A 219,994-nucleotide genomic window follows, 5' to 3' on the forward strand; every position below is an offset into this window, starting at 1 on the left:
TTACACAATGAGACGGGCTTGTAAAACTCCCCAAAGTCGCCACTGTTAAATCATTTTATCGATTGTGGGATAAACAAAAGGAGTTTACATTACTACTCATGTAAATGGATCTCTTAATAGCAGGGGCGTGCAGGGACTTTTACACACAGGCAGGCAGAGCTGCAAAAGAGGAGAGTAGTGAGACAGACATTGGCATCTTTGCTGATCAGAAAATGCACATGTTCAACTTGCACGAGCAGTTTATTTTATTAAATCCAGTACGGTGGGATTTGGTCATGTCTTCTCGATGATCTGTTCTCTGAAGAGGCCTGGTGGGCCTTGGTGGAGGTGTGTGCTCTGTTGAGTCACAATTGTGCACAAATCTCTAAAAGTCCCATGAATTCAAATTCAAGCATCATCAAATTGCACACACTCATTGATATCAGTCCCATTAATATGTCCTATTTCTTTCTATCTCACAATGTTAAAGAAAGTGATAAAACAGTCATGGATCCACCCCTCTGTCCGGATCTGCACAAACATTTAATGGGTTCTTTTTTGGCTCATATACCTTCTTCCACCAAGTTACAATAAAATCTGTTTTGTAGTTTTTGTGTAATCCTGCTAACAGACAGGAAAACTGCATTGAAAAGATAACCTCCATGGCGTGGGTAAAAAGAAAGGAGGAGGAGCACTGGCTGGTAGTCGAGCTCGTGGGGCAGTAATTGGGCAGTCAATTACAAAATGAATGCAAAAAGGCAATATCAGATTCCTTATGGGACAGTGCGCTGTTCTGAGATCAGATGTCATGAGAGATATTGCTCGATGTCTATTTTTAGCGTCTACTTGCCTCACTTGCCCTGATCACGTCATTGCTTAATAGCCTGATGACAATATTGAATTGCCCTTTTGCTGCATGCTTGGCTGACATCTCAGAGTGAATCTCAAGAAACCACCTAAAGCTTAACCTGGAGACTGAGCTTCTGCTGCACCAGCTGAAAGGGCTTCCTCGTTGAGACCTGCCCATCACCACTGACATGTTGGTCGTGACGGATGACACATTGTTGACCTTGAGAAATATTGCAGCAGTAGCCTGCTCATGTTGATTTCTTTCTATTCGACATCAGGAAGATTTGCCCAGGTGCTTAACCAAGCAATCGTCACCTGTTGCCTGGACTACTGGAAAGTTCCTTACTCGATATGCCATCACACCTCTGCAGCCAACTCAGAATGCTACAACCTGTCTTATTTTGGTGTCAGTATTTACCACACCGCTCCTCTTCTCTCTTTATCACTCCCTGTTGCAGCACACATCCACCACAGAACTGTGGTGTTGGCCTACATGTCAGGGAAGTGAACTCAAACCATGGTCAAACCAGCCACTGTGCTCCTTTGCGGGTGGACGTTAAGTCACCAAGGCTCTGTTCTGGCTCAACAGTAGAAGAATTAGGTACCCACTGACATCAGGAAGTCAAACCTGTGTAGCATTCACCTGTGTCTGCTTTAAAAAGCTTGTATTGTGGTAAAGAACACACTTTTAGTCATTTATTTAAACGGGATGGCCTCAAAAGTTTTGATATCTTACCTTTGCTCCTTCATGGATCGAATGCACTTAATGGTTGTAGCTGAAAAAATAGTGCAGCACATAATCATCTGTAAAACAGAAAATGGTAAGTTTCCCCCTCTTTTTTTCTGCAGATTAAACAAACAAGATATAATATGTTAATGAGTCAACTTTAACAGCATCAAACATAGGTGTAATACAAGTTAGACCCCATTCAATCATCAAATTTCCAACCAAACCAGGAGTCTAAATGTACTAAGCTAAATTCCAAATACAGATCAAATACAGGATGAATTTATATATGTCCTTATGCACTGTGGATGAGTGAACTTTCAGTTGGGGCTCAATCACTTGTACTGCTGGCCCAACCATTACTTCCCAAGGCTTTTTATACACAAGCATGAACATACAATGACTAATTCCTTCAGCATTATTTAAGGATTTAAATGTCTCTTGGTTTTAGTTTTCCACTCCTTTTCTGAGTGGCACTACTTAATACGAAATTTTATCTACAGTTTATCTACCCTCCTCTTTCACTCAGCATTAAATCAAACACCGCTTGCTGATTGTGATGAAGCAATAGATTATACTGGTAAAACAAAGCACAAACGTTTCTCACACAGTAAAACAACATGAAGAGAAGGTTGAAAAGAGGTAAAGTTCAACCAGATTTCTATCAAATGCTTTTCTCCGGCACTATTTTCTCTTGAGGTGCTAATTCAGCCCTAGTACAGAGAGATAGCACTGCCTTTCCATCACTGCGAAGGACACAATCTATAGTGTTTGTACATCAGTTTAAGAGAAAGGTCACAAAGAAGAGGGACTTTCCATCACTTGCTGAAGCACTCAACACTTGCCCCAATGAGATAGTTTCCAAGATGAATGGTCCCCCAGGCCTTTATTACCCCTCCTGCGACGAGCAGTGCTGTGGACAGGCTCCTCTCAGAAGTAAACCGGCATCCGTGGGAACACAGGGACTGAACACTGTCCAGACATTGTTAAAAGAAAACTGACTAATTAATTGGAGGGTAATGACAAAAATGATATTTTCATTCTTTATCACCTGCATTGCCTATCAGTGTTTATTGGACACATTTTTAACGGAGATGTAATAGGTGCAATTGCACTTTATGGTGCAGTTTCTGTCACCCTGAAAGGATAAGCAGGTGTGTAAATGTTTCAACATCTGCCAGGTGTGTGTGTGTGTGTGTGTGTGTGTGTGTGTGTGTGTGTGTGTGTGTGTGTGTGTGTGTGTGTGTGTGTGTGTGTGTGTGTGTGTGTGTGTGTTATCAGGGTGTGCCTGGTTAGTACTGCCGTGTCCACAAACTAACACGATATGCATTGTTTATGTTTCCAACTTAACTATGACTTTAACAACATTGATTTTCCTGGCTGTTGGATGTAAGGTTACCTTTGTCGTTGTAAGGTTAATATTAATATCAATAGAGAGTTCGAAAAACAATGAAATATTTTTCTTTGTGTCACTTAAGGTTCACCTACATTTTGTTCTGCGAGAATTTAGATATGTGCTAATTTAGATAATAGGCAGTTAAGCTCAATTTAATGTTATCACTGTTCTCTGGTGACACAATGTAAGGTAGACAGTTTTAAATTAAATTAATTATATCTTTAAAGCAATGTCTTTTAATTCCTGTCCGTCTTTATCAGCGTATCTTCCAGAAACTGAAACTGTGTAATTCATGTGTCAGTCAAGATTTACCAGCAATGGTCTATTCTTGGCTAAGAATTCGGAGCAGCTGCTACTAGGTGTTTTTATTTATCTTTTTTGATATAACTAGTCAATGGTGTATAGAAAAATATAACTTTGGAATTAAAAATCAAGCTATCCATTAAAATTTGCCAGAGCCCAAGGCAATGTTTTCAAATTTTCTTCCAAATGTTTTTTAACCAACAGCCACAGATGGAAGTGGCCATCAGGGTAAATGTTGCACATGGTCTGCAACAACACTCAGATCGGTTGTGTCTTTCAAATGTGATTGATTGGTGTGAAGGGATCCAAAGTGCGCCAAGAAAACATTCCCCACACAATTACACCACCACTGCCAGTAGCCTGGACTGTTGACAGAAGGCAGGTTGGATCCATGGATTCATGCTGTTGATGCCAGATTCTGACTGTACCATCTGTAAGCCTCAGTAGAAATCCAGATTCATCAGAACAGGTTATATTTATCCAGTATCTAACTCTCCAGCTTTGGTCCATTACAGCCTCACATTTCTGTTCTTGGCTGAAAGGACAGAAACGTAGGCTACACCGTAGCCTACGTGTAAACGTGTACCCTACATAGAGCCCCACACAGTACCCTGATGTGCACCTCCCCATAAATTAAACTACGCATCGCCGGCAGACTCGGCGCCATTTTGAATTGAGTTGAAGGAGCGAACATGGACGACGTCTTTATTTTCTTCGTTGCAGTTCTTTGACAAAAATGTATTGCTCGTCGAAATCTATCAGTTCCAACTCCAACACAATCCACTAAGTAAGACTCACTATTGTTCTTAAGTAAACAGAGACTCCAGAGAATTTGTAAATAAGCGGACCTGAAACCGGAAGGCACTCAACACCAGCATATAAACTCTACTGCCACTAGCATTTCGGTGGTGTAATTGCAGCACGTCTCACAAACACCTACGCACAACTATCGACATAGTCGGGCATAGTCTACGTGCGTACCTACGGCGTAGCTTCGATGCAGAAGCATGAATCAGCCTTTATCCCCACTGACACATTCATAGTCTGTATGTAAAGAGTAAGTAAGACATGATGGCTCCATAAAAATTAAGCCAAAAGCATCTTGATAAACAACTGGTGTTTAGTCACTAACCCCACATGTTAGTGAATGGCACATGGAACAAACTAAAAAGTCAAAATACATAATACAAATACACAACAAATAAATCTTTCTTAAAGATTGTTTATGTCTTGTTGTTTTAGGTAGTTCTTATCACTCTGATGAATCCAAGTGTTAATTTTTCCAATTAGTTTGGCTTTCATTTTTTATTTAATGTAATAATACCTGGGTGAAACACCATGATTGACAGCTAAGACTGAAGTACGATTGATCAATTGCATGTTTCGGCAGGACCTCGTTACTGCGGCTCCATCCCCCCGATCACTACTGCACAGACTCTGGCTCTAAATGAGCAAGATGACAGCGTTTGTAGCTGGATGATTAATGGATGAGTAAAGTGGGAGAAAGTGGAGACATGTCATCCATCTTTATACAGTCTATAGTCACATTAGGCAAAACAACTAAAAGATTCTTAAAAGCAAGATTTCAATAAATGTTGGCGATTAATTTGTGTTTATTAAAAAGAAAATGTATTAAAAAGTTTAAGGAAGGCTCACCTGATTTTCTCTGTGAACCCACTCAACCTATATGACTTCTGGCCACACTAGACACCGACTCACCCGACAAACCTGGCACCTGATAAGCTGTTGAGATAACAAATTTGTAGGCTTGAGGCACGTGCGTGCACTAAACACTGAGATGGCGTTAACTTGTGTGATTTCATTCTCAATTTATCTGATTCAGATGTAGCAGAACGTGTGCTTAAAGGCAGCAGCACATGTCGTTACTCAGAACATTACTCTCTGATGGAAGCCTAAAAAGTTGCTTTTGCCTCTAACTGCGCCCATAAATCAGTGAAAAGCTTTTAGGTTTCATTATGTGATGGAGGCATTATCAATCTTTTCATTGAGTTCAGATTTGTTGTCTGGTCGCTGCGAGCTTAAAAAGGAACATTTAGAGAGTTTGATGGTCAGAACTGGTAATGTTTAAATGTGTTAGATATTGATAAAAATCATCCCTTCAGGTTTGATTAATCCCAGAGTTTAAACATTATTGCATTTCCTGTAGTTCATTTAAGTCCATACTGCCTGCCCCCAAGTAAACAAGCTGCTGCAGTCACTGAGTAAGAACAGTAGTCCAGTAATTCCCACTCTATATGCAGTAGTACATCACTGTGCTAAGAGGAGAAGACAACCCTCTGTGGTCAGATCTCATCTAAATCAGGTCTTTGGGGTTTAGCTCGGCTCATTAATTGCTTTCTTTGGCCCAAATGTAAAATCAGGCCTGTAAAAAAAAAACGGTCCAAAATAAAGACTTAGTTCATTATCAGAGCTTGAACTTGCAGGAGGATTTAATGGTGCCCTCTGACTCAAGAGTTTTCATTTAACTTTGATCTTTATCTCTCCATGTGTTTAAAAATGCTCGTCTTCCTCTGGGAGTTTAGTGTAGAAGTGCCTCTTTCCTGCGGTATCAAAGTCAACACAACACAACATCAATCAATTGTTTAAACTCTTAATTATCCAAACCCACAAGTCCATTAAGGCCAAAATCACTCCTTACTACAATGATATCGTAGATCACACAAACCCTTATGGTGGGCTTTAGCTCTGCCAAACAGTTTAGTCAAATGAAGCAAACAGTTACTTCAGGGCTTTAGTATTACACAAAGTAGTCACAGAATTTGGTGAGGAACAGCTATTATAAATCTTATCATCCACTTTTGTGGCTAATGCTTTTGTTTTCCTTTTTTTTCCTACTTGGTAATTAGCTCTCTGAGTGCAAATTAAACTGTTCTGGTGGAAAGCTTCAGTCAATTAACTCGGAAAACAATGACCTTTAATCATCACACAATATGCTGTGACTATTTACGGGTCCTAGCAGTTATGTTTGTAATAGAGATAGCAAAGCCTCCACTGGAGTGTGAGGTTTCTGCTTTGGTTTGGAAATAAATTTCGCTTTTTTCCATCACCATCTCTCTGTTGTTCAGTCTTTGCCATAAAGAGCACATTTGAGATGTTGGAGCCTGAGCATGATCCGTCTTCTGCATGTGTACGAGGGCAGCTTGGCCACGTTCATAGATGATCTTTACACATAGCTGCAATTCTCTGGTTTTCCTGTTGTGCTCTGATAACACACACCCCCCATAAATCAGCCAGACAGTGTTTGCAAAATGAGCTTTGCATTACATTACACATGTTTTTTTAGACATTTCTTCCAGAGATGGCACAATTGTTTCATTGACTCTAAATTCAACATTTATCACCGTTTAATGCACTGCAGTTATTTTTCTCAAATCATACATTGACGTCAATTGCCTCGCTGACGTATGTGCTATCACACAGAGTGATAACTGTGATCCACACACGCTGTACTCTCCTCTGTTCCTCCAGAACCTATGAATGAGTAATCCTGCTCTTCTAAATGGAGGTGAAAGAAGTCTGACACCGAGCGCCATTATCACAGGCACCAGTTTCTGTCTGAGGCCAAGCAAAACGCCCACAAAAGAGTGACAGGGTGCTGAGGGAAGATAAGGTGCATTCTCGCCATCACTCCAATTTACAGGCCGTGAGAGCCAAAGGGAGGCTGTGACTCTTATAATAGAGTTTAAAAATGGAGTGGTCGATTTTTTGTCTTCCTTTCCCTGGACCTCATTTTATCTGCTCTGATCCAAATGGTTTCAAGTACAATAGTGTCTGTGCCTTCACTTCACTGCCTTGGGTGTGTGTGTGTGCATAATAGGAGCATAAGAATTGGTTGGATGTTGGTCATTATTGTTGAAATAGTCATCCAAAGAAATTCACCTGAAATCATACCCACTCTTCAACCAAGCGACTAGTTAAGGGAATAGGTGCATTGGGTATGTGGTGGCAAAATAACCCTCAGGTGCTTAATACAAATTTGACAGCATCTTAATGCAGACGTGTTCTCTTGCCACCTCGACAACTTAGTACCTGTTAAATTGTTAGTTACTTTGTTGGTCTGCTTGTTTCTTTGTTTGTGAGCAAGATTACTCAAAAACTACTGGACAGGGAAGAAGACATTTTCATTAATTTCCCAGAGAATAATTCAAGAATCTTGATGAAAGAAATCAGGCATGTTTAAGTGACCAAATAAAAATCTGGATCGAATAAATTTAAACGTGGTTTCATAAGGAGACTGTGGCAGAGGTATGCACTCTATACAAAGTGCCATTCCATTTGTATTTTTTTGTGGCCATGGTATCAATGAGTTTGGAGATGAATTGCGTTCAGGAAACTTAAGTTAGACCGAGCAGTCTCCATGTGTCCAGAGTTGTGGAAAAAGGGTTTTCACCTGCATCGTGTTCCAATGAGACTTTTGTCGGACGAGTGCACATTGACCAAACAATCAAACAGAAGGCTGCAGCCATAAATAATGGAGGGCCAACTGAGAGACTGGCCTCAGGCACTGAGGTGTAAAGACCATAAGATGAGATGAGAACATTGCCTCCAAACTGCTAATTTCTTTTATAGGGAAAGATATATGATAAATACACCTGCTGGCTGAGCTAAGGAGACAATGCCTTCGTATGAGAGCCCATACTTCAGGTGATAGGTGACATTTTATTGATCCGCAGCCAAGTTGGAGCTAAGCAGGACATGTGCAAGATATATCGTTACGTGATTGGACGCTTAAATTGTGACAGGGATGGACTTTTCCCCACCGGCTCTTCACCTCTTATGTAACTGTCTTTTTTCCATTTCTCTCCTTTCTTGTCCTCCACTTTTACAGTGATTGAAATAAATGTCTCACACTCTCCAAACAAAGTCCAAGAGATGCAGGAGACAGAGCTGATCTGTGGAGCCATTGTGCACTTTAATGCAGACCTTGTATACTCTGCATCGCTCCTCAGCCCCAGAGTCCCCCATATTAGTTTCATTCAGAGAGGCTGTGTTGTCTCACACGCACACAGATGCACGCAGGAAAGGAGAAAAGAACTGTGTCCTCTTCTCACTCAGACACAGAGACCTTGAGACAGTTGCTGTAATTGGCAGAAAAACAATGGAGCACTTTTCGTCCTCCAGTAAAGAGGCGTTGCCAGGCAGCAGGAGCGTGACGTCGTTACCCACCAGTAGTAGCTGCGAGGGGCGGGACGGGTGGAGGGAGAGGGTGTGTTGTGGGTTATGTGACAGGAAATGTACAGTAGGTCTTAGGTCTTGGCGTTCAGTGGAGGTTCTCTGTATCAGAGGAATGCAACACACGTGCTACTTTATTTCTAATTTTAATCATGTTTAAGCTAAAGCAGGAAATGTTTCGGCGAATCTGCCTTGAAACCGATGTCATTGCTTTTCATGAGCACCTCTCCATCTCTCCACCTCTCCATCTCTCCACCTCTCCATCTCTCCATCTCTCCATCTCTCCACCTCTCCATCTCTCCACCTCTCCATCTCTCCACCTCTCCATCTCTCCACCTCTCCATCTCTCCACCTCTCCATCTCTCCACCTCTCCATCTCTCCATCTCTCCATCTCTCCATCTCTCCACCTCTCCATCTCTCCACCTCTCCACCTCTCCACCTCTCCACCTCTCCATCTCTCCACCTCTCCATCTCTCCATCTCTCCACCTCTCCATCTCTCCATCTCTCCATCTCTCCACCTCTCCATCTCTCCACCTCTCCATCTCTCCATCTCTCCACCTCTCCACCTCTCCATCTCTCCATCTCTCCACCTCTCCATCTCTCCATCTCTCCACCTCTCCACCTCTCCACCTCTCCACTATTTCCATTTCAACAGATGGATATCGATTTCAGGGTGGAGAGAGAGAGTGAAAGATTAGTGACAAGTAATAGTGTAGCTACTATTGAAAACATAGATAACAAATCATATTTACCTTTTCTGGGAAAGATTATCAATACATGGCATATTTACTTTAGTTACAGCTAACTTGTTTAGATAGTTGATATATTTTCTAATTACTCTTCACATTCTGCAGAAAACTTTTAAATTACCTTATGTAATTTGGAGAATATAATTTTACTGTTAATAGAAAATCATTTTTTGTCTATATTTATTTAATTTTGTATACTTTTGATTATCTGTTTTACTTCTCTTTGTTCAATGAGATCTATTTGTATCTATTATTCACTTTAATCAAAAATACTGACACCTGCCAAGTACCAACATTGAATTGAATATCTCATTGTCTTGTTTAGTTAGGGCCCGAGCACCGACGGTGGGAGGCCCTATTGAAATTGTAAGGATTATTCTTATTTGTACTTTAATCTTGTTCTTTAATGAGTGACTCCCTGATTTATATCCAACTTTTGCCACTTTGACTGAGGAATATATAGACAACCCACAGCTTTTGTACACACCTGGATACACGGCGGCCTCTCACCATCCCAGTAACTTCATCAGTAATCCAGTCATGTTCTCAGGTATCCAGTGTTTACCAGTGGAGTTTATAACTTCATTAGCACCATCAGTTACTCAATAAGAGCCTGTGACTCACCTCTAAACGGAGTAACAGCCTCAGTTTCTCTTCAGTAATCCTCCTACTCCTTATCAGGTTTATCCCTCTCTACTAATCCTTGTGTTTATATATATTACATATAGTGTTTATCTCTCTGATCACTAATCATGTAACTGTTATTGGCCCGTACAGCTAAACTAATTGTGCTGATTTGGAGCTGTTGCCTTGCGGCTGCAATTTACTGTGGAAGCAAAGACTCGCAATGCCACTGGTTTGGAGTCATAAAGAGACTAAATGAGAAACAAGAGAGACAGAGACAGACAGACAGACAGACAGAAATCATAATGAAATGGAGACAGTAAGGGATTATGATAATATGTGCTAATTTTGTGTTAATTCTTATCCTGAAGACTGTAGTCCTCCAGTGTCACTGCATCAACTCTGAACGGATTTATGCAGCTTTCTCTCCCACTTTTATCTCCTCACCACTCTCCCTCCATGTCTGACTTCTCCCAAAAATCACTCCCATCCTCTCTCCTCCCTCCTTCATCAGTCTGTCTCCCTATATATCTGTCTGCTCTCCTGTCTTTCACTTTGTGCTGCAGAGCATCACATCTAATGTAAACGCGAAAAGGTAGGGATTGTGTTGTGATGCCACCATCTTCGTGTTGATGTAAATTATGATAAATTAGGTACAAAACTGGAGTCAGGCAGAGTAAACACTGCAGCCTGATGATATCAGTGTGACTACAGTCGCAATCAAAGTCTGCACTGTGGCAGTAACATACTATGTGGAATACTAATCTCATTCCAATGTGTGTTTGTGTGTGTGTGTACGTGCGTATATGTGTGGCCCAGGTCTTACTCATGTTGTGGGGACCTAAATCTGTTTACATAGTCACATATTGGGGACTTATCTTCCTCATGCGGACAAAAAGCAAGTCCCTATAACATAAATCATTGAATTTTAAGGGGAAGAAATGTTTCAAGGTTATGGTTATAGTTAAAGTTAGGTTAAGTCAAGGTTTAAGGTTAAAGGGGCAGTTCACCCAGAATATCCACTAATATCTTCCGACGAGGTGCATTCAGGCACCGTCAGAAATGCTAACGTCCACTAGCTTAGCCACTTCTGGTGGACTTTTAGGCTTAAAACACGTTGGAAATGACCTTGTTCCGAGTCGAATATGAATGTGTGGGCTTGCGAACACTTTGATCAAACCACACAAGCAGTATGGAGGCATGTTGTGTTTTTTTCTGTTGTTTTATTACGTCTGAAGATCGGTCACTAATGTCTTCAATTGTATTGGATTCGGCTGCTACACTGTTTACCCCTGAATCTGCAAAAGTGTTTTGTGGAGTCAAACACTTCACCCACCCCTCCATTGGCATAGGGGTGAATTGATAATGAGTGAATTTTCATTTGTGGTTGAACTATCCCTTTAAGGTTAAGGTTAGGGTTAGGCAAAAAGTGACTATGGCTAAGCTTAGAGTCTGTGTGTGTGTCTGAAACTGCCACTTTCTTTTAAAAATGACTCACAACCTGCTGTTTTCTGTTTATTAAAGTCGAAGGAGCCAGAGAGTTGTTCTGGTACTGAATGGGAACAGTACTGCTTGCACAACACCCTCATTATTAACGCAGATAGCACTATTCTTCTGAAGTTGACATTTGTCACTGCAATATGAGCAGAAATAATTAGAGTTTAAAGCTATTTCAGTTGGATGTTAGATGATAGTGACTGTATCAACCAAAAGATCTTGAAGATTATTCACAGAGATTTTGACAAGGTGCATCGATGGATTCATTTAAAAAAAAAAAAACGAGGTGTTGCAAAAAATAATCCTCTGATTTATTTTTTGCTATTGACTTCCATGGTGTATTAGAAATGTTAAGGGAAGTTTCCACAAGGTTGAGGATGCTTTTTCCAAATGTGTTCCTCACCTCCCTTGAGTGAGATGTATGACAATAGTGGGCTTAACCTTCTCTCATGATTAGAGGCAGATTCATCCTCTCCTCCTGAGGATGGTGTTCAGCAACCGGTGATGTTGTTTCCTCTTTACCTCTGGGAATCTGGACATTTGTTTTCATCACTAGACCCTGGAAAAAAATAGGAGACTTGAAAACCACCTTGCAAGGGACCTGCAATGAATCCCCAACCACCCACTGACACAGGTTAAGGCATTGGCGAGACCTGCAGAAGATAGATTTATGGGATGAAAAGGAAAAGTGCTATTTGGAGAAAGCAAAGGTGATACATCCTCCTTGGTTTCTTCTGTCTTGCGGTTGGAAAACTACAGTGTATTCTAGTCACTGATAAAAAAAAAAAAACAAGATCATGCATTATAGTGAGTACAAATCTAATTGGAGACTTCAACTGTGTCTTTTCCAATTTTCAAAGATCACAAAATCTGAAGGGAGCATGTCTCTTAATAAGGCTGCTGAGGCCTTTTAGTCCTAATGCTCCACTGAGATGCAGAAAAGGGAGAAAAATCTGCCATGGCATATTAACAACATGAGAACACAACACTTCCTGTGTGTCAAACGAGATGGTTATATCAAATAAATGAGTAATGTTGCTAAGAAAATGAAAAAACAGTCATTAAAAGTCTGTCTGGATCAACAAGTGAAGAAAAACTGAAGTCTGAATCACAGACTGAATATAAATGGACAGGATGTCTGCCCCCGAAAAGTGAAGCCAAAGTGTATTGATCGCCCCCCTGGTGGCAGGTAATGAATCCCACCTCCTCTATGTTAGTGGATGGGACATGGACCCAGCTCAAATTTCCTATTGTCTAAATGTACTGTTGTGTTATTTGGTAGTCTGGTTGGCACACTGCAGGGGTCAGTGAAAGGTTTCCAGGTCCATCCTTTAAAATGATCATGATCAATATCTTTATTATACTTTTTCTGGTCTCTCTTCTTTTTCTATGGTTTTGTTCTTTCACTTAACTAAGTTAAAGTTTGTTTTTTTATTCCAAGGGACATACATGAGAAGGTTGCCTGAAATATTTTCTTTCTTGTCGGCGGTCTTTGGCTGAGAAAAAAATGGAGAACCTCTTCTCAATAGAAACAACATTTGAATCTCGAATCAGTTTCAAGTGCACGAACATTCAGCACTCGGATGTGGCGCCGTGGGATCGTCTTGCAAAGACAAAAATAGTGAATCACTTTTTGAATCAGAAAACATTTTAGAAAGGCTGGTGCCGTGTTCCTCCCCCTGTGACTCTCAGAAACCTTGACTCAAAGCTGTTCCTCTCTGCTGCACATCACAGCCTCCCTCTGGACACTCACCACTCCGCTGTCACCACATGCTCTAGTTCCCCTCCGAATGTGAAGACTCTCAATCCCTCTGTCTTCTCCACTGCTTAGTGACAAGAATGTGTATCTCCTTTGTGCATAATTTGTGTATGTGTCAGTCTGGATGAATGAATGGATGTGTGTGTGCCTGCAGTGTTTTCTCTATTTCAATTAAGTAGACTGCCATAGAATTCCATTAGTGTCCATGTCATTGCAGTTGTTGGTGTGTGTCGTCCAGGTTTTAATTATGTTGTGGGGACTTTAACACAGTCACATCCGGAGGGATGTGTTTTCTTTATGGGGATAAAAAAGCAGAATGTGATTGTGACATGATTCACGTAAAATGATTCATATTTAAGTATTTGTTTTAAGGTGACAGTAAGGGTTAATTTTGGTTAAGGTTAGACTTAATTTTCAGGAAATGAATGTCGGGGTATTGCTCTCTGAAGCCATGGAGACACGACTGTGTTTGTGTGTGTGTGTGTGTGTGTGTGTGTGTGTGTGTGTGTGTGTGTGTGTGTGTGTGTGTGTGTGTGTGTGTGTGTGTGTGTGTGTGTGTGTGTGTGTGTGTGTGTGTGTGTGTGTGTGTGTGTGTGTGTGTGTGTCTGGACGGGAGCTGAGGGAACAGTGGGACTGAATATCAGTCATTTTGGAGAGCTTCCAATTCGGTGCAGTGCAATACCTGGCTTCTTCCCCCTCAGGCTCGGTTGACATTTAATTCCTCTATCCTGATGACCAATGCATAAAAGAAGAGGTTCTGCTGCAATTACAGCCAAGGTCAGCACAGTGGAGTGTGGTGTGCTGTGATGTTAAGGTGTTGAATGGAAGCTTTTATGGCATCACTATTCTGTCGTGCACACATGGGTAAAAGGGAGAGGAAATCTACATTTTCATCCAACAAAGCCATTATTATTTTTATCCCACAAGAACGCAATGCAAAGGCCAAAGCCTTGTGTGAAATCGCAAATGTAACCCAGCGTTTCCTCTTTGCCTGTCAGGAGGTTTTGTTAATTTAATCCACTTAGCCTCTTGATAATGGTTTGAGCATAATAGCTTGGCTTTACTCTGTCAGATTGATACATACGTGGGACTGCCTGTTCATTAATGGTCTGTCAATCAAAGAGAAATGGCAGCACTGCAACCACTGACACACACAAACACACACACACACACACATCCGCAGGTATAAAAGCAAACAAGGGCATGTGTGCTGTCATGTTGTCCATCTATCTGTAGCATGGTCATTAACATGCTGCCTCTCAGTGTGCAGATGCTGTTGCACTCTCTAATCCTGCCAAAATCCAAATCCATCCTATATACTGTATCTTAACACTGCTGAAGCAACAGAGCAACGCCTCATTATAATTTTTTTTACCCCCACTTACTGCAGCTCTTCCCTGATATTCCAGCTCTGCTTATCCTCTGCTCCTTTTTCATCTGTTCCCCGCTGGAGGCTCATTAAGAGCTTACCCTGGCCCCACGCCTGGCTGGAGACACTGCCAGTCAAATTGGAAGTAATCTTAGCTGTGAGGTGCAGAAGCTGTTAGATGCCACTGGGGGACGGTAGTGTGCCACAAAGTGTCTGTATTCCAAACTTGTGATTTTTATAGTCTCGCTCAAAATGCTCCCCAAATCATATCAGCTGTCTCCCATTGTAGAGCTTGACAAATGTTATCTGAAAAGCAGATCTTGTTGTGCTTCCTTGCAGAGATGACGGTTTTGTATCCTGACAGTGAAACCTCCTGTCTCCGGGAGCCCAGACACGAGCGACGGGGCAAATGAAGTGGCTGTGGAAGAAGAGTGAAATCAAAGTAACTACGCGGGGTAACATGGGAGCGACGAGGGAGTTGGGAGGATTGAGCAGATGGTAGACAGATGGAGGCGGGAGGGCGGAGAGGAGAGGCTCAGAGAGAGAGGAGAAAGGGCAGGATCCAGGGTGAATCCATCAGCGTCTTCCTGTGAGGCGTGACAGAGCGCCAGACAGCTAGATGGATGCCTGTAGGTGTGCTCGCTGAGGGGCAGAGCAGCTCGCCGTTCACTTCTGTCTTTTGTTGGATACACCTGAATGCCCCATTGACGCATAACGCTGACACAGCACCGGTTACCACACACACTCAGTCACTCGTCCACCCACAGCCGGTCACACACAAAAACAGCCCGACATGCTTTAAAATTCACAGTAATTCCTGCAAATAGAAAACAGACAGGAGAGCGTGGAGCAGCGGACCATTGTTTACAAGAGGAGTAATATCAATGTAATGCCAGGCAATTTCAGGGCTTCGCTCAATCAGATATCGCAAATGGAAGTTTACACATCTGTAGCTTTTTGGAGAACAGCAATCACTGTGGAGCAGAAGCCCGATGGGTGAAAGTTGGGTGAAATAGACAACGCTAATAACACTCTGGTCTCTCAGCGGAGTGGATGGAGAGACGGAGAGAGAGATAAGTCAGTGAAGAAGTTGAATGCTGAGCAGGTCCCGCCCGAGGCCTGTCAGCCAATATCCGTCACCGTGGCATTAATTATATTCTCTATTCATTAGAGCACACCCCGGGGGACTGCAGTTATTAGACAGAGCCCAGTTAGGCCTGCAGCGAGCTAACGATGCTGGGCCAGGACAAGGGGGCGGTGCAGCGAGTGAGGAAACCAAGAGGGCTGCAGCAGTGCCTCCGTCAGCTCCCCATTTTTCTGGGAGTGGGAGGACACAGAGCAGATGGGAAAGGATGATGTAAGTGGAAATGTAATCTTACAAACCATATCCTCAAAGAAATCTGTTTTTGCCGTTATTCTCGTTGAGCATATGAGAGAATTTATAAGTGGGGTTTATCTCTATGCAGAAATATGCAAGAAAAACCTGCTTCTGTGGAGCCATAGAGAAAAAAGATGAAATATCCCACATGCACTGAAATGGTACTGTACAAATTGTGAAACTATGATGTTGATATGATATGATGCATGTATGATATGTCTCTCTTTACTTACAATACTCAATCTCATCCTGTAAACCTCACCATGCTGCAGTGATTCCAATACTTTCATTGCTGCTTTGGAAAAGTTACTGTCCCGTGAAAGACAGTGACATCTTCAATTGCTCATTTTTATCGTCCCAAGAGGATAGAGTGGAAGCGAGACAGAGCCCAAGCGCTGAGGAGCTCATACCTCATCTTTATTATTTGGCGAAGAACTTTTGCATCGAGATGGGCATTAGCAGATGAGGGGAGGTTTATAGTCAGCGTCACAGTCTGTGAAACTTTTTTTTAAATCAAATGATTCCGACATATTTCATGATGACTACGGTTTGAGGAAAGAAAAAATAAAGCTCTTTGAAATTAGGAGGTGCAGATTGAAGAGGAGGTCTGGATCAATTCTTTCCTGCTCTGATGTTAGAACACAGCAACTCTCGTACACTGTATTGATTGAGCGGCGAGCATCCTCTGTTTCCTGCTCAATATCTTGTCTTTGAGGCTCTCTCTCTCTCTCTCTCTCTCTCTCTCTCTCTCTCTCTCTCTCTCCCTCTCTCTCCCTCTCTCTGCGTGTGTGTGTCATGACGACTGTATGTGTGCACGTGGCCGCCCTGGATCAGGGAGAGCAGATAAGCTGTTATGCCTGGAGGTGAGGTGAATCAATGTATCAGCACTTCTTTGATGCAGGGCCTGTTTCCCTATAGCGTGTCTTTGGTTGATTAAACACATCGACTGGCCTGTCAGCCGGCTGGAGGGATGGCCCACTGCAGCACTCCGTCGCACCACTTCCACACCATCTCTAAAGCCTTAGCTGGAGGCTAAAATGGGCAGAGCAGCACTGGGTGTTAGGTGATGTCAGCACAATAAATTTGGGGAAACATGTCTTCATCTCTGTTTTTCCCTCTTCCCACCTTTGTGTAATTCCTCTGACAGGAAACTTTTGTCTCCTCTCTTTCCTTCTCTTCGAGCTCTGAGGCGAAACAACCTCACTGTCAGTGGCAATAGCAGCAGTATCCATTTAAATAGACGGTCATATTCTTCAACTGCTCTCTGTCCATTACTGAATTAATCCTTTCAGACTGCTCTCTGTCTCTCTAATTGTCTCTGCCCCTGTCTCTCCAACTGTCTCTGCCTCTGTCTCTGTCTCTGCCTCTCTTAAGGGGTGAGCTGATTTAATGATATCGATGACTCCCTGACTACAGTGCATCCATGGGCTGATTATGCACTTTTCCCTCCAGCTAATGATCCAGGGATTTCATATTTATTATGCAGCACGCCATCATTTATCATTTCCCAGCTCCACACAGAAATAGTCATATTGGCTTTGAGTAAATGAGATGCAGGCAAAGGCAGAAGCTAACTGTCTGGAACCCATTTACTAAAACAGAGCAACACTAGGTATTTGTCTCACAGAAAACATACCTCTGCAATAAAAAAAAACCCCAAATCAGAAGTCCCCCCTGAAAAACCCCCTTTGGATCCATTCAGGACTCATGGTGTGTGCACACGAAATGACTCTTCTCACATCTCCGTGCACACGTAACTGTCTGGAAGGTGTTGTTGCATCAACACATCTGCTCCCAATGGAAAACTCAGGGTTTCATTTCGAGCAACGCAAAGTCAAAGTCAATTGAATCATTAGAGGGAGCACCGCTCACTGCCTGTGAAAACAGCTGCATAATGTGTTCTGCAGCAGCATTTTCATATATGGGAAAATATTCGCTTATAATTTTGTCAAGGTTGTAGAGGATTGATTATGGAGATTTTTTTTATGAAAAGTATAATGAAGGGGCTTTGAAAGATCTCCTAAAATAGATGCTATTGAGTTACATCCAAGGAAGTGCAAGATGTTTTCAGAGCTTAACACCCTAGGAAGCTACGGGGCATTAAAGGGATAGTTCACCCAGAAATGAAAATTCACTTATTATCTACTCAGCACTATGCCGATGGAGGGGTAAACACAATATAACTAAAGCTCGATACAGCACGATCATGCATGATCTCATAATGATCTGTAAATATGTTGCCATTATTGTAGCAAAATGATTTACAAATGTGATGGGAGTTGTGTAACTATCTCAAGTTCTGTGTGCGTAATAACATTTTGTATACATTGCAAAATTCTGTCAGGCCTCTCAATTTGCCGTCTTTTTTTTTTTTTTTTTGCTGCACTTTTGCCTCAAATGCGTATGTTAATTTGCATATTTGTGTGTGGATTTGTGTGTCTGCCTCAGTAGCTGTACAGCCTACATACCACCATTCAGGGGTAGCCCCGTCTAAACATTTACAGATCACATTTACTATAAATCTGATTACACACACAGGGATTGAGTTACAATTATATTCACCATTCACATTTGTAAATGTTTTTGCTACATTAATGGCTCCTGGACTCAAATATTAATCCAGTTTGAAAATCGGTATATTTGCGCCCATGCAGGTTAGATTTCTAACATTATTTAAGCACCATATTAAATCGGTGTAGTGCCTTTCTAGCACCAATCCAGTGGAACTACTAAAGTCTCTCATTGCCCTCTGGAACATTCATCATGGTTGTCTTCGGGAAATGTAATTATTGGTTTATTTGTTTTTTCCCTGCTAACTGCATTTCAACTGAAAACAAAAGGGAGCCCCTCCTTATCTAAAGGGTGCGTAAATCACAAACATGTCACATTGTTCAATTTGATAACGTCAGCTGTGTGATTCAAGAAGTTGCTTGTCAATGCTTTATTACTTCCTTGATTATATTTATCCAGCTCAAGCCAGCGAGGGGAAATTCTCTTTCACACCACATGCTGACCCTCCAAATATTCACATGCGCCTGTCCAAACACACACACACACACACGCACACCGAAGGAACACACAGTGGATTATAGATGGATTTGATATAGTGTTTGCTTTCAGTCGGGCCCTATATGTTAATTGATCCCATTGATTCTGTCAGGCTGATCCAGAGCCTGTGGGCTCACAGCCATCCCGCCCCCTTCAGCTCACATCCCCACAGACCTCAGTTCCTATTGCCTTGGCCAACACACTAAAGCACTAAAGCAAGGGGCAGCTTTCAGATCCATATTTCACAGGTCATGGAACTCCTATTTACTTTGTTCCTGCACGTAATGACTGCACACTGTTCGGAAATTACTTAAAATGGGAGTTTCTGTCGTCTCAGCATATATGCGCTGCTCTGTAAGTTCATTCATATGGCTGAGCAATTGTAATGCAATTACCAGGAAATATGACACGTCGCAATTTTGTAACCTCACACCACTGTCGGTTAGATTAGCTCTCCAGAAACAGCAGAATAAAGTTCTGAGAATGTTTCCTGTCGTGGCCAGTGTGACGTCTGCAGGATGATCGATGAGGATCCACTTGGTTTCGATTGTTCAAAAGGTCACAGCGTGGTCCAGCTCATGAATGACACAGACTGAAAATCATCTGATGTCAAGCTGTCTGATGGCCTCTGTGTTCTCTGTGCCCAGGCTTAACTTCACAGAGGAGGTACACATACAAAGCATGGAGTCATGAATGAATGCACAAGATCTTGTGTCAGAATTTGTGAATTTGTGACATATACATTATCTATTGATTATCTTTGCAGGCATTGCAGTGGGATTCTGAAAGACAGGGAAAAGGTGAAATGGATAAGCATGGTGGTGCGGTTGTTAGCACTGTCACCTCACAGCAAGAAGGTTTAAAGTTTCACATCTGGGTTTTTCTGTTTAGTTTCCATGTTCTCCTCATGTTTGCTTGGGTTCTCTCAGGGTTCTCCGGCTTCCTCTAAAAAGTCCAAAGACATTCAGATTGGGGTTAGGTGCAGATTCTGAATTGACCGTAGATATGAGATATGGCTCCAGTTCCCCCTTCCACCCTCGAAAGCAGAAGCAGTATAGATGATGGATGGATAAATGCACGTGAGGTTCTAAATTCGACATCAACTTAAGGGTACAATTTTGTTGAATTCTTTGCTCTCACATTCTTTACTTTGAATGTTCCCTCAATTCCACTCTCCAGCTCTCAGCCTGCACAAAGATAAGGTAGCAAGCAGATGTGGGAAATGAAATCTTCTGGATGCAGCCTGCTGTGATATTACAAACTCCTGCTGCTCTCACGCCTACACACAACCTTTTACCTGTGCAATATTTATACTCACACACACACACTTGGCAGAGTTTTGTGTTGATAGATGCTTGTGTGGCTCGTGGCCACCGTCCCTCTCCATCTGCTTGTCAGTGTGGCAGGCAGGGCCACTCCAGCTCAGCACCTTTCCTAATTACATGAAAAGGACACAGGCAGCATTTCACTGTGATTCTCCTGTCTTCCACCACTGTGATTGTGATTCAGTGTAAGCAGCAGAACAGGAGCACAGGGCTGCTTCATCTTTTTGTCACTTGTTAAATTCTTGTACAGCTGATAAATAGGGGAGGTCTAGGCCAGATATGCAAAGTGTTTGGCGCACATCCTCTGGTCCTGATGGAGACATAGAGGACAAGAGAAAGAAGACAGGACAGAGAGAAAGATAAAAGGAGAAAACAAGAGTAGAATGACTGAGGAAAGAGCAAGAAAACAGAAAAGAAGGGCGTGCAGGTGGAATTTAAAGCAGAGATTTAGATAATGCCGACCAGGCTGAGCTGCTGATTTAAACTGACCAGATTAGATCCACTTCAAAACAATATAATCCAGACAGTATTGATGTACTGTGTGGTGGCCGGGGAGAGAAGAGCCATGCTCAGAGATCGTCTCTAATGAGCTCTCTCATGTTGAAGTGCAGAGTAGGGTAACATTAATTCTTAATTGGAGCATTAAAAGCTTAGTTAACGGAGAATGGTGAGCATTTGTGATGAACTGGCCAAATTAAGTGTCACTTTAAAACTTAGCTGAACACAGTCCGTCTGGCTTTCATAATGTAACCTCAGGCGACTCCTTAGAAAACAAAAGCATATCTTCATCTTAGAGATAAATGTTGTGTTATTCTGCTTTTAGTTATTGTCAACGAGTCACAGTCAAAATCAAAAGCAACACTGTGGCGCATTGGTTCTGACATGCAGACGGTCGCAGACAGGTCCTAAATGTTTGATGTCATCATTTTCAATTCAAGGATTAATACACATTTGTTATTTTTAACCTACAGCAGGAGGACGGTGAATGTGCAACTATGTGTGTGTTCGTGTTGAAAGGATACATCAGTGCAGTTGTCTGGCTTGTTGATGTGTTTTTCACAGTTATTGCACCACCCGGTCTATGGCACAGAGGAATAAGATAGATAAGGCCTCAACTGCAAAGAGACTTGTTAGTAGGATCAATTTTTTATTAAGATTTTTGGAAAAATATAAAGTATAAGCCTCATCGCTGAACTGACATTGTTGACCTACAGTATATCATTGACAGACTCACTATGTTCCACAAAAATCTCAAAATCAACACAGCAGCTTCCGCTCTCAAATGTTCCTCATGTCTCTACTTTGAAATCATAAAACTGGTGTAGGTTGTAGTTGTACGATTTATAAATTCAACCTTTTTTGTTCTAAATAGCCCTTGTTACATTCATAGAGTTAAGGTAATGATAGACAACATAACACCCCTATAAGCCAAAGCCTCTCAATGAGTATAGGCCATGAATCCCACCTCCTCCATGTTAGTGGATTGCACATAGAACAAACAAAAAGATCTAAGTACACAACAAATGTATATGTTCAAGTGCTAATTCTTCCAGAAAGTTTCATTTTAGTGAGTTATTTTTTGCTATAAAAATGGGGTGAAACGTCATGATTGCCAACTGTTGATTGGTCAAGCACATGTATAAGAGGGAACTCGAAACCACTGGCAGATGGCAGCGTTCGTATCCGGAATATTTTGGTTGCGTTTCTGGATAGTGGGAGGAAGTGGAGACGTGTCGTCCATCTTTGTCCATCTTTTATGTCCATGGTTACAATAGCTGTCGCCCCTGTCTGTCCGTGTACCTTCGTGCCTGCCCTTATTTCCGGTTTTATCCGTAACAGTCTCTACTTTCTCTTTTTCACATCTGTAAACCTTCAAATATCTGTGTGAATTTGGTTGTTGTGTAGTTGAGGTGTTTCAAAGAGGTGACATGCATCATATTAAATATAATCATTATTAAATTAGAAGTGCTATATTCTTTACAACTATCTTCTTTCCTCCTGCTGTTTATCTTCCTCCTCGCTCACCCATTTCTTTTCTTTGTACCCAACCATTCCAGGCAGATGGTTTTCTACCCTGAGTCAGACTCCCCTAAAGGTTTCCTCCTGTTAAAATGGAGTTGACCTCTTCTCTGTGGCCAAATACTTTCAAATTTTTGGAACTGTTGGATTTCTCCCTGTAATATTGTAAGGTCTTGTCCTTACTCTGTAAAATGCATTGAGATCAAATGTGTTGTGATTTGGCGCTATACAAACAGAATTGAATTGAATTGAATTCATGCTGCCCAGTGCAGAACATTCCTGATGAAACACAAGCAAGCAGCTGAGGTACCTGACCTCACTCGGGAGAATTTCAAAGCTGCAGCAGTTTGCCTCGTGCCTTTAAACAACAGCTTCTCTTCCATTCGTAAGCTCCTCTTTTCATTCTGATGTTATCACCAGGGGAAGGCTGAGCATGCCATCAGTAGCTTAATTGAAGAGCCTTTTATATTATTGACAACTTCTGCATTTAAAATGACCTTCAGCTGCTTCGGTCTGCATGCTGACACATTCGGAGGAGGAGGAGGAGGAGGAGGAGGAGGAGGAGGAGGACGCAAATGATTTATGCCTCATCTCTCTCAGTCATTGCGTCTTGAAATCAGCCATAATATGTATGTGACATTTTCATATAGAACTGCTCTTTGTGGATCATCTTGGAATTCACTTGCAACCTTTTCTTGATTTGCTTGTCAGAGCGGTTAAATATAACAAATCCTGCTGCGCTGACCTCATCAGAGGAGTACCACATTAAGCACTTCTACAGAGCTTGGATTATGTATGGGTGCATATTTGTGTGTGTGAGTGAATGCAAGCTTGCACATTTGCTGCCTTGTATGAGTGTCACTACCCGTTGTGGTAAACCAGGAGATGACAGAATAATGCACCTTGTAGTTTTGACAAAAATCCTCCAGAGGCTTCACTTCCACTCACAGTGGAGAGTCAGAGTCACGCAACCAAGACATACACACAGTAGCTCTCACTTAATTTGATTATTCATCAAAAATATAGATTATATATAAAGATGGACAATGTGTCTCCACTTCCTCCCACTATCCACAAATTATGCCACCATCTTGCACATTTGGAGCCAGAGTCTGTGCGGCAGGGTAGAGTTCAGGGGATGGAGCCAATGTGGTGACGTCCTGCCAATACCAACGCCCGACCAATCGTGAGTCAGTCCCAGCTGTCAATCATGACGCTTCGCCTTGTTTTTATAAAACAAAGGTAATGGGTCGATTCAGAACCAGGTTTGCAGGCGCTGGAGAAGGTCCCAATGTTGGTTGCCTGCACTACCAGGTTAGCTGGCAGGCGTCGTGCTTTTATTTTTCAGTTTGGTCCATGTATCCCATCCACTTACAAGGAGGAGGTGAGATTTATGACATATACTGCATCGAGCCACTAAGCACCGATCAAGACACTTTGGCTTCACTTAAGGGGAGCAGCCCTGTCCTCCATCTTTATATCCAGTCTGTTGTTGAAACATACACAGAGGCACTGTGTCACTTAACCTGGAGTAAATTCAATCACTGACTCTGGTTGAGTCGCCCAATCTGTTGCTGCAGCTGGAGACGAAACAGGTGAAGCAGCTGTTTCGGTTAGAGAGAGTCTACAGAGACCCCGTGCTAAAGAGCTGTATTCGGTCCAGTACGTACACTCAGACTGTTCCCTCTTATCCAGTGAAGTATTCCTGCATGTTCAGGCACATACAGGGGCAGTATTAACCTCGCTCTGCGGGACACTCTCAATTCCTCTCCACGATCTTCCGTTAGACCAAAAATCAATCCCCCTGTGGAGCAGCAGCCCATTTGTCCTTGGCTTTGACAGAGGCTTGGGTCAATAAAGGCACTGCATCGCTACTCCATCGTACTCCCAGCAAAGCCTCTGCTTGGCACAGCAATACTATGATCGGGGTCCATGATAGATGGCGCCGGCATGTGAATGGAACCACTGGAGCAAGTCAGAGCCACTGGGAAGCACTGACACATTTTGTTGACTCTCCCGCTTTTGTCTCATGTTGGTGCAAATGACAGCAACTTTGACTCAGCCCTCTGGATACCCCAGGAGATAACACTCCATTTTAAACCTTGTTTTTTTTTTCTTGTAGTCTGAAATCTGTTTCCATGAATCTACTTTTTCTAAATTAAGGTACCACTGTCTTTCATTTTCTTTGTTGACAAGCCAATAGTTCTGTATTTAAAAGACATCCTATGTACAAAATCAAGTGTTAAACATCAAGTAAAACATTTTTATGATAATATATTGGTTCAAATAGTACATGTTTATTAGCAAGATACAGCAGTCGTGCTAGTTATTCTTACATTGTACTCCGGCACATCGATGCTTTGAGGAAAAAGCTATTGTCAACCTGCTAACTTGTTCACCATGACAATGTTAAGATGATGAGTATTTGTATATTATCTTGATTAACATTTTTCATCAAGGTACGACTGATTCTTATGTTATTAGTTTTTCAGGTATTTGGTCAAAGAAAACAGATTTGATCTCTCGCCTCTTTAAAGCAGCAGATGAAAAGTAAGATGATCACAAAAGTCTGTGAGATTCATCCTCTGGGAAACATGAATGTCTTTACAAAGTTTCATAACTAAGTATCACATGACAGTGTGATAGGAGTTGAATCTGCAACTCTCCTCTGAATTTTAGAGAATTAGATTGAGTTTCAGCTCTTCTTTGTTTAGCTGGCCTGTAACTTCACTGCTCTGGTTCCCTCTCACCACTCCCTGAGCTGTTTTCATTATAAAAGATCTGGAAACACACTGTACACAACGAGCTCTGCACCAAGTTACACAAACACTGTTGGAGATTAGCCGCCGAACATAGTGGCGCATCGAGGGAGCCAGATATTTCCCTCGGGAGTTGGTCGAGACCAAAGAAAAAGGATCCAAAAGGAGAGTGAATATTGGACTTGCATTCACCAGCCGGCAGGAAACACCACTGAATGAAATGAATGATGACGGCTGATTTCAAATCATCAACGGTTTGATAAGAAGTTTGTAATTAAAGCAGGTTCACGTGGTTGTTTACTATTTCAGTCCAGGACAGAGCAGACGATGAATGGACATTGCCATCGGAAAAATCTCAGTTTTTATCAGATGAAACACATTATCATGTAGTTCTTAATAAAAAAGAAATAATGATGTTTACAAGTTTTCCTGATAAAGATCCAGGAGATTTTTGTTCTACTTACCTGATCTCTATCAGCTTTAGAGCCGGGTGTATTTTAATACACTGCCTCCTTATCTTTGTCGTGAGGTACCTGCAATATTTCTAAAGGCATTACCCAAAGTGGCCTTGAATATAATGGACCCAGTCAGTGGAAGACATTGTGTAGCAAACGAGGTTGGCAAATTAATTCTCTCAGTGTTAGTAAAAGACATCTTAGCCTGACTAAGACGAACATAATTAACAAAAATCCTTTCATTTACTTGATTGTCCCCTGGATGAGCATGTGATTTACTAATTAACCTGTTGCAGCCCACTTCCCTCAATCCCAGTAATGAGCAGACTGGTGAACAAAATTAGTTTGACCCTATCATTATTTGTCATGAATAAATGTATGTGTTACCATTATTGTCAATTACACGTCCTGCAAATATATAATCATGCAAAATTATGCATATCTATTCTGCCTTCAGCTCTTAGCTCCGTCCTGAATTGCTTATGTTAAAAACATAAGACGGAGCAGCCCTGCTAACAGGCACCGGCCTCCTCCACACACACACACGCACACACACACACACTCACATCCAACCCTTGAGTGGAGTTTCCCAGATTCTTCAAATGATGCCAAAACTAAACACAATGTCATCACAAAACTTTGAAAACTATAAAAACACACTGAGGCACATTACGTTTACCACAGTGGGACAGATTTGACATAAAGCAGAAACAGTTTAACTGTGACGCTTGCTATTATCTATACCTCACATCACGTGGCTCTTGGTCTCGGCTACTTCCTCTTTTGTTACATATCGGAACTGACGACACTATTTACTTTCCACCACATGCTCATAGCCGAGGATTTATGAAGAGAAACCTCACTCAGGCTGTCTGACGGCGCTTTAATTTTGTTTCGATTTGAAGATTTCAGCAGTCATGGATGGAGACGTACTGTCATTGTCATCCTCTCCGTCGTTATCGTCCTCAGCAGCAGCGGTGGCGGCAGAAACAGAAGAAACTTCAGCAAGAAGCGACAGCAGCCTCTTTCAGGGCCAACAGAAGCACTCATCTGCTGAAGCACTGTGGTATGTACGCTCACATGTCTAGACACAAAAACAGGAACACTTAATGTATAACAATTTAATGTAAAAGTCCACCTACTTCAGCCTCAAATAGTGTTAAATCAACACTTCTCTCAATGATATTACAGTAAGAAATAAGCTTAGATATTGTGTTAAGTAGTACAGTGGTATTAATATCACATATATATGATATTATAAATATGATACAATATATATTATAGAATATTATCTGTAATCAAACTGTTTGAATTAAACAGTATTGAGGAATTGTTTTTTCAATCATGTTCTCAGAGATACAGTACCTCATGAAGAAGTTAAGTAAGAGGAGGAATAAAGAGTGGCCGTGGAGTTTCCAGTGAGGTCATAAAGCTGTAGGCTTAAGTTCATTATTTCACAACACTGATACACTATCATGTGAATTAACGATAATATCTGTTATGCATTCTTATTACCTCTGTTTTCAAATGACTAATAGTAATGTTTTGGGGGAGGAGGAGCACTTAGTAAATGTCACGACCAGTCTACCTACACAGATGATTAGCCTTAAAATAACCATCTTTGATTGTGAAACTTCACACTTCTCTCCTCTGTCAGGGGGAACAACTGCAGCGCTTTTACGGGCTACAGCAACAGTTGGTATCGAGATACATATTTGTCATCAGGAGGAAGTAAAGATATCATCTCTCTCTTTATCATATGCCATGACAGTGAAATTTTACATTGCTACGGGAAGTGGTGGCATTCTGGTGTCCTTCCACGACAGCATACAATTGCAAACTTTGTGAAACTGGGTCACATCAGCTGTCACAGAAGCCAACAGAGAAACGGCTCTGGATCAGTGAGACGCTGAGGAGGGTGTGTTCCCAGTTCGATGGCTGAATACACAGGGTACTGGACACGAGCGTGTTAACTGTGCTCACACTGGCCACTGAAATTAGGCTCCATTTCAGTCCAGCTTCTGCCTTCATCCTACACTTCAGACCCGTTGGTTCAGTGTGGATGACTCACTCATTAGTGGACATAAACAGCCTGCTCCTGCCTTGTTGCACCCAGAGGGAGGACAGATGGTTCAGGATGTAGATTTACACAAATATTTTTACTCTGGGTTGAATTTCCTTTTATGTATTCACCTTTTTTTGCTTATCTGGTGAGGCCAAATAGGTTGTACACAAACAATATGTATTTTGTGAAGAGCTTGCAGTGTGCTCCAGCAGGTTATCTTAATTTTTTTCAATACATTTCATCTTTCTTTCTTCTAATGCCTGTATAGCCACATTAAGGTATGAAGCTACAGCCAGCAGATTAGTTTAGCATAAACACTGGAAACACAGGGACAAAGGTAGCCTGGCCAAACCTAATTTACCGAAAAAATGTATGTTTCATCAAATCTGTGTTATCAGTACTACCTAAAATGACAGAAATTATCTTTGAGAAAAATGTATTTATCGTGTATTCTGACTTTTAATTTGCTAAAATGGAAGAGGCAGAATTTATAAGCTATACTGCAGCCCGCCACAAGGGGGTGATCGCTTTGGCTTTACTTTCGTCGAACTTTAAACACAGTTTATGGTCATCACTGGGATGTTGCAGGCAGATGTTGGAAACTCCAGAGAATCTCTGGTCTGTTTTCTTAATGCTGAGCTCAGCTCACCCACAGCTGACTGTAGCCTTACATTGAACAGAAAGACACACATCATTCCTTTATGCCTAAGAGGACCAATAGGTCGCAAGGAGCTGAACTATGTGTTGTGAAAACTGCAAAAACATACGTCATTGTAACATAAATGAGACCTTCACATTTGTACGGCTTTGACCTGTTGATTTAACTCTCTGAAATTGTGTAACATGTGTTTCCACATAGCGGGAAACTACGTAGGTAGATGAAAGCGTATATTTATGTTGGAGTTGAGACTTAAAGGGGACATAGCATGCAAATTCCACTTTGTTAGTGCTTCTACAGGTTAATGTGGGTATCTGGCATGTCTACCAACCCAAAAACTCTGGGGGAAAAACACTCGCGCGTTTTGTTATAGTTCCTCTAAGTCAGAAACGTCATGCTTGAGCGACTCGATTGCGCTTCCTGGGTATTGTGTCGTAACAAGGAACTGGAAGTCTCCCTACATGGTCTTGGCCCACCCACCCCCCGTCCCCCCACACTCGTTACTTCCGGGTTTACACCGGAGGCAGCGCAGCGCCGTTCCCACGCACGCAGCCGGGCTGTTCACACGGGACGAGCATTTCTCCGCTGGTCAGCCCGCGATTCACTCACATGTGGCATTTGTCTGGATCGTTGGGACTGGGAGGCTGCAGCAGCTGCTCGGGCGCGACCGCTCGCTCTCCCGTGCGTGAGCTGGAATTTGTGTCAGCGCCACACAGCCCTGCTGGCTGTGGAGGACTTCCGCAGTGTTCAGCGCTACTGTAACCCCCGAACCCCGACATTCAACGGGTACAACAACAAGCGGAGAAAGCAGAATCGCGGGCTGACCTTATATATACAGTCTATGGGGCTGACCAGCGCGGAGAAATGCTCGTCCCGTGTGAACAGCCAGGCGGCTGCGCGCTTGAGAACGGCGCTGCGCTGCCTCGCAGCGGTCTTCCACACTGCCAGCTGTGTGGAAGACTTCCACAGTGTTCAGCTCTACTGTATGCCGGGGTACAGTAGTTACGCCGGGGTACAGTAGTTACGCCGGGTTTACACCGGACGCGGAAGTGCCGCTGCGAGGCAGCGCAGCGCCGTTCTCCAGCACGCAGCCGCCTGGCTGTTCACACGGGACGAGCATTTCTCCGCTGGTCAGCCCCATAGACTGTATATATAAGGTCAGCCCGCGATTCTGCTTTCTCCGCTTGTTGGTGTACCCGTTGAATGTCGGGGTTCGGGGGTAAATGATGGTCTTCATAGCCCCCCCCCCCCCCCCCCACCCCTCTCTTTCTCTCTCTGTCTGTCTGCTTGTGTGCTTGTTGTGGATGGGCAGAGGGGGACATTTAATTATGTGATTGGGGAAATTAAAACTCCAGGACAACAAGGGGAATACAAAGTATGGGATGCATATTTGATAATTTATATCATATAAAATATGTAATTTATATCGTTTAAAATCATGGGGGGAGAGGGGGGAGGGGGGAGCTGGCTCATTAGCATTTAAAGGAACAGGCACTCAAAACAGGTCACTCTGTGGAGGGCTGTTTTATACAGGGTAAAAAGGGTGCTGTTTTAAATGATCCTTGTGGTATTTTGACCAAAGTATGTTACAGACATTTCATTAAGACCCCAAGGAACCATATCAACTTGTGGTAAAATGGGCATGCTATGTCCCCTTTAAGGAGGATCGGAGATGAACACAGATCCTTGCAGCGCTTATCTCTCTGAGGTTAAAGCAGTCCCACAGTAGGTTGGTATAAAGATGCCCCCGGGGGGCTACGTACCGAGGTCTGTGTTTTTCCGTGAGCCGATTCCCCCCCCCCGGGCTTCAGATCTCTGCTGCCTCTCTGTCAGCTATTCCTTCTGGACAAGACCTCACCACAGGGCTGGTGAAAAGGAAGCAAATTCATTTTTGCAAATATTTGTTGTTATTTCCAAGTGGTTTATAAGTGACATCAGCATTTTCCAGGGATCATCACCCACATTGTTTCCAGGGGCGATCCACATGTAAACAAATCGGATAATAAACAGAGTTTTTGATTGTCCAGGATCTTTTTTTTTTTGTTGAGAAATTCACCCTTTCGCTTTCGCTCACTCTTTCACTCTCTCACTCTCGTTGTGTGTGTGTGTGTCTGAGTGTCTTGAGTGCATAATTTGACTGAGCATGCATGTGTGTGCGTGGGTGTGCATAATAACTCCGATTCAATTCTCTGTAAGTGCACTCTGTGCGAGTGGGTGTTAAAAAGTGCCCTGACGTTCTTTTGTGCGTACATGTGTTTGCTTATTATTGGAAATCCTCTTCTAATGTTCATCATCATCATGACTTTATTTCTGGCACATATCCTCTGTGTGTGTCCATGTATAAACTATACGTGTGTGTGTGTGTGTGTGTGTGTGTGTGTGTGTGTGTGTGTGTGTGTGTGTGTGTGTGTGTGTGTGTGTGTGTGTGTGTGTGTGTGTGTGTGTGTGTGGGAAGCAGTGAGGATGTGAGTCCCGTGGGTGTCAGGTTGCTGTCCACAGAGGAGCAGGTGACTCTGATCACTGAGAGCATGACAGTCACCTCCGCTGACCAGGAGAAACTGCTGCTGCTCAACAAGAACACCGAGCTCCGCAGAGTCAACAAAGAGGTACAACATCACCTTGTTGCTGATGTTGGCAATTACATTTAGTTCTCTGTGAATACCAGAGGAGGAGTGTGGGCGTTGTGTGAAACCGCTGCTAAGCTGTGAAGAATCCTCATTACAGTTTTATACAACCTGAGCTTCCTAATTTGAATTAGATGCTGCTTAATTAAAAACGAGGTGAGGGATATTTGATTTGCTCAACTGATGTAAACTGTCATGTATTTTGTGATTATGGAGTGTTTTACCTCACTGACCTGAATTCACATCCTGACGCTAATGATGTAATGAATGCTGTTTCGATGACTGATCATCGTCCTCATCATCATCATATCATACCATCGACCGTATATAAATATATAGATGGACGACGCATCTCCACTTCCTCCTACTATCCAGAAATGAAGTATCCCTGATATTTGATATCATTCAATGAGTAATTAAAACCAAACACTACCAGCACAGAAAAGAACACTTGAACATACATCGGTGTGATAACAGCTACCAATAAAATGACATCATTGAGAAACATTTTTATGACCTATCGTCCATCCACTAACATGGATGAGGCAGGGTTTACTGCAGCCAGCCACCAGGTGTACACTAGATGATGATGATGATGACAACATTGGTGTTGATGATGATGATGATGACAATGAGGATGATGATGATGATGTTACAGCTGATGAAGCTGAATGAGGACTGGGACCATGTGTACCGCAGTGCCACACTGGGTCTGCAGCACAGACTGGAGGCTTTGGAACTGGAGAACAATGCAGTGAAACAGCTCAACAGTAGACTGCTGCTCAAAGTGGAACACCAACAGGTAAACACACAGACGTACTACATTGGTGTGGACCCTCAAATGTGTGTGTGGATTCTCTAGATACTGTGGGCGATCGTCCAGCAGATTTAGAATGTGGAACAGAACGTTTGTGGTTCACATGTGTGATGTGTAGTGTTTGACTTGGGGTTTCAGAGTGCGAAGGAATACTACGAGCAGGCTCTGATGCAGGAGCTGAAGAAGAACCAGGATCTGCAGGAATACATCAGGCTGCTGGAGAACAGGACGCATCATCCACAGAGAACCTGCACACAGGTCAAAGAGGTATTACACTTGTCAGTGGGTCTGTACGCATGGTCGGTTTGCACATTTTCATTTCTGTCAATATGCTGTCATCTGTGACTTGAATGTCGCTCATCACTTTGTCTTCTGTTTTAACTTAAGGGCAGCTTCAGCGCTGCGGTAAATGCTCCTGTGTTGTCGCCCACCACGACTCCACCAAGAGGTCCTGACGTGTCACCCAGCCTCGTTTCTGGATACAAACCTTCATCCTCCTTCTTCCCTGCCTCCTCGGGCTCAGAGGAAGGGTGGAAGAGAAAAAGCAAGAGCAGCAGCACCCCACTGGGAGAATCCCAGCAAGAAGTGCACGATCTAAATGAACAGCTGGGGGCACTGAGATGTCAGGTGAGCTGCTCTCTTCGGCACAGCAACAGTAAATGTTCCCATTTCTGATGTGATGAGAGCAGAACTGATGTCAAGCCTCTGTTGCCAGGGGAAGATTTGCGTAATGTTTTTAGAGGGAGACTTAAATCAGACGGTGAACTGCACCACCAAGTGGCGGCTCTGAAATGTACTCACGGCACAATGAGAAATATCTGCAGATCACAAGATATTGCTTTGATACTGGCTCACTGCCATATTAATGTCTTGTGTCAGCAGACCCAGATTTATGAAGCAGAATATCGGACGGAGCATAACGACCACAAACACACGCTGCAGGAGAACCGCAGGCTGAGGAAGAAGAGGGAGGAGATGCGTCAACAGGTGGCACTACTGCAGGAGCAGGTAGTGTTTTAATTGTCCATACATGTACACAAACACACACACATTTACACATCAACATAAATTACATGCATGTGTTGTTTAATCTCAACCTGAAAGAAAAAGGTAAAAAAGATGACATGCTTAAACTGAAAATTCATGTTAATGTGTCAAACTAGAGACATTAGTGCCATGTTGCAGTGTAAATACATTGTAGTAATCATATGATCTCCTCAACGCCCTTTATAAGACATTTCCTCGAATCTGTCTGGACATATAATGACCTGAAGCTTCTCAAGCTTTGTTATTGTCTGTTCATTTCACTGATTTCACTGATGGTCCCCTGACATTGCCACAGCTCAAGGTTTACGAGGACGACTTCCGACGGGAGCGCGCCGACAAACAGATGTTGCAGAGGCTGCTGTTGAAGAAAACGCCTCCCACCAGGGACCCTGTGCTCGTCCACCGCTGCAATAATGCGCAGCAGCCACAGGGAGGAGACAAGAGGACGCAAAGTGCAGAGAAGAGAAAACAGCACCACCCTTTCTGTCTCAAGCACCAAGACAGACACAAGGAGTCAGACTGAGGCTCAGAGGGAGAGAAATCCGTGGTGGTACACGTCACATAGTAGACGACTGTTAGGAGTTTAAATCTTGTTCAATAATGAAAATCATTCATTTATACATTTATACACACAAACATATTCATAATTTATTACAATCTAATTTATCTATATTTTATTACATTAGGTATTAGAGGTTTTATATCCTATATATATATATTCTTTCATATAATCTTCTCTTAAGTTACCTTTCTGTGTTTAATTATATTTTGTATAATAAAATATGAAGTGATCTCATTGTGCCTGTGGTCTTTTTACGCGCTCCAACAGGAGGAAGTGACCCACAGTTATCTCTTTATTTATGGTATTGGTGTCTTTGTGGGAAATCGGATGTGTTTACGGTTTCACAAGGACGTCAGACAGTGAAATAGCGATCAGGTGTCTGCAGAGCTGCTGTTAATGTTCCACCCATCATAAGGAAGCTTAAAGGTTTACTGGTTTTTTTTTCATCGGTCACTGGTTCACTCGTGTGCCATCAATGAAGAAGTCCACCTCATCAATGTTTATTTATCTATTGCATTCTCTGAAACTACTGACCCATATCACCACCCAACAGAAGATGTCACTGGGTTACAGGGGTTTTCCTTGATCAAGTTTCTCAGCATCCTTTGGAAGTTCCTGTTAGAGCACATGACACACATCCCACATTTTATACAACAAAAACCTATTAACCTTTAACCTGTAACATTGTTTCAACTTCATTCATTTAGCGTTTAGTTTATTCGTTACTTGAACATAAACACATACTCACACAGTGTACAATTAAAGTGATCCTGTGTGTCCACAGCTTAGTTTCCTTATAATAATATTAATATTGATAAATTATATTTATACAGCACTTTTCAAAATAAAGTTACAAAGTAGCTTTACAAGATGAAATAATAAAATCAATTAAAACTGTTTAAATGTCAAGCGATCATTAATAAAAACAAGATACATATTAAAAGTAACAAATGAAACATGAAAATGTAAAATAATCAAAACAATTTAATAAAATAGTTATTACAAGAATAACATTGAATAACAAAATGATAAATAATCATGTCTTTTTAGTTGTGTGGAAAGTTGAAATACTTGACCTCACACTGACTCTGAGTATTTACAGCCATGTCTCACTTTTTCTTTTGTCTTGAATTCAACATTTTGGTCACAATATAAATGCATCTAGCCAACAAATAGGAGGCAACTCTTCTTTTTATTATTTTGACATCATTCATGCATAATGACATAAACATATGTCTATACTTACATTTTATAGGAACAGAAGAGAACAGTAATGATAATAATGACATTGTAATATCTGAAACAGTAACAATAAATAATAAACTGGGAGAGAAGAGAATGTTGTTCATATTGAAATGAGAGCATTGGGATATTCTCTTCTCATAGAGGCTCAGCTAAATTCCCACACTCATCACACTGAATATGAAACACTGTCTTTGTTCTTTGATCAGTCCTCGTTCCTTCAGTCCTCGTTCCTTCACTCAGCTCCTGACAAGGAAGAGAAAACAAATTAATATGAGGCTGTGATGACTGGGAAAAACAATCTGACAGATTAATGAGTTACTGTCAATTCAAAATAAAGGGCAGCACCAGAATAGCGTGCGTGTCAAAAAGTCATTCCAGGTGGAGAAAAGTGACGAAACCTCTGTCTGTGGAAATAACAAAGGTACATATACCTTCTGAGAAATACAGGTTTCATGTTTCCTGAATATAATGCCTTTGTGGTGGTACACCACACCTTGACTGTAAAACCATGCAGATTAAATCATGGATTTTCCCCTTACATTGCATATTCCTTTGCATGTATGACTTCATGTTCGATAATGTTGGGGTGTGAGTTTCCCCAGTGATGCTGTGTGCAGTATATAAGAGAGCATGACAGAATCAAGAATCCAGACTCAGAGGGACCGAGAGAAGAAGAGAAGACTGAGGAGCAAACAGGTATGGAGACGATAAAACTCACACTGAAGTAGTTGTAGTTACTACTTACTAATATTTTAAGATGTCAGGAAAAAGTTTAACCAACAGAGTATATAAAAAAATTACTAGATGTAACGGCACCTGCACAAGATGCTGCATTTTTGTTCATGCAATAATTTACAATTGAAAACTCAGGAAGTACTTCTCCTCATTTCTGAACTCATTTAATTTAACAAGTTATGAATGTAAGAGTTTCATCACTGTGGTTTTCAACATCAGACGAAAGATTTGCCGTATAACATAAGTGTAATGTTCTCCTCTGGGCGTGTCTTTAGCCAACAGATAATTATAATTCAACAAAGAGACTCTTAATAAACTTCAAATGGGTCCTGAGGTGAAGTCACAGCTTTATAATGATGTTGGAGGACAGGAGGAATAAGCTGGTGCTCACTGTGACCCCACCTCTATGTGGTTAGATGTTTTCCCCATCAGCCCACTGGGTGTGTCATGCCTTATTTTTGTGTATCCACAAACGTAAAGTTGTCTGAATGGAAAATAGGATAAATATCCCGTTCTTTCCCTGAGTTTCACCAAATTTAAACTTCACATCCCCTCTGTGTTCTCTCCCTCCTCCAACCTCCAGCAACAAACCGTCTCTACACCTCGTACAGTTTGGACGCAGAGAGCCCGAGGCATCAGGAGTGATACAGTCGAGCAGAGATGACGACATCCACAAATAAGCAGCGGGAGGTCTACAACCAGCAGGGCTTCCTCTCAGCTCTGCCTGTGCTGAACCACACGGAGCTGACAGAGGCCAGACACGCCTTCTCGGAGCTGGAGGGGGAATTTGGTGAGTATCAGTGGGTCAGGGTCCGAGTGATTCAAAGTAAGAAGACAGGAATTAAGCAAAGTCACAACCAAGTACACTACACTTGTGTGAAGCAATGATACATTGTATACATCATATATTTATTCCAGAAATCTCCGCCCCTGTCTGTGTGTGTCACGCATATCTGGGGAATCGTTCATCTAATCGGCTTCTCAGTTGCCATGTTAAGGGCCCAAGGAAGTGCAGTGTTGAATTTGATGCGATTTGGGCATGTGATGCATTCAACATTGTTTAACTTTAAATGAAGAAGACGACCAGCGCTCTGTAGCAGCGGCGGCCTGGATTGTGCGATTATGATGATGGTTCACGACACGACAACGACAACTGATTCTCCAGTTCGGGGTTCTGCGTACTGAGTTGAGCTTTACCGAACTTTAAATAAACAGGTGAACAGCTGTTTGTGCAGCAGCTGTGGGTTGTATGGACTGAGTCCTGCAGCAGATCTTTACTTTCTGTGGCTCGATGACTGCAGGACACTTTTAGAGTTTCACACAGAAAAGCTGCAACCAGCCCATTCCAAACAGGGAGGTTTAGAGCAGCCACAAGACTAGTTCCTTCAAATAATGACCCTGTCTAGTTCTTTGTTCCACAACTAAATTAAACAGGATACAAAAGATGTGATGAGGCTCATGTGTCAGTGATTAGATATTAAGTGTGTGTTTGTGTGTGTGTGTGTGTGTGTGTCTCTCCAGGTGAAGCGTACACCCAGTACAGCCTCCACAATGTTCACCTTCAGTATCCGTGGGTGATGGGCCTGACCAAACACACTCGCGTCCTGGAAGTTGTCAAAGCCGTCCTGGGCCCTGACATCATCCTGCTGGACTCCCGCTTCATCTGCAAATACCCAACACTCAAAGCAGCCGACATCCAGGAGAATAAAGGAGGAGGAAGCGAACCTGATGGGAAGGATGGAGAGAATGTGCTTCCATATGTGGCCTGGCATCAGGATATGAGGTAGATTTTAGTTCAGAGAAACTCTTGAAGGTTTTGTCTTCCTTTGTTTTGTCTAAGTGTAGCTGTTGTGGTTGCAGGTATTGGGGTGTTGCTGGTGGCCCTGTTCTCTCTGTGTGGCTCGCTTTAGACGACTCGCGGAAGGAAAACGGCGCCCTTCAGGTCATCCCAGGTACCTCAGCTGCTCTTTTATTCTTCTCGTGCACATTTATCCCTTTAGCCTCTGTCCTGTTGAGACGTAAATAAGAAGTAGATTCATTTTTTGGTGGAAAAACCCGAGATTTACTTTCAACAACCTGCTTCACAGAGTTGAACTTGTTTTCTACGTATTGCCCCTGTAGGCAGCCACTGCTCCGGCATGTTGCCCCATCGCCAAGCCACCCGCTCTGGAAACATGCTGTCAGTCAACCAAGAGATCCCAGAGGAGCTGCTGCAGGCGGATGAAGCTGTGTTTTGTCCTCTGCTGGCCGGACAGATGTCTGTGAGTTGCTTTTGTTTTTGCCTAAAATGACATTTTAGGTATAAGTTCAATTGAAGATGGATTAATTAGGATTTTGGATTTGTTTTAAAAGATCCATGACGGGTTACTTGTCCATGCCAGTGATGCCAATACATCCCAGAGGAGGCGCTGTGGGCTTGTGATCCGTTACGTCCCCACCTGTGCTTACCCCATACAGGTGAGATAAACAAACACTAGGACTGTCCAGTCATGTTTCCACAGTCTTGCTCTGTATTGATCCTGACTCTCTCTGTTCCTGTTAGGATCCGGATCGTCCCAGGAAGTTTCAAGCCACAGTGTTGGCCTGTGGAGACGATCATTTCAATCATTTCTCCAACACAAGCACATGAAAACTGCCTGGATTTTCTCTTCTTGCAAGAAAAATTACCTTCACGCTTTACAAGCTTATTTACCTTTGTGTTTATATGAATACACTTTGTATTCTTTGATTTCTATGACATAGTTTGTTATTTATTGTTTAGTATAGACGTTGTATTGTCTCATGTGCAGATCTAACTGGACTGTTCCATAAAGCTTTAAAATAAATGCTAAAGTGAACACTGTTGAGTTCATTTCTGTTGTGCAGTTTTCCCACTTCACCTACATTGATGTGTGTGCACTTTACAACTTAAATAAAGTATTGAAATATGATCCAGAGGACAGTGGTGGTTTATTGTTTGTAGTTAGATTTGGGGAAATTAAATACAAAATCCTTATAATCCACAAGTGAACACTTCAGTCATTTTGAGACAAAAACACAGATTATGTTCAATGTGAAATCTGTAAAAAATCCAGAAGAACAAAGTCAATCGATTCATGGTTCATCAGTTTTATAAATTCAAACTGAGCTCTATAAGTGGGATGTTTTTGTTTTTTTACCTAAAGCCCTGTTCCACTTCAAATTTGTCTTTGTTTTTTCGTGAAATATTTATGCACAAAAACCTGTCAAACTGGAAAACAATCATAGATGTACTGTGTGATATTTAAATCCCTAAAAACTACCTTTAATCACTTACAATAGAAACGTTTTCCTGACACAGGCTCTAATATTGATCCTTGTGGAGAATCTCTGGTTTTACAGCATAAAAGTCAGATTCGTGGTCCTTCCTGGAAATGTACACAGGACCTTACATTTCCTGTACGAAATAAGGAGTAAACGTTTAAATAACTCCAGTAGCAGAATGTATTTGTGTAACTCCAACATCCTTAAACCCACAATTTCAGATTCGGGTTAGATTGATTGGAGACCCTAAATTGGTGATGTGAGTGTGACTGGTTGTTTGACTCTGTATATTGCCCCTGCGATACGCTGGTAACCTGACCAGGGTGTATCCAGTGTCTCCCCCCCCCCCCCCCCCCCCCCCTCCTATCCCTTATCCCAGTATTTATTTTGTAGCTCATTTGTGATTCCCATTGCTTTATTTTAGTAAAGAAAAAACAATAATTGCAAAATTGTAATTTGTCAAGTTGCTTTTATTGAGAACCTCATAACAACACAATGATAATATAACGATATGGACGAATGCTCAGAGACAAGTAAGTTCATCTGCAGAAAATACAATTTTAGGTTGATAAAAACGAGACATTTAGACTGTGAGTCGAGAGACTTCTTAAGCCAGTTTCAGTGTCTCTTTGACTAAGACACCTACTCCATCAAACACTTTGTGAAAAGGTGCATTGCACATGAAGGCACAGGTGGTGACCAGCTTGTTCTTGACATCAACATGAGCTTCTCCCACGTCCTTGTTCACATGTTTGCAGCCCATCTCCTTCAGAACCCCTGCGGTCCCTGCATATGGCCACCTGAGGGGCGCAACGGAGGAACAGTCAGAACTGTAGAATGCATTTCTTTACAGACAACTGATGGTGAAGAACTCTTCCACTCACATTTCACACTCTTTGTCCTGTCCCACAGTGAGCTCACAGCCTGGCAGGATTTTGGCGGCGAGGACGGGGGAGATGCAGCACATGCCCAGCGGTTTACGGGCCTTGTGGAAAGCCTTGATGAGCTTCTCCAGATCCGGCTGGACGGTGCAGTCCTTATTCTTCACTGCCCAGTCACTCAGGTTCTTAGCCACACCGAAACCCCCTGAACAGAGACACACACACAGAGGATACACTTCAAATAAAAGAAAGAAATGTCAAATAATTAATTTTGTTAATTTATGGCAAAGACAGTCTGACCTGGGATGATGGCGGCGTCGAATGCTGTAACATCTAACTTGGCCAGATCAATCACTTCACCCCTGGCGATACGTGCACTTTCCTGCAGGACGTTTCTTTTCTCAGCCGTGGGTTTCCCGTCGCAGTGATTTACAACGTGCATCTGATCGGCATTCGGAGCAAACATCTGCACCTGAAGTGAAACACCAACATGTAAAATGCTCTGCTGTATATCGGGTCAGATTCAGAGTGGTTATTCTCTATCTCAGTGGGTCAGGGTTATGACACTGCTCTTGTACATGAACTGAAAGATTGGATCCTGAACTTTAAATTAAATAACAGAAATGTTCACAATAGCAGCTTCACTTTTCCTCTCTACTTTTCCTCCACTTACTTTTGCTCCAGCGCGACTCAGGTGGACGAGAACAGCGGCGGCCTCGTGGATCTCTGTGCCGTCATAGACGCCACAGCCCGAGAGAATAACTGCAACACGCTTTGCCATGATTCCTATTAAACACAACACATGGAGCACAATGTGTACAAAACCTTTTTGACTTTGACATCCGGGTTGATCCCCTGTACATTTCACTATTAGACATGAAGAAGAATGATTAACCGAGCACTGCTCCTGAGACACCTGTTGCTAATGTTTACATAACTTATTTACAGAGCCAGGTGAGATAGGAGCCTCAGATGCTGCTGCTGCTGCTGCTAGGTAACACTGTTGACACCAGTAAGGTGGAGTTACAGGAAGGACGGAACAATAAATAAATGCTGTACTTGAAGATGAAAATGGATCAGAAAATGATTTAGCATTTCACAGTTTCCCTCGTGCATGTTGCATAGATACTTTCATAAAATTATTGTCTAAAATGAATGTGTTTGCTGGTCAAATATTATCTAGAAAGCAGTAGTTAGGTTCAGACAGCAGAAGATAAGTTCAGATAGCAGAAGATAAGTTCAGATAGCAGAAGATAAGTTCAGACAGCATTGGATAAGTTCAGACAGCAGACATTAGATCCCTCTCACCTTGTATATGCTGGAGGTATTCCTGTGTGTGTACTGGAGCTGTTCAGGAGTGTTGTGTTGACTGAACTCTGAAACACACACTTTATAGTCCTGCCTGCTTCTCTCGGCTCCACCCACACCGACCTGCCGTTCAACAGGTTGACGTCATGCTCCTTACTGGAAACCAGGAACTCTGCTGGTTACTGATAGCCTGCCTTTGAGGATAAAATGCTGAGTCACTCTTATCAGTTGAAATAAACAATAAGACTGACGTAGTAATGCCACACTGATCTGTTTAAACAGGGTTACATTATTACAGGTCACGTACTGTGGATGAGAATTAAACAGAAACATTCAGTTTAGATATAAATATTTTATTATAATAATTAATGTTAATGTTAATGTTTTATTATTCTTATGAAGGTGACACTTTTACACATAAGTTATTAAAGTCACCACTTTGTAAATTTGTATATTTAAATTAAAATAAAATATTAAAAAGGTATATGTGTATTTGTTTCAGTTACACTAACATAACCCCAACTTTCCAGTTTTATTTCTATCTATATTCTGAACTATCTATATTCTTTTTTACAAAAGGAGTTTGTTTATATAACACTCATGTCTGTATTAATAATATATAACACTTTATCCAAGGCAACATGGTGACATTAGATTTTTTTTAAATGTTGACAATAGGTTCTGATTTATAGAGTGATACGTGATCATTTATATCCTCTTTGTAAAAACCTTGAAAAAAGCAATTAATAACAATGACATGTGTATTTTCTCTCTCTCTCTCTGTGTGTGTGTGTGTGTGTGTGTGTGTGTGTGTGTGTGTGTGTGTGTGTGTGTGTGTGTGTGTGTGTGTGTGTGTGTGTGTGTGTGTGTGTGTGTGTATGTATGTTATTTCCCAGTAAGGTGTAGCCTCTGCTCTCAGGTTTCTGCTGATGGGCTGACATCACACTCAGCCGTATAAAGCTCAGCTGCAGGTGGTGACAGACCCACAGACTCTGACATGACTGAACGACACACACTCCATGTGTCCGTGGGCATCCTTGGCATCGCTGGAGGTAGGATTTCATTCTCATTGTTTAGTGCTGCTTTTTTTTAACAGCATTTTTACCAAAGGGCTACGAGCCTGCTCCCTGTTGTTATAATAAAGAATTGGTAAATATCCAACTGTATTATCATAAGCTGAAAAAGTGTCATCTTAAAATAAGGATTTGATATTAAATATAAAAAAAGTATGTTCAAGTTCAAAATCAAAATACAAAACCTAAACAATTATGATATTCAAAACCAGCTGTATGCTCGAAAACATCTGTATAAAATGTTAACATCTGTATGAAGACACCACCTGTTACATGTATAAAATATATAATAATCATATCTTTTTTAATGAAAACATTCAGAGAAACAAGTTGTAACTTGGCACCCGAGTCTGTTTTTCGTTACCAGCAGGTGGCGTTAGAGATAATGGATTATGTTATAAACTCCAGGTTCTCTCCTGCTCTTGGTGAACGACTATGCCACCTCACCCGGAGAAGACTTCATCCCCTATACTGCACTGGGGATTCTGCTCCTCATCATCGCGGCCCTCTTAGCTTATACAGGTTGGTAAATCTATATTACATTTTTATTTTATCTAACTTTTTCATTCGGGTTTGGTTTTGTGTGCAGATAAAAAAAGAATCCCCTCCCGTGTCCCTCTGCTCTGTTTCCTCTTCGTCTCTCAGGTATCTACCGCAGTCTGTCCCACGCCCAGCTCTTTTCGTCTCTGTGTCTCACTGTCTCTGCCCTGTGGTGTGGCTCAGGTCTGGTGTACATCCTGGTGGGGCAGGGAGTGCTGCAGCCCGCAGAACTCAGGTCCTCTCTGGTTCCTGGTCTGGCGGCGTTCACCTTAGCTCTGCTCATCATCGGCAGCGTTGCCCTCTTATTAAAGAAAGCAGTTCTGTCTTTTCTAGCCATCGGTATCAGTTTCGCATGTGCCCATCAAATCGCCGGCCTGTCTGCGGCAGGTTTTGGTCAGTCTGCCACAGCAGCAAACTACCTCCTTGTCTGTCTGGTTGGTGTTTACTTTGGTTTTGGGCGACTGCTGTCCACTGTCACTCAAGGTAAAGTGGAACCTCCAGGAATAAACCTGAAGGGAAAAGCTGAGCTGAAAACGGAGCAGAACCAGAAGTGTAGCGATGCAGTGTCAGTGGGTTTGGTGATGAACTTGTTGTCTGCCTGTGTGTTAGCCTGTCCTCTGTTAGGTGTGGTCCCCCGGCTCTCCGTCGGTCATGTCCCCTGGCTGTGGACGGCCGGAGTCTTCCAGCTTGGTATGTGTGTCCTCTTTTACCGAGCCATGGACACACTAGCTGCCACTTTTTATGGCTTCACTGCCCTGCTGAAATTTGCAGAGGGCTACACTGCTCTCTTATCGTTCTATTCAATCCAGCCGTTCTCCCCTGTTCCCTTCCCTGTCGTCTTCTCTGTGCTTTTCTCCGTCTTGGCTCTCTTCAGTTGTCAGAAGAGTTTGCTGGAGGGGCTCTACCAGTTATTCTTTGCAGCTTATTGCATTGCAATCGCAGCCCAGCCTAAAGGCTTCAACCAAGCAGGCACTCAGGGTGTACAGGCCGCTATATTTGTAGTCTCTGCCATCATGCTTTTAATTACCACATTCAACATGGTCTCAAGGACCATGATCCCCACAGGACAAGGTTATTTCAAAGCTTTAGTAAACAGGATGCCGGGTCTGACTCTCAGAGCACAAGATAAAGAGCTACATACTCCTCACCTGGGCTACTCCAAATATGCAGATGCAGAGGTGTTAGGCCATGCCTGCAACGTGTTGGCTACTTTCGCTGTCACAGCCACAGTAGGTGACAGAGATCCTCTGTCTGTGCTGGTCCTGCCCTGGGTGGTGGTGGCGGGCGGGGCAGTGCAGCTGCTCTGTGGCTCAGTAGCTTTTGCTCGGGGTAAAACCTTCGAGAGCACGGTTTTTATTCTCTACGGGATGATGTGGAGCGTGTGGGGGCTGACACGATATGGCGGCCTGTACGGTGACACCAGAGGCTTTAACGTGGCTGTCGGGATCGTTAGCTTCATGCTATTTAACTGCCTAGTGACAGCTGCGGCGCTGTTTCTGAATGTCGCCTGGTTTGCCTACGCCTTCACCTTCCAGCTCATCCTCATTAGCTTCCTGCTGGATGCAGTGGGCGCTCTGCCTTATGGTTATGACATCGGAGTCACCATCATCTTTGGTCTCGTCAGTTTTTATTGCTTCCTGAGCCACATTTTCAACAGCACCTTCCAGTCCCCTCAGATCCCTTTAGGGAACCCTTTAATCAAGCTGAGTGGCATCGGAGGGGGGGAACATGTCTGTCCACATGTATCAGCCCGCAAGGCCTCATCTGTCCAGCAGATTGCAGGTGAGATACAAGAGACATTCATGTTGATTTTTATATGAAACGTTTGTTATGTACTTGATGTGATTCTTTTTATCTTTTCCTTCCTTCTGCAGAAATCATGAAAAGTGGGGGCATATGTGGAATGCCCACTGACACCGTCTATGTGCTGGTAGCGGCTTGCAACAGGCCTGATGCAGTTGTTAAAGCGTACAAGTGAGTTTCTATATTGATGAGCTTTACATTACCTGCATTCAGTCATCGATTCTCTCTCATAACTCCATAATTGCTGCGTTCAACTCCAGGGTGAAGAAGCAGGCAGAGGACCGACCCATGTCCCTGTGGATCTCCTCCATCAAGCAGCTGGAGCCGGTGCGACACCTGCTGAGCCCCCTGCTGCTGGACTTCATGGAGGCGGCGTGGCCCTCCTCCATTAGCATGGTTATACCCAGAGGTAAGGCTCAGTTGAGTGTGTAAGATTGTGTGTGTGCCAGTGTAGGTGCCTGGTGGGGTTTATTTTGAGCATCACGCTGGTTAATTGTCTCACACAGGTCCGTGGATGGACACTTTTGGTTTGGGGGATGCGGCCAAACACATCGGGACTCCACAGAGCATTGCCATCAGATACCCAGACTGTTCTGTGGCCACCCACCTCATTCACCTGGTGAGGGCTGCGAATGAGGAACACTACATGTCTCTTTGTAAAACTCACCAGCAAAGCGTTTCGTCAATACAACTTCTTATTATTGCAGGTGGGGCCCATTGCAGTTACCTCAGCCAACCCTACAGGGGAGGCAGACACGACTCACCACAACCAAGTTTATGCCAAACTGGGAGACAAGGTGATGATTGTAATTTAGTTTAATTAAATAAAAAAGGCACTTGTGTTTTCTATTATTGCAATAAATGTGTGTTTTTCTCGGTTAGGTGGATGGTGTTCTATGTGACGGCCCCTCCCCAGAGAACATTGCATCTACTGTGGTTGACTGCACTAAGATTGAAACAGGACACATTGGTTTCTTCAGAGTGGGTCTCATTCCTAAGTCCAAGGTAATATAAATACATTGTTCTGAATAAACAAGGTCACTTTATCGCCTGCTGGAATTAATACTGTTTGTCTGGTTCTTCAGGTTCTTCAGATCTTTGAGGAGGTTCAGAGGAGACACAAACAGGGGCAGACAAATCCAGCTTTTGAGTACGATCTGCATCCACCAGACACTCACCGTGAACTGGGTTCAGGAGAATACGACACAATAGAATCAGGAATGGGATCTGATGACTCAACACCACCCACGACTTCACCTCAACAAAGCCCAGAAATGAGAAATCGCTTTTAGGATGAAGACATACTATCAATGCACTATTCAAAAATGTCAGTTAATTATTTTTTGGATTAATTGATACATTTAAAGATTGTGAAGAAAAGGTGTCTGCTATTTTAAAATCTTTCATACAGGACCCTCCTTATATTTATGTGAAATGTATATGTTTTATGTACAGTATAATGTCTGCACTTTTGTACTTTAAAATGTAATATATTGTAAATGTTATATTTAATAATATAAATACACTGTATACAGTATATGTTCATGATAAAATTATAATAAATTGATTTCCTAAATGAGTTGTTATTATAGTATATACAATTCTGTTTAAACATGTGTTATTCTATTAAATCATGTTTACAATGATGTTGTGAAAACACCCTGATATGAAAATCAACCTATTGCACTGTAACTTACACTAGGTGCAAAATGATTTAATGCTCAAATGAAAGAGTTTGAATATGGAAACAGTCCCATAAAGTACAGTATATATTGTGAATTATAGTTTCCCTTTTAACTGTACTTGAAGAGTTAAATTTCATAGCAATTTCATAAAATGTTCATAATGAAACGAAACTCATTCTGGAGGCAAGAGACATAAAAAGACAAAATGAATGTTTGATTATTGCACTATCCGTTATCATACGTTAAGTGCTATTTTAAGTATTAATAATTTACTGCTTCTGGTTCTGTTGTACCTGTTATAGCAGGACAGTTACACCATTATCATTATTATTAGTTTGTAGATTTGGTGATGACATGAAAAAAAAATTCCAGCACTGATCCACCCAAACATGAATATAGGTCCCATTCTCAAGAGTAAATGAATGTGTGTCATTAGGAACTTTAGCGTATAAATCACAGCAAACTTTTTTTTTTCAATAAAACATAAAAGGTTTAGATCAAAATTTCTAAAATGCCAGTTGACAGACTATTAAATTTATCATTTATTAACTGTCTCAAATATCATTTTCCTCCAGCTTACATGAGCTTCATCGGGAAGACCCAAACATTTAACGAACACTTAACCGGTAAAAAAACTAAATGTGTTTAATATATCATCTAAAATGACACAATCTTACTGGTATTTGGAAAACCTCTCAGTGTCAAACTGTCATTCAGTGACTGTAAACTGATAATGATTATATGAACAACGGTGAACAGGAAAAAAAGATATAGTGAATATTGATGATAAGTCAGTTTTCCTTTTGATTTTTAAGGTCCTGTATGCTGCCCAGTCCTTTCCTCTTTTAGTAAGTAAACTACATAGTTTATTTAAATTTAAGAAGGGAAAAGACAAGTAAGATCACATGTTATCCTATAACTATTCTATCTCAGGAAAATGAATACCAATAATGGGGACTGTCACCTAAAATGTACAGATTTAAATTTATCACATGGATTAGGATTTAGATTATTTTTGAACTCCAATTTCTGCCTTTGTGAATTCATAGAGATTTACCTTCAGAATCCAAGTCAAGAAATATCTGTGCTCATTCCAATGTCTGAACAATGTCAAGGTGAGATCGAACAAAAGTGGTAACTGAGCCATGCATTGTGTGATGTTCAGAAACTGGGCTGAGCAAATTGTTGATTATTGTAGATTGTTGATTATTGTAGATTGTCACGCACAGTGTCTTACTGTGAAAATGTCTTTTAAACCTTAGTCAGTTTCATGTTTGTAATAGCATCACCCTGATGGGTGTTGATTTCTTCTACGCTCTGGTAAGTATTCATGTGGGCAGAGCATGACACAGGGAAACACAATTCCCAGTGTTGCAAATCAGTGGTCAGCTATGGAACTGCAGTGAGACCTGTGATGCCACAGTAATGTCTCTCCATGTCAGTTGTAGTGTGTGAACCATTCAACAGCAGAGTTTCTTAACACAATCAGACGACTGCCAATTTAAGAAATAAGCAGATAGACACAGTGATGTATCATTTCTATTCCTTTAGTATAGTTTTCGAGAAAACACCACCATTACACAGGAGATCTGCCTGTTGCAGGCAGCGCACAGAAAGTTAGCTCTCAAGTTAGCTTATATGGACACTAATGTTACATACAATTATTACATTTAGAAAGAATAATGTCAACTACAACAGGCGGCTTGCAAAGACTTTGGTCATGTTTAAGTGACGTCATGTTTAGGAAAGTGTTACAGAAACCACTGGAGATGATTGAGACCCATCCAGCTCCCAAAACTGTAGAAAACAAAGATGAAGGGGGCAACAGTGTCACAGGAGGGGGGGAACATGTCTGTCCACATGTATCAGCCCGCAAGGCCTCATCTGTCCAGCAGATTGCAGGTGAGATACAAAAGACATTCATGTTGATTTTTATATGAAACGTTTGTTATGTACTTGATGTGATTCTTTTTATCTTTTCCTTCCTTCTGCAGAAATCATGAAAAGTGGGGGCATATGTGGAATGCCCACTGACACCGTCTATGTGCTGGTAGCGGCTTGCAACAGGCCTGATGCAGTTGTTAAAGCGTACAAGTGAGTTTCTGTACTGATGAGTTTGGCATTGCCTGCATTCAGTCATCGATTCTCTCTCATAACTCTATAATTGCTGCGTTCGACTCCAGGGTGAAGAAGCAGGCAGAGGACCGACCCATGTCCCTGTGGATCTCCTCCATCAAGCAGCTGGAGCCGGTGCGACACCTGCTGAGCCCCCTGCTGCTGGACTTCATGGAGGCGGCGTGGATAATGGGGACTGTCACCTAAAATGTACAGATTTAAATTTATCACATGGATTAGGATTTAGATTATTTTTGAACTCCAATTTCTGCCTTTGTGAATTCATAGAGATTTACCTTCAGAATCCAAGTCAAGAAATATCTGTGCTCATTCCAATGTCTGAACAATGTCAAGGTGAGACCGAACAAAAGTGGTAACTGAGCCATGCATTGTGTGATGTTCAGAAACTGGGCTGAGCAAATTGTTGATTATTGTAGATTGTTGATTATTGTAGATCTGAGATGAAACTGAATCGTGTTTACAAACTGGGCCAGGTTACGGCTGCGTGATCTGAAAAACATGGGAGTTTTGTCACGCGACAATTGATAATCTGACAAAGCAAGTGCAACCAGCAGAAACAGCCATAGTACTGAACTACGATAAGGAAACCTGAACCCTCTTATCAACCGGTGCAGAAACCATCAGCAAATAATGCAGTTTTCTCCTATTGTGTCAGTAAGTGCTCTGGGTGGATGTTTCTGTGATAATGTGAGGAACAAAACCAAAAAAACTAATCTGTTTGCAGATTTAACATGTCAGCACATAAATTGCTCTGGAACGTTTCATGGTTATGAGTTAATAAGTAAAAGAATTAGGTTCCTGGTTTCGGTTTATTTGTTATAAACAGGGTTAGACCGAGTGAGAGGGAAAATCCCAGGAGATAAGACACAGACACAGGTTTTTTTTTATCATTAATCAAATCAAATCAGGGATAGGAAAGTTCATATTACAGGGCTTCTTACAAAGGTTGAGAAAACAGTGCAAGCATTACTTATGGATCTGTCCAACGCTTTGGTCCAGAATTAACATCTAAAGTATTGATTGCTTTAATCAATTTATTTGTGATCCCCAGAGGATCAATCCTAACAGCTCTGAGCATCTCACTTGTCATCTAAAGCCAGGTCAAGGTTTTCACTTGAGACAAACAGTGAAACATTTTCACAATCCTCAAAGTTCTTTAGGTTGGCCCTGAGAGTCCAACATTCAATTTAAGAAAACATTTGTTATTATTCTAAATATCATTGTAATTGTTATTATTATTATTATTATTATTATTATTATTATTATTATTGTTGTTGTTGTTGTTGTTTTAATATTGTTTTTGTATTATTGCTATGGCTTTATTATTGTGATTATAGCCCAATAGTTGCTAAAATATGAATTATATTGCGATATCATTTAATGGTAAAATAATTTTAAAATGATGCAAAGCAACGCCCTTTGCCCCTAATCATGTGAACTGACGATATATGGTTGTGACAGTGAGTCTTTTGAAGTTGTGAAAGTGATATAAAATAAATGTAAAATCACTGATTCCCAACAAAAAACAATTCGCCAATGTTGCCAAACAATGCTCAGTTCAGGGCTCCTTTGACTCCTTAAAAAGTCTTAAATTAAAATCAACGAAATCAAGGTGTTCAATTGTCTTTAATTGAGCATAAATTTGCTGCAAAGTATTCAATTTGCAGGCGTTGCATTTAAGGCCGATGGGGAAATTGTCACGCACAGTGTCTTACTGTGAAAATGTCTTTTAAACCTTAGTCAGTTTCATGTTTGTAATAGCATCACCCTGATGGGTGTTGATTTCTTCTACGCTCTGCTAAGTATTCATGTGGGCAGAGCATGACACAGGGAAACACAATTCCCAGTGTTGCAAATCAGTGGTCAGCTATGGAACTGCAGTGAGACCTGTGATGCCACAGTAATGTCTCTCCATGTCAGTTGTAGTGTGTGAACCATTCAACAGCAGAGTTTCTTAACACAATCAGACGACTGCCAATTTAAGAAATAAGCAGATAGACACAGTGATGTATCATTTCTATTCCTTTAGTATAGTTTTAGAGAAAACACCACCATTACACAGGAGATCTGCCTGTTGCAGGCAGCGCACAGAAAGTTAGCTCTCAAGTTAGCTTATATGGACACTAATGTTTCATACAATTATTACATTTAGAAAGAATAATGTCAACTACAACAGGCGGCTTGCAAAGACTTTGGTCATGTTTAAGTGACGTCATGTTTAGGAAAGTGTTACAGAAACCACTGGAGATGATTGAGACCCATCCAGCTCCCAAAACTGTAGAAAACAAAGATGAAGGGGGCAACAGTGTCACAGGAGGGGGGGAACATGTCTGTCCACATGTATCAGCCCGCAAGGCCTCATCTGTCCAGCAGATTGCAGGTGAGATACAAAAGACATTCATGTTGATTTTTATATGAAACGTTTGTTATGTACTTGATGTGATTCTTTTTATCTTTTCCTTCCTTCTGCAGAAATCATGAAAAGTGGGGGCATATGTGGAATGCCCACTGACACCGTCTATGTGCTGGTAGCGGCTTGCAACAGGCCTGATGCAGTTGTAAAAGCGTACAAGTGAGTTTCTGTACTGATGAGTTTGGCATTGCCTGCATTCAGTCATCGATTCTCTCTCATAACTCTATAATTGCTGCGTTCGACTCCAGGGTGAAGAAGCAGGCACAGGACCGACCCATGTCCCTGTGGATCTCCTCCATCAAGCAGCTGGAGCCGGTGCGACACCTGCTGAGCCCCCTGCTGCTGGACTTCATGGAGGCGGCGTGGATAATGGGGACTGTCACCTAAAATGCACAGATTTAAATTTATCACATGGATTAGGATTTAGATTATTTTTGAACTCCAATTTCTGCCTTTGTGAATTCATAGAGATTTACCTTCAGAATCCAAGTCAAGAAATATCTGTGCTCATTCCAATGTCTGAACAATGTCAAGGTGAGATCGAACAAAAGTGGTAACTGAGCCATGCATTGTGTGATGTTCAGAAACTGGGCTGAGCAAATTGTTGATTATTGTAGATTGTTGATTATTGTAGATTTGAGATGAAACTGAATCGTGTTTACAAACTGGGCCAGGTTACGGCTGCGTGATCTGAAAAACATGGGAGTTTTGTCACGCGACAATTGATAATCTGACAAAGCAAGTGTAACCAGCAGAAACAGCCATAGTACTGAACTACGATAAGGAAACCTGAACCCTCTTATCAACCGGTGCAGAAACTATCAGCAAATAATGCAGTTTTCTCCTATTGTGTCCATTAAGTGCTCTGGGTGGATGTTTCTGTGATAATGTGAGGAACAAAACCAAAAAAACTAATCTGTTTGCAGATTTAACATGTCAGCACATAAATTGCTCTGGAACGTTTCATGGTTATGAGTTAATAAGTAAAAGAATTAGGTTCCTGGTTTCGGTTTATTTGTTATAAACAGGGTTAGACCGAGTGAGAGGGAAAATCCCAGGAGATAAGACACAGAAACAGGTTTTTTTTTATCATTAATCAAATCAAATCAGGGATAGGAAAGTTCATATTACAGGGCTTCTTACAAAGGTTGAGAAAACAGTGCAAGCATTACTTATGGATCTGTCCAACGCTTTGGTCCAGAATTAACATCTAAAGTATTGATTGCTTTAATCAATTTATTTGTGATCCCCAGAGGATCAATCCTAACAGCTCTGAGCATCTCACTTGTCATCTAAAGCCAGGTCAAGGTTTTCACTTGAGACAAACAGTGAATCATTTTCACAATCCTCAAAGTTCTTTAGGTTGACCCTGAGAGTCCAACATTCAATTTAAGAAAACATGTGTTACTATTCTAAATATCATTGTAATTGTTATTATTATTATTATTATTATTATTGTTGTTGTTGTTGTTGTTTTAATATTGTTTTTTTATTATTGCTATGGCTTTATTATTGTGATTATAGCCCAATAGCTGCTAAAATATGAATTATATTGCGATATCATTTAATGATAAAATCATTTTAAAATGATGCAAAGCAACGCCCTTTGCCCCTAATCATGTGAACTGACGTTATATGGTTGTGATAGTGAGTCTTTTGAAGTTGTGAAAGTGATATAAAATAAATGTAAAATCACTGATTCCCAACAAAAAACAATTCGCCAATGTTGCCAAACAATGCTCAGTTCAGGGCTCCTTTGACTCCTTAAAAAGTCTTAAATCAAAATCAACGAAATCAAGGTGTTCAATTGTCTTTAATTGAGCATAAATTTGCTGCAAAGTATTCAATTTGCAGGCGTTGCATTTAAGGCCGATGGGGAAATTGTCACGCACATTGTCTTACTGTGAAAATGTCTTTTAAACCTTAGTCAGTTTCATGTTTGTAATAGCATCACCCTGATGGGTGTTGATTTCTTCTACGCTCTGGTAAGTATTCATGTGGGCAGAGCATGACACAGGGAAACACAATTCCCAGTGTTGCAAATCAGTGGTCAGCTATGGAACTGCAGTGAGACCTGTGATGCCACAGTAATGTCTCTCCATGTCAGTTGTAGTGTGTGAACCATTCAACAGCAGAGTTTCTTAACACAATCAGACAACTGCCAATTTAAGAAATAAGCAGATAGACACAGTGATGTATCATTTCTATTCCTTTAGTATAGTTTTAGAGAAAACACCACCATTACACAGGAGATCTGCCTGTTGCAGGCAGCGCACAGAAAGTTAGCTCTCAAGTTAGCTTATATGGACACTAATGTTACATACAATTATTACATTTAGAAAGAATAATGTCAACTACAACAGGCGGCTTGCAAAGACTTTGGTCATGTTTAAGTGACGTCATGTTTAGGAAAGTGTTACAGAAACCACTGGAGATGATTGAGACCCATCCAGCTCCCAAAACTGTAGAAAACAAAGATGAAGGGGGCAACAGTGTCACAGAAGAAACCCAAGGCCATTGGTTCTGCGTTATGGGCACGGAGGTGGTTTGGAGAGCACCTGCAGCTGAACCAAGGAGAGTTAACTGGCACAGCAGCGTCAAGTTGGCCAATTACTCTCCCTCGATGATAAAGGCAGCAAGAGAGCCGCCACAAAGAGAGATGGAGTAAGAGAAGAACCCATAACAGAGCGTCCCCAGAGACCACGAGAGCCCAGGAGCTCACAAATAGACCCACTGCTTCCAAAACTAAAGTGGCTGTGATGGCCCCAAAAACCAAAGGCATGATGTAGTTGACTGGGGCAGAGCAGAAGGCTGAAGGAAGGACAGAAGGATAAAGGGCTTTCATGGACTGACATAAATGGCCGACTGGGATCTCTGTGGTTGCATTCCGAGTCATGTTGCTCATCATGTTAGTGACAGAGACAGAAAACTTTACATTGGAATAATTTCTGCAATACAAGATATTTCAACTGACTGTAGAAATAAAGTCACTGTGAAAATCATGTTATCACCATCATTTCATTATATAGCATATAAAGATTATTTGTAATAAAGTCTTTGTGGCAGGCAGAAATAAAGTACATGAAAATAAAGTATTACTTAATGAAGATCCTAAGATAGATGAGTTGTTCTGAAGCAGGGATGAACAGTTTGTCTTAAAAAAGGATTTCTCGTGTGTAAGAGGACTCTCGTATTTGGTTTAGGGTTAAGAATTTATGAAAAGTACTGTACTCTGGTCAAACATACGTGGGTAAAGTTGCTCAGCTTTGTTTGCAAACCCCTAAGCATGGAAAATAATACAATTCATTGAACAAAAGAGGAAAAGCCATCCATCCATTCATCTATTATCTATACTGCTGGCCCCTTCAAGGTCTCAGGGGGATCCAGAAAAAAGGAGAAACAACGTAAACAACGTAATTTAACGTAATCGTTACAGGGTATACCGATAACGATTACAATATCAATACGATACGATACAATACGATAACAATACGATACAATACGATAACGATTACGATAACGATTACAACGTAATCGTTACAGGGTATACCCTGTAAACACAAATATGACAAAATAGATGGAAAATGGAGCTCCTCAACAATAACTACAACAATAACTATTTACAATAACTGCAAACAAAAGATGAATCTCACAGACTCCAACCCCATGACAGCCTTCATGTTGCGATTGCAGACATGCCTAACGAGCATGACAAAAGAATAATGACATGAATTAAATCAGTGATATGAAAGTTCATCAGGTAACTCACATACACACGGCCTACAAGGTTTGTGAAAACAGTGCAGACTTTTACCTCAACCAAGGAGATTATGTTTTTGCTCTGTTTGTTTGTGTGTTTGTTGCTTTGAGGATCTCACTTGTCAACTATTGCCACCAGCAAGTAAAAGGGCTATTCTGCTCTGTTTTCAACCTGGGCCCCACGCTTAGATCGGTATCGGTGTTGACCGGCAGCCACAACACAGCCGCAATGTTATCTTATGGGGCAACTGCAACAGTCCATAAAATGTCCTCTATAAGTTAAGGTCTAATATGTATAATGTCTAATATGGGGTGTTTTGAGCAATATCTCTAAATTCTTTCTTGGTATATTTAACAAAAGGTCTCCTTCCTATGCGGACTTTACAATGCCTGTAAACACATGGGGCCTGATCTACTAAAGCTTTGCGCGTGTAAAAACGTGTGCAAACTTGATTTCACCCACAAACAAACATGCAAGCTGATCTACTAACGGTGCGCACTGAGGATTGCATGTAGAATAACACACGCTGTCCATTTAGTACGTTTGCCTTAATGAATGTGCATTATCGGGCGTTTCTATATATTGAGACGAGTAGATGTAAATACTTTAATTTAGCACACGCTTTGTGATTTACAAAGCCGGAAAAAAATTGCGGTGGTTTTGACTGTGTCTATATTTAGTACTTCTGAGAGGTAGGTGCTAATCTGCGCAGCGTTGCGAAAAGATGGCTGCAGTTATTGTGGTGAGGAGGAGACGGCATGGAAGAAGACAAAGAGAACAGGTTTTTTCCACCTGGTTAGCATGATTGGATTTACAGAAGCAAAAATAACCCCTCTCTTGCCAGGGCACTGACGGCCACACCAGATACAGCGCTGACCAGCTGCCATCCGTCTGTCTGTCCGTCCGTATAATTTATTTTTTTTGGACGGACAGACGGACGGACGTCTGTCTGTCTGTCCGTATTCCTTTTTTTCTTTGGACGGACAGACGGACGGATTTTATTAAAAAAAAATTTTTTCATCCGTCTGTCTGTCCGTATTACTTTTTTTTAGGACGGAAATCTGAAATTGATTGCGTGGACCGTAATGCGCAATTAGTAGACAAGGATCGACGTCGCGTGACAGACGCAGGAAGTGAGGTGTTTATCCTTCCCGCAGTGTGCAAAACACATGCAACGCGGAGCCGTGTGCCCGGTCGCCGATCGCTCTCTCCACCAACCGCAACAGGTCCCGAGTTGCATGTGCTCGGGCCCGTTCAGTACTACAATGTAGCCCTAGTTGCTTTTGTTCGTCTTCTGATGTCCTGCCATCTGCTCTTAATTTCTTTTGGGGTTTTTTTACCAGCATTTACTTTCTCGCAGATACTCTCCCACATCGCTTTTCTTTGAGTTCTATTAATATTTCTCTGCTGTAGCTCAACAACATGTTTGTTTGCCTCTTCCACTAACACCTCCAATTCCACGGCATTAAATTTCACTTTGAGTTGTGGTCACTCTGCTCCCTGGAGTGCTCCATGGCAGAAACCAGTAAAGCACCCAAAACTCTCATTTAAATACTACTGCCTCTATCATGTTTGCACCTGTTATCATTTGAGCAATTATTTTTAGTAGATCACCCGCAAAACGCTCACCAACCAAACGTGCAATCTGTTACAATGCAATTTAGCTTTCTTTATATGGGATCTCAGCAGATCAGGCCCCATGGTGTACAGCTGTGTCATATGTTTCTATTCTTGTCTCAACTAAGATTTTATTGATGTGACCAATTAATTCTTGTGCATATGGAAACATGCGTTTGATTGAAACTGGTTTTCTCTCCAACACAGCAGTTATAGTACAAAATGTTTAATTAAATATTAAAACTTAGGGCTCCCTGAGATGCGTTATTGCTGTGTTTTCTTTTCATTTCAGTGTTTCATTTTCCAACGTTCTTTCTGCTTTCTTACTTTGTGACAGTATTATTTACTTTTAGGGCACAAATGTTATCAGTCAAATTCACTCTTTATTTCACAACTATTCAGAACAGTACACAGTAAAGTACAATACAATACAATATAGAATAAACACGGTGAGCTTAAATACCTTGTAACATATGATACATTTTCTTTTTCTCATTAATAACTTATTACAGAATCATTAAACTGACATAAATATAAAGTTCTTACAGTTCTTTCCAGGCTGATACAATGTGAGAGATGTGATCTAAGTCATGGTTTATCAGCTGAGGTTCTTCAATGATAACTGCCCATATAAGTTGTTTTGAGCTACAAATGATTACTTTACTTTTTGTCAACACGTCCACAGTTACAAAAATACAAACAGCTCTATCTAATTTTTCTCATATTTTCCGTAAAGTGTTCCTGAGAATTGTTGAATGGACAAAGGGTTTCGTGGGGATCCAGGTGTGAGGGGAGATATGAGGAATGTGAAGATCACACCATAGTGGCTTTCACTCTTTCAAAGATGTGTTGAACTTTAACGGCAGGGACACAGCCCTCCCTTACAATGGTGATGGTCCCTGTGGAAGAAGTAAGATAGGCTAAAGTTAGTAAGTGTCTTTTAAAACAGAAAAAGAGAGAGAATGTAACGGGAATATTTTTGCATTGTACCTTCATCAATCTTCAGGCAGTTAACCACAGTAGAAGCAACAACTTCATTAGAGTCCCCATCACAAAGAACTCCCTGGATCTTGTGTCCAAGTCGACTGCAGCAAAACCAAAGGAAGCAAAGAGGGTAAGTGAATGTGCATGAAGTTGCCAAAAAGAGACTAACCAGCCCTAACTAAAACCCCTGACTCTAACCAAAACCCTAACCCCACTAACATTAACCCATCAATACCTTTCTTCTACGATTAAAACACAACATGATGTGCGTGAGTTCTGTTAAAATACACTTACTTGATGACCATGCTGTGGTGGGTGCTGTCTGCTTCTCCACTTGGATTGGCTGAGGTAATGGCAAGGGGACCGGTGATGTCACACAGGTGGACGGTCACAGTCTGGTCTGGGACACGGATCATGATGCTGTCCTTGGTGCCGACACGATCATAAGCCGGTCCCACTCCTACATGAGAAAAATTAGAAGGTAAGGTGAACACTGAGGACTGACATTTTTCTAAATGTTAAAACTGCAGCTGCCAAGGGCTGTTTACCTAGTTTATACAGCCAGTCTCCTTTGCTGACAATGCAGCTGATGCCTCCAGGATACACGTTCCTCATAAACTCCCAGAGCAGAGGACTGAAGGGAGGCTTGGCTGCTACCAGCTGCTCCACACTAGAGATGCAGATACAGATGGGCTTCTCTGCTGGTCTGTCCTGGAGCAGGTCACAGACAACAGGTCGTTGGTTTAACATGAAGCACACAATAGAGAACGAATGATCTGTCCCATGTCACACTTCAACAAGCATCATATGTCGTTTATCTTTACTTTAATGCTGTATATTTTCTCAATGGCCTGAGGATTCTTGCAGGAGGCAGCCAGGGCATAGACCGTATCTGTGGGAACACCACAAACTCCGCCCTCCTCCAGAAGGCCAGCGATCTTCAGGAGACCACTGGTGATTCGTGAATTAGCAACAGGACAGGGTAGCTCAGGAGAAGATTCCTTCTTCGCTTTCTCCTGAGACAGGCCAAAGAAGGAGGGACACATTCAGAAAATGAACAGGATAAAAGTCACTTCAGAATCAGACTAGGGATACAATCTTCTGATAAGTTACCTTTAATAAGGAAGGGCCCATAGGCAGCAGTCTCCCGGAGAAGATGCAGTTGACCAGTGATGCCAGAGCTCCATATATACAAATGATCGACACCAGTGCAAGCATGGCGACTGTTTAAAAAAAGTTTGAAAATTGTTATGACTATGTGGCTTTGCTGCACATAGGGTTTATTTATGCTCAGAATAAAGCAATGCTTACTTTCTAGTTGGTATGGCAGTCGCTGCAGTGTGGACAGCAGGAAACAGACCAGAACAACCTCCATGACTGTTGTTAAAAACAGCAAAACCAGGTTCCTGTAGGCAGCTGATTTAAAAGATGGAAGGAATTACAAATGGTTATAGAGCAATAATAATAATCACGTTTCTTTATTAAAAGTGATTAACTTTACCTATCAGCATGAGGAAAGTGTTAATGACCAGGAAGGCAATGGCTCCTGCTGCAAAACCATAGGATGCTTCTTTTGGAAGTTGGATGAGGTCGCCTGAAAAAAAGAAAAATTTGATTATATTTTTGTGTAATTCATTTAGACAAAATCCCCATCTAATCATGTTTTTACCAACATACCTGCAAACCTAAACCAGCTCCAGGTTGCCCATACTACTACATAGCTGGATGAAATGACAGATCCAAAACGCCCACCTCCCGTAACTTGCAGCCGGCTGACATAGGCCTGGATTATGGCTCCAGAGATGAGGACCCAAGGGACAGTCAGATTGAGGAAAGACAGATTTGAGCTTGACACACTTGTATGGAGAGCTGAGAGAGCTGCAACCCCATTTGAAATGTAGAACAGGGCATCTGAGGCCTGGTCTGTTTGGGCCAGTGCCTCCTGTCTTCCATTTATATATCTGCCACACATCCATGTTTTCTGTAGCCGCTCACTGGAGATGGGCTGTGGGCCGACAGGGATGAGAGACTTCTCTGCTATTGTGTTGATGAGACGTGAGAAGGTCCCATATAGGGAGGCTGCGGTGAACAGGGAGCAAGCCACACCAAAGAAAATGTAGTAAGCATGAAGAGGTATCTGGGGGATTGTTGAGACTGTGAGCAGGACAAAGAGAAGGTTGTGGATCAGTTCCAGGACATCCATGTTCAGGCTTCCTACGCAGAGCACCAGGCCTGACACCACAAAGAACCAGTTCCCCACCATCGCCTCCCTCCCTGAAATCAATGAACTGTTCTCTTCAGTCAGAGCAGACACCACGAATTCATCCCAAGCCTTGATCAGCCAATATGTAGCATGAAGACCAAACTTGGTTGTGTGGTAGCAGTCTTGACGCAGATGGGCATAGTAGCTTGAGAACAGCTGAGCCAGTGAGATGATTGAGACCCATACAGCTCCTAAGCCAAATGACTCAACATACCCAAAACTGTAGAAAGCAAAGATGAAGGGGGAAACAGTGTCACAGAAGAAACCCAAGGCCATGGGTTCTGCATATTTTGTGTTTTTCTTCTTCTCTTGACCAATGCTCTGGACACTTGCAGAGTTGGCAGTTCCCAGCAGGAGAACATTGAAGAGAGGGGTACCAAAACCTTTGAGCACTAGACGCTGGGTGAGACCTTTGACTAGCAGTGCAGCTGAACCGTAGATGGCAAAAATGAGAATGAGGAACTCGAGAACCCCAGCGACCACGAGGGCCCAGGAGCTTGCAACTAGACCTACTGCTTCAAAAACTAAGGCGGCTGTGATGGCCCCAAAAACAAAAGGCATGATGTAGTTGACTGTGGCAGAGCAGAAGGCTAGGATGAAGGACAGAAGGATAAAGGGGACCAGACCAGCGATCGCTGACTCTTTCATGGACTGGCCTAAATAGCTGACTGGGATCTCTGTGGTGGCATTCAGAGTCATGTTGCTCATCATGTTAGTGGACTGAGACAGATTATTCATCATTGGATATACGATAGATGATGTCGGAGGTTCAGCTAAGGCGCCAAAGTAGATTCGAGTTGCTCCAAAACTGCCCCAAAGAGCAGCATAGCCAATGAAGGAGGTGCCACTCAGATGATCATATTTTCGGAAGGAAAGCAGTCCAGCCACCAACTGGCAAATACCACCAATCAGGATGAGATGGACACCTGTAAAACCCATGAAATTTGAATTAATATAACAAGAAACAATATCATATTGTATAATATTATCTTATCAGATTTTCTAAAGGTTTAACCTGCAAGTATGTTTTCCACTCCCACTGGTGCACTGCCAGTATGCGCTGTATTGAAGTTCTGCAGAAGTACGATGAATGCACTGATCCCATTGGATAAAATCCCCAACACCCCTGGTTCGCCATAGAAACTGGCGGGAAAGCCATCTGATGTCGCCATTGTGTCTTGGATGTCAAAATGCAGTTTTACTGAAAGAATGAAGCACATGCCACAGAAAAATGTCATGAATGTGTACAATATTCTGTACATGCTCCATAAAAATATAAAGTGCAATCCTGAATGCAAACATGACCCACAAGACAAATAAAGAATACGAACACAGTCTTGTTTGATTTATTGGTACAGTTTTATTGCCAAAGTGAGATCATATCAAAGTGTTTACAAAATTAATGCAATAAATCATAAACAGAGAGATAAAGAGTCAATGTTGTTTCTGGTTGGACAATTTATTTTTTAGAGCCACTGAATAATAATCATTCTGTCGAGGGGCGGGGCCATAGGGGTACTGACCCCAGCTGAAATCTGATTGGCCCCCGAGATGCCCCTGTCTTATCATTATTTTCTTACATTAGTCACTTACTCAGAATACTCACAATTAATAGGATAATTTGTTGAGAATATTTATTTTCTAAGCTTTTTGAAGATCAAAATGTACTTGCAAAAGAAACAATTAAAAAAATGAAGTCAATGATGTGTGGATTTGCTCAAAGCTATAGAGCTAACAGAGAGAGTGACTCAAATGTACACCTTACTGAATCCGGAATTGTGCATTTATGTTGGATATATAATTGTGTAAGTGTAAATTTTGGCCCCTTAATGGCCACTGATAAGAAAAATCCTAGATCTGCCACTGACAGCATTGTACAGAGTATGGGGGGAAAGTTTAATAATTTAAATAAAAACAAATATATTGTAAAGAATAGATGGAAAGCTGTTATCCTACAAACTCAGGTTTATGTTATAAATAGATTCTTTTCTATCGTATCTCCCTAACCAGTCCTGGGCCCTGCCCAGTCATAAAAGGGCTGCTCCACCAATAGAACGTGTCGACAGCAGAGGTAACCGAGGGCAACTGTATTTCAATTACTTTCCTGCTCCACTGACCGAAAAAGCAGAGGGTATCTCTAAAAGTACAATTTACAAGCACCCCATCTCAAGTTGACTCAAGTTTAGCACATCATGCTCTGATAAATAACAAATTAAAATTGTTGTATTTATTTTTGTATATTTCAACACATTGTATGCATTTAGTCAATGTAAAAAATATCACGTTATCACCACATTGAAAGTTTACGTGTAACAAAGTCTTTGTGTCAGAAAAATAAAGTGAATTAAAATAAAGTCTTACCTGGTGAAGATCCTCAGACAGACAAAGTGTTGAGTTGTTCTGAAACAGGGATGTTAAGTTTGTCATAAATAAGACTTTCCTGTGGGAGGAGGAGTTCATGAAAAATTCCCCCACATAAACCTGCAACCTGAGAGGTGACATCATTGTTTCCTTCAACATCAACAATAAAGTACCACTCCTTCCCCTTTGCTCTCATGAGGATGGTGATGCTGGTGATGCTGGTGGTGATGATGACGATGATGAAGATAATGATCATGACCACATTGGAAATTCCTCCTATATCCTGCTAAGGTTTTGTTATGGATATGTATGCCCTCCCTATTCCGAGCAAACTGGTATCACAGGGGATTGTGTGTCTCTGACTATATAAGGCAGGTGTCCTCTCAACCTGAAGAGCATCTTCAACAACCTGTTGACTGCAAAACTACTGCATCAGAAGAGAAAGAAGACAGAAGTCAGAGCAACAACTAACTTCAGCCATGATCTCCACACTTCAGGTAAAGATTTATTCATTCTCTCTTATTGAATTAATAGAGAACTGATGGGGAATAAGGTACAAACATCCTGTTATTGTCAGAATGAGTATTGTGGAATCACAGATTTACCTTAAAATCACAAGCTTGTACTGTGAAGGTGGGTTTTAAGAGTATGTGGCCGGGGGAGGATATAACAGAGCTCTGGTTTAATGTTGAGCTAATCATTACGTGCACCTGTTAGGTGCAGCTCTTTCAAAAGGACAGACAGGCTGAGATAAGTACATCTGATATAGAAATAGCTCAGAATCAGTGCACGTGTCTGCAGCCTGTAATCAATTATAAAGAAAGAAATGTTGTATAGTAACACAATAAATGCTGGTTTACTGGTTTCAGAAAAGATATTCCATTTCTTTTGTCCTGCAGAAAACTCTTCGACCGGTGTTGGCTGTCAGAGGACTGCATCAGTCTGCAATCGAAGGTAAACTTTGTACACTTTGAACTTTGAAAAAAAAGTTATACCTGTAGGAAAGTAAACATTTCTCTTTTTCGTTTATCTGATCACGACATTTCTTTTTCTTTTCCCCCTGCAGTTTTGAAGCGCCCAACCCCTGAGGACACGGTCACAGCCAGCTTTGGGAGGTTCATCAGTGAGATTAAGTCCCATCACTTGTCCCCCGTCGTCCTCCACCGCAGCAAAAGGATGGTGCTGGACAGCATCGGGGTCGGTCTGATTGGCAGCACGACGGACGTGTTTGAATTGGCCCTGCAGCACTGCCAGGTGAGGCGGAGGGGAAGAGGGAAGAAAAAGGAGAAAATAATTTTTTTATCAGATATGAGCCAATGAGACGGATAAAACTCCTAACCTTATATAAATAACCGTCTTTAGTCAGTGTGTGGACAGATGAGATTAAGTAAAAGAAAACTTTAAAATAATTAATATAACTTGGGAACAGACAGGTTTTTATGCCCGATGACCTTTTTCCACAAATGTTCCAGATGGACATATGACTTACAAAGAAACTTATTCACCCTGTGTTAATTGAAAAGTGATGAGCTATTTAGAGTGAAGTTCACTGTGTGTGTGATGATGGTAAAACATTGTATGAAAAATGCCCTTGTAAAGATTCCCTGTTTACCTGTCTCTGTGTTTTCCCCTCAGTGCATGTACGCTCCTGATGACATCAGCTTTGTGTACGGACGCAGAGGAGCCAAACTCTCCCCGACACTGGCAGCTTTTGTCAATGGAGTGGCAGTGAGTATTAATAGATGGAACACATTTGCCACCATGGACCCCAGAACACCAGACTATTTCAGTTGCACTAAATTCATCACTACAAACAGGCTATGTTATTCTCAGCAATGGTACAGTCTGGACAGGAAGGGTTGATGAAAATATTTGATTGGTCCTTCCAGTTGGATTTTCATCATTGTTTGGCCTCCTCTCCTTAAGAGGTCATCAGGGTGGAAAGCTCATTTCTGTGTTAACTCTCATGTGCAATCATTTGATCAGTAACATCTCTCTGCCTCAGACTCACTCCATGGACTTTGATGATACGTGGCACCCTGCCACTCATCCCTCTGGAGCAGTCCTCCCTGCTGTGTTAGCACTCAGCGACATGATGCCGTCTAACAGCAAACCTAGTGGCCTGGACTTCCTGCTGGCTTTCAATGTCGGCATAGAGATCCAGGGGCGACTGATGAGGTTCTCTAATGAGGCCAACAACATCCCCAAGAGGTGAGCACCTCAGATCATAAGGACGCAGATACTGTCATTTATGGGCTTATAGCAGCAGGTGTTGTACTAAGTGAGTCAGTTCCTTGCTGGACATGTTTTTAATTTATATATATGGAGGGCAAGTATCCACCTGAGTCTACAGAAATCGATATTTGACCCTGCTGATCTATGCAGCGTGCTTTACAAGCGAGCCGGTACAGCCTCTTAGTGGTGGCAATGAGCTGTGAAAGGCATGTTATTATGTTCGTCTCAGGAACAGCTGAGGCTCTGTGAGTCGTATTTGTACAGTTAACAACGTGGAGGAGAATATCACACAGGACTTAATTAGGCAATTTAAATGATGCATCACGCCATTTGCTTATTTATCAAGCACTGAAATGACTAAAACCCTTGAACACGCCTGTATGTGGTGAGAAGAGTCACGTACAAGTGAAGCTGTTTTACACACAGGATCTCTGCTGTAACCATAATGATGCGGAGCACCTATTTTAAATAGACCACCAGGTTCCAAAGCAACTGACCAAAGTCTCTCTTCTCTGTCCTTCTCATGTCCAGGTTTCACCCTCCCAGCGTGGTCGGGACAATGGGGAGTGCAGCTGCCTGTGCTCGCCTCTTGTCCTTGGATGACACCCAGTGTAGTCATGCCTTGGCCATAGCTGCTTCTCTGTCTGGAGCCCCGATGGCTAACGCTGCCACGCAGTCTAAGCCCCTTCACATTGGCAACGCCTCACGTTTGGGGCTGGAAGCTGCTCTGCTGGCCTCCCGAGGCCTAGAGGCCAGTCCTCTGGTCCTGGATGCTGTGGCAGGGGTGGCCGGCTTCAGTGCTTTTTATGAAGACTACGTGCCACAGCCTTTAGAATCACCCAATGATGGTGGCCATTCATTCCTGCTAGAGGAGCAGGACATGGGCTTCAAGCGCTTCCCTGCCCATCTGGGGATGCACTGGGTGGCAGATGCTGCGGCCTCGGTCCATAAGGTCCTCGTAGGAGTTGGTCCTGGCACCATCTCCCCAGCTCAGGTCCAGGAAATCCATCTCAGAGTCCCAAAATCAAAGTACATCAACAGACCTCTTCCTGAGTCTGAGCATGAGGCACGCCACTCCTTCCAATTCAACGCTTGCAGCGCTCTCCTTGATGGCGAGGTGACTGTGCAGTCCTTCACACCCGCTGCCATGAGCCGCCCTGAGCTGCTAGCTCTGCTGAGCCGTGTTCACGTGGAGCATCCCGACGACAACCCGGCCAATTTCAATCGCATGTACGGCGAAGTGCAGGTGAAACTTGTTGGAGGAGACATCCTGACGGGACGGTGTGACACCTTCTACGGCCATTGGCGCAACCCGCTGACCAATGAGAGCTTGGCGAAGAAGTTCAGAAACAACGCAGGGATGGTGCTTCCTTCAGAAAAAGTGGAGAGTTTGATTGATGTGGTGGAGGAGCTGGACAGAATCGGGGACAGCACGGCTCTTCTGTCACAGCTGCAATGAAAACACAATAACAGCTAAATAGAAATCATTGTACATAAATACATCAAAAGATATTTCATCTAAATAATTATTATCAATGTTGTCAATATATTCATCTAATGTGTATTGCTAAATAACTGAATTATGTTCTTTTTATTTAGTAAATAAATCCATATTATTAGTTGTAAAAATGTGATCTATTTACTTTGGGAGGATTTATAAAAAAAGTATATGTTATACATAACAAATGTTTTGATGCACAAATGTTGCATTTCTGTTGGTGTGTTCTGTTTTTCTTTAAATAAAAACGAAATAAAACTCAAAAGCACTGTCTGGGAATTTGTTTGAAGAAATAATCTTTTCTCTTTGGCTCGAACGAAAAATGATCTCACATCTCCCCCTGTAAATATCAATCATTTCACAGAGGGAAACATTCTATGCCTATTGACGAGCACGATGTTATAAGGTTGGTCACTGGCAGTAAATCACGTACACCCATGTCTGTAACAGGGTTTTCACGGTGAGGACAATAATTGCTGTGTCATTCAGGTGAAACAAGCAGGAAATAAAATTATAAATAATAAAAAAACTGTCAGGTAGTGTTATAAATAATGAGCGGTGCTGGGAAAACACTGATTTCCTCATTCCTCATGCCAGTGTGTTGGTCCCAAACTTACTGTTTGGCCATAGGTTACTTCAACTAAACACCTCAATAAAACAGTTCTTCTTCTCAGTTTTGTTACATTTTGAATATAAGAAACTTAAAGTTCTAGGATGCAATACAGATTGGAATGAGCTTAATCATTATGAGAGCTGTATATCATCCAATGACATTCAGTGACCTGTAAAACTGAGCAAGAATACACAAAATTATGTGACACCCTAATTGTACTTGGTGTTTAAACTGAATGTTAGCAACTGCTATGCTCTGTTGGAGGTTAGTTTTGGAGTAAAGGTAGGAAATGATTGTCTGTGTCCAGGTCAGCACAATGTTCTCAGTATCCACAACAGATTCTGTTCCATTTAATATTAACAAATGAGCAGAGACGTTGTGCTTAGTGTTCAGCCCTGAAGCCGTATTGATTTCAGCTTACACAGATGATCGAGTCAAAAATCACCTCGGGTCCAATTTTTTTTTTTACTGATACAGCTGATCGCTCAGATATTAATGAGGATGCGTCCACTTCTTAAAGGTGTAAACTTGCCCCCTTAAATAAAAAAAGCTTTTTATAGAGAAAATTGAGCACGGAACCGGACCTCTACATGTCAGTCCTGTGGTGGACTGGATACCCAGGGTCGCCTCTCGCCCAGTGTCAGCTGGCTCAAGCCCCAACCTGCGACCGTCAAAGGGATTAGCATTATTGACAAAAATACAGCACTGGGTAAATATCACATACATCTTAAGTTATTGTGGTGGTTACCATCAGTGCTGATTTACCTTTATCTTCCTTCCCTGTGGAGTAGACAAACAGAATCAAAGATACTCTTTCACACGTACAAAGGGAATCACGTCATCCCTGACTGATGTCTTTTAACCAGGGGAATTCTTAATACTGATAAACACACTTATCAGGGTTGTACTGAAGGAAAAGAAAGTCTTGTTTCTGGAAAAAAAACTAATCTAGACCAATAAGGAAAGAATGGCAAAGTGAATCTCTTAAAGACCGGGGCAACGTCCATCTTAAATACACAACACAGCAATTATTAGATAACTGAAACGTTTCTGGCTGATAACAAAACCAAACTAGCAAATGAGATGAACAATGAACAAGTGACATAAAAACTGAATAGATAGCACGACCGAAAACTCTTTCTTTAGTGATAATGATGATTATTCCTGCATTGACAATTCCTGCTTTGCTCTACAAGGAAATGTTGTTCCAGTAACAAACATAAATGAAGACAAAAAAGTATAATATAACCATTGAGTTCTGTATTAGTACACTTAGAAACAAGAGAGGGACCTCAGCCACAATAAGAATGAATCACAGGTGTAAAATTCACAAAGGAAAGAGGGTATCACTGACCGCTGCTCTTCAGGCAGATGGGTGAAAGATAAGATCCCAGGAGTCTTAGTAGATAGTGAATAATGTTTATATATTGTTTTCATACTGGCTCAACTCTCCCTCACCCACAATACAATAGTGGTGCAACATCAAACTTCGAGAGCCTCTCTATAATTCTAAAGCTGTGACATAGATGAAGTTTCCATACAACCAATGCTGAACAGGTTGTTTTTGATGGTGAGGTTTGTTTACAGTCAGGAATCAGAAAAAAAATTATGGTGAGAATTAATCACTTCCCTTCTTCTGACTTCTGCTAACCTATACGTTACACACATATCACTTCTCACTCACAGGTATTAGAATAAATAAAAATTATTACGAGGGCTCGGGCTGTGCAATCTCGTCGCTGATACATGAACAAACACACGAGTGGGTGAGAAGTCATAGAAGTCTCTTGCACCTTCGTGAGTGACACGTCAACACTCAGGGGAAATATGGGGCAATGTGAACTAAAGAGGGAAGTAAGTTCATTGCTGGGAAAATACATGGTAGAGGAAAAACTGTTGAAAGACTTTGAAATCATTGATCCCATCCATGGGCAACAGTACATTGTGTAAGTGTCTGGAAGTTTTTTATTATCATTGAACAGAAATTCAATACAGTAGGAGCAAACAACACAAAGACACTGAGATACTGAGACCATATATGCAAAGAGTTTCCTGGAAACTTTGCATTTTACTTCACACTAACACCTGCGAAATTCCTCCATGAACATAAATCTACTTTATATCCGTGTGCACTGTATGTGAGGTAGATAGGGGATCTTGTATATTTCAAGTCAAATACTGACTTTCGAGTTTATGTGATGTTCAGTATGTTTTTAAGTTATAATGTTAAAGTCTCAACCACAGCACAAGCAAGAAAAATAAAGGTATTAATACTTCCCTTCTTATATTAGGAAATGTTGTTTAGTTTACTAATTAACAAATTGTGCAGATTGGGATTAGTTAAATTGCACAGTAGTGCTTCTCCGTGTTGCTGATGAGAAAATAAATTAATAAAAAATTATTCTTTTTATTTAAATCCATCACAGGCTAGCAAACGAGGACTGCCACTATTCTATCTATTTTTTTTTCTATTTGGCCTTTATATTCCTTTCGGAACATAGGCCATTGATGAATTGTTTCCACCCTCGTCTGTCTTGAGCCATCCTCTCCAGCTGTTTCCACGTCAGCCCCTTCTTCTTGAATTCCTGCTCTGTGCTCCTTCTCCAGGTGTTTTTGGGTCGTCCTCTACCCCGTTTGCCTTGTGGGTTCCATGTCAGTGCCTGTTTTGTTATTGCTGTTGTGTTTTTTCGTAGTGTGTGTCCAGTCCAGCTCCATTTTCTCCTTAACAGCTGTATATCTACTGTTTCTTGTTTTGTGCATTCCCACAGGTTGATGTTGCTAATTGTGTTTGGCCAGAAGACTCCAAGGATGCGTCTTAGGCAGTGGTTTATGAAGGTTTGCAGTTTGTTCGTGATGTTAGTGGTGGTGGTTCTCCAGGTTTCGGCGCCATAGAGCAGCACGGTTTTAACGTTGGAGTTGAAGATTTGAAGCTTCGTCTTGAGGGAGATTTTTTTACTTTTCCAAATTTTGTTTAAGATGTTGAATGTTGTTCTTGCTTTCCCAATTATTGTCTTCACGTCCTCCTCTGTCCCACCAACAACAGCTATCACACTTCCCAGGTAGGTGAATTTGTCAACATCTTCCAGCGTCTGGTCCCCGATGGTTATTGGTTCCATGTTCTTGGTGTTTATCCGCATTACTTTGGTTTTTGGTCCATTTATTTTGAGTCCAAGTCCAGCTGCAGTTTTTCCGAGCAGTTTGGATTTGTCCTGCATCTGTTGGTGGCTATGGGAGAGTAGTGCGATGTCATCCGCAAAGTCGAGGTCCTCCAGATGTTCTGTCAGACTCCACTGGATGCCAGTCCTTTTATTGTGGGTTGATTGTACCATGATCCAGTCAATGCACAGAAGGAAGAGGAAAGGGGAAAGCAGGCAGCCCTGTTTCACGTCGGTGAGCACTTTGAATTTTTCTTGTGCGCATCCCTGGAAGAGTACGTTGCATTGCATGTCCCAGTACATGTTCTTAATGATGTTGATATACTTTGGGGGGATTCCATAGTGTGCCATGAGTTTCCATAGCATTTCACGGTCTACACTGTCAAATGCCTTTTCAAAGTCTATGAAATTGACATAAACAGGTGTTTGCCATTCTATGGACTGCTCAATAATGATCCTGAGGCTAGCAATTTGGTCGCTGCATGATCTTTCATTCCTGAAACCAGCTTGGTTTTCTCTCAGTTCATCATCAACCCCCTTACGCAGTCTCTCCAAGATGATGCGGCTGAACACTTTGCCTGGTGTTGATAGCAACATGATCCCTCGGTAGCTGTTGCAATCCGAGGTTTCCTTTCTTTGGTATGACAGAAATGAGCCCATCCTTCCAGTCTGTTGGTATGTTTCCTTCTTCAATCCATATGGTCTTTATTAGCTGGTGGAGCATGGTGGTTGAGGTGTCGAGATCCGCTTGTAGAGCCTCTGATGGGATGTCATCTGGCCCTGCTGCTTTGCCACGTCGCAATGCCTTGATGGCCTTCCTCACCTCAGATCTTGTTGGGGGGGCACAGTTGATGTCAAGTGTGTGCGTGGCTGGTGGGATCTCTACCTTTTGGGCAGGGGGCTGTCTGTTGAGCAGCTCCCTAAAGTGTTCTGTCCACCTTTGATGTTGTTCTTCCTTGGTGGTGAGGAGTCGTCCCTGTTTGTCCCTGATCTTTGCTTTTGTTTAGTGTGTCTTTTTTTGCCCTCCTTTCTTCAATTTTCTTCAGTGTGTTTGTTGATAACCATGGTTTATGGTTTTTTGTTTTTTTCCCCACTACTTCTAGGCATGCCTCCTTCCATATATTTTTCAGTGACTCATATAAAATGACAGACGCTTATTTATGGGAAAAGTGTTGTTTGCTCCTTCTGTCTTTTTCTAAAACGTCTATTGAATTATCAGCAGAGTGCGGTGGAATTAGTTTTCTTATCTTACACATAAACCTGCCACAATAAATGTCGATGAAAAAAAACACATTAAAGACGAGGTCAAATGCAAATAGAAAATAAGAGTTATACAAATTGTGACAAATAAGCAGGAATAACAAGTACAAGAGCCTTTTATTTTCAGCAAGCCATGTTTTACTTTTTAAAAATAAAACAGCCCTTTTAAGAACACAATTAGCAGAAATACACATTAACAGTGTGTCTGCACAGTCAACTGATGTTATCTACTCCACTAATTGTTAACAAGTGTTGAGAACTACAGGCATTTTGGTCTAAAAAACTCAAATCTGAAAAAATCATTGGGAAAAGACAAGTTTGTTCATTGTTTGGATGGATTTTCACATGTCCAGCATCTCATGAAGACCCCTCTGATGTTGCCTGGTTATAGTTGGACACTTCAATGAGGTTGTGGTCTGGATCTCTGAAGTACAGAGAGGTGATGGGCCCCACAGCCCCACTCCTCCCCACTGGACCCTCCTCTATCTCCACTCCACAAACCTGCAGAGGAGAAGAGACGCGAAACTGACTGAGCGTAAAACAGAAATGTGACATAGACGTCAGGTGGATTTAGTGTTAGCCTCCTCAAGCATTAGTATTGACAACATTAATTATAAACAGTCTGTAGTTATTGGGTGAAGTACCTTCAAATGTGCAGCTACTGTAGCCAGGGGGGTGTTGGTGATGAGGCACAGGTCCGCAGAGCCCGAGGTTGGATGTTTGGCCTTTGGCTCGAACTCCTGACCCAGCTGGTGAAGGTTAAACTTCTGCTGCCCAAAACCCAGAGCCTTACGGTTTCCCTTCAAATGCAGAGATGACGTGTGGGTGTTGAGAAGAGTTTGATTACTCAAGCTCCCTCGTACAGTATGAGCCTGAGTGGCTGATTTGTAATCAAAGCCTGCCATCTAGTGGACTTTTTCTCACACCCAGAAACTGTGTAAATAATGCCTGTATTATCTTAATATTATTGTTTTATTATCTACTTGTGACTATTCATTTTAGGTTTTAACCATTTCCAATAGTTATTGTACAACAATTTATACATTTATATCACAGTTTATTTTTCCCTGCTTTCACTTTTGCATGTATTGTACACTGATAATTGAGTTGTGCTCCTGAGGAACACTGGGCGAACAGCCACAAATTCTTCCTTGGATAGAAGGAGAATGATGTGAATTATTTTCAGACTTGGTATATTGTACTATAAACTGTTCTCCGTTAAGAAGTAAATATCTTGGCAGCTTTCTTCTCAAAAGTCAACCTTTAAAGCTTTTTTCATCGGCCAGATGTTTGCTATTGATTAAATGAAAATCTCCAGCTCCTCTTTCTCCTTTTTCTACGGATAAGGGAAGTGCTTGTGTTCATTATATTAGAGAGGATTAGATATATGATGAAGGGCTCACTCAGGAGATTCCAACATGTAACTTAGTAATTAATCTGATATTATATTTTCATTACATTTTGACATGGCAGACCACAGACCAACTGATTACTGTTTGTGAGACATTTGTCAGTTTTGTTTTGCATATTCATTATTTCACTGACCAAATTCTGGAAACAGATTCTGGAGGGAAAAAGTAAGTTTCCTCTGGGGGAAATCTGTTTACATTATTTACATGCTGGATGTATTAAATGGATACCTATTGTTATGAATCTAATGGGTGCTTAGCAGTCATAATATAATTAGCAATACTTTATTGCTAGGTTAATACTACTATTATTACTACAATACATTTCAACAGTGGGATTATTAATTTCTAATGAGTGACTTGTTTTTCTACTTTTTACGTTTTCAGTTTTTTCTAAGCTTTTTCCTTTCTTTTTGTTTGTTTTGTTTTGTGTTTGAGGGACGATATGAAATACGTTTTTTTGTCTTTCTGATAATGTCTCAATAAAGGGACTTTACAGTGGAGACACATTTGCTATTATTATTATTATTATTATTATTATTATTATTATTATTATTATTATTATAATTATTAAATGTGTAATGTACAAAGCCCCTGTCATACCTTGAAAGTGATGACATCCATGCCGAGGACAGAGGAGTAGAAGCTGATGGTGTCTGGGACACTTTTCACTGTGAGAACCAGATGGTCCAGATGACTCAGTTGAACTGGACAGGTTCCCTTGAATTTCACACCTCCTGCTGTTTGAATGGACGCAACCTGAAAGATGTGAGGAGTTTATTTAATGCTTTCATTCGTGTTGTTGCCTTCAGAGATAAAGAAAAAGAGGTAGTTATTTTATTTCCGTGTCAGAAGCGCCGCTGTGTGGTGTGGTGGTGTACTGCATGCTGTGAGCACCTGAAATATGTGCGGTTTTGTTAAAATTGACGCCGACTTGCAGCGGAGGTTTCGTGCACAACTGAAAACAGAAACAAACACGCGAGGTGAAATGAGTCGATTGGTTTCGGTTTCTCTACGTGCGGGTTGTTTGTGTCTGTCCGGGACAAACTCCGCCGCCAGACAAAAAGATGGAGGAAACAGATTCAATGTGAGCTGCTGGTTAACTGAGCACTTAAAGAAAGGATTTACCAAGACACGGCTCCTGTGAAAAAGCGACAGACGGGTCGCCACAGCTCGGAGAGTCATCTTCAGCCCGGAGCTCACAGCCACACTTCCTCGTTGGTGCCGCGGTGAACTGTGACCGGAGTCCGGGCACGGTGCACCTCGGCAGGGGCTGGAGCTCAGACTGTGCACAGTGCAGACACGGGACTGGATATTATAATGAACATATGAGTGTTCAGGGTCTGTTTGTATCACCAGGCGTCTGAACACTCCTCTGTATACCTGCTCCCTGCCTGTTTCCACTGTCTTACTGACTCACCTCTGGAGAACCATGATAGTTCCTGTCCACACCGAAACTCTCAGATTACCACTGCATAAACTGTGCAATAACTTCTATATTCATATTCTTATACAGACTTCACGTGTCACGTTGGTGTTGCACTTACATCCCCGGATGTACGTAGTATTTGATTTGATAGCTTTTCATTTTAATTTTAAATGTACTTATTGTAATAATGCACTTTAATTGTCGACCCCGTGTTAACTTATGGCCGATGCATTGATTACAATAATGTGATTGCGGTTTATTGGTCAATCTAATTGAAGAACATGACAGTTTCCGGTTCATGCACGTAAATACATTTTTATACTAAAGTAAAAATGATTGACAAATCCAGTACAACTGTTCTGCTGTTCAATGAAGCCTGGTGGTGCTCAGTTTTTTGACACTGTTACACAGTTAAAAAAAAAATGTAATTAGTTTTTAGTATTGTAATGGGATTGTTGTGACGTTGTAATGGACTGCATTATATTCAGATTTCTGTTTCTATCATTCTATCCCTCATTTTATCCCTCATTTATGTAAAAGAAAGGACAAAAAAAAAAACAACTCTGCACATAAAATACTCCAGTAACACCACCTTCACGGTGACCTCAGTAATAAACGTAGAAAAGAATATACACCTTTCTCACAATGTCCACAAAAATAAAACCTGAATCAGAAACTTTTGTGTAAGATTTAGTGACATCTACATGTGTAAATGCACCACTCTAGAACCCGTGTTTATTTTGTAGATCATAGTAAAGCAAGATGGCTGACTCTGGAGGAACACCCACTCAAAGGGTAGAGACACAGAGCTTATTATAAGGTGAGAAAAACAAAATGTTTCTTATTTTCATTAATTAAAAACAGAAATATAAATATTATAATCAATTCCTGCTCCTACACAATGGTCATTTCCTGAAGGAGAAGTTATCCAACATCATAGTAAGAGGACAGGATGCATGACGGAAAGTTTGTAGCATAACAACTTTAATTCAGCGGTTAGTTTCTTTTAACACCCAGTTAACATACTGCACTGGGTGGGTCACAGAATAAGGCCAGAACTAAAGCATGGCCTGAGGGGGAACATACATTTCATTTACATGTTTATGGTTTTCAACAATGACCATGTCTTGCGTTCAAACTTTGTCCCGACAAGGGAGGTAATAATCGTGGTATAGACATCAAACAGTGAAACGAGAAACATGACAGGGTGGCATTAATAGTGATGCACTTTTCTTCCTTCAGCCAGTGTTCCTGTTCAACAGTGCTATTAAAACCTACAGAACTTCTACATAAAATAAAAAGAACTTCAACACATTTTTAAAACGTAATAAGTCCTCATTTAAGATTTTTAGCCTTTAACAAGTATTTTTTAAGAATAGTATACATTTATATCATCGTTTGTAATCCACTACTTTCACTTTTGCATGTATTGCACACTGATATGGAGCGTCTGCTCATGAGGCAGAGGGAAAGGACAGTGAGCCAAGCGTCCTGATTTCCAATGGAATAAGACAGACAATGATGTTCATTATTTTCAGACTACTTTCTAGAAAGTCTGACATCCGAAACTTTAGATCAATAACTTGTCACCTGTACGAGGCAGAGTTGAGGAGGCAGGTCTACATTTCATTTTGTTTCACTCTGCCAAAAACAAAAGCCGTGTAGACAACTTGGTTCATCAGATCATTCATAAACGTAATCCCTGTTTGTGGCAAAATTAAGATTGAGAAAAGTAGTGAATGGATGTTGGCAAAAAATGATTGTAAAATCGTACGGTTAAAAAGTAAAGGTCCTTTTACACAAGGGGCAAAAAAGCAAAAGCAACTATATTTCAATTTCTCATATGTCATGCCTGTTAGTATATCTTTGAGATGGGGAAATTCACATGCCAACAACTTGATATCAAATCCAGTATCTACTACCAATATAAAGACGTACCGATCTGGCATGAATACTACTCAATCATTTTAATGATCAGGAATATGTTGTGATTCCAAATTAAACTTGTGCTTTGCAACAGTAATCTAGCTGAAGTTAACTTTCCCTTTATTATTATACAACAATGTTTTTTTATCAATACAAGTCACACAGAAGTTTCATGGTATAAGCCACTCCCAAAATATTAGTTTGTTTCTTTCAGGTGAACGAAAAACAGAAAGAGAGAGAGAGAGAACAAGTCACACTGTAGATGTCAAACCAATTCATGTCCTACACCCTTTGGACATCACGATCTCTAAATAATTCTGATGTTTACACCGATATCACCTATTTGTTTTACACCAAATTTGGATGCTGTGATCGAGTAACTGAGGCCAACACTATCCTAATCTTCATCAGATAATGTACAATCCAAAACCAATTCAATGATACAAAGTATGATTCAAAATTATTTATACAAGCTTATTTACAGCTAATACTTTGAACTGGTGTAACTACGACTTGTACCATTACCCAATTTATGGTATATAAAGGCGCCATTTAGGAGCTAATACAAAAGGAGTTGAAGTGCCTGAACTACCTGCAGGTGTGCAGCATTTAAAACCAGGGGATTCTTTATTAGATACAGATCTGCTTGAGCGCATTGTTTGGCGCAGTGCAAAAAACTGCTTGGTCACTACAGGTCGATTCAAACAGCATGCATTGCTTGTGTCTAACTTTGGACTGCATTAATAATAGTCTTACTAGAGAGTGAAAATGTCCCAATGTCACTACATGGAGCACCCCGTATCAAACCTGCAACTGCATTATGATCAAACTCACAAATGGTATGAAGGAAATACATTTCAACAGTGGAGACACATTTCCTCAAGAGCCTCTCGTGGACATGGGATATTAGATTATTTAGGTTGAGGCAAAAGGCCTGCAGTCTGTTGTGAGCTACACCACACTCTCTCGGTTGGCCGACACCAGGACAGCCCTGCGGCAGATGGGGCAAGTTGAGTTTTCAGAGAGCCAGCGATCAATGCAGTGCACATGATACTCATGAGAGCAGGGTAGTTTACGTAGCTTGTTACCTTCTGCATACTCTGTTATGCAGACGCTGCAAGTTTTCAAGGCATCATTCTCGCCAAAGTTGCGCATGGAGAGGTTGTCAATCTGCTCTTTAGTAAGCCCCTGGGGCTGGTCCTCATCATCATCATTTAGAAGGAAGAAGTGGGCGAGTCGCAGGAAGGGCAGTGAGCTGGGCTCCTCTAAGCTGATAGCTGGTCTAGGTCGAGCCCTGCCACCAGATGCTGGCGGAGCCGTGGCAAGTCCCTCAACCATATCAGTCTCAACTGTCCTTGCTCTGACTCCAGCAGCTGCAGGCGGCTCATCAGCATCGGCAGCAGGAGCCGAAACAGCAGCAGGAGTAGCTTCTGGGTTGTTGAGGGTTTCACCCAGATCCGAAGGTGTGCTGGCTCCACGGTTTGAATCTGAAGAGTCAGAGTCTGAATCCATGAGGTAGCCAAGTTCACCAAAACCAGTCATAATCTGTCTAATCATAGACTGGAGAGCCATTGATGTGGCCTCTCCCAAACCTGCATCAGAGATTCTTCGAATAGGGATGCGAATAGTGCTGACGTAGGTCCTCACACCAGCACGCTCAGAGCGTGAGAAAGTCCTACGAAATCCGCCACGCTCACTTTCATAAAGAAATGTGTTGTTTGAGTTCTGGGAGCGTGAGCGGGTACGACTGGCAATGCTGTCTCTTTGCCGATATTCGCCTGGACGCACACGACGCACCTGGAGATCTAGCATAATAGTAGGTGGACGGCGTCCTGCTGCACCACCCTCTCCCCCAGCAGCCTCTCCTTCCTGAGATTCAACATTTTGGACCTCTGGGACAGATTCGGCACCTGCCCTAGATGGCGGAACATCACTGTCAGCTGTGCTTTGCCTGGAAAGAACATGCTGTCGAGTCCGTGAACTGCCCTCTACTTGAGGCAGAGGGGGAGAACTGGTAGCAGGGGTAGGGACTTGAGAGTTGAGAGCCGGACGTGGATTAGGGAGACCATCCAGCTGATCCAAGCTCAGAGGGGAACGGCTCCTGGCTGTACGCGCCCTTGTCCTGCGTGGTTCTGGACTTCGGCTTCGGGGTCTCCTTTGACCTCTGCGTGGAGAAAGAGAAAGTGGGGGTTGTACTGGCAAGGCAGCAGGTGAGCTGGGAGATTCTTCTAAAATCTCTTGAGAAACAACCTCTTCTAGCTCAGGCTCTGGCTCCACTATGACAGCCAACTCCTCTACAACTGGTTCTTCCACCACTTCTGTCTCCATGGGGACCTGAGGTTCAGCACTTGCTACTACTTCTTGTTCTTGACCCTCTGGAGACTCTTGCTCCCCTTCGGCAGCTGCCTGCTGTTCGGCCAGGTTACGGTTCACGCTGATTTCAAGGCTGAAACGAAAATCGCCACTGTTTGGGTTGGTCTGGCTTACTGCTCGCCATGACTGGTTTCCACGATGTCCAGTTCTGGTTGTATTGCCGGTGCGTCTCACTGTGTTTAGCCAGTCCAGGAGACTATCTCCACCGGCAGGATCCTCTGAGCTTTCTGGTTGTACTGAAACACAGCAGAAATAACAAGTGAGAAATCATATCTGATTGTGACATTAAATCACACAGTCAAAAAAAGAAAAATGTCAAACTTACCAACTGGCTCTTCTCCAACTTCAGTACTAGGGGTGTTGTTATTTGGCTGTTCTGGACCATCTTTGATTTGCTGAAGTCTATTAAATAGCTCATCCTCCGTTACCTCTCCTTAAAGAAACATTACAAAACAGGACCAAAGTCTGGTATTAAAGAAAGAAGAAATACTCTCACTGATCCACATATTACTTTCAAATGACATGTTTAATTCCTCTTCACAAGTCTGACAGCCAGCAATTGCTGGGTGAAAAACTAAGCCGGTGGCTGGGAAGAATTGACAGTTGTACTTCCTACAATGAGAACACACATGTTCTGATACAGAGAAAGTGTTAAAATCGCTTGAGTGAAACTGCTCAGCTATACATCTGGCAGGTAGGAGAACTATGGTAAAACAAATGCAAAAATATTAAATAGGTCTAAAAAAAGAACAGAAAATAACCATGGTTTAATTTCTGTGATATGTTGGCCCATAGATCTGTTTGGTTGTCTTTAAACACATCAACAGGACAATACTGAAAACCTCCAGACTTACCAGGGCATGCCACTGTCCATTCATTGCCCTCTCCTTGCAGGGTGCTCCGCTAAAGGACGTTCCAAACTTACATTCCCCCTGCCACTGTCCTGGGACAGAAACGGATTGGGGGTCTTCAGTAGTCCACAGGCTTTTGCATTTTGAGCAGTGACAAATCCAAAATTCGAGGCATCTACGCTTAACTTTTATTGTTACTTCTCTTTCTACTGGGCATGTATGAATTGTGAGAATATGAAAGGAGAACATTGATTTTATCAATATGTAAAAGATAAAATGTTTATATTTATTGAAATTTTGAACTTTGGACTAATGATGACGATGTATTTATTTAAAGAGGCAAGAAAATATAAGTAAAACTAAATAAAAAATGACTGAATACCATCTTCTGCTCACACTTAGGACAGCTGTTGAAACATTCTGTCAGGCATCCGACTTTGTTTCATTTTAATTCACTCTGAATACCTACTAGGAGCTGAATAACAATACCCAGGCCTACCTGTTTCTAAATGACACAAATTACCCTTTGAGTTGCTTAAAATCATAAAAATGCTCCCCCCCCATAACCCAAAGATTACTTTCACAAACATTACTAGTGCAATTATATTGAATGCTTATTACCTGGGGTTCCCAAGAGATTGTTGTCTCTCATGAGCCGATAGTCCTCATCACTGAGATTGTTGACAAACTGATAGAAGGCCTCCTCCCTGTCCAGGCGGTCCAGCTGCCTTCTGCGCTGCGACTCGGGCTGGTCACTGCCACTCTGCTCCGAACTGTCAGACCCCTCCATTGACTCAGAAGGGAGGGAGATCGAGGGACGTTCTCCAATCTTCAGCGAGATCCAGCTGCTGCATCAGAGACAAAGACAGCTGTAGATCAACAATCGACAGATGCACCGAGTACATTTGACTCTGCATCCAATCAAATTGTGTTACAGTAGTTTGACTGCTTGCCTTTTAGTATGCAAAAAAGGAAATCATAACCAAATACACATTTCTTTTGATTTAACATCTTTAAATGTGCTTTAGCATCAGCCAGGGGGAGAAAACTGGGGTCAAAACACAGCATCACAACCCAACACAGAATCATAAGGGGAAATCAACCCAGTAACTAATGTTGACACGTTTAAAATCCACTGATTAACAAGGAAACCAAAGACTAACAACATATGCAACACTGGGTAGTTGAGACTCTGTGTTTACAGTAACGTACAGTGGACTATTCCTCAGCGTGGTAAAAACAACAATACGGCTGTTTAATAGTCATAATTAAAGTGAATAGTTTGATATGGAGTGTGTTTCAGGATCCCTTTGGAAAACAGTATTGGTCAAAGTCGGGATAAAAACAAAATGGCATCATCTAGCTTAGCCTGCGTTAGCTAGCAGGACATTAGCATCGTACACGGTTGCTAACGCTGTCCACTCTGAATATTGCTGACTGTACATGAGACCTGTATTTGCGGTGAGATTTGATCGAGTCTAACTGAACAGCGTCTTAAAACAGGCTCGTGAAAGGACCAAACAAACCCAATTGTGAAAAGCTCACAGACACCGCTACAGTGAGCTAGCTTCCATGTTCACCCCTAGCCGAGTGGCTAACCTCATTCACTACCAACGAGAAACCCAGCGTTAGCTAACGGTAGCTTAGCTAGTAACTTCTTGATGAGAGTCCCCCGGCAACATTACCTTGACGTAAACACACAATTAGCCCAAATATAGCGGACGTCAGGATCCAATCATTGAAAAGTCCCAACTACAACACGAGGGTGTCATTAAAAATACATCACAGTTAGCACCACCGCAAGCTAACTTAGCAAACGATGTCAATTAATGACGTTACAGGCAGTGCGTTAGCAGCAAACAGCTAAAAGTAGCTAGCGGATGAAAATAAAGGCCATCAGGATGAATACACCGCTGACACCGACACACTACCTGTTCACTGATGTTCGGATGTGATCGCACGGCCCAGTTGTTCTTCTGCCACTCTATGAAAAACGCTCGAATGTTGAGCTAAGTGCGATTTCAGGATTCCATTTTCTTTCTTTTCGAAAAGCTTCAATGATCTTCCGGAAACCGACGAAGTCCACACGCACTTCCCCCCGGGTTCAGTCTGGCAGGCAGACACGGGCACGGCACCAATCCTGGCTCGCGAACTCAGGCTGAGCTGTCTGAGCGGCGGCCAATCGCAGCGAAGGAGGCGGGCCGAGCCACGTCACAGTGTCTACCTGGCAGACACCGCGCAGGGCAACAAAGTCAAAGCAATGCCTTCTCAGAACAACAGCAGAAAGAAAAGGATGTTTGTTTTGGACGGTGCGACTCTGCTCAGCTACAGCGCCACGACGCGGTTGCAAATATAAATACTCCTACCTTCTGCAGAATCAGACTGGAAGACAAATATCTGTAAACCCCAGTGTCCTTAAATGGCCAACGTACATCATCGTTCCATGGCTTTAACAATACAATCTGTCTTATGCACATAATTTGGTCTGGTATTTATCCAGTAGCGTCCAAAGATTTATGTCACATCATAAACAGCAGCAGCTATATTATTAGTATTATAAAGTAGCCAATTATATCATTATCATAGTAGTATTTAGTCTGTTTTTGACCCTTTGTAGTCCAGCATGGTCAAAATTGAATGAAATATGACTATGATAATGGCATAGAGGAAATATCTGACTCTCATTATTAGATGGCAACGGAAGAAGTGCAATAGCTACAATCAAATTAATACTATTTCTGCATCCTAAATGTTTTATTTGATCTCACACTCTCACACCAGTGGTGTTAATGAATCAATGTCCCCTGATACGTCTCCAAAAGAGATGCACTTCATTTAAAGCATCTTCCTCTGCTTAACATGCATGTTCATGGACAGACAATTTAATCAGGTAAACAAAAAATTAAATAAAATAAGGTACTAAATGGATTAACCCCCAAAATGTTTGACAGAATTTTGGCAGATCATCCTAAAATGTATAAAATTAAATGCTACACCTCCAAATCTATCTCTTGTCAATTCAATTCAAGTAACATTAATTGAAATGACAGTTTAGTGCAAAAAACTACTTTCTTCAAAGTTCAACTTCCAATAGTTTCAACAATGAAAAGAAATGTTGCAGAAATTATATATTTTCAAATTTTTTGGGACTATACAATTTGCAATGAGATGTCTCTTTGTCAGTTGTTGCAGCAACATGTATTGGTATTTTCAAACAAACTGTACTATATGAGCAAAAATATTTTTATGTGAATAGAAATTCAAGAAAATATTTTTGTACAAATAATTTAGGTATCAGGACAAAGGAAGTAGCTGTATCTGTATCTGAGATTAGCATATGCATAATACAGCATGGGACATATTATATTTGTAATGACATATTGAATTAAAATGAACTAAATTGGGATATCAATTTCAATTTACAAACACTATCACATAGTATTGTTAATTCTCACACAAAAACAAATGTTAAGGTCAAACTAGGTCATAACATCCAACTCATCTGTAGAATTCATAAACAACATTATACCTCTAAAATGAAATGAACAAAAAAATTGGAACTATAGATTTTTAGAGGGAGAAACACTGCAGGCTGATAGCAGGCCCTGGAAGTTTGAGTGGGTGGAGGTGGGACAGTATTGATACATCAGCATGTCAGTAGAGACACAGTCTTGACCCCTGAGCTGTGTGTATGTGTGTGTGTGCGTGTGTGTGCGTGTGTGTGTGTGTGTGGGGGTGGGGGGGGGGGGCATCTGCTCACAGGCTGTTTTTAAACCAAACCTGCAAAAAATTAACCTTGTAACTACATTTACAGCAATCACAGAGATGTTTTCATGAAAATGACTTAATTCCCCAATTTAATTAACACCCAGAAATACATAACCTTTCAGTGAAACCACAAGAGGCTAATGGGCTGGGGTTGAAAACCTCAGTAGTGCCTTAGAGCTATTGTTCTAAGGATTTATCGAGGATTACTACACCTCAATATTACTGGATTTTGCACATCACATTTGCCTAAAAGCTTTGTATGTAAATACATGTTTTTCTTCAAATGTGCCAGCCAAACAAAAAATGTGTTTGAGTAATTGTGTTAGGTTCTCATGATTTGACTCAATAAGTAACTATGTGCCTTCTTTACAAAACACTGCAGATATGTTGTGTTTTACTTTAGACTTTTCTCAGTAATGATAAAAAAACAAATGCATAAACAACTGTTCTACTGAGAGAGTCGCCTACGACTCTTAATGCAACGTGAACGCACACCGACAAAACAACTCGGAACAAACATAATAACCACAGGTGCACCTCATCCATCGCTGTAGACGATCCGTCTTATAATTTGCCTGCTCCCTTATCTGCTATGGGTGACTAGGGAACAAAAACAATGCTAATACCACCTGACAAATTTGGAGGCATACATCACAGGATCTGTTTATGGTCTGAGACAGTATCTCCAGCTCCAATTAAGCATGCCAGAATGAGTTGCAGTGTGGACCACTGCAGCCCAGCTCAGAGTTATGGATGAGCAGTCACTCCAGCAATGCCGGGCCCTGAGTGCTAATTAGATATGACATTAAAATAACATGAGCCAAAGCCAGACTTCCAGTGTAACAAATAGGGACAGGCTAATTGGAATTGTTGAAGTTGTATTTATGTTTACACGTTTTGTGAAAAGACCAGGCACTGAATACAGCAGATTATATTCTTCCTTATTCCTATCTCTGTGGCAGAGGGAGGGTATAATATGCCACTTACACCTCACTCCAGACATCTCAGTTAGCTGTTTGTAATATTAATTTAGCATTTTGTAGGATTAATTGTTATTTTGAATGGACTACATTTGTTTTCAAAGAAGCTAATAGTATGGAGATTTTATGCCGTAGTTACTGGCTACAGCAAGTCGTGGGCGGTAAAAAACACAACCCAACTCTCTTCAGAAAGCAGCATTCAAAATCTTATTTTAATTTGTATATTTACTCCATAAACATTATTACAAAACTCAGCAAGTTACCAATATTACATTATCACCATACAGGCTTGATCACAAATATTTAAAACCTTTGCAACAGTTACAACAAAACAAAAAACAAAATAATACTCAAATAATTTACATGAAAATCTATAAAACAGCAAATTGTTCACAAATTATATTTTTTTCTGAGTTTTCATGTTTTTTTTTCTTTGCTTATTTGTGTTTTGCACAGTAACACAACACTCTCACAACAAGATCATGGTCTTATTACAAAACTCCCAACAAAATGTAAATATTTCTAGTTTTCTGTTGATACTTTCATATTTTGGTTTTTAAAACCAGAAACTTGTCATTGTATATCCTTTCCACTGCCCACAGAGGCGCATAAAAGGTTACTCACACACACAAATACTTCACAGCACTTTCTAAGAAAAATATACACTTACAAAATATGTTACAAATTGGCACACAAAAAATATACAAGATTTTGTAGTGTCAAGAGTTCATTAAGATTCCTTCTGGTAACAACTCTAGACAGTATATATAAAGCTCGGTAATCTTTTAATGAAAAGAGCAAAAGTAATTCCAATCATTGTCAAAGAATCATGAAGTGAATACATCAAACATAACAGTATAATATACATTCATAAAGAGGGTTAGGTACCTAATCTATTTTGCATTTCTTTTTTTGTTAACTCTGGGAAAACAAAAAAACCAAAGACAAAAAAAAGACAAAAAAAAGGAAAGAACGAAAATAATTGTCAGCTTTCTTAGCACCATTAACATGAGGCAGCTCAACAGTGGCACATTTTGAAAACAAACAAAGAGAAAAAAACTATGAACTCAGAGAAGTACATTCAATTTGACAATAGGCAGAAATGAGAGAAGGCAGACTAAATGGGCTTGCAGCCCATGGAGCTTCCCATCAGCAGCTTGTCTTGGTCCTAACCCTGATACACTGGAGAAAAGAAACAAAGGATCATGGCAGAGAAGAGAGAGAGAAGAGACAGAGAAAGATTGATTATGAATGCTGCCATATGCAAGCAATCAGTTACCATCACATGTGCGTCAGAATTACCATATCCAGTGTAACAAAGCCTGTTTTTAAATTAAGCTTCAGTTTGTCTGCATATCTCCATGCAGTCTCATGTTATACTGCTATATTTGTTAAATAATACTAAACTTTCAAAGATAAAATATAAGCCTATTGTTTAAGTGTATAATTGTAAAACCAGGTGCAATTTTTATCTTATAAAAACACTTTTATGGCAGATTAAACATGATTGTAAACTCCATTTTATTTTTGATTTATTTCTGGGCAGTGTTGAGGTGAATGATCCCCTAAGTTATTAATATAAATGGCGCAGGAATCCACTGGATCAGATCGTACCGATAGATTTCTTTTTTCAGAATTTTCCCCTTTATTGGCCTTGACTTTGACAATATTTTCTGCCAAATTAGTGATTATGATTATAAAAGACAACACAGAAAGGAAAGGTACCTTCAAAATTAGGTTAAATTTAGACATTATGAAACAGAATGGTCCAAAATAACCAGAGAAACAACTTATTGAGTATGGCAGCGTTAAGAAATAAATTACATGAGAATGTTAAGAAAACATTACTGTTTAAATTACCGTTTCAGGTAAGATAGAAGTAAGATTCCCAAGTGGAGCTAAAGACATGCTTTCCTTCATTTACAAGATTACTGATTCCATTTGTACTGAAAACTGCTTTCACATTCACATTAAATCTAACTGCAAAAATGTAATATCCATTCATGACTGATGCGTGCATCAGAATCTCAACGAGTAATAAACCACCTTGAATTTCCAGTACAAAATAGGTATTCAGTGAGGCGCTGCCTCTGACAAATGACAATAATTTCCTAGCTTACCCTCAAACATCTGCACTACACTCTCCTTGGTCCAGAGAAAGCTCATTTGAACATCTCTTTTTTCATCTTCTTCCTCTACAGTAGCCTTCAGAGCACATCTCCCCTTTGCCTCTCTTTTGTTGCTTCTCAGTGCCAGGCGATGTTGAGGTAAATTGAATTTGGCAAACAAAGTGGGGGAAACGAGGAGAATTCAGAGTCTTTCTGATTTGGTTTAGTGAGTGGTGGTGTACCACTGCCAGCTGTTGGTGCCTTTCATCGGAGGAGAGAGAAAAGTCCCAAATAAAGAATTCCTGTAGTGGCAAGTCTCTGTAAGGAGTCTCCAGCCCGAGCAGCCAATATTCCAATGGATAGAAAAGAGGAACAGCCAATATTCACACATATATAAGAGGTCATTTACACAGCATTGTTACTTTTGGCACATTGATTTTAAGATTATAATCATCTTTTTTTGCAAATATTGCATGTCCCTGTACAACAACATTGACAAAAATACTCTGAGGGTGGAGCTTTTATGAATTTGCAAGGCGTAAAAATGTAAATTTAGATAACCAGTTCCTCTAAACCCCAGACGAAAAAGAATAAAAGGAAAAAATGGGGAGTCATTCCAACTTGGAGGGAAAAAAAACATTGTCTGATATGTCGTCAATACAAAATGGTCCCATCTTGTGTTTTCAAGATGTCTTGGGCTTACATAGGGCTCATTAATTGAAGGTTTCCCTCTTGAAATGAGCCAGGCAGTGTATGAAGGACAGCAACAACAGGACATCCATATTCTGCATACAAAAACAGATGAGGAGGGGTGCGTAGATGTCACTCAATGCATTTGTGTATATAGCTACATCTTTAGGGAAAAAGGGGGAATAAATACATAATTCAGGGGAGATAGTTCTGCTGAGAAAATACAAAAACAAAATTTCTCAAAAAGGCGACAGAACTGTTTTCAAGGCTTATTCTCTTTTTTTTTTCAGACAAAAATAAAACCAAAAAACGACTATAAGAAGAACAAACAAAGCAGAAACAACAAAAGCAAGAAAAATGCAGCCATGGTCGTTTCAAATCTCAATCAAGCTTGACACAATCACTCAATAGGTAGTTTGCAAAGTACAAGAAGTTTTTCATGCAGATATTAATTTCATCTTCGGGGGGTTAAAAGGAATTGGGAGTAGTCAGGGGGAACGTAGTACTCATGCAGCTCTGGCATAGCGTCAGTGTAGGTATGCTTGGGAGGGAGGGCTGAGCAGGTAGTGGGGGGAAAGTGAGAGGGGGGTGCAACAGCAGCTGATAACAAAATATTACCTCAGTTTCTCAAAAGAGGTCATCAGTGCTATGTCCTTATTTGGGTCTCTCTCACCTCGCTTCCCCTTCAGTGTCTCAATCCGAGGGAACTTTGCACTGGTCTTGTGGCGGTACAGCTTTTTGTGCGCAGGCCCGGGGTTAATAAAGTTGGGTTTATCAAACATGTTACAGCCCAGTGCTAGCTGAGGGAATAAGGGATGAGAGGGGTTGAATTTGGCCTGGTTTTTTCCTCCCTTTCCCCCAGCCTTTCTGCCTCTCCCAGCCCCTGTGAGCACAGCTCCTTTTTTCTTCAGGTCCGCTTCTGTGCCTGCCAAGATTTTGAGGGTCTTTAGGTTGAGGCTATTGGCCTCGGAGGGCATACAGGCCTCCGACATGGGATTCCACAGTGGCTCAATGGAGGCCATCATGAACCTTTGGACCTCAGCCATGCCAGAGACAATGTTGGACAGGATATTGGAGGGCTCCTCGAATTCTCTCTGGTCGTCCCCCACCAGATTGTTGCTCTCTGACCAGCCGGGGCCAGACCAGTCCCCAGTGGTGCTACTGTCAGTCAGGCCTGTGGCACAACCACCTGCCTGGTTCTTTGCTGCCTTGCCCTCTAACATGGCCTTTATCTTTTTAGTGGAACGTGAGTTCTGTTTGGGCGTCTTTACCTTTTCTGACTTGGGAGCTCTGGGAGCCCGGACTTTCTTTGGGCTCTGTCCTGCAGCTGTCTGTTTGCAATTGCCTTTCCTCTTAGACTTTATGCTTTTCGCTCCAGTCAGCATCTCACCAGTCTGTTCATCAAATTCTGTAACACCCAGCTCCTTTTTATCTATACATAACACATTCTGATTGTTGAAGTTGTGCAGTGGAAACTGGCTGTCTTCCACCGTGTATGCATTTGCTGTGTGCTCTTGTTGCTGTATAACATCACAGTTCCACTTTACTTCCCTATTGCAGTCCATGGTCATATCATTAACATCCTGGTATTCTCCAACATTCCCCGATATCTTCATCTCACGCCCCACCACCTGCGGGGACAGGTTGGGGGTCTCAGGAGGGGACAGTTCTGACAGTGATGAGTGTCTAAACTTGTCAGGGGTAAAGTTGGAGATATCCAGTAGGTCTGAGGACTCCCTGAGTGGGGTAAGGGCATCCACACTCTGCTGAATCACCACTTTTGGACTGCAATGAGCTAAGAAGCTGTCTCGGCCCTCCTCCTCACCCTCTCGCTCACAAGACTTGAGGCTGAGGGAGCTGTAATTGCTAGAGGAGGCTGACAGAGAGCCCACTGAGTCATAGCTGACGAGCCTGCCATTGTCTGTGCACAAGGACCCTCTCTGGTATTGCACCTGGCCGTCCACACAGGCAGACTGACACACTTGCACATCTGCCCCGGGCTGCAGCCCAGCCTCAGTCAGGTAGCTCTTGTCATAAAGCAGCCTGTCAGCCTCAGGGCTCAGCTGGCTGTAGTTAGACACTGGCAGGTTTTCGTTCAGGGGCACGGCACCTGGGAAGTTGTTGGGTAAGATGGGAGTTTCAGGGGTCTCGGGCCCAAAGCTCTGGCTGTGACTTGCGCAGAGCTGCTGGTGCCACATCTGGGGGAAGCTGGGGCAGTTCTGTGGGGACTGCTGGAGCTCGGACTCAGAAGGAGGCGAGAGGACGCAGCTCTGAGCGAGCTGCAGAGAAGAAAACTGCTTCTCCTCTAGGGATAGCCCCAGAGGATACTGCTGCCTAGAGGACTGCTGGGGGAAATAAGAGATAGCTGCTCCGCCAGAGGAGTCTGTAGCATCTAACAGGGTCTGCAGGTAGCCTCCCGGGATGACAGGGACACCCGTCTCCACCTCCTCTGAGGAAGGAGCTTTATCAGGAGAGCAGGTGGACGTAACAAAGGAGAATTTCTCCTCAGATGTGTGAGCAGGGGCGGTATTGTCAGAAAAATGGGGTTTGACTGTAGTTGAGCTAATGCCTGCCTCTTCTAACCCAGCAGTCGGGTTCTCAATCTGTGCCGCAGCTACACAGGCATCCGTTTCATTTGTCACACTCCTCCCCTCCTCTCCTTCTGCCTCTTTCATTTTCTTGCTCCTCAGCCTTGCTTCGCTTTTGAATTTCCTTATCCTGACTGTTTTATTTCCTCCCAATCTCCTCCCCTCCCTCTCCTCCCTCTCCTGGGAGCGGCTCTTGGCTGTGACTGTGTGCGTGATGGAGCTTGTGTCTAATGTGACTGGGAGGCCTGGAGCTGCTATTATTCCCCCTACCATGGGGGTGGCCTCCTCTTTAGTGACACCTCCCTGGCCCTGATCAGAGAGAGCGGAGCCCTGTGCTGTTGCTGATTGTTCCACAGCATGAATCCTCTGAACCTTAAGCCTGTTTGCAATCTTGTATTTCCTTTTGGGATGACTAGAATTAAAAGGGCGATGATGGCGTCCGTTTAGATGAAAACTGCGTTGTTTTTTATCTCTGGCAGCCAGCTTAAGCTGTTCCTGTCTCTCTCTTTGCCTCTCTTGCCAGAAATCCTTCAGAGGAGCCAGTTTCTCATATTTGCTTACTGTGTCTGTGTTTAAGCTCACAGTAGCATCCAAAGGGTCTAACTTTCCCAGTTTCACTGACATGAGTCTCTCTCCTTTAAACCTGTTGATGATGATGTACTTGATGACCACGGGTGGTTCCTTGCGACAGGATTTCCGTCGTTTTTTGGGGCACCAGTCCACATCCTCCTCCTCTTTCTGACCAGCAGGAGCTTTCTCCTTTTTCTCAGCATTCTTCTCACTCTCGAGCGAGTCAACATCATATAAGTAATCATCGCTGTATCTAACCTTTCTCTTGGAGCGTAAGCCATAGTTCAGTGGGTTGGAGGGGCTGAGGAATCTTTTTGAGTGGCCTTTTTTAAATTTGCCCTCCTGCAGAGTGTCTGAGGAGGAGCCCGTGCAGGAGCTGTCATCACTGAATTCTCCCGACTCCTCCGTGGAATTGAAGTCCATTAAGTAATTGACTTTGGGAGTAGACATGGGTGAGCCTTGGGAGCCGTCGAGAGGGCTCCTACCACTGCAGTCCCCAGCTTTTCTTTCCTGTCCGGTCTCCAGGATGAGCTCATCAGTTTTGGGCTGAAGCTCCTCAGCACTCCTCCTCAGGACGCCCACTCCTTCCTCTTTCTTGGCACAGTTAGCCAGGACACTGGGGAAGAAGTTGAACTGTGTCTCCTCCTGGAGCACATTTGTTTTCTCCCTCATGTTGTCCTGGAAAGACTCATAACGAATCTTCAGCGAACAGACATCACTGCTTAAAGTTGAATCATCATCTTCATCATCAAAGAGGTTGTCCACGTCTTCCTCAGAGAAGAGGTTGACTGACAGTTCATTCTTAGAACAAAGGTCCAGCAGTTCCATCTTACTTTCGCTGATGAAGGACTCAAAGTAGCCCCAGTCCTGGCCGGCATTAGCCAACAGGACCTCCTCTCCGCTCACTTTGTCCAGTAAAAGTCCCTCATACAAGTTCTTAGTTGTTGCATCATCCTCTGCATCATCACAATCCTCCGTTGTTTTGTTTCCATCCACTCTCTTGCCCTCACCTGGGGCTTTCGGCAGAGGAAAGCTTAGTAGCTGGTCAGAGAGGAGCTGTTCTCCAAAGTGACTCACTGCCTCTCCTGCATGACTCAGGCACTGGATGCTGATGTTGTTAATGTCTGAGAAGTCCTCTCGGCTTTCATCCCCTATCCTTACACTTAGCCCAGTCTCTGTGTCTGGGTTAGTGTTAGGGTCAAGCGGTGGGTTCTGGATGGAATTGGGGTCAGTAGCATCACAGGTTTCAATGAAGCAGCCAAGGCAGGTGCGTGAAGGCTGAAGAAGACACTCCTCTGTCAGGGCAGACACAGTGCCAGGCTCCATCATTGCAGCTGACAGAGGAAGGGCAATGGGCAGCGGATGCGGAGTCTTCTGGGCGTCTCCCGCTGATCCCCAGGAGTTCACAGCGGGAGTGGGAAGTGAAGTGGGAGTGGGAGTGTGGTGAATTTGGGGGACTACAGTGGTAGAGTCATCGGAGGCAGGGCAGGGGGCTGCTGTCAGGCCAAGAGAGGGGTCAGTGCCAATGGGCAGGGGCAGGGGCAGGGGCAGGGGCAGGGGAAGGGGCAGGGGCAGGGGCAGGGTTGGCGGTGTAGGTGTGGTCCTCTGGTGTGTTGGACAGGCCTGCTGTGACGTCTCTGCAGCAGGTCGGGGTGAGGATGGAGGGAGAGCAGCATCAACGAGCCCGCACAGACTCAGATCACCACTCTGCTCACATGCCCCTGAGGGAAAAAATAAGAAAAGATCTCAATTCCTTCACGTCTTTGAACCATAAGTCAGAAGTTAAATTACATTGTTTTTGTTCTGTAGTTACACTGACATTTCTTCTGGGCTGCTGAAATGCAATTACAGTAAATTAACCCCCCAGAGCTCAAAGTGTCACTTTGTGATGCCAGCTTTAAACATTAATAAGTCCGTTTTGGTATTAGATTCAGTAAGAGGTATTAGCAATGTCAAGTTGGGTAATGACAACTTCCTACCCATTACAGTTTGATTTTCAGATGTGAAAGTCGAGACTGGGCAAGAGCTAACACGGCCATTATAAATTCACACCAAATTAGCTGTGGCTCAGGACATAGAGCGGGCCGTCCACTAAGCATAAATTCGGCGGTTCGATCCCCCTTATTTCTGCCCCTGACGCCTGTGCCAGCACTGGATGATGTATGGGAAAGGGCGGATAACAAAACTGTATTGAAAAGCGTTTTGCGTGGTCATTTATAAGACTAGAAAAGTGCTGTATAAATACAGACCCATGAATCTCACACATCCTGTTAACGCGTGAAAGTGATAAAGAGCTGCTAGAAGTTCAGCAACATTCAACAAAATCATTAGCTTTATGATGCGCTTAGAGGCGCAGCACTGCAGCATTCTCAGAAACAAAAACTCCTGAAAGGGGGCCTCATCCACATGAGTGTAGAGCTGCTTTCAGACATGCACTGAACTCTGAATATTATAAATTATCCAGAGGGGCCGTGAGAATGTGAGAATGTGAGTCAGTTGCTGCGAACCCTCTCTGGACCCGCCGGCCTTCTGGTAAAATGTCAGGAGAATGTCCAGGTGAGCCCTTGTGAGAATATGGCAGGATATTGTCCAAAGAATTCACCGCAAGCAGGGAGCATTGATGACGTTTCTAAAAATGATACAGACACAAATGGGATGAAAGCAAAAGAATATAAAAAACTCAGAATGAACAAGAGGAACAACACACAAAGAAGATGCTGAAGAAAATGACAATATGGAAAGACAACGTGACGTAAGAGATTTTGGTGATACAATCTCCTGCTGCATTCTTTGTACGGTATGTGAGAGATAAAGATAAAAGTGATCAATGTCATTCCTTTGATTGTACAGTTATGTAACAGTTATTTCAATAGATAAAAGTTGTGAATGGTTTGAATTATCTTGTGTTCAATAAAGCTCTCATCCATGGAGAGAGTTGGAAAAGTCACTTCTAAAGTCGCAAACTAAAAATAATGTTAGTAAAGAAATCATCTCCTTGATAAAATCAATATACAACAACAGCACTGCGGTATTGTATGTTTTTCCTCACCGACACAAGAGCAGTAGATTAAAGTAATGCAGTCATATTGCTTTACCTCCCCCTCCTTTTAGCTTTTCATCTGTACAGACGCAGATGCGGCTCTTCTCTTAAGCAACAAGACACCCCAAATTTACACAGATTTCCAGCAACAGGCAGTGATGGCTAAAAGTGAAAGGTGATTTTCTAGAGGTCGATTGGGACGAGGTTTTAATCAGTTGAAGACATCCATCTGATGAGCAACAATCAAAACCCACAGAAGTGGGCTTGTAGCAGCAGGCAGATAGCTTTGTTTGCTCTGCATAATTAGATGACAGCAGAGGAGGCAGGTACGTACACATGGGACACGACAGGCCCATATGTTGGAGACTGTATAACCAATATCATCTACACCTGCCTCCCGCTACAGTCCCAAGCTGCTGCCTCGCGCATATTCTTTAAAACCATGCCAATAAAAAATTAAAACTGAAAAACAAACCACAGCGGTTAATATGTTCACTGAGGTTAACTAGCAAATTCCCCCCATTTTAGAATGAATGCGCCTAATCATTGCTGAGGTAATGATAAATTCTTGAGGGGAGGACAGCTTAAAAAAGAGTATTCAACATGGCTGTATTGGTGGCGAGTAAATCTCTGAACATGTTTATGATTCGAGAGTGATTTGACGAGGTAATTAAATTTCTGAGAGCGTGTCTCTGTGGGTTTTGCGGCCTGCAGACGCACTGGTGCAACCAGAACGCCTACTAAAAGCAAAGAACTTTGCTACTGTCATCCCTAATGAAGAAAACCTTCCCTCTTGCTCTCAGGAAACTGTTGCAACAACGTGTCAGAGGCTGCAGAAGCGACACTGCGAGGCGGTTGCCATCGGTTCCCTTCAATCTGCGAGCCAAAATGACCTCCGAGCAAAACATGTTACTGACACATGTTCTCTGTGGAGAGTCGGGACAGATATCCTATTCCACATTGGGTATACCGGCTACACTGTATTGTGTGGCTCTGAGTGTACACATTGCAAGACAACAATAACTAATAATTAATTAGATTTCTGGTATCTGAGTACTTAAAATCTACCAGTTCTCACATAAGACAAATATAAAGAATTGATAATGTCTCTTTCAAAAAGCAAGGACACAGATGGAGTAAGAGAAATAACACAAAATGGGAGAAATTAACCTCCTTTCTCGCCCCATGCTTGCATGAAACCTAAGCTGCCTCCTAATGTTGCCAAAAGATTGTTCAAAATTGCTGTGAAACATTAAACTCATATTGAGAAATGTGTTTCCTCAGGGTTTATAATGGATTAACAATCTATCCTATCCCATGTGTGCGTGCATGCAATTTTTCTGCCGTGTGTGTGTGTGTGTGTGTGTGTGTGTGTGTGTGTGTGTGTGTGTGTGTGTGTGTGTGTGTGTGTGTGTGTGTGTGTGTGTGTGTGTGTGTGAGATAGAGTGCGAGTATTGGCTGGGGGGTATAGTGTTATCGAGAGGCCATCTGTCTCCAGCTGGACCATTAGCTCTTCAGCTGTTCAGAATGTGCCACAGATCAGTCAGTCAGACAGGTACACAACCACAAACACACACATACACACTAGCTCTTACAGCGATGACTGTAGCTGACAAATTGAGTTTGACATTGGAGGTCAAAGGGGGAACGGCAGCCTCATATTAACTGATACAGTACAGCACAATGTCACTCCGACAAATGCAAACAAGATAAACATCCAAAACTCTCACTGCTGCCAGATTTCAATATCGTATCGTACAGAAAAAGCAGCTCATGTGCTAATAAATGTAAAACAAGCTTCATAGAGAGAGGCTGCCGCACCTTCTTAAGCCCATTGAGACAAATTATGATTCGTGAATATGGGCTATACAAATTAGATTTGATTGATTGATTGACTTTGAGATCACTCAAACTCTTTTCAAATTTCACAAGTGTGTTATCAGAAGACGTGCTCCTCGAATAGAAAGCGAGCCTGGATGTCACACAGCTCATGAAAGCTGGCATGGACATCCACCAGTGAACATATGGAAGGACACCAGCTGCTGGCAGGTGGTGGTGATCTGCTGATCCCCAGCTCTGCCAAGTCCAGCCATGCTAGACAGCCCGACCACAGCCAAACTAGCCCATACCAGACCAGTTAGCGCTCGGAGCCCATACCAGACCAGTTAGCGCTCGGAGCTCTCACCCCCCCCCCCCCCCCCCCCCCCCCCCCCCAAACCCACCACCATTCTCCAGCCTAGATACTCGGGGCTCCGTCCACCTGAGGTAAGCCGCCCTGTGCCAGGCGGCGCCTGCAGGGAGGTGCCTGCAGGGAGACGAGCCCATGTGGAGGGACATGGTCATGGGCATGAGGAGAGAGACAAGTTGGCGTCTGTGGCCTCATCTATTAGTGTGTCAGACGCCACGCATGCACTCACAGCCACACGTGCACACATGCACATATACTCGTACTTTTTCCTCTCATCACTGTACAAATAAGACAAACATAAAAAAAACACTGAAAGAAATGTCTATGATCTGCCTCTGCTACTAATATGATAAATTCCACATTTCCATTCCATGTGGCGGAAAGAATGAAAAAGCTCAATTATCATAATATAAAGTACAGTGCAAATGAAAACAGCTGACAGTCGCCTTTTTCTCCTTTTAATGGCTTTCTGAAATCATTCCTCTTTCCTCATTCCCATCCCCTCTCCATCCTGTCTTCCTCCCTTTTTCTGGTCGCTATCTCCTTCCCTTCCAACTTCCCTGCTCCTCATCCCTGTTACACGGAGGCTTTTTCAGTGGCAAAACGCCGAGTTAGCCATTCTGCAGCTCAGCCACCCGGGGCATTCACTCATCCAGCTGGTGGGCAGTTTGCTCCGACTCCACTATATGACAATTTGTGAATGGCGGCGGCTGCGGCGGTGGTTGTGGGGTAGAATCAATCCAGCCTGTACAGGATGTTCATAATAAGTGGTGAGTAACTGCAGCATGATTCATGGCCATCCTCCTCAGAGAGCTGCCCTATTCCTGCTCAATGGCGCCGCGTTCACCGTTCTCTTTTCTCCTGCTCTCTTTCTCCCTCCCTCTCTCTCTCTCTTTCCCTTTCACTGCCTCATAGGACCAGACTAGTGCTGGGGGATAATCTGTGTGATTCTCACAGTGGGAACCGGTCAGTCCCCACTGAGCCTGACCAGAGCTGAAACACTGAGATAACCCTCATCTAAGGATCAGTGGTGCTTGGCAGAGGTAAACTATAGGGGGCAGTAGGCAGTGGTTGAATGAGTCTTGGAAAATGCACAACAACAGTGAGGATTTTAGTCCAGTGAACAGAACGGACTGTACTGCAAATGTCCCCGGGCTAACTTTAACTTTTTTACATCATGGAGATATTAAGATGCATACTGAGATTTCACAGAAGGTAGCTAACAATACTTAAAAAACTTTACAAATAAATATGACTAAATGGTGTTACATTTATATAGTAATAGTATATACTACATACACTATATAATACTGCATCTTATTACACTTCATTGAAATTATTCCGATTCAATATAAAAAGTGCATACCATTTTTATACTTATATTGATATTGTATTACATACCTGCCTATATACTTATAACAGCCTATATATATATATACTGTATATATAAGTCTATTTCAATATAAGCTACATAATGGGCAAATATAGTATACATCCTCATACCATCATCCTGTGACACTGCACTTTACTCAAGTACATCTCTCTATAAATACATTTTTAAAAGTTATAGTATGTACGTATTCTCTATATTTTTATAAAATGTTATCCTTTATTCATATTTGTGGTCTACCTACTTCTGACTATCTGCTGCTGTAACAAGTGAATCTTCCTGGTTTGGGATCAATAAATCGTATCTTTTCTTATCTTACATTGAAACCTTCATTTGTCTGTGCTAATAAACGTGAGTGAGTGCATGGGAAAGAATTAATTGCAGCATCCTCTTTCACAGTTTCACCTTTTTTATGCTAAAAGGTAGATTTCTGAGATGTGAAAGCATCAGGAGAGAGGATTAACAATAGCGTAAAAAGGCTTCATCCAATGTTTCTTTTCCATTTTTCCTTTTTTTTTTAAAGACAGGATGTGTTTCACCTTCTCCTGTATCTTTTCAAAGAGCTCAGAGAACTCAGAGTGAAAAGCTAATTCTAGACAGCTACTTCAAATTGCAGTTTAAAAGTTTTAAATCTGTTATAAAGCTTTCATTTATTCTAATGAATGCTTGATTACATTTTTTTCCTCATAGGTCAACACCTGAGTCTCAAAGCATATTTTTCAAAGAATTAAAAAGAAAAAATAGCATTTTCATCTGCGTGGCTTAATTTGAAAAAAGCCCTTTATATGGATTTAACGTCATGCTTTTGATCAATCAAATACATTTATACATATACTCTGAAAAGTTAACAGTTTTCACCTGTGTTCTCCAATACGTTTGCATTCTCTGGTTCTGAAGTCTTCACAATCAATGTGAGACCGCTGTCTGTTAACACATCCATCAATACGACTCAGCGCTGCACCTCCTACGCATCATTTTGACTGTCCCACCTGTTGAAAGAGAGAGCCAGGGAGAAACAGAGGAGACGGGGGGTTGGGGAGAGAGAGAGAGAGAGAAGAGACGTTAGCACGAAGGGAATCGTTAATGGGTGACTGCCACATGTCAAATGCGGAATAACATTAACAGAGTTAGATTTCATTACAACAAAGACACAACACTAGACATGGGGACAAACACACTGTTGCAGTAAAAGCAGAAAAAGCTCCAGACATAATAGAGCCATCGAACAAGCCCTCATTGCACCAAACAATCCCTAACTTCTCCTGCGTATCACCGATTTGTGTCTAAATTTAATTCAAACTTTGTCAACCAAGAGAGTACACAAAGAATCACAGCCGAGATAACTATGGCAACTGTATGCCATACTATCCTATTTTAAGCTTCATTTAACATTTATAGCAGAGTTGTTAACCTATGCGAACCTGACATAGGCAGCTCTGAGCATATTTGTTTATTGTAATTAGCCGACTCCCTCCCTTCTGTGCACCTCGGCGGCATGAAAACCCACCCGGCTCAAAGAAGAGAGATTAAAGAGATGTGACTGAGGCGGTGACAGCAAACTGTGAACACTAACAATAGTTTTTACTGTAGCGAGTGATTGTGAAAGTGGGGGTGGGTATGATGGAGTGCATATGTGGCAGGATGCAGTGCAGGTACAATGTAATACAAAGCAATGTGTTAAAAGGCTGAGAGAGAGAAGAGGGGTTGAAGTTTGTCAGCCTGTTGAAATTGGGTGGGGTGGCACAGGGAAGGCAAAGCACATTATACGTGTGATTCCTAAGTGTGATTCCTGAAATAATAATGATGCTACGAGCGACTATGGGCCAGTAAATGATGAAGATTTGATGCTGTGGCCTCCCGCCTGTTTATATTGTTTTCTTTCTTTTGGCTGCTGCAGTCCTTCTCTGAAGGAGTGGTGCTGCAGGATGACAAATGAGCCAGGGGAGGGGATCTAATAACATGATCTCCTTGTGGTGTGAAAGGGGTTGCTGGGAGATTAAGACAGACGGCAGACAATAAGACAAAGGTAGTGTGCCGCTGACTACAAACAACTGCCATCTCTTTCATCCTATTGCTTCTAAATGTCATTAGCTGCTCGCTGACCTGAGCGGGAGAGCTACCTGAAGGGAGCCCCTGCTTCAGCTTATAGTTGCAGACACACCGGCTCAGTGGGTAATTACCTCATGAGCCATCACATCTGCTCATGTGTGCAGCAGGTACAGGGACCCTGTAGATAGACCCAGCCGGAACCTGCTCTTCTCCTCACAGAGAGGCGCTATTACTCCTGAAGCCGGAACCCGACTAAGAGATGGTTTTTGAGGTCATGTTGTACCATTTCAACACACTGAGAAACCGAAAGTCTACATCTGGCAATAAAGACATCTATTTTGACAAAGCATTAACTGGAATTGGATATCTCCTCCTGAACTGGCTGACCCAGATGAGCTAGGCCCGGCCTCATCAATGCAACAATCCCAAGGACTCCGAGGAATAACAGAGTCACAGCAGCACCCTATTAAAAATAGGCTGTAGCCACCGAGCAGTGTGTCACCGGAGTGGCAGTGACACAACACACAGCTGGGCTGCTGGTCAGGCTACAGAGGTCCTGCCAGAGCTCAGCGCCTAGAGCTGCTTGTGGTTGTGTAGCAAGGTCTCTGCATGTGTGTGTGTGTGTGTGTGTTTATGCCCAATTGCATGTGTGTTAGACAAAGCCCCAAGGCTGAGGATCCACAGCATCAGCATCCACTGGCAGAAGCTGCACATACAATCACATGAGGAGGAGAGATGGAGGGAGACGGCGAGAGAGAACGAAAGCCGGGAATTTCACAACACTCCCAACACCCCCTCCCGCCAGCCAGCTCCAGCGCCTGAAATGTGTTTATTTTCCACATTATTCACGTTTCTCCTGTATGCTCCCCCATCTCTCCCTCCCCTCACCATCTCCACCACTCTGTCAAGACCTGACGAGAGGCCATTTCAATAATGAAGATGGACTTACTGCAATAGAGAGTGCACATAAATTGGAGCTACAGCCAACAAGCATGTCCAATTTGCCAAGCGGTTAAGCCTGATGTCTGGGTGCAGCTTTAAGAGAGCGCCGCGGCTGCCATCAACGGGTTTGCGGCGACCTGATTCATCCATCCACATCATTAATACTTCACAGAGGGCACCACCATTTAACTCTGCTGCAGGAAACCGCTCTTTAAACACCACACATTAGGGCACGTAATCACTGTGCACTCATTTCTGGGGCATTCAGCAGGTGTAGGGAAATAGCTCGTACTTCTGACCCCTCCATTGTTCTTGCATGTGCGCCGGGTTCTTTGCACGGAGCGAAAGAGAAACAGAGACAAAGAGCAGAGAGTGGGAAAAGCCAAACAAAGTAATTAGGATTTGATTTATCCTTTTAAACCCTCCTCCACACACCATGTGTTAATGTGCAAGCTGGATAACAAGATAAGAACATGTTTACTCGTGCTATATGGAACTTATCAGCACCACAATCAAATTCCTGCAAGCCTCCTTCCGGGTCCTCGTTTCACTGCATTTCTCTTCGATTCGATTGCATTTCTCTCCAATGAAGCGGCTACAGGAGGGATGGCTGGAGTGGGATCGTTTAAAATACTAAGCAAGGTCTCACAGCAGTAGCATATGTAGGTACAAAAGGCTCATTGTGTCAACGTAGGGAGACAGTCAGGGGCCAAGGAAAAGATCCCCAACAGCCGAGCTCTCAAAGAGGGCAGAGCGCCACAGGGAACACTGGTCCAAACAGACAGCGCTGAAATGGCGACTCCGCTTTTCAGCACAGGTATAGGGTTTCAGAGCAGGTCCACCGGTTGGCTGCAGAAAGACTAAGCAATCTGCCTCACATGCAACTCACAGTAACACTCTTCAGCCTGTGAACCTGCAGCAGTACAGGAGAGAGAAGAACAGATCAAATACATGCACAGGCGCCGAGTAAGTCTAATGGCAACGTCAAACTTTTTCTAGGGAATCTAAAGCTGCTTTCAGACATACACCGAACCCCCGGAAAATCTCCTTACATCCTCCGGAGGGCCTGTATGAGTAGAGTTTCTCCTCCCAGCCCACTAGTAAAAACTCCGGAGAATGTCAGAATTCACAGTGAGCGAATGTTGATGACGACTCTAATATGCAAGACCAAAAGTGGAAAAAAACAAAACAAAACAAAATGCTTATGATGAAAAAGCATTGGCATACACAAAGAAGACACAAAATTATGCTGAATCCCCCCTATTGCCCCCTAATGGATGCTAATTGTAAGTCGCTTTGGATAAAAGCATGTAATGTAAAGCACAGTGTGAAGTTGTTTGTATGAGTATTTTGCAAAGGCTGCAGGCAGCAAAACGACAAAGCAAAAAATTAACCCATTCCACATAGGCATGTTTTGAATGGGCACTGCACTAGTAATTATAAATATTATAGAGCAGAACTTTTTATAGACACATATTAGCAGGTAGGAACTTGTCTTTCAGCCTAAAGGTCAGAATTTCTATGTCTGGGAGGAAAACTTCCACTGAAAAATGCACAGCGAATGTGAAGGTCTGAGATCCTTATAGTAGAATAAGGTGTCTTTAATGTCGAGCACATTTTACACATGCCGAGGTCTCTGAATTCAACTTGTTCTACTGTTGTGAGGAGGGTAATTTCTTCAACACCCATAGACAAGCTGCAGATTCAAGGGCAGTACTATAATGGAGAGGGAACATGCAAACTCCACAAAAAAGACCTCTGCTGTCTGGAGATCAGACAACAAAGCTGCCCACTGATCCATCATGCCACTTCATTTGTTTCTTCGTCCCCGTCAGTGACTAATTGTTGAGATTCTCTTGTTAGTATATCAGCGGGCCACAGACCTCTTGCGTAGCCTTCTACGTCTTTTACGTCTTTGTTTCCTAGTTGCTGCAGAAGAGACATTAACTCTCTTTCTTCTTCTCTCTCACAAAGATAAAGAGTTCTGTCGACGGCTCATCAGGTCAGGACAGTTCAACACTTGTCCTTGCAACAGAGCTCTTCTCTTCTGACTCACCAAGCCAACCACAAAGCTGCAGCCCTGTCTCTGGCAGATCCCATCAAACACTTTGCATCACCTCAGCAGTTGTAGTTAGGGCTGGTTAATACAGCTTTTTCTATATCAATTTGCTATATCTCAAGAAGTCATACGTCAGGAATACATCAGACTGACCTCTACTTATGTAAAACACAAACTTAAACCTGTCTTAATAGTTGTGGCCACTTGAGGGCAGCGAAACAATCTATAAAACACATGCTTATATATTGTTTGTTACCTTATGGAGTTGATATGTTGCACAAGTTAGCAACAAGCTGCATGTCAAATACCTTGTGCAGATATGGAGCATGATTAGTATGTATTTAAAGTCATGCTTGTGTTGATGAACATTTCCAATATTCACTCTTTTTGCTTAGTTTTGTTCATCACCAACTCCTAAGGGATAATAATCTGACTCTTTAAATGTTAACACTGGGCTGCTAGTGTCAGTCATCAAAGCCAAGTCAGATTTTCAATGTATATATCTGTAAATATCAAGTTCTTTGATGCGATGCTTGCACCAAGCACAACACTAATGGTAAAATATTGTTTCTTGCAAGCCTACATAGGCATCTTATTATCTTAATGTTGATTTTGAACATTTCCAATAAGGTGGCTACAGTTTTAGTCACATTCATCCCAACCCCAGCCCCTGACCTAAATGGTTCTTGGTTCCAGACCAGCTGGTCTTTGGCTGTCGAAATGTGATGAATCGGTTAGAGATTAGGCACCGAATCCAAACAGGCCCTGTACATCCACCACCTATTCACTAAATGCTGCTGTTTGGTGCTGGGCAAGAAACAAAAAAACCTAAGTTAACAGACATTGTAGATTTCCCTGGAGCTGAGGTGAATTGTCGAGATGGGGTTCCTCACTATCACTGACCCATTTCAATACACACACATGATTATAGCGGCCTTAAATTATAATTTTTTTCTTTGCTCCGACTTACTAAGAGTCATTTGGACAACATCATTTTAAAACAGAATTCTATACAATTCAGGAACTTAACAATAACAGTCAATTAATGATAATACTTAATCACGTTATTTATGATTTGTAAACCTCTTTGTAATCTGAAAACAACTTTACAGAAATAAAACCAATGTTTTAAAAGTGTAGAAGAGAACAACAGCACCTGATTGAAGTGCTGGCTGAGTGAATCAGGAACATAACACATCTCAAGTTTGTAGGTATTTCATGAATCTTGACTGTGTTTTTGTTTCTCAACACAAAGCTTCAATTGACTGACTCGGCCATGAAGATTACTACAGCTGAAGACAAATCTCAATGATTTTGTCTCTGACCTATGACGAGAGGGAGAGGGAGAAAAAAAAACCAACATCCTTATCTGTATATCTTAATTCAACGGTGCCTTCTACATCTGCGTCTGGTACTGTACACCTTCTCTGCCAGATGTTTGCTGCTGTATTTGATCAAACCTCCACACCTGAAATCCCTGACATGGCCCCGGTGATGGCAGAGATATGGAATATGCTTGAGATAATCATCGTCAATCATGGGCGGCTGAGGAGCCCGGGAAGCATCTAATAGGGAGAGATTCAGTATGAATTGGGATTATAGAGCTTGATTCTTATCAGCACAACCTGCAGATCCAGACCGCGACAATTGCAACCGCCGTCACCTACAAGGCCTCACAGCTGCCGCAGAGTGAAGGTGCTGGCCTCATATAGTGTTTTTCTCAGGGGGCTTCTCGGCCTATTAGTATTTTGCTCTTAATGAGATCGTAGCACTGCTGAGATATAGTATGTGACTGACACTCCTCTCAGGATTTAATCAGCTCAGTATGTGGCTTCGGAGACGACTCTCTCATCTGCTTTCACTTATCTCTCAGCATAAATCTGATGAAATTTTTTCAGTTTAATGTCAAATTAAAGGAGGATTTCACCACCTCATTTGTGGAGATCTTGTCAATGGTCTTTGAATATTGATATGAACTGGATCAATGGTTATGTCTTGTGAATCACACACGATGCAAATGAGGCATTTTGGTCATGTGATAACAGGAAAAATCTAAATTTCCTGCCAATTCTCTTAAAGCTGCAGCCAAGATCTATAATAAACCTTCAACCTCAAGGATTCTCCAGTACGTCAATATTGAAAAATGATCATTATATGACCATTAAGACATAAGAAACTATCTATCTATCTAAAACTTTCTATGCTAAGCTAAAATTGATGCATGTTTTGGATTGTTTAGTCCTGACTATTGGTTGGTGGCTTTAGGATAAACAAGATCAAGACGGATCAACTACTTACAAATGAAACAAAATAAAATAAAAGTTCAAACTAAAAAAAAATCCCAAAGTTCCCAACTTATGTCTGCAGTCCACCAGCTAACAAGTCAGAACAAGGGACAATACTATAACAACATATGTAATATTATTTTATGAGGATGTAATTGGATTGGACTGGAGAGTATTGGATAATTTGTGCTGTATTAAATTACATTTTTGGTTCTGTCTCTTCACAATGACAGTATTTATGGCAAAGAGTAACAATTACACAAAAATGCATTACAATTACAGCCCTATTTCACAGGTGTTGGTGTAATTGCATCATTATGATTATATTTTAGTATTTTTAATTTGAATCCCCCAATTCAGGTCTGTTTATTTGTTAGCTATTAATCATTGAACAGATGTAAATTACATTTCCTTTCCTCAGCGCCTTGTCAAAACTGTGAGACACTGGTGCTTTAAACATATAACGTATAAAATATTTCTTAAATGATGCCCCTGCAGTGCATTTATATCATTTATCAATTCAGTCAACTGCAGCAGCTGTTCAGATTAAGAAGATTGAAGATGCCGAACTATGTTTGTTGTTATCAGTTTGTCATCATGAAATATATAAATGAATTGTTAGATTAGTAATACTAAAGTTATCTTTATATACAATGGGACTAAGCTGGTTTAATACATGCTGAAAACTAAAGACATAATACAAGAGGGTACAACATGTAATGAATAATCAATTCATGTAGATTTCTTGTCCAGTGCAGAAACCTGCTGTATGACATCTGACTTTTAAATTGCAATATGCGAACTGATAACTATGTCTGTTTCTCTGTTTATCATTGCACAGGCTGAGCTCTTCAGCAGCGAGGAGAAGAGGACAGAGAGAGAGATAAGAGGAGAGAACTAAGCGGAGGGAAGGTCAAGAACGAGAAGAGAGACAGACGATTACAATACATCACTGTGTGCCTCCAGAGGCTGCTGCTGCTGCAGCATGTGTTTACAGTGCTGCTTCATTCATACCTGCACAGATGATCAGTCAAAACAAGGCTCCTGCCTAAATAATTAAAAAAAGATTCTCGATGGGGATGGGGTCCTGCCGGTGAATGGCAGAGAGAAGAATGGCAATAAGGCAGCCAGTAGGCGAGGTGTTAAAAGTTGATTAGGTTGTTAAAGGTCACATAGTCAGGCCTCATCAGCCGTCCCAATGGAGCACGAGAAGCAGCTCAGGGCCTCAGCACTGCCGCTAATGAGACAGAAGCAATGGCATCCTCACTAACACATGGATATATCCTGCTCCCATGTACAGATATCTTCTCATGGTACATGAAAGAACACGGCAGTACCCAGTGAATGTGATGACATTAACAAAAATACATCTTAACTTGCCTGAGGTTGCTATAACAAGCCAAGAACACCCAGAGCATGAGGAAATCTGGGTGAGGCATGTAAAGCTAAATTATTTGATCGCAGATATTGGAAATGCGCTGGATGTTCATACATTCTTTTAACACAAAACACACATCCTCACACGCACACGCACACACAAGAGGCCATAAACTTTCAAATTACAGATTCATTTGCTCATTTGAGCAAATCTATGTTTGGTCCATCCACTGCTCATGAAGGGTTAGTCTTATGAAACCATTGCGTATTTAATGAGCCTCTGCACACACGCTCACACACACACACACAAACACACACACACACACACACACACACACACACACACACACACACACACACACACACACAGCGCTCCCACTCAGTACAGTTAAAAAGATGCTGATGTATGAGTAAGTGCGGATAAATACAGAAGATGCATCCACCCCCCAGACACACGGAGCCAAAACTACTGATCATGACCAACCCTACAAACTCCTGACTGATACATACAAAGCCACTCACACATACTGGCGTCACATGCATCAAATAATCTCGACTGCAGCAGTGAAGAAAGGTCAGCCATCAGATACATAATTATCATAATTCCAACAGGTGCATTTATTAGAGCTACGCTTCGTTTGCTTTGCCGAATCTAAATCAGGCTGGGTGTGTGTGTGTGTGGGCGTGGGGGGGAGGGCAACTACACCGCAGTGATCAGTGCGAATACAGTGTCATAATGTCCTGCAGGTTTACATGCCTGCCAAGGCACTCAGTCAATGCCTGTTTCTGCCACAACAATGCCTGTCAGACACATTATGCGTTGAAGTGATCAATATTTTTTATTACCACCACTTTGTTCTACCTCTCTCGCATGCGCTCAAGAATAATTGACATTTATGCCATTTTCAGGGCCACCGCTTTTCTTTTCCTCAGAATGTGTGTGTGTGTGTGTGTGTGTGTGTGTGTGTGTGTGTGTGTGTGTGTGTGTGTGTGTGTGTGTGTGTGTGTGTGTGTGTGTGTTCCTTACTTCAAATGAGCATGTGGAGGCATTTGGCTCAGGTTGTGTCTTTGACAGTTGTCAAGGAGTCTGACTTTCACTCTGCAGGCGTGTGTTTGTGTTCAATATTGTGTATATATACTGTGTGCGCGCGCGTGTGTGTGTGCGAGTGTGTGCATGCTGCGCTTGTCTGTTTGTGGAAGAACTTAAAGTCCATCAAAATGAGAAGACCTTCGAGGTGAGGCTGGATCACAGGGAAAGGGCATCAGAACAAGAAGTGATGATGGTCGCTATGGTGCCGGCCTCCACGGCAGCCAATCACGGCTGAGACAAGAAAAAAAAGCAAAATCACACTCAATATCAGTGGTGGCTACAACGGCCATCAATGGCTAATCAATAGAGCAGTGCACCTATGTGAGACATGTACCATTAAGTCTGTGGGTCAATGTGTTGGCCAGCAGATAGCACTGTTTTTTCTCCCTTGACACTTGTCCCCAGTTCCACACCCCACATGCTTGATTAGCTGCCCTGCTTGACTCCATTGATGTGTATCAGTGGTCACCCCGGAGCCCTATCAGTCAGGGACTCTCACAAGGGTGAACACATGCGACCTCTGCCCTCTGCCCTCTGACCCCGTGTGACCCTCAGCTAATTAGGTGTGTGTTTTCCAAACACCTGCTCCGCTTGCACCATTACCCTGCTGTCTGAAATATTGAATCACAATTACGACACAGTGTTAGCGAGTTATGACGCAGAAGTAGGCTAAATATTGAGTGAGATGAAAATATAAACATGCAAAAACTGCAGCCAAATTTTCAGCTACTCGACATGTACCGACGAGTATTGGCTGGTTTGATGAAACAGTGAAAATGTGGGTTTAATTATTACATTAGCGGCGATTTGTCCTACGTTTCGTCAGCACGTACATGACATCCCTACACAGACTGACAAACAGAATGTGAGAACACGCATATAACACAAGAGCTAGTAATTAATGGAATGACCTCTGAATGCTGCAACCACAATAACCACTTCTCATCACAGCTACACACACACACACACACACAGACACACACACACACACACACACACACACACACACACACACACACACACACACACACACACACACACACACACACACACACACACACACACACACACACACACACACACACACACACACACACACATATTAGAATAGAATGGCTGGCTGAAGCTGCTGGAACCTGCCAATTATTCTGTATTTTACTGGACCCTCGCTGCATCAGAGGTGTGATTGGAATAACAACCATACTCCAAACCAGGCAATTCTCCATCCCCTGTAGGGCAGCGTTTAACCAGCAGGGGAAGAGGGAAGGAAGTGTGACGAGATGGAGGACAATGAAAGCGGATGTATACGAGTCGAGAGGAAGAGGAGAGGGAGAGAAAGCAAAAAAAAGCTAAGGATTACACGATGAAGGAGAGAAAGGGGAGGAGAGGGGAAGAAGTCAAAGCCAGGGCTCCCTGGCAACATGCAGAGGCAGAGGCAGTGTGAGAGTGAGTGCTGTCTGAGTGACACTCACTCTCATATCCCCCCCTCTGGGGAAATAACCCCCTTAATCCAGCATGCTCTTTCAGATAGACAAGATCCCCCTTCTTCTCCCAGCAAGGATATGAAACACTCCCCCTTGTGATTCAAATACCAGGGATGAGGGCTGGAAATCGAATAGACAACAATGTGACGTGGCGCAGCGAGAGAAAGACATCAATGTCCCTGTCTCCTCCCCTCTGGCAGCTGACTCGCTTCCACGGCAAGAGGCGCAAAGTCATTGGTTCAAGCCGGAGGAAGTGGCCTTCCATTGGCTTGGGTGTTGGGAGGTGGCATAGTAGTGGTGTTAGGAGGCACAACATTAGATAGTCAGGTGCCTCTTTACTGCGAACACCTGCTTTCCACAGGAGAATGAAAACATTTGTGTGAATATGAATACCGTACGAAATGCAGATCTTTCTTTTTCTCTAAATCCGCGGCTCCTTTGCCTTGACTTCTGAATAATAACCCACTATATGCTTCCTATATCCTCTCAGTAGTATCCTTTTTCCTAAGCTTACACAATGGGACAAATGCTCCGACACAGAGTTAATTAACAGGAACGCAGCACTGGATGCACCACGGAATCAATAAAGTCAAGGCAGGCCCAGCCACAGCAGGCCAAGCGGCAGGACCCGCCAACCGCGCAGCCTTTTCACTGTGAACCGAGGGAGGTCTTTTTCTCTCCATACTGGGTAAATCACTCCACAGCCAGGCTGCTTGGTGCACAGAGCAAACTGCAGAGCTAGGCCGACACAGTGTGATATTATATTAGCATTACAAAGGCTTTCCCACCATCTGTGACACACAGCAGAAAAAAAATCACTTTTCTGTTTCCAAGCGCCGAGTGCTGATGTTTCCATAGGTTCAGAGGGGAGGGCTGATGGAAGTGTGGCTGGGGACGACAAACACAACATGTATTTATTAACAGCCTCTCTGACACGTGTGATTCACGTCCGGCACAGTAGGCTACATACAATACACGTTACATGCTTGAAGCCTCGTGGGTTAATATAATCCTTCTACCTGCAGGGTTAAGGGATATGGGTATCCACAATCATTATGAAGCCATTAATGTTACAACACTGCACTCTGTGGCATTACTACTCTGATTAGAAAAGATAGGCCAGGTTTATGATCATTTCCAGCGTTGCATAAAGTGTTCTCCGCAGTGAGAGCAGATAGAGTTCTGTGCTTCACTCAGCGGCCTAGGGGAATGAATAGACTTGGCTCATCCACACAGCTCTCCTTGCTTTCCACTGTAGCCTGTTGTCACTAGCCCCTGGTCGTCCGCCAGTCGCCTACTTGGCAGGGAGAGGTGCTGTACAAAGCAACTGGCAGGTCTGCTAAATAATGCTGATGGAGTGCGATAGAGAGAGAAGCATCTCCTTTATTCTACACAGCTACTCTATCTGTTTCAGCACGGAGAGAGGAGAGGCGAATGCCGCCTGCCTTTTTGCCCAATCTCTTCGACTGAAGAAGCAGAGAGCAGCCCGACCTACCTAGCTCCTCTTTGTGTTATCGTTTGTGATGTTTGCCAGATTAAGAAAAAACAACAGCCCTCAGCCGATGGCTTTCCACAATGCCCGGCTCTGCAGGAGCAGACAAACCTGCCAGTAGCTGGGATTTGCAGCTGAAACTTGGTGCATACAATTACACAGATGAAGGAGGGACAAGTGGACAATAGCAATGCAGCGTTGAGGGGGAACACTCATCCAGGCAATCATGCAAAGCCCTCGACTTAGTCAGTGAAACAGAAGAGAGGGAGAGAGCGAAAGAGAGACATGATTATCACACGCTGTATGACTGACTTCATAGTTCAAGCTTCGGCATCAACAGCAACATGATCACCCTCCTGTGTGAATGCAGTCTATTCTTCAACAATGCTGTCTGAATTAGAGTAGCACGGAAGCAACAGCAGTTCAGTTCAGTCACTGAGCTCAACAAGTAGATTTATGCCCGGTCCACACTAATGCGGCTATTTTGCAAAAAAAATTCTCTGCATTCGAGCCTCTTATCCAGACGTAAACGTCACTTTAAGTCACTTAAACAGAGATTTATACAAATGTATTTCAAAGTGCTGATTTTCAAAAACTCTAGTTTCTGTGTACATGTATAACAGACCATAATGATGTCACAGGTTTTTTCACAGATGCCCACTATTGCTCTGTGTAATAAGTGAACCAGAAACAACAATGGCAGTTATATATCTCTACGTTTGGTTATCACTGCTAGGTCTAATTACAAGTTGGCAGCTAAATGTAGCTTCACTGCACCACAATCACAGGCGTCTGCCTCGCCCTGTGATTAGACCACAGCGTTCTTCTGTGGTATTTGTTGATGTTGACTTTATCGAGACCTACTGGCCCAGCATGCTTGAGTGTTTGAAGTTATTTTTGTGTACTTGTCTGGATGGAGAGATTTCTTTTAAAACAGACGAGAGAACATCCATTCATAAAGATAGTGTAGTGTAGGCTTTAATGCACAGTGGTAAGAAATTAGGCTTTAAAGGTCCAGTGTGTAAGATTTAGATGAAAGGGATCTATTAGCAAATTGAATATAAAATAATCCTAGTGATGTTTTCACAAGTGTGATCATCTAAATTGTAGGAATTATTGTTTTCTTTACCCTAGAATGAGGCCTTTGTATTTAAATACTTCTCTACGGAGGCCGCCATGTTTTTTACAGTAGCCCAGACTGGACAAACTAAACACCTTTTGTGTTTTTAATACAACTGAAGGCGACCACAGGTTCTCTTTCATGTTTGGAAGAGGAGGGTATTCAGCTGCAACATGCAACCTCACCAGTAGGTGTCACTAAATTCTACACACTGAACCTTTAAACATGCTGATGCATTGGCAGAGCTGAACCTAGACCAGAAATACCCTATTAACATTGCTCATTATTCCCATTCACTAACTTTACATTCAGCCATTGGTGCCTCGTGTGTAAACACATGAAGGAGATGTGCATGTACCTCGGGCTGTATGTAATAGAAACAACCCCTGCATAGCGTATGTGTGCACATTCAGTGGCTGTAAGCACAGGAAGTATAAACACATATCACTTTAAGGAGCGAATCATGTAAATGACAGCACATGATTCCACTGAGGCTCCGCACCAACCTGTAATTCCCATATTTGGATGAATACATTGGACCCCTGTCATCTGATGTGGATATTAACTGCGAGCATTACTGCAAATAGAGACCATATATGGCTCAGCGGCAGTATATAAAACCACTATCATGGGAATAATGTGAAGGGTCAATGAGGTTTCCAGCCCGGTGTAATATTTGTGTCATGTAGCATCATTCTGAAAACACCTGTAGCTGCATCCTCCCTTTCACTAAATGTAATTTGTATTAGCATATGGCCAAGAATATCCAACCGGGAGCAGCAGTCAGGGAGACAGCCTGGTGAGAACGAAGGTAGCAGGGTTAGCTCTCTTGTCAAAACCAATATCCACGTCTCGAAGACTAGACTGGGGAGAGGCAGCCAAAATCATCTACATAAAGGAGAGGCACAAAAATCACCTCTCATAAAATACGACAGGGGAGCCAGCTCACACTGGTTAAAGCATGATGAAAGGAATGGAATCCAGCACAGCTCCCTGTCTGTGGATAATCAAACAACCCCGGCGCTAAAAGCATGGCATTCAAATTCAATTGTGAAAGCTGCTGCTGTCAGAGAAAAGAAAAAGACATGGGAGAAAAATACAGTCCTGTTGTTTTGAACTCTGTGGGAGCTTAAGAGGTGTGTTTTAGAATGCCTTCCATTAGAGGTAAACACGTAGAAACGGGACAAATTGTTAACAGTAAGATATGCTTAGATGAAAAAAAATAGATGCGTGGTACAGTAATTGCGTCAAAGGATGATCGATTGCTGATATAATGAAAACAATTAAAATGTATTAAAGTTTAGGCAGTAGTGTGATCTCATGATGTCTTGAAGTGGAGTATGACAGCCACGTCTAATCCCCAAGGAAACAGCCGCACATATTAACCAGCGATCGACGATATATCACATGGATTATCACAACATGTCAATGCACGAGATATCCTGGTCGCTGCAAGCCCATCACCTTGTACAGCAGGTGCGTCAGAGGAAAAACAACGAACTGAAAGACAAATAGCGAAATACGCTTTTAATCCTTAAAAGACAGCTGGTGAATTATATACATGTTTACTATATAGACACACACACACACACGCACACGCACACACACATGGACTAAAATAACATGAGTTCCCAGTGCACAACAAAGAGCTGCACGCGTTCACATTCACTGACACACGCAGGCTTTTACACTTGAACTGCAATGTAGTGGTGCGGCAAAACAGTCGAGGCAACCGAGAGAGAGAGAGTATGAATGCCTTATTACAGTGTGTAAAGTGGAGCTGGGAGCAGGGAGGGAGCGGGGAACGTCTCAGTGACAGAGGCAGAGGCTGATGAAAGCCCCGAACAGAGCAGTCGAAAGCGCAGACACATGACACAGCTCATATCTGCTCACCATCCCGGACAGGATCGCATTCGTGTAGCCCTCTCCTTCATGTATATTTAAACACTCGCAACTCCAGTTCAATTTCAGCTAAAAACGGCTGCTTTTTCTACACGTATATGTATATATATGGGTGTGTGTGTGTGTGTGTGTGTGTGTGTGTGTGTGTGTGTGTGTGTGTGTGTGGAATAATCAGCACAGGCCTCGCACAGCAGTGAGCGGAAAAGTCGCAGATGACCCCAAAATGGAGACTTTTTTTTATTTACATCATGTCTCATTTTAATTAATAGAAAAAGCGAGCTGCCTGTTGCAGCTGCGACGTATTACGACTGTGATCTTCACACATGGATGTATCTTCAAGGCCCTTGGTGTGTTTGTGTATGGGTGTCAATGTGAGAAAGTGCGTGGGCGTATTTGCTTGACTATATCTTTGTGTAAGAGAAAAAGGGATTGACGTGAAAATGAGAGCGACGGAGTGAGAGGGAGAGAAAGAATATGGACATGAGGGCTGAGATTAAATGAGAACATGGTGGTGATGGCAGAGAGAGAGAGAAGAAGAAGGAGAAGGTGGAAGGGGTGGGGGGGTCTTCTCTGAGCCCAGGGGGTACGTAAGATTACAGATGTACACACAATGTTCTGGAGCACAGGCCAAGAGCTGAATAAGAGTGTTGCTGTTTCTCGCTGCAGCTCACTCTGAGCCTCGTATTGCTCGATGCCCAGGGCAGCCATTCAGAGACGCTCCCCCAGTAACAGCACGGATAGACTCTCATATCCCAAATAACAGAGGTCTTGCAACATAACAGCAGTGCTGCTGATGAGCCCTTAAAAGAAAAAAACACCCAGGGTAAAGAAAGTCAAGGAGACGGCTCACATTTTTCCTCACATCATTTGTCATTAGCTGCAGGTCCTTCTGAGTGCACTACCAGCTGGCTTTTCTGTTGTTACATTATTTTATTTTTTTCTCTTATTATTTCTAATGCTAAAATGTAGGGTAGCAGGTATAATTGCACCTCCTCAACCTCCTTCCATTGTCATTATAACCAGATTAAAGTGATACCACAATTACCTCAACTGTTATCCAGGCTCATGTTAGTCAAATTAAGGGAGGAATAACACGATTAACCCAGATTACTTGTCAATCTTGTAAATTACTGTCACCGTGTGTAGAGCTTTGTCAAACCTCTGTCGGAGCAATAATTGTGTACATGAAGTTAAAACCTGGTTTGATATACACTGGTGCAGATACAGGCAGAGAAGGAGTAACTGGATTTTTAGAGAGACAGCAGGAAATCGTCTAAACAATAATGACCCTCCTTTTTCCATCTCTTAATTTGTGGCACTAATAAGATATTTTCTCCAGGCTACAACAAACTCTTCTTTCACCAAACCTGATCATAACAAATAAACATCATCCAAACTCGAGTTTCTGCATGGTGAACATTGATGGTTTCACCCCTGTCTGTTTTTCTTTTTTGTTTATTTCTAAGCAAGAATACACAAAAACTCCAGGATTGATTAACACAAAACCTGGTGGTAGGATGCAGTATGTACCAGGGAGGAACCCATTACATTTTAGTGTGGATCCGGATCCGGATCAGTCTCCAGGAATTTGAATTAGCATGTGCCATATATGCACTATATATCAGTTTCTATAAATCTGGTTTGCACTGCATCACATGCAGGCGTCTGCATCGCCCAATATTACCACAGCGTTCTTCTCTGGTGTTTGACGGATTGTTGATATTGACTGTATCGCCACCTACTGACCCGGCATGCTTGTTTGAGAGCCTGTGATTGTGTTATCGCCTGAACGGAGGTTCTGTAAAATATCCGTCATAGTGCGAACAAGGCTTTAATTGAACAATTACTTTGATCTTGTTTTACTCAATCAGGTTATAATGTGCATGTGAATACAGATTCTAAATATATTCAGTAAGTTGTGGCATTCATACTCTCTCTCCCTCTGGTGATAAAAAGTACTAATTCAGAAGTAGTAATATAAAAACTTCTTATCCCTGATACACCAGTAGAAACTTTGCTGACTTTTGCAAATTAAACATGTTCAGCGATTTGTCTTTGTTAATTTCATTTTATCAACCTTCCATTCTTTCTCCACTTTCCATTTTGTTTATGATTTATCTGCCAAAAACCTGAGAGGAAACACTCACCTATTCTTGTGAGGCGCTGGCTCACTGACAGACGTCAAAAACAAGAAATATAAAAAACGGATTTACCTGAACTTATTGAGATCAAAACTTCCACAGTCACCTCACAAGCAGTGACAGGTGATTCAAATCAGGATGAATCACTTCAGAGAGTGATCCCAGCCTGATACAAAAACATCCACATGTCAAGAAATCAACAAGCAGCCATGGAAAATACCCCCCAAAATGTCCAAATCAAATTAGGAAAGGAATCATTCATTCATATACAATACATTTTATATGACGTTAAATATTAAACTGAAACATTATATATCCTGATTTTAAACACGTGTGTTATAGTATAAATACCATGTGAATGGTGAATTTTATCCTTAAGACTGTAGCTTCCCTCAGCATTAGACTTTACACGTTGAAATTAACGACTGCATCAGAGTCCTGAGCATGCAGCTTCATAATGTCGTCCAAGACGTCTTAATTCTGCCACAGGTTGGAGTCCAAAATGGCAAATTACATTTTAAATCAAAGCTGGGCACGAGTCCATCACAATAGGATAAAATTGGGGGCGTGTGAGCAGGTTCATTTTTGTGTGTGTGAGAGAGAAACTGCCACAAAAAAATCTGACACAAAACACAGAGAGACAAGTACAAGCATGATCACGGGTTGATCCAGAAGCATCTTTGCAGCCAGACAGCGTCACTATTTAGACTCGCACCCTCACAGGTCAGTGACGACCGAGATATAGAGCTCTGACCAGTTACCTTCAGCTGTAACATCTTTTCAGAATCTATACTCCTGAGTAGAGAGAGACGTCTACATCTGAGGAATATTGGCAGCTATTCTGCCATGAAATTGCACTTGTATATCTGCTAGCTCTATTATTTTACTATTTGTTAACACAAGGCTAAAGAGACATTTTCATGGCATTTGACGGTTAGAGGCGCAAATGACCGTAAACACGTCTTAGTGTATATCAAGTCTTCACAGGAAACCTTTAGATTAGTACGCACTTATCAAACTACTATAATGGCAGGAAAGTCTGTGGAGGTTAAGGATAATCAGCTGTTTTTATGGTATTTAAGGTCTTGTGTGTGCATAATTTTGTCTCTAATCAAAGGATGGGGTGAAGGTTTTCAAAGCATTGTCAGGATGCATCCGAGAAATGGTGCAAAAATGTGTCCATCCATTAATAATCAATGCCACTTATCATGTATGGGTTAGCTGGGAGTCCCGGAGCGAGAGGAGGGGAACACCCTGGACAGGTCGCCAGCGTATGCCAAGGCCAACATACAATGAGTCTCACAAATCAACCTACGTTCAATTAAGGGCGCGTTCACACCCACCCTGTTTGGTCTGGACCTTTGGATTATTCAGTTTGGTGTGAAAGGTTCCTCAGACCCAGGTACGGACCAAAAAAACAAAATCTAGTCTGACCTAAAGAGGTGGACTTAGTTCAGATCAAACTGAACCATGGTCTGATTTGTTTGCAGTGTGTTAGTTGGGATTGGGATAGGTCGGATTTTCGGATCTATTTGCAGGTCAGAATAAAACAACAGAAAAAGAAGCAGAAGCTGCTCACAGGATTGACTCCAGTCTTCACTCCCAACGTCATTTTGCTGGTAGTAAAACCATAATAACATTAGAATAGCAACGAAAGTATCATAGTGAACCAGTTCTTTAATTTTCTCGAGAAAGACTACGTTTTTCTACACATTTTATTCAAAAAAGTTAGTGAATACAACAGCCGCATTGACAACATGCTTATGTCAGACAACACACCCGTCTACAAACCAATCAATGTCAAGTAAAGCAAGATGCAGCCCACGTAGGTGGTGATGACAGGAAGTACGCATGTCATACAAAGTTCTTTACTTTGCTCTCTAAATTGCACTGTGAAACCAAAACTAACCAGATCAAATGTAAACGTAGTATCAAAGACATGAACCTTGGTTTGGACAATCAGGTGTGAAAAGGCCCAAAGAGTCTCCCATTGACCTAAACCCACTCTGCATGTCTCTGGGTTAGGGTTAGTGCAAACTCCACGCAGAAAGACCCCGAATGAATCTGGATTCAAACCAAGAACCAAGAACCTTTTTGCAGTGAGGTGCCGGTGCAAACCACTGCACCAGGAAAAATAAATACACAAAGCAGTGCACTTTGTAACACGCCCGAGTGATGAGGTATTCCACACAAGTTCATACTGTGCAAATTACTGACAGCATTAGATGCTTCCCGGGCTCTACAAAAGACTTGAGGACATGTTTTCCTAAATCAAAACCACTAATATAATTTTTCTGTTTAACAAAAATAACAATGCAATATACTGTACATCAAGCATGAACACGGGACCGTTGTGGGAATAGCAGAGATACAATCAGGAGAGCTGCGGCAGTGAAACAGGTTACTGCTTTCAAATAGCATATGGGTGTAGCGAGTGTATAATAGTGTAATGATGTGTGAGTGCTGTCTATGTGTATTATCTATATGGACATGAGGAAGAGGAGCCGCTGGGATGCAACAGCTAATGAAGATCTCAGCTCACAACCAGAATATTATGACAGTGTAGTGCTTATGAATCACTTTAGTAATCAAAGGACGACAGACATACATCTGTCCTTGACAGTGTATTTGGGTTGCTGCATATTCCTCATAGGAGCATCCAACCTGTACCGTCCTCAGCCCTCATCAGGAAACGATCGTCTGCTTTTGAATGGGATAAGAGGAGCTGATTTGATTGGCCATTATCGAGGCTGCCTTGCTGATAATTTATTCCAAACTAACAATGTATTCATCCTGTGGCAGCCCCCCCACCCCCCTATCCAGACTCTGCAGCACTCATCTCTGGTCACCAATAATATTTGGGCCACACCCATAAGTACCTGGAGTTTACAATCGCATTTTTTGCATTTAGGTTTCTACCCAGTTTCAAGGAAAAGGGTTGATGTGAGCAATCCTGTATGTTCTTCAAAACTGAATTTATGTTTATGTATATCCTTACAATTAACTCAAATCTATTGTGCTAACCTATTTTTACTTTAAAGGTGTATGACTGTATGTCGAAGGTCTTAACTTCTAAAATGAAGAAAAAATAGATAAATGTACAGCACATTTATTTTTCTCCGTCTGCTTCATGAATTTTCCATATACGTGATCTGATGGAGGAACCTCACAGCCCACACTGACCTATAGGCCTGTGCCTAATCATCAATATTCATGAGAAAAAGAAAAGACGTCCACAGAACGTGAATTGCTCTCGTCTTGACTTCTATCTGATGCACTGACTATAATGTTGATCTAAAACTGGGTTTATCTTTGCTCGATTTTAGTGTGAAAGGATGAAAATCTGTTCCAACAACATAATAACAATAAAGTATTATTCAAATAGAATAGAATAGAATAGTATAGAATTTGTCTTTGGCTTCAAGTAGAGCGCATGGTTTAATAAAATAATGGAAAAAAGAGAGCAAGGACACATACAAAAGACAGTACATCCACAGAGGCATTCATACATACATCCACACATTCATTCATACATACATACACACATACATACATACATACATACTAGAATACATGAGATAACATTGATAAATAAAATAGAAAAGTGAACCTAGTAGTAATAGTAGTACATATTTGAAACTAGTAACAGCTCATATATAATTATTTGATTAGTAGGACGACAGAAGATGGAATAAAATACGTCTTAAAGATGTTTCTCTGTTGTCCTGTGTCATTTTCAAAAAGGGAGTTTTTCAAGTTGTAAATCATATGATTCCTACGGAGTAAACACTGGATTAATGGGGGCTGTTAATTACCTCAAATACAAATTCAATGAAACTTCAGACCGCTACATATTCACTTTTTCAAATTAACCTTTCATAGGATGACAAATAAAGGAAGTTGTTCCACATGGTTCGACGATGTAAAAGTTGACAATAGTGATAATTTAGCACTACAGTTAGCACTACAGCTGCAGACCTGTGAATGCTGACAGGATACCAGACCAAGTGCAGCCTTGTGTTTACTACCTAACGTGAGGTTTCTATGGGAAAATGACACGTTCATTTTTCTCAAGCAAATTTGTAAAACTTTGTACAGTGGGGAGGCATTGCCCATCTTCAGATACAGTCTAAGGCTACTGATGTAAGTATTCCTATGGATCATAATAAGTAAACTCGGATATTCTTTTTTTTATTACACAGTAACTCATTCTGTATGAATTTAACACTTAGCTGTAATTTCTATTGTTATAGACCAGGACATAGATGTGCATAATAATATAGAAGCGTGTATGAGGATATGCACAGACCTCCTCATATGTCAAATGTATAAAACAGCATTTCCACACGTTATCAACCAAGTGATGTTATGGATGTATGATTAATATCAGCATTTTCTTTGAAAGTGCATTTGTTGATTCAAACCAAGGCTACAGTGGAGTTTTGTCATTGGAACAGCACACCGACTTCATCACGCCGCCTCTCTGACCTTGCTCAACGCCATTTCTTCCCTGACAATTACAGTCCAGTATTAGGCTTTTGTACTGTTCCAAGCCTGGCTGGCCTTGACGCCTGTATCCAGCTTCTCCTGTGTGAATGACAGCTGATAAAAGCCCTGGGCTTTTGCTGGCATCGCCGCCGCTATGTAATTCCACTACAGGGGAGTGTGCTTTTAGCCATGAAGCCCACTGCCACAAGAGCACTAAAGACACAGGTACAAACCGTCGCCAAATTGCCCTTAAGCTCCAGAGACATTTGCTCTGACATTTTATTGACAGAGACAATTGTCACTATTCTGAGGGTATGTTATTGCATCAGTCTACCGTCCCCAACACTGAATCACAACAGAGATAAGGTTGGTTGCCGCATCAAATACAGTCACCCTAATTATGAGGGTTCGCATTAAAATTTCACCACAAAAAAAAAAACAAGACGACAATAAAGTCTAGCCAGTAAATAATGCGCCAAGGCAGCACAATAGAATCTTTTTTTTTTCTTCTAACAACCCAGAAACCTGAAGTAAAACACTAAATCCAGCTTATGTATGCTCGCGAAAGTGTGTGCATGTGGACATAAGCACACGTGTATGTGTGTAAAAGGAGAGAGAAAAGAGAGAGAGAGACCTTGAGTGGAATGGGAGGAGTAGATGCTGCAGCATTCAGGGAGGGAAAGCAAATCTAACTGTGAGTCAGACTCTCTTTCTCTCCGCTCGGCCCTCACCTCGCTCCTTCCACTTCCACTCTCCCCTTCTCCTCCCTCTCCCAGCACTTAAGCAGCTGCCTCCACTTATGCAGGGCACATTTCTGATGACAGGGGGGAGGGACAAAAGGGGGAGCAAGGGAATGATGGAGGGAGGTGGCGGGAGGGGGGGGGGGTGCAGGAGCATTAGGGGAGGGAAACAAAAGGTTGCACAATGATTGCACAACGATTCAGAAGCTGCTGCTGAAGGGGACATTCCAGGCTAGGTGAGGATGTTCCCCTCCCCTCCCCTCCCCCGCAAAAAAACCTCACGCTTCTATACATCACGGAGGAGAAGGTTAACTGCTGGACACAGTAACCTCTGCAATGGAACTGCTTTCTAATGACCATCAAATGGTGTTTATTACCTATGGGCCTGTGATTAATGTCTTTATGCACAGGCAACATCCCATTTCACGTTCTGGCTGCTGGAGCTCAGAGACGGTGAAAGAGAGATGTGGAGGAAATGACAGCTGGGATGGAGGATGCCTCTGATTGCTCCTCCAGGACCTTCCAGGACAGGCACAGCTTCATCTCCTGACCACCTTTATAACACGTATTCCCACCAAGGTGGCAGACGTTAGTGTTTGCTGGTTACCTCGAGTTATTCCAGTAGGTGTTAATACAAATACTTGAACACAAAACACAGCTATGCAAGGCAAATCATGCCTCTCCAATTAGGAAAAATTGCCTTGTTTTCAATGATAAGTGGAGACTTTATAATTAGCAACCTTCAGGGGCGGCAGTGAACAGGTTGGACTGGATGCACAGATCACAGGACCTGCACACTGGAGAGCACTGTTCATGTCCTGTGTGAATCTTTCTGATGGGACTCGCTCATTGACATCATTAGTAATTTCAAAATATGTAATGTAGACAAAAAAATGTAATATTTCATTTAATTAATAATTTCATATAATATTCCTTCTGTTACGGTTTGGTTGGAGTTTGGCATAAAATGATTATGTTTTGGGTAAAAATAAAAACATAGGTTAAGGTTAAGGAACATTTGAATAGTTTCTATGTCGACTGACATGGTCTATTGTGTTGACCCGTCCATCTAAAACAACGGCATCTTATGTCGTCCTTTGCTTCTGTCAGAATTATTACAGCCACTAGAGGGATTTGTCACTTGAACACTAATTTGTTAAAAGGTTTGCTTCAATCTCCCACCCGAGAAGAAGTTCTATGTACCACAAAGAGATCTGTGTGGGACACGAAATAGGCACTGGGTGGAAAACAAGCAGCTGAAATCTACACTGAATTTCTTTACACCTGCAATGCATCTGCAATTAAAAAAAATAAAACACATTGATTTCCCCGAAACAGAGAAAAACTCACATCCCTTTCACTTTTTTTTTTCACAGTGTAAACATGCAGTGCAGACGTCTCACTAATTGATTTAATATAATGTGTTAATCCTATAGAGTCCCACCAATATCTCAGCTGGCTGATAATTTCAGCCTTTCACAGACATATATATTTGCCTTTATGTTTGCAGATATGAAAACTATTTTACAGAATAAGATCATTTAGAATAGAGCATTTGTATTTTACATACATATCAGCCAATGTAGCAATATTGGAAAATGTTTACTCCATCAGGATCGGCCCCCCAAATTCCATATCAGTCGTGCTCTTGTAATTGTACCGTTAACTGTGCTTCTTAGGCTGAATGCAACAAAGCTTTTTAAAGACCTACTGGTTGTTAAATAAATAAGAGCTTGTGTATTTCAAAGCTGGAAATGTGTTTAGTCTGGAACGATGCTGTGATAAATCCTTCTGTACCATCGTCTCTCATCACTGGTGGCAAACGTACTGAGGAGGTGTTTTACTGTAAGGTCTGCTCCCCTTTCATCTGTTCAATGGATGGAAATCATAGATGACCAAGACTGTGACCCTAGTGGCAAGCAGAGAAGAAGCTGACATCATTTCTCCCACTGCCGCTTTAGTGAAAGTCGAGAAGTGAGGAGGCTGCAGATGTGATGCAGGAGAGGCTGCCGCTTGACTCTCTGCTGCTGCACTGATTATTCTGGGGCATCTTGTTTGCTGCTTCAACGTTTGTCTGATAAGCATTTCATTTAGAGAGGTTTCATAACATGGACTAACTCAAAATAACACAACTTATCTGTGGAGGTGATATTTATGTTTAATACTATCAGTCACTGAACTGCAAAGGTTTCTAGAAGGGATATTGTCTGTAAATAAAAAAGATGCATTATTATTTTATGAATTTTGCAACTTTGAAGATATCTTTGGTTATATTGCAAACTATGTAGCTAGTTTCTTACTTTGAGAACATTTCAATATGTATGATTGTCTTGGATAAAGCATTTTTTAGTTCACAGTACATTTTTTCACTGATAAGCGTGTTCATTCATGCACTGTTGCACCTGCATATTGTTGTGTTTCTTCTATTTCACATGGGATCTGTAAAGGTGTCAGACAGGCTACCTCTGTTGTTGTCAACTAAACTTGCAACTGCTAGACTCCCCGGGCCTGGAGGGGGAGTTGAGTCGGTCAACTGAGGTCAGGGTCCCGTGTAAAAGCTATAGCTCATTTGAATTATATCATTTTCATATCAGAATATAGTTAAAATAATGCAATAATAATTGATCTAAATGAACAATACACCGTAAACCAATCACAACACACGATACTACCATAATATTCGTTCTCTTTTCCGTTGTTTTTTAATGATCCTGCTATTGTCAGAGGAAACAGGAATATGTACATTTCTACCTCTTACCTAACAGATCACATTGTGATTCTTCTACATATTAATTGGGTTGAGTTAACATGTTGTCGCCCTGAAACACGGACACAACAACAGCCAGATGGCAATTAGCTCAGTGTAGCTTAGCTTAATGACTGAAACCATGAAGAAACAGGTGGCCTGACTCTCTCCAAAGTTCAAAAATACACCTAGCAACAGCAAGACCTATCACTGTGGGCAACGATTGAGAGAGTCAATCATCCCCAAACTGTGCAGCACTGCTGACCTTTCAAACCTCTGGTATTAGGCTACTTAGATCATTGTTTGGGTTTCACCGAAAATGTTCAGACATGAATTCTGGGTCTGGGTGGTGCACATGGGAGGCAGAACATGACGTATACATTTCGCTGCAGAAATCACATTTTAGTTTGCGGCACATCAACACAACGGGGCGTCGGCCCTTGTCTCCAAAAGCTCTTGAAACTTGTTGTCTTTCCAATTTGACTTCCTCTGCGTCTTCTTTGTGACACTTCTTTTTCAGCCTGAGATATTTATACTCTTTATGTCTTTCTTTTTTATGTTTTATGTTAGAAACATCATCAACACGCCCACTCGCTATCCTGCTGTAGTCTCACTTGGACATTTTCCAGACATTTTATTGGGGGGGCTGGCAGGACAACCTTTGGAAAATGTCCAGAGCAACTGACTCAGATATTTGCGTCTTCACATTCAGCCCCTTGGGAAAATGTCCACAGTTCAGTGCATGTCTGAAAGCAACTCAGAACCTGCACAGAACAAAAAAATCTGGAAAATTTTGCAACAAGCAGGTGAACTAAAATATTATCATTCTGAAAAGGTAACAACATCTGTTATGTCTGAAAATTATTTCAGACCTAATGACCTCTGCAAGGTTGTGAAGCGAAGAACAGAGGCAGTGCTGGTTAAGTCTAAAGTGACTCCTCAGTCCAGTGTGTCCAGTTCTTCCCTAAGTGTCCAGAAATAACACTTTTCTATCTCTTCAATGAAAAACAACTCAGCCATCACCGAAAGGTTTGCAGAAAAAGCCAACCAACAATAAACCGAATGTGTGTCATTAAATCCTATTTGTGCACACTTCTTCACTTTCTTTGGAAATAATTGCAAATCTTTTGTTAGTGGGTTAGACGATTTAATCACGTGCTTTCATGTTACTCACACTGACGGGTCAGTCACTGTTGTATTCATTGGAGTAATGGAGGGACGTTTTGAAAGCTGAGACATTTCAGTTTTAAAAGTTTCTTTCTCTTTTCCATTTGGCACCTTGACTTTGACTCATGTATGCAGTGCAGAAAAATACAACAGTTTTTCGCCGAAGCGTTCTCCTAGGCTCCATCCTGTAGAGAAGCATTGGGGACATAACAAAACAACTTTGTGCGACAAGGAGCCGCCAGAAATCTGCAGTTTGAGACGTCAAGGAGCACAAAATATCTGCTGAGGAGACTAAGGAGCGAGAGAGTCTGGCCGACGGATCCGCGGCATCTCTGGCTCCCCCGATTCCATCTTTTCTAGCACAATAAATGTCCTGCTAATACATCCGCAGTCTCTTGAGCCAAGACAAAAGCAGCTCATTGATAACAGCTCAATAAGTGGGCATGGAGGTCTGTCGAGGGCTTTGAGGAATTTCCCGTCAATACGTGACCATAATGGATCGCACATGGTGCTTTTTAAAAGTGCATTTTGGTCCCAAATTTGCAGTCGTTGCAATTCGGATGCAAACTTGTACTAGACTGCTATCCTCACCAAAAAACAACAACAATGTCACGATAAAGTTATACATAATAAGCAAGCCAGGCATTTTTATTTGTCTTTGCTATTTCTATAAATCTATAGATCCTGAGATGACATTAATTGTGTCCATCAGATACAGCATCCTGCATTTTTACTACTTTGTTTGTTTGTTTTTCCTAAACGAGCCTCGAAAATGAAGTCATGTTTTCATCCACCTCACGAAACCCATTCCATTACTCTCCCAGTAAAGACTTCCCTTTGTTCTCGGAGCCACAAATTATTTCCCCGTTGCTTCAGAAGGCTACTCCTTTACTTGGCTTCAAAACCAAAGGACAGGGGCAGGCGGGGCGGATGGAGGGGGGGGGTGGCAGAGGACAGAAGGAGAAGAAAGGAGATGCACAGAGAAAAAAGGGAGAAAGAGAGGGAGAGAGAGCATGATGGCACGGGGAAGGGAGGGCAGGAGTAGAAAGGAGAGGGAAGGCTGCAGAGAAGGGTGTCAGTCAGAGTGTGAGTGTGAGTACAGTGTGTTTGTATATTAGGGAGGTAATAATGATGAGGGCATGGGACGGAACAGCAGACCCACTCTGCCCTTCAGACCGTCGACAAACTCAAATCTCAATATTCACCCACAATCTCTGCTGGCTAATACACCGCCTCCCTTTGATATTTGTTTTCCCTTTTAAAGTCATTGATGTTATTAGTTTTTGAAACCCAGCTTAGAGGCTTATTGATAGGCTGTGCAGATGGAAGTATAAATGGCTTCAGAATCTCTGATGAGAGCGGACAATAATTCTCGTCAAATGCTCATGTGAAGCCGTGGCACGTCTGCAACACACAAACCGCCCCCCCCCCCGGGATGAAAGTTTCCATGTTCTTCTGCATCCGCACTCTCCTGTACGTCGCCGTGTCGGCCACTGTGCCACCAGAAGGTTTTCGCCAACAATAAGTAAAACGCAGCTTCCCCATGAAACACTTAATCAGGGGGTGTGGAATCAGTGAGAGCAGTAAAAGGAGCACACTGTCACGGCTTTAATGTGTCTCTCTGTGTTCGGGAGGGAGGGGGTTAGCCTCTATGATGTGCCACAGCTGAAATTGGCAGGCTATCAGTCACAAACCCTGTAACACAATGTACAGCATTTCTAAACAGTATAAAGAGATATGACAGCCAAGCAGGCAGAGAGACAGATTGAGGCAGGGAGCGAGGGAAGAGTGCAAAACAGAGGAGTGAGAGAACATTTCCATTTTTAGCAGCCTGATGTGTAAGTCTAAATGTTTTCTGTACAACTGGGTCAGAACAGCACAATTATTCGAGACGCGCGGAGCAAGCATGTATTCATTTAACACCGAGGGTGAGATCCTGGTGGGAGTGCAGCGGGTCACGTTTCACAGTCACAGTCCGTAAACGTTGCCGTACTGCGTCTGAACGACAGGGAGAAGTTGGCGAGATGTTCGGGGAGGGGAGCATGCTTTTCTGCGGACAAATGAGAACAAAGCTCAGTCTGGATCCCTGTAGGTAATCAGGCCTATTGATTAGTGGCCAGTGGGTCTGTGAGGGGCTGCAGAAGCCTGGGAGCCAGTGGCTGTGTGCATATGCACAGGGGTATTAGCAGCGTATATTCTCCAGCCTGTGGGACAATGCAGCCTCTGCACGAGGTGATTAAAAGGCCTGAGCTATTGAGCTCCTCCAATCAATGCCCTCCTGTGCTTCTGTGCAGAGCCGGAGGACACTTCCTAAACAACAGACCCACACACATGCAAACATACTATCACTTCCACAACCCTTTTTATTTCTCCTCTCCCTCCCCCCAAATCTCAGACCGCCTTTGTTAAGTGTCTGGGCCAAAGGGGACCAAATCCCAATTGCACCACTGTATGGTTTGCCTTGACCACACCACATTGCAAAGGGGCTTGCCATTTTGATCATGTGCAATGGCCAATTAAACAAATCTAATACCGGAGAGAAGATGGGGATGTGGGATAAAAGTATGAGCTTTTCATTTAAATGGATAAGGTTAATGAGTTATTTGTATGGTTGACGTATTCCGATGGTTTAAAAGGTTAGGCGCATCTACACAGTTGCCCTTTGGAGTGATCTCCTCCGTTTCACGCTCCTTCAAGCAGTGGTAATGAGAGGTCACCGTGCACCATGAGGGCCCTGGGAGCAGCCCCGGCCAGACAACCACACAGCCACCGTCATATTACTATTTCCTCCAAAATAAACAGGCCATGAAGAGAGAAACTGGTCATTTCAGACCTTTCTTTATACACCTCCCTCCCTCCCTCTCTCTTTCAATATCCTGACAAGTGGTCTGCTCTCAGCTCGCCATGACCGGAGAACACTCCTCTCTCTTGTTTTTTGGAACATCCACTTTCATATTTTCAATAACTGCAGAATCCTATTTTTGTTTCCTAATGGAGCCTCTCATTTTTTTCTCGTCTTTAAATTCCATTTCAGAGAACTGGCCTGTTTCTTTTACATCCGCTGCCATAATCAGACCTGCTATTTTTTGTCGCCCCATGTCTCATCAACACCTCAGTTAATCCAGTCAAAAATATCACATTTGCTGACATATAATCAGTCATGGAAATAACTCAATCACAGCGCAGCTATTGAATCACATACAGGCGAGCAAATATACATTACGCCGATTTCCACTCCCCCGCTCTTGACGTGAACTTGGACTTGTGTCGGTGAGAATCATGAGAATAGGCCTCGCTTTGCTTAAATCAGAGCCATTGATTTTCTAATTATTTCATAATCCGGTATGTCCAAATACACACAGGCACAGAAAAGCTCATATCACAGGCGACCAGGCAACCTGGGGTGTGTTGCTGTCAGGTTTGCCAGTGTGAGCAGACAGAGGCGGTGGGCTCTGCTTAAGACAGAGTATTGGACAAACACAAACAAACGAGGCAGCGGCCACTGTGACTCAGTGCTCTAATGAACCAGCGTATTGACTTGCTGGCTTTCTCTTTCTCCATGCCTCCATGTCTCTCTCTCTCTCTCTCTCTCTCTCTCTCTCTCTCTCTCTCTCTCTTTCTCTCTCTCTCTCACACACACACACACACACACACACAGCCTCCCTCTCTCTCTCTCTCTCTCTCTCTCTCTCTCTCTCTCTCTCTCTCTCTCTCTCTCTCTCTCTCCCTCTGCTGTGTTTGTATGGATCCCAGCTGCCACTCGGAATACCAATTACTGTAGGCCCAAGAGTGGGGGAAGGAGAGAGGGGGAGAGAGAGAGAGAGAGAGAGAGAGAGAGAGAGAGAGAGAGAGAGCGAGAGAGAGAGAGGTGGGGATAATAGGGAAGGAATGAGGAGGGGGAGAGGGGGAGAGGGGGAGAGAGGGAAAGAAAGGGGAGAACCCCGTGAAGAGGAGGGAAGGAAATGGTCGGGTTGCTGGCAGGAGATCCAGGAGACTTGGTGTCCAGCTCAAAGTGACGGCGAGGAGGAGGGGGAGTGGGGGAGGTGTTTCATCCCTGATGCTAGTGCACCTCACAAGGAGGGAAAATCAAAAAGTGTCTCTGTGTGAGACATGTACATGCCTGATGCTGTGACACGCTTGCACCTGACATACAAGGAGGGGGAATCAAAGGGGACCTTTTTGTGGTCTGCCACAAACAGGTGTACTCCCCTGCACCCCTCCTGCACAGGGAGGAAGAGGAGGGGCCTCAAGTGCTTCACAGGTAAAGGTCACATTTTCCCTGTGAATTCCTGGGACGAAGCTGCAGCACCACGGCTCCCATTACAGGATATATGTATTTGATAAAGGGATTTGGACCGCGGAGAGCTTCTGGTACCATTGACACCCCACTCTCTTTCTCCTCTCCTCTCCAACCACCGCAACAATTCTCATGACAACCATAATGAGCATGCTCACATTCTGCACGATACCACTAATTTGAGAAATTTCCAGCACAAAGACATAATTAGACAAACTAATTAGACGAAGACTTCGCTGCACAGAGATCCTCCGCAGTTCAACTCATCCGCCTACCTGCCGATGACTAAAATAGGAAGCAGCCGTCAAGCCCGTCTATGCTTGTTCCCCTCAGTTAGTGCGGTGAGATGTTTGTGAGATGGCGCACGAGGGAGAATAACATGATCTCTCCCAAGGGCTGCAGCCGCTCCTCAGCAGCAGTACAGCAGGGTCTTTGTTGTGGCTTTAGTGTCACATAGGGCTAACAGGTCTTACCCAACCGCAGATTGTGCTCCTATTTATATCTGAGGCAGCGTCGATGTCTGGATACTGCGAAAAAAGTTGTCTGGGCACAATCTGCGAAAAGCCCACAGCTATACGCCAACCGTGTAAGACACAATAAATCAGAGCGAGGCACTCCAATGTGCTACGAACACTTAAAAACACACAGCGTTCCAGTTGAGGTGTTCATAGTGAGCTATAGGTGAAGTGGTGGGTTTTCTAATGAAGAATATGAGGAGAGTACTTAGTGAGAGTTGGAGAGGCGAGGGAGGCAGGAAGGTAATTGATTTTAAAAGTGATGGGAAAACCCACAGGTCTCAGGAGGGAGCAGCAAACCGTCTCAACGGATACAGAAGCCTCAGCTGCCTCCTGGAATAATGGAATTAATTCTTAGTCTGACTTAAATACATTTTATAATGGGAACTTAAATTAACATTTCCTAAAGCCCCCAGAGATGGAGTCAAAGTGTAAATTGCTACAAATTTTTTTACTCCTCTCTCGACAATGGTGCCTTTGTCCTCTGAATATCTGTTCCTTGTAGGTACTTGGTGTTATCCAAATAACTCTTTATCATTTCTGTACAGTGTAAGATGAGAGAAAAATAATTGTTTTATTATATGAACATGGGGCTGACTCGTGCACACATGCAAAAACAAGCTTTTAATGCCCACAGGGAAGCTCAGGGGGGCCAAATAAGCATGTGCACGTGCGTACATGCACATCCGTATTTCCGAGCGCTTGGCAGACTGTCACTGCATTCACCGTGGAGTCTCAATAGTTGTGAGCGGATTTGTAAGAGCACAAGAGGGAGAGAGACAGACGGGTGTTTGTCATTGCTAATGTTCTGTCAGGTCACTAAGTCCAGGTAGACTCTGTGTACCTCGGGAGTAACAGCCAGCACAGAGGGCTTCTCTATGCACTGGCCGCTCCTAAAACAGATCATTCATATGTACAAGCAAACACACACACCGAGCGCAACACATACTGCACACAGATACCTTACCGCACCTCCAGAGGCCTCATCGCTGTAGCAAAAACACTGCAGCAGCATACATCTTTGATAGTGAGTTTTAAACCTATTAGATCATATGGCTATTAAGTATGCATGCAGGCTGTACACTAGCTCTCCCCTGACAAGGAGTCTCTCTCAATGGAATTTACCTGCATAAATAAACCATAAGCAAATCCCCAAATAGTGAGCACAAAAGGCAGAAAGGCCCACTCATACACATCATACTGTATACACAGCTCAGAGACTGATCTCAAAGGAGCAGGTTATATACAAGCTCATTTGAATATAAAAGGAGAAATACCTGGTGTTGCGATGCTCGCAAAGTATTTAGCCCATATAATGACAGAAATATCGCTGTATCATAAAAGAAATAGAGACGGCAGAGATCACACTGGAAGTAAGATTAGTGGACTATAGATGTGCACAGGGCTGCAAATACACATATCACGCATCCATTATTGTAGGGGAATGTTGCTTTTAATGGTAAATAGGTGCAATTACCTTTCCCTCACAGTGACATGATACTTAATCAAGTCTTTCAAGTCGGTCGCCAGTAGAAGTAAGTGCTTATACACCCATGTGTATTAAATGATCACACGAGAATAGTCTAACTGTTCCCATACGAATCCACATTTAAATTTATACACCTGGATTTTTATTTGGATTTGCATCAAAATACACACGCTCATAAATATCAGCCCCCTACACAAGTCAGAATCTTTACATCAAAAGTTTGCAAAATCTCACAATGTTAAAAGAGAAAAAAATAAAAATCCTGGAACTTCCCCTGATCCAGATCCACACCAAAATTGAGTGGGTTCTTTCCTGACTCATAACACATCCTTCCACCACGTTTTGTCCTGCAAACTAACAAACAAACAAAGGCAGAAGAAAACATCTGCAGCTCCTCTGTAATAATACAGCATGTATATAGCCTCCATAGCATGGCCGTTGTTTGAAGATTTTTATTTCTGAGTTTTGGTACTAAATCCCAACTTTAATTCTATTTTAACAAGGATGCAACAAAGAATAATTTAAATTATCGATTAATTATCTGCTAATTATTTTCTCAACTTTTTAATTAACTGTATTCTGTAAAATGTCTGAACGTGACAATTTCCCACATCCCAAGGTGACATTTTTTCGTCAAAAAACCCTCAACATATTCAGTTTGCTATCAAATAAGACAAAGAAAATAAAAATTTGAACAAAAAAAATAAATAAATAAGACAAAGAAAATGTAAGTAACAAAATATGGAGCCAAGTTTGCATCAAAAATGAATTATCAATTATTATAGTTGTTGAATACTTGTTTTTTCAATCAATGAAATCAATAAACTCGATGAAATCAAGAATAAAATTTGTTAAATCATGATTGTAATCAGGAGCTGCATGATGAAAAAAGAGCAAACAACGCTAAGTCTCTGATCAAGCACCCAGCACCAGTCTTTAATACTCAACAGTATTAAATACTCTGTGGTGAACACATTACTGAGTGCTAGAAAAGGTAAGAGAGGTCAAAAAGCTTCAATAGCTGGAATCCCTATGTTGTTACAGCATTGAGGAACAATAGGGTCCTTTGTCTTTGTGTTTTGGAAAAGCACCAATACTACAAACACAAATTAGAAAATAAATGTGGTACCTCGTTCATAAACAAAGCTCAATACTAACTGACCGACTCATAAAACAGAAAGTCTGGGATGCATTCAGCAGATCAAGATCTCCTGAATTGCAGCAGTTTAATTCAATGATTCAAAGTAATCTTTGAAGATCTCTTGTACCAAATTATCAAAAGAAATATATTTTTTTATTGTGGTAGGTTTGGTAACAGAATTATGTCAAGATGTTGGAAAAGTGTTGTATCACCAGACCTGAAAGACTGGCTGAATGCTATGGTGGAGACCGCATCTTATGAATCTATACTCAACAGATTGAAAGGGAACATGGAGGATGGGCCAACCCCTGGGAGCTCTTTTGGACCTATACGAGGATTGATGAAAACTTGGATCAGAGCACCAGTGACTGAATGCAGTACTCTCCCTCCCTCTGTTATGAACTGAATTTCCCACTTCCCACTCTATATATATATGTCTCGTGACGTCAACGCCAGAACCAGTACCTGTATCAACCCTGCATTAAAGGAAATTACTGTAATCATTGAAAAACCAATAAACATTTAAATGACCAAATATAATCTTTGAGGGTTTGTGTTGTTGAATGTTATCTGCGTAGGCTATGTCTCAGGTGCACATATGACTCCTCCTGGAAAGTGCTTTACTGGCTCAACTGTGATGCATGTGGGCTTCAGTGTCATTGATGATGACTTGGGGAAATGGGTTTGAGAAAAAGATACGCGGAGAGTTGCACAAACGTGCGTCAGAGCTTCGGTATGTCAGGGACGAGCTCAGAATAAAAAAGAAACTGGCTTCCTGGCCCTTCATGTCGCGTTATGCTACAATTAGTGACTTGTTAAATGACAGCAGAGACTGGGTCACTGTCATGGTGTTAAATATATGCATGCGTGTGTGGGATTGCGTGTGTTTGTACGAGGAAAAAAAAACAGGAGTCACAAAACTGAAAGAAACCCAGAGCCAGCAGAAATGATCAGTGTGGCGTGCCGGAGCTAACGCACCCAGGGAAACAAGCAAGTATACACACAGCTGTACATCCTAGAAGTCAGAGAGCGACGGCACACACTCGATACACTCTTCTGCAATGCATCTGAAATAAGAAGTCCTAATTATTATTTCCATTGTGCCCCACTCCTGTGACAAGGACCACTAGCTGTGAATGATTATAATTATTACCCGTAGTAGAATAGCAGTCATGCTGTTGTATCATCAGCATCATCCAACAGATCAGGGTCAAAACCAACTTGAAATTCATGTATGCAATTCAATTCACATTCTCTGTGTTAAGATATTCAAAAACATTTTTCATTTGACTTCTGCTTAGATGTGTCATGCATGGATTATGTTTTGCCTCTGGCGTGCGACAGTAAATAGAAAGTAAAGTGCTATTCGTCAGCTCACTGTATCTGACAGGAAAACTATTGCAACTGCTCAACAGGCTTTTGTCATGTGGCTCCCTACATCAGCACACGACGAAATATCTATTCCACTGAATAAATGTTACAAACAGCAGCACAACCAAAGATAAAATACGTAGCACTCCGTCATTAAAATGTCTTAAAATCGACAACACCTTTTTTATATATTCCGTTGACTTGTGTACTGACATTATCCAAAATGTTTACAACAAAGAAAGAAAACCCCGGTTCAATTCGAGGTAACAGGATGTTTCCTTTTGTTCACCTTTTAATTGGGTCATATTTGCTTTACCCGTAGCTTTTGCCCATCTCTGCTATACCGTCAAATGACATATGACGAAGGGAAAACACACTGTTAGCCAGTTAGCCAGTTAGCTAGTCAGTTTTTTCCCTCCACTGTTTGGATTGGTCCCTCGTAACATTTCACGATTATTCATCGCCGTATGATCCCGTCACCGCGTCATCAAACTAGGTGTTTTGTTATTGTTTCGGTTGAAAGGCCCCATAGCGGCCGAAGTAACACTAACATTTTTTGCGTAAACTGACCTCGATAACGAATCTCAGACCAAAGCGTTTGCAATGCATTTTGAACACTCGACTTGTTGTGCCCTCGTGCGAAGACTTGCAGCAAAATATAGCCTGTCTCTTATTTGTACATAAATTCACAACATTGTTTAGAGTAGCAAACAAGCCTGTCGTGAATGGCTGGTAATTATGTACAGCAGCAAATAAAGCTCGGCTCCTTTCTGAGGCACTGGTGGCTTGTTAAGTGGTGAACAGACAAAACAGCATTTAGAAAATGAAAGGTGCAGGGAAACATCCAGGGCACAGCCAGCTTCTCTCCTATTAGACAACACTGTCTGTCTCATGGCCGTTTGTTTGTTCCAGCTGGCTGCTGGGAGGACGCACCCTGAACCCCCACCACCACTCATAACTATGTCTCTCCCTTTTTTCTGTCCCCTCTCTCTCTCCGTCCCTCCAAGCCTTCCTCTAATCTTCCCACCATGTTCAACCCCCCTCTCCTCTGCAGCGTCTCTCCGTTTTTTCCTTTCTCGCAGTACAACCTACCCTATGTTTTTCTTCCTTTCTAATCATCAACCCCCTTTTTTTTTCATCCCTCCCCCCCTTTTCGCATCCACAAAATCAAAGATAGGGCTAATGAAGGTGGCTTATTATTCCAGCATTCAGGACCCTGCCGGTAGTCACGTCCAGCGTAACACGGATATGCGGCTACTCCAGCTCCAACAGGAGGAATTGGGAAAAGAAACATGTTCAAATTAGACAAGGGGCAATGAATCTATTAGTGCTATTATATAACCAAAATCAGAGCAGTTATTGCCACTGTGTGTGGCAAAAGTAACAATACATGGGAGCACACTGTGTGAAACCAATTAAAATCCAGCCCCGTCATATAGCTTCCTCCCTCCCGAGTCATGTTGTGAATATTCCGCTTTCACACCGTTCGCGTCAGCGCACCTGTGTCCACCGCATTAAATCCCCACCTCTTTCGGCTCCTTCTCGAATTTCCCAGCATCACATCTCACTATCCGTTTCAGGAGTCCCGCGAGCTAAAATAAAAGGGGGCCCGGGGGAGTGTGATCAGAACAGGGGAAATTTCACATAATCTATCCATCTGCAATATAAGGGTCTGAAGGGGTAGCAGGAAATGAGCTATGAACGTCAGGCCCGCGTGCTCCCGGTCCCAGTGGCCACCAGCCTACATATTGAGATCAAGTAGGCAACGTGGAAAGTGGTTTAATGGACCCCCAGTTTAATTGGACTTTTATTTGTTAATGGCAGAAATCCTGATGCATTACTTTAATCATCCTGGCAGAACTAATTCATGAACACGCTGCAAAATATAACAACAACAAAAACGAGGCTGGACTTGGCATTCAAATGGAATCCAACTGCTTCTCTCTCTCTCTTTCTCTCTCTCTCTCTTTATTTAAACCTGCTATCCTCAAAGTGCTGTTGCTTCTACCTTCCACGGGATTCTCTCTGATAGGACTTGTAAGGGCGTGTGATGGTTTAAACCCTCGATGTACTTTAACCAGTCAGCTGAATCCACAGAAAGAAGAGACACACACACACAAAAACAAAAAAAACACTCGGGCCCACCCAGATCCTATATGTGAGCATGTCCATGTTTGCCAGGCCCTCAGAGTGCAGAGCAGCCCTCAACCCTTTGGCTGCTGCTGGGGGTGGGAGGGAGAGAGGGGGACGGCACAGCTCCCCCTGCAGAGCGCTGGTCCAAGACAACCACAGGCAGCCTCAGCTCACATCCATACCCAGCCCAATCACACATCCACTGCTCCGTCAATGCCGACCAGCAGCCAATCCAGGCAGAGGCCCTTAATGTCTTCCTGATTGCGCTGTTTTTTAATTCATTACATGACTGCGCTGTGACAGTTTTGCCTCACGCCTCGTACTGACACATATTTTCTAAAACGGGGCATTCTTGAAAGTAGATTAGCACAGTTTGCCTGTTAGCTACCGATGTGATTTTTTTTTTGTTGCCTCTCTCAGCCAATGTGTGTGTGTCTGTGTGTGTGAGTTTGTGTGTGTGTGTGTGTGCGTGTGTGTGTGCAGCAGGATGTGTCTGAGTAGGTTTACGTGTGTGCGCATGAGTATGCCAGTGGCGTATGAGTACAAATGTGTGTGTCTTCCTGGAACAGCTCCCGTCTGGGGGGCAGCACAGACAGCAAAGAGCTCAGCAGCGCCTCGGTCCCTCAGGACACGCTGCAGCTCTCTCCTCGCGGCCATGAAAAGCAATCAGAGCCCAGCCTTCTCCCCTGGTCTTACCTCTGCCTTTAATTACAGACCTCAGCAGCAGCAGTGCCACAGCAAAGGACTGCCTCCGCTGGGCCACATCCGGCATGTCACAGCCCAGACGCAGGGCCGGGGTCGACGCAGCGGGCCCCTGCTGTACAGTGGCCTGACATAAACACAGTGCTTAAACATATACTCGGCCCTGATGGGCTCAGCATGTTTCTACATAGACTGCGACGGAGCCAAGGTGCTCCCATACTGTAGCGATGCAATGTGCAGGGGAAACTGCAGCGCTCCAGACATAAAACACAGCAGGGCTCCATGTAGGCAAGAAAAGCCCTATTCTGTATGCCTAACAAGATGCTTTGCCTGTATTCTGCCGTTTCTGAGTCAAAAGACGGAGTGAAAGCGGCGCGGGAACACCACATTACTGAGAAATAATCAGCCACACACAATAAATGGTTGCGATCAAGCGGTTTTGTAAGCAGATAGTTGTTTCTCCTCTTTATTCTGCTTTGTGTAAAACATTGATCACTCACACAAGAATAACATGTCCACTGGTACGAAAAGGGAGGATTGATCAGTTCATTGTGTATAATTGAGACTCTCTCCCATTCGGCAGACGTGGAAGTTGAGGCCCAACACATGTGCCTAAGGCTGAAGCAGAGGAGAAGCCACAGTGTACACATGGGCAGGGGTAGATAAGAGACTAGGTACACAAGCTGCTGGTTTTATTGCTGCAACATAACGCTCAGATAGCATTTTAAACACATTTTCAGAAAATCTGCCAGCACTGTCCTTGCTCCTGTGGAACAGAGCCACAATGTTGAAGTGTATCATTGGGCTCAATTTCTCACCCAATTTAAACTAAATGTAGAACGACACTTCAGCGAGGGCACTGAGGCTGATCAGGAGGGGACGTGAATGGCAAGCGCCGCAGAGACAATCCTCCGTGGCCGGCTTGGTGGCACATCACCGAATGAAGACACAGTTTGATATGATAGCTCCTGTTAGCTTCCGCATCTGTGATCTCCAAACAAGACCGGGCGGCCAGGGCAAGGAGGCCATCGCCCCGTCCACACGTCATGTAGCCTGGGGCCTAATGGTGCACTGTGCCGTCACACATGATAATGACACCCACATCAACGTGTCAACTCAATTTGGCCGTCTTATAGGCTCTCTTTGACTCAATCAATGCATGGCCTTCCATCTGGTTTCCACTGCTGTCTTCACATGAGACAGAGAGAGGGCAGCAACAGGCATTAAAGCAGCTCTATAACCGGCCCCTGAATGGGTCGGTTCAACAAAACATCTTATCTTCATAACAAGTAGTGCACGCTGGATAGTCCAAAACAACCTGTCAAATAGGCTAAAGCGCTTGAAAGCATAAATCAAACCAAGTCGTGTCAGGTCAATGACTGTGAGCGTTGCAGATCATTAATTGTGGCAATAAATTCACCAAGATCGTATTTGAAAATCCCAACCTGAAAGCGATTCCAGTAAACATCAGCCTGGCACATTTCTCACTTGTTAAAAAATGGAATCCAATTAAAGTCGTATTAAAAAACAAAGTTAAGAACTTATTCTAACACCTCCAATAAATCACCGGTGCAGAGGGGCTGTTATTATGGGCTGCAGCTCATTATTTCCTACATGGCTTGTCTGGCTGGCAGTGTGGCTGCCCGGGACATCCAGTAAACATCTGTCATGAGGCGTCCTCACAGACACAGTAAGCCACTGATCCACTGACCCCACAGTGCCGGCATTCACACACGCCCCGGTGCACCTGTGCGTCGTGATGTTTAGGCCAATTTTAGGAATTTGTGCCCCTAAATCGTCTATGAATGATTTATTCTCCATATCACAGCGGAGGGGCCTAGCTGTAAGATGATGTGTTATCCCATTGGGTTTCAAGAGCCCATTCATGAATCATTCATCGGTGTGGACTATAGATTACCCCCCCCCCCCTTTATTCATTTCTTATTCATTTCGGGGGGCAGCACTGCTCGGGATGCATAACGTAGATTCAAAATGACGTCCGCAGGCCATCACTGTTTGTCTCCAAAACACACACACACACACACACACACACACATATACACACACACACACACACATATACACACACACACATACACACACACACACACACACACACAGCGCGAGGGAGCTGGCTCCAATGCGAACGACCGCACGTGGCATGTGTATGTTGTGTGTTGCGTTTGTGAGCCTAAAGCGAATAAGGTCACCGCTTTAAACGAGTGGGGGTATTTTTCGCAGGGAGTGGGTAATCGATGGAGCAGAGGCGGGTGAATGTGGGCTACGACAGCTGTCCCAAGGAGGCAGAGCTGCCACTACAGCACCGCATGCTTGGTGCGCTCGTCCCTTAGAATAAAAATGTCCGATCACATCAAAATAGGGGTTTGCAGACAAATAAATACGCGTGCGTGTGTGTGTGCGTATAAATGTATAAACCAGGCTGTCATGTGCATAGCCTGCCTAATGTCTAATAGCAGCATAATAACGTTTCCACTGCCTACCTCCAGAGCGTATGCGCCCGAGCTGCGTTTTTTTTTTTTCCCCCCGCGTCGCAATGGGATCCTTCTCCGCTGCTTTTTGGACCGGCTCAGAGATGCGTCTTTCCCCCGAAATGCGAGTAGTTCCCCTGCATGGTCCCCCCACCCGCCCTCCCCAGCAGCAGCAGGAGCAGCAGGAGCAGCAGCAGCAGCAGCGGCGGCGGCAGCCCGGGCCTCCTCCTCCGGTAATAGCAGGTGGACGCGCCTCTCAATGATGGAGACAGCGCGACTCTCCTCTCCCTCGCCGCTCCATTTACAATGACGGTAGAATCGGTATTCCAGGAAACGTGCTACAGGGCAGCGGCGGCGGCGGCGGCGGGAGCGGCAGCCAGCAGCATGTCCTAACGTCGCCGCTTCTCTGTGGACAAACAGGGGCCGTCGCCTCTCCTCCAACACTCCCGACGCGCGGCGCCCCTTCCCCTGGTTGCTGCCTTCTTTACGAGCGGCTTGATGTTGCCATTGTCACGGCAGTATTTTCTTTTTTCTTTTTTCTTTTTTTTTTTTTTTTTTTGCAGCTGGACCTCTCCCCCTCCTTTGCAGCGCGCAGTCTCGTAGGCGCGTACTTCTCCGCCTGCTCCCCCTCCGATTCTTCTCGGTCCGACCTATGAGCGCGCACAGCCAGCCCGACGCAGGGCCACGCACTGCTTTGACGGACGCGCTGAGCAAATCAGGTGGTGCTCTCCAAATAGGACTGTATCATAACAGGGCAACTGCAATGACATGAATAATGAATAGGCTACTCGTGTAAGCCTATGCTGGATGATAGGCCCACTCATAACACTTACCGGACTGGAAGCGATATTTGGATGGACCCGAGTCTCTCTCTCTCTCTCTCTCTCTCTCTCTCTCTCTCTCTCTCTCTCTCTCTCTCTCTCTCTCTCTCTCTCTCTCTCTCTCAACATGACTTATAAACCGTACAGGTCTGGATCAAATGGGCAAAAATTACATCAAGCAGGATTTTTCTAACTCGGGGGGGGGGGGGGGGCACGATTTACACAGAGGGGCAAATTGTGCCCAACATCAGTGCACAATTCCCCATTCAGTAAGGTGCACATTGAAGTCATTCATTGTTTGCGTTAGCTCCAAAGCTCAGATTCAAAGCCCACACAGCGATGAATGAATTTGGTAACAAAAAAGCTTAAAACATTAAAATTGTTCATGTTTATTGTTAGTGATTTTAGAAGGTGACTAGTTTGTTGTTGTTGTTGTTGTTGTTGTTGTTGTTGTTGTTGTTGTTGTTTCAAAGACTTCAGACAGGACCCTCAGGGGCCAATCAGATTTCAGCTAGGGCCAGTGACTCCTGGCTCCGCTCCTGAATCTGCCCCTGATATCAATACAAAATATTAATATCAGTCAATATCAATAATTATTGTAATAAACTTCCCATTAGTATTTATTTTAAACTTTAAGACTGTTCACTCCTGAGTAATGATTGTAGTGAACAACACATGAGCAATATATAATATCGATATATATTGAACTTTTGTTATAAATGATATTATATGAAATAAATCGTTTTTTGACTTCAGGGTCAATTGTTATGTCCTGTGAAACTACTTATTGATAAACCTCAGGCTGAAGAGATGCAGATAGTCAGCAGAAGTCCACAGAACACCGGGCTGCTCACAAACAAGATAAACATGGAGCTTCAATTTCTGAGATGTACAGTCAATGGGATTTTTCATTATTGATTAAACTGCTGCTTATTCTCTTGATTAATCCAAATGCCATGAAATATTGGCAAAAAATGTGATTTCCCGGAGCTCACAATGACAAATGAAAATGCTTCTTTGATCAGATCAACAGCTGAGACACTGTATAGATAAACAGTATCATATATGACAAAGAAAAGCATCAAAGCCTCACATATAGAAGAAGCTGCAACCAGCAAATGTTGTTCATGTTTGCTTCATAGAAATAACTGAAATGATTAATTGGTTAACGAAACAAATTCATTTCCTGTCATTTGTTAAATTGTTTCAACTGTAGACATTGACCATAGAGTCTAAAATCAATTATTGAATTGATTAGTTGACAGTCCGTTAATAACAAACAACTTAGATTATAAATGAATGGGTTATTGATTAAACATTTCTTATTTTATAATATATTATATCAATATTTGCTGATTTCCTCTGAGTTTTTCCGTCATTGTCCATGAATATCTTTGTTTTTCACTTTTACAAAACAACACATTTGGAGACGTCACATGTGGTTTTAAGAACATTATCTTACAAAATGATTCATCTAAATGTTGCAGGTCAATTCTTAGTCTATTGACTCATCAATAAACCAACCTATATTCTTTCTTATTTTTTTCATATCACTGCAGGTTCATAACAAAACTCAGAGCAGACAGTACAATCCCTGAGTTTCTTCACATCTCTCCTGTAAACAGAGGTAATTATTTCTGTAGTTCAAATATACTGAAGATTAAATGTTGCATACATAAAGGCTTTAATAACACTATGATACATGTGAGTCGATAAGTTTGAATTAAGAGGCTTAAAGGTTTGCTTCTCTCTGAAGATTGCAGCTGTTCATGATTTATATGATATTAAGTATTGATCCATAAACACAGTTTAATAAGACATCATAATATTTCCTCTATGCATAGGGGTCTATACCAAGTTTCATGTGTGTCTACAGTAAGTTAACATACCAACTTCAAACCACTGGGAAAATAACCTCTGTATGTCATATATATGCAAATATCCCCTTAAAATGTAAATCAATCAAAAATATTTGAATACATATATATATGTAAAGATATATATAGAGAGTCATACCTTATATACATTTTGTATACATCTATAGATATATATATATATATGGCTATATCTGGATATATAAATATTAACACAATATATAGGCTAATATTTGATTTAAAAAATCATATTACAGAGTACATTTGAAAGGTATATTACTAAAAGTATACATTTTAGGATATGCACTGATCAACAGATGATTTATTGATTACAAATCTGTATTTCAGAGAAACTGCATTTCCAAAAATTATCTTAATGAAACACCGAAACATCTGTCCACAGCTGTTACAGCTGGAAGAGTTACTGGGTGAAAATCTTTTTATGCAGATGTTGAGTGAATTTGATTGTCTGTGTGTGATGTCTTTCCTGGTGGGCAGGATCCGGTTTGTTCTTCTAAATGTTTCTTTGCAAAACAAAAACTTACATCACATCGCTGACAAAGCGAATAATATATTGCGTATACATATTAATATATTGCATATATTAATTTTGTTTAAGCCTTCCCTGATAGTCCTGTCCCAATAACCAAGGTTTAAAACAAGACCATCATTGCAGATAACTGGGTCAGTGCATTGACAAAACACTGGACTTGGCGTCAAAGTTTCAGTTTTTGTATCGATAGAAATTCAGCATGGTAGTGAAAATGTTGAGTTAAGGTCGAGGATATGCTCTGTAAAGTATCATAAGCCAGTATGGGATGGCAGGAATATAAACTGACTGACAGATGGTAAAAAAAAAAAAAGAGGATATTTTGATCAAATTTATTTTTCAGGCTGAAAAGTTACTGAAAAAAAAAAATTTAAAAATTTAAAAATCCACAGGAGGTGACTCTGGCATTCAGCCCCATGTAAAATTAAAGGCAGTAAAGGTCGAGACCAGAATGTAAATCTTGAAATTTCCTGCTTTGATGCACACCAGGTCTGGCAGTCAGTGTGAAATCTCCAATAAGATCATGACAGTTGTAACCTGCATGCATCCGTCTTTGTGTTAGCAGCACTGTGCCTGAGCAAACAGTCTGGGAAGAGGCCATTTGGTCTGATTTGTCAGCTCCATGTGAGACGTGGAGAGCTTGATTCAGAAAGCTGACCTGAGACGTACATGCAGGTTCACACTGATTCACGTGAGCCCATCTAAACGTCTTTAACACACCAGCAGGGCATGAGCACAAATCCTCCTCAACAGCGTCTCACCCTCACATATTTGATCTGGGTTTAAAGTATTCTGCTCAGTTCTGGAATTTTTTAAGTATCATACACACCTGACACACAAAGATTCTAAAAAAGTATTATGATAAGAGTTTCTTTCGTTTGTTACATTAGTGAGAAGTAAAATTTCTGATGACAAAATAGTTTTAGACATTATTTGAGGGGTTCGATTTTAAAGTGAGCCCATGATTTAGAAAAAAGATTAAATTGTTAAATTGTGAAGCGGAACAGACGGTAATGATGGTGGCTCTAACCAATGAGCTGCTCTGTTTACACTGAATAATGGAAAAACTCATGTGTGACCCTTTGATTGCAGCCATTGTGATTTTTTGGAACATTTTCAGATTCACAGGCTGAAATTTAAAATATTCAGAGTTCCAGTCACTAATTCACTGTCAGTCGACCTGATGACATCATCTCTTCAAGCCTTGATGCTCTGTTTTGGAGCTCAGATGAGAAACTTGAGACTTTGATGTTGAACACTAGAGTTTCTGTTCTTTAGAGGATTCTCCCCTTTTGTCTGTGCCAGAGTCCTACAGGTTTCTCTCTCTGTCCATTACTGCCTGTGCCATCTTGCACAATTATTTCACAACTCCATGATGTTTTAATGTATGAAGATTGATCAGCCGCAACGTTAAAACCCTTTAAAGGTGAAGTGAATAACATTGATTATCTCGGTACAAAAGCATGTGTCAACGGGTGACATACTGTACATTATGCAGTAAGTGAACACTTCGTTTTTCAAGTTGATGTGTTGGAAGCAGGAAAAAAATAATCAGAATGATTACGACGAGGGTCTGATTTTGACGGCGAGACAATCAGGTCAGTATGCGGTGGTTAGAAGCTGAGTTGTGGGAGCCAAAGATTCATCGAGGCACGTTGGGATCAAAGGCTGCCCATGTGGTCCAATCCCAAAGAGCTGCTGTAGATCACATAGCTTTAAAAAGTAAATGCTGGCTATGATAGGAAGTTGTCAGAACACACAATGCATCACAGCTTGCTGAGTACCAGGCTTGTGAGAGTGGAGAGAGTGCCCCTGCTGGCCCCAGCCACTGATGGAAATTGCCTAATGGGCAGGAGAGTGTCAGAACTGGAGCAACGGAAGAAAGTGGTCTGCTCTGATGAATCACATTTTCTCCTTAAACCATGGGACACTAGGTGCGTTGGGGAAGAGATGTCACCAGGATGCACTATGGGGAAAAAAGACAAGCTGGCAGAGGCGGAGTGATGCTGTGGGTAATGTTCTGCTGGGAAACACAGGGTCCTGGTATTCATGTGGAGGACCACCGACCTAAACACTGTGGCAGGGAACCCCTTCACGTCAACAGTATTTCCTGATGCCCTGCACGCTGCAAAGAATGTTCAGGAGTGGTTTGAGGTACTTTGTCTCCAAATTCCCAAGATCTAATTCTGACCAAGTATCTGTGGGATGTGATGGAAAAATACAGCTAATCCTCGGTGGCCACATCTTGGATCTCACAGGACTTACAGGATCTGATCCGAACGTCTCTGTGCCTGAGGACACCTGCAGTTTTAACAGCACAAATGGTTTTGTGTTGCTCTAAAAAGGAACAAGAACGTTTTGCCTGACTTTAAAACACATTACAATCCACAAGAGATTCATGAGTTTAGCGTCTGCAGCGAGGAGACTGTACACGTTACATAGCACAGGTGTAGCCTGGATCAACCAGACTCCGCTCAGGGGAGGCATCATCTGCATCACACTGCAGAGACGGCAATACCAAATATTTCTGCATGTATTGACTTTATAAGCATCAGCCATGTGTGTGCATGCATGTGTGAATATTCACTCTCATTTAGACCAGGAGCATTGATATAGTACACAGGGATTACATACATAAATTTACACTCCCACACAAAACGGTGGAAATAACTACATCTTCTCTGAGGCATCGATGCATATTTATCAAGGCGTAGACGCCCTTGGCCACACACTAGTTCCATTGTAGTGGAATGGGAGTGAGCTGATTGTCTGGTGCAGGGGGGGGGGGGATCGCCCTGAGTCTCAGTCTACTCTGCATGATGAAAAGAGAGTGTGGCGGACTCCTGCAGCAGGCCACAGAAGCCAGACCCCCTCTCATCACCTTTTTAGGAGCTGCAGAGTTTTGGTGGGAGCAGAAATGCAGGTTGTGCGTATCTCCTTCAGCAAACATGATATGATACAGTCACGTACAGATGGAGATAGCGTTTGCAGCAAGAAAGCAAGACATCATCCCACCTGCACGTGAGCAGAATGTTCTTTGAAAAGCCACGCTTCAGTAGAAGTTTGTGGTTTACATTAGCGGCCGACTCCTGCTGCTGTCCATATTATGGACGTTATTAGAGGCCTTTGTGTGCCTGTCTTCCGTCGCGCCTGCAGAATGCTGCATGGTAAACAGGGAGATGGCTTCATTATTACCTCCTGAGGACATGCAGGGAAACAGCTCACAACAGCACTAATCACACGCATGCCATACAGAACAATTAGGGGTCACTTACCAACAGATTTTGTGATTCAGTTTTTAAAAAAGCAAACATAAATAGCCACGAAGCAGACCCCCTCCCTGTGTAAATCCGTCACAGATTGCTCAGTAACTTCAGAACTTTAGAGCGTTGTGTACTTGACCGTATCAAACGCTCACACAAAGCTTCGCCTCAGCAAAGAGGAGGAAAAGCAACAAAAAAAAGAAGATCTTTGTAATGTCTAAGACTCTCTCTCTGAAGCCGAGCAGCTCGTAGTGAATTATGCCCCCTGAATAATTAGTGAATAACCTGTTAGGGGCAGCAGCTGAACATTGTTGGGAGGCGCTAATGAAGTAGTCTCATAATCTCCTCATAGGTTAGATTAGAAAGACGCCATTAACATCAAGTCATCAGCCTGGACATCTGACGCATGAAAGGAGACCCTTCCAACCAGCCATCATCCAGTTGGTTTCCTTTTAAGTAGGCCCCTATCAAAGTCTACTTTCATCTATAATGTGTGACTTCCTCGGGAGGTGGTGGTGGAGGCCTCACTATGCAGCGCAGTAGGGTCCGCGCTGTCACGTTATCTCGATTGTCATTGTCGGTTTCAAGTATAATCCTGATGAAAGCCCTCGCAGGGACTACGGTCTGATGTGTCTGGTCCCAGAGGAGGATCCAGGGAGCTGCAGGGGTTCTCCAGGAGGACCCAACATGGCGAGAGCGAGCGAGGATCACTGCTGTGTTCGTGGAGTTAACGCTTCACCTGTATCCAGAGGACAGAGCGATCAGATCTGTTCGCTAGCTAATCTAGAACTACACAGATTTTATATCTACAGATTTCCTTTGAACAAAGATACATATTTTAATAAGTTATGGTTAATTTGGTGCTTTGAAGATATACTGAAAATTAACTGGATCCAAATGACAAATTGAGGAAATTTGGTTTGTCTTTTTCAACATGGTGGATGAGTTGCTGCAGACTGAAGGAAGTGGAACAGTTCTTGAGAAAATTGACAAGCAGTGATTCCTCCATTTATTCTAAACTGAGAAATGTGCCCAATAATCTTTTATTGTGTCATTATCTATGACTTGTCGCTCTTAAAAAAAAAAACTTTGACTAAGAAAAATAAATATTCTAAATATGTTAAAAAAATTATAAGTTAAAATGGAATAAAAATGTTAACTAAATAAGACATCAGACAGACAGACATTGAAAAAACAACTTATATGACTTCAGGGGGCTTCATTAAAATATTTCTGTAATATTCTAAAAACCAAATTATTTATTGTTTGTAAGAGACCGGGAGTTGAGCATCGAGGTAAATTTAATCCAAAAAAAAGGGAGAACGTTTATCATTGTAAACACGTTGAAGAGAAAACCCTTCAATGTTGTCACTGATGACAATATTCACACACTCTCTTGACAGACACTGCACCATTACAAATAAAGTAACAGACCCATCTGTGAATGCCAGTTTTTGAATGAATTAAATACACAAAACATACACAAGTTTTCTTATATTTATGCACAAACCCTGTTTATCCAATACTGCCAATATGTTCTACAATGGTCGAATACAGTGTTTCCCAACATTTGTTCTAACATTTGTTCTAATACAATTACAGACATTAAAGCTTACTTGTTATCAATTGTATGACATCTTTCGTTTAATCATATGGATTAATTATATCATGAAATCAACAAATCCTGATCAGAATGAAACCATGTGGAAAATTTGTTATTTAGCCAAATGCCAACATTTATTGATGTGTCTGCAGTGTACTCATACAGTCAACAACACAAAGACGCAGGTTTTACATTGTGTGTATCGTACGAGTCCCAAATAATATTTTTTCAGATGATAGATACAACACCGTAGCAAGGTTCCTAAAAAAATGTGCATATCCCTCAGAAAATGAGGACAAATGTGTAGTTTCAGTGTTTAAATATTAACATTTACATTTTAAAGTCTTTGTATTCTGACGAAACAATCCAGAACGCTGTCACGGTTAAAATCTCAAACATAACTTTTCTTTAGAGGCGGCCCGTCTGCCAAGGCTAAATGATATGACTGTGGAATGTTCCCAGAGGAGGCTTTCAAGTCGTTGCCTCTTAATGTGGCTCCAGTGTGGTGAAATCCATTCATGATTTATTAGAGGTTCCACTTGTTTTTCTCAGAGTGGTATATTTACATGAATGTGACTGTGACATATTGCTAATTCACTGGGGAGCTGTTTTGCATGTTCACGCGTCCAAACATCCATATTATGATGCGATTTGTCTGGAAGACTTGATTATCTGCCAAAGTTGGTATTTTTAGAACAATATCATGGACAATGTGCATTATGACTAAACGGCGCTGAGGTATCAGCTTTATGAAATGGTGTTATTCAAACAACCTTTGTTATTCTGCATTCTAACCCGGGTGCAGAGCACATTTCTATATGTACACATCATTCATATAAAAAGCAAACTATAGGTTCAGTTTATTTTGAAAATAATTTAAAAATGTAATTAATACAAATCAAGGCATATGTACATCATTACGTGTGCTCTCATCCGTTTCCATTGCAATGGAAGATGTCAATAAACCTGATGTAAAAAATGAGGAGGGGGGGGGGGGGGGGGCAACCATGTTGACTAACAGATGTCTTACACACACGTATGTGATATACAAGGTCTCTTATGCTTGGCTCAGCTGAGGCAACTGGCATAAAAGCTCGTTCTCTGGACACCAGCCAGTGCTAAACACACTTGCTCCCTGTTCTGCTCCTCCTCCTTCACTTTGGCGAGCACTGGCCTTTACTCACATGAGGAGGGGGAGGTATAGTCACATGGGTGGAGGCTTGGCTGGAGTTGGGAGTGGGTAGCGGGGACGTAGCCCCCCCCCCCCTCCCTAATACTGCACAGACCAGGGATTCCAGCATAGGCCATCTGTGAGGGACGAAGAGACGTGGAGGTGGCAGCTTCTCTCAACAGGAGCAGTTCCCACAGCCCTTCACACCGTTGAGGATCTCCTCCTGCAATTTTTTCCTCTCCTCTTCCTTCTGGGACAGGCGCTCAGCCTTCGGCTTGGTCGAGTTCTTGCTATCGTTCAGGATTCTGCTGTTCTGGGTGTTCCACAGGTCTGCGTACAAGCTGCCAGGGGTGCTGAGGAGGGAGAGGTGGTCGCCACGCTCTGCCACTTTACCCTGGCAGAGAAAAGGAGGAGAGTGAAGCGAATCATGGAAAAATAGAAACATAAATTAGCTGAACATGAGAAGTGAGAACGAAGGGGCCACGCACACTACGTCCTATAGTTAGCATATCTTTCTGATCACACAACACTGACCACATTCTCTGCGGAGAGTTGCCCCCCCACCTAGAATCCCTGCCGCCTCCCCAACAACTGTTGCATTTCTCTCGCAAAAACACGGCCTCGCAGACACATGCGTGCATCTACACGCAACAAACACACATCCCTCCCACACAGTCGAACACAAATGAAGGCACCCTCTTCCCCCACCTCCCATGAGCATGCAGAGGTGTTGGCATCATCTTTAGTGCACCCAAGACAGGCACGTGACTGCTTCCGCTCGTTATTTTAATGAGCACCCCAGGCAGTCCTCTGCTGGTGACACCAGCAAACGGCATGGCGACATCACACGCAAACATGCCTCCTCACCGCGACCCTCTGATCCCTACCATCTGACTCTGGAAACATGGAACAACACATGCTCACTCGCCGCGGTTCAAAAGAAAGCTCTCCTCATTTTATCCTTTCTGAATCCGGCACTGGTGGAAACTGTCAATTCACCGCTAATACATTTCATATTAACTCCTGACTTCTAGATGATAACTGACTTTACTCCATCTCTTCGTGTGTTAAAGCATCTCAAAGCCCAACCCTTAACATGCTGCAGCACTTTTCCTTCACTTGGGGATTTGTCTGATACACCACAGAGATTCATTGTTTCCACATTTTTAAAAATCCCATCTTTGTCTCCATGGCACCTCGAGCCTGACTTTAACACGTGGGTCTAAAAACTGTATAGACGAGGCATCGGAATGACGATCTCCAATGAAAGACATGTTTAGCCCTGGATAATGCCTCATCAGCGTCTGGGAAGCTGGCCCATACATTATTAGTCACCGAGAAAAACAAGACACGCCATCTGACCAGAACAGCCAGTTGAGTCTGACTGCTTTAATGAGCCCTTATGGAGAAAATAATACATTCACTTCAACTAACCGTGCCCTGTTGTTGTTCAAGTTAATGAGAAAAGCTAAACAAAGCATGTTTTCATCACGTACAGTGAAGAAAGGTAACTGAAAATAAATGAGCGGCAAAAGCGGAGGCTACTTGTTGCTGGCAGACCCGGTGCGCTGAGGGTCATGCAGAGTGCAGTCCATCATCTCTCCCTTCAATGCACAATCCTCTAATTGGACTTGCAATTAACACTGCGCATGTTTTTACTTGGAAACTCTGAACCTTCCTATAATTTGCTTTTATGAAATTGACATGACAACTGGAAATGTTAATCAGGGAAAGGTACAAGATCAAGTAAAAAATAAACGGATGAGTTCTTACCTCGTTGAGCACTATAATCTCATCCGCGTCTACAATTGTGGAGAGCCTGTGGGCGATGAACACTGATGTCCTGTCCTTTACCATCACCTTCATTGAATTCAGGATGTTCTGCAAGACATAAGACAAATATAATAATCACTTGGTTAACAAGAGTATCCCCTAACCCAAAGGAAAATAGTTCCCCAGGTTTGCAATAACGCTGGTCTGCAAAAATAATAAGAAAGAAAAGTGCATGAATGACAGGATATATATGAAATGTACTCCCAAACCTTGATTTGAAGAAGCGGCTAAGTCAACACAAAGTTGCTCGGCAACATCCACCTTCATATGTTTTTCTACCCAGTGTTTACATATGATAATTTATTCGTGATGAGAAAATCTCAATTAACAGCCACGTCTACTGCCCCGCTCTTTTTCTTGAAGTTCAGTGAGGACACACTGAACTTTCTTATTAAATGTAACATTTACAAAGACTGTGGAGTTTAAGATGAGCTGGAGTGTGTGTGCGTGTGTCTTACTGTGTACCTTCAGCAGGTGAGTGAGTGGGTGTTTGTTCTGATAAAAGTGTATGCAGGGTCTGTTGAGGTGTCAAACTGTACGTGCGGCAGAGAATGGTAAGTCATGAACGCAGGCCTGCATCTGTCAGTGTGTATGTGTTCGTGCACTGTCAGGCCCACCTCTTCTGTGATAGAGTCGAGGGAGGATGTTGCTTCGTCGTACAGGAGAATGGGTGGATTCTTTAGAACCGCGCGGGCGATGGCGACACGTTGCTTTTCCCCTCCTGAAACGGCGAGACAGACATCAATAAAAGCAAAGCAGGCTTAAGACAATAGCTTTGAAAGACGTGAATATACAGCAGGTCTCTGGCACTACTCATCAGATAAGCACCTCAAACTTGCAGCCAATACTTCGACAACCCTAATGCTACAGGCTTCAAAGTGGTAGAAGCCACTTTAATTGAACTGTAAAGGAAAATCAGCAGGATGCAAAAAGTTGACTCAGCCTTTATTGCACACGAGCTGTGTGTGGCCTCTTGAAAGTAAGCGGCATTCAGTGGATATGAATATCCACCCAGTGGAGAACAGCAATGAAGGAAGTGAGGAGCCTAACAGCCCAGACTACCCACCTCCCTGAACACCTCCTCCCCCCCCGTCTCACAAACTCACTGGCAGCTGTCACGTACAACAGCGGCAGAATTAATGAGAAGTTAGTCATGTCTTTATTTTGTCCGTTCGCTCACTCACTAACTCTGTCACTCCGCAGAAAGAAATCTGTGCTGCCAGTAATTGCATCTTGAATGTTGAGTGAAAGTGCTCACAGTGTGTTTACATGGGCTAAATGAGTTGCAGAGTGATGCTAGGAGCCAAATACTACACCGTCTTGTGTTATCGCTGCACATCAAATAAGGATAAAAATAACTGTAAGGCAACATGCCAAGTTCATACACTACATAGAGGAAGACATGAAAAAAATGAAGATGCTGCTAGAGATTAACCCCCAAGTCCCATCATGACTTGATGTTACATTTAATAATTAGATACATTTTAATTAGCTACTTTTAGAAGAAAAAGCTCATGATCACAGTTTCAAAACTATTTCAAATCCCATATTCCCTTATAAATATTCAAACTAATATTTATGCAGAAACATGAAAATAATTTAGATCTTTGCTAACTTAAATCTTCCATGGCAGCGCCTTGCAACCACCCTGTTTATTATGCCAATGTTCCTAACAGCAGACATCCTGTAAAATACGTTTCTCAATAAACAGTATGTCCCCTGCAGCAGGAGAAACTTCATAATGATGAGTAGAAGATTTAGACGACTGGCAATTGTGTCATTCCCACTAGTACCTACACAGAAATAACCAACTGAGTGAAATATGCCTTCAGTTGTTTAAGAGGGCAAAACTGACAGCGTCAAATATAAAAATATCTTATACTCAATACCTTACGATCAATAATAACGTGATGATATTCTGTGTTGGAACATTTCTGTTGTCATATAATAATGAGCAGGTAACTAACACAAGTCATGAATGTGATTAAGTTTAACAGCTAAAACTGTTTATTAGAATTAGAAAATGTTTTATCATTTCACAGTAAAGCAACCCGGGACTAGAACAACTCATTAATCAGCAACTATTGAAATAAATCATTAAATCAATAATAGATCATTCACTGGTGGTGGATTTAAAACATGTTCAAATTGATTTGGAACTGGCTTTGACTGATTTCTGCCACTTTACAGAATCAATTAGTAATTAATCAATTGACAAAATAAATAAATCTTTCATGAATATAACAATCAATAATCAAAATTGTAGAGAAATTGTCCAGAATATATGTGTTGGAATAAAACTACTAGTAGCCAGTTATTCAGATAACAGCTGTATTTTTCGGTTTGTTTGTTGTTGTTTTTTCCAGCTTAGTGAACCATCCAGGGAGACGCACAAAACACACAGCTCTTTCAACTGCTTGTGCTGAGAGACCATATTTTAACAGTAGTCAAAATGGTGCAGCAAACCTGACAGCTTGAGGCCCCGCTCCCCAACCTGGGTGTTATAGCCATGGGGCATGCGGAGGATAGCGTCATGGATGCCTGCTAGACGTGCCACTTGGTAAACGTCCTCTGGTGTAGCGTTGATGTTCCCGTACTGCAGGTTGTAGAAGATGGTGTTGTGGAACAGAACGGCATCCTGACAACAACGCAGTTAGAGGGGGAAAAAAATTAGGCTTCAGAGAATGTTTTTATTGCAGCAGCGACAGAAACAGAGGACTGCAGTTACTAAGACCAGGGCAGGAGGGAGGAAGAGACAGAACGCAAATGACAAAAATACTGTTCATGTACCATCTGTTCAGATCAGCCTCTGAGCCCATTGCAGTTAAAACTTAATGGAATTCAGTTTATTTCTAATGCTGCTGTTAATGTTACATGTTCTAAGCTGCCACTTTGTTTTATATAATTATCAATAATTACTCTCAAATGTACATTTCATTTGTGGTGAAGAATGTCAAATCAATTTGATTATAATTCATTATTATCAAATCAATTATTTGATTGTGTTGGTGTGTCTCATACCTGAGGTACGACCCCCAAAGCCTTCCTCAGGCTGTCGAGGCTGACGTCTCGGATATTCTGTCCCGCTATGTAGATGTTCCCCCGCTGGGGCTCAAAGAAGCGGAACAACAGGCGCACAATAGTGCTCTTCCTGCAACCAGACGTGGAATCAATCGTCAGCACCAATCTGTCTGTGAGCTGTACCCCCACAGTCTACTGATGATATCTGATGATACGACTGACTGCACATACAAATGAGATGACACACTGGCTAAAGGTTTAACAGTCTGTGTATTTCTATGAAAGCCAACCCACCCAGATCCGCTGCCACCAACGATGGCCACCTTCTTCCCAGCAGGCACCTCAAAGGACACTCCGGTCAACACCTTCTGACCCTCCAGGTATTCAAAATATACGTCCTCAAATCGGATGGTGGCCTCCTGCGGTGTGACGGCTATAGCCGGGGCGAGATCCCTCTCCTGGAGCAAACCATCAGAGGGTTAAGACAGATGAAACAGAAACAGAGGAGATTGATACAGAACAGCCAGTGGCAGAGAAGGCGCAGCATGATGCAACGTTACTCCAACACCTTGAAAAGAGGGATAATAGTGGAGCACACAGCCTACACAGGCTGCTTAAAGCAGAGACATTCACATCATATTCAAGAGGTCATTTCAAAAGACCATCTGAACCTTCACACCCTGCCCTTCACAGCGACTGACGGATCAATAGGCGTGAAAACTTTGGGAACATACTGAGCTGAGCTACTGTGCTGAGATGTAATCAAGGTCAGCAGTGAATAAAACACAGCCTTAACCAGAGAGTAAAAGCCTGTTCTGCTCTGATTCTATTCTACCTAACAGCAACATAATCACCCATCATCCACCTCAGCCAATTAATACAAATAACTCACTGTCGATTTGTATAAACGGATGTAAAAAGCCGAAATAAAATTATTTGACATCTACATAATAGGCACACGTGCTATACAGAAATAACCAAAGCATTCAGACAGTAATGGCCTGCCGGGCAGTGCCATTCTACAGGGAATCACAATGGAGAGGAGAATTACTGATGAAAAATAAAATGCTTAAGAATAGCTGGACAGACTTGTTTCCCCTACTGTAATTCCAGAGACGGTAACAACATTTACATTGTTAACCAGCAGGTGCACATTGGTGTGTGTGTGTTCTTCTGACACAAGATGGGTTGTTGTGTTCAAAAAACAAAACAAAAAAACAAAGCTGAATTAAATTAAAAAGGTCTCACAATAACAACTGATAGGTATCCCACTGAAGAAACACAGAGGGTTGAACGTTTTGGCAAATTTGTATCTTTCAGTTTTGAAAGAGGAGCTAGTTTCATATGTTTGAATATAACTTTGTATTTTCTGGGTGACTTTAAAGATAGGCGGGTTATACCAACAGGGAGATGTTACTCGAGCCTGGTCAATTACTAGAGAGCCCATTCATATAATAATTAAATTATTTTAATAATCATTTGTCAACTGTATATAAAGATGGATGACAAGTCAGTTCCCCAAAATTGAAGTTAAAGCGTCTTGATTGTCCCCCTGCTGGCTGGATGCAGTACATGTCATAAATCCTCCATGTTAGAGGATGGGACATGGACAGAACTAGAAAAAAGTACACGTTAAATACATTTATTTTACGTTTAATTATTTAGTTGATGCGATAAAAATGATCCCATTCCCTAATTGCTAATGCAAAGATGGCAGCATGCGTATTAGGGATATTTTGGCTTTATTTCTGGATAGTGGGAGCAAGTGGAGACACGAGTTCCACCTTTATATACAATATATGATCATATATGAACGCAAACTCACAATTTAGGCGTCCTGGACTGTTGAGTGTATATAGCAAATAATTTGATATCACCTTAGGCTGAGGTAAATCACAATAAGTATTTCATAGACCCAGTGATTAATTGACTAAAATATGGAAATAACAGATTAGTCGATACTGAAAAAACGTGCAGTGTGCACTGAAAAAATACAAATGAAAACAGGCAAAAAGCAAAACAAAAGACATTTGACAAAAACAACTCAAAAAGGAACAATTGGAACAGTTTCTCTCTTCCTTCCTCAACCTGACAGATTTACTCTGTTTAGAGGAGCCATCACTGACTGAAAAGATTATCTGCACCAAAATCACAGGCACAACAACAAGCCTCTAATAGTGGAAAAATTAAATAAAATACACAACTAAAACCACCTTGTGTACAGTTATTTGCAAAACCTCACTGTGATTGGTGACTAACACAATGAAACTGTTACACTGTAAGAAACCATTAAAAATGAATAGTGCACCAATTGAAATTTCTACTGATTAAGTAATTACTCAGAATAAATCACCAAAAATGTGCCATTCACAGCTCTTCTGCAATTCTTTGTATCCAGAATATCTTAATTATATCTCTAATGCAGCAAGTACACTACACGTGGCAATCAATGAGGAAGCACCTGAGTCACATCAAGCACATAATTACTAGGTTTGACTACAACCTATCATTTTTTAAAGCACATGCAGTTAAGTTATCCATGTTATGCAGCTAGAAGTGGAAGCTAGAATACCTCAGTGGTGTGTTAAAAATCGAACCACCGATGCAATTCAAGGCTTTATCAAATTTATATTGGACAAAATATTCACTGTGCAGTGTATACAAGTTCTTCTCCACTGGTCTATTTTGTTAGAGGAAGAAAAAGAATGGACACAAAACATTTTGTGAATCACTGCCACAGAGTGGATCAGAGCATGTCTGGCCAAGACGGTACCTTGATCCTGGAGTCGATGCTGAGCAGAGTGAAAAGAGTGTTCATGTCTATCAGAGCCTGTCTGGTCTCTCTGTACACTGTGCCCAGGAAGTTGAGAGGGAGGGAGAGCTGGAAGAGCAGACCGTTCACCATCACCAGGTCTCCCACGGTCATCGTACCTGCATGACAGCGACAGAACAACTTACAGAGATGCACACATAATCTAGCTCTGTTGTATCATGCATCTTTCACTGGGTATATGATCTTAAAAAAAATGTCTCAAACACCTCCTTCTTTCAGGTTATTGAAGAAGATAACAAATGTTACAGGTAAATTCCAGTCAGGTGATGTGTAATACATGGATGGAATCAAATGTTTTTTAATGGTTTTCCCAAAATAACCCCAAACCCACTCACCTGCTGCGATGCTGTTGCTGGCCAGCAGCATGATGGCAGTGAGGCCGACACTGAAGATGGCATTCTGGCCAAAGTTGAGCATGGCGAGCGTGGATGTGGTTTTTAAAGAGGATGACTCATAAACCTTCAGGAATGCATCATATCTTTCAGCTTCGTACTTCTCATTGTTGAAGTACTGCAGCAGAGATGAGAAACATGGATGGAGGGAGGAGAGCGAGGAGAGCGGGGAGCACAGGGCACGCAGACCGCAGAAGGATTTACAAAAGGAAAGAAAGTGTAAGTTGAAAGAAAAAGAGGGAGAGATACAAAATATGGTTAGGGTTAAAGGTTAAGGAAGCATGGAGAGCAGTGTCAGGCAGATGGACACTTAAGTAGAGCCTGCCTCAAGGCCGCATTTGTTCTCAGTGACCCCTCTGGGCGTAGCCTGAGTCTCAGTTGGCCTCTAAAGCACTTTTTCATGTCTCTGTAGCTTCATCTTCTCCCCACTGATCTTAAAGGACGTGGAGGGCGATGGAACAAAATCCAGAGTCTGCATTACTGAGCAGGCTGCAGCTCTGAAGCTTTGGCAGAGGATAGTGCTCGTGGCAAAATAGAAGTTTATAAAATATTAGGCAGATATAATAATAAGTAAAGCAAAAACAACACTTGAAAGTTAAATAATCACAGGATCTGTAGCAGCTCAGACAGACATCTACCCACAGCGCACAGATTGCTCTCTCAAGTGTCACCTCGCATACAAATTTTGATTAAGACATGTAGCTATCATTTAGAGAGAAAGCTTCATGAATCAGCCACAAGCACATCTTTTAAATTCAGCCTATAAAAACCGCAGCATGATCATAACAACCAACCTCCTCAACTCTGCTGCCAATTACCTAATATTGCTGTTTGTTTAGTTTGCACTATTGTTTCTCTGCTCGTTAAGTGGGCGATTTGCTTCTCTAGCTAACGGCAGTGGTGCTGTGCTGCTACCGGCTTGTCACTGATTTACATATACGGAAATGCAGGGAACCAGAGCGAGAGACGGAGAAGGGAAGAAAAGTAGCACATGGAGGACGAACCGAAGCAGTGCAAGGCACCGCGTTCAGGTTCTCTTCCAGCCCTTTGTGAAAGTGGAACGGATTTCTGAGTGGGCGGAGATCTAATTACATATGCACACTCACAGCTCAGAGTGATGCTAAATCCGGCCGCATTGACACAGATGACACAAAATAACACAGAACAAAAACGTTAAGGAAAACAGGACCCAAATAATACAGCAAAGAAAACAACACAGATACCAAAATATATCTGGGACGGTAAACAAAGCAGCCGAAACTTGATGCTGATTATGTGTTCATGTGTTTTGTCTACAATAAGGGTTACCTCGAAAGAGACTTCGAAACAGCAGAAGGTTAAGATTTAGGATTACCGTGCCTAGCAAAGTAAACCCTTAGCAGACATTTTGACTCAAATAAAGACCTATCTTTCAGGTCAAAACTATGACAGTATTTTTATGATCTACAATCAACTTCTCAGTTGTGATGATATACTGCTTCTCTTTGTGTTACGTGATAGTAAATAAGTAAAGCAGGATACATATTATGTAAGCAGGAGATGGGCAATATTTACAAACTGACTTTGTTCAGACAAAACCGACAAAAAGTCACTCCATCACCAAATTTTCCATGACCAACCTTTGTACGTGGGCTGGTGTGAGACTCCTCTATAATAACTAAAGGAAATACAATAACCATCTTTAAGTAAAGCAATAGAAGAGTTGAATGTGACTCTCGACCCTCTTAGTCATTCCTGTCACTCCTCTCACTTCAGTTAAAAACTGAATTTAAAGCATCATTTGTCCTTTTTTTGACAGTGTGTGTGTAAAACTTTTTCAGGGTAAGAGAATATAAAAAGAGCGTGTGTGTGTGTGAGAGCTTTTCTTTCATTAATAATCATGGCAGTAAAATACTATTAACACAGACAAGTAATAATTCTTCAAATCAATGTTTTTGGCTTAAGTGAACAGGAAAAAATACAAGTGACGAGGAGCTAAACAGGGATGGTTTGAAAGGAGGGTGGTAGTGTGTGTGTGTGTGTGTGTGTGTGTGTGTGTGTGTGTGTGTGTGTGTGTGTGTGTGTGTGTGTGTGTATACACGTGGGGGAGGTTGGATCTTACCTTTACAGTCTCATAGTTAAGAAGGGAGTCTATAGCTGTGTTGCCTGCTTCATTGTCTGCTTTGTTCATCTCTATCCGGAAGCGAGTCCTGCGTGCAGAGAAACATGCACACATCACTTGTCTCGCTCATGATAAACTTTCCGTACAGATGGCAGACGATGAGGCCGTATTAAATGTGAATTCAGAAGGGATGTGGAAAAAGGTACACGGCAAACGATTAATAAACTGTCAAGATAAATGCTCTGTATTTATATAGCACTTTTCTAGTCTTGACGACCACTCAAAGCACTTTAAAGTACAGGTTTTTGCCATTCACCCATTCACACACATTCATATAGTTATTATATGGTCAGCACTTTTTTCTATTAGGTGCAATTTGGGGTTCAGTATCTTGCCCAACGACACTTCAGCATGCATATGGGGAAGTGGTATCGAACCACCGACCTTCTGGTCAGAGGATAGCTTAACCCCCTCAGCCAGATGTGAAGAAAAAAATACTGTATGTTCGAATATTAAGGTCATAGTAGTTATTCTGTTTTTAGAGTAAAAGAGAAACAAAAAAAAGGAAAACAAAGATTTGTTGACAGTTGATGTGAAACTGGTAACCCAATAATAGCAAATTAAAGCGAATTATAGTAGATCCTTTACATTATGTTGTCTGTTATTTCAATGTCTGTTATTTCCTTCAATAACATGACTTCGGTGGCTCTCTTTCCCCTAGAGAAGGCTGTGTATAGTTCAACCCAACATTATTTATATAGCACTGTACAAAACAACACAGTTGATCCATAGCGGTTTATCAAAATAAAAACAAACACAATGGTGATAATTAATTAAGGACACATGGTCACACAAAACTCATATTGACAACACAGGCCTAAAGCAACTTCACGAAATGAACTGGTTAAACTGAAGCATAACATTAAGTAAAGCACTGTTAAAAGCTAAAGAGCTTAAGTTTGTTTTCGGACGGTGGGGAGAAGAGAGCTCTGTAATTTAGTGGTAGCAAAAAAGAAAGTCCTGTCTCGATAACAAGGTCATCTGAATAAAGACTTCTGTCTGCTCAGGACCAAGTGTGTCTCTGACGTCTCTGAAGACGTAAAGAAGGGGTGAGAGCAGTTAACACCTTGTAGACAAACATCAGAATTAAATTAACTCTGTAGCTGGCAAACAGTCAGTGTAGGGAGGCAAACAAATGTAATCATGTGCTACAATGGGCTAATTTTTTAAGAAGTCTAGAGAGAATTTATCTGAGTTAGTAAATGAAGCAGAGTTGCATTGAGCTTAATTAATTAAGACCCGGTTTGTTTCTCTTAAACCAGTGACCCTTGTTTGTTTCTACACTCAACCACCTTGTCCATCATTTCTACAACTACCCTGGTGCTGTTTTTGAGAGTTCAGTCAGGACCTGCTTGCAGATTTCTCAGCAGCATGATAGGAGCTCAATTTTTAAGTTCAATTTCATGGTGAGACATTTCAGAGCGCGTCAATTAGTTCAGGCATTTGACAGGCACTGCAACCTTGCAAATGTCCTCCAGAACTGAGTCAGCTAAAATGTAGACACAACCCTTGAGGAGGTTTTCTCTATCACCATATGCCCTCTGGAGATTTAAGAACATTAACCAAGTATATAAGGAGCTGAACTTCACTTTCCGACATAACAAACAAGACAATCAATAGAATTACAGGCAGTTACAGAAAAAGTACAAACATCCTCGTTGTTACCTCCACTGAGTGATGAGAATGGTGAACAGGGTGTATGATGATAAGGTACCCAAGGCCACTGCTGCAAACTGCCCACCGCACTTGTAATACTACAGAAGAGAAAAGCACAGTTCAGACAAAAGCATATTTTACAAGCTGTGACTCAACAGCTTCGTGATAAAAATTGGAGCGGCAACATCAGACCATCAGGCTCCACTGCTGGCGTCACAAGGTGTTCTGAGAGCGCAGTGTTTTTGATCATTCCACTATGAAATTGAGTGTTACAAATGGACGGGAAACTACTAGAAGTAATCGTGCTAATGCTTTAGCTATTTGGGCAATGGAGTCTGGCGTCATTACAGGCAAGCTGACATTATAGTCCAGAGTGGAATAATAGCAGGAAGCTATAGAAGAGCCAGTGCTGGCCAAGGAGGGGGCATCTGTTTAGGGCATACTCTGCAGGAGGACATTAAGCTGCTACAAAAGCTTTGGGATTCATCATTGGCACTAATGGGCTCCGTGTTGCCACCAAAAGTTCATGGGGATTCATATTCCATTTAGAATGCAAATGAGACGATATTCCAACAATTAATTTCCGGACAATCTGCTTTGAAGAGTGTTTAGGTGATGGACGGTCCTGTACTAACATTAATAACTGAATCAGTAACAGCAAAATGAAATAAGAGGCAGGAGATTGTAAGCAGTGTTTCTGGTAGTATCCTACAATAAGTTAATGGCCAGAGCAAATGACTACCAACATCTGTCGGTTAATTTCACACAACAACTCACCAAAATGGCACTGACGAGGCCCATCTCGAAGACTGTGGGTCCTAGGTTGAAGACGATCGCACTGAGAATGAAGGAGATGCCTCGTGTGCCACGGTCGATGGCCTTGGACAGCGCTCCTGTCTGGCGGCTGAGATGAAACCCCAGATCCAGATTGTGCAAGTGGAGGAAGACGTTCTTGGCGATGCGTCGGATGGAGCTCTGGGCCACCTTGCCGAACACAGTGTTCCTCAGCTCGTTGAAGAGGGCCGCACAAGCCCGTGACACGCCATCTGGGATAGCAGAGGAGACCGAGAGTTTAGCACAACAGCTGTGAAAAGCAGCGCTGCTGGGTGCTATCTGGTGAAAATGCATCCCCCATCCCAAACAGACATGACTGTTATGGAGCAGCAAAATAAGAATCTGACCCAAATCTTCGCTGTCCTGGAAGATGTAACACAGAATATTGAGATAGTTAAGACAGGAACAGGCTGAGGTATGTCACATGCTCTACAGTAAGGGCATGTGTGAGGTGGCAGGTCCAGTTTTTCCACTTCATCTCAGGTCTGCAAGCCCTGCAGTGCTGCAGCAGCAGTCTCTCCAAGCCTCTGTAATTACAGAGCAGGATGCTGTCTAAAGCCTCGCTACTGTGGCAGACCAGCACACTGCAGACTGAGGCAAGGAAATCTATGTCCATGTAGTGTTGCTGAGTGTGCGTGTGGCAGAGAGCAAGCAACATGTTTTAGCAGAATACTACAAGAGGGGGAGGAGGAGTTCGTAAGAGTGTCATGAAAAGATGTGACAATGAGTTGTCAATGAATGGGCCTGATTTCACCACTGTCTGCGTCAACACTTTCTCTGGCTGATCCACACTGATGAGGGTGGATGCACTCAACAGTCTTCCTATAAAATGTTATTATTATTGTATAATTTGAGTTTTGAAAAAGAATCTACATGGGAGTTATAATTCAATGAAATCACCAACTTAATCAAATCCAAGAAATTACTCCTATTTGATTCCGCTCATTTCTCAAACTGTTACACAAGCAGATGGCGAGCATGGCTGTCAGAAATTAATTTTAGTCCGTGTTTAAATGACACATGGCCTTTCTGTGGTGATTTCAGCGAGCTGTGTCAATACTAGACTTTTCTGCTGAGACCAGGAGTCAGGTTAATAATTGCTCTGTCTGCCGGTCCTCACAGGGCTGTAATGTGGCGTTAAATAGGAATGCTCGTCTAATGAACAATGTGTCCACATCTGACAAGGTAGGTAGAGAACTATACAACCTTTTCATCCGAATTACCCTGGACACCACAGGCTCAAAGTACCAACTCACGTGTGTCGCAACGAAGGAACAAAAGATTACAATTTCTTTCTTTAAAAGCATATCCTTCATTCTTTCTCGTCATCCTAATTTGTCCTGTCTGGAGTCCTGTTCATGTGCTCCAGTTATTCAACACACAGCATTAGTGTGCAAGACCTAAATGGGCTCATTAAAATAAGTGGCTACAGGGCGAAGTGTACATTGCATCCAAGCTGATCTCAATCAAGGCCGGAGTGACTTGCAGAGGGTGTTAGGTTCACAATACAATTTCTTTATTTTAGCTTTTCATCAGCAGCTCAGAGTAAAAAAAAAAAATCCTCTAATCATTCAAATTCACACTCTCGCATCTCAGCCCTGAAAGGGAGTCTCTCTTAAGGGAAGAAGTGAAAGAAATATCCCTGGCCTCTTGGCCACTTTCAAAAGGATATTAGTAATTTCTTCCCCACTGCTTTGAAAATGTATCCAGCTCTGTTTGCCTCAGGAGCACACAGGTATAGTACTGAAAAGTCGTCAGCATTCAAGGGAGGGCTGTAAGGATTAATAGAAGTGAACTCAGACAGAGCACATAATGTAAATAATGTGAGGGGGAGGCAGAGATTGCGGAGTGGCATTGATATGAATGTGTTGGGAAAGGTCATCCTGTAGATAACAGGCCGTCCCACAGTCCCCTCTGATGAGCGCGGCACCTGCCAGTGCAATACAAGTCTGGGACTCACAGCCAATCAGCACGGCCGTTGCCATGGTAGCCACTGTGCTTGGCGCGTCATTCAGGTTCAGCATGTGTCCCGACATCTGGTTAAGCTCGTCCACTGCATACTTAAACATGAAGGGCACCGTCACATTGGTGATCTGGGGAGGCAGAGAGGGAAGGAGGACACATTCAGATGGGAGAACGAGAAAAAAAAAAAAAAAAAAGAGAGGGAGAATAGTTTCAAATAGCCCATTAGATAGACATATGCTCAATATATTCCAGAGCCATTTTTTGCCATTGGTCCGCTGTACATTATCTATGTATGTGCACCCCACGTGCTTCACATACATACATATCCTTGAATGCACCTGAAAAGGTTATGTAGGATTCACTGCCTAAATGTATGGTATGCTGTGCGAGTGCTGATTCTTCCTGACTAGCTCTGCTGGTGCTTCCTGCTAATGGAATTGAAATGGTTATTAGGGCTAATTAAAAGCACAGGGACAGCTGTGTGACTCAGGATAGGCGGTCTGCAGTGCATTAGGGCAGCCGGAGAACACAGCAGCACACCAAAGCATTTTCATCTGAAACCCATTTCATTTGAACCTCTCAACCCCGAACACACGGGAGAGCTTTTTTTTTTTCTAACTTTTCTTTTTGTTCCATTACCCCTGTCAAATTCTGCAGGATATAATTCAGACAAAACAGTTAAAATAATTAGATAAAAACAAGAGTTCAAGAAAAACACGTCGACTGTGCTCGGACTGTATAAAAAGGCACCAAATAATGCACCATTTGTACTACAAAGGCTACATCTCCAGGGATCTTACTTTATACACATGGGTATTATACAATGGACAAACAATTGGAGCCCTTCAAGAGGAAAAAAAACCCTGCCACTTTGCTACCAAGACAACAGCACATGGCAAAAAAATATATATTCCTCAATTTTACCACTAACACACGGTAAGGTTGGATGGGCTCTATTTTAATCCATTAATTTTCGACACGGCAGATTAAATCGACACCCTGTCAATCTGTACCTGGAGATATGTCATCTCATAGGAGAGATATTGTGTCATGTAATGGAGAAGAGGCTCCAGGCTGTCATGAATAAGCTTCATCCTATAGCATGACACACAGACGGAGAGGGCAACGTTTGAGGCCAACAAACACAAGAGCTTCTACATAATCAGTTATTTGGAATGAAAATGTCACTGATAATGTGGAGTGCGGAGGGGTGATGCGCTGTAACCACATAATTATTTAGCTGATTTAAAAATTGCCTCTGCACTGCTGGTGGCTTCGTCTCAAACAGGCAAACTGGAGAAATCGAGTCTTACCCCAGCCAAGCAGGAAAATTGTGGAAATAGATTGGATTGCACAAGTGTGCTCTCTCCTACTTAACATACACTAGAGGGAGCCATGCTGAGGGCAGCAGGACATGCTTATTTAGCAGCTGAGTGTGTGTGATTGTTTTCCAGGGTGTAAATTAGAGACCATCAACAAAGGAAGAGGAGATACATCATTCACTGATTAATGCTGGCAGTTCATTATTTAAAAAAATACTATCTGTTTTTAATGCACAGTGTTTTTGACACAGTGTAATTATAGTGAGCACTCATGCTGCTTTAGAAAATGCAACCTTATTTAACTGTGGTTTGGAGTTTACCTCAAATAAAAATAAATATAATGTAACCTTGATCATGCTGTATCCTGTACAACTAAATGAATCTTGGCCTGATTGCCTAACTCTACTTAGACTAAGAGAGTCGTGTAAGAGAATCATGTAAGTACATTAGCTTAAAAAAAGCCAAACTACAAAGTAAGTGCAACTTAACTTAGACCATCTTCTTATCCAAGGTGTAGTTGGAAGAGATGTTTTGTGTCCAAATCGTTTTCAAATTCAACACTGCACTTCCTTGCCTCCTTAACAATACAAATGCCACGGGTGAAGTCGATAAGATGAACATTTCTCGAGACATGCGAGCGCCAGACAGACAGAGATTTCAGGAGTTATCGGACAAATTTAAAACCTCAGACTTCAATGTAGAACACCTACCCAACACTAAAAAATACTCAAACTAAGAAAAGAGAGTGAGGGTGGTGAATTTAATTTCCATAACCTCAGCAGCCACTTACACAATCTATTATTCTTATTATGACTGTGTGTGTTGTTTACCTGACTGCAAGACATCTTTACATGGGAAAATTAATGAACACCTCCTCAATTATGCATCACATCACAAATCCTAGAGATAATAACTGCACTGTCTACAATAATTTCACACATTGTCCAAATTTTTGTAACACTGTCAAAACCATCAATAGCATCATCAATGTCATAAACACAGATGTGAGCAATACTGGTATGATGGGTGGTGGGGGCTGTGATTTATTTTTTGCTTTCATTTTACGTAATTTAGATCAGTGCTATTATTGTGTTATGAGATACAGTATTTGCAGTATTCCTCTTGTCTTTGCTGTTTTACCATTTAAATATTCTCTTGTACACCTTATTTACATATAATGATGTACTTCAAAAAAACAGAGAAACTAATTTGAGTCCAACTTATGCAACAAGTTTTTATTGAGTTTTTTTTCGGTTTTACCAAGTTGTATCTGAAAATGTGGGTCCTAATGTAATCAAAGATTAACTACGATTAATTAGTATTTCAGTTTGAAGGTAAAACAGCCGAATTGTGAAAAAAGGCTAAATATAAACCAAAGTCTTCCTCAGTGTTAAGTGGCTGGACTAAAAACAAAAATATCTGCAATTGCAGAGTATGGGTGAATAAAACTACTTTAACAGATGGACATTATACGACAAAAACTAACAAAGAAGTAAAACGTGAAAGTACATCTTTCATGATGCCGCTGACGATAACCTTACCTTGGTTCCAGCAAGCAGGGCCAGAGAAATGGCCACACGGGCCCGCAGGTCAGGTCTGTCCTTTGGCCACACATAAGTCAACATTGCCGACAGGATCTTGGCTGAATTCACCTCCTTCAGCTGTGGAGAAGAAAACAAAAGACTAGTATGCCCTCAGATCATCGTCCCCCAAGTTTGTTCAACTCATCTGTCCTGTGAGGCAGAGATCAGGAGGGTATTTACTCTCATGTTTACTTTCTAACCTTCCTGATGTTCACTCATTATCACAACTAACTTGCATTTTGTGTTCAGTGTGACAGTTGGGATGACCTAAACATGGCTCTCTGGGCAGACACCTGGTACATCAAATGTCAATGAGATTCCCTCGGGGGATCCAGGAGAAGCTACGACAGCAGACTCCAGGTGGACATGGGTATCCAGCCTGACACTAAAAGCCTGGGAGACACCTGAGCTGTCATCTCAGCTGAGGTTGAAAGCCCACTGGTGCCAAAATGGCTGTTTACCCAAACTCTACCACACACCTGCCACTGGGACTCTGCACCGGCCAACGAATATGCAGTAATTACTCTAATCCACGCAATATGGTGGCATCATGTTACAGCACTGCTATAAGGCAGCACCTCTTATCAAATAACTGTGAAACTGTGCCCAACACCTGCCTTTAACCAAAGACAATCAATCTATGCATGTCACTGCAAAGAGAAGATAAACATTAACAGCTGAGTGAACCACTGAAGGTTTATGCACCATATGTGCTGAAGGCCAGTTAATAAATAATAAAAGTAGGTCTAACTCAGTGATAGTTTATTCAAAGTCTGCTGCAGCTTTCGGAGAAAAACTTGTAATACTCTTAAGACTGTGAATAAGAGATTTCAGTTGTTAATTTGTACTTATAGCTATAATGGTTGTTGGATATATATTGATGGGCAAAAATAGCATATGTTGCTTTTTAAAATTAAAGTTGTGTAGACAGACTAATCTAATCAAAGAACATAATTGGACAATTAAGTGTTAATTCGAGATCTGAAACTTTGTCATTGCATTTCAAACCTACGCAATTCTTTCATTAGAATATATTAATATATACTGTACAGAGCCATATATCAGCCTTAGATATCTCATATATTTCCTTCAGCAGAAAAAACAACCCCGATGACTGAAAAAAACTGAAATTATTAGACGAGAGTACATAATCCACTGTCGTGTTCACTGCATTATTTTCAGTTCATATGTGCACTTAATTTAGTCTGCATATGCAGAACAACGCCCTAAAAAAATTGAAAAACAGGCATTTTTATAACCAATACTACAAGAGGATACTGTTCTCACCACATTTTTGGGATCAGCATTCAGCCTTCCCCCAGCATTTCCGTGCCAACATGTCCGTTTCTCAGTCACCTGCAAATGCTGTGCAAACAACATACATTGTTATTCTTGGTTGGATTTTAATAACAAACACTGATTCACAATCATTCCTCACAAATACTTACTTTTGCTGCCTCCAAAATCCGTCGACTGTTTTCGCTTCCGTTTGTGTTCCATGTCGCTGTTCGTAAGTGTGGGGGGGAACTCAGCTGAAACACATGACATGGCTCATTTAACTGAAGTTTCCAATGCAATTAATTTTTACCTCCACTTAGAAAGAAATTTTTTTGCCCATGTCTGTGTCTTTGTTTTTCTGAACAAATTTCCACAAAACTTGGTGAATGAATGGGAGATGGGCAAAGAAAGAACCCATTTCGTGTTGCAGGGGGAATCAAGATTTACTTTTCTTAACATTGATAAACAGGGCGTTTTCTGACATTTTCAACAATTTCCAAGGGAATAATTCATGAATCTTGATGAATAAAAAAAATCTGGCATATTTTGGAGACTCATGTGTTTGTGCTATTCGGTGCAGCTTGATTTAAACAGGGCCTTGGCAGAGGTACGCGCTCTACTGAGTGACATTCTAGTTATGGATGTTTTAAAAATCACAAACACTAAAACCCCATAAAAAAAGATCAGAACTAAAAAAATACTATACAAAAGGTCAAATACACAATAAAAACATTAAATTCAGATACAAACAAAGTAAAAAGTTTCTTCTCTAAGAGTATTTAAAGACGTCATTACAGTTAAATATCACCAAAGTCAGAGTTCAAAGTTTAGCGACGTACTGCACAAACATGAGCAGAGCAGAAGTTGAGTAACAGTAGGTTTTTTTTCAGAATATGTCACCAACATAATAACTTTAACCTACACAGTACAGCACAACCTGTCCTGTTGTTTATGATCACCTAGTGTATTTAAACAATGTGTTAGCAAAAAGTAAGATTTACTATGAGTGTAATGACTCATCATAAACCACTTCATATGTTAATTGTACATGTGTTATTAAAATTGAGCCTACATCACAAAAACTCAAACAGGACTTCAGGACTGCAACTAAGGAAAATTGCTAATTTTATTTTTTATTGATTACTCAGTACAGCTTTGGAGCATCAAAATATCAACTACACAAAAATACTATTTAACATAAAAAAGCAAAACAAAGCACCTCAAAGGCTGTAATTACACAATGTGGGATATCAGTATTTCAGTTGAAAAATTACTGAAATTATTAATCGATTATCAAAATAGTTGTAGATTATTTTTCCGTCGGCCGACTCAGTTGTTTATAACTTTAGTTAATGTAACTGTTTTCTAGATAAGAGAGTTCCCAGTTTCCAAAGTTAGCCTCAGTTCACCTGGACAATAAAATTACATCAGTGATTATCGCAATATCATTTCAGCAATTGCAATATAACAAATGTTCACTATATATTAATTATGGGATTGTGTACAGCGAGGAGTTATAAGACATAACTGATCTATCTCAGATTTGTAAAATCTTTTTTCTGTTTTGCTTGTTGCTTTGTTTGTTGTTAAAAGCACAACCTTCACTCAGGGGCAAAAATCTGTCTTTAGACATGAAGACTCGAAATGTATTATGATAATGATACGAAATGTTTTATTTTGATATAATTTTTGGCCATTTTGTCCAGCCCTAGTTCACCTGGCTAAAATATTGTAATGTCCTCACTGATACTTGTCCCACAGTCTCCATTATGAACATGCAGGTAAATCTGCACCTTGTGGAAATAGTTTCAACAAACACTGAACATTTAGCATTTGGGAGTTGGGCTCACTGGCAGGAAGCTGTCATGTATATTTTAGCTAAATGTGCCTAACGAACAGGAAATGAGTGTTTGTTGGGCAATCAATACAGGACAGTGATCACGCCACGTAAGTTACATCAGCAGTAACGTTGGCTCCTCGGTGTCAGTCACTTATCTAACATCCCTGACCCCCTCAGTCCACACGTGACTGGGACCACTCACACGAACACGAGCTCTGACACGAACAACAATCATCTGACATGAGGTAAAATGTTAAAAACAGACCGTGTCATCACGATTCGTTATGGCGTCGAACCACTGTATAGATGTTTACCCAAACAACGCCACCAGGTACCTTTATAGCTAGGTAACATGCTAACTGACGCAGCTAACATCCCTGGCATATCCTTACACTTCACTTCATCAGCCACTCTTGCGAGCAGACGACTGACTGTGACAGAACCATAACACATAACTTCTCTCAAAGTTAGTTTCCACCACTTTCCCACCTCTGCCCTTGCGTGGTGACTGTGTCGCCCCCCAAAACACCGTGTCCTCTCCGAACAACCCGCCTCCCCGCGGCCCTCCACTCACCGCGTAGCCGCTGTGGTGCTTGTGCTCGGTCCCCTTCCCGCTGCTGCTTTTATTCCAAACGTGGTACGAGCTCGTCTGTCGGAGGAGAAACGCTAGTTTTCGTCTTTGAAAGTGAAAGCCGCATTTCAGCGGTGCCAACATCGGCGCCATGTTGGACTAAGGAGGAAGGCGGTAAGGCAACACGCCGGCTACGTCACATCCGGTCCGTCTGCAACGGGCTGTCACTTTCAAGGCTAGCAGGCTAGCAGCTGCTCTACGCCAGGGGGGGAACAAACCGCGAGTTCGGTTTTAACACGACGTCGCTGGGCGCCTGGAGGTTAGTGAGTGTTCTCCTAATGGCCAGTGTCGGCGTGTTGTTAGCGTGAGCCGGATACAGCTCACTTTGAAACACGGGTCAAAGCTAAAGACTGAACACGTTGCGTGGCCGCTCGTCTTTGTCAGACAGCGCGTGAACCGTCAGCAAGTGGGTCGCTCGGTCAGGAAACGCTGCCTGGGCCCCTTCAGCCCCGCCGATCTCCCACCCAGGATGCCGTGCCACAACCAGCAAATGAACAGTGTCAACAGTGGCCAGGACCACCCAGTGAAGCAGGTCCGGTTCGCTAACAGCAGCGGTGTCCCCGCGGTGCTGAGCAGCTCTGAGCCCAGTGATGCCACCACACTACTCAGTCAGGAAAACCTGGGACCGCAGTTCAAACTGCTCCCTCTCAACGACCAGATCCGAGAATTACAGACCATAATCAGAGACAAGTGAGTCCCCACTCTCCCACCTTCACATCGAGACCACAACAAGCCACATGTGCCCATTAGAAGTGTTACTATTTATTCAGAAATCAGCACCTCCAGTTCAGTTTAAAGACGAATCTTCAAAGGGTTCATGTAGAAATGTGAATCTGATCTGTGAGTTTATGGTCTCTACAAAAAAGATCCTCAATATGAGTATGATGGGCAAGCAAAAGAAGAATCAATAACTGTTTACCTCCCTAGTAACTAGTCACAAAAGCCAAACCAATCATAATCTAGCTTTATTTTAGGAGGCGTGTAATTAAAAGATAAACAAAGATAAATAAAGAGACAACATTCAAGCTTAATCACAATTTAAGTGTCATTAAGTCAGATCTCATATAACTGTAAAGTAGAAGGTCTTCTAGCCTTAGATTGATGGTGTGTGAGGTCATGATGCACCAGTCTCACCATGTGAGCTCTGATGAATCAGCCTAATGATTCATCAGCAGCGATGATTCAGGGTAATTGACTGATTAACAATAACACCTACTTTACTATAAGCTCACACTGTGCAGACACACACTGGTCGAACCCACAGAACCTCCTTTCAGTTTCCAGTGGACGCTGCAGGGTTTACAACACCACCAATTACATCAGGCTGAATTTTGTGTCAAACATTAACATGTGTTGGGTTTTAATATTTGACTGTAAGAGCATGACATAGCTAAAACAAAGACCTGCAACAAGGTGACATGTAAACTAACAGACTAACTCAACAGCATGTGTGATGCAGTCAAAACAGTTGAATAAAAGTAAAGCAAAATTGACGAATGGCACTCAGCAGAGCGCATACCTCCACCAAGGCCCAACTGTCCCCTTATGAAACCACATTTAAATTCACTAGATCTGGATTTTTATTAAATATCAGTCCTCTAAACAAATTATTTTAAATCTCGCAATGTTATTGAAAGTGAAGAAGATTCCTGGATCCGCCCCCTGATGTTGATCCGCACCAAAATTTGATAAGTTCTTTCCTGACCCATACGGCATTCTTACACTAAGTTTAATTGAAAATTCGTCCTGTAGTTTTTGCATAATTCTTCTAACAAACAAACTCAGACAAAAACATAACCTTCGTGGCAGAGGTAGTAAGGGAAACAAAATCTGAAAAAGTTAAATGCCCCTGCCATATTTAATTTGTATTTTTATTATACATCAATGCATTAGGGTAGCAACAAAATAAGTTTTTAATTTTTCTGTAGTTACAAGTTCATGTTACACATACACATAGAGGGATGATCCCTGTCCATTCCCCACAGTGCAGTAAAGATTTAAGTTAAAAGAGACATGAGATCTCTAGTATTGGAGCCGTGTTCAGTGTTTGTCAGTCTCCTAAACTGATATTACCAATCTAATATCTGTTTTTCCAGGACAACCAGCAGAGGAGATTTCGTGTTTTGTGCCGACCGTCTGGTAAGATCATGACTTCATTACTACACAGTGTAAATATATATGTGTACACTTATAATATGCTTCTTGCTTTTTACCAACAGATCAGACTAGTAGTTGAAGAGGGCTTGAATCAGCTCCCCTACTCAGAGTGCACTGTGACTACACCAACAGGTGAGGATCTCTCTCTCTAACATCAAGTCAATGGTTTAAAGGTTGGACCCAGAATCTGGTTCTCCTGGACCATTCTTGACAGAGCAGACTGACTGCAATAACGTAAATGGTTAAATAAATAAAGTTCTCCAACCCTTAAGCAGTTAACCTTCAGCATTGTATATGTACAGTAAGTGGTCTTGTTCAGAGCAGCTACATTTGTGAATGTTCCACCTGCATTTTTCACCACAGGGTACAAGTATGAAGGTGTCAAGTTTGAAAGAGGCAACTGTGGAGTCAGCATAATGAGGAGTGGTGAGTTAAACCCTCTCTTCTATAAGGACATGCATGAAGTATGTCTCCATGCATATGTGATTTGTGCCAACTATGTAGTCATGCTGTACATTCGGCTCTGTACTTAATCAGAAGAATAGGCTATTGTGAGCGCTAATAATTACATACCTTTTATCAGCAGTCAGTTCCTTAATCTCAGTGAAAGTTAAAGATTATTAGAATACTAAATAATATAACAGAAGCATGTTTCATGGGGAATAGGACAGATACAATTCTGTAGTAGGTGAAGGAACTGCAGTCAGTGGAAGTGACTCATTCTCTCTCCTTCAGACTGAATGCAGCTGTTATCAGTCATATGAAAAACCTCTAAAAGCATATATGACAGTAATGAAGGCTAATTTCAGTCCTTTCAGTCGTGCTCCAACCTGCTCTATATGAGTATTTGTGCACTCAGCTGAGAGGCCGTGTACTGCCAGGAAGAGAGAGGATAGTCGTCTTCAGTGATTGACAAGTATTAGCAAATAATTTGAAAAAAATATATAGAATTGAACTGATTGCACAGACATGGGCCACCATCATTGGACGGTCAATTTTGGGAAACACAACTGGCAGCAATTGACCAAATAAATTTATCATCTTTATCTACGTTGTGCTTTTAACTACAGAGCAAGTTTTAAAACACAATTTTAAGACAAAACAAGCTAACTCAAATAGTCACTGCTGTCAAGGTCTCAGGCCTCTGTCATGTGAGGAAAATCTACCTCAGACTCGCACTGTAACTTAACCTGTAACTATATTCTGTTTACATTCTGTATATTATTTAAATGTTTTTATTATATTTCATTGTGTTTCTATTATGTTTACTTATTTTTTACTTTTACTGAGTTTCTATTTTTACTCTCCCTTTTACAGAAAATGTCCCTGTTTTGGAACTAATAAAGCATTATCTTATCTTATCTATTTACAAACTGTGTTGCCTAATTCACTTTCACAATGATTCACTACATTTACAATCCGAAAGGCAAATGCATTCAAACTTGCACGTATTGTTTTCTTTGCCAGTCCTGACAGCCGTGGCATCTTACCACATGTGCACATGGGGATTTTTAATTGAGTTTTACAGAACTGTACCTCGAGCAGTTATCAGGATAATATACAGTATCTCTGGCCGATTCCTATCTGGATGGTATTGGGCATAAAAACAATCCCTTCACACTTTGGTTTGGACCTGATGTTATGTGAGCCTCACTGCCAGGGGAATAGTCAGATTAAAATCAGTACTGTATACAGTATTTAAATGGTCTGTGTCTGCCCACAGGCGAGGCCATGGAGCAGGGTCTCCGGGACTGCTGCCGCTCCATCCGCATTGGCAAGATCCTCATCCAGAGCGATGAAGAGACACAGAAAGCCAAGGTCTACTATGCCAAGTTCCCCCCAGATGTGTACAGAAGAAAGGTGCTGCTCATGTATCCCATCCTCAGTAAGTAACAGAGGGCTGCACTCAGTTTATCCTGCTGATGACTCCAGTTTACCTCCTTCAGTAGCTTGTAAATGTCAAGAGATGTCCATTTTTGTGCAAATGTAAAAACATTTCCATGTATTTATTCATTTTGAGAAATCTCCATTGAGTTGACCTTCACACCGACTCAGCATTTCCACATCATAGAGGGCCATTCACACTGTTCTGATAATTATAGCTCTCATGGGGGAAATTATACACTGCCTGGTAGATAGCCACCAAGCTGCTGAATAGCATAGTAAGAGCCAACAACAATGGTATCTTAATAGCCCTGGCTTCCCAATGTCAAAAAGCTGTATTTTTCTCCTCTCGGTTTCTGAAAGGATATGATGGCAACCAAGCCAGGTTGAAGATGTGTTTTATTATGATGGAATGATGGGTTACACTGACATGTGCTGACAGGGTCAGAAATTAAAGCCTGCCAAGCGCCCAGACTCATGGGCAGATCAATCAGCACACAGCTCAGTGTATTTTTTTCTGATGCTAACATATTGCATCAGTTATATGCAGTCAGATTTTTAATTTGGAAAGTTTTGCATTTAATCCTTTTTTTCATTAAGCTGATTTATTGTAAAGTGAGTCAGAAAGTTTTTTGTGTAAACATAATGACAAGTTATTGAGTATAAAAGGTGGAATGTGAATCAAACGTGAAACCTTGACCTTTCTGTGTCTGCAGGTACAGGGAACACAGTGATTGAAGCTGTGAGGGTGTTGATAGAGCACGGAGTTCAGCCCAGACACATTATCCTCCTCAGCCTCTTCTCCACACCTCATGGTAAACAAACACAACCAACACACTGCCACTGCAGCTCATCAACAACTAACTTTTATTTATGCACCATATCTTACATTAGATATACTGGTGGTAACCACAATGCTGTTCAGTGATAATGGGTTCTACCCAGCAAATCAACAGACAGGGGTTTTCATATGAATGAACAAAGAAGCTTCATTACCTTGTTAGCATGTGTTTGTTTGTCAGCAGGATTACAGAAACACTTCTGAACATATTTTTATTAAGTTTAGTGGAGTGATTGGACATTACCCGAGGAGGAACCCATTAATCTGTTTAGCGGAGCCAGAGAAAAACAGCAGACAGGATTTTCTTTTCACGTTCTTTAACATGTCGAGTTAGGATGTTACCCATGGGGGAGGTATGCGCCCTCCCAGTTTATTTTTTAAATATAAATCATTTTCCTGGAAATGTCCATCTTAAATCATTTTAATGTAATATTATGTAGTAATTTGTGGACTTTTGTAGTTGTCTGTCTGTTAACTGAAGACCAGATTTCAATGACATTTAATGTGGATATTTATGGTTTCCCACAGAGGGATTTTTAAGCCTGTGACCTTTCCATTACTGCCATCATTGAGACCAAGTTTCCACTTTAACACCATATTGCAATGTGATGTGCATGTTACCATAAGTTTCTTAATCCTTTAATTCTCTTAAGAGGATGAAGTTTGTTGATTTTATTAATCCCACAGACGTTACTGGGGTCGAACAAAAGAGGTGTTTTAAAAGCCTCCTAGTGGTCACTGCAGTGTTTGCATGTTGAGAGAATGTCAGCTGGTGGAAATGCTCAAGAACTGAGCATGAGATCCATTTGACAAGGCAGTGCAGTTTTTAATCCTGTGAGGACACATTCCTTAACCACATTTCATTAAAAAACGAACCATAGAAAATGAGTTTATTTTGCTACAACTTCAACTAATTCTTATGGTAGTAATGCTTTGAAAACTCCACCTCATATGTTACTTTATTATTCTTCCAGGAGCCAAATCTATAATCCAGGAGTTCCCAGACATCACCATTCTGACCACAGAGGTCCATCCAGTGGCTCCAACACATTTTGGACAGAGGTACTTTGGCACCGACTAAACTGAGGAAAACCTGAGGAACATGATCTGCGACCTGTTTTGACATTTATTTAAATATTCCCTATGTTCTCCTTGTTGTGCCAAATACTGCAACGTGATCTTACAATTTCCCAGATTGATACAAAATTGATAGTGATTGTATTTATTATGTTTGTTTGTTTTGTTGCGGTGTATACTCATGCTATAAAAAGAAAAATACTCTGAACCATGAGGAGAGTTCAACTTGGAGCATTTTATTTTGCATGTTACAACAAGTGATGGATCAATAAAGAATTTATATTTGTTAACAGACAGAACAGAAAATGAATCAGTGTCAGTATTTCTGGTGGTTTGGGTGTTTAAAAGGGGAAGTACCACGTTCACATACTCCAAAGACAATTCAAAAGGGACCACGTGTGCTTAAGCAATACTGACGTCCTGTTTGCATAATGAAAAAAATATTATCTTGTTTTTATAAATATCCTACTATCAGATAAAAGCACATTGCTTAGAAGTGTCACTTGATAGAGCAAAATAAACAGACACCGCCCGCAGCAGTTCGGAAAAAAACAGAACATAAGAACAATAAATAGACACAAGACGACATGAAGCACTCAACATCCACATCCTAATGTTTAACACATGCACAGAATGTCAAACAGTTTTAATCAATGTATTTCTCAGACATGAGCAGCATATCATTTGGCTTACCCAGCACAGTTAAAGATTAAAAATCAAACAGCATCAAGGTTCGATAAAGGCCCGACTCACTCACTTACAGAAATGGTTGTGAACCGAGTACAGTGGCCATGTCCATGAGCCCGATGGCCTTGATGAGAAGAATCTGTTACAACGGTATTTAAAATTCCAAATACATAAACACAGGAAGTAGAAAAGAAAACAGAACCGCATATTGCAGAAGATCACTGACCTCTGCCAGCCAGTGGATGAGCGTCAGTCATCATTTATATATGTACAGTAAACTGCATGTTTAAAAAGATCTAAATTAAGAAGAAGAAAACAGGAGAATCTATATCCTCCCGTGTGATGAAAACTATTATCACTTTACTTTCTCATCACTTTGTCTCCACATAGAAGTTTTATCTTACACAGGGATGACTGATATACTAGAAAACAAGATTATGATACTTAATTTTTTTTAAATATTTGTATGTTTTTTATCTTCATCGTAGACTTTAAAATAAAGATTCAGTGCTTTTTTTTATTTTAATCAGCATTTAAGTCATGATACACATTATATTCAGGATATGATTCCCCTGGTGAATATTCTGAATACTGATGTATAATGAGCAGTAGCTGCCAACTAAAGCAACAGATATAAGCTAGTTGTGTTTTAATTACCATCACTGGTCTGATCAAACATTGTTAATGGCATCACAACTCAAATATTATTGATAAAAAACATGTATTTTGTAAATAGGCGCCTAAAATGGCACAATGTACTAATGAGCAGGAAGCTGGATACATTCTTAGGAGAAGAGAAACTCCCAAAACACAGGTATAAATATAGTAATAAGGCGCAGGTATTCTAATATGTTTATCTTCATTGAAAAGAAAATGAAATAAAATATTATTCCGCAAGACCCAAACTGATAGAGATATGACGACTAAGTCTCAACAAGAGATCTCCGGAGCATCAAGGGTGTGAGGTCCCTGTACAGATCAAACTCTAAAGGTGCAACACTGTAAACTCAGCCCAACACTGAAACAGGGAGTGTATAAAACATCACAGTGTCGGACAGAAGCTTCCTAATTAACAGAGGCCGGAGCCTTGAGATGAACAAAGGCAAACATACAACCTGTGATGATCAACAGTTGCCTTCTTGTATGCGAGGTAATATTTGACTAGATGTTTTTTATTTTTTTTGTCTGAATCATCTGATGTGTGTCCATTCACGAGAGCAGAGGTGATCCATCCATCCAGTGAGTTCCGCTGTTCTTCATTTTGTAAAATAGCCAGGGTACGAGTGGCCATGGACAGTTTTTATCCACTCAGATTTTTGTTTTTCAGTGTCGTACATCCATATCATTTGGAATGCATCTACCATGTGGTACAGTGTGCACAATATACTGTATATCTACATGCTCCGTACCAGTGTAAAATGTCCTTTTGTTGAATAACTATTCCTCCATCTCTATGGTAACAGAGGGGTCTTGGTCGTCAACTGGAATGAGACAAGAAATTTCAGCATGTAAATTATTATTTTCTTTCAGAGCTTTTCTTCTCACGGATTCAGCTCATTTAGTAGTTAACCACCAGGTGGTAGCAGAATGTTATTGTTGGAGTCTAACCACAGCGAACTGTAATACAGCTCACTGTACAGTGGTTTGGTTTGACTAGTGTAGAACGTTCAGACTTACACCTTCTGATCCAAGGTTGACAAAGTCATGTACAAATGTGTTTCCTATACAAAATACTGGTTAAGGAAATTGTAAGGTCTTAGATTTGACCCAGATAAATTGCATATATTGATGTTTTTTCAGGTTCCTTCATTATAACTGGTCAAATCTAACTAGTGGAAGAGAAATAAGGAGAATTCTTTTAATTTTAATACACTATCTGTATTATTTTTTATGTAAGACAGAAAAAATCTACGACCCCTTATATCAGTCTTTAGAAGACAGTTAAAGTGAAGCGATCCCTGCATGCATTTGTCTCTTACTATCTTTAGTTTTGTTTTGACTTCACTGTGCAGAAGTGAAAACTACAAAATAAAAATAACTCTGGGAAGACTATGCACATCAACCAGTTTCTAAGCTTCTAAACTAATTATAAGAGTCAACAGCTTCTGAAGGATAATGTGAGGCCAAAAGCAATAGCTTGCTTTCTAAAAGTGACAGATATATAAATATCTGGCAGAAATATAAATTAGTAAAAGATTAACAACAGTAATGATAATAACAATGATACCTCCTATGTTATTGGTAATAATTATTTATTTAATTATTTATAAAATATTTAAACTAATAACCTCATTAGAAGGTTTTTTTTAAGATTATGGAGATTATATCAGGACATTAAGCATCACCAGAGAACTGATAACATTTGCATTGTGTCAGAATGTAACTGCTTGAAATTCACTTAATATCATATCATAGATAAATTGAGAGTCCTCTCTAACTTACTGTCACACAGGAGTAAACTCATGACATTCAAATATCTTAGCAGGTATTGATAATATTCCTTATCGATCAATAATCCCTTTTTAATAGATCGATTAACTTTTTAATAGCAATTCTTTACATATTCTTGCTTAATGAATTATTTTATCTGGATTCTACTTTATCAAAATAATGGCAACACTTGTTTAATATATTAATCATACTGTCTATGGTGAGCCAAGAGGCAGGAAAAATAGCTCATATCCATATTTTCTGGTGCCAGCCATCTCCCATATTCGATATGGATTATATCTTGTCGTAAACCACTTAACTGCCACATTTTATCGAGGTTAAACTCTCTTCAGACTCTGCTGCTACTGACAAATTTGGTTCAATTTATCAGGCGCCACTTGTCCTGGTTGATATTACAAATACTGTTCTATTTTTTGGCTTGAATAAAAAATAATGTGTGTTTAGTAAGTATTTGACCTATAGGTATTAAAACAAGTCTGTGTAAGTATTAGATATAGCAAATTTAAAGTGACTCACCCAAGCTTACTTCCTCAGAGCCATCATCTGACTCCTCCCACATGTCCTCATTAGCCAACAGGGGATTCTGGGACTCAGAACTCCGATTCCTCAAGGGGAAGTAGTGACCGTTCCCTTGGCTGTCATGTACATTGTGTAAAAGAATATCGAGGTTAGTTAAACCGCAATGACCAACACCTCATTCTACATTTTGTTCATTCGTGCCAACACTGATGTGAAGATTTTTTTAATGTTTCTGTTCATTCACAAAGTAAGTCTAAAGTACACGTGCATACCAAATGCCAAATGAGCAGGGAGAGGAGAATCAGGTGATTATGCATCTTAGCTCACCTTGTGCAGATGGGGATAAACCACAGTCTCCGATCCTCTCCAAATACCTGCTGCAGGTTTCTGCGTATGCTGACATTAAAACCATTTCTGTCTGGTCCATTGCAGAAAACTGGAGCCGAGAAGGCCTCTAGAAAAAGGAGAAACAACCGTGGGTCACATTATGTTTTAATGCTTCAACTCTCCTCATCTGCTTTTACAAGGAACAAACATAACAAAAATAGAGCTCCAGCAAATCATTCACCTGTGAACCCGAGTACAACTTACTCAGCAAAATCTTTAAACTTTTTTTTCAGGTAAATATGAAAACCCTCACCTAGAGTTGATCTGTTCTTGGCCACCAACCAACAGTGGTAGCCAAAGAGGAACATGAGACTGACGAAGAACATGAGCGCCACAAACATGAGGAAGAGGACATGGAACTTTGCAGGCCTATTTGGAAACTCCCCCTGAAGGAGAGACACACAAGTGAAAACTGGAGGAAATGGTTGTTTAAAAAAAAGGGTATAACTCATGACTGAATGTGAGGTTGTTCTCTGTTCTTGGGCAAGTGCCATCTTGCTGATTATGTACAACCCCAATGTGTCATATGATTGCTTTATTTGATGCGGAGCATGAGACTAATGACACTCACCACCCAGAATTTGAGGAAATACTGAAGGACTGTCGCTGCAATGAATACACAGTACACCATGGAGTAGGAGAGGAAAAGCAGGAAAAACTTGTAGTTGGAAAATCCCACACAGTTGTTAACCCTAAAAGAAAAAGTAAGTTAGGTGTCAGAGCAAAATTAATACACGAAATTATCCTAACTAGGGCTGGGCAATAAAACAATTTAATTAATTATCGCAGTATAATTTGAATTCATAGCAATAAACAAAAGTCTAATATGTATCAATATAATGTTTATGCATTGTGCACAGTGAGGAAGTACAACACCTAATTGATCAACCTCAGATTTGTAAAATGTTTAGTTTTTATTATCAAGTGTTTGTGATTCTCTGATCATAAAGAAGAGCTTAAAACCACAACCTTCACTCTGGAGCAAAAATCTGTCTTTAAACTTAATATAAATCATAATGTGACTTTTATTTTGTTAAATATCATGATCAACTGATATGAACATTTTTATTGAGGTATAATTCTTGGCAATATCGCCCTGTTCTAATCGTAAGAAAGAAATACAGGCTCAGTTCTAACTTACCAGGGACAGTGGTGGTCCATCTTGAGAACGCATCTATAAAAGACAAAACATAAAACTCAGCACTAATGTCTTGATACAATTTTGCACCTCATTTCACTTTCATTTTGACTTTCAGCTTTCAATACATCCATCTTTACAGTGTCTGCTATTTCCTTTTGGTAAACTGCTCTGATTGTTCTGATTGATCATAGGAATATTCTTTCCCAGAGATGGCATGTGAGCAAAGCAACACCTTCTAATTATCACAGAAGTCCCTGGTCAACAAATATCTCGTTGCCTGGGGTAATCTCTCTCTGCAAGTGGATTGGGGAGGAGAGGGGGACTTACGTTTCACAAACCGAGCAGTGGTGACAGCGGTCAGGCTTCAGTACCTGGCAGCGGTCGCAGAACCTGATAGCTGGAGACAAGAGGATGGCCAGTTGAATGAATGACATTTGAGCTGAGCTTACCCCTCCACTTCAGCCTCAATCTTGGTCTTAGCAATCAGCACTAATGAAAGAGATACATTGACTGATTACTCTGGATGGGGATGCTCAGGCATGCACACTCACACAAAGCTTATTGTTCTGGCCTACTTGCTTTCAGCGCACACAGATTATGTGCAAAATGATGGACTGTTGCTAATGCACCTGCCCTTTGACCCCAGTGGTTTGTAGATATGGCAAAAAAAGAGGGAATAATGAAGGAGTAAAATATAGATCACTGGACGGGTCAGTCTACCTCCGGATTGCGCTCGAGTGGAGATGGGCAGTTTCTTTGCAATTTCAACCAGGATCTGCTTCTGAGCGTCTGGCCTCTCCTCCATCTCGTATCGTTGCTTGTCCGAGTATGAGAGCTGAAACTAGAGCAGCAGACATACACCACGATAAACAGCACATTGGTTTTATAATACAGACTTTACCCACTGTACGACAGGTAAATAGCATTTGGTCCAGGCTACCTTTTTGCATGGTGAAGCGGGAGGGGTAAAGATGGACTTCCAGTAGGTCCAGGAGAACATCACGAAGCAAACATGAAATACTAGTAGATAGACGACTGCAAGTAATAAAACATCAGTCACAATCATGCGAACATATGTCACTGTAGCAAAAAAGTTAATTTGTTGTCAACCTCCTTTTGAGCTTGAAGCACAAGTACTAGTGAGTTTCTCACCCTTTTCCGCTGTGTTGGTTATTGTAACTGTAAAAAAAAAACAAGCACATGACATATTAAAAGCACAAGACGGATTTCAGAGACTAGAAACAGAGAAGCTGTGTGTCTATGCTAACGATGGTTTTTTCAAAAGAGGAAGGACATTCAGTGGCTAACACGACTAGCCAGATTTAAAGGCTCAGAAACCGAACCACCGGCCTCTCGATGAATAAACAGTCGACACTGACATAACAGTGGTGACGATAGAGTCCCTTTTAAAAAGCTAAACCTCACATTACGCAAATGCGAGCACACACCCTGCGCTACACTTCCGCCTGCTTTGCTAGCTCCCGCTGTCTACAACGCAATTCTATGTCAACACTGCTGTGCGGCAAGACGCGACGTCCACACTGTAAACACCACAACAACGACAGCTTCTCACACTCACACAGGCACAGCTCAAACACGTAGGCGTAGTAAGACCACAGCGCCACGGAGGTGATGATTAGCACCGGAATCCAGGAGAAAACCCTCTGACAGCATCTCAGACCTCTGGACAGAGCCATGTTCCATCTCAGCGCCCGAGCGCATCTGCGATCGACTGCCAGGCCTGGGATTCATCCATCGGCCGCTTCTGGGAGCGATTCACCGCACTGACCTCGGACAGACCGGTCTCTAGGATAAGTAATAGATTTTATTACGGTGTAAAAGTAAGAGGACTTTTAATGGTATGGATTTCATTAAAGGGATGGTTCACCGAAAATTGAAAATGCATTCGTTATCTACTTTCCACTATGCTGATGGAGGTTGTGGGTGAAGTGTTTGAGTCCACAAACACTTCTGGAGTGTCAGGGGTGAAGAGTGTTGCAGCCAAATCCAATACAATTAACGTAAATGGTGACCGATTCTTTTCAACATTTCACCAAATGATAAAGAGACAAAAAAGAGGGTATTTAGATTAATTAAAACAGTAAATGATTGCTTCATCCTTGCTACTTTACGACATGTTTAGCATACAAGGTGGAGGGTACTGCATTTTTATTATTTGCTTGAAATGAACCCAAGTTGGACTGAGCAAGATGAAGATTTGTTTTATTCATTTATTTATGAAGATTGTCCAGAGGAGTGATATGCTGATGAGACACAGGTGACACGGAAACATGGGGGTAAAAGACAGAAAAACAGCAGGTGATTGATTTGAAAATAAAGGAAAACAACTACAAAGAGTCACATGGAGATTTTCTTGTCGGCCTTATAGGGGCCATCACATAACATTGGTTCATTCCAGTATATGTAGATAACGATACTGATGTTTTCAGGCTGATGTTGACATTTCGGAGTCGTACAAGATATATATGATATTGATTCAATATGAATAAGAGATGACAAGCAACATAGGTCACCAACTGGACCTGAACCAGGGATTGATTTAATTTTAACAGAGCTATTTTTCAATTAAGAGCTCTTGTTTACTCGTGCGCTTGATGTGTAGGTTACACGACCAGCTGCGTTTTTCTCTGCAGGCCTCACACACAAACAAGACATTACATAATTGTTCTGACCTCCCAAGAGCTAAATTGGATCAGAATTCTTTTAAAGTGAGCCTCAAACGCTGCTGCAGTTAATCAGCTCTTTAACATAAAGAATAAAGTTCACCCTGTCGCTCAGTCAATGACATCATCTGGGGTTGTTTTGCGTTTGAGTTTAATGTGATAATTTAGCACAGACGTACATCCCGGACCTCCTCAACTTCCACAGATAGCTGGCAAAACTTTCAGATTTGAGTGGATTCAATTAAACTCTGAGGATTCTATGGGGTCATGGTTCTGCAGCAACAAACAGTAACTCGATACACCAGAGGAAAATAGAATTTAAAAAGAAAAGAAGAGAGAAAGTAATTACCACACAAGACAAATTCAGCTCTTGGATATTACAGTACATTATATGACCAATATGTACTCCAGTGAATATGTGCAAAACAACAGTAGTAGTATCACTAGCATCAAAATCAATGTCATTTGTACAATATTTTAAACTAGAAATACACCACGGCAGTTGCCTACAAACATTGTCTCCACACTCATATGAGGACACTGTCACTTTTGACATTTGACTCAGGAAATATAATCAATTAATCTTTGAGGCAAACTGACAACTGGACACATTTGAAGACATTTCCTTAAGGCAGAGTTTAGATATGTCTAGGTAAACATTTGCGCTAAAATTGAAATGATTTTCTCCTGACGTTCTTAAGACAATGTATTCAAGAGGCAAAGATGGGATGAAATTCCCTTCTGGTGTTCCTGATATATCACTGTCACTGTGACCTTGTCCTCTGACCACCAAAATCGATTCAAGTTATTGTTGAGCCCAAGTGAACGGTTGTACCCAATTTGAAGACATTCTTTCAATGTGTTCCTGAGATGTTCCCTTCACAAGACCAAAAATAAGTTCTGTAAGTTCCCAGTGACTTTGAGCTTTGACCAACAAATTCTAATCAGTTCATCTCTGAGTCCAAATGAACACGTGTATCAAATTTGAAATAATTCCTACAAGGCATCTTTGAGATATCGCGCTCACAAGAAAACGTAACGCCTCCATCAAAGTATTGGACAGAGATGTGTAAACGACAGCGTTCTGTACATGAGCTGTATATTTCAGTGCAAAGCTGTGTTTGTATCTCCAGTATCAGCGGCTCCTGTTCCCTGTCTGGCTCCTGGTGAGGCTGTTTGGTCTGAGAGAGCTACAGTACAGCTGTGATTGATATTTGCACAATGGCTTTCTGTCACACCTTGGAGGTATGAGGTGGAGGCTGCAGGTGCTCCATGCATCAGCTCATCACAGAGGAGGTACAAAAGATCGTGTGTTCCTGTCTGCAGGGTGTCAGGTTCTGCCAGCCTTTTCAATCGTTTGTTTATCCTGCTGTCCCCCCTGTCTCCCTGCTACCTCCTCGGAACACCAAGGCTAATGATACTCCAGGACCGACTGATGACATTGTACTGCAGCCACTGTCTGTTGCAGCTGTATCTTCTTGTTCTCAGTGCCACAGCGGTATGTTGTCTATGTTATCATCTTATTTGAGGCACAGGAGCGTTCGGCAGATTTCAATTTTCTCACTATGTTGGGATGTAACCATGTAGATATCGTTAAGGCACATCTTTCATGTGTATCTACTTTACTTGGGTACATTTATTTTCAGGTACTTTTCACTTTTACTCCACTACATACATCACAAATATCTGCACTTTATACTCCACTTCATGTTTTTAAAGTTTTACATTTCACATTGATACATGTTTTTAACTAATCAATAATGAGAGGGGAATTGGTCCATTGATCCAATCGGAGCAGGCAGGTAACATTAGACCCCGCCTCCTGCAGCAGCAGCGTCACTGGTGAAGATATGAAATGGATTCAAATAGAACACTGCAGAGACTCAACCAATAATATATATGACAATGAAGTGTTTTAAGTAGCATCACCTGCAGCTCTCTTTATAAATATGACAGAGTCTGTATTATTTTTATATTGAACAAAATATACAGTAGGCACAGTTAAATATGTAGTCAACTGTTGCGTTAGGGAATAGGCTACACTCAACAATTACTTCTAATACTTTAAGTATATTCCAAAGCAATTTTTTTTACAATTTCTTTAACATTGTGAGATTTTTTAAAACATTTTCATACATATCTTAGAGAGTAATTCATGGATTTTGATGGGAAAAAAATCCTGTTCAGGGGATTCAAATTTACAGGGTGTGTGAAATTTGGTGCAGATCCAAATAAGAATCTGGATCTAGTGAATTTAAATGTGATTTCGTGAAGGGACTGTTGGTCCTTAGTGGAGCTATGAGTTCTCTGGGTTCCATTCTTGTGTCTGTGTTCACTTCTGGGACAAACAAAATCAACACTGCATGCACTGCGCAGAGACCACCAGTAGGAGGCAGTGGGAGATTGTAAAACCCAATGACTTGTGGCCTTTCCACCACAAACAATCATCTAATCAGCTTTCAACACATTTTTTACTGATTGAATCTCAAATTTAAACATAAAAATAATACAACTAAAGGCCAGCGCTAACCACATGATAACTGGTTAGCAGTGGTCCTCCCACTGTGTAAGTTTGGATACCTGCATCTCATGAGTGTTTAACATCAAGGCTTCCTATTTGGATTGTCTGAACATAACTCTCCTTTCTGTGTAAGAGGAAAAAAAGAGAGACAGTGATTTTATTCTAGGAGGACCAACACATCTGATGTCACTATCAGCACAGATTTCTGCTAAAGCGTGTGCAGCTCTCATTTATAATGAAACACGTCAATGTCTCCCCCCAACCCTTCAGAGAGATGCTGTTTCACAAGTTCACTCCATTTGTTCTGCAGATTTATGGGATGGCGTCATCCTCTGACGTGGCCGTGCAACACATTGCGTAGAAACCAGTGTAATCGTCTCCCCATTACTGAAAGCTGTGAAACCTTTCATCATGTCAAGGGACCTGTGAGTCGCTCGAGCATTTAACCGTGGACTCGGACAGCCCACCAGGCCTGTCGATCACAGGCTGCTCAGAGACACCCCCACTCCTCTTTACGTAATGCAGACTATCTTCTGGGACAGGGGTGTGAGGTGATCAGCACCCAACGCTGACCTCCTCTCCTCCATCACACATGTTCTCTCCCCTCTGTCTGTGGGCCTACTCCTTTCTTTCCCTGACATCTTCTCCCACCTCACATCGTCAGCCACTGACTCTCCATCCAGCTTCTGCTCTCTTTGTCCCCCCCCCCCCTCCTCTTCCTTCCTTTCTCTTCAGGCCTCAGTGTCGGCAGCCGGGCGATGACAGCTCCTCTCTCATTCAACCGCTCACTGGAGGCAGGGAGCGGCCATCCATCCATCAGCACGGCAGCAAACCCCTCCACTACAAAGCCATTGTGACTAGCAAAATAGTAACGGCCTTTTAATCAAAACATTTACCCCCGTGTAAAAATAAAACACAAACAGCTCATATCAGCAGGTCGAGGCAGACTCCATGTCTCAGAGGTGTGTGTGTGTGAGTGTGTGTGTGTGTGTGAGTGTGTGTGTGTGTGTGTGTGTGTGTGTGTGTGTGTGTGTGTGTGTGTGTGTGTGTGTGTGTGTGTGTGTGTGTGTGTGTGTGTGTGTGTGTGTGTGTGTGTGTGTGTGAGTGGAGAGTGTTGGAGCCATTCCATGCCGCCATGGTGGTAGTCTGCAAACAGACAGTAGGGGCTGGATCACAGCCCGTTTGGGGAGAAGTCATGCGTGGCTGCAGAAAAGTGCAAAAGGACCCGAGCTAACAATGCACCACCATGTAGGCTTTTTAACCGGCGAGAGGAGCACAATGGCTGATACAGTCCAGTGTTATTTGAGTTTGCACTTGGGGCTGCTGCTCACTGTTATGCCTTGAAGATGAAGTGGCACTTTGAGTGTGCATTTCATTTGACCCCTGAGACTCTCATGTCATGCAATTGTGCTCCGCAGTCACGGTTGGTTCAGGGAATGCTGATGATGCTAAGCACTTGGGAGGGTGATTCATTTGGGGAGGTGGGGAGGTGTGCATGTGTGTGTGTGTGTGTGTGTGTGTGTGTGTGTGTGTGTGTGTGTGTGTGTGTGCGTGTGCGTGCGCGTGCGCGTGTGCGTGTGCGTGTGTTTGTGTGACGAAAGGGAGTGGAGATATTGCTTGTTTTTGTGGGTCTATTTTTTGCAACACGGCACAATGATGCAACATTGACTTTGATAGGATTTCCATTTCATTCCCTGCATGCTTTAGTGTCTGGACAGGGAATTCATCATGTGTACATCCGTTTGAAGTCAATGTGGAGCACATATTGGAAAGTCTGCATTCAAAGTAACATATTGCCATTGGTGTGTGTCCAGGTGATCAAAGAGTCACTGCACCGAGTTGCCCACATTCAGACAAAAGGTATGTGTGCAAAAATCAGACACAAGCACAGGAGTAATTAGAGAGACAGACCAGTGCAAGAAAACACAGCTATGACTTTACAGAACATAGTAGTCTCACACGTCAATTGCAATTTGGCTTAAAACAACACAGAAAAAGACTTAATGTATTCTATCATTAACATATTAACACCAATGCATTGCACTGAGAAATGGCCAGGAAGCTTTCGAGGTGCATTATGCATGTATGAATAAGTAATGTTGGAACCAGGGAGAATTATGCATGTCTTTTCTGCATTTTTTACATCACGCAGCCACTGTGAGGATGTGAGGGTGAGTACAGAGCCACAAGGTCTGGTTCTCACCCTGCTGATGGACACACCGGACTGCAGACGTCTGGAAAGCTGCTGGCCAGTGTGACATCAGCAAGACGGCACTCGGCAGAGCAGGAGAAGCCCTTAAATGAGGCTTTATATTTCTGCCTGGCTTCTGCTCATATTCACATTTAACAGCAGAACAAACAATGACAGGGCGGGGAGGAATTGCAGACACCTCACCCAGCATGTGTGAAAATAAATCTGCTCAAGGGTGGAGACCTGTGTGTCTTCAGCAATCATGGAAATTTCAATGGCCACGCCACGGAGGAGGACTGTGTGCGTTTCAATAAAGGCATTTCATTACGCCGTGTGCGAGTCATGCACTCGTGGGCGATTCCTGAATCACAATGAAAACCTGCACGGAGCTCTTTTCATTGCCTTGATTCCAACAGGATCTCAGCTGAAAACGTGTTTCATCGGTGTCATTGTTCTCGATCTCTGCACTTGTCATCCAGCAGACTAATTGCATTTTGCTAAGTGATAAAGTCCCACATTGTGTCTAACCACATGATAATATTTGATGTGGAACATCAAAGGGTAATTCTAGCAGCTTTGTCGCTTTCAAGAGCCGCTTTGAAAGCTGAAACTCTGAGCTCTGTCTAAACTAAACCACCTCTTTGCCACTGAAAATACCTTGTGGAAAATCTGATCTGGAGTTTAGCCTTGTCTAATCAGCGATAGGGAGGACAAAAGACAGTCATCTCACTTAATAAACTCATTTCCATCACCCCATGTATCAATATGTGTTATTTTACTGAGTGAAAAGGAAGCGGTTGTTAAGTGCTGCTGGTGAGATACAAACAGAGGCCGGGGAGAAGAGAGTGCAGCAGTGGACATAGATGGCAGCTGGAAAGTCTATCATTTCACAGGATTAGATGTTATTTGCCTTGTATTGTACTCCAGCCTCCAGTGTCCCTGAAGGACGCTTATCTGCGCACTCTTTCCATGCAACACAGACGCAGTCACAACATACAAAGAACCACACACAGGGAAAATGTAGCAACGAGTGCAACACCCACACGTTAGGATGTTTGGCTGCAGGTTATGGATTAAAGTCGGTGAGGGAGAAATACAATTATTTTCTGTTTAATTTTTATTGAGATAGAGCAAGTAGCGGGAACACAGAACAGCAATAACCAGAGCACAAATATGTGAACATTCCTTTTTCTCATACTGCCTCAGAAAACAGATTACTCACTGATGGCGCAGCAGGGAATAGGCCGAGGTAGACAGTGGAAGGCTTCATTTGGTTCCGATGATCCAGTCCTACTGATGCAACCACGCCAGCTTCACATGGGAGCAGTCTTCTTCCACCTTCAGCATCTGTCACTCATCCCCGTGATTACACACCACTGTGCCTATATACACACATTTCATGACCACTATATATCAGTCACTCGCTCTCAGGATTAACAACGTGGTGCTATTTAAGCATAAATAAACTTTAAAGACTTACTGCTTACTGTTTAAAAGGCAATAATGGGAAATACAGGTGGCACTTGGCAATAATCTTATTTTGTACCTGTTCTTTATTTTGCATTGTTGCACATTTCCCCTCAGGGGATGGCTGTGGTTGTTGAGAGGAAAAAGTTTAACCCAAGTGTCAGCACCAAAAACTCTGTGACCAGATGTGTGCAACTCTATCAAAGCCAGATCATGCAAAGACCTGAGCTCTGACAGAGCAGTAATGTGGCATAAAGAAAATCTGGGTGACAACAGCTCATCTGTCTCCTGCTACGGCGGCTTACGGTAATTTATGAGCACCCCCATTTGAACCATACACAAATGAATGCTCTCCAAGATTACATGCTCATAAATATTCTGACGAATGCCGTGAGTAAAGAGGTGACCCCATCAATGACAGTAATTTACATTTCAAAAGGTTGCAAAAACATTTTAATGGCTTGGTCCTTTTTTTTTTTCTTTCCCTCTGAAAATTCGAGTTTGGGTTGACTGTTTTCCCAGTTCTGCATGGAAAGGGTCTGGAGTTATCATCGCGGAGGAGATTCCAGAGCAGGTACTTAAGGGAATCTGTTTCCATGCTCCAGTTTAATACACAGGGGCAGAGAGGTAGAGAAGCAAACTGCAAGAGAGGGATGAATAGAATAGGGGGGAGATGAAATGTGGGTGGGAGAGAGAGATGGAGAAAAGGGCTGAGCAGTAATGAGAGTAGAGGAGTAGACGAGATGGTAAACACAGCAAAGGTACAGGGATGGAAAGGGGTTTGTTTTGTTAGTAATGCAGCCAGAAGCAACCAAATGTTGCACAGTCACTGAGTTGGTTGTAAACCACATCATGGAATCCCAACCTTTGCATTTAAAGCCCCCTGATGTAGGCACTGATGTGTTTTCTAGTCCGGGTTACCAAAACAAACGGGGTGACCGGGTTTTGCTCTGTTTTGCAAGGAATGTAACAGATGCAGTCTGGAGCCGCAGGGGGCTGGTTGGTAGTCATAGCACATGTTGTTGACCTTGTCTGCACCCCCAAGAAACCTGGGCCGATACATACAGGCCTTTGAAGTGCAGACAGACGGACAGACAGACAAGCAGCCATAGAAACGGGGCACATGTGCCAGCAAAAGCACTTCATTAGCTGACAGTGCTTATAAAAATAGAAAAATAATACATAAACCATGTGTCTCACAAGCTCTTAGTCCTGTTGTAATGAAATTTAATCCCAATTTGTGCGATGATGCCTGACGCCTGAGGGCTGACATTGTGTAATCAGTTGTGATCATGTAAACGAACACTAACAAGAACGTGCCCGTTGCCAATACAAACAACAACTTGGATTCATTTGGTGCAATGTTTGACTGCTGGGACTACCCTGGAAAAAAAAGGCAAGTGCATTCAGGTAGATGGGCTTTTCAGAAAATGAAAGACGTGGAGAAATCAAACAGAAATAAGAGTCCGTCACGCAATCAGCTGTGTGAGGCTGCGAAAGAGACTCTATAGAAAGATGGACGACATGACTGCCCCCGAAAACTGAAGCTGAAGTGTTTTGTTCGCCACCTGGTGGTCGGCTGCAGTTTTGGTCCTAAGTCCCGCCTTCTCCATGTTAGTGGATGAGACATGGATCAAACTAAAAAGCCTTATCACACTGATGTATGTTCAAGTGTTAATTTTTCCAATAAGTTCGATTTAATTAGTCAGCAGTTCACAGATGAGACTCATGATTGGTCGAGCGCATGTAACCATTGGTATGCAGGGTATCTTGGCTGTGGAGACTATTCCATCTTTATATACTGTGGTGCTGCTTTAAGCTAGGTGCTAACATCAACATACTCACAATGACAATTCTTACATGGTGATGTTTAGCTGGTGTAATATTCACCATACAAGATGACCATGGTATGTATTAGCATTCATTCTTCAACTGGCTAACACGCTGTTGAGTTAGTAGAACTTGCTCAGAAACACAAAGTACAACTTGTGCTGGTGGGTCAGTTTTGCTAGTTTTGGTATTGTAGTTTTGGAGGACAGTATTGGAGTTTTGGTTTAACATTTTTATGTCATTTAAATTCATCAAGAAGGGAATGAATTACAGTCAATTCCCTGAATAGATGCCATCCTAATGGTGGTGTTTGAGGAAACAATGGTGGTGTCATTAGGATACTCGTGAAACCCAAATATTACCATTACCATGTCCAGCATTTTGTGCCGTACCACATGGACCACTTTAGGTTCACATCCAGATTACACTTTGTATGTTTGCCAAAAAAGACTAATATTATTTATTTTACAAGTGGGAAACTTTAGGCATATCCATTTTGTTCAGACCACAAGATGGTCAGAAGTGCTACATCATTGCCTGAAGTGGTCCGGATCCGTTTGCTACCTGGGAACAAGTTTCATGACAATTTATCCAGTGGTTCTTGACGTATCTAAGTCGAGATGAAAGTGGTTTATTGAGCCATACTACCAAGCCGCTGGTCCAGCTAAAACTGTGTAAAGATGAAAAGGTGTATCAGAGCATGAATGATTGCTGTTGTTAGAATTAATTTAATCAGTAATTGACTTACATTGGCTCAGGAATGCTAATGAATGAGAAAGTCAGTTAATCCCATTCTTTCAGTAAGTGCAAAGAGATTTTTTGTCAACAGCTTCCTTTTATCAGCAGGGGAAAGCTGGTGTTCATTGAAGCTCTTTCCACTGATGTATTTTAAACACTCCATCTTTCCATTGGCAGTGTCATGTAAACCCTGGCAGATGACTTTGTCTCCCCTGTGCTGGATCCAGTGTTACAGTCCCACTGCTGTCAGGAGCCACCAGCCAGGCCGACAGCTGCCTGGAAAGAGATCTCGTGGGTCCAAACAGAACCTTAGTTGGGGTCCTTTGTTTCTCAGCGTGACTTTAAATCCTCATCCAGTCTGTGATATCCCATTTTTCCCAGACGCAGATACATTTACTCCCACAGCAAGCGGACTACACCTGCAATGACCCCAACGCCTACTACAGCATGCCATTCCAGAGACTTTTATAAACTTGACAACATAAGTAATCGCTGTCGATAGAGTGCAAACCCAAATACTTCTTAATGTGTGCATGATTCATCGATGGGAAACGTTAACTGAACGGGTAGAAACATGTTTCTCTTGGATAGTCATGTGAAATTAATATTATGAGCAACTGTTGAACGTCTGGCTTGGAGTATACTTAGACTAATAAGAATGGTACTACTGCAGTTTTGCTTCTGTTATTACACAGCAGATTTTTGACATCAGTTAAAGTGTTAGAGATTACCCGATTGCAGAATCCATACATTTGTGCAAAATCCATGTAAAGTCCCATTGCCAGGGGAAGTTACTCACAGATAGAGATACAGTATGCATTGTATATATATATAGCAGTGTTTCTGTCTCCATGACAACAAATTCAACTTGCCCACATGTCATCAGGTGGCTGATAATGGACACATCTTGTAGTGATGATGTCACTCCCTCCATACAAAGGAGAGCTCGAGCATTAAATGGAGTGTGGAAGAGACTTCTCATTCGCAAAAGAGCTCTGTGTTGCGTTAAGGATTAGGGGGGAATTAGAGGGCCAGTGTCACCTCTAAATAGTTCTTCCATCCTTTAAAGTCACATAAAAAGTTAAATCTATGCACTTGGGCAGCGACGAGGACTTTGTTACATTGTATTTTCCATTTGGATTCAATAGCCAAGAAAAATATGGCATAAGCAGCAGTGCTACATCAAAGTCGGGGATTGCAAAGGGAGGAGAGGAAAAGAGCAAGTGGCTGAGAGGGAGGAGGGGTATGCTTCATACTGCTCCTGTGTACCTCACTTGCTCTTCCCGCCCTCTGGCAAGTAACATGCACGCACTGCCTCAGTGCACCACTGCTGAAGCTATGAGCTGGGACAGCAGCCTAACTATTTATCCTCTGCAACTATACACCCTTCTCTCGGCAGTCTCTCAGCACATTAGCATAACAAACTTTCCACTCATAGTAGTTCTCTCATAGCTCTCTCTGGTTAAGCAGGGTCCTTTTACTGGTGGATAAATGGCTGCTGATGGGACTGCCACTATGGTCCATATGTGTCACTGGAGGCAAGGCCTCCTTTCTTGAGCACTCTCATAAAGTCTTAACGGCTTGTGAAGGGGCCTTTCATGTTACCTGGCTCAGAGTAGTGCTCAGTAGGTCTTTCATGTTCATGTCATTATGCTCTAATACAAGACCTAGTGTTTCCTTATTTAGAATCTCTTTTTAATACGTTATGTAACTTTGACTGCTACGGGTCTCTCGACAACAATAACAAAAGACCTACATCCCGAAGCAGTGTAGGATGGTGGGAGTTGTTGTCTTTACCAAATATGACTTTGGCACAAATCCAGTTCTTGGATGAGGTAACATGTTAAAGTTTTATTGCTGTTACGCAGAAAACGGCAATGAATCATCGTGATCCATCACAAGTGACCAATACAAACTGTGGGAGGAAAACACAGTCGACTACCTTACTGGCTACCTGTGTGTTTTTCCTTCCTCGTACGTCATTTGCCCAGGAAGTTATATCAGTGACAACAAATTCAGTCAATGTAAGTTTAAGTGAAGTCAAGTAGAAAAGAGCAACAGAGACAGCTGTCCAGGCAACCTTGCTCAGGGGAAGGATGACAATTTATGTTTTGAAATTGATAGACACTCATATCGTCTGCCCTTCAAAGACAACACTTGTGCTGTGTCTAAAGAATAAGAGGACACACAACATCCCCAAAACTCCTCCTGATACATATATTACAGCAAAGAAATATCAAATCATACACATCGGTTATGCAAGTTGTCTGACTGACGTCCTCAGTTTTGTTGCACCTGCAGCTTTGTAGCCACTGTAACCTTGAAAGATAGAGACAAGGCTGTGTTGCTTTGTTTTTCATGGGTGACAGAGGGTGCTGTGAACTCTGTTGCACACTCTGCTGTGAACTTTTGTGTCTGGTCATGTCGAGGACAGCTGGGGTTGCAGCACCGCCCAGATAACCCCCATCCCAGTGCACGCCTAACGTCTGTGTTCGGGCCCTAATAGCAAACAGACACCATCAATAGCAGATTCCTGCCCGTGATTAATGATATTGATTCAGTTTTCCAAGTCTGTGTTTTTCTCCTTGTCTCCTTCTGAAATGTTTCATCAGTGTTGCCATGGCCAATTAGTCTGATTGCTCTGCGCTGGCATCAAAGAGCGGCTGGGAGAACCGACCTGATGGGTCCTGGGCTGAGTGTTTGACATGCTCAAGAAGGACTGGAAAACAAGCCTGATGTCTCTAATTACAACATATCTTACATAATCAAACACGACTTGTATCACCTATTTCAACTATGCTATTACACGTTCTTTCATAAATGGTTACAAGGACTAAAGTCTGCCCTAAACAGCCTCCAGGGGGTTGGGAGAGGAAAAAGCTCCCGGAAGCAGAGCTGCAGAGGTAGAAGGATGAAAACGCTGTTAATAAAGGTGTCTCACAAATCACCTTTCATTACGCAAATTCAAATCTACTGTGAGTGATTGGGATTGCAATATTATGGATAATGACGTTTTTTTCATAAATAAATCCCTCATGAGAAAATGTCATTCAAATTTTTTTTATTTGACAGGGGATTTACAGATGCAGCACCAGGACAAGCAGAAACGACGGTGTCTGAGCCAGGAAAAGACTGACCAATGAATCACAGACACCTACAGCGTTCTTCTTCTTTGCGCCTCACAGGACACCAGAGGTACTCCCTCTCTTCCATGCATCATTTTCCTGCTACATTCAGTATTTACACCAAGTGTTTTAGACGGAGGCTGAAAAGAGGAGCTACAGCAATGGGCAGTATGAAGAAAGGGATGAGTTTTCGGAGCATTAGGGCATGAAAACCTTTTCAAGTAATAAACCAAATTACAATTATGAACCTGAATAAGAGCAGAATTTGTCTCCTTTAATGTATGTAATGAACATCAATGTTGTAGAGCAATATTACACAAGCTGGAGAGACCCAATATGACTTGATGCCTGATTATGACCCCAGTTTTTGCTATATGATGATTTAATACATGATCATACAGATTCTCTCTCCTTCGCAGCAAAGCCAACACCTTAACTCACTTGTAGAAGTGAGTACCAACAAATACTGGTAGTCTCTTTTCCCCAAATTTGAAAACTGTATACTACACACTGCATAGAAGTGAGCCATGACTGATTTAAGGGCATTTCTATGAAAAAATAAAGCAGGTAATGTTCAGGTATGGACTTACCTTACAATATATGCATTTCTCGGGGCAGCACAGAGCAGAGCAGGTTAACAAAACAAACGTTTCCATTTACTTCAGCCAGGTTTAGGGTTACCACATCTTTTCATCCCTGACATGATTATATTGTCACATTTCATGGAAAAGTGCATTTTCAATCTCACTGTCACTTGCTGCGCTATGACTGCATTTTCTTTCCTCCTTTTGATCACTTCTCTCTCTTTATCCCTCACTAATATTTTGTTTACCAATCTCTGTTGCTTCCCATTACTTGATACGACTTCACAGAGACTTTCATCAGAGATTTTGCTTCTGTAATGTGCAACCAATTAAACTGAATTACCTTAGCACACGAGCTGCTGCACATGGCTCATGAGCTGTTTCTATTGGCTTTGTTGGATAAGACCAGGGAACATGTTTGCTGTGTGAACACGGGAGGTGGGGACTCCATGAAGGGAAGAGTTTCTGTAGAGTTTCCCTCTTTTGTCCACTTATTAATACATTTTCTGTGTTTATTTATACTCATATAAGAAATAAAAATACTCAATTATTTCTGAAAGACACTACAAATCAGTTACAATCATGTAAGAGAGTAATTTTGGGGTAACTACGACCAAATCTGCTGCTTTCTGCCAGAACGATCTGTGCTCTATGGCCCGAGTGGCAACAGAAAGCACATAAATGCAGCTGAAATTTTTGCAACATGTGGTTCACAAGTAACATACCAGAGACAGACGCGGGGGCGTGGGTGGAGGGGAGAGGCAGGCGCTCACTAAAAAGCAAAATGGTGCACCGTCATGGTACAGCGGCTTCCCCTGAACACAGCGGCGGCATCCCACTGAGCCTGGGAGTTGGGTGTTTGTTGCACGCCCCGAGCACAAACATCCTAACAAGCCTTTATCGATTCAGCTATGACACTGCAGTCCACTCTATCTCCACAGGGTGCCCCACCCTAACTCAATCCAGATGAGCTCCATCATGTCATACTTGGAGGGGACCCAATCTTACATGACAGAAAAGGGTGGGTATTTCTATACTTCTGATAAAAATGAGGAGAGTAGGAAAAACATTTCTAAGGGGACACTCTATTAAAGAAAAGGCATGAGGCCTTTTCCACAGATGTTTTGCACATTGGTCTGAGTCAATGGACACGGCTGGTAATGGAGTGGTAGTGCGGAGGCCTGCTCCACTGAGAGCCATTTTACATTTTTCAGGGTGTTGGAGAAGAACACTAGCAGGGCCGCACAGACACACACACACACACACACACACACACACACACACACACACACACACACACACACACACACACACATCTGTATGATTCTCATGCAGATGCTGTCCAAACTCTAAAGGAAATCAAAGACAGCATTAACATGTACTCGACACATTTCAAATGAATCTTTAAAGAGAAACATAACACTCCCTCAAAGTGTTGTTCTTTCTAACCTCCAGTGGTTTAACGTTTCAGCTTGCAGCAGTGATACTCAGGTGTACTTCAGGACCCTGTGACGTCACCGCTGGATGTCATTACAGGTATAACAAAGCACAGATCTCACCTCACGTCAGTGATGCTGATTGTCGTCAGAGGTGAAACAGGCTTCAACGTTTTAAAAGGGCAGTAAAACTCTGCCTTCTGCCTGGAGTTCTTTAAACCTGTTACATCTGTCTTTTAACACTGACATATTATTAACTTATGTTGACTAGGCTAACTTGTTGTTGAGCAGTGTTTACGACATCTCATAGAGATACACTGCATAGATTTAAATTCAATATTCACTTAGCTCGGTTGTGCTCACCAACAGCTAATTGCAGAACTATGCTCACTTTCACCACTTGGCCCTGGGCACATGTTGCACGGTGACCTTTAAGATACTTAGAGACATCAGACATTATAAAAAACGCCATAGAACATAGAGCAGTGGCTTTCTAGCTCAAGATAGAAAATCAATTAGAACGATGCTGTGGATGCGATATCACTCCTTACATCTCAGAACAGCGTTCCTTCCCGTAAAGCTTTTCTTATGCCCTGTTTGAGCCCATTTTGTAATTTACTGCTCTCTTGTGGTCATAGTAGGCTATTGTCTCTGGATGCTAAGTTAACTGCCTGCTGCTGCATTGATGATTTTTGTCTTAATGTAGTAGCCCAGCTCCTTAAAGATATAGTTCAGTGTAAATGTAGACAGAGGCTGTGTGTCTAGATCACAAGTTTGAAGTTAGCTGTAAAATGGATAATGTAGCAGAGCAATGTACTTACCTTCGCCTAGGAGGTTATGTTTTCACCTGCGTTTGTCTGTTTGTTAGTTAGCAGGATTGTGCAAAAACTACTGGACGGATTATCATACTCCAAAGTACCCATTCAATTTTGGTGCGGATCCGGATCAGGGGGTGGAACCAGGAATTAAAACAAATTTCACTTTCTTTAATGCGGCAATAAAGGGCATTCTTATTGATTTAGGGAACTGATATCTATGACTTAAGGAGACTTTTAGGCCTTGGTGGTTGTTATGCACTCTACTAAGTTGCAGTTCAGGATGTTTGTCGGAAAATAAACGCCAAAAACTTCTCAGGACTCACATCAAGTTGCCACATCCTGCTGACTTCAGCCCTGAAGCAGAACACATATCTCACCTGTGCTTCCTGATTATGGTCCCGATGAGCCGGGAAAGTTTGACAATCTTGAGGTAGGAAATACAGAAAATGCTGAATTCTGCACTATCACTATCACACACGAGCACTGTACTGGACATTTGATATGGTTACTGTCAGTTTATAGAAATAATTATAATACTAATAATAAAGACGTCAGACAGTGCACAGCAAGATGCAGGAGAAAGACAGGAAGCACAAAATCACAAGACAGGACAGGCCCTGGATTTAAGAATGATTTATTACTACTACTGTCATGTTGTTGTCTGGTCTATATTTTCTTGTTGGTGTAGTAAACAGCTGAGTCACACATTGGGACGGTGAATGCCTATCTGTAAAGGTCACTGCACACCACTGCCTTAGAGCTGAGGAGAACTGTAGAGTCAGGGGACACATCTTTGGGGCGTCATCTTTTCAGTTTCTTTTACATTACACATAGTCATGTGATTCATTGTTGATCACACTGGCTTTAAGTCCGTCCTCTAAAGTCTGAGAGATGAACTTTAAGCAGAGTTTAAAATGACATTACAGCAAGCATCACATATTTTAGTGATTTCCAGTTGACAACGGTGAACAGAATTGTTCAGGGAACCAGCTGTTTCGACTGTCATCACTGTTCAGAGATCAGTGACACACTTTTCTTTTCCATGACTGCTGCAGCTCTGGTGCGTTCAGCAGCAGTCAGGTCTGTCCAGCAGCAGGCCTCTGACAGCTGGGCCTGAAAACACCTCAGACAGCTTGATGGGCCGCGTGGACTCGGTTCCCACAATTTAACTGCCTGCCGTGCAAGAAAACTCATTACACAAATGTGCACATCCAAATTCATTTGGATTCCTGAGCTTCATGCGCGCTGATTGCCTCACTCAAACATTAGAGCCATGAGCGATACCAAAACAGGCCGTAAAACTGTAATGTTACTGTGAAGTTTAGTGCCATTTCTGGTGTTTGCTGTTCAGCACAAGACTTAATGTTTCCTCTCTCCACAGCCAAGCCTTATTTTAGAGCATGCTCCACTGACCACTGTGCATTTACACTCAGCAGTTTGTTCACTTTGTTCAAAACACAGACACACATCCAGAATTATCTCTGTCCGCAGTGGATGAGAGAGCAGATGGAGACCTGGAGGAAAACAGTGGAATCAACAGGTAAAGCAGATAGTTGTTATATGGAATAAACATCAAAGATGAGTCAATACATAGATACAAATATGGAGTATCACTGTCTAAAGCTGTGGTTAAGCCTGACAGATCGGTCATTATGTGACTTGGTGCAGTTTTCTCTTAAACGATTTACAGCTGCGAAAAATACAACCACAACCACACAAAGGCAAAGAAGGAAGAGAAGAGGAAACACTAACAGTTTTATAGCTTTACAGCTTGTTTCCTCCAGGAGCAAAGCTTCGTGCTTGTCCGCGCTTCGTTGCATTGATGAACTGTCGCAGATTTTTTCCTGCAGAATGTCTCGTCTTTACCAACAGTCCCTGCAATCTCCCTCCAGGTATCATCTGAGAATCTGATCAGACACCTCTATGTTCCCTCATTAATGTTTGTAGTCTCTTGCCTCCAGCTGATCCATGCTTGTGTGTGGGCTAGCCAGTGGATATTATGTGATTTCTGCTGCGTGCCGCCGCTTACAAGGGCGGGGACAGAGAGTGTAAACTAAGCTAAATAAGGCACCATCTAACCTATAACCTTAAATGTTCATGTTATAATCAATTACCTTATTAATGGTTAATAGATCATTAAATTCATCGACTCCTTATAGGCTACTTTATGCATTTATTTAATAAATCTGTGTTCTGGATTCTGGTGGTTTGATTTTCTTTCAATGTGCAAGTGATGCTGGAAGATCATTTTCTGCTACCTGGCAACTTGCTCTTAGATATGATCCATATATTATAATGATAATCTAATTGACCTAATATATAAAGTAGAAAACTGAGGTATTGAATATTAATAAAATCATTATTTAAAGTTTATAAAGCCTTAATAAACGGTTTCTTGTTAGAAAGTGGAACCAAAGATGAACTTGTTTTAACCGTCTAACAATAAAATGGCAAATTATCCAAAGTGTTTTTAAATTGTAAGTGGATTGTATCTACATAGCATTTTTGTTTTACCGTACAAGTCACATTCACCCATTCAGACTCAAATTCGGTCAGCACTTCTATATGACTGTGGCTGTTTGGGGCATTTTGGGGCATTCTGAAGCACACTTTTGAATTCAGACTGTAGGTGCCGGGAATCACACTACCGACCTTCTGATTAGTGGATGACCTTCTCTACCTCCTTCTTCGTCTCATTCCAAGAAGCCATGAAATCTTTCAACAAAACATACAAAATGTGATAATCATATTGAATGCATATACAAGGTTTTCATGGACACACACTAATTCATTCTCTCTGCCTCTTTCACTTTGTCTCTCTCTCTCTCTCTCTCTCTCTCTCTCACACACACACACACACACACTAACCCAAAAAAGAAAACAGCCTGAACCTGCGGTTTCTTTTTTGTCCCTTTGTATTCACCTCATGATGAAGGATTTATACAACTGTGGCAGTTTCATTTGACTTCACTGTGCCTGTGGGAGCACTCAAAGTCAATTAATATACTGAACAATAAACAGCTCTACGCAGGCATTTCAAAGATGACTACGCCAATGACCTCCATCGCTCCAGCACATATAAAACACAAAAACATTAGGTTTCATCAACCACTTGTGACTGAAAGCAAAATCGCTGAGAAATATCTGCTGAGGTCAGTCGAGGTCCAAGGATTCACTTCCCGTCCTCTCTGCTGCCAGACACTAGGACTCTGTTAGTTCACACCTTGTTGTGCAATGAAACAAGCTTGTCTAGTTTTACAGGTTTTGGCCGGTGGTGCTCTGTGTCCACACTGACCCGTAAAAGTCTCCGAGTGCACAGTGGAAAGTCAAGGTAGTTGGCCCGTGTGTGCGATTAGACAAAGACAGTCAGGATGGGAGAGATGCACAGGCCGTCACAGCTCACCAAGCGCACAATAATGTGACAGAGTGGGGAAATGAATCCATGGAAAAGACACATAATCCTCATTACAAAGGGCTTGGCGTCTCTTTTTATGACACATGTGACTGGCAAACAATTATGTATTCTCTAATCCCATCAACCAGTCAGCAGCCAGCCTTCTGCAGGCTTAACCTTTGCAGTTAAACTGGAATCTCCCGATCAAAACAGGGATGTCAGGCTCCTCTCTCTCGCTGTCCTTATTACAAAACATCAAGCAGCAATCTGTCAAATTAGCACATGTATGGACCAGTATGGAGAAAATTCATCTGTCTTATCGGAACGCACTTGAACAGGATAATAATTGGAAAATAGATTTTGTTGTCTTACGGGGTTCAAATTTTTTTCACAGCCTTGTGCTTTTCCTATTATTTTTGGTTTCTATGGCTACAGATTATTTGAGACATTTCTTGTCAGGGTAATCAGTGAGTGTCTTACTTTGTTTTAAGGTGGAGGAGGAGACGGAAGAAGACAGAAGCAAGTGGAGAGGCTGGCAGCGTTGGTGGAAAGAAGACAATAACCCACTGATGAAGTTGCATGCAGGCAGGGGTGTGTGCGCGAGTATAAGGTGCTTGTGGTAGTTGTCCTCTATCTGATGGGGTTCGCTCGATGACCCTGTGCAGGGCTCCTCCAGCAGCTTGTCAGGGTTGGCGGCTCCTTCCCTGGGACCTCTGGCTCTCTTCTCCAAATTGCAGTCAAGCTTCAAAAATAAAGAGCCCCTGAGACCCATTCGCCTGAGCAGGCAAACCCCGCACCGACAATGCGTCACAAACTCCACATTGACACTTTCATGGCCGATTCCTTTTTCTTTTTCTTCATTTTTCTTTCTTTTTGTGTACATTTTTTTTAACCAGCGCTTTGGAGAATTTTCACAATTGTTTCCTGTCTTACTCCCTGTTTTCTTCCTCTACACTTTCCCCCATTATAGTTTTTTTTTTCACCTCCCTGTCTGTTGTGTTGTTCTTCTGTTTCTTGCTCCTTATTTCTATGGCGACAGTGTATTTCCCAGGAATAATGGAGGCTGGGGGATTAGAAGGCGTGAAGGCGGATGGATGGCTTTCTCATAAATAGGTAGGAAACTCCTGGAGCTGGGTGGATGGGATCAGCAGATGTGTGACATGGGCTCAGGCTCTAATTGGAGACTTTTCTATCAGTCAGAGGCGCAGGGAAGGTCTGAGCAGGAGAAACACAGACATCCTCTCGTACATACCTTCATATCATCTCATCTGAACTGAGGGGCCGCTCCGAAACACCACTTAATCCCTCAAATAACCAAACATGAGGAATACACACACCACATGCACATATGCAGGTGCACACTACACACACACACACACACACACACACACAAGCACTGACACACGTCTCCTAGAAGCTCCTGCAGGTAATGAAATCATCAGATGCCACTTGCAGAATTCATCGCAGCCAGGCTTCATGCTGACAGGATCTCATCCACTGCAGCTCGAAGCAGCAAGGGAACCACACACACCGCAAAAGCCTCAAGTCAAAACATATCAAAACAGCCTGCGCACACACACACACACACACACACACACACACACACACACACACAGGCAGCGGAACGGGAGTTTGGACAGAAACAAGCTCAGTGTGTTTACAGTCAGATGTGACTTGTTTGGAAGTTAAGTTTGGGCTATTGGTGGGTTCACGGGGATGTTTCACTGCTACGTGCAGTAATTCTAACACGGTGTAATGAATGGTTTGGATTTTGACAAGTGGTTTTGTCAAAGGAAATGCCAACCTCTGCGGTATAGCACTCCTGGTCTTTGGAGAGAGAAAGAGAGTGTAGTTTCTGAGTGTGTGTGTGTGTGTGTGTGTGTGTTTGAGAGTTTAAAACATCCACTCGCTGCTGCTCGCCATACTTGCCTGACCACGCTAACCACAGGCGAGCCACAGCTAAGCCTCCAAAGCCAATTAAAATGTTATGAAGTGGAGTTCCTTTTATTTATTTATTTATTCCTCCAGGCAGGGAATAGCTAGACGGTTACTGTAACTACACAGAACTGACTGCGAGCGCCAGGCCTCCTCCTCCTCCTCCTGCTGCTGTTGCTTCCTGTGGGAAACGTGTGAGTGGAGGTCCCTCCGAGGCCTGGCGGGGCAGATCAACCCTCCACAGAACGAGCCCTCTGACAGACTGACAGCACGGAGGAGAAGGGGTAAGAGCCTGGTTGCCATGAAGCAGACATCAGACAGGGACTACAGGAAAGGCCCCGCCGCTGCACTGAGGCCGACCTCTGCACCGCATACCGAACATATTGCACAGTGACGCATGGTGCACCACCTAACCCTGCGCCATCACAACTACAGCACCTGCGTGTGTGTGTGTGTTGTGTGTGTGTGTGAGTGTAATCGCCTCCCTTATAAAAACATCCTGCAGGTCCAGCTGAACACACACTCCGGAGTCCCCGGCAGCCCTCAGCTCCACACACCGGGCCGCATGGCAGACACCCCAGGAACACGCACTTCTTCAGGCCTCACACACATCCTCGCCCTCGTTCCCCCGGCCTCCCCAAGGGAACCACAACCATGCTTTTCCCAGGCTTTTCTCATATCATGTGTCACAGGTGTTTAAGTGCAGAAACAGCGGTGAGGTTTTCGGAAAAACTCCCACTGCCAGTCGCAGGCGTGAGGGAACCTGCTTGATATTGCCTTGACAACATGCTTATTTCTCGGCTGTTTTGCCCTCGCCTCCACAAAATGCCTCTCCCAGGAGTTCGCTGCATAGCTTCATGTACAACACCAACACCCTGCAGATGACAGGGCATCACCTGAAGTAATACCCAACTCCTGATGTAATTCACCTGGCCTTCGCTCTGCAGCTTGTGTGTGTGTGTGTGTGTGTGTGTGTGTTTGTGAGTGACATTTTGTGTGTGAATGTGTGATTGTGTCTCCTGCAATGCAACAGGAGGGATTACAACAGATTTTGTCCACTGTCTTGTGAGGGGGAAATTGCTGTGAAATGACTTCTTTGTCTCCCTCCTCTCTCTCTCTCTCTCTCACACACACACACACACACACGCACACACACACACACACACACAGTCCTTCAGGGCACCTCCACCTCCTGACTGAGGAATGTTTTTCTCGCTCACCCATCAACACAGGGGGAAATTGTTTGTGCACGTGTGTGTGTGTGTGTGTGTGTGTGTGTGTGTGTGTGTGTGTGTGTGTGTGTGTGTGTGTGTGTGTGTGTGTGTGTGTGTGTGTGTGTGTGTGTGTGTGTGTGTGTGTGTGTGTGCAGGCTCAGGAGAGACAGCTAGAATACCTGTGAGTTGGAAGACAATATCTCATGTCTTAGCAGGTAGAGGAGACAAAGTAAACATCGAGTAAGCGCAGGAGGAACAAGACGACCTGTTCCATGATCAGACGGAAAGTTCCACCGCACACACACATCGTTTTCCATCAGATAATCTACATTTCACTTCCAGAAAAGGTCGAATTTTATCACTGGGCTTGATATAGAAATTGCAAAGCATTGGAAAAACCAGCAGCAAACTGAATTACAATGCATTGGAGCATCTTCTTTTTGCATGTAACTGCTCAAAAGGCATGGAGCTTGTTTCAACTTTTCCGTCAAATGTCAAATTGTGTTTTTCTGGCAACCACTAGAGGCCGTCGTTTGCCCTGAAGTACAATTTATCTAACTAAATACCACACGCCCAAGGACAAGGTTATGAGAGAAATGTTCTGAAAGCAGGGAAGGAATTCCGATTGCATGTTGAGGGAGAGAGAGATCCAGCTTGGGCGAGATGCTTCTGCTTGGGGATGAAGGACGACATTATAATGGTGCTCTTGTGGGATGATGGATGTGTGAAGAGTTGTGTATCTCCAGAGCCCAAGAGGTGCACTTCTTCCCTCTCCAAATCCTCCCCAGCCGTTTGATATCATGTCTCCCTTGTAGCATGTTCGAACCCTGGCAAGAATACCAACATTTATCCTCCCATCTGGAAGGAGTGGGAATATTTGTATTTGTCAAAATGGTGCAAACGTGGAAGCAGGAGCGAGAATAATTCCCACAGATTTGAGACGCAACATAGATAAAACGCTCCTGCTACAGCAAAAACCCGAGAGCAGGACTGAACCGTGTGGACGTGTGTGTGTATATTTGTGTGTCAATAAAGATACCACAGATGAAAAACTGTTAGTGTCTGAGGAACAGAACAAATCCTGCAGGATCGTAAAAGTGTCTGAAGAAGGAGTGAGTTCTTTGGGCTTTGGGAGGAATTAAAAGGGAATCATGTCCTCCAAAAACAGCTAAGAGTAGGATCCAGGAAATACCACAAAGACATAAAGTTGTGAGAGGAGCTGAGAGGCTTCATGTTTAATTTGCTCTGCTTGTCGATGTACCATTTTTGATTTAAAGTTCTGGGATATGTATGAATCTCAAACAGCAAGTAGCTTTAAAAAAAAAAAAAATTGTGTGAACTTTGACTTTGTTTCACAGCCATAAAGACAGATATCCGTGGCAAAGCAGCTATAACGCCTCACTTTTTTTTTCGCAACGCACCAAGGGAATGGGGGGGGGGTGTAATTCATGGTGCATGCACACCGTCTCATATCTCAAAACCGCCGAGATGTCCTGTTGTAAAAGAGGAGGTCTTTCCTTAGCTTGCGAAAACAAACAGTGGCATTCTTTCCAATCGAGTCTACTGTATGTGCATGCGCATATTTGTTTTCCCTTTTCCCCCCTTTTCCCGATCCCAATCAATTCCTGATGGAATTACTGCGTTATTCCATGGAAACTGCCTAACATGAGCAGGTGTTTCACTCTCGAGCTGATTGCCAGAGCGAGCGGGCCGGGGTGCAGCTGACTGTTAGCGCTAATGTGAAGTGACAAGGCCTGTGAAGCCAGGGGGAAAAATAGAGGATCATTCTACTTTCCAGAGCCGCTCTAGGAATTATCAGGTTAACCACAGGTTAAACATAAATCAGAGAAAACACTCACATCCAATATTAATTGTTTTCATACTTGACAAGTTCAACTGCAGTTAATTAAATGGTAGTGTTCCTTTCATTGTTATATGTTAAACTAATTATATCATTGAGGTTACATGGCTAAAATGAAAGTAAATCATTTAGTCTATAATGTAGAGGTTCATCTGTATAGCAAGGGCCTAATTATCTCCTCAGTATAAAATACTTCTATGGTACAATTAGCCCCTCACATGACTTCTCTATGCAGACGACACTCAACTGTACCTGTCATTTATGACCCCGTGGTCTTGGTTTGAATCTCGTCTTGTCTCGCAGACGTCCACATGGACGAGGGAACATCCCCTTCTGCTAAACCTCTCTAAGATCGAACTCTTAGTGATTCCAGCCAAACAGTCACTGCATAAAAATATCGACATCAATATTGTCTCTTCATGTCCCGCTCCGATCAAGGTCTCAAGAAACCTGGGTGTCATGTCTGATGACCAACTATCCCTCTCTAACCGTGTTGCATCTGGTGGATCCTTCACGGAATGTTGTCTGGCATGTCCATCCCTGCAAATAAGGCAATTACAGTCCAGACTGTTCTCATTTGTGGTTACCCAATAGTGGAATGAGCTGCCAAATGCTATCAGAGCAGGTTCTCTATCTTCTTAAAGACTCTTGTGTTCTGAAAGCACGTCCGCTTCACACCTCAGACACCATTGGATGCCTAACTAGCACTTATTGTTCACTTTTGAAACACCTAATCACCTGATCACCTACACTTATAAAAAGATGTTGCACCAAGTAATTACCTCAAATTCTCCCATTTCACTGAAGCTTCAGTGTTGTTCCTCTGTTTTTTATCACTTTTCATGTCATATTGTCCAGATAATACTTTTTATAGGGCATAAATTAATGGTGAAAGCTGCTCCTCCTTCAGGTTTAATGTATCTTCTGTGCCACACATTGATCTGCTTTAAGAGGATCACAAAATATTCACAAATTGCATGTCAACCAAAGGTTATTTTTTCCATTTTGCATGCTTTCACTATATTTGTTTTTCGGTTGGCTCTCCTTTGCAGAGCAATGTTGGAGACGTGAGAGTATCAACTTTGATTTGACATCTGCCCCGGCGCAGCAGGTGTTTTGAAAGCAGAGAGACACTCCATAAATCCAATGAAGAACATGTTCACAGGCAAACAAAATGTCATCAATCCAACCATCTACCAGGTTTTCGATCAAAAACAGAAACCAGCAGGAATCTCGTTCACATCTGTTTCTTGTGACGCCAATGGACAAAAGTCATGAAATCACTCACAAGAGAGGCGGGGAGGGATGGAGGGAGAGAGTCAAGGTGGTTTCAATTAAAGAGCTATAGATAACCCTTCATGTATTTGAGGCTTGGCCTTGAAGAACGAATGTTAAATTCACACCATTGGCTAATAGAGTCTTCCTTAATGAAAGCAGATACCCTTTATCAGTCCTGGACATCATCAGCTGCTGGCTGTTTTTATCCAGTATCCAGCCACGCTGACAGAATGGAGGGCAGACACTGGGGAGGGCACTCAAAAAGCCAGAACCTGTACTCCCCACGCTGAACCTCTGACAGAGAATAACTGAATGACTGCCATGGCAGCCTGGATGAGGAACAGAGAGACGGCCACATCTGTTAGGCTCATGACTGGGCCGATCTACACTGAGTCAGTGCCCCTACACAGGAGCAAAGACAGAAAGCAACAGTCAGAGCCACCTTCAGACCTCATACACCTCACTTCCTCATCCCAGCTCAAATAATCCCTGCATTCATCCCCCAAAGAATAATATCCCCAATAAAGACTATTCTGTTTTTAAATGTTACAGGTCGCCTGTCCAGACAACAGCACCTAATATTGCACCACAGAGCAGTCTGCTAAAAGATGACAGCACCCCTCAGTTTAACTTTTTGTCAGCATTTTAATATTCCGAGGCGGAGGACGTTTGAGTGAAACCTTATGGGCCAGGTGCATCCGCAGAGCAGCGTCAGAGTCTCTGATTGAGACACAGGGAGAGGAGGCAGACAATAGACAGGCTTTGTGAGGACAATGAAAAAGCCATGTGTCCACGTGGGCATTTCCAGACCCCGGGGTCAGAGATGTAAAGTTTCATAATGCAGCGATTGCTTGGCAAAACCTAAACAAGCTTGTGATTTTAACACCAAATACTCTCCCCCTTCTCTGGAAAATGGCTTATGTCTGGACCTCTGGAATGTGTTTATGGACGTCTGTCCACCTGACAAAACCATTGCCAGATATATGAACTACTGTCACAAGTCGCTTCAAAGGTTATACTCATATATTCCGAAGAAGCTGCCGCTGTGTGTGTTCCGTCTCCATCATCCTGATACTGAATTCACCAGAAGGAAATGAACTTATTACCAAAAACCGAGACCACCGGGCCTATCTCCCCCGCTGCACACAACATGTTAAAGATGCCCACACTCTTTAGTGCAAAGTGAGACCCCTCCTCCGAATGGTGACTGGAGGTACTGCAAATGTGCGGCAGGCCTGTCAACTTTGGATTTCTCTGCGTGATAATGTGAGCACAGGACTTTGATAAGATCAAATCTGAACATCTAAAGAGTTTGGAGTCTTTCCAGTCCCAAAAATTCAATGGAATTAATTGAACATAAGCTGTAATCGTTAGCATGTCCAGCTAACTGCTATAATACAAATCATTACTTCCATGGCCTCATCATTAAACTAGGTGAAATGTTATTTGGTGAGTATGAGTTTATGATAAAAATAAAATGCCAGTCACAACTAGCACATCCACAGAGTCATATTTCACCACTGTGTGGAAACATGGCCCTGGATGCTGTCAGAGTATAAGACAAGGTCCGGCACTTAATTGGGTTTTTACTCATGCTACAGTGTTAGCGTTGCATTTGCCAAACACAATGGTTAGTTGTGCTTAGCATCCAAACAGGGTTATGTCATGACAGAAAAAAGAAGACTGATCTAACCTATTAAATGTTTCCTTTTGTCATACTTACGATACAAGGACATAGTCCAGCACTGAACAAACGCATCTTTAATCCTTCAAAATAGACGCTGGAAATTCTACCTATCACAGCATTCTCCCAAAAAATCTTGAGCTAACTTCAGATATATTAGCCGACTATAACTGATGTAATTAGCCAAATTAGGCAAAACTGACAGTCGCTGGATATAAATAAGAAGCTAACTTTAAGTGGTAAATGCGCCCCTGTTATCTATAGACTGTATATAAACATGGACGACATGGCTGCTCCCCAAAAGTCAAGCCAAAGCGTCTCAATCGGTTGATTCTGGTTGGGAAAGATATTATACACAATAATTGTCTTAAATAATTGTCTTAAAAGAAAAAGGAAAATATCAATGACACACGTGCATCAACATTCATTTTGACGTTTTAATCACTTCAGCGCTCTGATTAAATGGTTTGTGAGTAATACATCTCTGTGAAGTGCAAAGGTCTATTTCTGTCCCTCTCTTTATGTACAAAACAGCCTGCATGTCCTCTATGAAATGCAGCTGCTGCCTTTACCAGAGCCGAGAGACTGTGATAATTAATAACCTCACTTGTGCCTCACACGCAAAAGCCAATAGCTGCATGTTTAAAGTCAAAAATACACACAATACCATGACAATTGATCCATACTTTGTCCATGAAGTAGCGGTTTTTGGCCAGCGATGAGTCCCATATCGTTGTGTACATCGTGATATTGATTTGCTCTAACTTTTTGGAAACATAAAAGGAAGTTGATGATATCAGAGGATGATTTAAGGGAGATGTTGTCAGACTGTTAGAACGTAAAAAGGGCGGAGAAAGACCAAACCACTTGTGGACTGGATCGTCCTTTTCAAGTTTGGAAAAAAACAAATGCGTACACATACACACAAGCGCACAAAAAGCAGAAAACATACCTCATCTCTGTGCCTTAAATTAGAGTGTGAATACTTGTTCAAAGAAACCGGCTGCTGTCTTTTCCCACTGACGGATTTGAAACTGTGCCGCCTGAAACCACAAAGGCCAGTCAGAGTGAGCGTTTGAATCCAACTCGGGATTGTAAAATAGACTAAAGATGTGAACACGAGTCCTTTAACCACAGAGAGGGGGCCAAGAGGGCAGAGCTGTTTAAATCCGCCATCCAGTACTTAATAGTCCCAGATATTTGCAGACTAGAATCACACATCTGTCAAGACGAACTTCAGTACTTTGACAATATTGGAAATACTGAGAATTAGAGGATATTTTTGAAACCACTCTCATTCTTCGGTAAATATGTTGCTGAAGCCAGAAGCTGCTTATCTTAGCTTAGCCTAAGCAAAGGAAAACAGCTAACCTGCCACATGAAGCATGAAATTCTGCTTCAGACACAAAATCCTATCCCCCTTAGAATATAACACTGAAATTAGAAACATAACTTTAACTGCTGCAGTGTGAATATATGTAATCAGTAACGTCCTGCAGACCAAACCTGTCATGGTAAATGATTTATTACATTTGCGAAATAACCTACTTTTGCTCATTGTGTCACTTGAGTTGTTTCTGTCATTGTTTATTGTAAATTGATCTGTTTTGGGTAGGTGTCTTTATAAGTCGTGTTATGTTTTCTTGCAAATAAAATAAACTTTTTAATTTCTTCAGTCTAATCCTCTTGAATTATCTGCCTACATGGAGGTGCACCATAAAGACACTGTTCAAAGTAAAATGGAAAATCAGAACATAACCAGCAGGTAACCAAAGAGCCTTTGTTTCACCACGGTGTGTCTGATAACTACTTTTTATCTTTGCCCACATTTTTCCCCCTCTAATCCCGTGCACGTCGACTCAAACAAGGAAATGAAAACTTCTGTTTGATTCCATAAATCCTTTTGGCACATAAACAAAGCCTCCTCTCAGTGTGTTATCCCAAAGAGAGGCAGCGCCTCATCAAATTACCACAGCTATTCATATCTGTCTCCCCTCTACTGGAAAGATTTAAGTAGAAACCAATCCCATCTTTCCTCAGCAATCTTCAGTCTCTCATAATTGTCCACTGGATTAAATAGCATCAGACATACAGCCAGCGGGAGTGAAATCAAGGTTACTTAATGTAAACTAACTCGTAAAAATAACATAAAAATGCAACATTCTCAGATATTTAATTTCTCTATTAACAACCTCATGCTCCATGTTGAAAGGTTTGTCTCACACGCTTTGTCTCTTTGTCTCTTTGTTTTGATCTCTCCATACTCTGCAGTCAGAAAGGGGAAAACAGATTTGGACCCAAGCGCACAAAGTTTTTTGTGGATTGAAATACCCTGTTTACTGAGAGGAATGTGTCTAATGGCAGTAGAAAAAAGAATTGAGTTACACAAACTATTTATTATTTTAGAGACCAGATGCTGAAAACTGATTTAATATGATTTGTATTTTATGCTATTAAATTCCAAAACCAAACACTATCAAATATGGGTTCAATTTGTTCCCAAACTGTTGAATTTGAATTTTATTTCTGGCCTTCAGAGCCGACGACGCTATTTTGCTGCTCCCCAGAGAAGGAACCTGATCAGACAGTGTTGTCCAGAGATAATCAATGAAATTACTCTGTGTGTCATTTCTCATAACAAGTACAAAGTAAAACGGACAAGTAGCCATGAACCAGGCTTCGCAGTGTCCCTGCAATTGCAACAAGCAAACATCATCTCAGCTTGGCTTCGCTCGCTGCCTCAGAAATACACTTTGCATTGTGTTATGAGAAAAATAAAATTGGTTTGGACCAAATCATTTCAGATGGAAAAAGTTAACCAGCCGGTGCATTTCATTAAGTTGTTGTCCTTTTTTAAACTTTGGCACATCCACGCCTTGTTCTTTGTGAGGTCCTTTTCTGTGGGAGTTCCTGTGTTTGAAGACACTATGTTCATCCTCGTGTCCGGCGAGGCTGAAAGTTCATCTTGCTCGGAAAATTTACTGCCTTACTACAAGCCACCTGCGGCTCAGCACTGCATTACTGCCTCATTCATGTTGCAGACTGAGAGTAAATGGAAAATTATATCTGGTTCAAATAGCTTCAAAACACTACAAGGCCCGAGGCCTGATGTTAAAAATTGTGTGTAATCAGTGTTTTGGCATCCAATCACTCCAACTGGCCCAGTGCAAAACAGAAACGTACAGTTTTTTTGAATCACATGAAACACTACAAAACTGAATACAAGATGGCATTTGTGTTTGTTTGGCTGCAAACACCTAGATTGATTAAGTCTTTGCATGAGAGTCAAACAACAGGTGTCTTTGTGCATGTAAGGCTGCAGCGGGCAGAGTGGCCGGCGCTTTGGGTTTCACTCTTTGAAACTGATATGGGTGAGCTGCTTTTCTCAGGCCTAACCCCAAATCTGCCGTTGATGGACAGACCACCCATCTCTCAGCTCTTATAGGCGCACAGTGGGGCCACTCGCTGCAAAGGCAGCCCCCTGTCATTCTCCTTTGGAAAGGAAATGGATCAGCCGACTGTTTGTCAAGTACACTGTCAGGGTCTCCCTCACAATCAAACAGCCAGCATTACACTAATGGATACCACTGAAATACACGCAGGGCTTTACAAACCCTTACATCACTCTCTCAAAATGGTTGAAAACATGACAGCAGTAGCTCTGACAGAGGAAAAAGAGTTAAGTCCTCGCTCTTTGTTCAAGTAAAGAAAGAGTATCTTGCAGGGAAAAAATAGATCAGTAAAAGTAGGATCACCGAAGACAAACGGCACTTTTATGGTGATCTGTCCCACAGTGTCTCTGTTGGACTTTATTATGGGACCAAAGCTGAGGTTTCTGCCCTTGTATTCTGATCAGAATAAAGATTCCCCCAGGACGTCACAGTGCCAGAGCTGAGGATACCAGAACCATTGGTCAGAGGCGGAGGGCCGGGGGTTAGCCTCGCTGGGCAGCTCAACTGACAAGCAAGCCGTGGCCAAGAATGGACTCAGACCGAGACAAAAGATTCACACCCATCCTCTTCTCTCCAGAAGGATCCCTCCCCTAAAGTCTTTATGGTTAGTCACAGGGAGAAGAGAGACACCAAATACACAGACTTATGTTCTTGTTATCTCAATAATCACACATATTGGAGCAAGAAATATAAAGATGGAGGGATGACATTTCCAATATGTGGTTATTATGTAGGAAAGGGTTAAGAAAAACCAAATGTTGTTTCAAATCTTGAGCCTTGGAACATCAGACGCTCACTTTTGGAGACGTTGAAGACATGTTGCTCCATATGTACGTGCACTGAGCGCCCAGTTTAGGAAAGGATGCAAGTTGTGTTTGGCTGGTGATGGGGGCAACCTGGTTTACGTCCAAATCCCAAACATATGTTCCCCCGTCGCTGGATGAGATCTGAGATACTGATAATTACTTTCATGGCCCCTTCCCCAATTAAACCAGGGCCCCATGGGTCTGTCCAATCAATAAAATGGGATCCAATCATTTGTCCAACAAACAAAAAATGAAAACTCACGCTCAGAAAAATAAAAAAGTTGCTCTCTAGTTGGTGGAGTTGATGTCAAAATAAGTTTACAATCCCTCTGCTTATGTAAGTGTGAAACGTTACCAATATTTCAGCATGTGTTGAGCTTTCGACACAGAAAGCCCAGCATCTCTGCCCTGAAATAAATCAACCCACTGCCACATAAATCATGCAGCATATTAAACAATGGGGTTGAGAGGAAATTAAGCCAATGATTAATTTTTCTCTGGCCATTTTTGTCAAAAACGCTTACTTCATCCTATACTTTGTTCATTACTCAAACACATCTGGCTGACAGGTGCCTCGTCTGTTAAACGTTGAGTAATTTCATTCCAGCAAAGAGGAGCAAGCAGAGAGGAGTGTGGGATAAGGTACTCTATCTTCTATCTGGGATGACATCAGGGCTCTCAGAGCTGCTTGTTAGAGATGGAGGGTTAGAGCGGCGTTGCTCGGTTTCTACAGACAGTAATCCAGCCCGCCGCTGTCAGTGCCCTTTTCGAAGCACTGATTACTCCATTTCCAAGGACCTAATCTCTGTAAACAATCTCTGTTTTCATTATCTTTTAAACTGATTAGCCCTATGAATATAACTTTCCAGCGCTGGACTAGACAGAAGAAAAAAAAAAAGAAGGCCCTGCCATATTGATGCCAGCTGTAGCTGCGTGACCTTACAAGAGAAATAAAGCTGTGATACAAACACAGATAGAGGAACGGACAGGGGAGGAACATATGTGACGAAGACATATCTGTTATGAGAGACATTTGATTTTTTATTTTTTTTAAGATTTCCAGAAGGAACATATTTAAGCTGCTTGTGGCACAATTTGCAGCTGAATATTTTGGTCAAAACCTGATCGTAAACAAATTCTCCACCATCTTTCTTCTGACTTTATGTTTGACATTTAAAAGCCACGAGGTTTTACTGCTTGTTCTAACTTTCATTTATTATCTTCACCTGAATTCCTAGACACGCAAATTAAAACAAATAACTCTTCCTCTGACATTATCTTTCTCTTCCTTCATGTGTCGATGTCTTTCGTGCCATTGCAAATTAAATTTTCTTTTCCACCCCATCCCTTTTCTCTCCTCTCTCTCTGTACAAAGTGAGGTAACGTTTGCCAGCACATGTCTCCATCTGTTAACAAACACTTCCAATATGTTGAGAACAACATCTTGGCCCTCGGTCTCCTCCATGAGGATGTGATGAACGCGGTGCACCTGTCTCAGCCTCCAGCCTTGTTTCTGGCAGCGGGGAGACGATCTCGGCCCTAACAACCACAACATCAAAGACGGAGACGTCGACGGCTTCAGATGAAAACAGTGGGTTTCTGTGCTTTCTTTTCCATTTTAACCTCCCAAAACAAATCATCACCGGTGAACCCACTGCCCCCATTATTTTCGTTTGGTGTTTTCCCATTTGCCAAAAATCACTTTAGGTCATTTAAAACATCTCTGGTGGAGGAACTGTTTAATGTCAATGAGCACGCGAAAGACATGACTCCTGTTAATCCTATTTGGTAAACAAACTTGAGGCATTCTCATGCGAAGGCCCACACGATCACCCCGGACTGTAAATCACTCTGGACAGTACATTACCTCCACTAATATACCAGATCTGGGTGTTCACTTAAGTCAACAACGGAGAGGAGAATAGCAGCAAAACGATGTCAGGAGCTTGAAAGCGGCCTTGATTGCACAAACTGAGAAAGAACTCATCCAATCACGCCAGGAGAGTCAGCGAGTTGGACCCGGCTCTGCGCTCGCATCGTGACACGGAGGAATGTTTCAGAATGAAAACAAACCAAAAAGAAGACAACCTGCGTCACCCAGCTCTGAACTCCACTTTAATTAACTAATGTATCTCCATTTGTCATCGCGTGACATGTCCTGATTCTGAGGCAAGCCGAGATGTTGGCTGCGGCTCCGAGAGGGGAAAACATCAGCACCCTCTACTGACGAGTGGGCCAGCTTCAGGGCCCCAGCGGACTTCGATTTCACTTCTTTCACATGAAGGCTGTTTGTCTGATTACCAGCTTTATGATAATGCTGCCACTGATGCTGCCTGCTAATGAGGAGCAGATCTCTGCTCTGAGCCGGAAAACTCTGGATTATATGACAAAGACAATGATACAGTGAAGTGTCAGAGCCGCACGCCGAAGAGTTGCTGTTAAACAAGTAGAGTAATCCGTCCTCACTTCTCTCACTGGTTCCAACAGCCACAAGTTGGCTCCTGTTCATAGAGACTGTAGAGAAATGATGAGCTAATTGCTGACTTTTTCTCATCCAAGGTTTATATTTTATTTTATTCTTCCCTTGTGAGATATACACCGAGCATTAAAAAGAAAAAGACCCATTAGACGGCTTTTTGTGTGCGCCACACGCCAGAAACATTTGGCCACATGACAACACTCCTTTCATAATTTTGGCAATTTGGTGGCTATGTGAAAACGACTGCTCCTTTAACACTTGACCGAGTTACAACAGCTTAAAGTCCTAATGCGCTCGCTCTTAAAGGTTTGTGCCGTTTTTTATGCTGTTTTATTTGTGAAGTTTGTGAACTTTTTTTTCTCGGTGAAGGTCCGAGGAAACATGTGAGAACTACAACACCCAACTCTCTGTGCACAGTGGTGGGATGTAACAAAGTACATTTACTTAGTTACAATGCAAAAGGTAATATATATAAATACAGACCATTTACTTTTAACCGACTATATATCAGCAAATATCTGTTATCTCTGCTCCACTAAATTTTTACAATGTATTGCGTTACAGTGTTTTTTCATATGTACAATATATTTTTTGTTTTTTTAAGTTATCAATAACAAAAGCAGAATTAGTCTACTGATCCAATCAGAGCGGGCAGGTAACATTAGACCCCGCCTCCTGCAGCAGCAGCATCACTGGTGAAGAAAGCAATAGATTCAGAAGAGCCTGACACTCCATAGACTGTTGCATTAGAGAATTGGCTACATTCAAGTTATTTTTACCTTTAATACTCTCAATAGGATATATATTAAAAGCAGGTACTTACTTTTACTCATGTAGAAAACTCAATGTAGTACTTTTACTTTTACTTAAGTGCGTTTATTTGCACTGAAGTAAAATGTTTGAGTCTTCACCACTGCCTGTAAGTACTCTGAACTTGATGGATGAGTTACTTTGAATTAAATAACTCACCTTATAAATGACTCTACTCCTGCTATACACATATCAAGGGCCATATAGCTAAAAACAAAAAAAAGAAGAAGGGCAAAGCATTTTACATCTCATCCTAAGATTGGTGAGAAAGCAAATATAAACTCTGATTCCAGGAACAGTTATCATTATAAATCCTCCCCTCCCACATCTGGCTGGACGAGAGGGGGGACAATAAGTCAGAGCAGCAGGTACGAACCTTTTGGGATATATTTGGCTCCTCTGTGAGAGAGAATGACTAAATATAAAGTGCAGGGGAAAAGTCTTGCGTCAGCACTCAGATATTCTCAGATACGGGACGCCTGGCCTTTTTCATGTCGGTGTAACTGAGCCCGCATCGGTATGTCACTGTCTCCTCGGCTAAACAAATTAGTATGTTTGATTGATCAAAGTTTATACGAGAGCGAGTATTTGATTTCAAACAGCGAGGGGAGAGAAGGGGGGAGAGTGGAATGTGAATGTACAGATAGAGGCAGAGTGAGAGGCAAAAGCGAGGGAGAAAAAGAGAGACAGAGAGAGAGAGAGACTGAGCAGCTGGATTGCCATGTAAATAGCTGTGCAGATAGGTAGGGTTGGGCTCGGTGCCAAGGGCTCTACAAAGGGCTCCTAACATCTGTTTGAGGGTAGATTCCTGCTCTGTGTTGTAGTAAGAATAATAGTCTCGCTCTGAGGGCCCGTTCCCTCATCAGACGGGATCATGATCACGCATACACACTCTCTAACGACAGACCACAGGCCGGCAGAGCGAGTCGAGCTGTTAATGCTGTTATTACACCGCACCTCAGTCATCAGCATGAACGGACAGGTGGAACATTGCTCAGATAGTGGGAGCTCATTCATGAAGCAGGAGCAGACTCCAGTGAGACTAGCATCCCAAAAAACATCCATTCATTAATGCAGGAGAATCAGGGGCTGAGACGTGTAAAACCTCCTGGATAAGTAGGAAGTTTATATTTAAGTCAGCTGTCTGATGAAAACTGCAAAGCCACAAGTTTGGAGTACAGATAATTAACTGCTACACCAGAATGTTGGAGACAAACTTAAAATATTCCTACCGAGGTTTTCCCATCGAGTCCAGAAAAAATAGTGGGACATCTCCGCTGGAGTGTCATGACAAGGATCCTTTTTCCTCTCCCAAGAACATGTGCGAGCAATTTGTACAACAAATGTTGGTTTTAGACTGTGTTCCTTGCATACTAGTGGCTTTCTCGAAGAAAAAAAACATGCAGGCCTCCATTCGTTAGTGGTTGAAAGCAAAGCAAACAAATTAATTAACACTATCTTTACATGGTGGTGGCCAAGGAAAGCAGGCGCTGAAATGTTACACCATTACCTAAATTCGCATGCATCTGTCTGTGTCCCCCCCCCCCCCCCCCCCCCCTTCCCACCACCTCCCTCCGCGCAGCCTCCCACCCCCTCCCCAGCGCACACGGCGCCCTTGAACAAGACCGGAGGACCACCTGCGTGAAAGAGGAGACCCTCTCTGTTATGTCTCTGCTAGGGAATGAAATAACACGGAATCCAGCTCTGCAAATAACTCACAGTGAAGATCATTTTCCACATGCTGCTTGACAAAAGGTAAAATAAGAACAGATGATATCCTTTCTCGTCTCTCTCTCTCTCTCTCTCTCTCTCTCTCTCTCTCTCTCTCTCTCGCTGGGAGTTTGCAGCTCTTGCTCTGCAGCTTTTATGCTCAACAGTCCCTGCACTCTGTCGCGCCGCTCTGCCCAGCAGGCAGATGCACGGGTCTGACCCCTGTAGTGGCCTTGTTAAGCATGTGGTATAAGATACAAGCCCCCATTGCTAATATCCACTGATATTTACTCAGCGATTTTTTTTCCATGCCCTCCCCTGGCTTAGGTTAAGAGGGGTTTGGAGGAACCTGATCCCAGATCTGATTATTACGTGTGAGCCATCAGGAGCAGCAGGAGGCCTTCTTCTAAACACGGCATCCCTGACAGGAGAGGAGCTGCACTATAACCAGTAGATGATAGCTGGGCCAACTTCTTCGGGAGGACACGGCCCATGAAGACCGCCTCCTCCGTGGGCGAAAAGGCAAAGGCTGAAATGAGACGTCTGGTCTACAAGGGATGTCTATGATAGGCGTCACTAACGGCTGTCGCCTAGCAACAGAGCCGCAGTTGGACACGACCTGAAAGTTTTAAAGCCCCTTGGTATTTTAGCACGAGTATCGTACAGCTGTTCGGTTGAGTTAAAGCGTTTCGTCGCTTGCCGGCGACACTACCTTTTTGAAAAGCTGTTTGTCACTGAAGCACAATGAATCCTGGGATAGGTTGGCCCGAGAATGATCCACCGGTTGGAGCCTTGATTTCTCAGGGGTGGAAGGACACATTTGTCGGCTGCGTTTGGAGGAGGCCTTGAAATGGGACAGTCTAGATGCGCTGCTGTGACGCAATCAGTGTTCAAATGCAGTCACCCAAGGATATGGCCCCTGAATTGAGACACATCTAATATTTTGAGTATCTTGGAGTGGATTTCCCAAAAAGTACTTATGAGACTTGGATCAAAAGATCAAAACCATTCTCATGACAAATATGAAAGTACAAAAATCTAAGTGGGATGTTGGTCAGTAGGTTTCTTTAAATTTGGACAGAGCTAGACGGACTGTTTCCTGTTTCCAGCCTTTATGATAAGCTACAGACATGAGAGTGGAGTCTATCTTCTCATATAACTCTCACCAAGAAAGTTCAAACCCCTCTCTCACACTGTTGAACTGTTTCTTTAACAACAACAGTGACTCTGCAGACACGCACCTCCGGCGCGCTCCATGCATAATCGAAACCAACACCTCTCAGTCTGCAGTGTAATTTGTCCGAGCGGACCTTTGGCTCAGCCCCTCTGAAGAGGACACATGTGAAGCCTGTCTAATCCAAATAAACAGGTGAGGCTCCGATTAGCCCCCAATTCCCACTGCAAGTGTAACTTCATTTTCAATTTCGACTCTCTCGCTGTGACTCATGGGAGAGCGACTTCAAAGCTGCAGCCGTGCACTTGAGGTCATTATCTTCATGTCTAAATCCTCTGCAGGTTCTCAGCATATGGGAACATTTTAACTCTGCATTTTTATGTTTTTGGTGTGTGTGTCTACAGCCATAAATCTGACATGTCAACTATAAAATATGGCTGACCAGCCACAGATGTAGCTGTAATACCTAACAATAAATGCATAAATAAATAAATAAAATCTTAGCACCTCTGGATTTTTTTATTCTAGCATTCAGTAGCCATTGAGATTGATTTGTGTGTAGAAGAGATGGACAGTGAGCGAAAGTCAGAACATGAAAAGGGGGTGTTGGGTGTTTACTTTTAATTTTCTATCACTGTTTTGCTTGCTCGCTCCCTTTCTTTCTCTCTCCTATCCATTCTTTAATCGCTCTCCTTCTTTTAGCCTTTAGCTGAGACGAATCCTCCTTTCATCTTCCTCTGCGGCGAGGCCCCGGTGTCTGTTCGCACAAAGCCCGACCATCCCTGACTCCTCGTCAACCCCTTGCCCAATTCATCAAGCGGAGGCCCACGGGGCATTCATCACCCCCACCACCTTTCATATCCCGCACCAGCTGAAAGCCACTGTCCCTCCTCTGACTTCAATGCAGCCATGACACACCCGCAAGATTTATAGTGGCATAATTAGTAGCAGTGAGAAAAAGGGCCCGCGTGCTTTGGAGGGTCAATCGTACTGTATCCCAGTCAGAGGAGCCCTGAGAGCCACTCACATCTGCTTCAAAATAGATTGCACCGCCACCACAAAAGTTGATGAATTAGGCAAAAAACAAGGAGCCGGGAAATTCATCAAGGCCTGACAGCGACATCAATACAATCGTACACACTTTGGGTCATTTAACAGGCTATTCGTCACCATTCACTGGAAGTGAGACTCGGCCATAAATCCTGTTTCTGTACTGGGGAAGCTGCTGCTGCCTGTGATGAGCAGCACTGAGGTGAGACCTCCCCCTCAGGACGGGGGTTTCCAAAAACAGCTATAGGGAGGTCTAAAATAACAAGCCTAATAGTTAAAGTGTGTTATTGATGTAATCAGGCCAACCCCTCCCACCTCGTCCCGCTGTCACTGATATCTCAAGAACAGTGAACTAATTAAAACACTCCCGCAGTGTGTTTTCATTTCAATCCTCACACAGAAATAAAGTCTTCACTAAACAGCTGCATTTCTCTTTCTTTTCTTTTTTCCTGCACAAGTTGGGACCTGTTGCCACCGTCGTGCACCGAGACGCGAAATCCCCATTCAATCATAAATTAGACCCATTTTTCATTATTCCTGCTGCGGCTTCTCTCGCTGTTCCCTTTCATGTGTGCAGCGGCTCATTGTGCACCTGAAATATCAAAATGTTGGACATCAGTGGAGAGACTTTGGCTTCAGCTGAGAGGAGGGAGCAGATGTGAAGGTGTTAATCAGAGCTTGGAAAAGAGCATTTACTCAAAAGCTGCTCTGAAGCTCAGTATTTAACTTCATGTATGTGCACTTATTTGACAGCTACAGTTTTTTTTACTTACTTCTGAAAATTGTGCAATAACTTATACATACATATACTTATACAGTATACACATATCACATTGGTTTTACTATTGCATCCACTAATGTATATAGTATTGCATAAGATTTCTTTATTGAGTTCATTTTGAGCTCTATTTTATTTAGTTTGAATGTATTTATCCCTCTCTTTCTTACTTTATATATTTTAGGACATTGCTCTTATTGTTGAGCTGGTCCGTCCTTCTCGTTCAACAGCGTCATTGTACCGTTGAAACAGTCTCTCATCACCTTTCAGGTTGTTTTTACACACAGAACATGAACATAAACTGCACAATAAAAGTTAAAATGAACAGTAATACAAAAATGATTGTGCTCGTTTGGGCCTTGTTGCACAATTTGCGCTTCTTTTCTTATGTCTGAATGCAATATTTTTACTGATTACTTTTACTTATTCAAAAAGGATATTTTGCATGAAAACAGTAAATATATACATGTATATCTGTGGGGAAGATTAAGTGTCCCTGCTTGTTACGTGCTGGATCGATGAGAACAGTCGTCCACAGCAGGAGATCGGTCAGAATCGCAGATATATTTTAGTTCAGCTTATTAATTTACCACCAATATTCACGTTTACACTTTACAATT

The 219,994-nt window shown here is 42.2% G+C and overlaps 12 protein-coding genes and 3 long non-coding RNA genes across 20 annotated transcripts; 7 read left to right on the forward strand and 8 right to left on the reverse strand.

Annotated features, from left to right (window-relative positions):
• The first annotated feature begins 26,249 nt into the window (after positions 1–26,249).
• si:ch211-153b23.7 lies at positions 26,250–33,530 on the forward strand. 2 transcript variants are annotated; one of them, XM_034598651.1, is made up of 7 exons: positions 26,250–26,497; positions 30,610–30,760; positions 31,437–31,580; positions 31,734–31,862; positions 31,983–32,222; positions 32,478–32,603; positions 32,938–33,530. In XM_034598651.1, exons 1-7 carry the CDS (start codon positions 26,349–26,351, stop codon positions 33,163–33,165), a joined length of 1,167 nt encoding a protein of 388 aa, XP_034454542.1. In that variant the 5' UTR covers positions 26,250–26,348; the 3' UTR covers positions 33,166–33,530. The 2 variants fall into 2 exon arrangements, with proteins under 2 accessions (XP_034454542.1, XP_034454543.1); XM_034598652.1 differs by having other exon boundaries at positions 30,613–30,760; positions 32,938–33,528.
• Positions 33,531–35,075: 1,545 nt separating this feature from the next.
• On the forward strand, positions 35,076–38,080 carry zgc:174917 (uncharacterized protein LOC565650 homolog). The gene is made up of 7 exons (XM_034598058.1): positions 35,076–35,145; positions 35,768–35,974; positions 36,706–36,967; positions 37,045–37,136; positions 37,306–37,445; positions 37,537–37,641; positions 37,727–38,080. Exons 2-7 carry the CDS (start codon positions 35,845–35,847, stop codon positions 37,811–37,813), a joined length of 816 nt encoding a protein of 271 aa, XP_034453949.1. The 5' UTR covers positions 35,076–35,145; positions 35,768–35,844; the 3' UTR covers positions 37,814–38,080.
• Positions 38,081–38,918: 838 nt separating this feature from the next.
• On the reverse strand, positions 38,919–40,774 carry si:ch211-153b23.5 (glutamine amidotransferase-like class 1 domain-containing protein 3A, mitochondrial). The gene is made up of 5 exons (XM_034598593.1): positions 40,656–40,774; positions 40,021–40,133; positions 39,648–39,819; positions 39,351–39,552; positions 38,919–39,266 (listed from the first exon to the last, which is right to left on the reverse strand). Exons 2-5 carry the CDS (start codon positions 40,126–40,128, stop codon positions 39,074–39,076), a joined length of 675 nt encoding a protein of 224 aa, XP_034454484.1. The 5' UTR covers positions 40,129–40,133; positions 40,656–40,774; the 3' UTR covers positions 38,919–39,073.
• An 878-nt stretch (positions 40,775–41,652) lies between these two features.
• Positions 41,653–47,323, forward strand: si:ch211-153b23.4 (uncharacterized protein LOC335392 homolog). Of its 2 annotated transcripts, XR_004615263.1 has the most exons (10): positions 41,653–41,707; positions 42,137–42,250; positions 42,374–44,050; positions 44,143–44,242; positions 44,332–44,480; positions 44,578–44,690; positions 44,779–44,868; positions 44,954–45,076; positions 45,157–45,605; positions 47,313–47,323. XR_004615263.1 is itself a non-coding variant. In XM_034598653.1 (9 exons), exons 1-9 carry the CDS (start codon positions 41,653–41,655, stop codon positions 45,361–45,363), a joined length of 2,628 nt encoding a protein of 875 aa, XP_034454544.1. In that variant the 3' UTR covers positions 45,364–45,629. The 2 variants fall into 2 exon arrangements, 1 of the variants encoding a protein (XP_034454544.1); XM_034598653.1 differs by lacking the exon at positions 47,313–47,323 and having other exon boundaries at positions 45,157–45,629.
• A 268-nt stretch (positions 47,324–47,591) lies between these two features.
• On the forward strand, positions 47,592–48,056 carry LOC117769504. The gene is made up of 3 exons (XR_004615244.1): positions 47,592–47,658; positions 47,751–47,850; positions 47,940–48,056. It is a non-coding gene; the product is annotated as an uncharacterized LOC117769504 (long non-coding RNA).
• A 2,149-nt stretch (positions 48,057–50,205) lies between these two features.
• LOC117769526 lies at positions 50,206–50,670 on the forward strand. The gene is made up of 3 exons (XR_004615249.1): positions 50,206–50,272; positions 50,365–50,464; positions 50,554–50,670. It is a non-coding gene; the product is annotated as an uncharacterized LOC117769526 (long non-coding RNA).
• Positions 50,671–56,052: 5,382 nt separating this feature from the next.
• si:ch211-153b23.3 lies at positions 56,053–61,346 on the reverse strand. The gene is made up of 11 exons (XM_034598690.1): positions 61,291–61,346; positions 59,945–60,130; positions 58,344–59,855; positions 58,168–58,260; positions 57,978–58,082; positions 57,780–57,889; positions 57,491–57,682; positions 57,215–57,377; positions 56,961–57,126; positions 56,673–56,767; positions 56,053–56,581 (listed from the first exon to the last, which is right to left on the reverse strand). The coding sequence occupies exons 2-11, from the start codon at positions 60,099–60,101 to the stop codon at positions 56,496–56,498; spliced, it is 2,679 nt and encodes an 892-aa protein (XP_034454581.1). The 5' UTR covers positions 60,102–60,130; positions 61,291–61,346; the 3' UTR covers positions 56,053–56,495.
• A 159-nt stretch (positions 61,347–61,505) lies between these two features.
• On the forward strand, positions 61,506–65,068 carry irg1l (immunoresponsive gene 1, like). The gene is made up of 6 exons (XM_034598691.1): positions 61,506–61,787; positions 62,190–62,244; positions 62,357–62,544; positions 62,926–63,018; positions 63,296–63,501; positions 64,057–65,068. The coding sequence occupies exons 1-6, from the start codon at positions 61,770–61,772 to the stop codon at positions 64,982–64,984; spliced, it is 1,488 nt and encodes a 495-aa protein (XP_034454582.1). The 5' UTR covers positions 61,506–61,769; the 3' UTR covers positions 64,985–65,068.
• Positions 65,069–70,152: 5,084 nt separating this feature from the next.
• glod5 (glyoxalase domain containing 5) lies at positions 70,153–72,808 on the reverse strand. Its single transcript, XM_034598726.1, has 5 exons — positions 72,790–72,808; positions 72,589–72,712; positions 72,064–72,219; positions 70,696–70,851; positions 70,153–70,552 (listed from the first exon to the last, which is right to left on the reverse strand). Exons 2-5 carry the CDS (start codon positions 72,643–72,645, stop codon positions 70,409–70,411), a joined length of 513 nt encoding a protein of 170 aa, XP_034454617.1. The 5' UTR covers positions 72,646–72,712; positions 72,790–72,808; the 3' UTR covers positions 70,153–70,408.
• A 1,043-nt stretch (positions 72,809–73,851) lies between these two features.
• On the reverse strand, positions 73,852–80,136 carry rlim (ring finger protein, LIM domain interacting). Of its 2 annotated transcripts, none has more exons than XM_034598303.1 (4): positions 79,971–80,136; positions 78,661–78,884; positions 77,514–77,621; positions 73,852–77,424 (listed from the first exon to the last, which is right to left on the reverse strand). In XM_034598303.1, exons 2-4 carry the CDS (start codon positions 78,827–78,829, stop codon positions 75,767–75,769), a joined length of 1,935 nt encoding a protein of 644 aa, XP_034454194.1. In that variant the 5' UTR covers positions 78,830–78,884; positions 79,971–80,136; the 3' UTR covers positions 73,852–75,766. The 2 variants fall into 2 exon arrangements, with proteins under 2 accessions (XP_034454194.1, XP_034454193.1); XM_034598302.1 differs by having other exon boundaries at positions 78,661–78,887; positions 79,971–80,135.
• Positions 80,137–82,971: 2,835 nt separating this feature from the next.
• nexmifb (neurite extension and migration factor b) lies at positions 82,972–137,462 on the reverse strand. Of its 2 annotated transcripts, XR_004615200.1 has the most exons (4): positions 136,593–137,462; positions 96,220–96,350; positions 84,908–90,464; positions 82,972–83,969 (listed from the first exon to the last, which is right to left on the reverse strand). XR_004615200.1 is itself a non-coding variant. In XM_034598240.1 (3 exons), exons 2-3 carry the CDS (start codon positions 96,299–96,301, stop codon positions 86,200–86,202), a joined length of 4,347 nt encoding a protein of 1,448 aa, XP_034454131.1. In that variant the 5' UTR covers positions 96,302–96,350; positions 136,593–137,462; the 3' UTR covers positions 82,972–86,199. The 2 variants fall into 2 exon arrangements, 1 of the variants encoding a protein (XP_034454131.1); XM_034598240.1 differs by having other exon boundaries at positions 82,972–90,464.
• Positions 137,463–144,342: 6,880 nt separating this feature from the next.
• On the reverse strand, positions 144,343–167,480 carry abcb7 (ATP-binding cassette, sub-family B (MDR/TAP), member 7). The gene is made up of 16 exons (XM_034597651.1): positions 167,155–167,480; positions 164,911–164,994; positions 164,750–164,827; positions 163,421–163,540; positions 160,553–160,685; positions 158,536–158,804; positions 157,768–157,856; positions 156,043–156,130; positions 153,885–154,059; positions 153,490–153,647; positions 151,011–151,174; positions 150,717–150,846; positions 150,162–150,333; positions 148,313–148,416; positions 147,636–147,743; positions 144,343–146,256 (listed from the first exon to the last, which is right to left on the reverse strand). Exons 1-16 carry the CDS (start codon positions 167,302–167,304, stop codon positions 146,038–146,040), a joined length of 2,241 nt encoding a protein of 746 aa, XP_034453542.1. The 5' UTR covers positions 167,305–167,480; the 3' UTR covers positions 144,343–146,037.
• On the forward strand, positions 167,332–173,471 carry uprt (uracil phosphoribosyltransferase (FUR1) homolog (S. cerevisiae)). 2 transcript variants are annotated; one of them, XM_034597653.1, is made up of 8 exons: positions 167,332–167,470; positions 167,596–167,901; positions 169,308–169,350; positions 169,431–169,500; positions 169,732–169,794; positions 171,092–171,253; positions 171,969–172,067; positions 173,068–173,471. In XM_034597653.1, exons 2-8 carry the CDS (start codon positions 167,681–167,683, stop codon positions 173,172–173,174), a joined length of 765 nt encoding a protein of 254 aa, XP_034453544.1. In that variant the 5' UTR covers positions 167,332–167,470; positions 167,596–167,680; the 3' UTR covers positions 173,175–173,471. The 2 variants fall into 2 exon arrangements, with proteins under 2 accessions (XP_034453544.1, XP_034453543.1); XM_034597652.1 differs by having other exon boundaries at positions 167,355–167,901.
• On the reverse strand, positions 173,386–180,097 carry zdhhc15b (zinc finger DHHC-type palmitoyltransferase 15b). Its single transcript, XM_034597655.1, has 11 exons — positions 179,935–180,097; positions 179,508–179,534; positions 179,296–179,390; positions 179,076–179,196; positions 178,683–178,752; positions 178,356–178,388; positions 177,786–177,906; positions 177,468–177,600; positions 177,155–177,281; positions 176,825–176,943; positions 173,386–175,338 (listed from the first exon to the last, which is right to left on the reverse strand). The coding sequence occupies exons 1-11, from the start codon at positions 180,050–180,052 to the stop codon at positions 175,295–175,297; spliced, it is 1,008 nt and encodes a 335-aa protein (XP_034453546.1). The 5' UTR covers positions 180,053–180,097; the 3' UTR covers positions 173,386–175,294.
• LOC117769065 lies at positions 175,338–176,816 on the reverse strand. The gene is made up of 3 exons (XR_004615150.1): positions 176,242–176,816; positions 175,523–175,578; positions 175,338–175,474 (listed from the first exon to the last, which is right to left on the reverse strand). It is a non-coding gene; the product is annotated as an uncharacterized LOC117769065 (long non-coding RNA).
• Positions 180,098–219,994: the final 39,897 nt, after the last annotated feature.

This window comes from Hippoglossus hippoglossus, chromosome 10 (assembly GCF_009819705.1).
Source record: "Hippoglossus hippoglossus isolate fHipHip1 chromosome 10, fHipHip1.pri, whole genome shotgun sequence".
Classification (NCBI taxonomy): Eukaryota; Metazoa; Chordata; class Actinopteri; order Pleuronectiformes; family Pleuronectidae; genus Hippoglossus; species Hippoglossus hippoglossus.

What these genes read in the sequence shown, in the direction of transcription:
- si:ch211-153b23.7 (XM_034598651.1), top strand. Translation starts at nt 26,349, where the DNA reads ATGGATGGAGACGTACTGTCATTGTCATCCTCTCCGTCGTTATCGTCC. An exon ending in TCCGCAGAGTCAACAAAGAG is followed by an intron (nt 30,761 to 31,436) that starts GTACAACATCAC and finishes ATGATGTTACAG; the next exon opens with CTGATGAAGCTGAATGAGGA. An exon ending in CCTGCACACAGGTCAAAGAG is followed by an intron (nt 31,863 to 31,982) that starts GTATTACACTTG and finishes TTTTAACTTAAG; the next exon opens with GGCAGCTTCAGCGCTGCGGT.
- zgc:174917 (XM_034598058.1), top strand. Translation starts at nt 35,845, where the DNA reads ATGACGACATCCACAAATAAGCAGCGGGAGGTCTACAACCAGCAGGGC. An exon ending in GCCTGGCATCAGGATATGAG is followed by an intron (nt 36,968 to 37,044) that starts GTAGATTTTAGT and finishes TTGTGGTTGCAG; the next exon opens with GTATTGGGGTGTTGCTGGTG. An exon ending in CCTGTGCTTACCCCATACAG is followed by an intron (nt 37,642 to 37,726) that starts GTGAGATAAACA and finishes TGTTCCTGTTAG; the next exon opens with GATCCGGATCGTCCCAGGAA.
- si:ch211-153b23.5 (XM_034598593.1), bottom strand. Translation starts at nt 40,128, where the DNA reads ATGGCAAAGCGTGTTGCAGTTATTCTCTCGGGCTGTGGCGTCTATGAC. An exon ending in CGACGCCGCCATCATCCCAG is followed by an intron (nt 39,553 to 39,647) that starts GTCAGACTGTCT and finishes GTCTCTGTTCAG; the next exon opens with GGGGTTTCGGTGTGGCTAAG. An exon ending in CAGGACAAAGAGTGTGAAAT is followed by an intron (nt 39,267 to 39,350) that starts GTGAGTGGAAGA and finishes TGCGCCCCTCAG; the next exon opens with GTGGCCATATGCAGGGACCG.
- si:ch211-153b23.4 (XM_034598653.1), top strand. Translation starts at nt 41,653, where the DNA reads ATGACTGAACGACACACACTCCATGTGTCCGTGGGCATCCTTGGCATC. An exon ending in ATCTGTCCAGCAGATTGCAG is followed by an intron (nt 44,051 to 44,142) that starts GTGAGATACAAG and finishes TTCCTTCTGCAG; the next exon opens with AAATCATGAAAAGTGGGGGC. An exon ending in ATGCCAAACTGGGAGACAAG is followed by an intron (nt 44,869 to 44,953) that starts GTGATGATTGTA and finishes TTTCTCGGTTAG; the next exon opens with GTGGATGGTGTTCTATGTGA.
- si:ch211-153b23.3 (XM_034598690.1), bottom strand. Translation starts at nt 60,101, where the DNA reads ATGGCGACATCAGATGGCTTTCCCGCCAGTTTCTATGGCGAACCAGGG. An exon ending in ACTGCCATACCAACTAGAAA is followed by an intron (nt 57,890 to 57,977) that starts GTAAGCATTGCT and finishes TTTTTTAAACAG; the next exon opens with TCGCCATGCTTGCACTGGTG. An exon ending in TGGGCCCTTCCTTATTAAAG is followed by an intron (nt 57,683 to 57,779) that starts GTAACTTATCAG and finishes GGCCTGTCTCAG; the next exon opens with GAGAAAGCGAAGAAGGAATC.
- irg1l (XM_034598691.1), top strand. An exon ending in GCATCAGTCTGCAATCGAAG is followed by an intron (nt 62,245 to 62,356) that starts GTAAACTTTGTA and finishes TTCCCCCTGCAG; the next exon opens with TTTTGAAGCGCCCAACCCCT. An exon ending in TGGCCCTGCAGCACTGCCAG is followed by an intron (nt 62,545 to 62,925) that starts GTGAGGCGGAGG and finishes TTTTCCCCTCAG; the next exon opens with TGCATGTACGCTCCTGATGA.
- glod5 (XM_034598726.1), bottom strand. Translation starts at nt 72,645, where the DNA reads ATGACTCTCCGAGCTGTGGCGACCCGTCTGTCGCTTTTTCACAGGAGC. An exon ending in TTCACAGGAGCCGTGTCTTG is followed by an intron (nt 72,220 to 72,588) that starts GTAAATCCTTTC and finishes CACATCTTTCAG; the next exon opens with GTTGCGTCCATTCAAACAGC. An exon ending in CAGTAGCTGCACATTTGAAG is followed by an intron (nt 70,553 to 70,695) that starts GTACTTCACCCA and finishes TCTCCTCTGCAG; the next exon opens with GTTTGTGGAGTGGAGATAGA.
- rlim (XM_034598303.1), bottom strand. Translation starts at nt 78,829, where the DNA reads ATGGAGGGGTCTGACAGTTCGGAGCAGAGTGGCAGTGACCAGCCCGAG. An exon ending in CAATCTCTTGGGAACCCCAG is followed by an intron (nt 77,622 to 78,660) that starts GTAATAAGCATT and finishes TGTTTCTTTAAG; the next exon opens with GAGAGGTAACGGAGGATGAG. An exon ending in AGTTGGAGAAGAGCCAGTTG is followed by an intron (nt 77,425 to 77,513) that starts GTAAGTTTGACA and finishes GCTGTGTTTCAG; the next exon opens with TACAACCAGAAAGCTCAGAG.
- nexmifb (XM_034598240.1), bottom strand. Translation starts at nt 96,301, where the DNA reads ATGGATGTGTTAACAGACAGCGGTCTCACATTGATTGTGAAGACTTCA. An exon ending in AAACGTATTGGAGAACACAG is followed by an intron (nt 90,465 to 96,219) that starts GTGAAAACTGTT and finishes TTTTTCCCTCAG; the next exon opens with GGGCATGTGAGCAGAGTGGT.
- abcb7 (XM_034597651.1), bottom strand. Translation starts at nt 167,304, where the DNA reads ATGGCGCCGATGTTGGCACCGCTGAAATGCGGCTTTCACTTTCAAAGA. An exon ending in ATGCTGATCCCAAAAATGTG is followed by an intron (nt 163,541 to 164,749) that starts GTGAGAACAGTA and finishes TCTTCTCCACAG; the next exon opens with CTGAAGGAGGTGAATTCAGC. An exon ending in GTTGGTGGCAGCGGATCTGG is followed by an intron (nt 150,847 to 151,010) that starts GTGGGTTGGCTT and finishes GTCTGGTTGCAG; the next exon opens with GAAGAGCACTATTGTGCGCC.
- uprt (XM_034597653.1), top strand. Translation starts at nt 167,681, where the DNA reads ATGCCGTGCCACAACCAGCAAATGAACAGTGTCAACAGTGGCCAGGAC. An exon ending in CACTGTGACTACACCAACAG is followed by an intron (nt 169,501 to 169,731) that starts GTGAGGATCTCT and finishes TTTTCACCACAG; the next exon opens with GGTACAAGTATGAAGGTGTC. An exon ending in GCTCATGTATCCCATCCTCA is followed by an intron (nt 171,254 to 171,968) that starts GTAAGTAACAGA and finishes CTGTGTCTGCAG; the next exon opens with GTACAGGGAACACAGTGATT.
- zdhhc15b (XM_034597655.1), bottom strand. Translation starts at nt 180,052, where the DNA reads ATGGCTCTGTCCAGAGGTCTGAGATGCTGTCAGAGGGTTTTCTCCTGG. An exon ending in CGTGTTTGAGCTGTGCCTGT is followed by an intron (nt 179,535 to 179,934) that starts GTGAGTGTGAGA and finishes TTTTTTTTACAG; the next exon opens with TTACAATAACCAACACAGCG. An exon ending in ATGGACCACCACTGTCCCTG is followed by an intron (nt 177,907 to 178,355) that starts GTAAGTTAGAAC and finishes TTTTTCTTTTAG; the next exon opens with GGTTAACAACTGTGTGGGAT.